This window comes from Scyliorhinus torazame, chromosome 16 (genome assembly GCF_047496885.1).
Source record: "Scyliorhinus torazame isolate Kashiwa2021f chromosome 16, sScyTor2.1, whole genome shotgun sequence".
Taxonomy (NCBI): domain Eukaryota; kingdom Metazoa; phylum Chordata; class Chondrichthyes; order Carcharhiniformes; family Scyliorhinidae; genus Scyliorhinus; species Scyliorhinus torazame.
This window is the reverse complement of record NC_092722.1, coordinates 37,784,658-38,047,080: the sequence shown is the minus strand read 5'-3', so window position 1 is coordinate 38,047,080 and position 262,423 is coordinate 37,784,658. Positions and strand designations below refer to the sequence as shown.

Below are 262,423 nucleotides of genomic sequence, written 5' to 3'. Positions count from 1 at the left end.
TTACCCGTGGTAGGTGAACTGTTAAAAGCTAGGTTTTGTGGACCTTATCAGATTGAAAGGAAATTAAGTGAGGTGAATTAAGTGATAAAAACGCCGGATAGAAGGAAAACGCACCGAGTGTGTCATGTTAATATGCTTAAAAGGTACTTTGAAAGGGAAGGAGAGAAAAAGGAGGAGGTTTTAATGATTCTAACTCAAAGTGACGAACCAAATCCAGATGAGTGTGAATTTGACATCCCTCAAATTAAATTGGAAAACGAGGATGTTCTTCAAAATTGGGATAAATTGTTGAGTTACCTTCCGGAGGAAAAACGAACTGACCTGAAAGAGTTATTGCTATCACGTGGGCAAGTTTGTAGAGATAAATTGGGAAGTACTAAAATGGCTGTACATGATGTAGATGTGGGAAATGCTGTTTCAATCAAACAACATCCATATAGACTTAACCCTTTAAAATTGGCACAGGTTAACAAAGAAATTGAGAGTATGCTTAAAAATGGCATAATTGAAGTGGGTTGCGGCAGCCAATGGAGCTCACCCATAGTGATGGTACCAAAACCAGACAGTACCCAACAGTTGTGTAAGTTACAAGAATGGTTAATGCAGTTACAAGAACAGACTCTTATCCTATCCCACGTTTGGAGGATTGCATTGAGAAAGCGGGACAATCAGCTTTTATTTCCAAACTGGATTTACTTAAAGGTTACTGGCAGGTACCTTTATCCGAAAGGGCGAAGGAGATTTCAGCTTTTGTGACTCCAGATGGTATATACCAATTTAAGGTTATGCCATTTGGCATGAAAAACGCTCCAGCCACATTTCAACGGTTAACTAACAAAGTTGTTTCAGGATTACCCAATTGTGCAGTATACATCGACGACCTGGTCATTTTCAGCCAGACATGGAAAGAACATTTAAAACATCTGATGGGGTTATTCGATCGACTTCAGGAGGCGGGTTTGGTGATAAACCTAGCCAAAAATGAATTTGGAAAAGCCCAAGTCACTTTCCTTGAGGAGTTTCCGATACCCTCGAGACGAAGGGAAATAATGCGATTTCTTGGCATGAATGGATTTGATCGAACATTTGTGAAAAATGTTTGTAGCGTGATTGCTGCACTGATGGACTTGCTGAAGAAACGTCGAAAATTTCAGTGGACAGCCGACATTCAACAGGCATTTGACTGCCTGATAGCTGTGATAACCAATGCTCATGTGTTGGAGAATTACAAGGGACTCTGTGATCAGATTGAACTAAAGTATCTGACTTTAAAGAGAAATGCTGAGGCGTAGAGAAATGGATGGATCGTGCAAAGATCTTCTTGTCCAAAGAGACTGTCAATCGAGAAGGATTTCAGTTGAAGGAAGAAGAACAGAATAAAATTGACTATATTCCTGTACCTGTTTGCGTGTGTTGTTTTTTTTGAAACAATAAAGTATATTTACTGTGTGCATTTCTTAAAGGATAGTGAAAAGGTGAAAAATGAAACCATCTCGAAGTTGATGGGTTTTTTTTTTCTTCTTGGGGGAGGTGTCATGTGAGAGTACCTTTAAGAAATGGGTATTTAAGAAATGTACCTTTAAGAAATGGGTGTTTATCAGTGATGTCAGAGTGTGGGTGGAGCTGGGCTGTCTGTCAGCTTTTTACTTTTGTTTTAGGGTGTTTGCTGCAGGGTGTGTTTTAGTTTCATTTTCATTGTTGGAGCTGAAGCCAGACAAAGCAGGTGTACTGTTGATTTCTCTGCCATGAAAAGACTATCTCTTGATCATTTGGTGAATTCAGAATTATAAATGTTCTCAGTAGTGAATGTAAACCTAATGTGCTTCTGTTAAAAGATCTTTCCTTTGTCTTCTGGATATTGTTTGGGAGTTATTAAGGATACTTAGTGTTGTATTCTTTGGGGGTTGTATTTGAATTGATGGTTGCTAAGATGTTCACTGTATGTTTTAACTTGAGTTCCTAGAATAAACATTGTTTTGCTTTAAAAAATACTTTTCCCGACTTCCGGGTGCGGCGATGACCAGCTAAGTCGCACGTTTCGGCAGCTCCCGGTGGAACGGACTTTTGGGCTCTTAATAGGAGCCCCAACGGCAATTTAAACGGCCAAAAACACTGTGCGGTAAAGTAGAAGGGAATCCCCCCGGACACGCATGGATAAAGGAGAGGATAGCAGCCGGATTGCGGAGGATCCTCTGGAGCAGCGGCAAGCTCAAAGCAAGATGGCGTCGGAAGGTGGCTGTTTGTTATGGGGCCCAGACCAACAAGAGTTCCTGCGGCGCTGTGTGGAAGAGCTGAAAAAGGAATTGAAGAAGGAGTTGTTGGCCCCGATATTACAGGCGATTGAATGGCTAAAGGAGGAGCAGAAGACCCAAGAGCAGGAGCTTCGGGTCATGAAGGCAAAGGCTGCTGAAAATGAAGACGAAATACAGGGCCTGGTGGTGAAGACAGATACACACGAGGTGCAGCACAAAAGGTGTGTTGAAAGGCTGGAAGTACTGGAGAATAATTCGAGGAGAAAGAATTTAAGGGTTCTGGGTCTTCCCAAAGGCGTAGAAGGGGCGGACGTCGGGACATATGTGAGCACGATGCTTCACTCGCTAATGGGATCGGAGGCCCCGACGGGCCCTTTGGAGGTGGAGGGAGCTTATCGAGTTATGGCGCGAAGAGCAAGGGCAGGAGAAATACCGCGAGCTATAGTGGTGAGGTTTCACCGCTATAATGACAGAGAGATGGTCCTAAGATGGGCGAAGAAAACTCAGAGCTGCAGGTGGGAGAACGCGGTGATCCGCGTATACCAGGATTGGAGTGCGGAGGTGGCGAGAAGGAGGGCAAGTTTTAATCGGGCTAAGGCGGTGCTTCACAAAAAGAAGATCCAGTTTGGAATGTTACAACCGGCGAGATTGTGGGTCACACACCAAGGGAAGCACCACTACTTTGAGACGTCAGAAGAGGCATGGACAATCATTGTGGACGAGAAGCTGAAATAGTCTGGCGAGAGAAAGAACTTTTGGGACAAAGTGGTGGGGTGATTGTGTGGGGCGAGGGAAAAAGGGGGGGGGGATGATTTTTCAGTTTGTTAATCTTGCGATCCTGTAACTTTTCTCTCTTCCCCATGTTGGGGGGGGGGGGGGGGGGGGGGGGGAGTATGAGGAACTGTGGGCGCCGGTCATTAGGGGCGGGGCCGAGTGGGAAACACGGGCTTTGTTCCTGCGCTATGGTAATTATGGCGGGAACAGGGACGCAGGAAGGAGGGGGCCTCGCACAGTGGGGGCCGAGGACAAGGGGGGAAGCCGAGGTCAGCCAGAGTTCGCTGACTACTGGGAGCAACATGGGGGGTGCAACTACGCTAGGAAGGGATCTAGCAGAGGTGGGGGAGGGGGGGGGGTTAACTGGGTTGCTGCTGCTAAGGAGAAGGGGGAGCTGTTATGGTCGAGGCGGGAGGGCGCCGTCGGGGGGATACATGGGTACATGGGAACCGGGTGAGGAGCTGGTTTAAAAAAGGGGATGGCTAGTCGACAAGGGAGGTGGGGTGGTAAAGAGCCCCCCAACCCGGCTGATCACGTGGAACGTGAGAGGGCTGAACGGGCCGATTAAAAGGGCACGGGTACTCGCACACCTAAAGAAATTAAAGGCAGATGTGGTTATGTTGCAGGAGACGCATCTGAAACTGATAGACCAGGTCAGACTACGTAAAGGATGGGTGGGGCAGGTGTTTCATTCGAGTTTGGATGCAAAGAACAGGGGGGTGGCTATCTTGGTGGGGAAACGGGTACTGTTTGAGGCAAAGACCATAGTGGCGGATAGTGGGGGTAGATATGTGATGGTGAGTGGCAGATTGCAAGGGGAGGTGGTGGTTCTGGTGAACGTATATGCCCCGAACTGGGATGATGCAAATTTTATGAGGCGTATGTTGGGACGTATCCCGGACCTGGAGGCGGGAAAGTTGGTAATGGGGGGAGATTTCAATACGGTGCTTGATCCAGGGCTGGACCAATCGAGGTCCAGGACCGGGAGGAGGCCGGCAGCGGCCAGGGTGCTCAAGGACTTCATGGAGCAGATGGGAGGGGTAGACCCCTGGAGATTTAGTAGGCCTAGGAGTAAGGAGTTCTCATTTTTCTCCCATGTCCACAAAGTATACTCACGGATAGACTTTTTTGTCTTGGGGAGGGCACTGATTCCAAAGGTGACAGGGACGGAGTATACGGCCATAGCTGTTTCGGACCACGCTCCACATTGGGTAGACCTGGAGGTAGGAGAGGAAAAAGAACAGCACCCACTCTGGAGAATGGATATGGGCTTATTGGCGGATGAGGGGGTATGTTTAAGGGTGAGGGGGTGCATCGAAAGGTACTTTGAGCTTAATGACAATGGAGAGGTTCAGGTGGGAGTGGTCTGGGAGGCGTTGAAGGCGGTGGTTAGAGGGGAACTGATATCCATGAGGGCACATAAAGGGAAGCAAGAGGGTAAAGAAAGGGAGCGATTGCTGAAAGAACTGTTGAGGGTGGACAGGCAATATGCGGAGGCACCGGAGGAGGGACTGTACAGGGAAAGACAAAGGCTACATGTGGAATTTGACCTGCTGACCACGGGTAAGGCAGAGGCACAGTGGAGGAGGGCACAGGGTGTACAGTATGAGTATGGAGAGAAGGCGAGTCGGCTACTGGCCCACCAATTGAGGAAGAGGGGAGCAGCCCCCGGAAGGGAAGGAGGGAATGATGTGTTTCTTGGATCAGCTGGAATTCCCTAAGGTGGAGGAGCAGGAGAGGGCGGGACTGGGAGCACAGATTGAGATGGAGGAGGTGGTAAAAGGGATTGGGAGCATGCAGGCGGGGAAGGCCCCGGCACCGGATGGATTCCCGGTGGAATTTTATAGGAAGTATATGGACTTACTGGCCCCGCTTTTGACGAGAACCTTTAATGAGGCTAGGGAAAGGGGGCAGCTGCCCCCGACTATGTCGGAGGCAACGATATCGCTCCTTTTGAAGAAGGAAAAAGACCCGCTGCAGTGTGGGTCCTACAGGCCCATTTCCCTTTTAAATGTAGATGCTAAGCTCTTGGCCAAGGTGATGGCGACGAGCATAGAGGTCTGTGTCCCCGGGGTGGTCCATGAGGATCAAACTGGGTTTGTTGTTTTTTTTAAATAATATTTTATTGAAAATTTTTGGTCAACCAACACAGTACATTGTGCATCCTTTACACAACATTGTAACAATACAGATAATAATGACCTTTTTAAATTTAAACAAAAACAACAACAAATAAATAAATATTAAATAACAAAAAATAAAAACTAGCCCTAATTGGCAACTGCCTTGTCTCACTCCACCCCCCCCCCCCATCCCCCCCCCATCCCCCCCCCCCCCCCCCCCCAAGTCCTGGGCCGCTGCTGCTGCCTTCTTTGTTCTCCCCTATCTATCTTTCCGCAAGATATTCGACGAACGGTTGCCACCGCATAGTAAACCCTTGAGCCGACCCTCTTAGGACGAACTTAATCCGCTCTAACTTTATGAACCCCGCCATATCATTTATCCAGGTCTCCACCCCCGGGGGCTTGGCTTCTTTCCACATTAGCAATATTCTGCGCCGGGCTACTAGGGACGCAAAGGCCAAAACATCGGCCTCTTTCGCCTCCTGCACTCCCGGCTCTTGTGCAACCCCAAATATAGCCAACCCCCAGCTTGGTTCGACCCGGACTCCTACTACTTTCGAAAGCACCTTTGTCACCCCCATCCAAAACCCCTGTAGTGCCGGGCATGACCAAAACATATGGGTATGATTCGCTGGGCTTCTCGAGCACCTCGCACACCTATCCTCCACCCCAAAAAATTTACTGAGCCGTGTTCCAGTCATATGTGCCCTGTGTAATACCTTAAACTGAATCAGGCTTAGCCTGGCGCACGAGGACGACGAGTTTACCCTGTTTAGGGCATCTGCCCACATCCCCTCCTCAATCTCCTCCCCTAGCTCTTCTTCCCATTTCCCTTTTAGTTCGTCCATCATAGTCTCCCCTTCGTCTCTCATTTCCCTATATATATCCGACACCTTACCGTCCCCCACCCATTTCTTTGAGATGACTCTGTCCTGCACCTCTTGTGTCGGGAGCTGCGGGAATTCCCTCACCTGTTGCCTCGCAAAAGCCCTCAATTGCATGTACCTGAATGCATTCCCTTGGGGCAACCCATATTTCTCGGTCAGCGCTCCCAGACTCGCAAACTTCCCATCCACAAATAGATCTTTCAATTGCGTTATACCTGCTCTTTGCCACATTCCATATCCCCCATCCATTCCCCCCGGGGCAAACCTATGGTTGTTTCTTATCGGGGACCCCCCCAGTGCTCTGGTCTTTCCCCTATGTCGTCTCCACTGTCCCCAAATCTTCAGTGTAGCTACCACCACCGGACTCGTGGTATAGTTCCTTGGTGAGAACGGCAATGGGGCTGTCACCATAGCCTGCAGGCTGGTCCCCCTACAGGACGCCCTCTCTAATCTCTTCCACGCCGCTCCTTCCTCCTCTCCCATCCACTTACTCACCATTGAAATATTAGCGGCCCAATAATACTCACTTAGGCTCGGTAGTGCCAGCCCCCCCCTATCCCTACTACGCTGTAAGAATCCCTTCCTCACTCTCGGAGTCTTCCCGGCCCAAACAAAACCCATGATACTCTTTTCTATCCTTTTGAAAAAAGCCTTCGTGATCACCACCGGGAGACACTGAAACACAAAGAGGAATCTCGGGAGGACCACCATCTTAACCGCCTGCACCCTCCCTGCCATTGACAATGCTACCATATCCCATCTCTTGAAATCTTCCTCCATCTGTTCCACCAACCGCGTCAAATTTAGCCTGTGCAATGTGCCCCAATTCTTAGCTATCTGGATCCCCAGGTAACGAAAGTCTCTTGTTACCTTCCTCAACGGTAGGTCTTCTATTTCTCTACTCTGCTCCCCTGGATGCACCACAAACAGCTCACTCTTCCCCATGTTCAATTTATACCCTGAAAAATCCCCAAACTCCCCAAGTATCTGCATTATTTCTGGCATCCCCTCCGCTGGATCCGCCACATATAGTAGCAGATCATCCGCATATAAAGATACCCGGTGTTCTTCTCCTCCCCTAAGTATTCCCCTCCATCCCTTGGAACCTCTCAGCGCTATCGCCAGGGGCTCAATCGCCAGTGCAAACAGTAATGGGGACAGAGGACATCCCTGCCTTGTCCCTCTATGGAGCCGAAAATATGCCGATCCCCGTCCATTCGTGACCACACTCGCCACTGGGGCCCTATACAACAGCTGCACCCATCTAACATACCCCTCTCCGAACCCAAATCTCCTCAACACCTCCCACAGATAATCCCATTCCACTCTATCAAATGCTTTCTCGGCATCCATCGCCACTACTATCTCCGTTTCACCCTCTGGTGGGGCCATCATCATTACCCCTAACAACCTCCGTATGTTCGTGTTCAGCTGTCTCCCCTTCACAAACCCAGTTTGGTCCTCATGAACCACCCCCGGGACACATTCCTCTATTCTCATTGCCATTACCTTGGCCAAGACCTTGGCATCTACATTGAGGAGGGAGATTGGTCTGTAGGACCCGCATTGTAGCGGATCCTTTTCCTTCTTTAAAAGAAGCGATATCGTTGCTTCTGACATAGTCGGGGGCAGTTGTCCCCTTTCCTTTGCCTCGTTAAAGGTCCTCGTCAGTAGCGGGGCGAGCAAGTCCAAATATTTTCTGTAAAATTCAACTGGGAATCCATCCGGTCCCGGGGCCTTTCCCGTCTGCATGTTCCTAATTCCTTTCACCACTTCTTCTACCGTGATCTGTGCTCCCAATCCCATCCTTTCCTGCTCTTCCACCTTGGGAATTTCCAGCCGATCCAAAAACTCCATCATTCTCTCCCTCCCATCCGGGGGTTGAGCTTCATACAATTTTTTATAAAATGTCTTAAACACTTCATTCACTCTCTCCGCTCCCCGCTCCGTCTCTCCATCTTCGTCTCTCACCCCCCCTATTTCCCTCGCTGCTCCCCTTTTCCTCAATTGGTGTGCCAGCAATCTGCTCGCCTTCTCTCCATATTCATACTGTACACCCTGCGCCTTCCTCCATTGTGCCTCTGCAGTGCCTGTGGTCAGCAAGTCAAATTCCACATGCAGCCTTTGCCTTTCCCTATACAGTCCCTCCTCCGGTGCTTCCGCATACTGTCTGTCCACCCTCAAAAGTTCTTGCAACAACCGCTCCCGTTCCTTACTCTCCTGCTTCCCTTTATGTGTCCTTATTGATATCAGCTCCCCCCTAACCACCGCCTTCAACGCCTCCCAGACCACTCCCACCTGAACCTCCCAATTGTCATTGAGTTCCAAGTACTTTTCAATGCATCCCCTCACCCTTAAGCACACCCCCTCATCCGCCATTAGTCCCATGTCCATTCTCCAGGGTGGACGCCCTCTTGTTTCCTCCCCTATCTCCAAGTCTACCCAGTGTGGGGCATGATCCGAAATGGCTATAGCCGTATATTCCATTCCCCTCACCCTCGGGATCAATGCCCTACCCAACACAAAAAAGTCTATGCGTGAATAGACTTTATGGACATAGGAGAAAAACGAGAACTCCTTACTCCTAGGTCTACTGAATCTCCACGGGTCCACCCCTCCCATCTGCTCCATAAAATCCTTAAGCACCTTGGCTGCTGCCGGCCTCCTACCAGTCCTGGACTTCGACCTATCCAGCCTTGGTTCCAACACCGTGTTAAAGTCTCCCCCCATTATCAGCTTTCCGGTCTCTAGGTCTGGGATGCGTCCTAGCATTCGCCTCATAAAATTGGCATCATCCCAATTCGGGGCATACACGTTTACCAACACCACCATCTCTCCCTGTAATTTGCCACTCACCATCACGTATCTGCCCCCGTTATCCGCCACTATAGTCTTTGCCTCGAACATTACCCGCTTCCCCACTAATATAGCCACTCCCCTGTTTTTCGCATCCAGCCCCGAATGGAACACCTGCCCTACCCATCCTTTGCGCAACCTAACCTGATCTATCAGTTTCAGGTGCGTTTCCTGTAACATGACCACATCTGCTTTAAGTTTCTTAAGGTGTGCGAGTACTCGTGCCCTCTTTATCGGCCCGTTAAGCCTCCTCACGTTCCACGTGATCAGCCGAGTTGGGGGGCTTCCCACCCCCCCCCCCCTTGCCGGTTAGCCATCATCTTTTTCCAGCTTCTCGCCCAGTTCCCACGCAGCTGTATTTCTCCCAGACGGTGCCCCCCCGCCCATCCTTTCCCGTACCCACTCCCCCCTTTCCCCAGCAGCAGCAACCCAGTAATTCCCCCCTCCCCCCCCCCCCCCCCGCTAGACCCCCCGCTAGCGTAATTACTCCCCCCATGTTGCTCCCAGAAGTCAGCAAACTCTGGCTGACCTCGGCTTCTCCCCGTGATCACGGCTCGCCCCGTGCGGCGCCCCCTCCTTCCTGCTTCTCTATTCCCGCCATAATTATCATAGCGCGGGAACCAAGCCCGCGCCTCTCCCTCGGCCCCGCCTCCCATGGCCAACGCCCCATCTCCTCTCCCTCCCCACCTCCCCCCATCACCACCTGTGGGAGAAAGAAAAGTTACCATACCGCAGGATTAATCATACAATCCCTCTTCCCCCCCCCCCCCCACTCGTCCCACCACTTTGTCCAAACGTTCATTTTCGTAGTCCAATCATTCCAATTTTTCTTCTACAATAAAAGTCCACGCTTCATCCGCCGTCTCAAAGTAGTGGTGCCTCCCTTGATATGTGACCCACAGTGTTGCCGGTTGCAGCATTCCAAACTTTATCTTTTTTTTGTGAAGTACCGCTTTGGCCCGATTAAAGCTCGCCCTCCTTCTCGCCACCTCCGCACTCCAATCTTGATAGACGCGGATCACCGCGTTCTCCCATTTACTACACCGAGTTTTCTTCGCCCATCTAAGGACCATTTCTCTATCCTTAAAACGGAGAAATCTCACCACTATGGCTCTGGGAGCTTCTCCTGCTCTCGATCCTCGCACCATAACTCGGTATGCTCCCTCCACCTCCAACGGACCCGTCGGGGCCTCCACTCCCATTAATGAGTGCAGCATCGTGCTCACATATGCCCCGACGTCCGCCCCCTCCACACCTTCAGGAAGGCCAAGAATCCTCAAGTTGTTCCTCCTTGCGTTATTTTCCAGTGCCTCCAACCTCTCCACAGATCGTTTCTGGTGTGCCTCCTGTATCTCCGACTTCACCACCAGGCCCTGTATATCGTTTTCATTCTCTGCTGCTTTCGCCTTCACGACCCGAAGCTCCTGCTCCTGGGTCTTTTGTTCCTCTTTCAGCCCTTCAATCGCCTGTAATATCGGGGCCAACAACTCTTTCTTCATTTCCTTTTTTATCTCCTCCACGCAGTGTTTCAAAAACTCTTGTTGTTCAGGGCCCCATATGAAACTGCCACCTTCCGACGCCATCTTGGTTTCTGCTTGCCTTCCTTGCCGCTGCTCCAAAGGATCCGCTGCAATCCGGCCACTTTCCTCTCCTTTTTCCATCCGTGTCCAGGGGGAACACCCTTCTGGTTTACCGCACGGTGTTTTCAGCCGTTAAAATTGCCGTTGGGGCTCCTATCAAGAGCCCAAAAGTCCGTTTCACAGGGAGTTGCCGAAACGTGCGACTCAGCTGGTCATCGCCGCACCCGGAAGTCCAAACTGGGTTTGTTAAGGGGAGATAGCTGAACACGAACATACGGAGGTTGCTAGGGGTAGTGATGATGCCCCCACCAGAGGGGGAGGCGGAGATAGTGGTGGCGATGGACGCCGAGAAAGCATTCGACAGAGTGGAGTGGGATTATCTGTGGGAGGTGCTGAAGAGATTTGGTTTTGGAGAAGGGTATATCGGATGGGTACAACTGCAGTATAGGGCCCCGGTGGCGAGCATGGTCACGAACAGACAGAGGTCTGATTACTTCCGTCTTCATAGAGGGACGAGGCAGGGGTGTCCCCTGTCTCCGTTACTGTTTGCATTGGCGATTGAGCCCCTGGCCATAGCACTGAGGGGCTCCAGGAAGTGGAGGGGAGTGCTCAGGGGAGGAGAAGAACACCGGGTATCCTTGTATGCAGATGATTTATTGCTGTATGTTGCGGACCCAGTGGAGGGGATGCCTGAGATAATGCAAACACTCAGGGAGTTTGGGGAATTTTCGGGGTACAAATTGAATATGGGTAAGAGTGAGCTGTTTGTGGTGCATCCGGGGGAGCAGAGCAGGGGAATAGATGACTTACCGCTGAGGAAGGTGACAAGAGATTTCCGGTACTTAGGGATTCAGATGGCCAGGAGTTGGGGAACCTTACACCGGCTTAATCTCACAAGATTGGTGGAACAGATGGAGGAGGATTTTAAGAGATGGGACATGGTGCCCCTGTCACTGGTGGGTAGGGTGCAGGCGGTCAAAATGGTAGTCGTCCCGAGATTCCTCTTTGTGTTTCAGTGCCTTCCGGTGATGGTCACGAAGGCTTTTTTCAAGAGAATTGAGAAAAGTGTCATGAGTTTTGTGTGGGCCGGGAAGACCCCGAGAGTGAGGAGGGGCTTCTTGCAGCGTAGCAGGGATAGGGGGGGCTGACACTACCGAGCCTAAGTGAATACTACTGGGCCCCAATATCTCAATTGTGTGTAAGTGGATGGGAGAAGGGGAGGGAGCGGCGTGGAAGAGACTGGAGATGGCGTCCTGCAAGGGAACCAGCTTACAAGCAATGGTGACGGCGCCGTTGCCGTTCTCCCCAAAGAAATACAACACAAGTTCAGTGGTGGTGGCAACACTAAAAATTTGGGGGCAGTGGAGACGGCATAGGGGAAAGACGGGAGCCTCGGTGGGGTCCCCGATAAGAAATAACCATAGGTTTGTCCCGGGGAGAATGGATGGGGGATTTGGAGCATGGCAAAGAGCTGGGGTTGTGCAACTGAGAGATCTGTTCGTAGACGGGACGTTTGCGAGTCTGGGAGCACTGACGGACAAATATGGGTTGCCCCAAGGGAATGCATTTCGGTACATGCAACTGAGGGCTTTTGCGAGGCAACAGGTGAGGGAATTCCCGCAGCTCCCGACGCAGTAGGTTCAGGATAGAGTGATCTCAGGGACATGGGTGGGGGATGGTAGGGTTTCGGATATATACAGGGAAATGAGGGACGAGGGGGAGATTATGGTGGATGAGCTGAAGGGGAAATGGGAAGAAGAGCTGGGGGAAGAGATTGAGGAGGGGCTGTGGGCTGATGCCCTACGTAGGGTAAACTTGTCGTCCTCGTGCGCCAGGCTAAGGCTGATACAATTCAAGGTTTTACACAGGGCGCATATGACCGGAGCACGGCTCAGTAAATTTTTCGGGGTAGAGGATAGGTGTGGGAGATGCTCGAGAAGCCCAGCAAACCACACCCACATGTTTTGGTCATGTCCGGCACTACAGGGGTTCTGGGTGGGGGTGGCAAAGGTGCTTTCAAAGGTGGTGGGGGTCCAGGTCGAGCCAGGCTGGGGGTTGGCTATATTTGGGGTTGCAGAAGAGCCGGGAGTGCAGGAGGCGAAAGAGGCTGATGTCTTGGCCTTTGCGTCCCTAGTCGCCCGGCGAAGGATATTGCTTATGTGGAAGGACGCCAAACCCCCGGGCGTGGAGACCTGGATAAATGACATGGCAGGGTTTATAAAATTAGAATGGATAAAGTTCGCACTAAGGGGTTCGGCTCAAGGGTTCACCAGGCGGTGGCAACCGTTCATTGACTACCTCGCAGAACGATAGAGGAAATGGGAAGGTAACAGCAGCAACCCAGGGGGGAGGGGGGGGGGGGGAGGGAGGGCCCGGGCGGGACCTCAGGGATGTTTTTGTATAAATATTTGTATTAGGCTATGTATATTGTATTGTTTGATTTTATTTTTGGAGAGTTATTATTTTTGATAGGGCAGTTGCCATTTAGTTTATATATTATTTATTTATTTGTTAAAAACGGCCACTGTTCTTTAGACTGTTTTACTGTTGTAAAAAGGAAAACCTTTGTATTGTTTTGTTTGGCCAAAAATTTTTTGAATAAAATATATTTAAAAAAAAAAACTTTTCCCTTTCTGCTGTACCACACCTGTACACTCTATTAAAAGTTGTGGGTCAGGTGAACTCCATGATACACTTTGGGGTTCTCTAAACCCTGACCCATAACACTTCTTCAACACAAACCCTCTTTCTGGCACCAGCTTGCCATTGTTCTCCAAAGATGCAAGCTCCTCTGCCTTCATTGCAGAATCTGCTGCATCCACCGTGCCCAACTCTCGTAGCCCTGAGCGTGGGTCATAAAAGAGCAGGTCCAATCATATCCTGGTAGTCATTCAAATAAATATGCTACCCTGTCAGCATGTCAACTGATTCCAACTCCCTTTGTGAACCTAGCCGTGCGCTAAGGCAGACTTCCATCTGCTTCCCTAGCTGGTCATTCCCAGAACAGATCGCTAGTCTGTTGCCAGGGGCTTATAGTTTGAGGGCATCACTCCACATTAATCATGGACGACCTGGAGACTCTCCTACTCTTACCATTGGAAATTGGCATGTTTGAAAGACTTTACAGGTTGATACTTAACCTGTTTGACCACATTATGGACATACCTGCCTTGGCTATCACGTCCTGGGGTGGGATTCGAGCCCAGACCATCTGTCTCAGAAGCAGGGACACTAGCCACTGCACGACAAGACCTTATATCAATAGAAACAGGGGAACAAATCTGGCACCTTTGCTGTTTTCTTACTGAATACAGTCACTGAGCCATCAGGACTATAACAGCGCTATTGTTTTATTGTTGAGCCTATACATCGTTGCCTGTCATCTACTAACAGGGGCAAGAGCCCCCTTGCAACGAGACATTCAAAGGGAAAGTACAGGACAACTGGCACACCATTGCTGCCAATGTACCCCGAGAGTCTGACCAACCTGAGCTTCACCCTGTGCTTCATGACATGAAACTTGTACTTGCAGTCAGCTGTAACAACATATACCCTGAATCATTGAAGAGCCCTTGGTCCACAAACTTGTAATTGGGCAGCACTTCATTGTGTTGGTCTTGAAGGCAGAATTCCAGCAGAATAGCAGCGATAAAATATCACCCGACCACTGTGTGGTAGTATGTATTGGGGATCATGTGGGACTGGAAGCCCTAATGTCATTGGCTGACAGATCCCGGGTCCTGGTTGGCCGTTGACCTCATACTCCGCCCTGAAGGCGAAGTATAAGAAGCCGGTGCCTTCCCCCGCAGGCCAGTTTACTATCGGGCTGCTGGGGAACAGACACGCTTAATAAAGCCTCATCGACTTCACTCTTTTCATCTCATGGAGTCTTTGTGCGCTACACACTGCAGGCAGGGAAGGACCCACGGTTCGAAATGAGCTAGCGACTAAACTCTTGTTTTTTAAAAGATACTCGAACGATTAGTGATCTTTTATATATTTCCAGTTCTGGGTCAGAGGGTCTGGGGAAATACGGGTATGTGGAAGTGCTAATCATTGAAGAGGTGGTGAAGGTGAAACCTATTTAGTGGCAAAGATGCCTTGGTTAACGGTCCTGCCATATAATGGGGTCCACGTTGCAGTTCAGTGGTGTGCGGGAGCTGGTATTCATTGGGTGAAGAGAGACTGAAATACTGCTTGGTGGGTGGGATTCGAGGGCCCTAATTGGGGAATAGGTATCTGGGATGTGGATAAACAGGAGTAAAGTGGTCCGCAGTGGGGGTGGGTAGAAGGCTAAGAACGTAATCAATGACGGAAGCAATGCTGAGTTGTGAGGGGTAGAGCGGCTGAATTTCATAATTGAAAACGTTGGCAACGGGGCCAGGGATTGCAAAATTACTCTGAGTAAAGGAGGAAACAATTGTTTACGGGCAAGGTGATCAAGGTGGCCAATACAGGGCTGTGTGGGCGGTCACAGTAAGAAGTACGGCAGCACGGTAGCCTTGTGGATAGCACAATTGCTTCACAGCTCCAGGGTCCCAGGTTCGATTCCGGCTTGGGTCACTGTCTGTGCGGAGTCTGCACATCCTCCCCGTGTGTGCGCGGGTTTCCTCCGGGTGCTCCGGTTTCCTCCCACAGTCCAAAGATGTGCGGGTTAGGTGGATTGGCCATGATAAATTGCCCTTAGTGTCCAAAATTGCCCTTAGTGTTGGGTGGGGTTACTGGGTTATGGGGATAGGGCGGAGGTGATGACCTTGGGTAGGGTGCTCTTTCCAAGAGCCGGTGCAGACTCGATGGGCCGAATGGCCTCCTTCTGCACTGTAAATTCTATGAAGTCTTACAACACCAGGTTAAAGTCCAACAGGTTTATTTGTAATCCCAAGCTTTTGGAGCGCAGCTCCCTCATCAGGTGAGTGATGTTGCTCTTTCTAGCTTTAATCTATTTGCTCTGTTTAGGTCACCTTTGCTCATGAGTCGCCAGGTATCTTTATGATACCGCCACATGGTTCAAGTTTAGGTTATGATTAATAACACAGCACACCGCTTAGTAAGGATTAAAACAACGGTCATTTATTATATACAAGCAATATTAATACCCTAATACTACTTTCTATATAATAAACCTATCACTACTGGCCAATACTTAGCTTAGGAAGAGCCCACCAGGTCAGGGAAATGAATGGCTTGTCCAATCAAATTTGAATCCCGCGGGATTCAAAAGGCTGCTACAGGTCGGTGGCTAGGTGTCTCTACCGGATAGCGATCGTTTTATTCAAACTTATACTTGCCGGTGGCTGGTCTTGTGAAGGTCTCGAGCAGGCAAAGATGAGAGAGAGAGAGATCTGAACTTGGACCTTTACTTTTATAGGGCCCAGGGGCTTCCCGCCTCCCGGGGCGGCCCTTGACCCTGAGTCCCAAGTGATTGGATTCTGTCCCCAGTCTCTGGGGTTGATGTGTCCAATGGTGAGGCGATTCCTCGATCGGGGGGTGGTCGCTCACCTATCTTTGTTTCGGCCACTGCAGGCGCCGACAGGTCTGGCCCAGTATTCAATTGCCAATATGTTGCAATTGTTCCCGGGGATAGCCGATTTAACTGTGGATGTCTGAGTAGATTAGGTGTAAACAGTCCTGAATGAAACTGCGGATACCTGGGTTGATGGGCTGTTGATAGACCTGAGTATCGATCTGGGCTACGTTCCCCGAGCTGAAGCTGTAAACCTGTCTGCAGCTGCCTGCTTGTGTCTTTTTGGCTGCTTTTCCCAGCAGTCTTTCGGGTTAGCCATTTTAAACTGGGTTTTGGCCAGATTAATCGGAACGCAGCCATTTTACATGGCTACAGTGAAGAGGTAGGTTACACAAACACAGCATATGAAGACAAAGCCAATGATGCAAGACGATACTTTGAATGCGAGTCTGTGCAGGTAATTAAGTCTTTACTGGTCCAGACGGTGCAACCAGAGAGAGGGATAATCACAGCTTAATGAGGTGTGAATTGTCTCAAGCCAGGACAGTTGGTAGGATTTTGCAAGCCCAGGCCATATGGTGGGGGGTTAAATTTTGTTAAATGTAGTGAGACATGAATCCAAGGTCCCGGTTGAGGCTGTACTCATGCGTGCGGAATTTGGCGATCCGTTTCTGCTCGGCGATTCTGCATTGTCGTGCGCCCTGAAGGCCATCTTGGAGAATGTTTACCCGGAGATCAGAGACTGATTGCCCTGGACCACCCACCAGAATGTCCCAAAGCATGTTAGTCAATTAACTACTATCAATGCAGTCGCTGTTGTAAAGTTGGTAAGATGGCAGCTAATTTACACACATCAAAGTCTTTCACACAGCAAAGAGATCATCAGATTATCTATAGTGATAGAAAAACAGATGCAGCAAATATGGAATAAAAATAGAAAATACTAAAATACACAGCAGGTCAGGCAGCAGACGTGGGGGGACGAGACAGTCAACGTTTCAGGTCGATGACCTTTCACCAGAACGTATTTAATCTCCAGTCATTCTGGTTGCAGGATTAACTTTGCCCCTGGACTTTTTCAAAATTGTGCCATGGGACCTTTTACATCAGCCCGAGAGGGTAGAGGATGCCTCAGTTTGATAGCTGATCATCCAAGAGACAATGGGCAGGATTCTCTGTCGGCGGGATCCTCCCCTTCGCTGTCAGCACACTCACGCCAGGCAATTTCCCGAAGATGTGGAGTTGGCCACAATGGGAAGCCCCATTGTCCGGCTGCCGGGGCGGAGGATCCCGCTGCCGCCGGGGATGCGTCGCGCCATAAAACGGGTCTGGTGGGATGGATCACACATTCAAGTATCCGACAGTGGGGTTTGAACCCAAAACTTTCTGCCCTGGAGGTAAGTGTCAAGGCCAGCCTCTTAACATTGCAGAAGGCCCAGTAATGGCAGCACAAATTGTTTCTTTTCCCAGGGCTGGCCATGGAAGCACAAGTTGTTATTGTTTAAATACCCTAACCACAGAAGATTCAGTGTAATTTGCACATTGGATTTCTGGCCAGCTTTGCACTTAGAATCATTCAGTACTCTGTTTTTCTCCAAAGATGCTGCCTGACCTGCTGAATATTTCCAGCATTTTCTGAGTTTATTCTGTACTTGCAGCATCTGCTTTTCTGTTACTAGATGATCTGGTCATCACCTCATTGTTTGTAGGACTTTGCTGTGTGCATATTAGCTGCCACCTTCCCAACTTTACACCAGTGACTAATTCTAAAGGACAGTAAGAAGTCTTACAACAACAGGTTAAAGTCCAACAGGTTTGTTTCAAACACTAGCTTTCGGAGCGCTGCACCTTCCTCAGGTGAATGAAGAGGTAGATTCCAGAAACATATATATATATATATCTATAGACAAATTCAAAGATGCAAGACAATGCTTAGAATGCGAGCATTTGTAGTTAATTAAGTGTTTACAGATCCAGAGATAGGGGTAACCCCAGGTTAAAGAGATGTGAATTGTCTCAAGCCAGGACAGTTGGTAGGATTTCGCAAGCCCAGGCCAGATGGTGGGGGGTGAATGTAATGCGACATGAATCCTAGGTCCAGGTTGAGGCTGCACTCATGTGTGTAGAATGTAGAATCATACTTGGCTATAAGTTTCTGCTCGGCGATTCTACGTTGTCGCGCGTCCTGAAGGCCGCCTTGGAGAACGCTTACCCGGAGATCAGAGGCTGAATGCCCTTGACTGCTGAAGTGTTCCCCGACTGGAAGGGAACATTCCTGCCTGGTGATTGTCGCACGATGTCCATTCATTTGTTGTCGCAGCGTCTGCATGGTCTCGCCAGTGTACCACGCTTCGGGACATCCTTTCCTGCAGCGTATGAGGTAGACAACATTGGCCTACGTATAGTAAGAAGTCTTACAACAGCAGGTTAAAGTCCAACAGCTTTCGGAGCTAGTGCTAACCTGGGGTTACCCCTATCACTGGATCTGTAAAGGCTTAATTACCTGCAAATGCTCGCATTCAAAAGCATTGTCTTGCATCTTTGATTTTGTCTATATATATGTTTCTGGAATCTACCCCTTCATTCACCTGAGGAAGGAGCAGTGCTCCGAAAGCTAGTGTTTGAAACAAATGTTGGACTTTAACCTGCTGTTGTAAGACTTCTTACTGTGCTCACTCCAGTCCAACGCCGGCATCTCCACATCATAATTCTAAAGGATTTAATTGGTTCTAAAGTATTTTTGCGATGTGCTGAGGTTGTGAAAGGCACTATATAAATGCAGTTAGGAGGCTATTTGGCCCTTCGTATCCATGCTGTTTCTCTGCTAGAGCAACTCAGTTGGTCCCACTCCCTGTAGCCCTGCCACGTTTTTCTGTTCAATTAATTATCCAATTTCCTTTAGAAATTCATGATGGAATCTGCCTCTACCATGTATCCAAGGTAGTTTGTTCCAGAGGCTAACCACTCGTTGCAAAAAAGGATTTTCCCCATATTATCTTTGGTTCTTTTGCGTCAGTCGTTTCAACGAATGTAGAATCATACAGGATAACTGAGGTCCTTCATCCTTGCCATCATTCAATAAATCTCCTCTGCACCCTCTCCAAGGCCCTGACACACTACCTAAAATGTGATGCCCAAAATTGGACAACATAATTTTTAAAAATATATATATATTTTATTAAAGTTTTAAAAACACAATTTTTCCACCTTACAAATCAACATAAGAGATAACACAATAACTAATAAGTAACATTATTTAAATGAAATAGTGAACTAGCAAAGTAACAAGAAATAGTGCATTGGACAACATAATTGAGATACAACTTGTGATCTATTGGCATAATTTCTTTGCTTGGGTCTGAACTTCATTGGGATTGGAGAAGCTAGACTATTCATATTCACACATCGGTTGCTCATGCATACATAGAGCTGCCTGCACACTCATACAGAAACTCAAACTTACACACAACACAAATTTGTGCTTGCATTCAAACTCCTGTGCATCCACTATTTAGATAATACCCACACGAGGGCATCGGGTAGGTCAGTCCTCGCAGACATTACTGATGAATAGGAAGCTGGTCTTCCTGGAACTCTGATTCCAATGGAAGAATTTTCTTTGACTAGTCCCGAGCGTTTTGTCTCCACGTAGCAAATCATATTGCAATGGACGGAGACTGGCTGACCCATCGCTTCTCGGCCTTTTAGCTAAGATCTGGGCTGCGATCCTTTGACCACGCTGCGACAGAAAAGCAGCTGCTCGCCAGTCGGAAAGCCGGGAGACTCCACTCCGGGGATCTACCCGACCCGCAACGCCTCGCGAGATTCAATGCAATCTCACAAGATGTTGCAAGGGGAATCCCGCCAACAATGGGTGGGATCAGATTTTGGCAAATCTGCACATTGCAGTGAGCAGAAAGCCTTACTCTAATGTGCAGATTCCCGAGGTACCTGAGGCTTTGGGATTCAATCCCTTTGCCTCAGCGACCAGACAGAACAGCACTCGTGGGGGTCTCCAAGATGCTCAGAGGCCCCAGCTGCATGTCCTTTGGGCAGAGTGGTGCCAAGCTGGCATTTTGTGCGCTCGAGCGATCAGGCCGGGGTTGCCTGGGTTGGATGTTGGGGGGGGGGTCAAGGGACCCACCCATGTTGCGTTCAGGCTGGGGGGGGGGGGGGGGGGGGGCAGGGGGGAATCGTGGATTTTTTTGTGGGCTTCGGAGATCGGAACGCCATTTAGAAATGGTGTCCTGATCTCTCGGTACAACAGAGAGTTCCGGCGAGCAGAGCTCCCCGTTGTAAAGGGGGGGGGGGGGGGGGGGAGTCGTGGATTTTTATTTTTTTGTGGGCTTCGGAGATCGGAACGCCATTTAGAAATGGTGTCCTGATCTCTCGGTACAACAGAGAGTTCCGGCGAGCAGAGCTCCCCGTTGTAAAAAACGGGGCTAGATGCGACCTCGGCCCCTTTTTCAAAGCGAGGTGCATTGAAAAGCCATATGTTTCACGACACTGCGAGTGCCAGAAAACACGCGGCTAGACGCTCTCGCTCGGGGACTTTGTTCCCTTTTGGGGCGATCGCGCCCCAAGTGTGAGATCAGGTGTGGTGCCTGTTCCTGTCAGCTGGTGTGTCTCTCTTGTGGGGACCATAAAGTGGATTCAGTTTGAATTTGAATTGCTTTTTGGAGGGGGAAAGGAGATGGATTGGGGGTTTGTCTCTGTCCACTCTGCACTTTGGCTTTGTGACTTTGAGAAAGGGACTGTCTGACCCTCAGTTTTCAGTGCTCGTAGCTACAGTTAAGAAACATAATCGCTCCCTTGTCTCATTGCACTGACGGAATCCCTTTTACTGCCTCACATTGAACTGTGAGAGGAGCTCTGTCAAAGGATTATATTTAGCTAACGGCTGTTTGGCAGGTTTACGATTAAATTGATGGCCCTAAATGGAGTGAATTGGTTAGGTAACAGTGTCCCATTAAACACTGCAGTTAGTCCAGGATAGCCACTGACCTCAGCAGACATATTGTGGGGCTTTCTTTAAGGAAACCAGCAGGATACTGATACAGGAAAATCCTGATGGATAATGTAATGGTGGCTGAGGAAGATAATCTGCAATGGTGGCGAGAGCGGGTCATTTTGAGCGTTATTGTGGAATGAGGGTTGTTGATAGAAATGGGGAAAAAAATGAAAAATTGCTGGCGGCTGCGATTGCTGACAGGAGTTAGTCGGGACTGGTATTGGGTTACAGTTAGTGGTTAGAGTTAGAGATATTAGGGTTGTTTGTTGAGATTGGTGGTGGGGGAGGGCTGGGGTCTGTGAAGTTGTGGTTGATGGACACAAGTATAAAGGGGCTAGAGTGGATGCTTAATTATGATGGAGGCTGGAAGTCACTATTTCTATAGCTTGTTCAAGGAACAGCTACTGCGTGTCCTTGATAAGTATGTGCCTGTCAGGCAGGGAGGAAGTGGTCGAACAAGGGAACCGTGGTTTACTAAGGCAGTCGAAACACTTGTCAAGAGGAAGAAGGAGGCTTATGTAAAGATGAGACAGGAAGGTTCAGTAAGGGCGCTCGAGAGTTACAAGTTAGCTAGGAAGGACCTAAAGAGAGAGCTAAGAAGAGCCAGGAGGGGACATGAGAAGTCTTTGGCAGGTAGGATCAAGGATAACCCTAAAGCTTTCTATAGGTATGTCAGAAATAAAAGAATGACTAGGGTAAGAGTAGGGCCAGTCAAGGACAGTAGTGGGAAGTTGTGCTTGGAGTCCGAGGAGATAGGAGAGGTGCTAAATGAATATTTTTCGTCAGTATTCACACAGGAAAAAGACAATGGTGTTGAGGAGAATACTGAGATTCAGGCTACTAGACTAGAAGGGCTTGAGGTTCATAAGGAGGAGGTGTTAACAATTCTGGAAAGGGTGAAAATAGATAAGTCCCCTGGACCGGATGGGATTTATCCTAGGATTCTTTGGGAAGCTAGGGAGGAGATTGCTGAGCCTTTGGCTTTGATCTTTAACTCATCTTTGTCTACAGGAATAGTGCCAGAAGACTGGAAGAGAGCAAATGTTGTCCCCTTGTTCAAGAAGGGGAGTAGAGACAACCCCGGTAACAATAGACCAGTGAGCCTTACTTCTGTTGTGGGCAAAATCTTGGAAAGGTTTATAAGAGATAGGGTGTATAATCATCTGGAAAGGAATAATTTGATTAGACATAGTCAACACGGTTTCGTGAAGGGTAGGTCGTGCCTCACAAACCTTATTGAGTTCTTTGAGAAGGTGACCAAACAGGTGGATGAGGGTAAAGCAGTTGATGTGGTGTATATGGATTTCAGTAAAGCGTTTGATAAGGTTCCCCACGGTAGGCTACTGCAGAAAATATGGAAGCATGGGATTCAGGGAGATTTAGCAGTTTGGATCAGAAATTGGCAAGCTGGAAGAAGACAAAGAGTGGTGGTTGATGGGAAGTGTTCAGACTGGTGTCCAGTTACTAGTGGTGTACCATAAGGATCTGTTTTGGGGCCACTGCTGTTTGTCATTTTTATAAATGACCTGGAGGAGGGCGTAGAAGGATGGGTGAGTAAATTTGCAGATGACATTAAAGTCGGTGGAGTTGTGGACAGTGCGGAAGGATGTTACAAGTTACAGAGGGACATAGATAAGCTGCAGCACTGGGCTGAGAGGTAGCAAATAGAGTTTAATGCAGAAAAGTGTGAGGTGATTCATTTTGGAAGGAATAACAGGAAGACAGAGTACTGGGCTAATGGAAAGATTCTTGGCAGTGTGGATGAGCAGAGAGATCTCGGTGTCCATGTACATAGATCCCTGAAAGTTGCCACTCAGGTTGAGAGGGTTGTTAAGAAGGTGTACGGTGTGTTAGCTTTTATTGGTAGAGGGATTGAGTTTCGGAGCCATGAGGTCATGTTGCAGCTGTACAAAACTCTGGTGCGGCCGCATTTGGAGTATTGCGTGCAATTCTGGTCACCGCATTATAGGAAGGATGTGGAAGCATTGGAAAGGGTGCAGAGGTGATTTACCAGAATGTTGCCTGGTATGGAGGGAAGATCTTATGAAGAAAGGCTGAGGGACTTGAGGCTGTTTTCGTTAGAGTGAAGAAGGTTAAGAGGTGACTTAATTGAGGCATACAAGATGATCAGAGGATTGGATAGGGTGGACAGTGAGAACCTTTTTCCTTGGGTGGTGATGTCTAGCACGAGGGGACATAGCTTTAAATTGAGGGGAGATAGATATAAGACAGATGTCAGAGGTAGGTTCTTTACTCAGAGAGTAGTAAGGGTGTGGAATGCCCTGCCTGCAACAGTAGTGGACTCGCCAACACTAAGTGTATTCAAATGGTCATTGGATAGACATATGGACGATAAGGGAATAGTGTAAATGGGCTTTAGATTGGTTTCACAGGTCGGCGCAACATCGAGGGCCGAAGGGCCTGTACTGCGCTGTAATGTTCTATGTTCTATTTAAAGATTGTTGATTTGAATCAGTGGGTGTGGGTTGCTAGTTAAAAGCAGCGAGGTAGCTAGTTGGAATTGGTAATGCCATGGTTGCGGGTCATGTCATGTGGGGCTAGGGTGAGTGGTTAGAAAACAAGAACACCGAGTTCAGAGTAGGCCCATCGAGCCTGCTCCACCATTCAATATGATCATAGCTGATCTCAGACTTTGGCTCTACTTCCCTGTCTGCTACCTGTTTCCCTTGATTCCAAAAATATGTCCTTATCACTCTTAAATATATTCAACCATGGAGCCTCCACCACATTCTGGGGTAGAGAGTTCCAAAAATTCGCAACCCATCAAGTGTAGAAATCTCACCTCATATCCGCCCTAAATGATTGCCTCCTTACCTTGAGACTGACCCCAGGCTTTCGATTCCCCAGTCAGGGGAGACAACCTTTCAGTGTCTACAGTGGCAAGTTCCTTCAGAATCCTGTACGGCCTGCTAGAGTTGGTGGTACAGGCAGCTGGTAATTTAGAGAGAGGGAGAGCGGAGATTGTTGGCTGCGCTGCCTGTTAGAGCCAGCGAGGGCAGGGTTCGCACTAATTGACAACTGAGTTGCTAGTTAAGAGTTGGTAAGGCTGGGGTTGCTGGTTCGAGATGGAGTTGGGTGTTGCTATGAAACGGTACCTTTTATTTAGTTAAAGAGAAAGATGCACCACTCCAGCATTGAACAGTGTTAAGCAAATCCCGACACTTCACAGTGCTTCACACATTCTTGCACACAACTTAATACATCCATTTGTCCTCTTGGAGCTAATCCAGTGTAAGAGCTATTCCAATCCATTACACAATTGGGCAGCACGGTAGCATTGTGGATAGCACAATCGCTTCCCAGCTCCAGGGTCCCAGGCTCGATTCCGGCTTGGGTCACTGTCTGTGCTGAGTCTGCACATCCTCCCCGTGTGTGCGTGGGTTCCCTCCCACAGTCCAAAGATGTGCAGGTTAGGTGGATTGGCCATGATAAATTGCCCTTCGTGTCCAAAATTGCCCTCAGTGTTGGGTGGGGTTACTAGGTTATGGGGATCGTGTGGAGGTGTTGACCTTGGGTAGGGTGCTCTTTCCAAGAGCCGGTGCAGACTCGATGGGCCGACTGGCCTCCTTCTGCACTGTAAATTCTATGATAATCTATGACAAGCCCATACAAGATGCCCAGCTAGCCTGACTGGCTTCTGGAGGCTGCCTCCTAATCAGTGTTGTTTATAATGTTGTGTAACACGTTACTAGGCAACTCTATATACTTGTCAGGAATAGACACAGAGCCTGACCTTCCATTAACACGATAGCCCAGCTGTTGGGGTTATTTCGATGTATTTATAATACCAAAGGCCTGGTAGCTGGGATTATAATTATATATGCAAGCCTGGCTGTAGAGTAAATAATATTTACAACCCATTGAGAATGTAAACTATATTACCAGAAGTGAGTTAGGTTTAATAATTCATCATGAATTACACATGGCCTGTGCATGCACTCTGACATATAAATTATAAATACCAGTGCTCAGTTAATGAATGCACTGCCCCGGGTGGTATTGCGATATAACAGTAAAGTCAGTAATTCCAGCAAGGAGCTCTATTTTAAGGTTTCACAGGTCAAAAAATAAACGGGACTGTGTTCTCCTGTTGTCTCCAGCTTGTTCTTCCTTTGAATACTAGTGGCGTTGAATTTATCCTCAAGAAATGAATAGAAAACGTGGGAATATTGTGTCCAGTTATGGGCACCACATTTCAGGAAGGATGCGAAGGCCTCAGAGACGGCAGAAAAGATTCATGAGTATGGTTCCAGGAATGAGGAAATTCAGTAGCTGGATTGGAGAAATTCAGACTGTTTTCCTTGCAGATGGATTTCTGGATTTGTCTATTGTCAGGTACAGTGAAAAGTATTTTTCTGCGAGCAGCTCAAATAGGTCATTTAGTACATGAAAATAAAATAAAATAAAAAGAAAACACATAATAGGGCAACACAAGGTACACAATGTAAATACATAGACGCCGGCATCGGGTGAAGCATACAGGGGTGTAATGTTAATGAGGTCAGTCCATAAGAGGGTCATTCAGGAGTCTGGTAACAGTGGGGAAGAAGCTGATTTTGAATCTGTTCGCGGGTGTTCTCAGACTTTTGTATCTCCTGCCCGATGGAAGAAGTTGGAAGAGTGAGTAAGCCGGGTGGGAGGGGTCTTTGATTATGCTGCCTGTTTTCCCCAGGCAGCGGGAGGTGTAGAGTCAATGGATGGGAGGCAGGTTCATGTGATGGACTGGGCTGTGTTCACGACTCTCTGTAGTTTCTTGATGAGAACGTTGAGAGGGGATTTGATGGTGAAGGTGTTCAAAATCATGAGGGGTCTCAACAGAGTACAGTAGATAGGGAGAGGCATTTCTTACTTGTGCAAGGATCGAGAACGAGAGGGCACAGATTTAAGGTAACTGGCAAAAGAAGCAATGGCAATTTGAGGAGAAACGTTTTCATGCAGCAAGTGGTTAGTTTCTGGAGTTCTCTGCCTGGGAGTGTGGTGGACGCACGTTCAATTCAGGCATTCTGAAGGGAATTAAATAGTTATTTCAAAAGGAAGAACTTGCAGGGTTATGGGGAGAATGGCACCAAATGTATTGCGCATTTGGAAAGCTGGTGCAGACGTGATGGGCTGAATGGGCCCCTCCTGCTCTGTCACAACTCAGTAATTCTGGGTTCCTGATTCTGTGATAGTCCCTGATGAGAATCCTACTTGTGTGTAGGCACAGGTGTATTTGCTTGCTTTGAATCAGCAGAGATGTAAATATTGAGCAGTGTATTGAGCAGATAGAGGTATTCAAAAAATCCTGAGGGGTCTGGACAGAGTAGGTAGGTAATAACGAGGTGTCACAGTGGTTAGCACTGTTACCTCACAGCAGCAGAGACCCGGATTCGATTCTGACCTTGGGTCACTGTTTGTGTGGAGTTTCCACGTTCTCTCCGTGTCTGTGAGCGTTTCGTCCGAGTTTCCTTCCACAGTCCAAAGATGTGCAGGTTAAGTGGATTGGCCGTGCTAAGTCGCCCCTAAGTGTTTTAAGTTTAGGTGGAGTCACGGGGTTACGGGGATAGGGTGGGTGAGTGGGCCTCGGTAGGGTTACTCTTTCGGAGGGCACGTGCAGACTCAATGGGCCTCATGGCCTCATTCTGCATTATAGGAATTCTATGATTCTACGAAACTGTTCCCACTGGTGGAAGGATCCAGGATGAGAGGACACAGATTTAAGGTGATTGTCCAAAAAAACAGAGGCAACATGGGGAAAACATTTTTTGCGCTGTGCATGGTTGGGATCTGGAATGCACGCCTGAGAGCGTGGCGGCGACAGATTCAATCATGGTTTTCAAAAAGGAATTGGATAATTACCTGAAGAGAAAAAATAAAATCACAGGGCTACGGGGAAAAGGCAGGTGTGTCAGATTAGCTCTTTCAGAGACATGGTGGAGCAAATAACCTACCTGCTGTTCTGTAACCATTGTTATGAAATCCCACTGATTTGATTTGATTTATTGTCACATGCACCGAAGTACAGTGAAAAGTATTTTTCCGTGGCCGAGTAATGTACACAGTACGTACATAGTAGATACAAGAATAAGCAACAGAAAACATTGACAAATGGTACATCGACAAAACAGTGATTGGTTACAGTGCGGAACAAGGGGCAAACAAAGCAAATACACGAGCAAGAGCAGAATAGGGCATCGTGAATCGTGTTCCTACAGGGAACAGGTCAGTTGAGGGGGAGCCGTTGAGGAGTCTTATAGCTGTGGGGAAGAAGCTGTTCCTATGTCTGGATGTGCGAGTCTTCAGACATCTGTACCTTCTGCCTGATGGAAAAGTCTGGAAGAAGGCAATGCCTGGGTGGGAGGGGTCTCTGATAATGCTGTCTGCCTTCCTGAGGCAGTGAGAGGTGTAGACAGAATCAATGTGGGGGTGTCAAGTTTATGTGATGTGTTGGGCTGAGTTCGCCACACTCTGCAGTTTCTTGCGATCTTGGACCGAGCAGTTGCCATACCAGGCTGTGATGCAGCCGGATAGAATGCTCTCTGTCGCACATCTGTAGAAGATGTAGAACATTGATGTTATGCGCTAGATTGCTCCAACATTTGTTTCATGTGTTGTATTTCTGTTGGATATTAGTGAGAAACATTTGCCGAAACAGTGAAAATTCAGACCTATCTTTCATTAAGCAACAATAAAAGTATTTATTAAAGTAGAAGAAAGATAGTTAAACACTACAAAAAACTATCTTATACTTCAGCACATTAACAGTAAGCACTAAGACCCTCAAAGACTAGAAACACAAAAGCATCTATTTCCTCCCAAATCCTAAACTCTGCTGAGACCCCTCCATTTCCAAAACAAAAACCATAAATCCATTGGCCAAATCCAGCCAGTGACTGCCATACCATAGAGTTTATGTGACCAGGGCTTAGGAATAGTCTTCCTTTCAGTGAAGAAAACAATCTTTTGCACAAACTGGCTTTTGCCTTTAGCACTCCATGTCTAGCTGAGCTGTTTCCTGACGTTATTTGTCTCTCTCTCTCTGTTACTTCTTCAACACCTCATCTGTGACTCACCCGCTTCCTGGCTCACAGCACTCTGACTACTAAATGTATCAATTGCAAAGAACACACGGTTCCCTGTTCTTTCTTGTTCCTTGCTTTCTCTTAATTGCTGCCCAGACATGGTTTACAAAATACATGGCAGTTTGATTTTACTTGTGCAAAGTTAAACATTTATTTAAATAACACCCTACCATTCCGTGACACCATTCTATAATTCTATGTATAGAACCAATGCTGTTCAATTCTTGCTCTGTGCTTAGTTACTCTAGAGTGGCAGCAGTATGTTACCATTCAATCCGAGTTGCTGTGACAACATGAACATTCACATCCATAACTTCAGTTGTAGTCTGAAGTTATGGATAGAGATGGGGGAGGCTCCAACTTTTTTCCAGCATATGGCTGACCAAGGATCTCTCCTGCCCTCACTGCCTGCCATTGGCCTGTGTTGAAGGATTTGTAGGTTGATGCTCAATTTGCTTGACTGCATTGTGGATACTCCTTCCTTGACTGTCAAGTCCTGGTGGGACTTCAACCTGGAGCTTTTGGCTAAGATGGCAGTAGGGACATTAAATCTGGCATCATAGTTCATGGCATAAGTGATGGATAAACCAAAGTTCACACTCCTGATCCTTATCTCTTTCCGCTGGAAGGTTTGCCTCTGCAGATATTGGTTGAGGAGAGTCAGGCCTGGCTGCAATATTCCCATGATCAAAGAGCTTGCTGGCGCTAAAAGTGCAATTCCATGAAGGTGTGCTCTTGGACCGTTTCTCACTGGGGGCACATATTGAGAAACTGCTGGTCTCCATCACTTTTGTTGGAAAATGACAATGTCCACACCTGTGATAAGTTGTCTTGGGATGCAAGAGGTACGTTGACTTTTGAGATTTATTGACCATGATTACCAGCAGGCAAATCCATCTCTTACACTCTCAAGCAGGATATTTATCGGAAACTAAGAGCTTCTCCTACTCGAGATAGCTCTTAGCTTTGAGTAACAGAAAGTTGTTGCTATTGCTTCTCTTACCCAACTAGTGGTTACCCACCTAGTGCAAGGTGGACTTTCATCTGTTACTGTGGCGAGGTTTTACTTGGAATAGGCGGCTAGCCTGTCGCCAGAGGCTTATAGCTTGAGGGGCACCACTCTACATCAAACGTGGCCGACCAGGGATCTTCCCCACTCTTACCATCTTCCATTGGCCCATGGGTAGAATTTTGTAGGTTAACACTCAACCTGTTTGGCTGCATTATGAACACACCTTCCTTGGCCATTAAGTTCTGAGACGGGACTCGAACCCCGAGCTTTTGTCTCAGAGGCAGGGCTACCTCTGCACCACAAGATCTCCAGTCACCGAAAATACATGCATTCATATTTATATGTTTCACTAAATCATCTTTATTTTGGTCGCAGGATATTATGTAAGCATGGCACCATCTGCTATCCCTTTGCTAACCCTGGCTAAAACCAGCTTCCAGTTTAGCAGTATATCACATGACGTGTTTTGGCGCAAAACTGCTAACTGCTGTGTCATGTTCCAGTTCTTAAAAGCTTATCTCGTTTTAGTACTTTTCCATCATGTGTTCAGCATGCGAACAGTGCATGTACTCGCTATAGCAACCACAGATTGGTTTTAACCCATTCACTGCCGGCAGGGTTTCCTGGCCAGAGCTGTCAATGCTGGGTAAAGCCCTGACATTGTGACTTTCAATCACTGCCTCTTGAGGCCTACGCCTGCGCCACTCTGCTGCACCTTGAGCCTGAGTCATTTACCGGAGCCTTGTTCCTGAGCTCTGTTCCACAGATGCAAGTTAAAAAATCGTTCAGGTTCTATAAAAGACATAGATTCTACAGCGAAGAAACAGTCCCTTTGGCCCAACTGCTCTCTGCCAGTGATCATGTGCTCCAGATGAGCTCCTCCTTTAATCTTATTAGTGTATCCTTCTGTTATGTTCTGTTACAGGAACAAAGGAACATAGGAGCAGGAGTGGGCCATTGAGCCCATTGAGACTGCTCCTCCATTCAATAAGGTCATGGTTGGTTATTCACTTTTTAGTAGTCACAGAGTAGTCACAGAAAGTTAAAGCGAATGGTTTATTACCAAAGTAAAGTATATACAAGTAACAGTCCCAGTCCCAGCTGAGACTACTCTGCAGCTCAGCTCCGAACTGGGCCGACCTTTAATATCCTGAGTTAACTATACTGCTGATGGGCCTCCGTCGCTCATCGGGGGAGCTCGTACTCCACGAGGCTCTCAGAGAGATTAATCGGGTCATCCCTGTGGGTCTCGTGGAGGTTATAACACACTTCAATGTTTTTTTTCCCCCACTATCCCCATGTCCTTTTGTGTCACTGTTATTTAGAAATCTGTCACGCTCAATGACTGAGCTTCCATAGCTCTCTGGGGCACAGAATTCCAAAGATTCACAACACTATTGAGTAAAAGAAAATCTCCTCAACTTGGACCAAAGTGGTTTCCCCCTTATTTTGAAATTATGTCTCCTGGTTCTCCAGAGCAGAAACATCTTACCTGCATCTACCCTGTCTATCCCTTAAGTATTTTGTGGGTTTCAATTAGGTTGATTACCTCTCAATCTTTGAAGCTCTTTGTTATTGTCCTCGACCATTCCATTCCATAGGATAGCAAATTCTAGCAATTCTCCGGCTGGAGAACTTACTCCTGAATTCCTGACTGGATTTATTCGTGACACTCTTTTATTTATTGCCCTCATTTTGGACTCTCTACAGGTGGTCGTGGCTCCTCTACAAGAAGTCATAGAGACTCGGAACTCTGGGCAAGATTTTATGTCTGTTCTCGCTGGCGGGATCGCCTAGTCCCATCGGCGAGGACCCCCGCCCCCCGCCCCACTTCTGGGAAATCCCTTTTGACAGCGGTGGGACAGGAAGATCCCATTGCCGGCCAATGGCAGGCTGCCTCCTCAAAATACACCACGGGGTTAACTCTGTTTCTCTCTCCAAAGATGCTGCCAGACCTGCTGAGTTTTTCCACCATTTTCTGTTTTTGTTGCAGCTTCTCTGCATCTGCCCTATCAAATCTTTAGACTTTAAAGGTCTCTATTACGTTACCAATGGTGTTCCACTGACCTACCATGGGAGCCCTGGCTTCCACAATATTTGTCAATGAATTGGAGCAAAGTAGCTAGAGCAGTGTTGCACAATTTGCTGATAATGTAAAGCTTTGCAGATGGACTTATTTTAAGGAATGTGAACCAAATCTCTAAATCAGCTTGGATATGGCAGATGATTTTAAAGTGGATAAATGTGAGGTGTTGCATGTTGGACAATAATGGTAAACATGGGGTGGGATTTTCCGGCCCCTCCCACTGATGGGATTTTCCAGTCCCGCCAAAGTCAATGGACATTTGAACTGCTTGCCACGTTTTCCGGCCCTGGCGCCATCATGACCACTCCGCACATGGGTATAACGGAAAAAGTTTCTAATTTTTGATAGTCCTGAGGCCTGTTCCTGGCCACCATGCACCCAGCAATGCCTGAGTTGTCTAAGACGCGTTCACGGCAGGACCACAGACGTCTTAATTATTTTATTCTATTTTCAGTCTGGAAGTAGGCCAACTGGACAGACTATCCGATTGTTGGAGAAAGCAACCAGGAAGCTGCAGTCTAGAACACTTGGGTCATTTTCCACCAGTTGGTACACTTGGGTCATTTTCCACCAGTTAGTGCATGGTGGTGGTGGTCATCAAAAGCGGAATGGGGTGTAAGAGGCTGTGACTGGCGGGGTAAGGCCGAAAGCTCCCTTGTGGGTCTGGGAGGAGTGTGCACTGCTCCTCCTCTTGGCCCACAAGGAGTGCTATAAAAGGCACTTACTTTGCTAAACTGAGAACTTTCACCTCCACTTTGCTGCTGAGTTTCCTGAGCCCTGGGAAACTCACCTGGTAGCAGCCACATTTAAATGAGGCTCTCACTGGCACTGTGGAGGCCTGGTGTAAATACGTTAATGAAGTGTGCCACCTCTTGAATGTGAAACGTTAGCATGGCATGGAGTCCACTATTGTATAGTGGCCATGGGCAGGCACGAAGTGAGTTGGGGCGGGGGGGGAATCATATTTCATGTCTTGTCCTTTGCTGTCCTTTATTGGGGTGGTGGTGGCGGGGAGGATTAATGTCAAGGTAATAATATCTGTGACCCGCCCATTTCTGCCTTTCTCTCAACTCCCCCCCCCCCTCCCCCCAACACACCTTTTCTTCTTATTTTCTCTTGCCTCCTGAGACTAAAGACTGGCCCCTCAGTTTTGCCTCTGCCTCCTTACTGAATTCCTGAGCTGCCTCGACAGCTGATAATGCTGAAATAGAGAAAGGAATAAGTGAGTCAGGGTCTGAAAATAGCTCCAAACACTGACAAAGACAAGTGCTCAAAACACACCGAGGTTAGAATTTAAAATGGTGTCAGACAGTGCATGGGAGAACGTGAGGTGGATGGTGGGGGCAGGGGGGAATCGCTGAATCACATTTCACAGCCCTGTCAGATCTTCTTCTACCTGGTTTTGCATTTTCCTCGGATTCACAGCTCTCGCAGAGCCATTTCCTTGCATTGCCCGCCCGCTTTTAAGCAGCGACATATTTAGCATTGGACATTTGAAAAAGGTGAGTTGGCAAGATGCCTGCTGCACAAAAACCACAGTAATGTTTCCGCGTGAAGTCCTGGTCAATAAATAACTTTCTTTTTTCTTTTTTTATAAATTTAGAGTACCCAATTCATTTTTTCCAATTAAGGGGCAATTTAGCGTGGCCAATCCACCTACCCTGCACATCTTTGGGTTGTGGGGGCGAAACCCACGCAGACACGGAGAGAATGTGCAAACTCCACACGGACAGTGACCCAGAGCCGGGATCGAACCTGGGACCTCGGCGCCGTGAGGCAGCAGGGCTAACTCACTGCGCCACCCTGCTGCCCTCGTCAATAAATAACTTGACAAGAAAATCATATTTTGTGACACATTTTTCATTTACTCTGAATTGTTTCAGACAATACTCTTCCTAAATAGACAACACTCACATCATCCCTTTAGAGACATTTCAGAATTCACAAACACCTTAATAACTGAGCTGAATGTAGCATGGAAGTGACACAGCCATGTCCGACTAGACTGTCCCCTTTCCTATTACCGAACTTGTTACTCCATCTCTGCATCCATATGTCTCTTGGACCTGTGTCTCCTTTTGACCTAATTTTCCAATCTCTTCATCTCCCCCCACCACCACCCACCTTTCGCCTCATGTTTTCTCCCATAAGACTTAGGCAATTTGTTTTAAAACAACGGCAGCACGGTAGCATTGTGGATAGCACAATTGCTTCACAGCTCCAGGGTCCCAGGTTCGATTCCCGGCTTGGGTCACTGTCTCTGCGGAGTCTGCACATCCTCCCTGTGTGTGCGTGGGTTTCCTCCGGGTGCTCCGGTTTCCTCCCACAGTCCAAAGATGTGCAGGTTAGGTGGACTGGCCATGATAAATTGCCCTTAGTGTCCAAAATTGCCCTTAGTGTTGGGTGGGGTTACTGGGTTATGGGGATCAGGTGGAGGTGTTGACCTTGGGTAGGGTGCTCTTTCCAAGAGCCGGTGCAGTCTCGATGGGCCGAATGGCCTCCTTCTGCACTGTAAATTCTATGTTAATCTATGTAAAAAGTTGTTTCGTAATTTTAAAAAGTCAAAAATATTGAAGGGTTCAAAAATATTTGTACTCTCTCCATTTTCTGTGCTGTGGCCTCATTTTCTTTTTCTGTTTTGCCTGAAATAGTTTCACAAATGCAAATTTGTTCCCTTTGTAGCCTGCTTTGTCTGCAGCACAATCTAATGACTGTTTGCCATGTCTGACAGGACACAACGGGACACATATTTCAACGGTACGGCAGTGTTCATTCTAGAGATTGGATGGTTTCAGCAAAATTTAGTAAATGGAAGGCCATACCTACATTAATGAATCAAGAGCTCGTTACACATGCTCCTTCCCCCATTTTCCTGTCACTTTTCCCACATAGTTGTAGAGTGAAACCGTTGCATCATTTCAAATTAGACAAAGAGTGTTGTGCTGTCTTGATAGATGGATGTATCACAGAATGTGATATTGAGCTGTGTGATATTGAGTTGTGCAGACCACAAGCACTCCAAGTCCTTGGTAGGGGTTCAGCCTGCAGTCTCTCTTTCCTTTCCTATGCACAGTATGCACTGTCTGTATAGCATGCAAGAAACAATACTTTTCACTGTATACTAATACAGGTGACAATAATAAATCAAATCAAATCAATCCTCTCGGATTTCCTAGATTCTGCTCGAATGGCCAATTAATCTTCCGGCTATTGCTGCAACCACTACATGCCTTCGTACCTCCAAAAGCCCAAACTAGCAATTCTCTATTTATTAACGATCCCTAATTTTCATTGAACCACTTCAGAGGACACATCCCTGTGGATCTGGAGCCACATGTAGGTCAGACCAGGTGAGGTGGCAGGTTTCCTTCCCTGAAGGATACGGTCAAGGAATAGGAAGAGCTGAGGGTTTTGGCCAAGGGCAGCATCAGGCTTGGAGGGCCGAAGGGCCTGTTCCTGTTCTTTGTTTCAAAGGACATTCGTGAACCAAATGGGTATTTGCAACAATTGACAGTGGTTTCTAAGTCTTCTAACTAGAGTTTTAACTCCAGAATTTTATTGAATTCAAATCTCATCATCTGCTGTGGCGAGATTTGGACCTCAGTCCCCAAAGCATTACCCTGTTTCTCTGGATACAGCCCAATGACAATTCCACTGCGCCACTGCCTCCCCAGAGGTACTCTGGCATATTCTGCCATGTGATTCTGTGCAAATATCTCCCTATAGTCGCAAGGCCATCTGCTTCAATGTGGAGAATGTCTCTAAGTGAACAGGGGTCTCATGCCCACAGTGAGTATCAACTCATCACAAGAAATGTTGAAGGGATGGACCATGAAGCAGAGTGGATTGCTGCTTACACCTGTGCCATTCCATGAATGGAGAGTTATTGAATTTAGCTCAAAAGCAGAAGTCCGAAATTAATCTTTCTTAATCTGATTTGAATGGTCTCAGTGGATGGATTTTCAGAGCCCGATGGGGATGGACCGGTGCCATTTTGGAAAAGGTTTAGGTTCGGGCAGAATGGCTACCTACAGGCAAGTCTTGGTAGCCAATTAAAGCAATTAGAGGGCCTATTGAGTCTTTTGAGGCACAGTAGTTTGCACTGTTGCCCCACAGCGCCAGGGACCTGGGTTCAATTCTGGCCTTGGGTGACTGTGTGGAGTTTGCACGTTCTCCCCGTGTCTGCGCGGGTTTCCTCCGGGTGCTCTCCTGTTTCCTCCTACAGTCAAACGATGTGCAGGTTAGGTGGGTTGGCCACGCTAAATTGCCCCTTAGTATCCAGAATTGTGCAGGTTAGGTTGCGGGGATAGGGTGGGGTGGGGGGGGGAGTGGATCGAGGTGGAGTGCTCTTTCGGAGTGTCGTGCAGACGCATTAGGCCAAATGGCCACCTTCTGCATGGTAGGGATTCTATGTTAAGCCCCTATACTGAATAAAACACAACCTGTGAGGGGAGGCACCCTGATGGTAGCTGCCAGACTGTGATGGTCACCGCTGTAGCTAAAGTCTGTCAGGTAGCGGAGCTCCCCCCCCCCCCCCTCCACCTGGACAACTTGTCAGCTGTGGCCTCTGATACTTTTAAGAAGTCTTTAAAGGAAGCCTCAGGGCAGAGGCACTCACCCTTTCTCTCCTACACCCATCGGCAGCTCCCACCTTGGAAGGGGCATCCTTGTTGGAGAGCCTCCTGTTGACCTTCAAGCCTCGGAGCTTCCCGACCACTAACCAGACGACGGGCATGCCCCCTGGCCTGGCATTGACACAGTGCGCGTGTGTTCCCAACCCAAGATGGAAAATCCAGGCCAGTGGGTTTCCAGGATGACAAATAGAATCATAGAATTTACAGTGCTGAAGGAGGCCCTTGGAAAGAGCACGCTACCCAAGCCCACACCTCCACCCTCTCCCTGTAACCCAGTAACCCCACTTAACCTTTTTGGACACTAAGGGCAATTTATCATGGCCAATCCACCTAACCTACACATCTTTGGACTGTGAGAGGAAACCGGAGCACCCAGAGGAAACACACGCAGGCACGGGGAGAACGTGCAGACTCTGCACAGACAGTGACCCAAGCCAGGAATCGAACCTGGGACCCTGGAGTTGTGAAGCAACTATGCTAACCACAATGCTACCGTGCTGCCCCCATACGTATTGAGTTATGTACAATGGACAGGTAAGGACTTCTACTGCTAAGAATCAATGCTTGCAGAATTGGACCGTTTACTGGATTGTTTATGAATTGGGTATTTCATTGTATCGAGATGGTGGGCATTAATTGGGGACAGTGGGCTTTACTTGATCTGTAGCAAGCTGAAACTGTGGGCCCTGGTTTGGTGGTGTGCAGTATAATGCGTGTCTTTGTAAAGGAGGGTGTATGTTTCCAAAGACTAGGCTCCAGTTCTATCCTTCACTGTCTGGTGTTCTGCGCTGCCACAGAGCACCACTGGTGTCAGTGTTACCAAAGCCCCAAAGGCATAAAAGGCGTGGGCCACTTCTGGTGAGTCCCATGTGGTGCTCCATGTTGGACAGGGTGCTACTGTGGGTTTGCCCGTGTGTGCGCCAACGTCGTGAGATGAAGTCTGATAGTGATGTCAATCAGCCATTCTGACTGAATCGTTGCCCCCCTTTCAAACTTGGCCTATGTGGGCCTGCTGTACACCTGTGCTAATCATTCCCAGTTAAACATGCATTTAACTCACTGCTGAGCTAGTTAAAAGGACAGGAATCCAACTTGCGGATGATCTGTTTTGGACTTACTCCTGTTGCGGAGATATTATGGTTTGGGTTTTAAAGGTTACGTGAGTGAACTTGTGCATCCATTCAGGAAGACCAGAGAAATTGGTCACCCAGGTCTGCCAAAGGTATGCAATGCCCCTGGGTCTTCAACAGAACTCTGCAGAGAGGGGAGGCTCTGGGAAGAGGGAGGAGGATGAGGAGGCTCTCCACCAAGGAAGGGCCCTGGAATAGGTTTTCCCAGAGCATTTCGCATCCTTCTGCCTGAGCTAGGAGCGATGGCTGAGGCAGCTCGGGATCACTAATGAGGTGGTTACATAACTTATAGCTTTATTGTGTTGATGTTGTATCCTCGATGTGGTGTGGCCTGGATGAGCATCCTATTTCCAGAGAATGGTCATTGATCCCTCCACCAAGAGGAAACGTTTCTTCCTGTCTACTCTATCTATGCCCCTCATAATGTTATACATCTTTTTTAAAAACAAAAATTTAGTGTACCCAATTTATTTTTTCCCAATTAAGGGGCAATTTAGCGTGTACAATCCACTTATCCTACACATCTTTGGGTTGTGGGAGCGAAACCCATGCAAACACGGGGAGAATGTGCAAACTCCACACGGACAGTGACCCAGAGCCGGGATCGAACCTGGGACCTCGGCGCCATGAGGCAGCAGGGCTAACCCACTGCGCCACCGTGCTGCCCTGCTACACATTTTAATCATGCCCTCCTTCAGTCTCCTCTGCTCCAAGGGAAAAAAACAGTCTATCCAATTTCTCTTCATAACTAAATCTCTCCAGCCCATGCAACATCTTGGTAAATCCTGCCCCTAATGTCTCAACAAGGTCGTCTCTCATTCTTTTAAACTCCAACGAATACAGGCCCAACCTACTCAACCTCTCCTCATAAGAAAATCCCTCCATACCTGGGATCAACCTAGTGAACCTTCTCTGGATTCCCTCCAATGCCAGTATGTCTTTCCTTGGATAAGAGGACCAAAACACTACAGATTTCAGCTGCTTTTATTGATTAACTGCATTTAGAGTCCCCCAGCTTGCTGTGGTGGGATTTGAACTCATGGCTCTGGAGCGTTAGTCTAGACCTCTGGATTTGTAGTTCAGTAATGTTACCATTTTAACTTGAAGGGTATCACAGTTACTGTGAATATGAGTTACGGGTTTCTTCCTGTGGCAGTGCTTACTTGGAGCACAATAGCTGCTGGCCTGGCTGATAGCAACTAACAAGTAAATCAAGCTGGGAGCATTAGGTCTGTGCTGTCTCATCACGTGTTCAGTGCCTTTACCTGTGGAGCCATGAGGGCGTTATTCAACCAGTCATTAATTTGATCTGCTTGCTAGGTTTTTATTTAAGTGGAATGAATGAGGACTGATTTATATGCTTGTGTGACTGTTGTTGGAAGGGCCAGTGAGGGTCAAAGTGCAATTGGAAAGCCATGTCCAGCCATATATTAACTTTCTCCTTCAGCAACTTTCCAGTGGCCTGTCACGAGGATTTGTAATTCTGGCTTCAGCGTTCAGGCACATAATGTTCCTGTGCGATTAGTAATAGACTCAGACAGGGTGTGGTGTTATCTGTGTGTTAGCTGGGGCTGACTCATGGGTGAGGAATGGTTTTTTCTAATTTCCCGGGGAGAGTGCTATACATGGTCTAGCCGACATCTCCACTGCCCAAAAAAGTGTCAGATAGTAACGGGCAAGCAGCCTTAAATAGAAACACGGCTTTAAATAGATAAGAACTGCAAGTCTTGCCAAGAACTAGGAGCATTGTTCGAATCAGAGGCCTCTTATCTAAGCTCCAGCTCTGCTCACCAGAGAATAACAAAAACAATAATAGGAATTATAGCAATTCCCATGAAGCAATAAGGGGGAAGGTATCAAAGAGCCAACAATTCACATCTTGTGGAGGAATGTATGAAACCGGTATGAGCCAAAGGGAAGATGCAGCTTCCAGGGATGGGGAATTTGAAAGTTGTTCCCTTGAGCTGATGGCACAAGGACCAGGTGACACAGGCTTAAGCTTTTGGGCAGAGATGCTGGCAGAATGCGAGAAGGGAAGCTTTTATGCAGTGGGTGGTCATGGCCTCGAACTCGCTGCCCACAGGCATGGTCGAAACTGTGCCGACTCTAGGATTTTGAAAGGAAATCGCGTGGGGCACTTGACGAGAATAATCTTGAAGAGAATAATCTTGTCGGGCGTTGGAGATGGAGCGGGGGGGAGAATGGGATTGACAGAGCGCTGGTGCAGACTCAATGGGCCGAATGGCCTCCTTCTGTGGGGTTGTGACTCCATGATCCTAGGGCAAGAATGTGTAGAGGAATGGGAGTTTGATGGCAAAGAAATAGAAAACTAGAAAAGCTGGGTGGGAAAGAAAGATGAGGTCATGAGATGGTACGGTGCAGTGCCAGTCTCATCCCATGATGCTGGCAGAAGGTGGTAAGGACTAAGCAGTCCTCTGGTTTTGTTGAATTTTCTTCATTGTGCTCTACTTTTGACTGCAGCCCTGCTGACTGTTTTACCTCTTTGTGATTGCTCCTAGATGTTGGGCACAGCATCGAAGTAGCGATATTGGAATGCTTGGAGTTCAATGACAAAGCACAATACCCACCAGGGTATAGTCCTGCTTTGGGCAAAAATAATATTATTCTGAAGCAACGTAGATGTATGTGGCACTCAGTTTCATGAAGACATGTTGCCTTGCAGTATATAACTTCTAAAACAAAACTCAATCTTCATGAATTCAGAATGGAGTATATTTATTTATTAAAACAGAAATACAGTGGAATTCTGTTACATATAATAGTAAAGAAGAAATACATTTATATATGTGAAAGTAACATCAATGCTAGTACTGACTCGAAGCGAGAAATACATTAGAATGGATTAAAAATGAACGAACAAGAATTTTCCAGAACTTCTTTCCAAAGTAGCATGTTCTTAACTGTGTGTGGGTTCGAATGGACATATAGGATGGGATTTCCCCCCCTCCCCATGACATTTGGCCACTGGCAGAATCTTCTGGTCTAGCCAATTTTTACACCATTTTGCGTGGCTTGTCCATCCCACTGCTGGGAAACCCTCTTTTGCGGAGGAGGGGAGGAATGCCTTCGGCAGAACTGGAATATCCCACCAAAGGGAAGATCCCACCCATCGATTCGATGTAAATCTCAAAAACCCTGTCAGATCCATAATTCATCAACACTGTTCTATCTGTCAAATACATGTATGGTTGTGTATATTATATATATATATATATATAAATATACATTATATATTATATATGCTGGGAGGATGTTTCCCCTGGCTGGGAAGTCTATAACTAGGCATCACATCCTCAAAATAAAGGGTCAGCAATTTAGGACTCAGATGAGGAGAAATTTCTTCATTAAAGGGTTGTGAAGCTTTAGAATTCTTCCCCACCATAGATTGGTAGATTTTTGGTGACTAAGAGAATCAAGGGTTATGGGATAGTGCAGGAGGATGTGGCTGATGTAGGAGATTAGCCACATTCCTGTCGAATAGTAGAGCAGGCCCAAAGGGCCACATGGCCAACTCCTGCTCCTATTTCTCTGCTCCCAGGTAGATTCGAACCAAAGTGCCGATCTGCGTCAACGACTGACCTTGGTAAGAGTGCAATACAACAATCAGCCGTAGGAAAGTGTCACCCTGGATTGGCGATTCTTGCCTTTGCAACACCTCGTTCATCTCCCAAGAGAGACCAGAGGTGTTGCGCAAAGCACAGCACCTTTTGCACTAATGAGTGTGCTGAATAGCGTAACACCGTGAGGTGCTGCAGTGTAATTATGTCATCTTACTTGATCAAACTGTATGTGTGGGAGGAATAACTGTGAATCCTCCAAAGCCTTGACTATGAATGTTTCAAGTGTAAAGCCATGGACAGCCCCAGGCCCTGTAACATCACTGTGTGCTTTCAGGAGAGCTCCTGACCACGCCATACTTTCTCAATATCGATAAACAAAACTCATTTATAAGTAATCAGCTTGAATCGGAAAAACTGCCTGCTGCCATGTTGAAGAGTAAGTGTTGCTATGTGGAATGGTCTGCCGCTGTTCTCAATACAACATGTGTTAATATTTAAAGAGAGATGCTGAAGACCTCAAGGCACCGAGGAATTTATGTCAAGTAATAAAACGTGACAGGTATAAAGGGTGTGATCTATGAATTAAGCTAAAAGGTTTTGCAAGAGCAAATGGAGGTGGTTAAGGGGATCCACATCAAGATATATGTTGAATCTGAATTTGTAGGAAACCAAGAAATTAAGACCAGAGAACAAAACCTAAATGAATGAGTAATAAATTTAGGAAGAACTTTGGTGCTTAAACATTTAATAAAATACTTATAAGAATCTGCCAGGGAATAGGGAAAAGCATTGGAGTATTTACAATGCATCTGGCTGTTATAATGAGAGAGGAAGAGCAAACTTATACTTTTTTCATGGCAGCTTTCATGACCTTAGGACTTCCCCAAGCACTTGGCAGTCTTTGAAGTAGTTATTTTTTGAAGTGTTGAAGTGTTGTTACTGTTTTGGTGCCGGGAAATAGAGGAACAAATTTTCACACAATGAAGCTCCACAAACGAGGGGCAGGATTTTACAGGCGATGGCGGGGGAGGGGGGGGGCTCTAAGTGGCCTAAACTAGCTGAGGGTTGGCCTTCCGCCTGGCCAACCCAATTGGCCGGCTTGTTCTAGTCCCTGCAGCACCAGGACTCTGTAATGAAGACTGCTGGGACTGCAAGGAAATCTGTGAGGATCGAAGATGGACACCAGACCCAGGTAGGTCCCTGGCTTTCAGGGAAGGGAGGGATCGGGCACCTGAGGGAGGGGTGCTGATGGGGGGGGGGGGGGTTGGAGGCCAGGAGACCCAAATGGGGGCTAACATCTTAGGGAGAGGTGTCCTCAGTGCACACTGGCACTGTTGAATGATATACCTCCAATTCCTTCCCACCTTTTCATCAAATTTGTTTTTTAAAATGGGCTTCTCACACTCGGCTATCTTCTGCTGGACTATGGCAGTGGAGGTGGATTAATGGCCTTAATTTGGCAGTGGTTGGTCACTTAAAGCCCTCAATAGGCCTAAGGGTGGGCGGGCTAGTGGGCGCCTTACCCACCCATGCCCCCTCCTGGTATTATTGGGACTTGTTCGGGGTGGATGGGAAGACAGGGAACTAGCCACTCTGTGACATATTTTACATGCCCCGCCTGTTTTGAAGTGACGGAGGAATCAACGTTGGCCCAACAGCAGGATAACTGGCTTGCCTTCAAGTAGTGACCTCGGGATGTTATAAGTCCACAAAAAGGGCCTGGAAGAGCCTCGTTTGTATTCCCAGCACGTCTGTGGGGTGGGCCTTGAGTCCACGGCTGACTGACTAAGAGGCAAGGCCAACACCTTAATAGGATGAGCATTCATGAACCAATGTCCTTTTTCCTCTCAGCTATAAAGTTTCTTATTTTATCAAATGATTGTGGACATATAGTTAGGAATCAATTGCCATTGTCAGAGATGAACAAAAGCTGCTTTTACCTTAAAGAACCATCTTTTGCAGTAAAGAGTCATCAATACGAGCTGACAACTTCGAGGTGTATCTGGGCACATTGACGTTAATGTAAAGTGATGGCTCAGACTCGGCTGTCAACAGCTCAGTTTGGAGCATTCTATCTCACCCCGGCTTACAGTCCTCACCCCCCCCCCCCCCCCCCCCCCCCCCCCCGCCACCACAGACCTAGTATCCCTGCCAGCTTTACATTTTGGTTTGATGATTACATTATTTTATTGAAGATTTCTCGGCATTTACTACATCACAGGAGTACCCTGCCGATACACCAGAGGTAGACCTGCAACCATGCTGAGCAAGAGGTGACAGGGTAGCGTGTGGTGAGAATGTGGAGTTGCGGTTACAATCAGATTAGCCATGATCTTATTGGATGGCAGAGCAGGCTCGAGGGGCCGAGTGGCCTACTTCTGCTCCTAACTTGTGTGTGGGAAAATGCAGCATCATAGCTCAAGTGGAGGTTCAGACATTTTAGCCATGTTTTGTATTTCCATCTATGAAAAAAGGGACAGTTCTGTTGGAGGTGATGGTCTCTTTCCTATTCCTGATGGGTCGTATATTCTTGTGCATTCCCTTTGTAATACTATTAGCAACATCTCTTTTACAATCATTTGAGTCACAGAAATGAATCTCTTGTCAAGTAACAAAACAGGTGAAATGGTGCAAATCTATGTACAAAACACATATGCAGGAAAGTTAAACTAGGGGCGGCTGAACTGATTAGGTATTCTACCAACGTTGCTGATCTATTTTACCTTACGCTACAAGACCATTCACGCACTCAGGGGTTTGAATTATCAGCATTATCTCCTCTATTTGATTAATCTAGCAGTTATTTTGGTACAGAAAAACATTCAAACACGTCTGCCACGGTATTGTGAGTCGGGGATTAGTAATAGATATATAAAATAAATGGAATTACTAAATAATGTGATAGAAAGTGTCAAATATCTTATTGCACAGGCTTTCGCTCAATGTTTCCATGCCTGCAAGAGTTGAGATGATATTTTACAAATGGTACGTTGGTAGGATGAGGTGTGAAGCACCAGCACATGCTGCATACTGTGAGGCTGGGCATTATCAAACACCACCCTGCATTACCATAAAGTAGCTCTCATCCCTTGCCCGCTCAGATCTTAATCTCAGTTCTGAAAGTCTGTTGCACATGTTCGGTGTGCTTGGCCGGGTGCCTCTTTGCTTTAACTGTCAGGGTCCCATCATCACCCAGAGCGGAGGTCACGGAGGTGGGGTCCACGTCATCTGGGAGCTGACATTTGTGTGTGAATGTGTTCATTACAGTTCCATCTGCAGCAAGCTGGAAATGAAAGATAATTGCTTCATATTTGTACTGGTTATAGGTATTTGAGCATCTGAAAACTACTCCCACAGTCGAAGGGGCTGAATGTGAAATTGTGCTAACTGCCTCAAGGGAATGATCTCACATGTGTATTGACAGTGATGGTAATTAGGAGTATTTCCCTTGTTGGGAGTACAAGAGCTGTCAATTGTTATTAAGGACATTTCCCATACTATATAATGGGACCACACTGAAGGCTTTAATTGTTTCTGTGTTAAACTAGGAATATTTTGAAGGACAGATGTAATGAATATAGTCAAGTGACCACCCTACCTTTATAATTCAGTGACTTGTCGGAGAGGCTCAGGGAAGACCAAGAACTGCACGTGCTAAAGGATTAATTTTCTCTTTACTCACATTTGGACACAGTTTTTATTCACCAGCAGCACATTTTGTGAAATTATATGTGGCAGCCCCTGATGTTCTGCCTATTAATGTTATCAGACAAAAAGCCATGGGTGGGATTTCTGGCGCTTTTCACCAGCAGGATCTTCCAGGCCCGCGAAGGCGACTCTCCCTCGGCGGCAGGCTCCCCGGTGGCAGGACGGGAGAGCCACGTAAAACGCTGTAGACATGGGTGGGACTGGAAGATAACACTAGTGGCCAATGGGGAACTGCCTCCACTGCTGGAAAACGTGTGGGGCCGGTGGGGGGGGCAGGGGGTGCAAAGTCTCACCCCATGGGCTGTGCCTGTTCAATTTCCCAAGGTTTGTATCAGTTGTGCGCAAGAGAACTTGTCACACTTCAAGTATTTTTCTTGTTCAATTTGTTCTTGAGATATCACCAACACTGGAAAGACTGTACTTACTGATTGTTTCTAATAACCTTACACAGTTGGCACTATAGCCGAGTGGTTATAGGTTAGACCCAGCAACCCATAGTTTGTAACCTAGTGTTCCCATTACGGGAAATTGGGTTAAACTTTATGGTTCCCAATGGAGTGTTGGAGGCGGAATGGGAAGTGTGCCGATCCCTCGCTCCTGCCCTTGCTGGCTTACTTTGGTGAATCAAGCGGCAAATGACCAATTCAAGGCTGCCGAGCGGTACAGCGGACAATTGGCATTGGGAGAGGGAGGTTCAGGCCCAATTGGGCATCTAGGCCAGACATTGAGCGGGAGAGGGGTTATGCCGTGAACTGGAAGTCATTCACTGTCAACAGTTTAAAGCCTCCCTGTCCTCTCAATCTCAACCTCATTTGTTATGGTAGCCTAGTGAATGGATAGAGTCCCAAAACACCCAAACTGGAGTTTTCCAGCTATCAAGGGAGACAGGATAGGCTGGGGTTGTTTTCCCTGGAGCAGAGAAGACTCAGGGGGGGGGACCTGACTGAGGTGTATAAAAGTATGAGGGATATAGATAGGAAGCTGCGATTCCCCTTAGCAGAGGGGTCAATAACCAGAAGGCGTAGATTTAAGTTAAGGGGCAGGAGATTTAGAGGAGGTGTAAGGAAAAACATTTTCACCGAGAGGGTGTTGAGAATCTGGAACTCACTGCCTGAAAGGGTGGTAGAGGCGGGAGCCCTCACAACGTTCAAGATGTATTTAGGTGAGCACTTCAAAAGCCAAGGCATACAAGGCTACGGACCAGGTGCTGGGAAATGGGATTAGAATTGATGCTTGATGGTCGGTGCAGACACGATGGCCAAAGGGCCTCTTTTCATGCTGTGAAACTCTGTGACTCAAAAAGGCCAGGTGAGCTTCCAATATTAGCAGCCGCGTGACTGCCATGATCTTGGAGTCTGGCATGATGATGCAGATTATGCGATTTGTGGTCGTAAAACCCAGCCCCTGGATTCAATCAATTTGGTAATGCGTGGGATAGTACCAGAAAACTGCTGTGAAAGCTGCGGGATGGTGGAAGTAGCCAGCTGTTTGGCTATCATACTTCAGGGTGCGATAGAACTGTTCCAAATTCGATGTGACTTCAGCTCCGTGCTTTGTGGTTGATTTTTAATGTCCTCAGAGACAAGGGCTGCCTTTCCAATGTTATTCGTATACCAAGAACACATTTATAAAATGTGCTGAGCCTTCTTCTCGCAATTTTTGTTTTCTGAAAATCAGTGGTTTGCTGACCCACTATAGATGGTATTAAGAGGCAAATATATTGGAACGAGAATATGTAGGCCAGACCAATAAGGGGTAGTAGGTGTAGAGTAAAAGGTTAACATCAGAAGCACATGAAGTTGATGCAATGATGACTTAAAATCACATGATTGAGTAACAGCAATCTGGAGAAAGGAAAAGTTTCAACCTCATACAAGAGTTCCTGATGTGTGCATAGTGGCAGTAAATAAAGCGTAATGGTTTTAACAAACTACAGTCTTGAGCAACTTACTTTGGTCGAATAGACAAGCTTCATCTAGACCCCAAACGCATGACGAAACAGTAGGATCTCTTCGCTAAACAACATTTAGTTATTAAAAGACACAATGGCCAGGATTTTCTGCTCTGGGCCTGGGTCCCATGGCTGGGGCAGCAAGCGAGAGAGTTTCCTGCCATGGAGCCCAGAGGGAAATCACCCCGAATGACGCGATGCTGCATTTATCAATTATGCGGCCAGGCGTTTCCCAACGATTTTCACAGTGGGGCAATGAATTAACATTCAAGAGTGTAATAAAGGATGAACAATCACAGCTCTGAGGACCTGGGTTCGATCCCGGCTCTGGATCACTGTCCGTGTGGAGTTTGCTCCTTCTCCCCGGGTTTCGCCCCCACAACCCAAAGATGTGCAAGGTAGGTGGATTGGGCACGCTAAATTGCCCCTTAATTGGAAGAAAAAGAATTGGATACTCTAAATTTATATTAAAAGAAGAAAAAAAATGATTGAACAATTATCACCAGTTTCTTAAAATGCTAAAACGTAAGCTTTGCATCCCATAAAGATGGTGATTCAGGAGAAACCTCATTCAGGTGAATAGAACATTAAATTGTGTAGGTGAGGTAAACCAAAAGGCAGGTAGGCAGGACAAGGAAAAAGCAAAATAAATTTTAATAAATAGAAAATAAGCTGAAAATAGATCTTAGGAAGAAATTCTTCACTAAATGCTGAGTCTTTGGATTGGATTGCATTGGATTGGATTGGATTTGTTTATTGTCACGTGTACCGAGGTACAGTAAAAAGTATTTTTCTGCGAGCAGCTCAACAGATCATTAAGTACATGAGAAGAAAAGGGAATAAAAGAAAATACATAATAGGGCAACACAACATATACAATGTAGTAAAAAGTAGATCTGTTTGTGAGAGCTCGCAGAGAGTCGCCTCGCTCCGGCGCCATCTTGGTAAACAACCTGATAAATGGCTTAATAGATGCAAAATCATTTTGAGATTGTCATTTGAGATTGGGCGCTACAATTGGTGAGTTGAGGTACTGGGGAGATGTGCTTTGTGGGGAGATGAGCTTAATAGCCTTTAATATGAAAGGCTCAAGGCGACCTCTACTGCAAAGCAGTGTAGAAATGAAAGTTGATGTGACAATTACTGAATTGTATTGAGTGCAAAACCGGAGGACTGGCACAAAATAGAGAGGTAGGAGGTGGGACGATGGTTTAAGGTATGCGGCAGGAGGTTTAGAGGGGATGTGAGGAAAAACCTTTTCACCCGGAAGGTGGTGGGAGTCTAGAACATGCTGCCTGAAAGGGTGGTGTAGGCAGAAGCCCTCACAACATTTAAGAAGTATTTAGATGTGCACTTTCCAAGGCATACAAAGCAAGTGCTGAAAAATGGGATAGTTTCTGGCCGGCAATGGGCCGAAGGACCCTTTCTGCGCTGTAGACCTCTATGACAATATAAGAAGATACATCACGTATAAAGGATTTGCGAAAATCAATGGTGGCATTCCAGGATTTGGAGAGAGGGAGAAGGAGACACAGCCTACAGGAACACAAGGCCTCACCTGTAATTGTGTCTAACATCCTGTTCAGTAGCCCGAGGCCTTCCACATGTACCCACGTCAAATGTTTTGGGTGTGAATGTTCACAAAGGACAGTCGGAGATTGTAAGAACGGGTTTGAATTAAGCAGCTTGGTTGCTGATTGCGTTTCCAAACGATAGATTGCAGGAGCCACCCTTTACATGGGAGGAATTCACCCCTCGACATGGCCGGCAGTTCTCTAGTGCCAGGAGCTCCAGTGGACAGGGCAGGGTCTGCAGACAGTCCCCACAGCCTTAAGTCCCAAGAGTCCAAAAATAGGTGTGATGAATGTAGGACTTTCAGATATATTGCATTATATGTATTTGGCGCAGTAAGAGTTAAAAACCTGGGTTAGTGTGTGTGTGACTGCTGCAGTCATGTTTTAAAAGATTCCTGGTTTGAACGGTTTGGGGAGCCAGAGGTGCAATTAAAGCACCGTAAAAGCTTGGACTTTTGTTTGGATTAAGGGGGTTCCCTGGGGAGCACTTAATTAGAGACCTTTGTGTTCAGTTAGTAAGGTGCTGTAACTAATGGAGGAGCTAGAGTATGAGACATTTTAGCAGAGAAGCAGAAATTGTTCGGTTGGTTTCTGAAAGTCAAACCATGAAGACAGTTTCTGAAGACTTCAGCTAGAGATCCTGCATTGCTCTGACAGGACTCAGGTCTACCTCTTAAAGCAGTTTCCAAGAGCATCTCTTAAGCAAGCATGCTTGGGTCTGCTAACTGTATTTAAAAGTGGATTGAGGTGGTTTTGTTGTTTGATTAGAAGTAAGATAGCAGTTAAGGGTTATTGTGTCACTGTTTTGATTATCACTGTTTAAGGGTAATTGTAAGCTATTTTCTTGTGTGATGTGAAGATAATTTAATACTGTGTTAGTGATAACGGTTTTAAAAATACATTTAGAGTACCCAATTATTTTTTTCCAATTAAGGGACAATTTAGCGCGGCCAATCCACCTAACATGCACACCTTTGGGTTGTGGGGGTGAAACGCATGCAGACACAGGGAGAATGTACAAACTCCACATAGACCGTGACCCCGGGCCGGGACCGAACCTGGGTCCTCAGCATCGTGAGGTAGCAGTGCTAACCACTGCGCTACCGTGCCGCCCTAAGTTTGTTTGAATACACCACAATCCTATTTTTGTGTGAAATCGCTCCTGGAGCGAGGTATACTTTCCTCACAGACTGACAAAATTTCTGTCCAGTATCCTAGCCAGCGTTGGGGTCTGGTCCGAGATCATAAACTAGGTAAGTGGGCAGGTCTCAGGTGGGGAACAGCAGTGAGGCCCAGGGGAGGTGGGCAGAGGGGGTGGGAGCTGTGGGAGTGTTGGTGGAGAGGCCAAGTGAGGAGGGAGCACCTGGAGGGTGAAGGGGTAGGAGCACCTGTGGAAAGAGCAGACCCCCCACTTCCCGCCCAAGGCCTGAGCTTTCCCCTTCTCACTGAACTCCTCCCACCAACCTGATCATTTAAAAAAATAAATTTAGAGAGCCCAATTCGTTTTTTCCAATCAAGGGGCAATATAGCGTGGCCAATTGACCTACCCTGCACATCTTTTGGCTGTGGGGGTGAAACCCACGCAGACACGGGGAGAATATGCAAACTCCACACGGACAGCGACCCAGAGCCGGGATCGACACCTGGGACCTTCGCGCCGTGAGGCAGCAGTGCTACCCACTGCACTACTGTGCTGCCCACCAACCTGAAAGTTGAGGCTGGGCAGGAAATGGGCCTTTAGTAGTCATTAATTGGCCACCTAAGGGCATCAATTGAGGTAAAGGAAGGTGGCCTAAGCCTCACCCACCCCACTGTATAATTGAGAGAGGTTAGGGTGAGTGGGAGTCTAGTCGGTCGCCCCTGTCTGCAAACCTGCTGGCGTGAGAAACATCAAATTCTGCCCTATGAATATTTGGCACTTCTGGAAAATATTTTAGCTGAAAAAGGCTGCAAATCATTAGGAATGTGTAATTCTTGGAATGAATTCACAATATTGAGGCTGGCTTTGTAGGGTTTGGTAACTGTTGGGATGAGGAGTTCAGATTAAGTATGTTTTTAGTTTAGACCTTATTTAAACAGCCAGTGGGCCGAGAATCCGAGTTATTTTCTGAAGTGATGAAATCGAGCCCATCTGTTTTTCATTATACCCATACTGTCAAAATTGAGTTCAAGATGTAAGGAAGATAATTCAAAACCCAAAAGTGAATCAAATTTCATTGCAGGGTAGGGTGGGGATGTGGGTGGTGATACTGGGATTTGGAGGTAATACACCTCTGTACTCTCTTACATTTTCACCATGTCATGTACCACGAGGAACTGGAAATGTGACAATATTTGGCTCAGTTGGTAGCACCCTCATCTGTGGGGGGGAATCTTGTGCCAGCAATGGCGGACTTAACCAGCGATGGGAGAGCCCCTCAACCCCTGTTGCTTCTTTCTGGGAAGGCCACTGGAATGATGTCCAATCAGGCACTTGACAGGCCACCTGTGGGCCTTTCCCAGGCACCAGGATCTGCAGGGTGGAAGGCCTGTCTGCCAAGAGTCCTAGCCAATCAGAGACTGGCAGCTCTTTGGAACAGCAGTGCTACTGGGGAAGCACTGTCTGCAGACAGAATAATGCCACCAGAGGCCCAGGATCTAGACCACAGGCTAATGATGGTGATAGTGGGGGTCACGGGAGAGGGAGGTATGGGGGTCAACAACAAGGTAATAGGAATGGCTCTCAGTGGGCCTCCCAATCTCCCCCCCCCCCCCCCCCCCCAACTTTCCCAATACTGGGTACCTCGATCAGGTATTGAAGGCCTTTGAATGAAAGCCACCCCATTCTTGGGAGCTAACAGGGTTTGCTTACTGTGCCGCATGCTGAGCCCCTGCCCGCTAGTGGATCAAAACAGCGGTGGAGGGATGAGGTTGTTAATTGTACAATAACTGCCCACTTAAGAGCCTCAGTTGGCTGTGTGACATGAAGGCCACCCACGGGCCTTCTCCTCATGGACTTCACTAGGGGTGGAGGTGGGGATTTGGTGGAGTTCCCAGCTGTCACCCTTTCGCTTGGTTAAATGCCCTCCTTTGCCATGGGGAGAGGGCACAGATTGCACCCTCTTGAGTCAGGAAGTTGTGGGTTCAAGTCTCACTCCAGAGAGCTGAGCACAAAATTCAAAGCTGACCCTCCAGTGCAGCGCTGAGGGTGTGCTGCACTGTTGGAGATGCTGTCTTTTGGAGGAGCCATAACAGAGATCCCGGTAATCCCTGGTTGCCCTCAATATCCCGGCTAAGTATTTATCCCTCAATCAACATCACCAAACAAAACAAATTGTCTGGTCATTACCTCATTATTGTTTGTGGGAGCTTGCTGTGCACAAATTGGCTGTCACATTTCCCACGTTGCCACAGTCATTCCACATAAAAGTTTGTTATTGGATGGAAAGCATTTTGAGACACCCTGGTGTTAGGAAAGATGCTGTGAAAATGCACCCCTTTTTTTTTCACATACAATATTGCAGCAATCTCCTTTGAATAGAAGGGGAAAGCCTCCTTGTGACCAGAAGATAAGGACATGGTGGTTTCCATGTGTTGGACTGTATGCTAGGTTGTGAAAGTTATGAATCAAGAGCTTGATAATGGTGCCTTACTGTTAGGATTCAGAGGTAGTTTTAAGTAATCTATATTTGTATTTTGTGGGTATTAGAAATAAGGGGCGTAATTCTCCACCCCCCCCCTCTCTAAAGGAGGACCCCCTTTCCTCCGCCGCCCCGCAAGATCCATCCGCCATCTTCTTGCGGGGCGGCCTCGGGGAGGATGGCAACTGCGCATGCGCGGGTGACGTCATTTACACGACACCGGCCGCGTCATTGACGCGGCGCTGCTTTTTACGCGGCGCCAAGGCCCAGCGTGCGTAAAATACACGACGTCGCTCCTAGCCCCCCGGTTTTCACTCCAGCGTCAGGACTTTGTCTCCATTTTGGAGAATCGCGCCCAAGGTATAGCTTTAGGTAAGTTTAATTTTGTATTTCCGGACAAGAAAGGGTTAAAACCTTAGGTAGCTACATGTTAAACAAAGCTGCCTGCATGTCAAAACTGTGCCTGCATTGTAATTAAAAGATTTATAACGTGAAAACAAACAGAGTTTATAGAAAGACTAGGCTGTTGCCTAGCAACCAGGGGCCCACACTAAAATGCATAAGCACTTGTAGTTCAGTTGGAACCAGGAACCTGAGAAGAAAGCAACTCTCTCAGAAACTGGCAGCAGAGGGGCAGGGCAATAGAGCAAGATGCAGAAAGTTAGTTCCAGAAGCTAAAGAACAGGTTGTTCTAGAAACCAGGGAATTAAAGAGAAGTCCCACGAAGACTGAAGTCAAAAGGACAAAGAACTAGAATCTGAACAAGCTACTGTTCACTGGAGTTCAAGAAAGGAGCAGAGACAGGCTCCCAGTTGAAGATAGAACTGAAAGATGCAGACCTCATGAAGTTGGCCAGTGAGAAGCTAGACATATGAAGTAATCCTAAAGTTGGAGACACATTAGTAAAGCCTGTGAAGCAGTGGCATGGCTGGGTACCCGAAAGATTGTGTGGAAGCTTGAATGCGGCAATCCAGTGTACAGGAATTCTGAAAGAAGTGATTGAAATCCTGGAATTGGATCCTTGGTGAATGCAACATTATTTGGGAGAAGATTCTGAGGTGTGCTTTTTCTATGAGTGGAAGCACTCATGTGGAAATCAGATTTCCATTGAGACCAGTTGGCTCACAGTGTGATAAGCACCTGGGGAGGTTTGGGGGGGGGGGGGGGGGGGGGGGCGGTGGGATTTGATGAGAAATCCACAGAAGTTGTATTGGGTGGAACCTGCCACTTGGTTTTAGAGTGGGGGGTGTCTGACCACAGTTATCCTATTGGTTTACATGGACCGGGCAGTCACCGAAAACATTATAGCAATAAGATATATTTTGTAACTTGTGTTATCCTTAAAAATCTATGTACATCTGTATAGATATAGGTGGGGTGCAAGAGCATTATTGTATTATAATCAATTTTTTCATGTTTAATAAATGCTTTGCTCTTTTGTTTTTTTAAATAAATTTGGAGTACCCAATTTATTTTTTACAATGAAGGGGCAATTTAACATGGCCAATCCACCTAGCCTGCACATCTTTGGGTTGTGGGGGCGAAACCCACGCAAACACGGGGAGAATGTGCAAACTCCACACGGACAGTGACCGAGAGCCAGGATCGAACCTGGGACCTCGGCGCCGTGAGGCAGCAGTGCTAACCCACTGCGCCACCATGCTGCCCTCCTTTGCTCTTTTGCAAAAAGTTAATCGGCAATCCTGTGACTTTGTTTATCCACATCTCCAAATAGAAAATAAAAGTTACACTCTATTGAGCCAGGGTTCCATTCTGGGACCTGACTGCCCAGTAGTAACGTCAGCTGGGATCGTAACACTTACCTTCTCAGCATGAACTTCAATCTGATTATTGGAGGTGGTAACAATAATATCTTCAGGTGAGAAGTCACTCACATCTACTGCGAATTGGTAATTGTCTCCCATGGTCTTTACATTCCCCATATTTCCAGGGCGGCCTATTTGGGGTAAAGCACATTGTACAATCCCATCAGATATGTTTGCATTTGGTGACATGGACAATGTATATTGTTGGATGAGTTGGATGATCTCCAATGTGGTCCGAGGGGGCAAATCACTGTATGTAGATGCTTCCTATTACGAATTAATGCTGGAGTCTATTCTATATTAGTGCTATGATGAACCAAGCTAGCAGTTTGGTATCAAACATGTGAAAGAAATTTACAGCTGTATGTTAAGAAGTGTGAGTCATTATCATGCCCAGACATTTTTGATTTGAAATCAGCAGAGTGACCTTTTCCATCCTATTAACATTCCATCTGCAGGAAGATTCTGGAGTGCAGATGCTTTTAATTCCGATTAAGCAGCAATGCGTGCTGGCAAATGAGTAGGAAGGTGCATTTGGAAGATGCGTTATCCAAATCTAAACCAGAATCCTTTAGTGGAGTTTACTGCGCTACCACCGATGCAGACTAGGGCGGAGTTAAAAGATGCCGGTAAACAATCTCCAATCCAACTATTTGCATCTGCAAACACAGCAAAATTAAACAAAGTAGAGCAAACAGTCTGTAATGAACAAAAGCAAAATGCCGGAAATCTGGAATAAAAACAGAACCTGCTGGGAAAACTCAGCAGGTCAGGCAGCATCTGTGGAGAGAGAAACAGAGTTAATGCTTCAAGTCCGTATGACTCTTCTTCCAAACTTTAGTTTGTAGGTTTAGCACAGGGCTAAATAGCTGGCTTTGAAAGCAGACCAAGGTAGCCCAACAGCACGGTTCAATTCCCATTCCAGCCTCCCCGAACAGGCGCCGGAATGTGGCGACTAGGGGCTTTTCACAGTAACTTCATTTGAAGCCTACTTGTGGCAACATGTGATTTTCATTTCATTTCATTTCATAATAAGGCCTGGTTATTTAAAATCCGTTTGCTTGTTTTCTTTGTAATTTAATTTTTTTTGCATGTTCCTCTTTGTTTTCTTGTCTCCTAATTGCTCAATATTTCCTTTTATCTTTCCTCCCAATCTTTTTAAAATCCTCATGCCCTGTCGCCATGCCTTTTTCTGACAGTAATTAAGTATGGTTCCATGGATGCAGAAAGACCTCCAACATCTCACCAGATTTCCCAGCTTTCCTGGGTAAACCGAAGCAATGTGTATCATTGCGATGTTGAATAGTGAGGTTGATTACACTTGACTCCTCACTGGGCACCACACACATACTTTTCCACCATGGTCACAGGGAAGGAATCAGGGGCAGAAATTCTGGCCAATTCCATTTGATTTTGAAATAAATTTCGAGCATCCAATTTTTTTTTTTTCTCAATTAAGGGGCAATTTTGCGTGGCCAATTCATCTACCCTGCAGATCTTTTTGGGTTGTAGGGGTGAGACCCACGCAGACACGGGGAGAATGTGCAAACTCCACAGGGACATTGACCTGGGGCCGGGATCAAACCCGGGTCCTCAGCGTTACGAGGCAGCAGTGCTAACCACTGCGGCACTGTGCTGTCCTAGGCCAAATTCACTTTAGCCCCATCACTCCCTGAACAAAAGGATCTGTGGCTAATTGTAACACCCTGGCCACCATCACCCTTCTTCGCCAACACCTTCCAAACCGGTGAACTCAACCGCCTGGGAGGCCAAGGGCAGCAGACACTTGGGAATCACCATCACCTGGAAATTACCCTCCAAGCCACACGCCATCGTACCTTGGGAGTATATTGCCATTCCTTCGCTGTCATTGGTTCAAAATCCTGGAACTCCCTCTCTAAAAGCACTGTTGGTGTACCTGCACCATATGGACTGTAGCAATTCAAGAAGGCGGCTCACCACCTTCTTCCCAAGGGCAATTAGGGATGGACAATAAAAATGCTGGACCAGCCAGTAGGATCCCATGAAATGAATAGAAACAAAATTGGGGTTGGCTTCAGATCCCATACTAAAGGGCGAATTGATGACCATGGACCTCCACTGGATTGGTCCATGATTGTGCTTGGAAAAGCATTGCAGTGGTTTGCTGACACCTTCTGCAAGATGGCTGACCAGGAAACTCTTTGGCTCTTTATCACCTGCCATCAGGCATATTGGAAGGATATACAGGCTGATAATCAATGGGTTTGGCCACATTATGAACCTTCTGGCCGAGAGGTAGGGGTGCTATCCACTGTGCCACAAAACCTCCAACAAATGAGTTTACCCACTGAATATTGAGGGATGCTCCATTCTTAAAAACATATCCATCTCTTTGTTCTTTTTTGTTTTCTTGTTCTGTCATGTTCATTTCATTCTAATTCCTTTTCATTTTGTTCTCTATTGGTGCCTGTGCATGAACAACTTCTACTGTTGTAAGACCATAAGGCCATCAGACATAGGAGCAGAATTAGGCCATTCGGCCCATCGAGTCTGCTCTGCCATTCATTCATGCCGATATGTTTCTCATTCCCATTCTCCTGCCTTCTCCCATAACCCTGATCCCCTTATTAATCAAGAACCTATCTATCTCTGTCTTAAAGATACTCAATGATTTGGCCTCCACAGCCTTCTGTGGCAAAGAGTTCCACAGATTCACCACCCTCTGGAAGAAGAAATTCCTCCTCATCTCAGTTTTAAAAGATTGTCCCTTCAGTCTGAGGCTGTGGCCTCGGGTTCTATTTTTTCCGATTGATGGAAACATCCTTGCTACATCCACTCTATCTAGGCCTCTCATTATCCTGTAAGTTTCAATAAGACCCCCCCCCCCTCATCCTTCTAAACTCCAAGTACAGACCCAGAGTCCTCAACCATTCCTCATATGACAAGCTTTTCATTCCTGGGATCATTCTTGTGAGCCTCCTCTGGATCCTCTCCAAGGCCAACACATCCTTCCTTAGATAAGGGGTCCAATATTGCTCACAATATTAGAAATGGAGTCAGACCAGAGCCCCAGCCTCAACAGTACATCCCTGCTTTTGTATTCTATTTTTGTTTTTAAATTTAGTGCACCCAATTCATTCTTTTCCTATTAAGGGCCAATTTTAGCATGGCCAAACCACCTACCCTGCACATCTTTGGGTTGTGGGGGTGAAACCCACGCCAACACGAGGAGAATGTGCAAACGCCACACGGACAGTGACCCAGAGCCAGGATCGAACCTGGGACCTCGGCGCTGTGAGGCAGCAGTGCTAACCACTGTGTCAATGTGCTGCCCCTGCTCTTGTATTCTAGCCCTCTCGACATGAATGCTAACATTGCATTTGCCTTCCTAACTGCTGACTGAACCTACACGTTAACCTTAAGAGAATCTTGAACTAGGACTCCCAAGTCCCTTTGTGCTTCTGATTTCCTAAGCTCCGCAAATAAACCCAGGGGCAATGGTTTTAAACATGGTAAACATATTAACATTTGGATTGTCAGCCCAACTTTGATGCAGCAAATCAGGATTGAAATTCACTCACACAATCAGCTTGCTCAAATTAAATCAGGTTGAATACTAGCTGAAAAGGACTATTCATTATCCCATTTTTTGACCAGATGCTTTTGTTTTCTGTCCTTTCCAAATCTCAAAAAGGGACCTGCTGGTTTTTGCATTAGTCTTCAACTAATCTTGTATCTTATCTTCCTGACCCATGATTAGTGCTTTAAAAAAATGTATTCTTATTCTGTATAATCATGTTTCGGTCTTTTAGTTTCTTTCCTAAAATGAATTAATATTAATATACATAATAGCATTGCTGCCTCTTGGCGCTGAGGACCTGGGTTCGATTCCTGCCCCGGGTCACTGTCCGTCTGCCGTTTACACATTCTCCTCATGCCTGCGTGGATCGCACCCCCTCACCCAAAAAGATGTGCAAGCTGGTGAATTGGCCACGCTAAATTGTCCCTTAATTGGAAAAAAAAGAATTGGGTACTCTAAATTTATTTTTAAAAAATAACATGCATAAATATGCATAGCTATATATAATCGGCCAAGCACATATTTCCAAAGTGGCTACTGTAGAAAGACACTAGTTTCAAAGTGTGAAGTAGATGAATTTGAATCTTGCAAATACTTTCAATTTATCTGCCTCAATTGTATATTTACTTTTCTTAACATAAGCTTGTGCACAATTATAATCCGCTCGAGGACCTCAGTACACTGCAGGTCACAATCACTTCACTTTTGAGATTTATTAATCATTATTTTCTATATCTGTGAAATTAGATCTTTTTTATGTCTGCATTTTTTTCAGATGTATGATGCAGCTTCAAATTTCACTTAGCAAATCAACTTAAGTAATAATATTAGGACAGCACATCAATTCCTCAACATGTTTGGTGCTGATAAGAATTTGTATTTGTTACTCTGGACAGATTTCACTTGCCTGAAAATGCCAGTTGCTCATTTCGTGGCCTTAAGAAGCTTCCATGGAGGATTGAGGACTTCTCAAACTCGTCCCCAAAGAGACCCCTTGTTTTATCCATGCACTGATCCAAGCTCGGACCCGAGGAAGAGGAGGAGGAAGTGGTGTTCTGGTGGAAGCAACGCTCAGATCTGAAAGCAGTCGAGGATTTTACACTCATGGAAGGCAGATCAACTTTAAATCTCAAAAAAAAAAGCAAATTAAGCAGGTCCTTTCTAGCAACCCTCGATGGTCAGGTAATATCGGATAAGCTTCTGAAGACTGAGTTGTCTTTTGTGCTCTGATGGTACTCTACACTGCTTTTATACAGCCTTCTGCCAACTTGCCTGACTGCCAATGTCAAAACTTGATGTTAATTTTAGAACAGGCCACATCAGGCATGCAGTTATGAAAATTCTAACAGATGAAAGGTCGTCAGAGTCCTCCAAACAAATGGAGTGATCCAGGAATGTGTTCTCATAGCGAGCATTCCAGCCCAGCTCGACACAGAACTTTAAAAAGCAGTTTGACTCCCAGCATTGTAATTCTTGTTAAAGCTGCAACCCTGCTCTCCTGAAATTGGAAAATGCTTTATTTAGACTTGCAGTGCCGGTTTGGGACAATTGTGAAGATTCGAGAAAAGCCTGACCTGACCTTTTGAACACAAATCTTTTGTGTATTCAGTCAACGGAGTTGTTAGGAAAGTTCCAACCCATTCAAGCAGTCCCCACTAAACACAGAATGAAAAAAAAACCCTCTGGTTATGCTCTGCCATGAATGGTTTACAAACGGTGGAACGCACATCGGCGGCAAGGTAGCCCAGTGGTTAGCACTGTTGCTTCACAGCGCCAGGGTCCCAGGTTCGATTCCCGGCTTGGGTCATTGTCTGTGCGGAGTCTGCACGTTCTTCCTGTGTCTGCGTGGGTTTCTTCCGGGTGCTCCGGTTTCATCCCACAAGTCCCCAAAGATATGGGGCGTCATTCTCCGACCCCCCAGAGGGTCGGAGAATGGCCGTTGGCCGCCGTGAATCCCGCCCCCCGCCGAAGTCTCCGAAGGGAGAAAAGTCGGCGGGGCGTTAATGTCGCCGCTGCCGCGGAGAATGTCACGGGTCTGCGCAAGGCAGCCGATTTTCGGCCTGCCGATATTCTCCCTTCCGGATGGGCCGAAGTCCCGTCGACGTGATGACCGTTCACGTTGACGTAAATTAAACCTCCTTTTCATCGGTGTGACCCGGTGCTCCAGGCTCACGCCGACCAGCGTGGAGGTGAGTGACGGCCTGGGGGGTTGGCTCTGGGCAGGCAATGGCGTGGCCGCAGTCTGAATGCGTGAGGAGAGGTGTGTCTCGGGTTGTGTGTGTGTGTGTGCGGCGGGGGGGGGGGGGGGGGTGGTTAGAGTAGGCTGGGCTCCGGGGGAGTGCCGGGAGGGGGTCCGCGCCGGGGTGGAGGTTGGGGGGGGGGGTCCGTGCCGTGCCGGGGTGGAGGTTGGGGGTTGGGGGGGGTCCGTGCTGGGGTGGAGGTTGGGGGGGGGTCCGTGCTGGGGTGGAGGTTGGGGGGGGGTCCGTGCCGGGGTGGAGGTTGGGGGGGGGTCCGTGCCGTGCCGGGGTGGAGGTTGGGGGGGGGTCCGTGCCAGGTTGGGGGGGGGGTCCGTGCTGGGGTGGAGGTTGGGAGGGGTCCGTGCTGGGGTGGAGGTTGGGGGGGGGTCCGTGCCGAGGAGGGGGATGGGAGGGCAAGTGAGTTGGTCCACCTGGCCAGGTGCCAGCCTCCAACAGTTGGACCCATGCGGTCCATGCCACCTGGCTGGGGGGAGGAGGGGGGCAATGATGACATGTCGTCGTTCCCCTCCCCCCCCACCAGGCCGTCATGTTTTCAGATCATCCAGCGATGTTGGCCGCCGTGGTGGCAGCCGCTCATGTCTATGTTGCCCTGGATGAGGAGGAGGAGGAGGAGGAGCGTGCCAGAGAGGCGGCGCAGGCTGCCGCAGAGGGGCAGGCGGCAGCCGCCCAGGCTGGAGGGACACCTGACCGACAGGACGAGGAGGGGGAGGAGGACGTCGCGGCCTCACGGCAACGGAGGCACCCGAGGGCGCCCCGTGTGTACCGGCCCCGGCAGTCATACCAGGACCTCACGGACCGGGAATGCAGGAGGAGACTCTGGATGAGCCGGGAAACCGTGGCACACATCTGCCACCTGCTGGCACACCTGTCACCGCGTGGCACTGGCGGGGGACACCCTCTCCCCGTGTCCGTCAAGGTTACGGTGGCCCTGAACTTTTATGCAACGGGGTCATTCCAGGCACCGAGTGGGGACCTGTCCGGCATATCACAGACATCGGTGCACCGGTGCATCCGGGGTAGTGACAGATGCCCTATATGCCATGGCGCACCGCTACATCCGCTTCCCCGAGGACCGGGCCAGCCAAGATGCCCGGGCCGTGGGCTTCTCTGCCGTGGTCGGGTTCCCCATGGTCCAGGGCGCGATCGATGGGATGCACGTCGCCGTGCGGCCACCTGCAGATAACAGGGCCATGTTCACTAATAGGAAGGGGACCTATTCGATGAACGTACAGGTGGTCTGCGACCACCGCATGATGATCCTGCACGTCTGCGCCCGTCACCCAGGCAGTGTACACGACTCATTCGTGTTGTCGCGGTCATCCATCCCCGGCATTACATAGATTACATAGAACATACAGTGCAGAAGGAGGCCATTCGGCCCATCGAGTCTGCACCGACCCACATTAATCCCTCACTTCCACCCTATCCCCGCAACCCAATAACCCCTCCCAACCCTTGTGGACACTACGGGCAATTTTTAGCATGGCCAATCCACCTAACCTGCACGTCTTTGGACTGTGGGAGGAAACCGGAGCACCCGGAGGAAACCCACGCAGACACGGGGAGAACGTGCAGACTCCACACAGACAGTGACCCAGCGGGGAATCGAACCTGGGACCCTGGCGCTGTGAAGCCACAGTGCTATCCACTTGTGCTACCGTGCATGTTCGAGGGACGCCATCCCCGGCTGAGGGGCTGGTTGCTGGGCGACAGGGGCTACCCATTGCGATCGTGGCTGATGACGCCTATACGGAGGCCACGCAATGAGGCGGAGAACCGCTACAATGATGCCCATGTAGCGACAAGGGGAGTGATCGAGAGGTGCTTTGGCGTGCTGAAGATGCGTTTCAGGTGCCTGGACCTCTCTGGGGGCGCCCTCCAGTATCGGTCAGATAGGGTCGGCCGCATCATTGTGGTGTGCTGCATCCTGCACAACATAGCCCAGCAGAGGGGCGATGTGCCGCAGGCAGAGGAGGGCGGAGTGCAGGAGCAGCAGGAAGAGGCCCAGTCCTCCCCAGATGAGGGGGATGGGGGCAATGGTCAGGGCAGACGGGGTAGACACAGGCGGGTGGCTGTCCACCGTTACCGGCTGGCCCAGCGGGCACGGGACAGACTGATAGCCGCCCGTTTCACTGACTAGATGGGCGTGGGAATCGGGTAGTATGGCCACAGACCGCACACCATGACAACAGCCGACCACCCACACCCCCCACCCATCCACCCACCCAGCACCCTCACCCCCCTCCCCAACCCCACCCACCCCACCCGCATGCACACCACCCCCTCCCCCATTGCCGATCCACCTGCGGCCACAATGGGCCGGGCTCACACAGTTGCGGGTGGACGCGTGTCTATCGCAGGCCATGGAGGATGATGACAACCCGCCTCCGATGAGCTCTTGGCTCTACATCGTTGGACTATGTCTGACCCATGGCCACAGTACCACCATCCACCCGGACCATCCCTGCATGCGGCTGTGACACTGCAGCGCACGGTCCCGTCCTCTGCCCGGGGGGTGCTGATGGTGGCCCAGGGGGAAGGGGGCAGACTCACCTGGGGCTGAGGTAAGACCACCCCTCACACACACACTTGCACTCAACGTACTTGACACCCCCGCACACTTTGGACAGAGCACAAAGGCAGCTTCGGTAGGTGTAACATTGACTTTAATAACCAAAGGAGTTCATGCACGTGCCCTAGCCCCTAAAACTCATTTGTGCCCTGCACCCGTGCCAACTTACTCAGTGTCTAATTGTTTGGCCTTACGGGCCCTTTGACTACGTCTACGTGGTTCCCCAGACGGTACAGCAGAACTGGAGGTGGACTCCTGTGATTCCTGCCCTCTGACACTGGATCCCTGTGGCGGCCGTTTCCTGGGGCGTCCTGGCCTAGATGGGCCAGGCTGCGGCCCGGGCGACTGGGATGGCGAGCTGCCAGCCTGTCCTGCCCGTTGCCCACCCGATGCACCTGGGACGGAAGGGGGGGGAGTCCGAGGTGTCGCGGTGTACCGGGACCTCCCCTACAGAGGGAGCCGGGACGGACCACACCACCTCCTCCTCCCTCGGGGTGCCCGATGGCCCCCAGGCCTCTACATGGGTGGGGGATGCGAACGGACTGGCCATCCGACGCCCCCCCGACATCTGGCGCTGCCAGTCCTGGAGGCCCGTGCTGGTATCGACAGGGGTCTGCAGGTTTGCAGCCATGGAGCCCAGGGGGTTGGCAAACCCTGTCTGTGACAGTGCGACGCTGGCTCGCACATGGCCACTGGCGCCGATGCCCTCAGCGATGGCCTGCAGAGACTGGGCCATGGCCTGCTGAGGCTGGGCCATGGCCTGCAGAGACTCGGCCATGGCCTGCTGAGACTGGGCTATGGCGTTGAGCGCCTCTGCCATCTGGCGCTGGCACTGGCTCATGGCCTTCTGTGAGAGGGCAGCCACTTCCTGGGCCACAGACGCCACCTGCACGGAAGGCCCCAGGCCTCGCAAACCGTTCCCCATGTCTGACACCGTCGCACCCATTGCCTCCACTGCGGACGCCACCCGTGCGGTGTCGGCCTGGGTGGCACGCATGACCGGCACCACTCCCAGCTCCTGGACGCGGGTGGACTCCTCCACCTGCGACCGCAGCCGCCGCAAGCCGCCCGTCACCCTCTTCGCTCGTCTCCGGGTCGGTGGTTGCATCGGATCTATGTGTGGGTGTGGTAACTGCAGGAACCCGGGATCCATCTGGGCGGCAGATGTTCGCTTGGGCTGGGCTGCCCTCCGACCGCCCGGTCCCTCTGCTGCTCCTACCTCCACCTGCTGTACCGGGACGGCTGTGTTGTGCGCACCAGTGAGTGTACCAGACGCCTCATCACTAAAGTGCCCAACCGTGGTGAGTGTTTCTGCGATGGTGGAGGGTGTTGGTGACAGCAGTGGCGTTGTGTCGTGTTCTTCGTCCCACTCTGAGTCCATGGCACTTTGGGGTGGGGGTTCGTCTCCACCCATCCACTCTGAGTCACTGTCCGGTATTTCGTCTTCCTGGGTAGTGCTGTCCCGGGTAGGGGTGTCCTGGGTAGTGGTGTCCTGGGTAGTGGTGTCCTGGGTAGTGGTGTCCTGGGTAGTGGTGTCCTGGCTCGGATGTGACGGGGGCCTGTGGCTGCCCCCCTCGTCGCTGGGTGGTCGCTCCCGCACGTGACGGGGGCGTCGTCTCCCTGTTGCTCCAGGTCTCTCCGTCTCCCGTGGTGTGCGAGGGGATCCTGCGGGCGTCGCATGCTGGAGGGTGCGTGTCTCTCCGTATCCTGTGGTCTCCGAGGGGCATCCTGCGGGCGTCGCATGCTGGAGGGTGCGGGTCTCTCCGTCTCCTGTGGCCTCCGAGGGGCATCCTGCGGGCGGTCTGCATCTGCGGGGATGGGTGCCTGGACGTTTGGTCCTGCGATACACAATGAAGCATGCATGGTTAGACATCAGGCAGTGATCAGGTGATACGGGGGAGGGGGATATAGGGGAGGGGGGATATGGGGACGGGCTGTCGGTGGCTCACTCGCTAGTGCGCCCCCGACCTCTGCATCAGCAACCTCCCGGTCCTCAGGTCCGCCAGCCAGTTCCAGGGTCCTTTCCTTGTGTACGGTCAGTGGCCTCTCATCAGCGGGCCCTCCTCCAGTCCTCACATGCTCCCTATTGTTGTGTGCGCGCTTCTCCTGTGGGGGGGGGGGGCAGGGGTAAAAGGCAACAGTGTTAGGCAGGTATATGAATGCACGCCATCGGTTGCGCGTGCATTGCAGAGGTTAAGGTTAGGGCTGGATTCACTTGGGGATATGGGGGATATGGGGGAGGGGGGATATGGGGGAGGGGGGATATGGGGGAGGGGGGATATGGGGGAGGGGGGATATGGGGGAGGGGGTGATATGGGGGAGGGGGATATGGGGAGGGGGGATATGGGGAGAGGGGATATGGGGGAGGGGGATATGGGGGAGGGGGGATATGGGGGATATGGGGAGGGGGGATATGGGGGAGGGGGGATATGGGGGCTATGGGGGAGGGGGGATATGGGGATATGGGGAGGGGGGATATGGGGGAAGGGGGATATGGGGTAGGGGGGATATGGGGGATATGGGGGAGGGGGGATATGGGGGAGGGGGTATATGGGGAGGGGGGATATGGGGGAGGGGGATATGGGGGATATGGGGAGGGGGATATGGGGGAGGGGGGATATGGGGAGGGGGGATATGGGAGAGGGGGGATATGGGGGAGGGGGGATATGGGGAGGGGGGATATGGGGAGGGGGGGGATATGGGGGAGGCTCACCCTGCCTGCTCTGACGAGGTCGTTCACCTTCTTGTGGCACTGCGTGCCTGTCCGTGGTGTCAGGGCCACAGCGGAGACGGCCTCTGCCACTTCCCTCCACAGACGCCGGCTGTGGCGTGGGGCAACTCTGCGGCCGTGCCCGGGATACAGGGCGTCCCTCCTCTGCTCCACCGCGTCCAGGAGCGCCTCCACATCGCGTGACTCGAACCTCGGGGCTGAGCGACGGCCAGCCATCCAGTCGGGTGTTGCGGTCGGGTGTTCCGGTCGGGTGGGGGGGAGCAGCGCGGCCTTATGAGCCGTCACGCTGTGCAGCGCGTATGACGCTGCATGGCGTGAACCACTGCGCAAGCGCGGATCCCGTTACGTCGCTGCTAGCCCATTTCGGGCCGGAGACTATCGACCCATTTTTCCGACGTGACGAAAGTCGGATTTGCGCCGTTTTTTGCGCCGATCGGCGGTCTTTCCGCCGATAACGGAGAATTTTGCCCATGTTGTTCGGTGAATTGGACATTCTGAATTCTCCCTCTGTGCAACCGAACAGACGCTGGAATGTGGCGACTAGGGGCTTTTCACATTAACTTCATTGCAGAGTAATGTAAGCCTACTTATAACAATAAGATTTTTTTTTTAAAAATTCGTTTATAATCTCAAACTTAACTGACATTTAAAGCAATAGTTCAGAGGAGCATGAATGTGATTCCCTTCAGGAGTTAGATTTGAACTTGGATTTCGAAGAGCCCGATGTCAACGCTTGTGCATGTGGATGGGGCTTGAAGCTATTCACACTGGGCCCTCAGACTTTTGAATTCTGGCCTTTGTGAAGCTGAATCTGAATTTCCATTCTACTCATGCTATTTAAAGCGCCAGGGATGCAGATAGAACTCACAATCAAGGAGACTTTGCATTTTCTCAATGTCAACCAGGAAAAAATGGATGGGCATTGGGCATCATAGCTCCAACACAATGGCAGAAAATTGATCTCTTCCCATTAGATCAAGTTAAATTGGGGAAAATTAAATAAGAGAAAATGGAAGCAGCGGTATAACATGGAATAACAGTCTGTGATTTGATTAGACAATCTGAATAGGTAGGGTGAATAAACTGAATTCTCCTAATGCTCTGATGTAAAGGGTTAATGTTAGATATGTATTTAGACAGTCTACATCATCTGCACGAGAGAGTTCTATGTGAAGCTTCGTACTAAGCCTTGTGCTATGCATATGAGTAGAATGTTCAATAAACAGTTACGTTTACCAATAGTCTACCCTCTAGCCGTCTCTATCAGTCCTGATCAAGGAGAAGCTCATCTAAGACCCACAAAGGTGAATGACTAAATGACAATTATGATCTTCTGAACTTCTGCTGACAGAGGGATGTGAAGAAGAAACTTGTTGGAAACGTGGGAGAAGCAAAAAGAGAAATGCTCAGAATGACAAACATGAAGCTTTACAGCACTCAAAACATTTTCAACCTATTAAAATGTTTGTTTGCACTTTCAATGAAATGGATTGATTTTGAAATAGTATAAATACAGGACAAAACTTTGTTAGGCCTCATGGTATGGTGATTTGATTAAGAGAAAGCCGATTTTGGGAGGAATGGTGGCACAGTGGTTAGCACTGCTGCTTCACAGTTCCGGCCTTGAGAGACTGTGTGGAATTTGCACGTTCTCCCCGTGTCTGCGTGGGTTTCCTCCGGGTGCTCCGATTTCCTCCCACAGTCCAAAGATGTGCAGGTTAGATGGATTGGCCCTGCTAAATTTCCCCATAAGTGTCCAAAAGATTAGATGGGGTTACTGGGTTCCAGGGATAGGGTGGAGGAGTGGGCTTGTAGGGTGCTCTTTCCAAAGGCCGGTGCAGACTTGATGGGCCGAACGGCCTCCTTCTGCACTGTAGGGATTCTATGATTCTATGAAAGAGTAGGGCCACACTGGGTTTTACCTCTTTCTCATTAGAATTGAGTAATTCAACAAGGGTAAGAAGAGGCATTCAAGATGTGTGAAGATGGTGACTGCAGTGGAAGCCAAAGTTAAAGCGACGAAGTGAATGTTGTTATTTGCTACAAGCTTATCAATCCACAAAAGCTGTAGACCCAACCTGTTAACGATTACAAAGAATAGTGATCCATATATTGGCGCTGTAATCACAGAATTGCTATGGGGCAGAAGGGGGCCATTTGGCCCATTGTGTTTGCACAGGCTCTCCAAACAAGCATCATGATTCAGTGCCATTGCATGGCCTTTTCCCCATACCGCTGCACATTGTTTCCATTCAAGTAATTATCTGTTACCCTTGACTGAACCTGCCTCCACCACACTTCCAGCCAGTGCATTCCAGACCCAAACCATCCATTGTGTGAAAACGTTTTCTCTCACATCACATTTGCAAATCACTTTAAATCTGTCCCCTCTCATTCTTGATCCTTTTAAAAGTGGGAACGGTTTCTCCCTATCTACTCTGTCCAGCCCCTCATGATTTTGAGTACCTCCATCAAACCTCCTCTTAAGCCTTCTTCTCTCCAAGGAGAACAGTCCCAACCTCTCAGCAATCATGTAAAATGGGTGCTTGGGAAATTGGTAACCCATCTTACACTATTCCGTTGAATCCCTTTTCCATTGACTTATTGGTATCCATGTCCATGTAAATGCATTAACCTTGACTTTCCACAAAAGACTGTACTGAGCTTTCAGAGAGGTTTGTCAGAACAATACTGCCTGGCAACATTAAGATTTGAACCTATTGTCTTTCTAATCCTCTGAATTTTGAACATTGTTTAAACAGAAACAAGAAATACTGAAAGTTGAGATAAAACAAATTAGTAGAGTTTATACTTAATAAAGATTTTTTTTTTAAAACAATGTAGCAAAAGCTACATTATTATTGAACTGTAATATATGCTTGAAGCACGATATTGATTGGAGACCTTTATAGTGTGTACTTTACCCACTTCCAGGTGACGGAGAATAGTTTTGATGCAAGAAACTAAAAAATACGTTTGACAATAATTGGAGTTGGAGAACGGTCCTTAGACGTATTGAGGTGGCTGATTGTACTGTTACTCTGATATATTAATGATAACCTCCATTTGTATAGGACCTTCAACATAATAAAATGTTGAGGAGCGTGGTGGTGCAGTGGTTAGCACTGCTGCCACAAGGCGCTGAGGACTTGCTTCGATCTCAGCCCCGGGTCACTGTCCGTGTGGAGTTTGCACATTCTCCCTATGTTTGCGTGGGTTTCACCCCACAACCCAAAAGATGTGCAGGATAGGTAAATTGGCCACACTAAAAGTGCCCCTTAATTGGGAAAAAAAAGAATTGGGTATTCTAAATTAAAACAAAAATAAGAAAATGTCCCAAGGCGCTTCACAGAAGCACGTGGTACCAAGAATACACATAAGGAATTCTGGGTAAAATGGTGGGTTGCAAAGAGTGTTTGAAAAGGGGAAGGTAATGTGGAAAAGTGCTGGGGAGACTATTCCAGAGGCTGAGGCCCGGGCAACTGAAGGCACAGCTACCAATGGTGGAGCAATTAAAATTGAGGATGCTCAAGAGGCCAGAATTGAAGGAAACCAGATATCGCAAAGAGTTGGGGCGGTTGCTCGAGATTACAGAGATAGTGAGGGGGAAGGCTATGAAAGAGTTTGAAAACAAGGATGTGAACTTTAAAATTAAGATGCTGCTTGGCCTGGAGTCAATGGTCAGTGAGCACAGGTGAGGGTAAATGGGATTTGCTCCTGCAAGAAATCTTTATATAATAACTTTTATAAAATCCTTAAAGAAATTATTGAATATTATCGAAATAATTTCATCTCTCTCACTCACTTATGAAGGAAGCTTCTATAGCGGCCTGCTGGTTGACAAACACAGAGGTGCTTGGGTCTGTATATTTGCCAGGGACATGACTGGCACAGGCTCTGAAGCAAGACATTCTTAAAACTGATAATACTGGATCTCATGACTCATATGTAAACCAGCTGTCTTAGTAAAGATTAGACAGGATGTCCTAGCCAGCCATGAGATGACTTAATGGGCTTCAGATGGAAATAGCAGGGCTTATCCTGAGTACATGCCCCTCGGTGATTGGATCAATGGGGTCAAACAAGTGATTGGCATGGGGCATCCATCACCCTCTAGAAATAACGTTTATTTACTGATGCTTGGGCGGGGAAGGTTCCAGCCTTCTGCAATCAGCGGAAGCCCAGTGACAGCTTCCTGACACTTCAATTAGCTCACAAAATCTGAGAGCAGAAGAAACTGCTACCACCAGTTACAGCACTCCTATCCGCGCCATCTGTCCATTTATCCTCTGGGATCAGTAAACCATTGTCAACTGTCACGGGTCGTATGTTTTTCCTGTCTATTTGGCCATGCATCATACTTACAGGGATGGTGCAGGAGGGAGGGTTTCAGATTTATGGATATTTGGGGCTCATTCTGGGGTCGGTGGGCCCTCTACAAACGGGATGGTCTACACTTGGACCAGAGGGGTACCAATATCCTGGGGGGGAAATTTGCGAATGCTCTTCGGGAGGGTTTAAACTAGTTCAGCAGGGGCTTGGGAACCTGAATTGTAGCTCCAATATACAGGAGGTTGAGAGTAGTGAGGTCATGAGTAAGGTTTCAAAGTTGCAGGAGTGTACCTGGGACTTCGATGTCGTGGCCATTTCGGAGACATGGATAGAGCAGGGACAGGAATGGTTGTTGAAGGTGCCGGGGTTTAGATATTTCAGTAAGTAAAAGAGGGGAAGGGGTGGCATTGTTAGTCAAGGACAGTATTACGGTGGCAGAAAGGATGTTTGATGAGGACTCATCTACTGAGGTAGTATGGGCTGAGGTTAGAAATAGGAAAGGAGAGGTCACCCTGTTAGGGGTTTTCTATAGGCCTCCGAAAGGTTCCAGAGATGTAGAGGAAAGGATTGCAAAGATGATTCTGGATAGGAGTGAAAGCAACAGGGTAGTTGTTATGGGGGACTTTAACTTTCCAAATATTGACTGGAAACGCTATAGTTCGAGTACTTTAGATGGGCCTGTTTTTGTTCAATGTGTGCAGGAGGGTTTCCTGACACAGTATGTAGATAGGCCAACGAGAGGCGAGGCCATATTGGATTTGGTACTGGGTAATGAACCAGGACAGGTGTTAGATTTGGGGGTAGGTGAGCACTTTGGTGATAGTGACCACAATTTGATTATGTTTACTTTAGTGATGGAAAGGGATAGGTATATACCGCAGGGCAAGAGTTATATCTGGGGGAAAGGCAATTATGATGCGATGAGGCAAGACTGAGGATGCATCGGATGGAGAGGAAAACTGCAGGGGATGGGCACAATGGAAATATGGAGCTTGTTCAAGGAACAGCTACTGCGTGTCCTTGATAAGTATGTACCTGTCAGGCAGGGAGGAAGTGGTCGAGCAAGGGAACCGTGGTTTACTAAGGCAGTCGAAACACTTGTCAAGAGGAAGAAGGAGGCTTATGTAAAGATGAGACATGAAGGTTCAGTTAGGGTGCTCGAGAGTTACAAGTTAGCTAGGAAGGACCTAAAGAGAGAGCTAAGAAGAGCCAGGAGGGGACATGAGAAGTCTTTGGCAGGTAGGATCAAGGATAACCCTAAAGCTTTCTATAGATATGTCAGGAATAAAAGAATGACTAGGGTAAGAGTAGGGCCAGTCAAGGACAGTAGTGGGAAGTTGTGCTTGGAGTCCGAGGAGATAGGAGAGGTGCTAAATGAATATTTTCCGTTAGTATTCACACAGGAAAAAGACAATCTTGTCGAGGAGAATACTGAGATTCAGGCTGCAAGACCAGAAGGGCTTGAGGTTCATAAGGAGGAGGTGTTAACAATTCTGGAAAGTGTGGAACTAGATAAGTCCCCTGGGCCGGATGGGATTTATCCTAGGATTCTCTGGGAAGCTAGGGAGGAGTTTGCTGAGCCTTTGGCTTTGATCTTTAAGTCATCTTTGCCTGCAGGAATAGTGCCAGAAGACTGGAGGACAGCAAATGTTGTCAAGAAGGGGAGTAGAGACAACCCCGGTAACTATAGACCAGTGAGCCTTACTTCTGTTGTGGGCAAAATCTTGGAAAGGTTTATAAGAGATAGGGTGTATAATCATCTGGAAAGGAATAATTTGATTAGAGATAGTCAACATGGTTTTGTGAAGGGTAGGTCATGCCTCAGAAACCTTATTGAGTTCTTTGAGAAGGTGACCAAACAGGCGGATGAGGGTAAAGCAGTTGATGTGGTGTATATGGATTTCAGTAAAGCGTTTGATAAGGTTCCCCATGGTAGGCTACTGCAGAAAATACGGAAGCATGGGATTCAGGGAGATTTAGCAGTTTGGATCAGAAATTGTCTAGCTGGAAGAAGACAAAGGGTGGTGGTTGATGGGAAGTGTTCAGACTGGAGTCCAGTTACTAGTGGTGTACCACAAGGATCTGCTTTGGGGCCACTGCTGTTTGTCATTTTTATAAATGACCTGGAGGAGGGCGTAGAAGGATGGGTGAGTAAATATGCAGATGACACCAAAGTCGGTGGAGTTGTGGACAGTGCGGAAGGATGTTACAAGTTACAGAGGGACATAGATAAGCTGCAGCACTGGGCTGAGAGGTGGCAAATGGAGTTTAATGCAGAAAAGTGTGAGGTGATTCATTTTGGAAGGAATAACAAGAAGACAGAGTACTGGGCTAATGGTAAGATTCTTGGCAGTGTGGATGAGCAGAGAGATCTCGGTGTCCATGTACATAGATACCTGAAAGTTGTCACCCAGGTTGAGAGTGTTGTAAAGAAGGCGTACGGTGTGATAGCTTTTATTGGTAAAGGGATTGAGTTTTGGAGCGATGAGGTCATGTTGCAGCTGTACATAACTCTGGTGCGGCCGCATTTGGAGTATTGCATGCAATTCTGGTCGCCCAGTATTGCATGCAATTCTGGTCGCCGCATTGTAGGAAGGATGTGGAAGTATTGGAAAGGGTGCAGAGGTGATTTACCAGAATGTTGCTTGGTATGGAGGGAAGATCTTATGAGGAAAGGCTGAGGGACTTGAGGCTGTTTTCGTTAGAGAGAAGACGGTTAAGAGGTGACTTAATTGAGGCATACAAGATGATCAGAGGATTGGATAGGGTGGACAGTGAGAGCCTTTTTCCTCGGATGGTGATGTCTAGCACGAGGGGACATAGCTTTAAATTGAGGGGAGATAGATATAAGACAGATGTCAGAGGTAGGTTCTTTACTCGGAGAGTAGTAAGGGCATGGAATGCCCTGCCTGCAACAGTGGTGGACTCGCCAACACTAAGGGCATTCAAATGGTCATTGGATAGCCATATGGACGATAAGGGAATAGTGTAGATGGGCATAAGAGTGTTTTTTAGGCCGGCGCAACATCGAGGGTCGAAGGGCCTGTACTGCGCTGTTATGTTCTATGTTCTATGTTCTATGTTCTTTAAACTGTTGCTTCTTAATAAACTGCTTTAAAATCATATATAATTTGGAACCACTTTTTTGGGTCTTCTCCCTCAACAAATCTTATTGTGTGCGTTAAGACAAGGGCAGCAGAATTTTGGATGACATCAAGTTAATGAAGGGTAAGATGTAGGGACCAGCCAGGAGTGTATTTGAGTTGTCCAGTCCAGAGGTTAATGGAAGCATTGTCATTCTTGGTGTAATGGACGGACGAAGCTCTACACCTGCCTTGATTGTTCATATATTTAGCTCCTATAATAGTTTCAGCAGATCCAAATTCAGCAAAAGATTATATAGTGGGTGTTATGACCAGGTGAGGAGGAGCAAAGTGACTCCCTTTTATTCAACCCCTTCGGCTCATCACAACAAAGGTTTTTACAACATTTCATTTCTCTATCTATGCCTTTTCCAATCTGAATGCACTTTCTTTTTAATAAGGAGACAATCAGATCAGGTTTTCTTGAGTCAAAGAAAGAGTAAGTTTATTAGCTACTAAACATGAGAAAAAAACAATAAAAGACGCAGCAATGCATACACAGATGTCAGAAGCAAGAAAAATTAGCGTCCCAAATAAAAGATAAGATGAGATACAATTAAGTTCTTTGCTTGTTCTTGGGGCATAGATTGTTGAACCATATGTCTGGTTTCCTTTCAAATCCTGGAGTTAAATTGAAGTTTAGGTTACTATTCTGGAGACAGCCTTGACTCTAGAGAGAGAGAGAGAGAAATAGATAGCGAGAGAGAGAGATATTCCTTATTGTTTCCTTCAGCGCTATTTCCAGTTGATTTTGATTTTTCACTCCCTTTCTGGTTTGGCAAAACCTATATTTAAACCTCCTGTCTGTATATTCCAAGAAGGAATTTGATTATGTCAAGAGAATGTCGCTTTAAGAAATGGTTGGCTGCTCATGTTACTGCAGTGATGTCAGAGTGCGGGTGGAGCTGAGCTCTGGCTCTGCTTTTTAGTTTCACTTTGAGAAAAGCTTGGGTGTGTCTGTGTTTTTGGGTTTCGTTTTCAGTGTTGGAGCTGAAGCCAGACAAAGCAGCTGTACTGCTGTTCTCTCTGCCATGAAAAGACTGTCTCTTGATCATTTGGTGAATTCAGAATTATAAATATTCTGAGTAGTGACTTTAACCTGATGTGCTTCTGTTAAAGGTTATGGTTTTTGTAAATCTTCTGGATGTTAAAAGGACAGTGTACGTATTACGTAGTGTTGTATTCTTTGGGGGTTGTATTTGAATTGATGGTTGCTAAGATGTTCACTGTTTGTTTTAAAAAGGTTAACTTGAGTTAATAGAATAAACATTGTTTTGCTTTAAAAAATACTTTTCCATTTCTGCTGGACCACAGTGTGAGCCGTGTGATCCCCATACCACAATCTATTAAAAGTTGTGGGTCAGATGAACTCCATGATACACTTTGGGGTTCTCTTCACCCTGGCCCATAACAAGTAGCATACAATCCAGTCGTTGTTGCAGAACAAGTAATAAAACTTTTGATCTTTCATCTCAGAAACCTCTGACAAATTTCAAGATGGTAGAAATCAACAGGAGATTAGGTTAATTCATCCTGCACAGTGGATTTAGAATGTCTGTTGGGTATATGATTGGCAGGACGTTCCCACTGTCTTGCCAGAATTACAGTTGATTAAAGTCCAACATTTGTATTTATAATGTTTTCCATTCAAGACTCCCTTTTTGAAATCCACCTTGACCACCCCCCCCCCCCCCCCACCCCCCAGGTGCAAATTCCATAAGCAAAATGTCAGCGATGCAATCGTTGCTCTCTTTGGTTGGCTCTTAATTTGGCTCTGTTTAATTATGTTTGCTCAAGAGTCGCCAGGTATCTTTTGACACCGCCACAAGGTTCAGAACCGAATACTGATCACAGACTCGATACGCCAGTTAGTAAGTTCAAAAGCAATGCTCATTTATTTACACACAGTCAAATCTACTCATGCATAAACTCTACAAAACAAACTACTACTCTTACTAAAGCCTATACTTAGCTACGGGTGCCCACTCAGTCAGAGGAACAATGGCCATTGCTCGGTTCTGAGGCTGCTGGGTTGAGCTGTTTACAGGGTAACAACTAGGAGCGTCTATCTCGTAGCATGCATTGACTTGGAACTTACTTGGTCTGCTGTAGCTGCTAGGCTGGTCTCTCTCTTCGGTGAGAGCCAAAGCCAAAGGAGGGTGATTCTCCCTTGGGGAATACCTTTTATACTAAAAAGGCTTTGCGCGCTTTTGGGCGGGCCTTGAACTTGGCCTCAACTAATTGGGTCTTCCTCAATCAGTCGTATCGATTTTCCTCCAATAGAGGGGTGGTTCCCTGATCGCTGGGCGTGTCCTGGTGACTGTCAGTCAGCTTTGTCTTAGCTTCTTCTGGCGCCGGGGAGTCTGTCCTAACATTGTGTATCTAAATGTTTCCCTTTTGTCTCCGGAGATGGCTCATTAGTATGTAGATTGCTTGGTAGTTTCTGACCTGTCTGAGAGTTTAAGGTTCTAATCAACAGGCAGAGCTTGCACCTGCTTGTTTCTTAGCAATGTCCAATTTTCCCTGCATTCTTTGCGGGTGTCCATTTTGTAATCGGGACCTGGCCATCCCAGATGGCTACACAATCCATACAATAACTTTCCAGGAAAGGTCAACTTACAATTCCAGATGTCAGACGACTCATGATAGCTATTTTTGGTCGGTGTCTTTTCTTGTTTTTTTTAAAGGAGGTCCTCGTTAAACAGTTCAATATGTCTTTTGGTTGGCTGGTGACGTTACAGTTAGGTCTCACTCAGTCACAATTCCCGTCATTGTGACATGGGTTAGAAATAGATGATCAAAAGTAGAATATTACACAGGATTTGTTTGGGCAGCTTTTGCTGCCTATTCGAGGTTTAATGTCTTGCCTGCTCTCTTGGATGAAGTGGTGCTACTCAATCATGTAAACTGTCTGGGTATCATATGCCCATTATCGAGCAGTATAATCCATGGATGTAACAATCCTAACCATTGCCCACTGCTGTTATCCAAACTTAGTATGCATGTCAGTTGCACATTCTATTGCACATATCTCTCTAAACCTTTTTTAAATAATATTTTATTCAAGGTATTTTCATATAAACAAACAACCAACAATATTATAAACAACGAACACTCACTCACCCCCTGATCCCTTAATACAACCCCCTTCTCCCACCCCGCCTTTTCCATTGTAAACCCCCCACCCACCCCCCCCCCCTCCACTGACCACTCAATCCTCCTTAAAGTAATCAATAAACGGCTTCCACCTCCGGGTGAACCCATCCATCGACCCCCACAAAGCGAACTTTGACCTTCTTCAGCCTCAGGTATACCGCCAGGTCGCTCACCCACACCCCTTGCTTTCGGAGGCTCCGGGTCCCACCGCCCAAGCAAAATCCGTCTCCGGGCTATCAGGGAGGCAAAGGCCAAAACATCGGCCTCTCGCACCCCCTGGACTCACAGGTCTTCTGAAACCCCGAATATCGCCACCTCTGGACTCGGGACCACCTCCACCCCCAGCACCTTGAACATCACGTCCGCAAACCCCTGTCAGAACCCCTTCAGAGCATGTGGACGTGATTCACAGGCCTCCCCACACACCGTCCACACCTATCCTCCACCCCTCATGTCCGCCCTTTGTATCACTTTAAACTGAATGAGGCTTTACCTCGCACACGACAAACATGCATTCACCATCCTAGTTCCTCCTCCCACTTATGCTGTCTGTCTCCAATGAACAGTACCTGTTCCAACTTTCTGGATCCAGTTAAACACTAAAACTCAAAAGGTCTTCTCCCTAAAAGTGGCCCCTGGTTGCGAAGCAACATCTCATTCTTTCTGCAAACCCTTCTTTACTTTCCCCATCATTAGCACTCTCCCAAGGGCTTCTGGTAACAGGGATGTGCTGAGTAGTCGAACATCAGGTGGCGCTTCTCCAGAACACAGCAGTGTAGGCACTTTTGGCCAAATTTAGCCCGAACATCTCCTCGACTATAAAGAAAAGGAAGAGGAAGGGTATGCCAGGAAGCAGAGGCTTGACAGGCCACAGGGAAGGCAGAAAATGTGGAAAAGGGCAAGAACAGCAAGTGAGTGAGTCGGTGAACCCAGGAGGCAAGGGGTCCCTGACCACCCCCAAGAGAGGAAGACAGGCAACCTGGACTATGGGGTCCCCCCCATCCCCCACCCACTCCACCTGGAGAGGGATGGAAGACGTTCCTAACTATGGAACTGAAACTGACCACGATTAAAGATCAGATAATTTTTTAAAAAAAATTTAGAGTACCAATTATTTATTTCCAATTAAGCGGCAATTTAGTGTGGCCAATCCACCTACCCTGCACATCTTTGGGTTGTGGGGGTGAAACCCACGCAGACACAGGGAGAATTTGCAAACTCCACACAGGCAGTGACCCGGGGCCGGGATCGAACCCGGGTCCTCAGCACAGTAGACTGTGCCACTGGGCCACCCTAAAGATGAGATCAAAGTGGAAATCCAGGTGGTGGTCAGGGTGGCAAGGTGGAGGCGCTGGCCGTCATGCAGACGGTGTTAGATGGGATGGGAAAGAATCTGGAGGCACATAGAAGAATGGTCCAAGAGCTCGAAAAGGCATCGACCGACCAGAGCGACTGGCTCATAGTCCTGGAGGCCGAGATAAAAAGGTTGGTGGTGACCCAAAGGAGCCTGAAGGTGAAGGTCGAGGACCAAGAGAAACGGTCCAGGTGACAGAATATATGAATAGTGGGCCTGCCAGAGGGGACCGCGGGCAGAGACCCAACCGACCACGTGGCCCAGAAGCTGGGCAAAGTGTTTGGAAGTGACAGTTTCTCCAAGCCGCCGGAGATCGACAGGGCCTCCAGGTCATTCCGACCAAAGCCCAAGGCTGGGAGCAGCCGAGGGCGATAATCGGCAAGCTACACAGGTCCCAGGACTGGCAGAGGATCCTGCACTGGGCTCGGCAGACCAAAGTGAGCAGTTGGGAAGCACACAGAATTAGGGTGTATCAGGACATTGAGCGGACCTGGCAAAGTGCAGGGCCAAGTTCACCACGCAAAGTCGGCCCTGTACAAGAACAGTGTAAAATCCGGGATATTGTTCCCAGTCAGGCTCTGGGTGACATACCAGAAGAAGGAACATTGTTTCACCACCCCGGCATGGATGGACGAGTTCATGCATGCGAACGGCCTGGGAAAAAGGAAAAGAAGGCAGCAGTGAGGAAGGCACAGGGCCATAAGTGCTGGACATGGACAATTTTGCGCTGGACTGCACTGCCTCACGATGAGTAGGAGAACCAGCTCATAGGAAGGAAGGGGCGAGGGCAGGGGAGCACAGGAGAGGGGGAGGAGGAGACAGAGAGGACAGTAACGGAATGGGCATAGGAGGGGGTTAGGGCAACCCCGGGTGGTGAGCCGCCACACTAGTGGGAAAAGCTAGTGCTAGGAAGCATGAGCGAGAAGGGTGCCGCAGTGCATCTCCCAGCAGGGAGAGAGCACCTTGGGTGGGTGGCGGGGGGAGATACAGGGATAGGGGAGGAAGGTAGGGGGGCAAATAGAAAGGGAGCACAGGAGGAGGGCAGAAAGGGGGATTGAGGGGGAATCGGAACCAGGTGGGGGGACATAATGATAAGGAAGGGAAGGGCTCCAGACTGGCTTCAACAGGTCAGATCCGGGATGATGGAACAAGATGGCACCCATAGCAGCCACTTTGGAGGGCTAAACAAATATACATTAATCAAACCTGCCTCTGTTTCCTGACAGTGTTCATCAAGAAACACTTGGCAAGACAATGCTGGTTATGAATAAAGTAAGCTACATCTTGTGGATCAAGTGAAATACAGAGTGTGATTGAACTCACTTCATTCAATCAGTGCAACTTATCTCTCTCTAATAATACAAAATATTCCACCCTCCACAGGCAGTGCTGCTTCCCAAATCAGTGGGTTATCTTCGTTGACCTGAAGAAAAAACGCTCCAGCAGGCGAACCCTCAGAGCCTGGCGAAAGCGAGCTCCATCTTTATACACCTGCCAGTGGTTCAGTTCAGCTTCTTATCTTCCTGTTTCCACAGCTGGAGGGGTGAGCACAGTCTAGTAAAGCCCTGACAAATGCCCTGGATCTGGGGCCTATCAGAACATTTTTTTTCATAGGAAATGCACAATTTTGATTATGGTCCATCTCCAGGCACCAATCACGCCCCCCCCCCCCCCCCCCACCTCGCACCCCCACTCGATCTGGTCCACACCGAGGCATCACGTGGACAGACCTGAGAAAATGCTGTGCGTGGTGCACTGGGCATTCTCTCAGGAAGTGTGATTGATTTCGGGCAGCACGGTGGCTCAGTGGTTAGCACTGCAGTCTCACGGCGCCGAGATCCCAGGTTCGATCCCAGCTCTGGATCACTGTCCGTGTGGAGTTTGCACATTCTCCCCGTGTCTGCGTGGGTTTCGCCCCCGCAACCCGAAGATGCGCAAGGTAGGTGGATTGAACACGCTAAATTGCCCCTTAATTGGGAAAAAAAAATGAATTGGGTACTCTAAACTTATAAAAAGGAAAGGAAGGGTGATTTCGGCCAGCAGCACAATGCAGTGCACGCTCCTGCTGTCCGATTTGCATTTTAAATAGTTTAATTATTAATTGTCCTTCTTTCGATCCAGGCAATAAGATACACTTCAGTGAGGCTCTGTGGGCCTCTGTGCACAGTCTCACTCAGATTTTGCAAGCTGCCTTGACCCCTGAGGATAGATTGTCGGTCAGACTGATGACCTTGTTGAAATACAGACTCACAATCATCATCTCCCATCGAGTCCCTCGACCAAAATCCTGCGGGCTACCTCTCTCCATGTTACGAAAGCCTCCTCAAAAAAGACCTCTTTTGACCTTCAATACTCTTTTTCCCTTGTCCTTCTTTTTTTTTTGGTCCATTGTCCTGCTAAACATTGAGATAATGTTCTGTATGTGACGATGGCTCCAAAAATTTATATTATTTTCTGAAACAAAACTGAAGGTCAGAGAGTGCAGGGAGGTTTACAAAAACTATTCCAGGGATGAGAAACTTCAGTTATGAGGATAGATTGGGGAGGCTGGAACCGTTTTCCTTGGAGAGAAGAAGGCTAAGAGGAGATTTGAGGGCAATGTTCAAAGTCATGAAGGGGTTGTACAAAGTAGATCGGGAGAAACTGCTCCTGCCCAGAAAAGGATCGGGAACGACAGGCACACCTTTGCAAAAGAAGCAAAAGAGATGTGAGAAAAGTCCTTTTCACAGGGGATGTAGCTCAGTGGTAGAGCGCATGCTTCGCATGTATGAGGTCCCGGGTTCAATCCCCGGCATCTCCACAGATTTTGGGCAGCACGGTAGCACAAGTGGATAGTACTGTGGCTTCACAGCGCCAGGGTCCCAGGTTTGATTCCCCGCTGGGTCACTGTCTGTGCGGAGTCTGCACGTTCTCCCCGTGTCTGCGTGGGTATCCCCCAGGTGCTCCGGTTTCCTCCCACATTCCAAAGACGATCAGGTTAGGTGGATTGGCCATGATAAATTGCCCTTAGTGACCAAAAGGTTTCGGAGGGGTTATTGGGTTACGGGGATAGGGTGGAGGTGAGGGGTTAAGTGGGTCAGTGCAGACTTGATGGGCTGAATGGCCTCCTCCTGCACTGTATGTTCTATGTTCACATAATGAGAGGTTGGGATCTGGAATGCACTGCCTGGAAGTGTGGTGGAGGCAGGTTCAATTGAGGCATTTAGCAGGGCTTTAGTTGTCTGAACAGAAATCAATGTTTCTATTCAGGATTACAGGGAAAAGGCAGGAGAATGGATAATGCTGATTTGGAGAGCTGGTGCAGACACAATGGGTTGAATGGCCCCCTTCAGCACCGTAGCACATCTGTGATTGCTTTAGAACAATGTCGGAAGAGAAATCCTGGAATGTGGGAAAGCGCTGTGCTGAGGGGGAAACTTTTTAATCGGGCAGCACAGTGGTTAGAACTGCTGCCTCACGGCGCCGAGGACCCAGGTTCGATCTCAGCCCCGGGTCAGTGTCTGTGTGGAGTTTGCACATTCTCCCCATGCCTGCACAAACCAAAGTTGTGCAGGGTAGGTGGATTGGCCACGCTAAATTGCCCCTCAATTGGGAAAAAAACAATTGGCACCCTAAATTTTTTTTTTAAATCTCTATACCTTTTCATTTGTCCACCTTTATTTGGACTATAGCTTGCCACAGAGGACAGCTTTGGCAATCCTACAATCAGGCATGTGAACGACATGTTCAGACCAACATAACCTTTTGATCATGGCTTCAATTCCTATTATAGTGCAGCTTTTGGGAATATGTTTATTGCGCATTTGATGCCAAGGACATGTTGTCAGCAACGCAAGTGGAAATAGTCAAACGAGTAGCAGTGCCACAGCAGTGGGGTAGAAGGACATGGTGTGGATTAGTTGTGGAGAGGTCAGAGCCTGGGTGGAATGACATTGCTTTGTCCAAACGGGATTTGGGCGATATGTTTCACTGGGAAATGTTTCAGAACTGTGCATTCTGGAGGCTGGGTACAGAAGGGCAACAATACAGCTTTAAATAATTGGCAGCTGGTGTTGTCAGTTCCTTTAAATGAAATGGTAGCTGGTGTTGTCACAATAAACTATTCAGTTATCCATTACACAACGCTGAGTGAGGTTAACCATAACACAATCCTCCTTGAATCCACCTACCTCATCCAATTTTGAAGCAATTGCCTATTTTTTTGTTAACGCTTTCAGACCAGGCTAACTGGGCCTGAGCAAAGTCTTTGATGTCTGATGTGGTGAATAGAGAGTGGGCCTAAGAAATATTGGTGCCCATTGGAGATTAGTTGATCAGGAGATCTAGTGGGATGGCATAACTTTGAGTTGACGGATAATGAGTTAAATACTCCCGTTAGTGAAAGAAGAAACCACAGCCAGACTTTACTTGCAATAGATTTATTCACAGAATGAAACATTACAAGTATATATCTTCAGACTCCACTCTATTCCTGTCTCAGTAAGGATCTCTTTATATGTGCTCAAATAGCCGTCCAATCAATGTCTTTCACCTACTTAACATCAATTGATACAACTAACAAGAGGGAGCGCAGCACAATAAATAGCACATGGTGGAGTAGTATGTTACAGCAGGAGAATGACAGCTGTCTCTAGTCATCCTTGCTTTGTCTCAGGGCACCATCAGTTGGTTCATGTTGGAATGACTCATAATCAGGACTGAAGGTCAGATGGTGCAGGGGTCAGCCTCTGTGCTTAACCCAGTAACCAGTCTACCTCGTAGAAAATTAATCTTGTGCTATCAGGGCAATGACGTCTGGATCTTGGGATGTGTGGAAAATCCTGCGGCTTCATTCCAGAGCAATGTCCTTTCCCCCCTCAATATTTTGTCAATGTAGATAGAAATCTGACAAAGCAGGAAGAAAGTGACTTGAGTTCTCAAGCGTTGCTTATTGCTAGTGGACTGTCATCGTGTCCATTTACTCATATTGAAACTCTTGAAAGGTATGCTGAATAGCTTATGGTTCCATTCTTTTTAAACTGAGGGGCTAATTAGCGTGGCCAATCCGCCTACCCTGCACATCTTTGGGTTGTGGGGGTGAGACGCATGCAGAAACGGGGAGAATGTGCAAACTCCACACGGACAGTGGCCCGGGGCCGGGATCGAACCCGGGTCCTCGGCGCCCTGAGGCAGCAGTGCTAACCACTGCGCCACTGTGCCGCCCGCATTCCATTCTAACACGACTTCCATTTTTTTTCCTTGAACTCCGTCTTTCACCCATTTAATGGGCACCTTAAAAATGAAAATTTCACACCTCTCCTGTGATTCCGTCTGTTTTAAACAACATTTACTTTTCAATTCACGAATGGCATTCAGTCGAGATGTTGCGCTGCTTAATTTATGATAGTGGAGTGTAAAATCCCCCCAAAAAGTGTCTTCTCTTTCTTTCCTGGATTTTTGCAGACCTCGTGGTGAAGGTTTGTCCGAAATGATTATTCTGTAGTTATTTTATGGAAGTTATGTTACATTTAGGTGAAGGTGCACATACTATTGGCCATTCTGAATTCTCCCTCCGTGTACCCGAACAGGCGCCGGAGTGTGGCGACTGGGGCATTTTCACAGTAACTTCATTGTAGTGTTAATGTAAGCCTACTTGTGATACGAATAAAGATTATTATTATTGTTTCTCTGTGAACTATCTTTCCCTTTCAGGGCTCCCTCCGGGCTACACAACACCAAAGTCCGAGCGGGCCGGGAGGAGATCACTAACCTTCGATTTCTTGGACCGAATGTGCGAATCGTGAGCATTGACCTTGTCAGACATTGCTGCTGGGCCCTTTAACTTCTTCTCCACTTTGCAGAATCCTGGATGACTGATTCGAAAAGGTGAGAAATAAATGAGGGAATCTAAAACACGGGAGTGGGGGAGGGGCGGTGTGGGGCCACAGTCTCAGGACAAGGGGCCGATCACTTAGGCCTGAGATGAGGAGAAATTACTTCTCTCAAAGGGTTGCAAATCTTTGGAATCCGCTACCCCAGAGGGCTGCGAATTGTCCAGTCGTTGAACACATTTGGATGCTGAGATGGACAGATTTATTGTCCCTCAGAGAATCAAAGGAGATAGGGAGCGGGCAGGAAAGGGGAGTTGAAGCCCCGGGTCAGCCATGATCATATTGGATGACGGAGCAAGCTCAATGGGTCATGTTTTCTACTCCTACGGCAGTGGTTAGCACTGCTGCCTCACGGCGCGGAGGTCCCGGGTTCGATCCCGGCTCTGGGTCACTGTCTGTGTGGAGTTTGCACATTCTCCCCGTGTTTGCGTGGGTTTCACCCCCACAACCCAAAGATGTGCAGGCTAGGTGGATTGAACACGCTAAATTGCCCCTTAATTGGAAAAAATGAATTGGATACTCTAAATTTATTTTAAAAACATTTTTTTAAAATGTTTTCTACTGCTCCTATTTACATAAGCACATTCAAATTAGGATCCTAGTAGGCCCCTCGAGCCTGCTCCACCATTCACCAAGATCATGGCTGATCTGATTGTAACCTCAACCCCACATTCCCGTCCACCCTCGAGAACTATTTCCCCCTCGCTAATCAATAATCGATGTAGCTCTGCCTTAAAAATATTCAAAGACTCTGCTTCCACTGCCTTTGGGGTAAGAGAGTTCTAGAGACTCAAGACCCTCAGAGAGAAGAAGTTTCTCCTCATCTCTGCCTTAAATGATCGACTCCTTATTTTTAAACAGGGACCCCTAGACCGAGATCTAGGGAGGCACGGTAGCACAGTGGTTAGCACAGTTGCTTCACAGCTTAGGGTCCCAGATTCGATACCCGGCTTGGGTCACTGTCTGTGTGGAGTTTGCACTTTGTCTCCGTGTCTGCCTGGGTTTCCTCCGGGTGCTCCGGTTTCCTCCCACAGTCCAAAGATGTGCAGGTTAGCTGGGTTGGCCATGTTAAATTGCCTTTCGTGTCCAAACAAAAAAAGGTTAGGGGGGTTGCTGGGTTACGGGGATAGGGAATTCTGGGCTTAGGTAGGGTGCTCGTTCTAAGGGCCAGTGCAGACTTGATGGGCTGAATGGCCTCCTTCTGCACTGTAACTTCTATGATTCTAGATAATCTGACAAGAGGAAACATCCTCGCCACATCCACCCTGTCAAGACCCCTCAGGATCTTAAAGGTTTCGATCAAATCGTCTCTTACTCTTATGAACTCTAGTGGATACAAACCTAACCTCTCCAACCTTTCCTCATAAGACAACCCATCAATTCCTGGTATTAGTCTGGTAAACCTTCTCTGAGCTGCTTCCAATGCATTTACATCTTTCCTTAAATAAGGAGACCAATACTTGGATATAATACTCTAGATGTGGTCTCACCAATGCCCTGTACAACTGAAGCATAATCTCCCTAATTCTGTATTCAGTTCCCCTCACAATAAATGATAACATTCCATTAGCTTTCCTAATTACTTGCTGTACCTCTATACCAGTCTTTTGTGATTCATCTACTAGGGCGCCCAGGTCCCTCTGCACCTCAGAGCTCTGCAATCTCTCACCACTTAGATAATAAGCTTCTTTTAATTCTTCCTGCCAAAATGGGCAATTTCACATTTGCTCAGGCTATCCTGCATTTGCAAGATCTTTGCCCACAGTTTCTTGTCCGTGAAGCACAATAATGTCATTTTAGTGTCATTTTCAGGCAACCACCCAGAAAATGGGCATGTGGACACTGGACGTGAATGTGATTCTGCAGACTAGGGTTGAGCAGAGATCCGGCATTACAGAACCTCCCCCAGTTTTTTGACTGAGTTGACCATTTTCTGTCTGTTAATTGAGCAGATTTAATCAGAAAATGCCTGCAGTTCGGGCCACCATATACCTGTCTTCAGCTGTGCACAGATTAGTCCCCTTGTTGTTTCTGTGCCTTATCATCTTCCTTATTGTGTGGCTGTATCAGTTATTGAGGTTACTCAGGGCTTCGATTCATTTTCATTAGCTAGGGCGAACAATTCCACCATCCCAACTCATTTCCTTTCTTTTTCAGTTTTTGGATAACATTCTTTTTTTTTCAAATAAATTTAGAGTACCCAATTATTTCTCTCTTTTTCCAGTTAAGGGCCAAATCAGCATGGCCAATCCACCTAACCTGTACATCTTTGTGTTGTGGGGGTGAAACCCACGCGGACACGGGGAGAATATGCAAACTCCACACAGACAGTGGCCCAGGGCCGGTATTCGAACCCGGGTTCTCAGCGCCGTAGGCAGCAGTGCTAACCACTGCGCCACATGCCGCCCCCAGTTTTGGATAACATTCTTAACAATACTGAAAGATAATATGAATGTGTCTTAGCTTGTATTCCCTCGGATTTCGGAAGTTGAAGTCTAGGTATTGCAAATGATTAAAGAGTGCATGCATTAGAGTAAATAAAGAGAAATGCTATTTCCACTGATGGGGGAATCCAGGACAAGAGAGCCATCACATGTCAGGGTGCCTATTCCCTCATGGGGGCAGCCATTGTGTATTGCTCATCAGTCTAGGCCTTGCAGTTTCTTTAAAACTCCACACTTTCATTTGATCATTACATTTGGGCAGCATGGTAGCACCATGGTTAGCATTGTTGCTTCACAGCTCCAGGATCCCAGGTTTGATTCCCGCTTGGGTCACTGTCTGTGTGGGATCTGCACCTTCTCCCCGTGTCTGCGTGGGTTTCCTCCGGGTGCTCCGGTTTCCTCCCGCAGTCCAAAAATGTGCAAATTAGGTGGATTGGCCATGCTAAATTGCCCTTTGTGTCCAAAAAAGCTTAGGTGGGGTTACTGGGATACGGGGATTGGGTGGAGGTGTGGGCTTAGGTAAGGTGCTTTTCCCAAGGGCCAGTGCAGACTCGATGGGCCGAATGACCGCCTTCTGTACTGTAAATTTGTTATAACCTGCCTACTTACCATTGGCTGGGGACTAATGACAATCCCACAATCCTGTGGGAGTATGAGCTTCCCCAATAAGGGGGGGCGGAGAAACCATTAGTAAACTCCTAGTATAAATAAAGCTGGCCAGTTTAGGAACCAGCAGGAAGGAGTGTGCAGCAAGGGAAGTTGTTGCTGCTGTTATATATATATGTTATTGTAAATAAATGTTATTACTTTGTATCCTTAAAACTCGTGCTGGATTCTACGGGGCCCTCACAAAAAAATTCTATGATCACTGTTGATATTGTGACTCATTTTAAGGTTGGGATTTTCCAGCCCTGCCTGACACTGGGATCTTCCGGTCCTGCCCAAAACATTTTTTTAATAAACATTTTATTGAGGTATTTTTGGTATTGTAACAACAACACAATAATCAATGTACATGAAACTATAAACATTGTGCAAAAGCCGTCCCCCTTCCTTACAGGTCTGACGATTAATTTTCCGCGAAGAAGTCGACGAACGGTTACCACCTCCGGGCGATCCCTAACAGTGACCCTCTCAAGGCGAACTTGATTTTCTCCAAACAGAGAAAGCTAGCCATGTCTGACAGCCACGTCTCCAACTTCGGGGGCTTTGAGTCCCTCCAAGCTAATAGTATCCGTCTCCGGACAACCAGGGGAGCAAAGGCTAGAACGTCTGCCTCTTTCTCCTCCTGGATCTCGCTGCTGCAATTTAGGGCAGCACAGTAGCACAAGTGGATAGCACTGTGGCTTCACAGCGCTAGGGCCCCATCTTTGATTCCCCGCTGGGTCACTGTCTCTGCGGAGTCTGCACGTTCTCCCCGTGTCTGCGTGGGTTTCCTCCGGGTGCTCCGGTTTCTTCCCACAGTCCAAAGATGTGCAGGTTAGGTGGATTGGCCATGATAAATTGCCCTTAGTGACCAAAAAAAGGTTAGATGGGGTTATTGGGTTACGGGATAGGGTGGAAGTGAGGGCTTAAGTGGGTCGGTGCAGACTTGATGGGCCGAATGGCCTCCTTCTGCACTGTATGTTCTATGTACTATGATTCCTGGGTCTTCCGACACCCCAAAAATCGCCACCTCTGGACTCAGCGCCACACTTGTTTTTAACACCGTGGACATGACATCTGCAAACCCCTGCCAAAACCCCTAAGCTTCGGACATGTCCAGAACATGTGGACATGGTTCGCTGGTCCTCCCGCACATTTTGCACAACTGTCTTCCACCCCAAAGAATCTGCTCATCCGGGCCACTGTCATGTGAGCCCGGTGAACAACCTTAAATTGTATCAGGCTGAGCCTGCTTGCCTTGAGGCTCTCAGAGCAATTGCCAACGACACTATAGCTAGCGCGAACAACAGTGGGGAGAGGGGGCATCCCTGTATCGTCCCCCGGTGCAGTCTAAAATAGTCCGATGTTGTCCTATTCATCCGTACGCTTGCCACAGGAGCCTGATACAGCAACCTGACCCAGTCAATAAAGCCCCGCCGAAATCCGAACCGTCCCAGTACCTCCCACAGATAATCCCATTCTACCCGATCAAAAGCCTTTTCTGCATCCATTGCGTTCACTACCTCAACCTCCCTATCTTCCGGGGGCATCATGATCACGTTTAACAGCCTTCTTACATTGGCCACCAACTGCCTACCCTTAACAAACCCCGTCTGGTCCTCCCCAATAACGTCCAGAACACAACCCTCAATCCTGGAGGACAAAATGTTGGCCAGCAATTTGGCATCCAGATTCAACAGGGATATTGGCCTGTAGGACCCACACAGCTCCAGGTTCTTGTCCCGCTTCAGAATCAGTGAAATCGTGGCCTGTGACATCGTCGGGGGCAGCACCCCTCATTCCCTTGCCTCATTGAACATCTTCATCAACACCGACCCCAATATCACAGAGAACGTTTTATAAAACTCCACTGGGTACCTGTCCGGCCCCGGGGCTTTACCCGCCTGCATGGCCTTCAGACCATCCACTATCTCTTCCAACCCGACCGGGGCACACAGCCCTTCTACCAGCTCCCCGTCCACCTTTGAGAAATTCAGCCCCCCCAAGAAGTACCTCATCCCCTCCGGCCCCGTAGGGGGTTCCGACCTGTACAGCCTACTGTAGAAATCCCTAAACGCCTTATTCATCCCTGCTGAATCTCCAACCAGGTTCCCATCTCCGTCATTTACTTTCCCTATCTCCCTGGCTGCCTCCCTCTTTCTGAGCTGCTGTGCAAGCATTCTGCTGGCCTTCTCTCCATGCTCATAGATCGTCCCCCTCGCCTTTCTCAGCTGCCCCACCGCCCTCCCTGTAGTTAACAAGCCGAACTCCGCCTGTAGCCTCCGCCGTTCCCTTTAAAGCCCTGCCTCTGGAGTCTCCGCATACCTCCTATCGACCTGTAGTATCTCCTTTACCAGTCGGTCCGTCTCTGCCCTGTCCACCTTGTATCGAGATCGGCTCCCCTCTGACCACCTCCTTCAGTGCTTCCCAGACCACCGCTTCTGAAATTTCCCTTGTGTCGTTGACCTGCAGGTAGTTCTGAATTTCCTCAGCCGCTCGCACACCCCTTCGTCAGCCAAAAGTCCCACATCTATCCTCCATTGCGGGCGCTGGTTACTGTCTTTACTAACCTGCAGGTCAACCCAGTGCGGGGCATGGTCTGAGATTGTGATCGCCGTGTACCCCGTGTCCACCACCCCTGCCAGTAAAGTCCTGCTCAGCATAAAGAAATCAATCCGGGAGTACACTTTATGCACGTGTGAGTAGGGGAACTCCTTCACCCTCAGCTGCCCAAATCTCCATGGATCCACCCTCCACATCTGCTCCATGAACCCTCTTAGTTCTTTTGCCATTGTTGGCACCCTACCTGTTTTTGAGCTTGACCGGTCCAAGCCAGCGTCCATAACTGTGTTGAAGTCCCCTCCCATGACCAACCTGTGCGACTTCAGATCCGGTATCTTTCACAGCATCCTCTTTATAAACTCCACATCATCCCAATTTGGCGCATACACATTTACTAATACCACCCCAGTAACAACACTCTGTAACCCAACCCCTTTAATAAACCTGCTGCTGACCTGCCTTGGTCTTAAAGCAGACCAAGGCAAGCTAGCAGCACGGTTCAATTCCCGTACCAGTCTCCCCGAACAGGCACCGGAATGTGGCGACTAGGGGCTTTTCACAGTAACTTCATTTGAAGCCTACTTGTGACAATAAGTGATTTTCATTTCATTTCATTTCAAACAGAACATATGTGCACAACCCCCGCTGCGCTTCCGTGAGCTAGCCCGCCCAGCTAGCTTGGTGGCACCCATCCTCGGCACCGGATAGTCTCCCACCTATTGTTCCCTCCCCCCCCCCCCCCCCCCCCACCCCGCTCATATAAACATACTCCAACATCAAACAATCCCCACACAATTGCCCGACAGAAAAACACCAAGGTCTAAACAGGCACATCTCCATCCCCCAACAGTGCAAATGAAAACCTTAACTCACTCAGCTCTACCGCTGGTCCCAAATCAATGCAAAAGGCATTACAGACAGCTTCCACAAAACTAAAAAGGAGAAACTTTTTTTTTAAAAGAACAGAAAAACAAAAACAAAAACAAAAAAAAAACGTTGCAGCAAAGTTCAAAAGTTCGCAGTCCACCACCAGTTCTTTCCTTTTCACAAAGTCCGGCGCGTCCTCAGGCGACTCAAAATCAAAGTACTGTTCCTCGTACGTGACCCAGAGACGGGCCGGATACAACAGTCCGAACTTCACCTTTTTCTTAAAAAGGATCAACCTAATCTGGTTGGAGCCTGCTCTTCTCCTGGCCACCTCCACACTCAGTCTTGGTAAACCCGCAGGATACTGTTGTCCCACTTACAGCTCTGTGTCTGCTTGGCCACTGTAGAATGCGCTCCTTATCCATGTACCTGTCGAATCTCACCACCATTGCCCTCGGGGGTCTTCCATTCGCGGCTTCCTCGTGAGCGTTCTGTGAGCCCTGTCCACCTCCAAGGGTCGGAAGAATGTCCCATCCCCCAGCAGCTTCTCAAACATATCTGCGATGTATGCCCCAGCCTCCGCTCCTTCGGACCCCTCCGGGAGCCCAACGATTCTCAAGTTCTGCCGGCGGGACCCATTCTCTAGGTCCTCCACCTTCTCCAGGTTCTTCTTCTGCTGGTCTCTCAGCATCCCCACCTCCAACTCCACTGCAGTTTGATGTTCCTCCTGCTCAGCCAGCGGCTTCTCCACCTTCTGGATTTCCCGATCTTGGGCGTCCAATCTAAGCTCCAGCCGGCCGCTCAACTGTCTCTTTTATCGGGTCCAAGCAGTCCCGTTTCTGCTTAGCAAAGCCTTCCTGAATAACTTGCATCAGCTGCTCCATTGACCGCTGGGTCGACAAACCAGAGGTCCGGTCCTCCGCCATGCTGTCTCCCGCTGTAGCTTCAGCCCAAGCCTTCTCTGTTTTTCTGTTTCTGCCTTTACGAGCACTTCTAGTCCTTTTCTCCATGCACCGATGTGGGAATTCAGTACACAGTTGTCAATTCAAGTCCGGTAGAAAATTGGGGGAAAAGGTCCAAAAGTCCGACCAGAGCGGGAGCCACCAAATGTGCGACTTACTCTTTCATAGCCGCCACCGGAAGTCTCGTCCTGCCAAACGTTAATAGACTTTTAGCTGGCCTGGCCCATTCCCCGCCATGGTGGCCTATGTGCCAAATTAAGCACTAGCCTATTGGCATGGAGGATAGTCTTAAAATGAAGAGCCAGCTATAGTTTGAGGCATAAAATCAGGAAGCATTTAATAGAGCAGAAATTTGAAACTTAATCCTCCATCAGGTGGACCTAATAGATGTTGGATCAATGGAAATGTTTAAGGCTGAGATCAATAGATTTTTACTAGGTAAGGATATCAAGGGATATGGAGCAAAGACAGATAAGTTGAAGACTAGATCCCTCATGAATGCAGAACAGGCTCAAAGGGCTGAATGGCCTCCTTCTGTCTCCATATAAACGTTTGAAGAAGAAATGTATCAAATAGCAAACTGGGGAGGCACGTTTCAACAATGGTCCCCAATTGGCCCCAAGACGCCGTGGGAATTAAGATTTAATAAATAGGCAGCATTCTAATAAATAAACTTGTCCTGGGTGGTAATGGAAGTTTGCATTGTTCGGTTGGTGGCTTTCAAATGCTTCCTTCAATTTGGGTTCTTTTGAAAAAGCCTTTGACTCTTACAGAAGTAACTTCCAAGGGCAAGCAGGTTGTGACTGTAAATGTTATGTGAGTTATGTAGGGGGTGGAGTGGGGAAGGGGGGGGCGGGTGGTGGTGGTGTTGCAGGTGCTTTCATCCTGTTTAAACCAGGTTTGCAGCAAACCGCTGCGTGGTTCAGGTGTACCAGGCAAGGGACAGTTCGCAAGGGACAGAGTGTGTGTGTGATGATTGGCACAGGAAGCTGGTAATGCCTTATGTCTGCAATGAGCGAGGTATGGAGACAAGAGAATTCTCCCACTCTGGGAGCAGAGAAAAGTATTCTTCTGCAGCAAAATGTTCGGAGACCGTGGCCCAAAACCAGGAAGAACGTGACAGGTAAGTAAGAACGAGTAACCTTCCAACTTTAGAGGTCTGTCTGACTTTGTCACCGAGTATCATTCGTACATCTTAATTGACAAATGTGCCATTGGCGAATTTGTAATATTTACAGGACTAAGAGAACCATCCTTATTCAGTGCAGTTATTGTAATTTGTTACATATGGCTGGTCTTTGAACCTGAGGAGCAAGCTAGGTGATCAGGTACAGGGCATCACTGGTTATCATCGCCAGCAGGTAGGTCTAGTCTACAGTAAGGAGCAATTCCCCACTCGTTAGCAAACTCTGACCGTATTCAGAATTCTTAAACCGGTTCTAAGTTTGTTCTGTTGTCATTCTGATATACGCAGAGGTGCTAATGTCATGAATCTTAATGTGTGACTGCTTGAACGTTGATTATGTTTGATTATGTTTGCTGGCCAGCAAGGTCTAGATTTCCAGCAATTTGTCATCCTCTGTGGAGTGGAGCACTGTGCTGCTTTCCTTATTCTGGATAATTATCAAAAGCAGGTAAATTGTTGGGTTTGGTTAGTCTGTATCCATTGGGAGAACCCATAATGTAACAAACCAGTGAAAGGAAACTTAAATTCATAGTATCAATATTGCAGAAAAACAAGTCACCTTCATTATTACAGTTTTGTGTTCAATTAGAGTAGAGTGAGTTTATTTCACGATATTATGATCTTACAAGAAGTGTAACTAGGGTCATTTAAATTGAGGAATTATTTCACGGGGAAGTAGCATAAACCTCCTTGTGTTTGCATTCTCTGAGACTGAATGCGGCCAACACTTCAGCACTAATAAGTGTGTTTAATTGATCATACTAGCAGTGTGCAGCTATTGCTAGCTCCATGCAATCTGTTAAGTAGTTATTAAGTGCTGGCTTTCATCAGAATGACTGTGTATAATTAAGTCTGCTCAGCAGGTGCAAAGCATTAACTGTTGTTTCCTACCAAAAACAGTGGACCTTTGATATTTGGTACATTTTCAAAGAATTTAGATTTTGGAAATAGGGGAGGTTATGGATCAGACAAATTAATGGCGTGAATAACAATGGTGTGAATTAAATTCCTGGTTCCACTTTTAACAATCCAGTGGTATCCAGAAAATCGCCTGCAATGGCTTGAATTTCCGCCATACACCATTACCTTCAGTCTCTCAATATTTATTGATGCTATAATAAATAAGCATCAATTATTGGCACTGCCTTATTTCCTGTCTAAATACCATCGCCTGGCAACTTCAAAGATACAATGTTGGGGTGGCACCGTGGCACAGTGGTTAGCACTGCTGCCTCACGGCACCGAGGACCCGGTTGCAATCCCAGCACCGGGTCACTGTCCGTGTGGAGTTTGCACATTCTCCCTGTGTCTGCGTGGGTCTCACCCCCACAAACCCAAAGATGTGCAGGGTAGGTGGATTGGCCACACTAAATTGCCTCTTAATTGGAAAAAAAAAGAATTGGGTACTTTAAATTTATTTATGAAAAAAAGAAGATACAATGTTAACCTTCACTTGTGCATTGATGATACCCAACTATACCCGTCTCAGATGGAACCAGGCTGCTTGGAACCTCTGCATCCTACTTGACCCAGAACCGAGCATTCACCCCCATATCTGCACCATTAGAAAGGCAGCTACTTCCACCACCATAACATTGCTCACCTGTCTTTGCTTACCAGCTCTGAAATCATTCATCCATGCTTTTGACTTGACTAGTTCAGTGCTTTCCTAGCTGGCTTAACATCTTCCGTCTTCTACAAATGTGGCCTTACCTAATTCTGCTGCCCATGTCCTAACCCATACCATTACTGCCCTCCATCGACTGCCAGTATGCCCAAGCCTTGATATTAAAATTCTCATCTTCGTTTTCAAATTCTTCCATGGCCTCTTCCCCTCCCTAACTTTATGACCTCCTCCCTCCCTTTAACTTTCTGATCCTCCAAGTCTGGCCTCTTATGCCTTATGCTTTTTCATTCCCTTTGCTCCACTATTGACAGCTGTCAGCCATCTATGTCCTAAACTCGGGAATTTCTTCCCTAAACCTCTCCATCACTGTCTCCACTTTAAGATTTTCCTTAAAATCTACATCATTAACCACGTGTTTAGTTATCTATTCTAATGTCCCCTTCTCTGACTCAATATCAACCTTTGCTGGATAATGTTCCTATGGGACATTATACAGCACTAATGATGTTATATTAATGCGTGCTGTCATTGATTGTTATGTCTGCATTAGCCAGATTTAGCAGAAATGTGTGAAGAGGCATTCTGCATAATGACCTGGTCAAAGCTTTTTCCACAGTTTTAAAGTAGGTAACACGAACAAAGGGAAAAACTATTAAATGCATAGATATCTCCCCTTATTGCGCATGGATTATGTAACAGTAACCATTCCTTCTTACAGATTCTGAGCAATTGCGCTATTGTGGATTCGATCCAAAGTGCATAACCTCCCGAAACATCCAAGTAAATAAAATGAAATTCTCCCTGACCTCAAACGTAATTGAACAAAATCTCCAGGATAGGGATCTAACATTAGAACCTACGTTACTGAGCCATGACCAGTTACACTCCTCAGATAACATTTCCACGATTGCAGTAGCATGCGACCCACTATGTGCCATAGAGCAGTGTGTGCAATATTGTCCATGGTCTACAAATTGTAATTCAGTTCTTCTTTTTAAAGGAGTAACAACTTTCATTATGCCTCTGTACTACTTGCCTAATCTCCAGTTTAATAAGAGGTTTGTAAACCATGTACTTTGTTTAGAAGGTTATGGGAGGGAAAAGTACAGAAGTATTGTGCCTCCAGCAAGATAGGGGATTGAAAGCAATTCCCATGTACCTTAAAATAATGCAATTCCAATTCTGAGTTAATTACGAAAGCCACATAGGATACAGGGAGTATTTCTTTACAGGGCACAGATTGTAAAGTGAAGGTGGGGGATAACCCCCCAAAAATGTGAAGAGAGTTGGAGGATGCGACTCTGCAAAGTTTGATGGCATTAATTATATATGCACCATTTTTGAGCAATTTTCCCTCCTGCTCATTTCTTCACATGATGTCAGTTGGTGTGTTGTGTTATCAGTGTGGGGTCAATTCCTGCCATAGAAGTTACAACACTGATGGTGTGATTCTGGAGCCATCCATTGACCGGTCTCCTGTGACACATTTAAGTAACCATGTATCATATATGACACCAGATCGTTAATGTTGGCAGAGTATTTGCCCACATGAAGTAATGGCTCGAACCCTGGTGAACTCCTCAGACAATGTCAACATGCCCATTAACGATAACATATAAAGTTACAATATGGGAACCCTTGCTGATCCTTCCACTCCCCAGCTCAAGGCAGAGAAGCCAATGATTGTGTTACATCAGCAGCATAGATTGGAACCTTTAAGTATTTATGGCTCAGTTAGGGCAGCACGGTGGCACAGTGGTTAGCACTGCTGCCTCACAGCGCAGAGATCCCAGGTTCAATCCTGGCTATGGGTCACTGTTCGTATGAAGTTTGCACATTCTTCCCGTGTTTGCGTGGGTTTCACCCCCACAACCCAAAGATGTGTAGGGTAGGTGGATTGAACACGCTAAATTGCCCCTTAATTGGAAAAAATGAATTGGGTACTCTAAATGTATTTTTTAAAGTATTTATGGCTCAGTTAATTATTGCTTTCGGGATTGAACTGTTGGGAGCCATAAGCAAAGCACAATAACCCAGATTATGTGGTAAGCAATGAACAAAAAGTGGAGATCGCCATTCATTGCACTTTTATAAAATCTCCAACAATAATTAAAACCTGAAGGAGTGACTCTCCACACTTGGGAAAAAAAATTCAGTCACGAAGAGACTGCTCGGTGGTGCTTAAAACTTATCAGACTGTTAGAAATTCACCTTGAATCTATAACTTTTCTGGGGTTTTTTTTTCTTTTCTGGTATCCTTAATGGGTATCCTGTAAATATGTACAGAAACGTCATGTGTTTTAAAGCTGTATGCAACAGCAAGGCACTACTGTACTTCAGCAGGGCAAAGCCTCCTAATTTCCATGTTTAACTGCACATGCGCAGATGCCAAATGTTGGGGTGAATTCTACACCGGTGAGATTCTCTGTTCTGCCGGCAGTGCATTCTACCCGCGGGTTTCCCGATGGCATGAGGTGGCTACAATGGGAAATCCCTTTGTCCGGCGGCGGGAACAGAGAATCCCACTGCCAGCGCCATCGCGCCGCCAAAGAAAATGTGGCTGTGTAGGTGGAGAATTCATCCCATTGTGTCTGATTTGTGCTACAATAACGGTGAGCTTTGATAGCCTCACTGTTACAATTGCCTCAAAACCCAATGACCAACTTAGCAGTCTCGAAAATGACAGTCACTTGGATGCCAGTATTAATGAATACTTTTCATGCTCCATTTGCTCTGTTCTGCAGGATGCTTGGGTTTTGTCAAGCGGCACCTCTTCCGTGTAGGAGACGATTGGTATTTTCTCTTCATTCTTGGCGTGTTAATGGCTCTCATTAGTTTTGCACTGGACTTCACAGTGGTCAAACTTCTCAAAGGTAAGCAGAGACAGAGGTTTATATTATTTGTTTTGCTGTGTGTTCCTTTATGGTGATACATCCGTTTATCTACCTTGATCCTAGGAGGACCGCAGATTGCTCAGCAATATGCCTTTATATAAGTTGAGACATTAGGGTTAGGGTCAGACTGCTTAGGATGGAATTTTCACCTATCTGAGAATGAACAGAACATGTTACATACAGTATATCAGAATCTTGTTCTTGTAGCGTAATGTAGCATATTAGACCAAGTCCCACAAAGGGTTAACTGTAATAGCCTGTAGTAACAGAGAAGGAAATGACATATACTCCTGTGATCTGAGAGCCTAGGAGAAAGCAACATGGAAAAAGTTATTGAAAAGGGATGGCCTCATAACTAAACATGTTACGGTTGCCAGAGGGTTTGCACAATAGTTCAGCTGACAGAAGAAAACTAACAACTCCAGAGAGGTTGGATACCAATTACAAGATGGGCTGCCTGCTCTGGCTTTTTTACAACAGTTGCTAAGATCCCGGACCAGACCCCAACATTTGTTAGGATACCGGACAAGATCTCCAAATGATTTTTTTAAATTTGTAGAACTGAGGAAAGGATATTTCGCTCCAGGAGTGATTCTACTGACAATAGAGCATTGTTATATTCAACTTTATTATTAACACAGGATTAAACTACATTACCATCACAGAAAATAGCTTACAATTAACAGTCAACAGTTAAATGATTCTTAAAAATAAATGGATCACTTTGACTTCCAACTTATATATTCTCTATCTCCAATGAAGCAAAGCCCATCACAGGTCAAAAGTCACTTACAAATAAAGTTGGCAAACACAGGGTTACTTGCTGTACACTTGAATAGAGATTTATTGGAAAGACTGTTTGAAGAGAGTGAGAGACCCTTTCAGGAAAGAGCTTGCAGCCCCTTCTGTCTTTGTCACACTGCTGCTTAACCTGGCAGCCTTTGGCAAAAGCTGCTGCTCACGTTAAAGCTCCTGGCAAAACTAAAAACTAAACTGGCTGCTACAGACCTGGCTCCTCATTAATTACATCATCTTTATCCTACTGAGATGCCCTGACCTGCTTATTTTAGTCTAAACTACAATGGGTGTGATTCTACGAACCCCCGCTGGGTCGGAGAATTGCCGGGGGGCGGTGTGAATGCTGCCCCGCCACCAGCTGCCGAATTCTCCGGTGTGGGGTTTTGGCGGGCGTGGGAATCGCGCCGGTCAGCGGCCGCTAGCAGCGGCCCCCCGGCGATTCTCCGGCCCGCGATGGGCCGAGCGGCCGCCCATTTTCGGCCAGTCCCGCAGCATAAATTATTATTTAAAAATTTTTTTAAAAAATAAATAAATTTAGAGTACCCAAGTCATTTTTTCCAATTAAGGGGCAATTTAGCGTGGCCAATCCACCTAACCTGCACATCTTCGGGTTGTGGGGGCAAGACCCACACAAACACGGGGAGAATGTGCAAACTCCACACAGACAGTGACCCAGAGCCGGGATCGAACCTGGGACCTCGGCGCCGTGAGGCAGCAATGCTAACCACTGCGCCACCGTGCTGCCATTCGCCGGTGTAAATGAGTCCAGGTCCTTACCGGCGGGACCTGCCTCTACGGGCGGCCTGCGGAGTCCTTGGGGGAGGTGCGGGGGGATCTGGCCCCGGGGTGTACCGCCACAGTGGCGTGGCCCGCGATCGGGGCCCACCGATCCAAGGGCGGGCCTGTGCCATGGGGGCACTCTTTCCCTCCGCATCGGCCGCTGTAACGGTCCGCCATGGCTGGTGCGGAGAAGAACCCCCCTGCGCTGGGATAATGCCAGCACACGCTGGCACTCCCGTGCATGCGCCAACTCGCGCCGGCCGGCGGAGGCCCTTCGGTGCCGGTTGGCGTGGTGCCAAATACTCCGGCGCTGGCCTAACCCCTGAAGGTGCGGAGGATTCCACACCTTCGGGGCGGCCCGACGCCGGATTGATTCACGCCACTCCTCGGCGCCGGTGTGGCCCACCCTGCCGGTGCGCGGAGAATCCCGCCCAATGTCTCAAATTATCTACTCTCCAGGGAGTATTCAGCAATCATAACAAAATTCCATTAGGCATTATATAGATGAACTTATTAGGCCTTATATAGGCCTCACAACGCCCGGGACCCGGGTTCAATTCCAGCCTTGGGTGGAAGTTGCACATTCTCCCCATGTCTGTATGGGTTTCCTCCAGGTGCTATGGTTTCATCCTACAGTCCAAAGATGTGCAGGTTAGGTGGATTGGTCATGCTAAATTGCCCTTAGTGTCCAAAAGGTTAGCTAGGGTTGCTGGGATAAGACAGGGGGTAGGCCTAGGTGGGGTGCTCTTTCAAAGGGCTGGTGTAGGCTTGATGGACTGAATGGCCTCCTTCTGCACTGTGGGGATTCTATCATTCTATAGTTGGAATGAATAAGGATCACACATTTACGACATCTTAATTGCATATTTTGCATCATATAGTCTGGACACCTTAACCTAGATTCTTTAATAATATTACTGCAACAGATATATAGCTACAATCTATCTAAACATTTCCTACATTTATCACACAACATACAAATAAATATGATTGCCAGTGGTGGTCCTATGACTGATCATGGGGGGACGTTACTACCTGCATTTGCCTTATTGTTTTGAACTTACAGTTTTGCCAGTTTTTCCATGACTTTCTTGATGGCAATGGGCAGGATTTTCTACACCAGTCACGTTGCTTTATTCAGTGCTGTCCAATAGAAATCACAGACAGGCCACAGGTTCGCTGGGATGACTCAGCTTGAGTTATTGGAAAATGCTTTATGCAACTTTACTAAATGAACATAAAATCATAAATGAGATAAATCGCTTGGTTGCATGGTGTACCGAAAACAACCTCTCTCTAAATGTTGGAAAGACCAAGGAACTGATCATCGACTTCAGGAAGCACAGCACGACACACACTCCCGTCTGCAGCAATGGCTCCAAAGTGGAGATAGTCGATAGCTTTAAATTCCTGTCGGTCACCATCATCAACAGTCTGTCCTGGTCCACTCACGTTGATGCAACAGTCAAGAAAGCTCAACAACGTCTCTATTTCCTACGGAAGCTAAAGATATTTGGCATGTCTGCATCGACTCTCAAACTTCTACATATGTGCGATAGAGAGCACCCTATCCGGCTGCATCACAGCTTGGTATGGCAACTGCTCGGCCCAAGATCGCAAGAAACTACAGAGTGTGGTGAACTCAGCCCAATGTATCTCACAAGCTTGCTACCCTCACATTGATTCTGTCTACACCTCCCGCTGCCTCAGGAAGGCAGACAGCATTATCAGAGACCCCTCCCACCCAGGCATTGCCTTCTTCCAGACCTTTCCATCAGGCAGAAGGTACAGATGTCTGAAGACTCGCACATCTAGACATAGGAACAGCTTCTTCCCCACAGCTACAAGACTCCTCAACGAGTTAACTCTTTAGGCACATGTTTCACCCTGCCATACTTACAGTGAAAAAATCACCTCAGAGGACAATAGATATACACAAACATAAGAAATAGGATCAGAAGTAGGCCATTTACCCCTCGAGTCTGCTCTGCCGGTCAATAAGATCAAGGCTGTTCTGTTTGTGTTGAGTTCTACATTCCCCATCTACCTTGATTCCCTTACCCAACAAGAATCTATCTACATCCGCCTTAAAAATATACAATAAATCTGCCTCCACCGCTTCCTGAGGCAGAGAGTTCCAAAGTTGCACAACACTGAGAGAAAAATTCCCCATATCTCTGTCATAGAAGGGTGATTCCTAATTTTAAAACTGTGCCCCTAGCTCTTGACTCACCCACAAGAGGAAACATCCTTTCCAAGTCCACATGGTCGAGGCCATTCAGGATTTTATAAACTTCAATTAAGTCCCCTCTCTCTTCCATTTCCAGAGTGGGCAGCACGGTAGCACAGTGGTTAGCACTGTGGCTTCATAGCTCCAGAGTCCCAGGTTTGATTCCCGGCTTGGGTCACTGTCTGTGCAGAGTCTGCACGTTCTCCCCGTGTCTGCGTGGGTTTCCTCCGGGTGCTCCGGTTTCCTCCCACAGCCCAAAGATGTGCAGGTTAGGTGGATTGGCCATGCTAAATTGCCCTTAGTGTCCAGAAAGGTTAGGAGGGGTTACTGGGTTACGGGAATAGGGTGGAAGTGTGGGCTTAAGTGGGGTGGTCTTTCCAAGGGTCGGTGCAGACTCAATGGGCCAAATGGCCTCCTTTTGCACTGTAAATTCTATGTTCTATGTTCTAAGTCAACCCTCACTCTTCTAAAATCCAATGGAAACAAGCCCAGGCTGTCCAGACTATCCTCATGAGATGATCCACTCATTCCAGGTATCAATCTAGTAAACTTCCTCTGAACCACCTTCAATGAATTAACTTCCTTCCTTAAATAAGGAGACCAAAACTGCACGCAATATTTGAAATGTGATCCCTGATTCCTTTTTGTCATCTGTTTATGTAAACATGCGGGCTGAGGTTTGGGGGTTGGTGGGTAGATGGGATCGTTGTTATTATGGGGACTGACATATCTTGCTGATTATTGTTTATTGTTGATGGGTGTAAATGTGGGAGAAAATGTGAAAAAGGAGAAGAAAAAAATAAAAATAAATTGAAATGTGATCTAACCAATGCCCTGTATCGTGTAAGCATAATATCCTTAAAAGTACCAGATTCCTACCTTTACTGCAGCACTGGCACCTCCTCCAAGTTGGCAACCTTCATCTTAACCAAGTTATTAGATTGCGCAGGGCATCATAACCAAACGCAATTCTGTCCTTACCCACCATAAACACATGGACCATTTTCAGCAGCAGTCACTGGATTGTGATCAGGGCTGGCTGGACGCGATCTTTCTCTACACCAGGGGCACTGAGGCCAATTGTACATCCCCAACTGCTGACTCCTGCTTGAGATAGATTAACAGCGCAGAGTGGGGTTTGAACTTGAGGCATTTCACATCTGTATATAATAATAATAATCTTGATTGTCACAAGTACATACATACGTACATAGAACATACAGTGCAGAAGGAGGCCATTCGGCCCATCGAGTCTGCACCGACCCACTTAACCTCTCACTTGCACCCTATCCCCATAACCCAATAACCCCTCCTAACCTTTTTGGACACTAAGGGCAACTTAGCATGGCTTACATTAACACTGCAATGGAGTTACTGTGAAAAGCCCCTGGTCACCACACTCCAGCTCCTGTTCAGTTACACAGAGGGAGAATTCAGAATGTCAAAATTACCTAACAGCACGTCTTTCGGGACTTGTGGGAGGAAACTGGAGCACCCGGAGGAAACCCACGCAGACACGGGGAGAACGTGCACACTCTGCACAGATAGTGACCTAAGCCGGGAATCGAACCTGGGACCCTGGCACTGTGAAGCTACAATGCTAACCACTGTGCTACCATATATGTTTGTCTTTAACCACCAATTAAGAGGGCAGCACAGTGGCGCAGTGGGTTAGCCCTGCTGTCTCACATCGCCGAGGTCCCAGCTTCGATCCCGGCTCTGGGTCACTGTCCGTGTGGAGTTTGCACATTCTCCCCGTGTTTGCGTGGGTTTCGCCCCCACAACCCAAAATGTGCAGGTTAGGTGGATTGGCCACGCTAAATTGCCCCTTAATTGGAAAAAAATTAATTGGTACTCTAAATGTATAAAAAAACACACCAATTAAGCTGTTTCCTACTATTATCAATGAACAACCGAGTAAGAAAAGCAGGGCATGCCCGTTATAAGCTCTTATATAAGGTAGAATGGAGACGGATCACCGGACTGCTAGGTGCAGTGACGAATGTGCTTAGTGAGATCTAATAGCTCCATTCACCATGGGTGCAATCCCATTATGACTGCTGAATCTTGCGAGAGGGCCAAAACTGGATTTGCGCCAATGAGATCTCAGTTCGAGATTTTCCCCGCCAATTGCGTTGACCTTGCTGGGGGCGTAGAGGTGCCTGGAAGCCCCGGGGGTTGAAGTACAAGGCTGGGCATTCCCTGGCACCGCTCCCAGACAGTTCCCTCTGGCAGTACAAAGTGGGCATGTGAAGGGGGCAGTGCCAAGGGGGGTTTGGCGAGATGTGGCGTGGCTTGCCATTGGGTTAGGCTGGGAGTTGCCCTGTGCTGGGAAGGCCCCTGATCTTCATGGGGTTGGAGATGGCCTTATGTATAACTTTGCAATCGGGGCACGTTTTTTAATCCTGGCTTTGCCAGCAATTTAGGCCTTGTCTCCCCAGCTGGCCCTGTGATCCTTGCGCATGTGATCCAGAGTGCTGTTAAATCAAGCGAAAACAGGTGTCTGTGAAGCCAACGGGTTTCAGGAATTTTACATTTTAACATCCACTTTTTAAAATTATTTTCAATAGAGTAAAATCCAATGATGTAGTTCCATTGGTTATAATGAGTGTATGTATTTAGTCAATAATTAAATATCTGGCTTACTTTCCTGTTTTACTTTCTGCCCTTGTCCTGCCTTTGCAACCTTTTGCATTAATTACTCTCTGGTATTTCCTTACTGAGTGCTGTGGCATTCTGTAATTGTTAACCCGCTGATGTACACAGCGAGTTTTAACAGATTCAGTAGGACCGTCAGACTAATTAGGAAGTAGCACAAGGAGAGTTGAACAGGGGCGGCACGGTGGCCCAGTGGTTAGCACTGCTGCCTCATGGCGCCGAGGTCCCAAGTTCGATCCCGGCTCTGGGTCACTGTCCGTGTGGAGTTTGCACATTCTCCCCGTGTCTGAATTCACCCCCACAACCCAAAGATGTGCTGTGCAGGTGGATTGGCCATGCTAAATTGCCCCTTAATTGGAAGAAAATAATTGGGTACTTTATAATTTAAAGAAAGGAGAGCTGAGCAATTCCCCCAAATTATTAATTTTAGACCAGACAATTGTCATATGTTGATACAGAGAGTGGAAACAACATTAACACATAGCCTAACATAGTAGTTTGAGCACATTTGCCAATTAAATTTGACGGTGAAACAGAAACAGCCTGTTTTATTTATTACTGAAGTCTGGATTTGGAGCTTCCTATGTTTTATATGTCTCTGCAGCCCACCGATGGCTCTTTGAGCAGTTAGAAGACAGCAATCTCCTGCAATACATCTCTTGGACTGTGTACCCGATTGCAATGACCACATTCTCCACTGGCTTCTCTCAGTGTGTGTCACCGCAGTCAGGAGGTAAGTCTGCCACCGTCGGTGTATTTATAGACCAAACAGTATTTGTGTAATCCATTTCCCAGCACCCCTGCGAATACGCCACAAAATACAGCCGCTCAACCCCGTCTTCTGGGAAGAACATTCCCATGTCAAGATGAACCGAGATGCCGGGCTAGATACTCAGCAGGCCATCTCTAAGTTCCAGTAGTAGATTCGGAGTTTGAGGAAAAGTTGTTGCAAAGAAGGTGTTATGAGCAAAGGTCTCCTGAGAGCTGAGGTAAATTCTTGTTCCTTCTTTCCCGGCCAGCCGCTGCACTTAATGAAAGTGCATTTGATAGGGCTCAAATATTGTAGCACCGATTCTCTGACCCCTGCTACCTTTCAGCATACCATCCTAATGGAAGGACCGATTGGTGATTTTACTTTCCTGTGGCCAACTTTCATCTAATGCAATACTGGTTTAGCTCACTGGGCTAAATCGCTGGCTTTTAAAGCAGACCAAGGCAGGCCAGCCAGCAGCACGGTTCAATTCCCGTACCAGCCTCCCCGAACAGGCGCCGGAATGTGGCGACTAGGGGCTTTTCACAGTAACTTCATTGAAGCCTACTCGTGACAATAAGCGATTTTCATTTCATTTTCATTTCACTAAGCCATACTTGCCTGGATGAGTGCAGCTCCAACAACACTCAAGAAGCTGGATAGCATCCAGGACAAAGCAGCCCCGCTTGATTGGCACCCCATCCGCCAGTTCCAACATGTGCTCCTACCACCACTGACACACAGTAGCTACTGTGGGCATCATCTACAAGATGCACTGCAGCAACTCACCAAGGCTCTTGCGACAGCACATTCCAAACACCCAACCTCAGCCACCTAGAAGGACAAGAGCACCAGATACCTGGGAACCCCACCACCTGGAGGTTCCCCTTCAAGCCACACGGCATCCTATCTTGGAAATATATCGCCGTTCCTTCACTGTGCCTGGGTCAATATCCTGGAAATCCCTCCCTAACAGCAGGGTGGCTGTACTTACACTGCATGGACTGCAGTGGTTCAAGAAAGCTTGGGTCACTGTGCGGAGTCTGCATGTTTTCCCAGTGTCTGTGTTGGTTTCCTCCTGGTGCTCTGGTTTCTACCCACAGTCCAAAGATGTGCAGGTTAAGTGGATTGGCCGTGCTAAGTTGCCCTTAGTGTCCAAAAAAGGTTAGGGGGGGTTACTGAATGATGGGGATAGGGTGGCGGTGTGGGCTTAGGTAGGATGCCCTTTCCAAGGGCCAGTGCAGACTCGATTGACCCAATGGCCTTCTTCGGCACTGTAAATTCTGTGATACTCTATGATACTATGATACACAAAATAATAAATAAAATATGGAGCAGTAAGACCATAGACCTGAAATACTGGGTGCGATTCTCCCCCCCCATGGTGAATACCGGGAGAGGAGCTGATCGCGATGCTCCTGACCTACAGTGCCCGCCGCGATCTGGCTCATGGCCTCCTGGGATTCACCGGCTCTAATGGCGCAGCTTAAGGCCCACGCCAATCAGTACTGGTCTCCATCAACTGAGACCAGATGTGATGACCACGCTGGGGGCCATTGGAACCCCTGGGTGACTGGTGACCGAGCAGGGCAGTGCCCTGGCACTGACCCTGGAACCTGAGCATGCCCAGGTTCACATCGCAGTGGTGCCAAGTTGGCAGTGCCGGGGAAGTGTCTGGGTGCAAAGGGGCACTGTAAGGGGTGGGGCCTAAAAGGGGGTTCTGAAAAGGATGGGGGGCCCTCAGCGACCCCATAGTGGGGTATGATCCCCTCAGGGTGGGGCACGGGTGGGGGTGGGCAAAGCCCTGATGCCGTCAAGGAAGGATGGGGGTGGGGCCGGATCACCCTCATGCCTTGGTGGTGTGTGGGATGACATGGACATTTAGTGATAGGGGGAGGGTTGAGGGTGTTCCCTTGTCTGCGGGGGGAGGTGGGGTCGCGATATCTGTGGGTGGAAGGTGCAGGGGAACTTTCAACTTAAGTTTGGACAACCAATCTCGGAGGAGCGGGTCTTGCTGGCGTCTTTAGTTCGGACTCCATAAAAAATTCGAAGGGCGCAATTGAATGGCCACGTGGCTGTTGAAGCCAGGATACCCCGCTTCCAGAATCTACCTGGCTCGCAACGCCTTGTGAGATCTAATGCAATCCCATGAGACGCCCGCCAACCTCGCATGGATGACCACCCTGTCCTCTGGGCTGCCCTCAAAGGAGGTGAAGATTCTTGTGTCTAGTGTGTCTCTGCCACTCTGGGCCCTTTCTCGCCGATTGCGGGAGAGCTTTTCCTGTGGGGACACAGAGGGGGGCATTGTTAGCCACAAGCATGTTCACAGTGGTGGGATGGGGGTGTGTGAAGGGAAGGATGGGGGTCGCATGGAGAGTTGGGGGGGTGGATGCTTTCGCGGGGACGGAAAGATCTCGGGTGTGGGGGTGGGGGGTGGGTGGGGGTGTCTACTCACTCATGCTGTCCGATGTAGGTCGTTGACCTTTTTTCAACACTGGAGGCCAGTCCTCTTGGTCACACTGCCTCGGCTGACTGCTGCCGCCACCTCATCCCAGGCAGCACTGGCTGCCCTGTGGCTGACCCACTGGGACCCTTGGGGGAAACAGGACATCTCTCCTGGCCTCCACTGAGTCTAGGACCCTCCCCAGGTCTGCATCCCCGAATCATGGGGCTGGTCTCCTGGGCACCATTGTTGCGAGCTGGGTCGGGTTGACTGAGCAAGTGCTGCTCGGCATTGTTAGCGGGGGGACTGGAGAATGCGGTGCCGGCGAATCAGCTGGCGAGCCTTCATTTGTGGCAAGGAACCTCATTAAGTGGACCAATTCATGTTGAATAGCGTTGCCAGCCTCACTGGGCCGAGCTTGGGGCAGTTCCCGCTCATTACCACACTTAGAAATCTTTCCAGCGAACGTTGCCCTTTGTCCTTTTTTGGGAGAACCCAGCCCATTGCCTCTGTTTCCCTGCACAATTGCTGCCATTGGCTGCTGAGTATTTCCAACATTTCTTTGGCGGGATTCGCCGACCCCACGCCCGGTCAGAGAATCGCCTGCGGGCCGCGCAACTGGCGCCACGCCGTCCCGATGCCGGGACGCGATTCTCTGCAGAGCGGAGAATCGGTGCCATTGGGGCCGGCGTGGTCAGAGCTCTACACGGCCCCCCCCCCCCCCCGCGGTTCTCTGGCCCGGATGGGCCGAGTGGCCGTAAAAAAAAAAACGGGTCCCGCCGCCGCTGCCCTAACCTGCCCTGAGCCGGCGGGACCTTGGCGTTGACGGGTCGGGTGGCGGCCTGTGGGGCTGGGGGGAGGGGGGGGGGGGGTCCGACCCCGGGGGGGGGGGGGGGGCCTCCGATGTGGCCTGGCCCACGATCGGGACCCACCGATCTGTCTCCCGGCCTCCTTTATTCCACGCCGACCCATGTTGGGTCAGGGCCGGCATGCACAAGGGAGACACCGCGCATGCGCGGGAATCGCGCCGGTGGGACTGCGTATGAGGGGGTTCGCGCCGGACCCACTGCCCCTGTAGGGGCCAGAATGCTGAACCTGCGGCCATGTTGACGCCGTCGGGAAACGCGACGGCATTTCCAACGGCGTCAACACTTAGCCTCAGGATCAGAGAATCCCGCCCCTTGTTTTCATTTTGGACCAGTAAGGTCCCAGGTCAAACTTTTGGTCTGACCTGTACTGATCTCAGTGAGGACTAGTGACAGTACAATGGTGTCAGTGGAATACAGGAATGTGCCATAACTACGCTGATGATACCCAGCTCGACCTCTCCACCACTCATCCCGACTTCACAATCCCTTTCAATTTGTGAAACTACCTCTTCAGCATCAAGTCTAGGATGAGACTCAACTTTCTCGAACTGGGGGCTGCACGGTGGCGCAGTGGGTTAGCCCTGCAGCCTCACGGTGCTGAGGTCCCAGGTTCGATCCCGGCTCTGGGTCACTGTCCGTGTGGAGTTTGCATGTTCTCCCCGTGTTTGTGTGGGTTTCGCCCCCACAACCCAAAGATGTGCAGGGCAGGTGGATTGGCCAAGCTAAATTGCCCCCTAATTGGAATAAATGAATGGGGTACTCTAAATTTATTTTAAAAACTTTCTCAAACTGGACACCTGGAAAGCCAGACATCATTTTCAAACGCTGCCACAAACTCCACTCTCTTACCATCCCCCTCTCTGACCAATTGCTCAAGCAGAACTGAACTGTTGACCATCTCAACGTTTTGTTCATCCCTGAGTTGAGCTTTGAACTTCAGATCCTATCCATTCCTAAGACTGTGGGGGTGGGGGAGGGTCCGACCCCTGTACAGTTCCACCTTTGCACTTACTCTAATGGCCTCCTTGGTGTCCTCCAAGCACCATTGACTCCAACAAGTTCAAGATGTACTGAGTCCCACTTACCCGTCACCTGTGTCCTCCCTGACCCAACTTTCACTCACTTATTAAATTGAAATTCCATGTCCTCGTCTTAAAGTCCTTACGTGACTTTGCTCCACCTTTTTCTCTTCATTGTTCTCCAGCCTTATGTCCATTCTCACACACTTTGATCTTCCAACTTAGGCTTCTGAAAGCATTCCTCTCCTCCCTTCGCCACACTAACCTGAACTTCCACTCTCTCCCTGAGCCATCAGCCCTTCCTCTTCCCTCCCCCCCTTAAAAAGAGATCTTTGAAACCCATGGATTTGAGCAAACTTTCTTTCACCGGCGCTCAGCCTCTGCGACTTTCTCACTGTTTATTTGTTTGCCGTTCCCATCTGTGAGATAACTTGGGACATTTTCTATATTTAAGGAACTGCATGAGAGCACGTTGTTGTTGAAGTGATAGGGCTCCAGTTTGAAAGCTCACACAGACAGAATGGAGATGAGTCAGCACCCTTAAAAGCGGAGGAGAGAAAAGCAGGCAGAAGCCATGGCAATAGCATGATTGATAAATGGGATGTTGCATTAGAGGTGATATTGCTCTGGGGGGATTGTTACTCTCTTGAAATCCTGGACACGCAACTGCGATCCTCGTAAAGTAATAGTTACTTGATTAAAACTGAAGGGTTGAATGGCAGTAAATTCCAAATTTGCACTTCTTGCGAGCAACTGAGGGTCCCACTTATGCTCCTTGGAGACATTTGCCCATCGAAAAGAGGAGCAGAACCGACTGGGACTTTGGCCGAGGGCAAGAGGTCGGGGCTGGGTAGAAAATCGGGAGATGGAGGTTTTTGATTGAAACGTATAAAATTCGAACAGGGCTGGATGTAGGGAGGATGTTTTGCCTGGTTGGGGAATCTAGAGCCAGGGGATGCAGTCTCAGGATACAGGGTACACCATTTAGGACTGAGATGAGGAAAGATTTCTTCACTCAGGAAGCAGTGATCCTGTGGAACTGTCTACCAGAGAAGGATGTGAATGTGTTAAAGAAAGAGATTTTTGTGAGGGCCACGAAGAATCCAGCATGAGTTTTAAGGATACAAAGTAATAACATTTATTTACAATAACATATATATATAACAGCAGCAGCAACTTCCCTTGCTGCACACTTCTTCCTGCTGGTTCCAAATTGGCCAGCTTTATTTATACTTGGAGTTTACTAATGATTTCTCCCCCCCCCTCATTGGGGAAGCTCATACTCCCACAGGATTGTGGGATTGTCATTAGTCCCCAGCCAATGGTAAGCAGGCAGGTTTTCACATCCCTCCCCCCCAAAGTCCAAGGAATCCACCGAAGACCCTGGCGAAGGAGGGCGTCGGACTCGTTTTGCCGCAGGCCGGACACCATTTGCACCCGGCGCTGGATCAGGCGGCGTGTAACGGGACGGAGACCGGCGCTACGGTTGTACATCCACGGCCCGTGGACCCGAGGATTCCCCCTCTGATGCATCCTGTGTCTCCATCTCGGAGTCAGAGTCTGCTGCCTCCGTCATGTCAGCATCTCTATCTCCATTCGGTTCTGTAACGACCTGCGCAGGCTTCGAGTGAGGCACCAGTGGAGGATTGTGAGGAATACCTTCCCTTGTCTCTGGTCTCTGCGGCTGTTGAAATGAGCTCCGGGGGCGGGGAATCCTTTGAGGGGATACTCTTCTGGACCGAGCGTGGTCTACATGTTTGCGCTGGAAACGACCCTGGGCTTGCACCTGGTAAGATATAGGGCCCGTTTGGCGAAAGATTACACCAGGAACCCATTGGGCACCACCAGCAAAATTCCGAATGAATACTGGGTCACCGGGCGCAAACTGCCGAATCGGCTGATGCCGAGAAAATCCCTGTCCCTGCCGTTCTTGTGTGCAGCGTACTTTTGCGCCAATGTCCGGGAAAACCATACTAAGGCGGGTGCAAAGTCTCCGGCACATTAGGAGTTCTGCGGGAGCTACCCCAGTCACCGCATGGGGGGTGGTCCTATACGTAAACAAAAAGCGAGCCAGTCTCGTGTCCATTGATCCGGAAGACTGCTTCTTTAGGCCTCTTTTGAATGTCTGCACTGCACGCTCTGCCAACCCAATTGAAGCCGGGTGGTAAGGGGCAGTGCGGATATGGCGGATGCTGTTCATCTTCGTGAACCTCGCAAACTCCTCACTCGTGAATGGAGTGCCGTTATCCGTGACCAGCACCTCGGGGAGGCCATGCGTGCTAAAAGACAAACGCATCTTTTCAATTGTTGCGCAGGACGTTGTCCCCTGCATCTTATGCACCTCTAGCCATTTAGACTTGGCGTCAATTAATAGAAGGAACATGGATCCTTGAAAAGGGCTTGCGAAATCTGCATGCAAGCGTGCCCAAGGCCGCCCTGGCCATTCCCAGTGATGTAGGGGCGCGGCCGGCGGAAGCTTCTGATGCTCCTGGCAAATGGAGCAGTTTTGGGCCACCTTCTCAAAGTCGGTGTCGAGGCCTGGCCACCAGACATAACTCCGGGCCAACATTTTCATTTTGGTCACACCTGGATGCCCATTGTGCAAGTCTGTTAGTATCAGCTCCTGGCCTTTTTCCGGGACAATCACACGCATCCCCCACAAGAGGGTGCCGTCTTCCACGCTGAATTCTGACAGCTTGGAGGAAAATGCCCGCAACTCACCTGGGAGCTGTCTATGCTGCCCACCACACAGGACTATGTGCCGAACCTTTGACAGGACTGGCTCCGTCTGGGTCCACTCACGGATCTGTGATGCCGTGACAGGCAAGGTGTCCATAAGATTTAGGGTTGCAACCACCTCACCGGTCGTGGGAGTCGACATGGGGCCGGTCGATAAAGGCAATCGGCTCAGTGCGTCGGCATTCGCTATCTGCGTTCCTGGTTTGTGCTCCAGAGAATACTCGTATGCAGCAAGCAACAAAGCCCAGCGCTGGATCCGTGCGGAAGCAATGGGCGGTATTGGCTTATCCTCTCTGAAAAGTCCCAGCAGAGGCTTATGATCAGTCACGATAGTGAAATGGCGGCCATACACGTACTGGTGGAAGCGTTTCACCGCAAAAACCACTGTCAGGCCCTCCTTCTCGATCTGCGAGTACTTTTTCTCCGCTGCAGTCAATGTGCGGGAGGCGAAAGCTATCGGTCGCTTGGCCCCGTTCTCCATCTTGTGGGAAAGGACGGCCCCAATACCATACGGGGATGCATCACATGTGACGAGCAAAGGCTTTCCAGGATCATAGTGGGTTAGTAACCCAGTGGACGACAATTGTTGCTTTACCCGCTGGAAAGCGGTTTCTTGCGGCTGACCCCAAACCCAGGTGATTTTTCTTTAGCAGAAGGTGCAATGGGGCCAGCGTAGTTGCCAGATTGGGGAGGAACTTCCCGTAATAGTTTACGAGACCGAGAAAAGAACGAAGATGCGAAGTGTCAGTCGGGGTGGGGGCCTGTTGAATCGCACGCACCTTCTCTGCGACGGGGTGCAAACCTTCGCGGTCCACCCGATAACCTAGGTAGACTACTTCCTTTGCCTGAAATACGCACTTTGTGCGACGTAAACGGACTCCAGCCTCCGAAAAGCGTCTAAGGACAGCCTCCAGATTTTCCAAATGTTCCTGCTCCGACGTCCCTGTAATCAAAACGTCATCTAAGTAGACAGCAACACGTGGTAAACCTCTCAAAATGCCCTCCATAACACATTGAAAAATTGCGCAGGCAGAGGACACTCCAAAGTGCAACCGTGTATATTCATACAGGTCCCGGTGTGTATTAATCGTTACATATGGTCGGGAGGCAGGGTCCAGCTCCAACTGCAGGTAGGCGTGACTCATATCTAATTTTGTGAACGAGAGTCCACCTGCAGGCTTCGCGTAGAGATCCTCTATGCGAGGCATTGGATATCGGTCGAGTCGGGAAGCCGTATTCACTGTAAGTTTATAGTCGCCACACAAGCGAACTGTGGCATCTGGCTTCATTACAGGTACAATTGGTGCTGCCCAGTCAGCAAAACGGACGGGCCTGATAATACCCAAACTCTCCAAACGAGTGAGCTCCCCTTCTACCTTCTCGAGCAAGGCGTAAGGCACCGGGCGCGCCCGGAAATAGCACGGCGTGGCTCCTGGTTTAACTTGAATACGGGCTACGGCCCTTTTTATTTTCCCCAAACCAGGCTGGAATACATCTGGGTATCGTCCTAGCACCTCAGTCAACCCTTCAGAAACTGTTTGGAGGATGTGCTGCCATTGCAACCGCAAATGACGCAACCAGTCCCGACCCAACAGGCTGGGCCCATGGCCGCGCACCACGATAAGTGGGAAACGCCCCTCCTGGCGTCCATAAACAACAGGGGTCATTGTAGTTCCTGCAATGTCCAGTGGTTCCCCCGTGTAGGTGGCCAACCTGGCCTGTGAGTCGGTTAATGTAAGGGTCTGTATACCCTGCTTGATGCGGTCGGATGTCCTCTGGGCGATCACGGAGACCGCTGCGCCAGTGTCCAACTCCATCTCAAGCGGGTGGCCATTGACCCGTACTGTCACCTTAATGGGCGCCACACGGGGAGCTGCCACACAATGCAGCTGCAGGCAGTCGTCCTCCGTCTCCACGTCCTCAGGAGTAGTCGCCGCAGGTTCATCCACATGGAAGGTACAGCCCCTGGGCTGGTCCCAGTTATGGCCCCTGGGCTGGTCCCAGTTTTGGTCGGAACGACTGCGCCTCTAGCGCCCCCAGGACCGCCGTCCGCGACGGGGTCGGCGCCTACAAGTCTGTCACAGACATGGCTCCTCATCCATTGGTTCTGGAGAAGGCTCCCTTCTGGGAGGAATGTCCGACGGCCACTGGCGTTGGTCCGGGCGTTACCTCACCCAAGGTACCGCAGGAGTGCAGGGGGACGTTTTCTGACGGAAGGGGTTGCGCCCCAAGGCATGCACTTCCATTCCCTGTAGCTCCTGCACTCCTCGTTCTGTGCTCTCTCGGGACAATACTATTTGAATGGCCTGTTGAAAATGTTGGCTCAGCTAACAACTTTCTCTGGGTGGCCGCATTGTTAATACCGCAAACCAAACGGTCGCGTAACATTTCTGACAAGATCTCACCATAGTCACAGTACTCCGCAATCCTGCGTAGCCTGGATAGAAAATTGGCAAGGGATTCTCCTGGGGTGTTCCCAGTGGTATTAAACCGGTAACGCTGGACTATCGTGGACGGGGTTGGGTTAAAATGTTGCCCCACTATATTCACAAATTCATCCAACATTTTGGTGTCCGCGCAGCTGGGTACGTAAGGCTCCTAATCACCCCAAACGTAAGCGGGCCGCAGGCGGTGAGCAATATGACCACCTGGCGCTCGTTTTCGGTGATATTATTTGCCCAGAAATAATAACGCATCCGTTGTGTGTACTGGTTCCAGCTTCCCAGGGCAGCATCAAAAACATCCAAACGTCCGTACAGAGGCATGGTATAATAGAAAACAACTTCCAACCTGTATCCAACAAAAATCCAGGGAGGTGGCTTCAGCAGTGTAGACAGCTATTCACTTTAACCCTCGTCGCCAGTTTAGTGAGGGCCACGAAGAATCCAGCACGAGTTTTAAGGATACAAAGTAATAACATTTATTTACAATAACATATATATATATATAACAGCAGCAGCAACTTCCCTTGCTGCACACTCCTTCCTGCTGGTTCCAAACTGGCCAGCTTTATTTATACTTGGAGTTTACTAATGGTTTCTCCGCCCCCTCATTGGGGAAGCTCATACTCCCACAGGATTGTGGGATTGTCATTAGTCCCCAGCCAATGGTAAGCAGGCAGGTTATAACAGAGATAGATTTTTAAAAGATTTTAATGGCTTTAAGGGGTACGAGGAGAGGGCGGGAGTACGGCATTGATTTCGGCAATCAGCCACGATCATTTTTTAAAAATTTGTTCTTGGGATGTGGCCATCGCCGGCTGCGTCAGCATTTATTGCCCATCCCTAATTGCCCTTCAACTGAGGTGCTTGTTCGGCCATTTCAGTGGGGGACAGTTAAGAGTCAACCACAGTGCTGTGTGGATCTGAAGTCACATGTAGGCCAGACCGAGTAAGGACAGCAGATTTCCTTCCCTGAAGAACATTAGTGAACTAGATGGGTTTTTACGACAATCGACATTGGTTTCATGGTCATCATTAGACGTTTAATTCCAGACTTTTTTTTATTGAATTCAAATTTCACTACCTGCCCTGGTGGGATTCGAACCTGGAATCGTAGAGCAGTAACCCTGGGTCTCTGGATTACTAGCCCAGTGACAATACCACACCGCCACCGCAGAGCAGGCTCGAATGGCTCATAGGTTCTATGGTGAGTATCGTCCGGCTGCTGCCCCCAGTTTTAATATGCAACCATGGGGAGTGGTCCAAAAGGAAGGAGGCACGACAAACAGTGATAGGTACGACAAAATGGTCCCGCAACAGGCCTGGGGCCCTCCTCGGCAAATTGAAATTGGACCAGCATCGGCCTCTTCCTGGCTGCCAGGGAAGGGAGTGCAGTGCAATATGGTAGCCAGACGGTTCCAGGTTTGATGGCCAGTCAGTCTCCAGTTCTTTAATCTCGGCCCTATTGGCGTCTCAGATGCTGGACTAGGGATGGGAAATTCTACCAGGGTTCCTGCTTCTGAATGCCATCTGGTGACCTCTGCTGTTGGTGCGCAGATCGGTTGAAGTCCGGATGGATTTTAACCGTCAGATCCTCAAACAACTGCCTGTCAATGACGGGTGATAACGCCAAATAGACAAGAACTGTTTGAAAAACCTATTGTTTTTGCATGCTGTCAGTCAGTGTGTTATGTTACCAATGTGGGGTTAATTACTGCCATCGGAGTTACAATACTGGTTAACGTCATTGGGTGCATTGATTATCCTTACCTGTTATAATGTTCAACACATCGTTAACCTTTCCATCGCAACTTGGTTTATCAGTGCAGTCATGTGTGGATGCAGTGCCCCCAATAGGCTTTGCACATCACTGCACAAGCTAGTTGTGTTTTCAGCAATTGCTGAGCTGAATTAAATATTTAAATTAAATATCTGTTTTGCAATGATAGAAAATAACCAACATACTTGCATAGAACTTATATCATGCCTTTTATGACTTTGGGATGTCTCAGAGCCAATGAAGAACGGTTAAAGTGTTGCTGGCATAATGTAGAAAACAAAAAGCAAGCATTTTATTGTCTTTATTTGGATTTCTGATGAGACTGAAGGTAAAGTGGTGCAACGGTGCTGGATAACTAAAATTGGGGCTTTTTAAGGGCAGCATGGTGACGCAGTGGTTAACACTGTGCCTCACGGCGCGGAGGTCTCAGGTTCGATCCCGGCTCTGGGTCACTGTCCGTGTGGAGTTTGCACATTCTCCCCGTGTCTGCGTGGGTTACTCCCCCACAACCCAAAAGATGTGCAGGCTAGGTGGATTGGCCACACTAAATTGCCCCTTAATTGGAAAAAATGAATTGGGTACTCTAAAATTTTTTTAAAAGGAGAAAAAAAAATTGGGGGCCATTTACATGTCATTCTATGTCTATTAAGAACAACAATCTCCATAAATTCAATTTGCACCAGTTGCCCTCAAACACTTTAAGCGGGTAGTCAATCAGACAGGCAGGAACTGGAATACAAACAACAGGGGCGAGATTCTCCGACCCCCCGCCGGGTCGGAGAATCGCCGGTGGGCTGGCGTGAATCCCGCCCCCGCCGGTTGCCGAATTCTCCGGCACCGGATATTCGGCGGGGGCGGGAATCACGCCGCGCGGTTGGCGGGCCCCCTCCCTCGCGATTCTCCGGCCCGAATGGGCCGAAGTCCCGCCGCTAAAATGCCTGTCCCGCCGGCGTAGATTAAACCACCTACCTTACCGGCGAGACAAGGCAGCGCGGGCGAGCTCCGGGGTCCTGGGGTGGGCGCGGGGCGATCTGTCCCCAGGGGGTGCCCCCACGGTGGCCTGGACCGCGATCGGGGCCCACCGATCCGCGGCCGGGCCTGTGCCGTGGGGGCACTCTTTTCCTTCTGCCTTCGCCACGGTCTCCACCATGGCGGAGGCGGAAGAGACTCCCTCCAATGCGCATGCGCGGGAATGCCGTCAGCGGCCGCTAACGCTCCCGCGCATGCGCCGCCCGGAGATGTCATTTCCACGCCAGCTGGCGGGGCACAAAAGGCCTTTTCCGCCAGCTGGTGGGGCGGAAATTAGTCCGGCGTGGGCCTAGCCCCTTAAGGCTGGGACTCGGTCCCCTAAGATGCGGAGCATTCCGCACCTTTGGGGCGGCGCGATGCCCGACTGATTTGTGCTGTTTTGGGCGCCAGTCGGCGGACATCGCGCCAATACCGGAGAATTTCGCCCCCGGTAACATATTCCGCTGCAGAGGCCATCACAGCCGCCGGGTCCTCTCCATAGCACCTTTCATACAATTACAATTTCTGTAATAGTAATCTTTGTCAATTGAGCTGTGTAGGCCTCAAGCTCTGGAATTACCTCCACAAACTCCTTCTTCATACTTCCAATTCGCTCACTTTCTTTGAGACACCTCTTAAAACCTACCTCCACGACCAAGTGTTTGTTCACCTTTAACAAGTGATCTCAGCTCTACGTTTGCCAACTTCCTTTACCGTGATCCCTGGTGTGTGCTGAGTTGGCTCAACTCAGCTGGGGAAGAGGTTGAAGCACAACAATGGGCCTCAGTAACTCTGGGTTATGGAGGGAAAATTGTCAGCAAAGATGTGCAGGTTAGGTGGATTAGCCATGTTAAATTGCCCCTTAGTCTTCAGGGATGTGATGATTAGGTGGGGTTACGGGGATATGATGGGGGAGTGGGCCTAGGTAGGGCGAACTTTCAGAAGCTTGGTGCAGACACGATGGGCCGAATAGCCTTCTTCTACCCTTTTGGGATTCTGTGGTAAAGGTAGTTAAAATCACGATTCGTAAATTGAGGTAAGGATGAATCTGGAGCCAATCTTTTCTTCAAACAGGTTTATTCACAAAAGCACTGACCCCTCCCTGCTGTAAACCAGTTCTTATATACTTGCCCCAATTGGCAACAGCTTCTTTACAAACTAAAGCCTGCACTTCATTGTAACAGGATTCCAACATTGACAAGGAGCACAATCAGGCAAAATATTGAGCCAAAGAGGGTGACATTAAGACAGATGATCATACACTTGGTCTTAGAGGTAGGTTTTAGGGAGTGTCTTAAAGAACGAGACTGAGCTGGAGATGTGAAAATGTTTGGGGAGCTTTGGGCCTACGCAGCTGAATTGCCCAGAATTTCTGTCACGGATCCTGGAAATTTGAGTGTCAGACTGTATAGGACGAGGTGAATTTTTGTTTAGATCGTTGGGGGATTCCAGAGTCAACAATGGAAGGAAGCTGTTTGCTTAAGATTCTCCAACTACCATCAGAGTGGTAAGAGTGGCACTAGGCGAGGGCAATCACATTGACAAAACAGAAGAGAGATATCAGAGGAAGATGTACTGGTCAATTATGATGAAGGCTATAGATATATTGAGGAGGGTTAATCTACCAAATTCACAGTCAAAGAAAACAGCATTTGCAATGCTGGTTATGGCCATTTCAATAGTGTGGCAAGGGTGGAATCCTGATTAAAGAGATTCAGGTTGTGGGCAACGGAGTAACATTCGAAGAGAGAGAGAGTACAACAACAAGTCACATTTATATAACTCCTTTATCATAATAGAAGATCCCAAGATGCTTCACCCAGCCACAAAAGGAGATATTAGGTCAGATGACCAAAAGCCTTTTTTTATTTTTGTAAATTTAAAAAATAAATTTAGAGTACCCAGTTATACTTTTGCAATTAAGGGGCAATTTAGCGTGGCCAATCCACCTACCCTGCGCACCTTTGGGTTGCGGGGGTGAGACCGACGCAGACACGGGAAGAATAGAATGTGCAAACTCCACACGGACACTGATCCGGGGCCGGGATCAAACCCGGGTCGTCGGCGCCGTGAGGCGGCAGAGCTAACCACTGTGCCACCATGCTGCCCAGATGACCAAAAGCTTGACCAAAGAAGTAGATTTTAAGAAGTGTCTTAAATGAGGAAAGTGAGGCAGAGGGGTGTAGGGAGCGAATTCCAGAGTACAGGGCCCAGACATCTGTAGACAAGACCAGCAATGGTGGAGAGAGAAAACTGGTATCAAAGCAAATGTGAAAGGTAAGGGCATGGTTTCTCTAATTGTTTAGGGTCCATTATTAATTTTGGATGTTTTGCAAGCTCCTATATTATTGATCAACCCCAGGACTTTTCTATTCTGTCATTCCTCTTCATAATATTTCAGAGATTTATCCAGATGGACTTGTCCTTTACATCTAGGTTCAGGCATTCCAGAACTGAAGACCATTCTGACTGGAGTACTTCTGGAGGAGTATCTGACAATGAAAAACTTGGGAGCAAAGGTGGTTGGTTTGACATGTTCCCTGGCAGCGGGCAGCACAATATTTTTGGGGAAAGTGGTAAGTTAAAGGTTTAAATGTATTACCTGAGAGAGATGGAAGGAGTGTAGCGATGGAGAGATGGGGATAGTGCAAATGCTGCCGTGGTGGCAGAACAAGAGGGAAGAAAAGAGAATTGATCTACAAGAGCTCATATTTCTATAATGAAGCTCCCAATAAACGTCACAGGAACTTTCTAAAACAAAGTATGATACTGAGCCACATGCGGTGATATTTGGTCAGATGAGTAAAATCTTGGTCAAAGGGAGGATAAATAATTGGAGGGATAAAATATTGAGAAAGAACTGGAGGGGTGTGTGGAGAAAGGGAGTACGTGTTGGAAAGATAAAGAATCAAGAAGGGACGAAGCAACGGATTGGGGTGGGGGGAATGGTGGAGGGGTTAAAAGAACTCCAAGACAAACAAACAGAACCAGCACAAGACCTAGGGCCCTGCCAGAGCCAGCGCAAGCAAACAAGTAAAGCTCTACCAAAATGTAAATAGACCAAGACACCCAGGGAACACCTAAAAGGGGAAGGGGTGGAGAGGGAGGGCGGGGCCAACTGATAGGGGGGAGGGGAAGGGGGTGAAAGGAACTATACATATGTAAATACATGATGATTACTTTTTGTAAATTATATATGAACTGCAAAATTCCAATTAAAATATTTTTTGAAAAAGAAACCTGGTGGCGTCCACCATTAACACTTGGAGGTTTGGGCTTGGGGCAAGTATAAGTCATTGGGTGAAGGACAATATCTCATGGGAAAACACTTGAGTGAGGTACCAGAGGGCCACATCCCTCTGTGAAGCTATACCCTTGTGAGGGTGCCAGTGACTCCGGGAGAGCACAGAAGGGTGCAAAGTAAAGGAAAATAAGGAATATTGAATGAGGAAGGGCAACATGATTAAATGACTTTTCTTGCCTGAACCCCCAGGGCCCATTTGTCCACATCTCCAGCATGATTGCAACTTATTTGGGAAGAATTCGAACTACCGTCACGAGAGACTATGAGGTAAGGAGGGATATATATTTTTTTAATTTAGAGTACCTAATTCATTTTTTTTTCTAATTAAGGGGCAATTTTTAGTGTGGCCAATCCACCTCGCCTGCACATCTTTGGGTTGTGGGGGCGAAACCAACACAAACACGGGGAGAATGTGCAAACTCCACACAGACAGTGACCCAGAGCCGGGATCAAACCTGGGACCTCGGCGCCGTGAGGCAGCAGGGCTAACCCTCTGCGTCACCGTGCTGCCCGTAAGGAGGGACATTAAGGTGAAATTTATAAATAATTAAAACCAAATCATGCGATTGATGCCCTGACCTTGTACATAGACAAAGTGAGGAAAAATTATCTCTTTCATTAGATAATTCGTACAAGAACAGTGCCCAAATGTTAATGTTCCTGAGCCATAAAGATCGGGAAGGTTTGAACTCTCGCCTGTTCGGTGGTCTCCTTTGGACTGGTGATTGAGTGAATGCAGTTGGTCTTAGCAAGCCTGAAGGGGAAAATCAGCCAGGGTTCCTGCTGCTGACTGCAGTCCGCAACATTTATCGAAGGTGCATTTGTCTGGGCGAGAACAGATTGGGACTTGGCTGCGATGTCCCCAAAGCCAGGTACCCTGTAGAAACACCCCGTTGAGGTTAATGCGTGAACCATTGTCGTCGGGTCAGGAGCCGGAGAGCCACACCCCTCTGTACCCTCGTGAGGGGACCAGTGACTTTAGGAGGCCACAGGAGGGTGGAAATTTGCAGAGAATTCATTTCTGCAAATTTTTGCCACATTGACTTGACTCAATGCACCTTCTAACTGCTATATTCCAGTAGATCTGTCATCTACCACAGTGTAATAGTCAAGTTATTTCATGAATTCAGCGTAGAAATTCCAAAAACACCTCAGCTGGTCTAGTTTCAGACCGACCCGAGTTGCCTCACGCTAACTGCATTTCCACGGAACATAGAACATAGAACATACAGTGCGGAAGGAGGCCATTCGGCCCATCGAGACTGCACCGACCCACCTAAGCCCTCGCTCCCACCCTATCCCCATAACCCAATAACCCCGCCTAACCTTTTTGGTCACTAAGGGCAATTTAGCATGGCCAGTCCACCTAACCTGCACGTCTTTGGACTGTGGGAGGAAACCGGAGCACCCGGAGGAAACCCACGCAGACACAGGGAGAACGTGCATACTCCGCACAGACAGTGACCCAGCGGGGAATCGAACCTGGGACCCTGGCGCTGTGAAGCCACAGTGCTAACCACTTGTGCTACCATGCTGCCCCTGTAGACTGCGGAACAAAGCTAATTTCTGCCTGTGATTTATTTCTTTTTCTACAGAATAAGAACAAGCAGTATGAGATGCTGGTGGCGGCAGCAGCAGTCGGGGTCGCAAGTTGCTTTGGTGCACCCATCAGCGGTAAGAAACTGGTCAGTAAAAAGGTAACCCCTCCACAAGGCAGGTTAAAAAACCCGTCCTGTAGTGGAGGAAATGGGGAGGCTTCAGTCTGGGCAAAATAATGCCCACAACGGAAAGGAAGGAGGTATAAATGTGGCAAAAGACAATTCTCCGCCATTGGGATTCTCTACTCCCGCTGGCAGCACACTCCTGCTCCCAGGTTTCCCAGTGTCGTGGCGTGGCTACAATGGAAATTCCCATTGACAAGCAGCGGGAACAGAGAATCCCGTCGCCAGTGTACGGGACACCACCGAGAAACACACGACTGGGGGATCGGAGAATCCTGTCTACAACTTTGAGGAGTTGATTGGAGTTGGATTTGCTATCTTGGATTGGATTTGTTTATTGTCACGTTTACCAAGGTACGGTGAAAAGTATTGTTCTGCCTACAGTCCAGACAGATCATTCCATACATGAGAAAAGAAAACATAGGACATACATAAATACACAATGTAAATACAGAGACACAGACATCGGGTGAAGCATACGGAGTGAAGTACTGCTCACTAGAGAAGATGTGTGAAGAGATCAGATCAGTCCATGAGAGGGTCATTCTGGATTCTGGTAACACCGGGGAAGAAGCTGTTTTTACACCTGTTAGTGCGTGTTCTCAGACTTTTGTATCTTCTGCCTGATGGAAGAAGTTGGAAAAGTGAATAAGCCGGGTGGGAGGTATCTTTGATTATGCTGCCCGCATTCCCAAGGCAGTGGGAGGTGTAGACCGAGTCAATGGATGGGAAGCGGGTTTGTGTGATGGACTGGGCATCAATCGCGGCCTAAATTACTCTTAATTGTGCATTTAAATATGGTGGACAGGCTGGTGATTTCGGCACCTGCCCACCCATCCCCTGTATTATGAAGGTGAGCTCAAAAGTGAATGGGAAGGTGGTGGAATGGGCACCCACCTCATTTTATCGCCCCGCAGGAAACACAACTATAGGGCTCATGTAAAATTCAGCCCAAGAGTGGATATACCAAACAATTCTTCCCCTACCTAATTCCTTAACTCAGAATAGTGAAGCCAATTAGGGGCTAACCTTCCGGTCTGCATGGTTCAATACTCGCTGTGCACGTCTGATAGACTATGGGGAATAATTTCATGATTCTGATTTAATTTTAATTATGAGTAACTTTTTGCAAAACAGATTCCCATTCCATCATAGAGTCACAGAGCCAGATTTTCGCTAACAAAGCAGATAATTCGATTTGGGAATTTCTGATCCCATTTGGGAATGGCATTAACATAAAAAGATGGCCAAACATCTGGGGCGGGATTCTCCGACCCCCCGCCGGGTCGGAGAATCCCCGGGGGGCGGCGCGAATCCTGCCTCGCCCCTCCAACGCTGGCTGCCGTATTCTCCGGCGCCGGTTTTCAGGCGGGGGCGGGGATCACGCCGCACCGGTCGGGGGCTGTTGGCAACGGCTCCCCCGGCAATTCTCCGGGCTGGTGCGGTCCTCAAGGGGGATGCGACCCCGGGGGGGCCCCCACGGTGGCCTGGCCCGCGATCGGGGCCCACCGATCTGCGGGCGGGCCTGTGCCATGGGGGCACTCCTTCCTTCCGTGCCGGCCCCTGTAGGACTCCGCCATGGCCGGCGCGAAGAAGACAACCCCCTGCGCATGCACCAGAATACTAGGTTGACAACTTCATGAGGAAAGTAATCCTTTCTGTGATCGCTTTTGTCAATGTCTGTATGTTTAATTGGCCAGGATTAAGAGGCATGAAATGGATAAATATTCTGTTATTGATATTATAATTGCTCTATCTGATTGACAGATGGAGAGGATTGTAGGAGCAGTATTTCTTTTTCAAACCAGATTTCTGAATGGATGTTTTCTCCCTCAGCATTTCAACATTTGCTATTTATTATACAGCTCATTGATTCCGTGTGTAGTGCATTTTGGGTGAAATGACATGGAGGGCATAGAGTGACATGGGGGGTGGGGGGGCATGGTTTTAGATCTTTTAAGCTTAACTTCCAAAAGGTTCCTGAATCCAGACTATGGTTCATGACTCTGCTATGTGGCTGTGAACCATGAGTCATGGAGAAGCTGGTTCGACTCTTCAAGGATTTTGGGTGTCCATGAACTGAACTGGTCTGGAGTCCAGGGTGTGGGCCCACTACCCGCACCCTTATCTCATGCAGGCAAAAATCGGCAGCGCTGGGAATCGGGACCTTTCAGTCATTCTTAAAGAGCTCCAGGGTCTGCACGCCTCTGCGGAAATGCGGGCCATTGAGTGTTTATGGCATAGGAGGCCATTTGGTCCACCGTATTCATGCTGGCTCTCAGTAGAGAAACCCAGTCAGTCACGTTCCCCTGCTCTACCCCTGTATCTCTGCAAGCTTATTTCCCTTAAGTGCCTATCCAATTTCCTTTTGAAATCATTGATCATGTCCACTTCCATCACCCTCCTAGGCAATGAGTTCCAGGCCATTGTCACTTGGTGCATTAAAAATAAAAGTTTGCACCCACATTCTCCTTGCATCTCTGGCCCGAAGCTTTAAATCTAAGCCGCCTTAGTCCTTGTATGATCAACTTATGTTTGTCTACCGAAACTAAAACCACCATAATCTTGTACACCTCAAATTTAGGTCTGTAAGTGTGTGTGTGTGTGTTTTCTTGACTTGTTCGCAACCCCACCCAACTGAAACATTCTGAGTCTTGAATTCAGTCCCAGAGCTAGAGGGAGTTGGTCAAGCCCAACAAAGGCAGCAGAGTCGGCCTTGTTTCGAAACAGAAAGCCACATGGCAAAGACTTTCTCAGTGTCAGAAGGAGAATGGATAAAATCTAGTCGACAGTTATTTTGTCTTCGCCAATTCGGACAACGTACTGATGTGTTGAAATGTAGCGCATGTTGTTATTTAGTATTACAGTGCAAAGACAGAGGGGGTCGGATTTTCCAGCCTTTCCTGATCTTGTCCCGTCAAGAACGACCCCCCGCCACACACACACACACACAGCGGGTTCCCAGGTGGTAGGTCACACAAAATGTCGTAGACATCAGTGGGGTCAGAGGATCCCGCTGGCAGCCACTTGCGAGCCACCCTGCTGCCGGGAAACACACCACGGGCGGGGGTGGGGCGTTCCGCGGAGTTCCACCCATTGTGGGATCGGAAATTCCTTTTACTGGTCCGTCAAATGTTCCATCCCACCCACGGCGATTCCCGTGGTGAGCGGGGCCGAGAAATACCAGTTGAAATTGTTGAATCCAATTTGTAACTGTTGCTCTGTCCGTTCACACGTTGCAAAGAAAAACAACTGAGCAATTTTGAGTCTGGCGCCTTTGCTTTCCCAGGTCCCTCTTCATGAAGATTGGAGACCTTCACCTGCACAGACGTGAATACCCAGATCAGATCGCAAGGGGGGCAGATTATTATTATACCTTGAGTTACACTAATGAGTAGCTAGATATTGGCCAGTACAGGCAGACTGCTGAACATGATACAGGAGTGACCAACTCTGCTGGACCCAAGAGAATATCTAAGGCCATACCCTGTACCCATAACACCCACCGGCACGCAGTTCCAGAGGGTGACACATGAGAAAATGGAAAAATAAGCCATTGTTACCTGTTATACCATATTCAAGTAATGTCATTTCTGTTAGTTGGAGACTTTAAAAAGAAAATTTTTATTCTCCTCATTTTCCACATTTTCATCATACGCAACAAACAATAACCAACAATAACAAATACAGTATCAATCCCCCAACCAGCATCCTCTTCAATATACAAACCCAAACATCACCCATACAATCCAAATACAACAAAACAAAAAGACCAAAAGAGAATCAATGGTCATCCCATAAACACTGTGCTTAATCCTCCCAATAGCTCCCCCTCCCCCCCCCCTAATGCTCGATGGTATCCAATTCTTGAAAGTGTATGATAGGCAATGCCCATGAATTGTAGAACTCTTCCATGTTCCCCCTCACTTCAAACTTCACCTCGAGCGTCAAAAATTCCAGCAGGTCCCCGCCGAGGCACAGGGCGGAGAAGCTAACCTCCACCCCAGCAGGACCCACCTCCTGGCAATCAGCGCGGCGAAGGCTAAAACATCTGCAGCCCGGGCTGGTCCGACACCCTGAAAATGGTTTCTAGGGGCCCTGGCTGCAAACTCCCATGTACCATCCCTGAGATGACCTTAATAAACCTCCCTCCAATACACCTCCAGCTTTGGGCAGGACCAAAACATGTGAACATGGTTTGCGGGGCTCCTCCCATAGCGCTCACATGCATCCTCCACCCCCTCAAAGAGTTGGCTCATCCTCGCCCTCGTGAGGTGCACCCTATACACGATCTTCAACTGTATCAGCCCCGACCTCGCACACAAGGTTGAGGCGTTTACCCTCCGGAGCACCTCACACCACAGACCGTCCTCCATAACGTCCCCCAACTCTTCCTCCCACTTGGCTTTAATCCCCTCCAAGGATACCTTATCCTCCCCACCAAATCCTCCCATAGATCACTGTCACCACCCCTTTCTCCATTCCCCCTGCCGCCAATACCTCTTCCAACAACGTGGGAGCCGGCGCCATCGGAAACCACTGAACCTCCATCCTGGCAAACTCCCCGGAGCTGCAGGTACCTAAATATTTCCCCCTGCCCCGGTCTCTATTTCTCCCCCAATCCTCAAGCCTCGCAAAACGACCTCTCAGGAACAGGTCTTTCAATACCCCAACCCCCCTGCCTGCCGTCCTCTCTGCAGAACTACCTTCCTAACCGTGGCTACCTTCTCCCCCTGCCAAATAAACAAGGTGATCAACTTAAGTTGGAGACTTTTAACTGTACAATCTCCTTCCAGGGAAGAATAAATGACAGGATTTAAAATTGTAAATGGGGTTCTTTCATTGCAGGCAGTGGGTGGTTTAACTCACTCAAACCCCATTCGTTGACACAGAGGTAAAATTGGGCTCTTAAATGTTCAATGTCTGCATTCAGCATTTTGGCAATGCTGGTGCCACTGATCCTTGCCGTACGTCAATGAACCACTGCTGACCTGTGATCGGTGTCTTGAAATGTAATCTGTGCTTGCTTTTCTCAGGTGTCCTGTTCAGTGTGGAGGTGATGTCGTCTCATTTCGCGGTGCGTAACTATTGGCGGGGCTTCTTTGCTGCCACCTGTGGCGCGTTCGTGTTCCGACTTCTTGCTGTGTTCAACAGTGAACAAGGTGAACACCACAAGGGGGCACTGCGAGGCCTGCAGATCTCCACATCGCATCCACCTCAGTTCTCCATTTTCCTAATTTTCTATTGTCAGTAACAGGTCATTCTGAAAAACACAAGATTAAAAACACCCTTCAGTCCATAAGTGAGTGAGCGGAGAGGTGGTGGCGCAGTGGTAATGTCACTGGACCAGTGTCCCAGGCCCAGTGATGTGGGTTCAAATCCTGCCACGGCAGCTGAATTTAAATTCAATGAGTAAAATCTGGAATTGAAAATTAGTCTCAGCAGTGGTGATCATGTCAGCAAATCATTGGTTGTTGTGAACAGCTATCTGGTTCACTACCCGTCCATCCTTACCTGGCCTGGCCTACATGTGACTCCAGACCCACAGTGGTTGGCTCTTCACTGCCCTCTGGAATGACCAAACAAGCCTGGGGCAATTAGGGTCAGCCAACAAATGTTGCCCTTGCCAGCGATGCCCCACATCTCATGACAGAACTAAAAATGAGAGATAAGGTTGACATATTGATCTGACGGTAAATGCAAAGATGTAAGTGATTGAGGAATAGGGTATGTGATGTCAATTCCACCGGTTAATTTTGACTTTTGCTGATGGTATTGGACCAAGCGACCCAGATATACCTCCCCCAATTATCTATCTCCAACACAGCACCCAATAAGTGCTTGATTTCAATAATGGAGGAAATCTAAAAAGCTAGTGAGGGCACAATGGTCCCCTTCTGCACCATGGTTGCAAAATGAACTGGGAAAAGTAATAAAGCCTCGCAGTTACCTATTGTGAGCAGATGCTCCCCACAAGTGTCAAAGCAGCTGCCTTGAGCCATTGTGTGCACACAGACAAGGGGCATTGTCCATGGAAGCACAGGGCCAGCCAGGGTTCCCCGTTTGGACATTTATTGCTGGATGAGGACATGATGAGGCTCGACGGTGAAGTCCTCCACTGTAGGAGAGCCTGCCTGGACTCACTGCTCACATTGTAAATAATGTCCGCTTCTACGAGGTACAACTGCCCGTGGAGGTGTATCCTTACGAAAATAACATAGTCTCCGCAAGAAGGGAAGGAGGTCAGGAAACGTGGAGAGGAAAGATAAACCTGAAATTCAAGGAGGTGTCCCAGCTACCTGGCAAGGAGGCCCAGATTGCTGCCTCCTCCGGGATTTGCTTCAAGGTTAAAATGTATTTCTAATTTTCCCTGTTTTTCTTTACCCGGCAGAAACAATCATTGCTCTTTTCAAGACAAAATTCAAAGTTGATTTCCCGTTTGACTTACCAGAAACATTCATCTTTATCGTGCTTGGGTGAGGGGCCTTTCTGCTTTATCTCTTGTGTATCTATGTCAAATAGATGGCAATGGAATTGATGCCAGCTACAGGTCCTGAGGCAGCACGTTCAAAATGCACGACCACTACCATCTAGAAGGACAAGAGCAGCAGATACCTGGAAACACCACCACATGGAGGTTCCCCTCCAAGTCACTCACAATTCTGACTTGGAAATGTATCGGCGTTCCTTCACTGTCACTGGGTCACTGTCCGTGTGGAGTTTGCTCATTCTCCCCATGGCTGCGTGGGTTTCACCCCCACAAACCCAAAGATGTGCAGGCTAGGTGGTTTGGCCACGCTAAATAGCCCCTTAACTGGAAAAAAATAATTGTGTACTCTAAATCAGCAAAAAAGATTGACCTCTTATTTTTAAACCATGTCCCATAGTTTTAGTCTCCCCCACAAGAGGAAACATCCTCTGGGTATCCACTCTATAAGTCCCTTCAGGATCTTGGGCGGGATTCTCTGACGCCCCCGCTGGGTCGGAGAATCGGCGGAGGGTGGCGTGAATCACGCCCCCACCAGCCGGCGAATTCTCCGGCACCGAAAATTTGGCGGGGGTGGGAATCCCGCCGCACCGGTGGGCGGGTCCCCCCGGCGATTCTCCGGCCTGCGATGGGCCGAAATCCCGCTGCTGTCATGCCAGTACCGCCGGCGTGAATCAAACCACCTCTCTTACCGGCGGGACTAGCGGCACGGGCGGGCTCCGGGGTCCTGGGGGGGGGGGGCGAGGGGCGATCAGGCCCCGGGGGGTGCCCCCAAGGTGGCCTGGCCCATGATCAGGGCCCACCGATCCACGGGCGGGCCTGTGCCGTGGGGGCACTCTTTTCCTTCCGCCTCGGCCATCGCCTCGCGATGGGCGATGCGGAAGTGACCCCCCCCGCGCATGCGCGGTGATGGCGTCAGCAGCCGCTGACGCTCCTGCGCATGCGCGGACTTCCGCCGACCGGCGGAGTCCCTTCGGCCCCGGCTGGCGTGGCACCAAAGGCCTTTCCCGCTGGCCGGTGGCGTGCCAACCACTCCGGCGTGGGCCTAGCCCCTCAAGGTGAGGACTTGGCCCCTAAAGGTGCGGATTTCTCCGCACCTTTGGGGCAGCCCGATGCCGGAGTGGTTCCCGCCACTCCATCCCGCCGGGACCCCCCGTCCCGCCCGGTAGGTGAGAATCCCGGCCCTTATGTTTTCATAAGATCACCTTGCATTCTTCGAAAACCGAATGTTCAATCTTTCTTTTTTTTATAAATTTAGAGCCCAATTCATTTTTTCCAATTAAGGAGCAATTTAGCGTGGCCAATCTACCCCCAGCACATCTTTGGGTTGTGGGGGAAAGACCCACGCAAACACGGGGAGATTGTGCAAACTCCGCACGGACAGTGACCTAGAGCTGGGATTGAACCTGGGACCTCGGCGCCGTGAGGCAGCAGGGCTAACCCACTGCGCCACCAAATGTTCAACCTTATACTCTGGACAGATTTTATGTCTTTGGCCTCTGGCAGAACCCGATTCAGGAGAGAACATAAGACGTAGGAGCCGACATAGGCCATTCGGCCCATCGAGTCTGCTCTGCCACTCATTTAGATCATGACTGATCAGATATGATAATCCTCAACTTCACTTTCCCATCTTATCCCCATAACCCTTAGTGATTAAAAATCCGCCTTTCTCAGTTTTGAGCAGATACGGTAGAGTAAGGCACTGACAAAACTACACTCTGAATTGGAATGGCACTGGGTAGTGGCAGTTTTACAACTAGGACAGGTTTGACCCATTTAGATACTTCCTACCCCATTCAGGACAAGTGGAGCAAAGTAATTTACAACTCATATCAGCCCATATGTGAGACACTGTGGTACTGATTGTAGCACACTGAGATTGACGTTATTAACCACCCATACAGATGGGCTGCACCACTCTGATGGACAGTGGGGCTGAAGCAGGTTTGTGGAACCGCTAGGCTTTCTGAAAACATGTAGCACAGTTTTTAGACCCGAAATATTACTTCCATTGTTTTGTTTAGAAAATAACTTTTTTTATCTGCTCATTGTTATTCTCCTTTTTAGGATCATCTGTGGACTGCTGAGCTGTGTCTACCTGTGCTGTCAGCGCTGGCTGGTAGGATACATCCGGAGAAATGCTTTCATCCTGAAACTCGTGGCAGCAGAGTAAGATTACAATACTATTTTTACAAAAGTCGCTTGGGAGTACAGAACATGAATGTTGCTGAAAAGAGAGACCAGTTGTCGAAGCTTTTCACCTTGCACTCGTCTGGTATGTTGGAAATGCTTTGACCAATCAAAGTTGACTTGCAAACTAATCAGCACCTTTTCCTCTTGTAGCATAAATTGTTGTGATCCTTGGAAATTTGGTATTCTTGTATTTGTCCTGATGAGTGCAAGACAGCTTTGGCAACCTGTCCCTCTTTACAGCAATATACAATTTTCGCAGTTTTCCTGGTGTGAGAATTGATGATAGACATAAATATCATTCCTGACAGCATCACTACAGAGATATTGAAAAAGTAGGAAGTTACTTGTAACAATTTGCCACCAAAGGATAATAGAGAGGTGAAATACTCAACCACAGAAGACCATCAAAATGGGCAGTATAAATTCGTTCAAGATGCAATTAAGAAATTAATTTTCTGTCACCGCATAACAGTTCAGGAGGGCGGCGTGGTGGCACAGTGGTTAGCACTGCTACCTACAATGCTGAGTACTCAGATTCGATCCCGGCCCGGGGTCACTGTCTATGTGGACTTTGCACATTCTCCCTCTGTCTGCGTGGATTTCACCCCCACAACCCAAAGATGTGCAGGTCAGGTGGATTGGAAAAATAAATAATTGGGTACTCTAAATATTTTTTAAAAGCATAACAGTTCAGGTACTTGTGTAAAATGTCCTCTGTATTTACTGTAGCAAAGTAAGTGACTGAATTTTAGCAGGGCGCGCAAGATAAGGAGCAAGGGGACTGCCAGGGAAATGTAGACTCCACTATGTGATGCTAGAGTCAGTAAATGTTGGCAGATATGGCGAGAATGTGGGTGAGTAGGATTGTTGAATCAACAAAAGTTTACAGCACAGAACTGACCATTCAGACAATCCAGTTGGTGGAGTGTTTTATCCACTGTCATGATATGCAGACATGCACATAATGAGATACAAATAGGCAGCTAATGAATACAGAGAACAGGACAAAACCAATCAGCAGGCAGAACACTTGGGGGTGGTTTCCCACTATAATAGGCACGAGGCACTCACACGCCGCCTCTTTCCACTGGTGACATCTACAGAGTGAGTCAGGGTCTATATATCACATAACACCTCCAGCACGTGGCTAAGAGCTAGTCTGGTTCAGTCAGACAGAGTAATCACACTTAGGTCAGCAGAGAATCAAACTCATAGAGAACTGTGCTAACTGTGTGACAGGTTCAATAAATCAGATTGAACTAACTTCAAGGTCTGGAGTATCTTTCAGTTAAAGCTGCATCCAGTTGCAGCCCATGTTATCTCAGTGTGCTTAACACGACAGGTTTGTCCTCAAACTCGCCATGCTTAGTCTTCAAATGCCTTTGTAGTTTTGAGGGTTTTAAACTTTCAATTGCCAATAGTTCTTGTTGTACATGAAAATAAGGACTGTATTGTCATGATACGCAGACATGCACATAATGAGATACAGACAGGCAGCTAATGAACACAGAGAACAGGACATAACCAATCAGCAGGCAGAACACTTGGGGGTGGTTTCCCATTATGAAAGACACGAGGCACTCACACTCCGCCTCTTTCCACTGGTGACATCTACAGTGTGAGTCAGGGTGTACATATCATATAACTCCTACAGCACCTGGCTAAGAGCTAGTCTGGTTCAGTCAGACAGATTAATCACACTAGGTTAGCAGAGACTCAAACTCACGGAGGATTGAGCTAACTGTGTGACAGGTTCAATAAATCATATTGAACTAACTTCAAGGTGTGGAGTATCTCTCAGGTAAAGCTGCATCCAGTTGCAGCACGTGTTATCTTAGTGTGCTTAACACGACAAGATACCAGAAAACTGCTATCCCCAGGTGATTTACCTCAATCTGTTCCGTGACGACCAATAAATGTATCCCAGCACCATGCAGAAGATCCAGGCTCCTCAACAGTTGCGGACCTCTGGCAATCTCAGTGCCAACTGGCAGACCTTCAAGCAAAAGTTTCTGCTGTACATCGAAGCCTCAGACCTCGAGGGTACGTCTGATACAAGGAAGATTGCGCTTCTCTCAACTGTGGAGGATCAAGGGCAGCATGGTGGCGCAGTGGGTTAGCCCTGCAGCCTCACGGCGCCGAGGTCCCAGGTTCGATCCCGACTCTGGGTCACTAACCGTGTGGAGTTTGCACATTCACCCCGTGTTTGCGTGGGTTTCGCCCCCACAACCCAAAGATGTGCAGGTTAGGTGGATTGGCCACGCTAAATTGCCCCTTAATTGGATAAAATAAATTGGGTACTCTAAATTTTTAAAAAAACTGTGGGGGATCAAGCCATCCAACTCTTCAATTCGCTGAATTTCACTGAAGGCCAGGACAAGACAAAGTTTCAGACCGTCCTGGACAGGTTCGATAGTCATTGTGAAGTGGACACCAATGAAATCTTCGAGCGCTATATATTCAATGAAATCTTCGAGCCTCCAAGGTAAAGATGAATCTTTCAACTCCTTCCTAACTAATCTCCGTCTACTAGCGCTGTCCTGCAACTTTGGTGATATTGCTGTCTCCATGATCAGGGTCCAGATCGTTTTCGGAGTTTACTCTGATCCTCTGAGAGAGCAGCTTTCAAAAATCAAGAATATGACCCTGTCAGTCGCGATTGAAACATGCAAGAGGCAGGCGATGTTTAAATTGCGGAACGCCTGGACACTATGCAGCCGTGTGCAGGTCTGCACCACCGGTCAAGGGCCAGCGCTCCCAATTCCAATGCAGGCGTGTGCGGAGTGTACAGCAAGGTTTACAGGATTCTGATCCTGGCAGTACAACGGACCCAGAGGACACTGCCTAGAGTCCCCCTACCGTGTGGGCATCATTACCACACATGAACATACCTCACTGAAATCATCACAACGCCTGCCCATCCTCACTGTGGATTGACGGACGAATGGCGTGCGGTAATGCAAGTAAATCAATGCTCTATCCAGTTCAAGCTGGACACAGGTGCTTCTGCCAATCTCCTTTCACAGGCGGATTTCAACCGCATCAAGAAGCCACCCAAGCTCCTTCCAGCAGCCTGCCAGCTCCTGGACTATAACAGCAATGCCATCACAGCACTGGGATCCGCCAATCTGCTCGTCTCCAACAAGAGCATTCACGCAAGGCTAAGGTTTGAGATCGTCAAGCCAGACAGGGCCTCCCTGCTCGGCGCACAGGCATGCAAACAGCTACACCTTGTGCAGCGGGTCTACACAATGACCTCCCCAAACGTGGATCTTCAAGCCGGCATTGACGACATCCTCGCTCAGTATCCGGATGTGTTTGACGGGATGGGCACTCTGCCATATCGGTACAAGATCCTGCTGCGGCCTGATGCCACGCCTGTGGTCCAAGCACCACGCCGGTCCCGGCTCCACTGAAGGAGTTCCTGAAGGCACAGCTCAAGGATCATCAGGACCTGGGCATCATTTCCAAAGTTACAGAACCGACTGACTGGGTCAGCTCGATGGTATGTGTTAGAAAGCCTTCGGGGGAGCTGTGCATCTGCATTGATCCCAAGGATCTCAACCAGAATATAATGCGGGAACACTACCTCATCCCGAAGCGGGAGGAACTCACCAGTGAGATGGCACACGCCCGGTTTTTCACAAAGCTAGATGCGTCACAGGGATTCTGGCAAATCCAGCAGGATGAGTCCAGCAGAAGGCTCTGCACCTTCAACACACCGTTTGGCAGGTACTGCTATAATCGTATGCCGTTCGGCATTGTCTCGGCCTCGGAGATCTTCCATAGAATCAAGGAGCAGATGATGGAGGGCATTGAAGGGGTTTGTGTGTATGTGGACGACGTTATCGTATGGTCCACAATCCCCGAAGAGCACATCTCTCATCTCCAGCAGATATTCTGCCGTGACCATGCCAATGGCCTCAAGCTGAACAGGGCCAAGTGTTGCTTTGGCATGTCAACACTTAAGTTCTTAGGTGACCAGATATCTCAGCAGGGTGTGCGCCCGGACGCAGACAAAGTCAGGGCCATCGAAGCCATGAAGACCCCTGAAGACAAGAAGGCGGTGCTGCGCTTTTTAGGCATGGTAAACTTCTTGGGCAAGTTTATCCCAAACCTGGCCTCACACACCACGGCCCTCAGACACCTGGTAAAAAAGTCTACTGTCTTTGAGCAGCAGGCAGCTCATCAAGCAGAGTGGTTGGAGCTGAAAGCTAAGCTCACCACTGCACCTGTATTGGCATTTTTTGACCCTGACAGGGAAACGAAAATCTCGACAGATGCGAGCCAGGATGACATCGGCGCGGTGTTGCTCCAGCGCGATGACACCTCATCCTGGGCACCGGTTGCCGACGCATCACAGGCGATGACACCCACCGGGCAGCGGTACGCCCAAATTGAAAAGGAATGCCTGGGCCTGCTTACTGGAATTCTCAAGTTCCACGATTATGTCTACGGCCTGCCGACGTTCACTGTCGAGACGGTCCACAGGCCTCTGGTCCACATTATCCACAAGGACCTGAAGGACATGACGCCCCGGCTGTAGCGCATCCTCCTCAGACTCCGGAGGTATGACTTTGAACTCGTGTACACGCCTGGCAACGAGCTCGTTATTGCGGATACCTTGTCCCGCTCCATAACCTTGCCTGCTGACCCGCCGGCATTCGTCCAACAGATTGAATCACAGCTGCAGCTGTGGGCCAGCAACCTCCTGCCGTCGGATGAAAAGGTGATTTGCATTCGCGAGGAGACAGCCAAAGACCCTCTTCTGCAGCGTGCCATGCGCCACCTCACCGATGGCTGGCAAAAAGGACAGTGCCCTCAATTCTTCAAGGTGAAGGACGATCTGATGGTAGTTGATGGCATCCTCCTCAAGCTGGACCGCATTGTCATTCCACTCAGTCTCCAGAGCTTGGTGCTCCGGCAAATCCATGAGGGACATCTGGGTGTCGAGAAGTGCAGGCGCAGAGCCAGGCAAGGTGTCTACTAGCCTTGGATTAGTCAGGATATCTCAAATATAATCCTCAACTGTCCGACCTGTCAACGCTTCCAGCCAGCACAGGGCAAGGAGACGCTTCAGCAGCACAAAATCGTGACCTCCCCATGGTCCAAGGTGGGCATCGACCTCTTTCATTCCAATGGTCATGATTATGTGTTAATCATTGATTATTTTTCTAACTACCCAGAAGTTGTGAAGCTCTCGGACCTCACATCCAAAACCATCATCAAGGCCTGTAAGGAGACGTTCTCCAGGCATGGTATTCCACTCACTGTCATGAGTGACAACGGTCCTTGCTTCAGCAGTCAAGAGTGGTCAAGATTTGCCCAGGTATATCAGTTTCATCACATCACTTCCAGCCCGTATTACCCGCAGTCCAACGGGAAGGTTGAGAAAGGGGTACACATAGTGAAGCAGCCCACCTGCAAGGCCGCGGATTCTGCTTCTGACGTCAACCTAGCGCTGCTTGCGTACAGGGCAACCCCTCTGTCTACCGGCATGTCACCGGCTCAACCCCTGATGAACAGGGACCTGCGGACGACTCTTCCAGCCATACACTTGCCTGACCTGGATCACCTCCCGGTTCTGCAGAAGGTGCAGAAACTCAGGGACCGGCAAAAGCAGAGCTATGATGCTCATGCCACTTATTTGCCTGTGCTATCCCCGGCAAATGCTGTTCGGATCAAGCTACCTGATGGAGGCTGGTCAGCTCCAGCTGTTCTTGTTCGACAGGCTGCTCCCCGATCGTATGTTGTGCGTATGGCTGATGGCTCTGTTGTGCGGCGCAAGAGACAGGCACTGCGCACAGTTGCCCACCCGCAGCCCATTCTTCATTGTTTCCATCTGTTATTGTGCCACCTCCTGATACCGCGAACCACGAGGCCACCAGTCAGGCTTCAATCCCGCCTATCAAGGCACCGTCGTCCGCACCACCACCTCTCTGGCGGTCCACCAGGATCAGACGCAAGCCCCAGAGACTGGACTTATGAACACTTGCTTTGTTTGCTATGTTCTGTTTTTGCACCTTAGACACCTGGGGCGAAATTCTCCTACCCGCCCCGCCACATTTCTGCCCCGACCGGCCGGCGGGAGTCTCCGTAACACCGGCCGGTCAATGGGGTGTCCCATTGTGGGGCAGCCCCACGCCGTCGGGAAACCCCCGGGCGCCGGCAAAACGGAGACTCCCGCCGGCGGAGAATGACGCCCCTGTTTTCACATGTACATATGTTCCCATCTGCTACTGTGTGTAAATAAGTTAGTTTTTCGGTCTACACATGTAAATACTTTCACATAGACCATAGAAAAACATTTCAAAAGGGGAGAAGTCATGATATGCAGACATGCACATAATGAGATACAAATAGGCAGCTAATGAAAACAGAGAACAGGACATAACCAATCAGCAGGCAGAACACTTGGGGGTGGTTTCCCACTATAAAAGGCACGAGACACTCACACTCCGCCTCTTTCCACTGGTGACATCTACAGTGTGAGTCAGGGTGTACATATCATATAACACCTCCAGCACGTAGCTAAGAGCTAGTCTGGTTCAGTCAGACAGATTAATCACACTAGGTTAGCAGAGAGTCGAACTCACAGAGGATTGAGCTAACTGTGTGACAGGTTCAATAAATCATATTGAACTAACTTCAAGGTGTGGAGTATCTCTCAGGTAAAGCTGCATCCAGTTGCAGCACGTGTTATCTTACTGTGCTTAACACGACATCCACCAGTTACCGAGTCTAATCCCATGCTCCTGCCAACTCTTCATGCTCCTCCTTTTCAAGCAACCATCTAATTGCCTTTTAAAAGATTTCAAAAACCATGTTTAAACAACTGTATGTAGCAGAGAATTCTACATTGTAACCACCTTTTGTATAAAAAAGAAATCTAACACACCCTCTGTATCCTTCTGTGATTGTGTTAAGCTCTTTCATCGTCCGGTCATCAATCAGTGGACAGAATCTATCACTGTTTACCTTGTCAAAACTTTGAAAACCTCTATCAATCAGTTCTGAATGTGAGCTATAGTGAAAAAGCTCTAACTTCCCAAGTCCCCTGTCACAAATGAACTGTAATTCTTTTTTCCCGTTTACATCCTGTTGAATTAAAGCTACACAGTTTCCATCATTTTTTTCGAATGGGATACCTAAAAAGCTGTACGACCCCCCCCCCCCCCCCCCCCCCCCCCCCCCCCACTTCCCCCACTTCAGTTGCGACTTGGTCGTGTACAGCTTCGGCATTGCACTGCACTGGAATGTTACCAACAGAGGGGTAGGTGTAAGGTGGTCCACCAACCTTTGGGCCAATTGAGACCTGTAAGTGGCTAATTAATTGCCTCCTCTCCCCATCGCTGCTATTTTACCACGCCAGGCAGTGAGACCACAGGTAAACACAGGCAGCCGAGATTCTAAAGCTGAGTGGGAAACCCTTCTGTTAGCTCACCTTGTGCCTAATGGAAGTCCCCACTCCATCCCCAATCGAAATGGTCACCCCTGCTCTCCATTCACAGCTTTAGCAACTGGGCCCTCAGCAGCAGAATTGTGTGCAACCATAATCCGCAACCTTATGGCACGACATATCCCCCACTCTACTATTGCCATTGAACCAGGAGGGTCAACCTTGGTTCAATGAAGAGTGCAAGAGGGCACACACCAGGAATGGCACCAGGCATATTGAGAAATGAGCTGTCAACCTGGGTGAAGTTGCAACACGGCCATTTACAGCCCCATCGGTCTACTCTTGATCACCAGCAAAGCGATGGAAGGGGTCATCAGCAGTGCTATCAAGAAGCACTTGCTCAGCACTGCATTCAGCTTAGGTTCTGCCAGGATCACTCCGCTCTTGACCTCATTACAGCCCTCGTTCAAACAAGGACAAAAGAGCAGAACTCCAGAGGTGAGAGTGGCTGCCCTTGACACCAAGGTTGTATTTAACCAAGTATGGCATCAAGGGGCTCTAGCAAAGCTGGAGTCAGTGAAAATCAGGGGAAAACCCTCCACTGGTTGGAGTCATACATGTCACAAAGGAAGATGTTTGTGTTTGTTGGAAATCAATCATCTCAGTCCCAGGCCACCACTGCAGGCGTTCCTAAGGGTAGTGTTCTAGGGCCAACCATCTTCACCTTCCCTCCATCAGAAGGACAGAAGTTGGGCTGTTTGCTGATCAACGCACAACATTCAGCAACTGCTCTGACAATTTTTTTTTTTTAAAATTAGATTACCCAATTTTTTGTCGAGGACCCTGGTTTGATCCCAACCGTGGGTTACTGTCCGTGTGGAGTTTGCACATTCTTCCCGTGTCTGCGTGGATCTCACCCCCCACAACCCAAAGATGTGCAGGGTAGGTGCATTGGCCACGCTAAATTGCCCCTTAATTGGAATAAAGCTTTAAGTGTACAGAGTATGACAAGCATAACAAATAGATTTCCAATCTGTACCAATGAAGATTGCACGTGTTAGTTCCATGGTATTAAAAAAGAATTAAGAATAAGAATTTAGAGGAATTCTGTGCTGGCACAACTGGAGAGCTATCTTGTGTTAACATTATTATATTGACACTTGAAAAGTTTCCAAATACATTTATAAAGAAGGGTCAATCTGTTTTCTTTCAGTGTCTGTTAATTGACAATGACAGTGAGAGCGAAGCATTCATTAATTAGCAAGATGTTGAAGTTAAAACGTTCATTAACAGTCGCAGTGAGAGCCAATGTACACAATCTGTAGAAAATAATTTTCCGACAGATCATTTGAGACTGTCTCTGTTTACTTGCACCATTACTGTATCACGAAAGTGACTGAATTGAGTGTTCGATTGAGCTGGTTTGTGATACGATTGTTCAAACCTTTTTAGGTTAAAGAATGAGACATTAGCTAATATCCAAATAATGTTCTATCAATAGGAAGGCAGTGTACTCGGGACTTGTAACCTTGCTCTTGGCGTCCATCACCTTCCCTGGCAGTTTGGGGCAATTCATGGCATGCAGGGTGAGTATTTATGAATATGAAGCATGTCTCACCTTGTAACCAGATACAGCGTCACGTCCAGTTAATATATGGAATAGGACAGATACTGAACTTCAGGATTTCTCAGCCAAAGGAAACGGTCTAATTTTCCCACTGTTCTAAATCTATAAAAGGCGAGCGAAGAAATGTCTTCAGTGTAGAAATGATAATCTCTGACTGTGTTCTCTGCAGCTCACCATGAAAGAACTTCTCTCTTCACTCTTTGATCACCGGTCCTGGGGTGTGCTTTCCCAGAATGCAACACTTGATATCCAGGCCAGAGTCGACCCTGACAACCTGTGGATTGAATGGTGCCACCCATCCTTCACCTTTTTTGGCACACTCCTGTTTTTCCTATTCATGAAGGTAAGGTATGGTTTTCACTCAGCCCCCAGCCTCGAAACCCTCCACTCATTAACTGCTGGCCCAAAGTGAGTTTTAGGAATTTAGCGTCCAGGGGCACAATCAAACACGCATTTAAGAACAGCCTTCATTCACACATAGCCCATGAACATACAACAGTAAAAAATCCTGTCAGGGGTTTTGTGCTGGACTAATTATCTCTCCTTTATCTCCTCTAGTTTTGGATGCTGATCCTTGCGACCACGATGCCAATGCCAGCTGGGTATTTCATGCCAGTGCTTATCTATGGTAAGTTAAAGAAATAAGTCTTCCTCCTGGCTGAGGTGTGAACTAATTGCATTGGACAGAGCAAAGCTTTAAAATCAAGTTATGTTGAAACTACCTGAATCTGAACCTGTACTTTTTATATATACAAGTCGTTGCTGCATTTGCAATTCTGAAACACAGAAGAATAGGCATAGAAGAGAGACCATTTGGCCCATCGGCGTCCTGCTGGTCAAGAAAAAGGGCGATCCGGCTTAATCCCATTTTCTAAACTTTGGTCTGTTAAACCCTGTATTTCTTTTTTATGTAGTGAGTGTTTCTATCTCTACACCTAGCTGGCAGTGAAATCCAGAATCTGCCCCTCCTCCAGTCCTCTCTCTCTCTCTCTCTTTTTCTCTCTCTCTCTCCAACCTTCTGGGTGAAAAGGATTCTCCTCAATTCCTCTCAAATTCTCCAGTTATGGCAGTACCCTCAGTTTCCTCTAGAGTGCGATCATATCCTTACTGTAATGTGGTGACCAGAACTAATATGGTGACCAGGAGTATGATCTACAAGGCAGCCTGGTGGTGCAGTGGTTAGCACTGCTGCCTCACGGCGCCGAGGTCCCAGGTTCGATCCCGGCTCTGGGTCACTGTCTGTGTGGAGTTTGCACATTCTCCCCGTGTTTGCGTGGGTTTCACTCCCACAGCCCACAGATGTGCAGGGTAGGTGGATTGGCCACGCTAAATTGCCCCTTAATTGGAAAAAATGAATTGGGCACTCTAAGTTTATAAAAGAAAAAGGAGTATGATTTACTGGCCACCTTGTGCTTGAGCAATATCCAGGCTCGGGCTGATAAGTGGCAAGTAACGTTCGCGGCACACACGTGCCAAGCAATGATCATCAGCAACAAGTGAAAATCTAACCATCGCCCCTTGACATTCAATGGCATTACTATCGCTGAATCCCTCACCATCAACATCCTGGGGGTTACCATTGATCAGAAACTCAACTGGACTAGTCATATAAATACTGTGGCTACCAGAGCATGCCAGATGCTTGGGAATCCTGCTGTGAGTAACTCACCTCCTGACTCCCCAAAGCCTGTCCACCATTTGCAAGGCGCAAGTCAGGGGTGTGATGGAATACTCTCCTTTTGCCTGGATGTGTCCAGCTCCAACAAGGCTCAAGAAGGTCAACACCATCCAGGACAAAGCAGCCCGCTTGATTAGCACCTCATCCAAAACCATTCATTCCCTGCAGAAGGACAAGGGCAACACATACACAGGAACACCACCATTTGGAATTCCACCTCCCGGTCACTCAACACCCTGACTTGAAAATATAACGCCATTCCTTCACTGTCGCTGGGTCAAAAATCCTAACAGCACAGTGGCTGTGCCTACACCACATGGACTGCACGGGCTCAGGAAGGCAGCTCACCACCCACTTCTCAAAGGCAATTAGGGATGGGCAACAAATGGTGATCTAGCCAGCGATGCCCTCATCCCATAAATTCATAAAAAATGGAGTGATGAGCAGATGGTTGTTTCATTTATAGAAAAGGAGGATATGTAGTCCCTCCCTAGGTAGCTATAAACAAGGGGATGTAGAGTCTGCCCTCATGGTTAATTATAGATCGGGAGATGTATGGCTTCCCTCCTGAGTGATTTATAGATTGAGTAGATGGCACTTGCTCCAGGATGGCTACACAAGGGGAACATTTAAGGTTTAGCTCAGGAGAACTTTAAATCTGTGATTTATTATGCTATACAAGCAATGGCTTATTAAGCCCTGATATTTATCCTTTGCATTTTGTGTAGGTGCTGTGATAGGTCGTTTGGTAGGAGAAGTTGTGGCTGTTATATTTCCTAATGGCATCAAGTCAGAAGGCGTTTTGAACCCGATAATCCCTGGGGGATATGCCCTTGCAGGCAAGTATGTGCTGGTCATGCATTTCCAAAATATGCCACTAATGTTTACGGTGCAAGTCTCCCGATCCGTCCTGTAGGACTGAAGATTACTTGTGCCTAACTGGCTTCCGATATTGCAGGCAAACCTTCTAATCGCAAAGCTCTATTGCTCTGTGTGGAGCAGCTCGGTCAGAAGGTTTTCCCACCATATTAGTAGCTGCACTGATGAATGATGATCCTATTTGAAGGATGATGTGTGGAGTGTGTCGCCACATCCTTCCCTCCTTCCCTTCTTGCTTTCTAATATGTACAGTCTTTCTGTTGGAAACTCCATGGATGGTAGTTATGGCATCCAGGCATTGCTTTGCTAATTTAGGTGTATCTTTTCAAGGAATGAAAGCTCTGTTTTGATAGGTCACTTTTGCCCTCGGCAAACTCAAATAAACTGAGGTATTTATTTTTTGTCTTGGCAGGGGCAGCAGCATTCTCCGGAGCTGTGACCCACACACTGTCTACAGCGCTGTTGGTATTCGAGCTCACGGGACAGATGGCGCATTTCTTACCTGTTCTATTGGCTGTACTTGTAGCAAATGCCATAGCGCAGAAATTCCAACCTTCCTTCTATGACGGCACCATCATTGTGAAGAAGCTGCCATATTTACCTAAAATACGGAGCGTTGACATTGGGTACGTATCACCCCTAATGTCAGTACATAGAACATTACAGCGCAGTACAGGCCCTTCGGCCCTCGATGTAGGTTGGTGGTGGTGGGATGCCTGATAGGTGTGGTGGGTTATAGTGCGCATGGTCTCTATATTTATCTGGCTGGATTTTGTGGGTGGGGTAAGGCTTTTGGCTGGAAGTCTCAGAACCTGAATCTGTTTTAATGTCGCTGCTTGTGCCTTCTCTTTCAAGCACCTTCCCCAATCAGAAACGAGCCTGAATGACAGGTTTCATTCCTTGTCAGGTGGGGAAGGCTCTGGAAGAGGCCTTAAGCCAGGATCTGGTCGTGAGTCCGCAGCTGGGTTAGCAAGAGGTAGAGGGCCTGCAATTCGGGATGAGCTGAAGTGGTTGCTGATCCTGGGCAGCGGGGGGGAGGCGTTCCGTCTCTGATCCCAGAGCACATCCAATAGCACGCAGGAAGCTTGGTGGCCCAGCAGTAAGCACCCCTACCTCTCTTGACCCACAAGCAGTGCTGTAAAAGGCATTTGCTTTTTTCCTCAAAGTGGTCTTCACATCCCTTTAGTTTTTTAAAAATGAATTTAGTGTACCCAATTTATTTTTCCAATTAAGGGGCAATTTAGCGTGGCCAATCCACCCACCCTGCACACCTTTGTGTTGTGGGGGTGAGACCCAAGCAAACACGGGAGAATGTGCCAACTCCACACGGACAGTGATCCAGAGCCAGGATCAAACCTGGGTCCTCAGCGGCGTGAGGCTGCAGTGCTACCCACTGTGCCAAAGTGCTGCCCTCTCACATTCCTTCAGTTGCTACGTTTCCTGATGACTGGCCAGCCATGGTGAAACCATGAAGATATGTTGATTATGAGGAATTCTGTCTCATTATAATATTTAAATAGCCAACCCATCTCCCGGGAGCAGGTCGTTTGCCCATTCCTCTGTTCCTCTCCATTAAAAGCAGAGGTGGGTGGGTTTGAGATGAGTTGGCGGCGGGTTCGAGATTTTCAAAAATGCTAATGTCCCACCCAACTAAACCTAACTATTTTGGGGAGTTAAATGTACCCTTGAAACTTTCAAACTCTGTACATCTTTTGTTTTATTGTGGGCCAGGAGGTTCTGTAACTCAGTAAGTAGTTCACCTGTCTCTGAGCCAGAAGCTCTGGGTTAACATGCCACTCCAGGACTTGGTGGTCACTGAAGGAGTGTTCGCAGCATGGGGACATTAGTTTCCTAATTAGCCCAACAGCCCTTGCCCAGCATTTCCCAAAAGGAAAACTGTGTGTGAAGAGACAAAACAAACAGATGTGCTCCAAACCAAATCACTCGATGGCATCTTTTCAGAGATGTTCCTTCTTACACATTCTTGTTATAGACATCAGAACAACAAATATTTATCACTTACTATCTTGCCGTTTTATCCTGTTACCTTTACTGGAACAGACCCAGGCTGAATCTTGCTGTTATATTTAAATAATATCGATCTATTCTTCAGCTCTTACAATGTGACAGTGGAAGAGTTCATGAACACCAATATCATGTGTTTGGACAAAAGTTTCAACTACACTGATATCCTGCGGCTGGTGACCTCACGTTCTGATGCTGTATATCCTGTTGTAGAGAATTCAGGTAATTACCTGAACACTAACCTAATCTGCTGGTGACAGACTTTCATTTCGGATTGCTGGTGGTCTGAATTTGTGACCAATCTCCTTTGCTTCGGGCAACTTGGTGACACTGTATTGGTGTCGAATTCTTTTTTTAATTTAGAAATTTACCCAATTCATTTTTTCCAATTAAGGGGCAATTTAGCGCGGCCAATCCATCTACCCTGCACATCTTTGGGTTGTGGGGGCGAAACCCACGCAGACACAGGGAGAATGTGCAAACTCCACACGGACAGTGACCCAGAGCCGGGATCGAACCTGGGACCTCGGCGCCGTGATGCAGCAGTGCTAACCCACTGTGCCACCGTGCTGCCCTTTGTTGTCGATTTCTGATATCTTTTATTTAATAATAATAACTTTTTATTGTCACAAGTATGAAGTTACTGTGAAAAGCCCCTAGTTGCCACATTCCGGAGCCTGTTCGGGTAAGCTGGTACGGGGGTTATGATTGAACAAAGTTTTTTTTTAATTTAGAGGACCCAATTATTTTTTTTCCCAATTAAGGGGCAATTTAGCGTGGTCAATCCACCTAACCTACACATCTTTGGGTTGTGGGGGTGAAACCCATGCAGACATGGGGAGAATGTGCAAACTCGACACAGAGAGTGACCCAGGGCCGGGATTCAAACCCGGGTCCTCAGTGCCATAGGCAGCAGTGCTAACCACTGTGCCACCTGCCGCTCCATGATTGAACATAGTTAAATATTTTCTATCATCCTGCACGCTTGTTTCAATTGAAAGGCTCTAGTTTTCAAGAACAGATGCAAAAGAGAATGTAATGATGCTGAATAAGGTGGTATGTTCAGAGCTGTTCGCTTAATCGTAGGTGTATTATCATATTGAATTAAATTATTATCATATTAAATTTAGGTGATAAAGAAATAAGACTCCCAGGTATAAGAAACTTGAATTAAGAAAGTTGTGGATGATTTCTTTGGAAAAGATGAGACGTACCCTATTTGATATTTATTCTGGTGAAGGATCCAAATATCAGTGTTTAAAATTTTAAAATGGAGAAATTAAGGATTGGAAGCGAGGTCAGAGTATGTTTACACCATAAGGCAATAGAGCAGTGAAATATTTTCCCCCAGGAAGGTTAATTAAAACAGACAGTAAAACAATAGATTCACAACATCATGATGTGCTTACAGATGAGGAAGGTCATTTATCCAATCTTAATTCACCCATCCAGAACAAACTTACACTCTCCTCATTTGTGATTGTTTTTTAAATGTTTCCAAGGTTCCATCTACCATTGTGCCCGGAAGTTCATCCCGTGTGTTAATCACTGTGCTTGAAGAAGTGTATCCCGACAGACATATGATTAGATTCTAAAGGGGATGGGGCAGAGATGAGGGGCGGGATTCTCCGACCCCCCCGCCGGGTCGGAGAATCGGGTCGAGGGGCCGAGTGGCCTACTCCTGCTCCTAATTCGTATGTTCATACGGTCGTATGGTCCACTCCTCTTTCTTATGTCAGTTTGTGTCCCCTTGTCCTCCTCAAGTGTTTCTGCTTAGCTTTTTCAACATCAATATATATTTCCCTAAGATCACCACTCAGACATCTCCCTTCCAAGCTGACTAGTTTGCAAGTGTGCCTTGATTCCCTGGGGCCATGCAGGCAGCAGCCCAGGCTGAAGACCTCTGACATTAAGGATCAACCTTGGGGCTCTTCTCAACACTGTTTCCTGTGCTTAAATATCTCCTTGTTTCTTGGTGACTAGAATTGGACAGAGTGCTTATGTTGTGGTCTGACGAGAACACTGTAGTTTGTTCGTGATGCCCTTTGATCTGCATGCTGCTTTGACCGTGTAATTCTGCCGACTTTATTTATTGCTGTTCAACATTTGTTAGATATGTGGAAGGTCATTTATCTGCTTCACTCTTAGCTTTTTAATGCAGTGCCTTGAATATGCATGTTGTTCATCTCTTCTTCCCATATGCAGTAGTTTGCATTTGTCTGGATTGAATGCAATCTGTCATTGTTCAGCCCTCTCCTATATTAACGCAATCTGTAATTTCTGCCTCATCTCCTCGAGTTGTAATAACCCTGGTTTGGTATCTCTGTAAATCTGGCCAATTTGCATTGAAGATTCTGTACCCAAGTCGTTGACGTACGGTATTGTTCTTCCAACAACAGATCCAGTGCCACCCCTGATCTCACTCAACAATTCCCCTCATCTGCATTAGTCTTTCTCGAACTAGAACCCATTGTGTTCTACTCTTCATGTGTTCTCAAGTTTTACCTTTTTTTTAACTTTAATAGTGAGGTTTCATGTGAAACAAAGAAACATAGGAATTAGGAGCAGAAGTGGGCAATTCAATCCTTCGAGCTTGCTCCGCCATTCAAACAGATCATTGCTGATCTCTTCCTGGTCTAAAATCTACCTCCCCACCGTTGTGCATATCCCTTTAAACTGTTTTTTTTATCAGTAATATATCAATCTCTTTATATATCGGCGGAGCACACAGCATCATAAGTACACAAGTTATCATAGAATTTACAGTGCAGAAGGAGGCCATTCGGCCCATCGAGTCTACACCGGCTCTTGGAAAGAGCACCCTACCCAAGGTCCACACCTTCACCCCATAACCCAATAACCTCACCCAACACTAAGGGCACTTTTGGACACTAAGGGCAATTTATCATGGCCAATCCACCTAACCTGCACATCTTTGGACTGTGGGAGGAAACCGGAGCATCCGGAGGAAACCCACGCACACACGGGGAGAACGTGCAAACTCCGCACAGACAGTGACCCAAGCCGGGAATCGAACCTGGGACCCTGGAGCTGTGAAGCAATTGTGCTATCCACAATGCTACCGTGCTGCCCTCTGGGCAGGTCGGGCGGCATGGTGGCTCAGTGGTTAGCACTACCGCCTCACGCCGCTGAGGACCGGAGTTCGATCCCGGCCCCGGGTCACTGCCTGTGTGAAGTTTGCACATTCTCCCTGTGTTTGCGTGGGTCTCACACCCACAACCCAAAGATGTGCAGGGCAGGTGGACTAGCCATGCTAAATTGCCCCTTAATTGGAGAAAAAAAAAATTGGATACTCTAAATTTATATTTAAAAAAACAAGTTCACAAGTTCTGTCTGTTTGGATTGTCACTTCCTCATAGAAATCAAAGCGGTTTGGTCAGGCAAGGTCTTCCTGATTCTAAAGCCATGTTCACTATGTTGTTGAACGGTCCCCGCTGTCATAATATACACCAGTATATCATGGTGCAGACACACACTGATGGGCACACAGTGGGACCAATCAACACCGCAGCCAATCACCAGTTAGAGCACACGCACTATAAAGACAGGGGGCATCAGAGTTCGCACTCATTCGAGCTGAAGCTAGCTAGGAGGACGGACCTCACAGCCTGCAGCACAGACATTCACCATGTGCTGAGTGCATCGACTGGTTAGGACAAGGCAAAGGTCTTTAGTTAAAGCTAGTATCGTGTTAACCCACAGTCAGAGTATGTTACAGCAGTTAATGATTCAATAAAATAGTGTTGCACTATTTCAAGTTTTGGTGACCTGTATGTGTTCCTCGGATTCAGATCACCCAACACATCACCCGTGCCTGTGTGGGTCTCACCCCCACAACCCAAAAGATGTGCAGGGTCAGAGCACGGTGGCGCAGTGAGTAGCACTGCTGCCTCACGGCGCCGAGGTCCCAGGTTCGATCCCGGCTCCGGGTCACTGTCCGCGTGGAACAAAGAACAAAGAAAGGTACAGCACAGGAACAGGCCCTTCGGCCCTCCAAGCCCATGCTGATCATGCTGCACGACTAAACTACAATCTTCTACACTTCCTGGGTCCGTATCCCTCTATTCCCATCCTATTCATGTATTTGTCAAGATGCCCCTTAAATGTCACTATCGTCCCTGCTTCCACCACCTCCTCCGGCAGCGAGTTCCAGGCACCCACTACCCTCTGTGTAAAAAACTTGCCTCGTACATCTACTCTACACCTTAAACCTATGCCCCCTAGTAATTGACCCCTCTACCCTGGGGAAAAGCCTCTGACTATCCACTCTGTCTATGCCCCTCTTAATTTTGTAGACCTCTATCAGGTCGCCCCTCAACCTCCGTCATTCCAGTGAGAACAAACCGAGTTTATTCAACCGCTCCTCATAGCTAATGCCCTCCATACCAGGCAACATCCTGGTAAATCTCTTCTGCACTCTCTCTAAAGCCTCCACATCCTTCTGGTAGTGTGGCGACCAGAATTGAACACTATACTCCAAGTGTGGCCTAACTAAGGTTCTATACAGCTGCAACATGACTTGCCAATTCTTATACTCAATGCCCTGGCCAATGAAGGCAAGCATGCCGTATGCCAGCTTGACTACTTTCTCCACCTGTGTTGCCCCTTTCAATGACCTGTGGACCTGTACACCTAGATCTCTCTGACTTTCAATACTCTTGAGGGTTCTACCATTCACTGTATATTCCCTACCTGCATTAGACCTTCCAAAATGCATTACCTCACATTTTTCCGGATTAAACTCTATCTGCCATCTCTCCACCGAAGTCTCCAAACGATCTAAATCCTGCTGTATCCTCTGACAGTCCTCGTCGCTATCCACAATTCCACCAGCCTTTGTGTCGTCTGCAAACTTACTAATCAGACCAGTTACATTTTCCTCCAAATCATTTATATATACTACAAACAGCAAAGGTCCCAGCACTGATCCCTGTGGAACGCCACTGGTCACAGCCCTCCAATCAGAAAAGCACCCTTCCATTGCTACTCTCTGCCTTCTATGACCTAGCCAGTTCTGTATCCACCTTGCCAGCTCACCCCTGATCTCGTGTGACTTCATCTTTTGTACCAGTCTACCATGAGGGACCTTGTCAAAGGGCTTACTGAAGTCCATATACACAACATCCACTGCCCTACCTGCATCAATCATCTTTGTGACCTCTTCGAAAAACTCTATCAAGTTAGTGAGACACGACCTCCCCTTCACAAAACCATGCTGCCTCTCACTAATACGTCCATTTGCTTCCAAATGGGAGTAGATCCTGTCTCGAAGAATTCTCTCCAGTAATTTCCCTACCACTGACGTAAGGCTAACCGGCCTGTAGTCCCCGGATTATCCTTGCTACCCTTCTTAAACAAAGGAACAACATTGGCTGTTCTCCAGTCCTCCGGGACATCACCTGAAGACCGTGAGGATCCAAAGATTTCTGTCAAGGCTTCAGCAATTTCCTCTCTAGCCTCCTTCAGTATTCTGGGGTAGATCCCATCAGGCCCTGGGAACTTGTCTACCTTAATATTTTTCAATTCGCCCACCATCTCGTCTTTTTGGATCTCAATGTGACCCAGGCTATCTACACATCCTTCTCCAGACTCAACATCCACCAGTTCCTTCTCTTTGGTGAATACTGATGCAAAGTATTCATTTAGTACCTCGCCCATTTCCTCCAGCTCCACACATAGATTCCCTTGCCTATCCTTCAGTGAAATGAAAATCGCTTATTGTCACAAGTAGGCTTCAAATGAAGTTACTGTGAAAAGCCCCTAGTCGCCACATTCCGGCGCCTGTTCGGGGAGGCTGGAACGGGAACCGTGGGCCAACCCTTTCCCTGGCTACCCTCTTGCTTTTTATGTACGTGTAAAAAGCCTTTGGATTTTCCTTAACCCTATTTGCCAATGACTTTTCGTGACCCCTTGTAGCCCCCCTGACTCCTTGCTTAAGTTCCTTCCTACTTTGCTTATATTCCACACAGGCTTCGTCTGTTCCCAGCCTTCTAGCCCTGACAAATGCCTCCTTTTTCTTTTTGACAATGTGGAGTTTGCACATTCTCCCCGTGTTTGCGTGGGTTTCACCCCCACAACCCAAAGATGTGCAGGGTAGGTAGATTGGCCACGCTAAATTGCCCCTTAATTGGAAAAAATTAATTGGTTAATTAATAAATGTTAATTTATTTTTTAAAAAGATGTGCAGTTTAGGCGGATTGGCCATGCTAAATTGCCCCTTAATTAGGAAAAAAAATAATTGGGTCTTCTTAATTTTCAAAAAATATGGGGCAAAATTCTCCGACCCCCCCGCCGGGTCGGAGAATCGCCGGGGGCTGGCGTGAATCCCGCCCCCGCCGGTTGCCGAATTCTCCACCACCGGATATTCAGCGGGGGCGGGAATCGCGCCGCGCCGGTTGGCGGGCCCCCCCCCCCCGCGCGATTCTCCGGCCCGGATGGGCCGAAGTCCCGCCGCTAAAATGCCTGTCCCGCCGGCGTAATTTAAACCACCTACCTTACCGGCGGGACAAGGCGGCGCGGGCGGGCTCCGGGGTCCTGGGGGGGGCACGGGGCGATCTGGCCCCGGGGGGGTGCCCCCACGGTGGCCTGGCCCGCGATCGGGTCCCACCGATCCGCGGCCGGGCCTGTGCCGTGGGGGCACACTTTCCCTTCCGCCTCCGCCACGGTCTCCACCATGGCTGAGGCAGAAGAGACTCCCCCCACTGTGCACGCGTGGGAAGCTGTCAGCGGCCGCTAACGCTCCCGTGCATGCGCCGCCCGGAGATGTCTTTTCCGCCAGCTGACGGGGCGGAAATTCGCCCGGCGCCAACCTAGCCCCTCAAGGTTGGGGCTCGGCCCCCAAAGATGCGGAGCATTCCGCACCTTTGGGGCGGTGCGATGCCCGTCTGATTTGCGCCGTTTTGGGCGCCAGTCGGCGGACATCGCGCCGTTTCCGGAGAATTTCGCCCATGTTGTTTAACGGACACTTCTCAAGTTAATTCTTCCTCTATTTCACAAGGGAATGAAGTAGTTTTAAGACCTAACAGAGAAGAGATTATGTGTATCTGTGTGTCTATCTGTGTGTGTGTGTGTGTGTTGGGGTGTTGGTTGTGTTGTTCTCTGAAAATAGGATAGGTTTATTGCGTGTGGTGCAATTATACCTGTGCCTAGCTGCTGTCCATTTGATTCAATATTTTTCATTTTTGATGATTTCTTTAATTTTACGTTTCAGTTCAAATGTAGACGATTCCAGAGAACCGTTTCTGTAGCTGTTGTGGTCCATGAGTGGACCAAAAGGCCATTTTTATCCTTGAGCATAAGCAGAAATTCCGTTTTTGTTAATAGAATCCATGGTGCTGGTGGGATCAGTTCAAAGGAATGAGGTTGTCAAATTCCTTCAGGCTCAAAGGGAAGAGAAATGCCGCAAGGAACAGTTGCAGCTGGTAAGCAAACTGCTGGACACAGGCGTGATGGGCTGAATGGTCTCCTCAGGAGCTTGCCACTCACTGTTGTAAAATAAAATACTTTACCGCCAATAGGGGGGGACAGTGCCCTCATGGTAATGTCACTAAATGACTAATTAGTAACTAGTCAATTAAATGATGAGTAATCCAGAGGCCCAGACATATGCGTTCCAGGACATGGTTTCAAATCCCACCATGGCAGCTGGTGGGATTTAAGTTCGATGAATAAATCTGGAATATAAAGCTAGTCTCTATAATGGTGGCCTTGGCAACTATCATTGATTGTTGAAAAAACCCATCTGGTTTACTAATGTCCATCCTGACCCAGTCCGGCCTACATGTGACTCCAGACCCACACCAAAGTCGTTGACCCTTAACTGCCCTCTGAAATGGTTGAGCAAGGCGATCAGTGCAAGGGCAATTAGGGATGGGGAACAAATCCTGGCCTTGGCAGCGACGCCCACATCCCATGACAGAATAAAGAAAAACAAATCTTGATTTAGGCATGGATTAGAGATATCTTTATCGGGACTAGATTAAAAGGAGGATTTCACAGTACGTGTTGGCACCTTCCACCAAAATTCTAAAAATAAACTTGAACAAGAATACCGACTGACCTTTCATGACAGGAGACCTTTACCAAGTCAATTATTATTCTCTATATTTTTGGAACTTGAAATAAAAATCTGTCTGTGAATGGAAAGCCCACAGGGCCAAGCTGCTGCTTTTTATGTTCAGTCATTAATACAAAGCTCTGAGGTAGCCTCGAGCCCCAGAGTTAATCTGACTGTGTTTCTCAGTCATTTGTATACTACGCACTCTAAAGCAAATCAGAGTTTACAATGTCATTGTGACATGCTTGATCCAACGTGATCTGAAGGTTTGCTAATGCATTTTTCTTATGTCGATTTGTGTTTATTTTTGTCCCCTAAGTATCTGATTGCAAAACCAAACAACATGTTTGAAAATAACTTATTCATACTGGAAGATAGAAACAAATAAAGGCCAGAATTTTCCGGACCCACCTGGGTAGGTTCCCCCGCTGTGGATGAAGCAAGCTATTCAAAGGTCCATTGTCTCTGGCGGGTCTGGAAGATCCCACTGGCAGGCGGGGATGGAATACTCTAGCCAAAGACTTGCATTTATATTGCAGTCTATCATGTCCCTTGGAAACATCTTGGGGGTAATGGTCTGGTCACCGGATCATCAGAAACCAGGCATGTGACTGATGTTTTATGTGCGTCGGGACCCTACCGAAGTCATTGTGCATCGATGTACGTGGGAATTTCCTGGGAAGTTTCAACTTCCAATGGACAATTTCCCCCACCGCCTGGGACCCACCACAAACGTCTCTGTCTCTGAATTACAGTCAGAGACTTTGGACAGTCCCATGGTACTTACCAGTATAATTACCCAGGAATAGTTAGACTGATTAAAACTTGGTCTAACCCCTGGGTTAAACACAACTGACTCCCCAATCCTCAGTGATGCCCCCCACCCCCTGAATACACCTCAATCCCCCTCCCAACCACCCAACAAACCCCTAACTAATCACCTGACCATGTGACTACTGCGCAACCTGACTACCTCTCTGACCACCTGCCTACCCACCACGACTAGTCCTGACTTCCCCCAGCACCTGAGTGCCCCTGACTTGCTCCCGACTTGACCTCAGTATCCCCTGACCAATCTACCCTCTCACCCACCTGCCCACGCACCTACCTACATAGACTACCCACACCTCACCCACCTACCCTCCCTACCCACTTACGCGCATAACCCCCTGCCAACCTAACCACTTATCTCACCCAATTACCCACCTACATATTCATTCACTCATCCATTCACTAAGATTGGAAGACTGGACATTTAAACTTACCACACGGCAGCCAATGCCATAAAAGAGTGCATGTCCTGTCTTCTCCTGACTTTGCTCCACTCCAACAGAGTCCCTAGAGGGATACTGTGCATTTCCGGGTACAGGATGAGGACCCAACCCAGTTAGTGCAAGAACAGGATGAGGGCCTCACCCAGTTAGTGCAAGGACAGGATGAGGGCCTAACCCAGTTAGTGCAAGAACAGGATGAGGGCCTAACCCAGTTAGTGCAAGAACAGGATGAGGGCCTCACCCAGTTAGTGCAAGAACAGGATGAGGGCCTCACCCAGTTAGTGCAAGAACAGGATGAGGGCCTAACCCAGTTAGTGCAAGGACAGGATGAAGGCCTAGCCCAGTTAGGTTTAATGAAATTAAAGGGATGATAGCAATAATTATCTATTATTCCTTCAGTTTCGGTCATGGGCCTTAACTGAAGACATCAATGTGCTACCTCTCACTGGGGAGCTCATTGGTAAATTGTAATTTAAAAGAATTGAATGAAGTGTACCAAGTTTAAAAAAACAATGAATAATTGTATACATAATGTAAACATAATGTACCAACATTTTGTAAAAATTTCTCACACCCGATAGAAATTTCAAGGATGAAATCCATTTTAATTCATTCATTTTATGGCATATCATTGGATTTATAGTGGGATACACAGAAGGAAGATTTTTGGAAGAATGCTCTGAATGATTTGTTGAGCTGACATAGAACGGCTAAAATATGAAGAAGGTGAGAAAGTCTGAGTGAAGAAAGGACCATTCAGCCAATCAAGTCTGCTCAACTCATAGGCCCAATATAATGATTCAATCAGAGACTTCTGTCCTAAACCACAACTGTTAATCCCAGACGTTGTTTAATTTATTCTTGGAGTGTGTGCGTGTCACTGGCACAGCCAGCATTCATTGCCCATTCCTAATTGCCTTTGAACAGGTGATGATGAGCCATCCACAACTCAAGGCTTCTTAGGCCATTTCAGAGGGCAGTTAGGGGTCAACTACATCCACAGGAGTCACATGTAGGCCAGACCAGTAAGGGTGGCAGATTTCACCCGAAGGAAGAACCAAATGGGTTTTTAAGATAATCCGGAAGTTTAATGATCATTGCCATTGAGACCTGCATTTTATTTCCAGATTAATTCATTAATTGAATTCCAACTTTCCTCGCTGAGGGGGTGGGGAGGGAACACATGATTCTGGAGCATTCATTGGAGCCTCTGGATTGTTGATCGACAAACCCATGGTAATGATAATAATAATAATTTTTATTGTCACAAGTAGGCTTACATTGACACTGCAATGAAGTTACTGTGACAAGCCCCTAGTCGCCACATTCCGGCGCCTGTTCGGGTACACGGAGGGAGAATTCAGAATGTCCAAATTACCTAACAGCACATCTTTTGGGATTTGTGGGAGGAAACCGGAGCACCCAGAGGAAACCCACGCAGACACGGGGAGGAAGTGCAGACTCCGCACAGACAGTGATCCAAGCCGGGAATCGAGCCTGGGTCCCTGGCATTGTGAAGCAACAGTGCTAGCCACTGTGCTACCGTGCCGCCCAGTTGCTTCACAGCGCCAGGGACCCGAGTTCGATTCCCGGCTTGGATCACTGTCTGTGCGGAGTCTGCACGTTCTCCCTGTGTCTGCGTGGGTTTCCTCCGGGTGCTCCGGTTTCCTCCCACAAGTCCTGAAAGATGTGCTTGTCAGATGAATTGGACATTCTGAATTCTCCCTCAGTGTACCCGAACATGTGCTGGAGTGTGGCGACTAGGGGATTTTCACAGTAACTTCATTGCAGTGTTAATGTAAGCCTACTTGTGACACTAATAAAGATTATTATTATTACATTACCACTATAATGCCATCTCCCAAAAAACAAATATACTGGGACAGGTTTTCTTGTATATGGGCTTATTGGAGTTGTTTGCTCAGCTAGTGTATGCTGTGAAACTGAGAATGAATCAATGCACCACCGTAATTGGACCTGTTTGATTTTCCATTCATTTAAATTAAGAGATGGAAATTCAGACGGGCTCCCCCCTTGGGCATGTGTTTCTTTTCATCTGGTTTTCTTCCATGCTCCACGCCCTTGGACTGAAATGTATTTTTTATTTGTAGAAAGAAGGGGATATAAACCTTTGGGAAAAGTGCCACATAGATCCAGTCACATTCCAGCTGTCACCAAGCACATCATTACACCAGGTAAATGAATATAAGAATGTTGAGTAGCAGGTAGACAATAGTTATGATGCTCATTATTGAGATCTGTGCATGTTCACATTTTAATTATTATTATGTCATATTTAATTTAATTTTAAATTCTTCAACATGTGTCTTTTTCTGAGTGACACAAAGTTATAATTGGCCCTGCTTGGGCAGCACGATAGCACAGTGGTTAGCACAGTTGCTTCACAGCTCCAGGGCCCCAGATTCGATTCCTGGCTTGGGTCACTGTCTGTGTGGAGTCTGCACGTTCTCCCCGTGTCTGCGTGGGTTTCCTCCGGGTGCTCCCGTATCCTCCCACAGTCCAAAGATGTGCAGGTTAGGTGGATTGGCCATGACAAATTGCCCCTTAGTGTCCAAATAGCTTAGTTGAGGTTACAGGGTTACGGGGATAGGGTGGAGGTGTGGGCTTAAGTGGGGTGCTCTTTCCAAGAGCCAGTGCAGATTTGATGGGCCGAATGTTCTCCTTCGGAACTGTTAATTCTATGATTCTATAATCACTTTGTTAGGGTGAACGTTAAACTCTAATATTTAGTATCATGAGTAGTTAGAAAAATGCGAGACAAAGTAATCTAGAATCCGATCGAATTTCTCAGAAGTAGATCTCAAAGTGTCAAAGTCCTTCACATGTAGACAGTGACTGTTGTTAAGTAGGTGCACAGATCCCATTTGCTGCGATTCAATAAATAAAGTTGACCTATATTGCATAGTGTGGGTCTTTGGAAGAATGTTATGATGTGCCAACTGCTCATCCAGGTACTTTTTAAAGGATGTGATGGAAACCACCTCTACCACCCTCCCAGGCAGTGTGTTCCAGACTACCATCTGGGTAAAAAGTTTTTTTTTCAAATCTCCCCGACACCTCCTGCCCCTCACCTTGAACTTGTGCCCCCTTGTAACTGACCCTTCAACTAAGGGGAACAGCTGCTCCCGGTCCACCCTGTCAATGCCCCTCAAAATCTTGCACACCGCGATCAGGTCACCCCTCAGTCTTCTCTGCTCCAGCGGAAACAGCCCAAGTCTATCCAACCTCTCTTCATAACTTAAATGTTCCATCCCAGGCAACAACCTGGTGAATCGCCTCTGCACCCGCTCCAGTGCAATCACATCCTTCCTATAATGTGGCGACCAGAATCGCACACAGTACTCCAGCTGTGGCCTCCCCAAAGTTCTATACAACTCCAACATGACTTCCCTGCTTTTGTAATCTATGCCTCAAATTGATAAAGGCAAGTGTCCCATGTGCCTTTTTCACCACCCTATTCACCTGCCCTTCTAGGTGGGGTGCACGCCACCTTGTAAAGCCTACATAAGTCGTTTGGGTTGAGGGATGCTTCCTCTGCTATGGCAGAGGATTAAGTCCTTTGAGCCCATTGGTGACATTTCGACCCAAAGAACTGCGATCATTGTGGCTCTTCACAATGCTAGAAACAAGTCAGCTGTGCATGCATGTAAGGCCATAGCAGCTACCTGACATTTGAAAAATATTAGAATGTAGATATTGAGATGAAGGATATCCTGTGATGGGGAATGGATAACGTTCCCCTACTTGCTGGGATCCAATGCCAGCTCAAGCGGCCTCAGATCAACTTCTCTGCCATGATATAACAATTTGCATGAATGGAACCTTAGTTAATGCACCATTGTGTATTGTGCCAGTGTAACGCTGTCATCAGTGACTGTGACCCCTTTGAGTAAGATTGCCTTGCAATGCTGGAGGATCGGAATGTTCAGTTTGTGGGCCTTAATTTGATTAAAGCTACCAAGGCTCATTCAAAGTGAGGCCCTTGTTGATGGCAGAGAGAAAGAAGAATTGCCTTTTGTCGGTCCCAGTGAGTTTATAATCTTGAACAAAGTTAAAAAGCCAGGAACATCACTTTGACAACATTAATCCTGATTGGGTTAATGGTAGCATTAAAGTAACGGCAGTTGGAAAATCCTTAGAGTCTGTTAGTGAAGTATATTATTACTCGATTCTTTCGCCTGATGGTTTCAGTTCTCAGCAAGGCAGTTGTCGTCAGCAACGGGATCCTTTCCAGCTGTGTGTGGAAAGTCAGCTTCCTGGGACTTTGCCAAGCCAACATCCAAACTGTCATTGGTATTCACGGCTGAATCAAAAATGACCGACAAGAGAAACAGGAGTAAAAGGATCAGGATTTGAGTGCCAGTGGTGGTCTGTCTAATGCCTAAATCCAGGAAAGTATGAGTTGCTTGACTGCTTCATGGAGGTGGCAGCATGATTTCCAATTCCTGATTGACTCACTATTGAAATCCCAACAGCGATGTCGGTGAAGGGCCTTTGTGCTGAGGCTCTTTGACAGTGCAGTTGAGCACTGTGTGTGACCAGATTCTGTAGGCATGAGCGCAAAGCCCGGTGGCGGGATTCCCCGTTACTGAGATTAAGTGTTGACGTCAACGCAGAATTCGTAGACTTTCACGACAGCGAAACTGGCGCCGAACCTGGACCGATTCCACTCCTGTGGAGGGGCTCACACCGTGTGGAGCACAATCCATTCCAATGAGAAATGGAGCCGGATTCGCCGGTTTCCCGATTGACGCTCAGGAGGCTGACAAGCTGCAGCCACAGATGCACACTTCACTCCCCACACACACCATCCCAGCCAACAAGTTGGCAGCCACTGAAGCCACCAGCTATCCACCCCCTGGGCTGCATGAGTCGGACTGTCTAACACTCACTTTCTGTTCTCCCTCCCAGGAGAAGGCCGCGCACAACCGCCGGGAGCGTGAGAAGACAGTATGGGGCACCGTGGCCGAGCAGAGGATGCTGGATGTGGTCATGGCCCGGAAATTTGGGTGGTCGCCAAAGTGCAGCTCGGCCATGGGCGAGGAACCGCGACACGTGTATCAACCGGCCCAACTCCCACCCCACCACACTCACCCCCACACCACCCTCACACAACACCACCACCCTCACCCCCACACCACCCTCACACCAACACTATCCTCATCCCCATATCACCCTGACCCCCACACCACCCTCACCCCCACACCGCCACTTCCATCCCCACCACATGCCTACCCACACCACCCCCCGGCCCGTGGCGTAATCATATGTCTTGTGTCTTATAGGAGCTGCTGGGGTTGGGGCGGGTGCATCAGGTGATCACTATCTGGTGTTCACACAGTTATCCGGCAAAGCAGGTGGAGGTACGAACGCCCGAGGGGACGGACGATCGACGGCAGGCTGACCCGAGGAACTAGCTGTCACCCAGACGGGTCTCGAGCTTAAAGTCACAGGGCGCGATTCTCCGCTCCCACGCCGGTTGGGAGAATCGCCTGGGTCGCCCTCCCGCGATTCACGGAAGCAGCAAGATCGGCACAATCGCGTTTTGCGTGGCGCGGTACAGTGAATTGCCCGCGACAGCCAAAATGGCGATTCACCTGTACCCCCGCGGTTCTCCGGCCCGGATGGGCCGAGTGGCCTGCCCAAAACGGCAGGTTCCCCCCGGCGCCGTCTACACCTGGTCGCTGCCGGCGGGAACAGCTCGGGAACGCTGGGGGGGCGGCCTGCGGGGGGGGGGGGGGGGCGAGGGGGGATCCTGCACCGGGGGGGGGGGGCCTCAAATGGGGTCTGGCCTGCGATCGGTGCCCACTGATCGTCGGGCTGGCCTCTCTGAAGGAGGAGCTCCTTTCTTCCGCAGCCCTGCAAGATCGGTCAGACATCTTCTTGCGGGGCGGACTCGGAGAGGACGGCAACCATGCATGCGCGGGTTGGCGCCGGACAACCCGCGCATGCGTGGGTGACGCCAGTTATGCGGCGCCGGCCGCGTCACGTATGCGGCGCCGCCTTTACGCGGCGCCAAGGCCTGGAGCGCGTAAATGACGCGGCGCCGCTCCTAGCCCGTTATCGGGCCCTGAATCGGTCGGGTTAGGGGCCGTTTCACGCCGTCGTGAATCTCAACGGCGTTCACGACGGCGCAAACACTCTGTCTCCATTTCAGAGAATCGCGCCCATAGAGTCTTAGATATATATAGCATAAAACCAGGTCCTTTGACTCCACTTGTCCATGTCGCCCAGTGTTTAGCCACTAAGCTAGTCCCAATTGCCCACATGTGGCCCATGTTCCTCCATACCAATCTTGCCCATATAACTGGCTTCTGGAACAAACAGTCCAATCCATAGTGGAGATGCAGCCACTGAGCCAGGGACTACATGAGAGGTTGTCGGCGAGCATCCAGTACCTGCAGGTGCAGTTGGAGGAGTCCAACCGCGTGCAGCAGCTGGAGATGGTGCCGACAATGCCTGCCACCCAGGCCAACACTGCACGGGTGGTGTCCATGGTGGAGGCATTGGGGGTGATAGTTTTGGTTGTGGATCAGCATGTCCAAGGCTTGGGGCATTCTGTGCAGGCCCTGGCCGAGGCCCAGGACAGGGTTGCTGCCTCACAGCAGAGCCAACTGAAAATTGCAGCGTCGCTCCTGAGGGTGGCCCATTCACAGCAGGCCATGGCTGAGAGCAGCGGCGGCATTGCCCAGGCACTGGCCGACATGGCACAGACGCAGAGGGAAGTGGCCCAGTCCCAGAGGGAGATGGTGCAGTCAGTGGCTGATGTGACACAGACCCAGAAAGTGGTGGCTCAGTCGCAGCGTGATGTGGCAAAATCCCAAACGGAGATGATTCACTCCCTGTGCTCCATGGCCGCGAGCGTGTGGACCCTAGTCGGGACCAGAGCGGTCCTCCAGTACTGGCAGCGCCAGGTGGCAGAGGAGCCTCAGGAGAGAGCTCCGTTTGCACTCCCATCCCATGGAGTAGCCCGGGGGTCATTGAGCACTCCGAGGGAGGAGGAGTTGATGGGGCCTATGCTGGTGACTCTAGCAGGGGAGGTGCCGGAACTCTGTAGCACTCCCCCCCCCGTCCCTGGTGCATCTGGCGGGCATAGGGCAGAACAGGCCGGCATCATGCCACCCGGGACACCTGAACAGCAGCCAGGCCCATTCAGGTCTGGTCCCTCCAGAAGACGCCCGCCAATGGGGACCTAGGTCACAGGGTGGGAATCACAGCAGGCTGCTTCCACTTCTACTGTCTGGGGAACCACCTAAACATCGTGTTCGGGCCCGTAAGGCCAGGAAGCTGAACACTAGTTAAGTTGGCATGGGTGAAGGGCATAGTTTAGTTATAGGGGCTAGGCAGATATCAGTATATATTCATTCACATTAAACACCTGTGCACACTGTTACAACCTGTCTTGGTGCCCTGTCAGATGGGTGTGAGGGTTGGGCTGGTCTGGGCTGGCCGGAGGTGGGGGGAATGGACGGACCCTGTGGGTGGCCTGGGCTCCCCACCCTCCCCTGACCGTCCCCACCGCAGGGGTCCAATGGGACCGTGCAATGGATTGGCCAGCTCGCATGCAGGGATCACCCAGATGGATGGCTGAAGGTGCTACCATGGGCAGGAGTCAGACGTTGTCAAACGATGTGGAGCACCAGAGCTGATCGCAGAGCAGGTTGTCATCATCCTCCATCCCATGGATCAGACCCGCTGTTACTACCAACCCAGGGCCTGCACCCCCGTAGTGTGGCAGGTATGTATCACGGAGGGAGTTGCAAGCGGAGGGGGGTGACTGGGGGGTGGAGTGAGGGGATGTGGGGTTGCGATGCAGTGTCTGTACCCCCGGCCTGTTGCCACGGATGACTCGAGGTGAAGGCTGTGCCGCCATCTGGCAACACGTCGCACTGTCTCTCTGCTCAGCCGGACTTGGCGTCGGAAACTATTCTCTGCCCAATCGTGTTTCGCGATTTCGCCGTCCGCAAATGGAGAGTCCCGCCCCAGAGCTCTTGTGCTGGGTTGAAATGTTCAGAGGGTAGTGAATCTGTAGGATTTTTAATTGCAGAGAGCTGTAGAGGCTGGGTCGTTGAGTGTATTCAAGGCTGGGGCAGGCAGGTTTAAAAAAATTTTTTTTTAAGTACCCAATTGTTTTTTTTCCTATTATGGGGCAATTTATCGTGGCCATTCCACCTAGCCTGCACATCTTTGGGTGGTGGGGACGAAACCCCGCAACCACGGGGAGAATGTGCAAACTCCACACGTACAGTGACCCAGGGCCAGGATCTTCAGCGCTGTAGGCAGCAGTGCTAACCACTGCACCACCGTGCCGCCCTAGACAGATTTTTAATCAGTAAGGGCATTGAGGGTGGCACGGTGGTACAGTGGTTAGCACTGCTGCCTCACAGTGCCAGGAACCCGGGTTCAATTCCAGGCTTTGGTGACTGTGTCGAGTTTGTACATTCTCCCCGTGTCTGTGTGGGTTTCCTCCGGCTGCTCCGGTTTCCTCCCACAGTCCAAAGATGTGCGGGTTGGGTGGATTGGCCGTGATAAATTCCCCCTTAGTGTGCAGGTTAGGTTACAGGGATTGGGCACGGTGGACGGGGGAGTGGACATGGGTAGAGTGCCCTTTCAGAGGGTTGGTGTAGACTCGATGGGCCGAATGGCCTTCTTCTTCACTGTAGGGATTCTATGATCATTCTTACAAGGATAAGGTGAGAAAGTGGAGTTGAGGATTATATCAGATCAGTCATGATCACATTGAATGGCGGAGCAGACTCAATGGGCCGAATGGCCTATCTGATCCTATGTCTCATGGCTCCATGGAGTGTAAGATTTGGGCAAAATTCATCATCGAGCTGTCAGTGATAACTCTCCAGTGCACCTTATTGGTGAACTGAGATCATGATCTGAAACCTAGTTCCTTAATAATAATAATAATAATAATAATCACTTATTGTCACAAGTAGGTTTCAAATGAAGTTACTGTGAAAAGCCCCTAGTTTCCACATTCTGGCACCTGTTCGGGGAGGCTGGTACGGGAATTGAAGCCACACTGCTGGCGTTGTTCTGCATTGCAGGCCAGCTATTTAGCCCACTGTGCTAAACCAGCCCCAGCAGGATCAAAAGGCCCATTCACTGGAAAAACTCACATGAAGACAGCCTTCCCTGAAGAATAAAATGGATGGTAGTCAGTGCCCTTGGACCTGAACCCTATCGTGCTCAGTTGAAATCACATGCCGTCTCGGGCATCACTCGAAACAGTTGATCCCACAACCTCGGGCTCCCATCCAGGAGTTGTCTTTGACAATAAGACCATTTTAGGACATTGTCTGTGCGGAACAAATGTTTTCTTCCCCATTTGCTGTCTCCCTTGGGGGGGCGGGGTGGTTGGGGGGGGGGGGGGGGGGGGGGGGGGGGGCGGGGGGAGAGCATGGAATGTGGAATCACCTCTGGCGACCTGAAAATTTTTCTCGTTCGTTTGAAATCTTGTTAGGACTGAAACCGGCTGTCTCCGAAGGCTCCTGCTATTCTCCCACTGCTGAAGAGAAGCGATGGGAGTTCAAAGGTTGTAAATTAGACTCTGTCAGCTGGACTCTCAGCCCCCGCCGAGGCCAGAATTGGAAGCAGATGGAGCTGAAATCCGAGTGCCGCAGGCTGTCATGCAGATTCCCTGGCTCCGGGCCATTTCTGCAGAGGCAGAATTGGAGGCCGGCTGGACTGCCTACCGGCGGGTACCTGTTCAGTTCAGTGCTGGTGGCCAGTTCAAAATGCCTGGAGGCTGGCCAGGGGAGTCAATGCTCCAGGCAGGCCTGGAGGCCCTCACTGACCGAGAGCCAAAGGACTGTCCTGTAAAGAGGGTTCCCCTCCCCTCTCACAAGTCTTGACCTGACCTTAGAGTCTAATTTTTAATATAAAACTTTGAAATGTTGGGGACTGTAGCCACCTAAAATGACTGATTCCCGATTAATTTGGCCAAAACCTGATATAAAATGGCTAACCGAAAAGGCTGATGGGAAAAACAGCCAACAGGACACAAACGGACAGCTGCAGACAGAATAGCGTATTCGGCTCTGGGGAAGTCGGCCCAGATCGATACCTGCGACTATTAGCAGCACATCAACCCAGACATCTGCAGTTTAATCGGCTATCCCCGGGAGAAATTGCAACATATTAGCAATTGAATGCCGGGCCAGACCTCTCGGCGCCTGCAGTGGCCGAAACAAAGACAGGTGAACGACCACCCCCCCGATCGAGGAATCGCCCATTATTGAAGCATATTGAACCCAGTGATTGGGAACAAGTCCAATCACTTGGGACTCAGGGTCAAGGGTCGCCCCGAGAGGCGGGAAGCCCCTGGGCCCTATCAATTGTGGGGCCAAGTTCAGATCGCTCTCTCTCTCCCTTCTTCTCCTGCTCGCAACCTTCGCAAGAACATCGACCAGAAACTGTAAGTTTGACTCCAGCGATCGCTACCCGATAGAGACTCCGAGCCATCGACCCGTATCAGCCTTTTTGAATCCCGCAGGCCAGACCCAATTCGATAAGCCATTCGTTTCCCTGACCTGGTGGGCCATCCCCAAAAGTTAAGTATTGGCCAGTAGTGGTAGGTAGTGATATAGAAAGTAGGATTATCGTGTGAGTATTTATTGCTGTACATAATAAATGACCGTTGATTTCAATCTTACTAAGCGGTGTGCTGTCTTATTAATCATAACTAGAGCTTGAACCACGTGGCGGTATCAGAAAGTATACCTGGCGACTCGTGAGCAAAGGTGACATAATCAGAGGTAATAAAACTAAGGCTAATAAGAGCAACAGGACGAGGCAGCTCCATCTTGACACTCCCTCTCTCTGACTCGCCTAAAATTTCAGTCTGCTGCTCCTCTCAAACTGGAATGCCTATGATTGGCCATCCAGCTTCGAGAGCCTGTCTACAATTCTTAATTTGATGCCGAACCTGTCTCATGATCATTAATTGGCAGCCTCAAGCAAAGGCACAGGTTGAAATAGTTTCACTCCTGTTTAAGGACCCGGAACAGGCCTGGCTTGCATTTCCCATTCCCAGGGGGAAACCCAGCCCAGTATCTCCGACCCAGTCATCTCATTCAGATTAAAGATCTCTGGTTTCGCTCCACTTCTCTCTCACTGCAAACAGGGTTGCTTAGGCAAGGTTGCCATGACTGCACCTATCACTCTTGTCCATAATAATAATCCTTAACATTCTTAGTTTGTGGCACAAAATAAAAATGCATCGATAAAAAGGGGGGATAAAAACTATAAAGTTCTTAAAAATCCATTTTAGACCCTACGTTGTCATACGTCAAAGTCTGATTCGGTTAAAGTTACATTTTTGTTCATGAACTTCAAGAATAGTAGCCAAGACCAGATAACAATGCTTTTCAGTCGATTCCTGGTGCACCAATCTGATAGGGGATTACCCATCCTCCATGATGACACACGATAAGCCATTTTTTGTGCAAGGGCAGAGATACTGAGACAAAGGGGGCGATTCTCCAATATTGGGCCCAAGTGTTCGCGCCGTCGTGAACGCCGTCGTGTTTCACGACGGCGAGAACAGGGCCCGGGCGCAACGGATTCTGACCCCCACAGGGGGCCAGCACGGCGCTGGAGCGGTTAACGCCGCTCCAGCTTCCTTACGTGGCGCCAAAAGGGTGCCGCGCCACCCTGCGCATGCGTGGGGGATTTCTTATGCACGCCGGCCCCGACCCAACATGGGATCGGTGTTCAGGGGCCGGCCGCGATAGAAAGTAGGCCCGGGGTGGGGGGGGGGGGGGGGGGGGAGGCCGGCCCGCCGATCGGTGGGCCCCGATCGCAGGCCAGACCCCATCGGAGGCCCCCCCGATGAAGGAGCCCCCCTATCCCCCCCCTCCAGGCGGCCCCCCCCCCCGACCATTCCCGCAGAGTTCCCGCCGGCAGTGACCAGGGGTGAACGGCGCCGGCGGGACTCTGTCGTATCGGCGCGGCCGCTCGGCCCATCCGGGCCGGAGAACCGGCGGCCCTGCCGGCGCCGCACCAAACGCGCCGGCGCAAATAGCGTCGATTCTCCGCACCTCGGAGAATCGCGCGCCAATGTCGGGGCGCGGTTGCGGCGATTCTCCAGCCCGACGCGGGGCTCGGAGAATCGCCCCCATATGCTCTTGAATTAGTTCAGTTGTTTATCTCCTTGCCTCTGGGTAGGTTGCAACCATAGGTTGCTTCTCCCTTTGAGGTGGAGAGCTGACTGGTGGTGATTTAACCTGTGGGTCACCACATCTGAAGCAAGGAGCAAGGTGTTGAGGCATTAGTTCAAGAAGAACAAGATTTTTTTTATCTCTGGTTTCCTGGCCAGCTTTTCTCTCTTTCACAAAACACCATCGAAAAGTGATTCACAGCTCATTTATGTCACTGCTGTCTATGGTATATTCTGGATGCAGAACAGCTGATATTTTTGTCGACAAACAACTATGGCTTCACTTTTATCAGGAATTCATTGTGTGAAGTGCTTTGAGACATACTGATGATGTGCTAATTGCAATTATTGCTGTGGGCAACACCGTGGAATTGTGTATAATGCATGGCTAATGTGTTAAATGGTTTGCAATCAGTCAACGTTTTCTATCTCGGAACTGCCAGGCAGCACCTGGAAGGGATAATAAATTGGAATTGCAGCGAAATTGCTTTGAGAAATATCATTAAAAATGTAATCTATTTTCAGGCACACAAACTCTTTGATCTCCTTGTCCTTCAGCACATGTTTGTTAGCTCCGCAGGGAAGGTGGTTGGCTTTGTATCCAGAAATGAGGTAAGACAAATAGAAAATGTAACCGGGGACTGGCGGCGGGCGGGAGGGAGGGAGGGAGGGAGGGGGGTGATATTTGCACATAAATTTGAAATGTTCAGCACCAATTTTATTCTTGCCTGGCAGGTATGGGGCAGATATGGGCAGGGAGGAGAGCTCTGAATGTTAGAACATATTCTATTCAGTCACAAGAATTGGATTCAGTTCTTGACTCTCCTGGAGACCAAACAGGGAATTTTAGCCCCTCGCAATGGACAAGAGAGGGTCAGGGAGTGGTGTTAAAATCCCCCAAATCTCTGGGTCACTGTCTGTGTGGAGTTTGCACATTCTCCCCGTGTTTGCGTGGGTTTCGCCCCCACAACCCAAAAGATGTGCAGGTTAAGTGGATTGGCCATGCTAAATTGCCCTTTAATTGGAAAAAATTTATTAGGTACTCTAATTTTTTTTTAAAATCCCCCAAATCCCCAAACTACTGCTGATGTGCCAGCCACTGTTTTATGGCTGTTTTTATGTGTGTTGCACTGGTGCATTTGTGCCCTGTTCTCGAGGGCCAGGATCATTCATGATAATATTTAAATCATTCTTCCACACTGTGGCTGATGTGGTGTTCCTTGTGGTGCTTATACTCAGGGTGGAGTTGTAGTGTACACAAGGACCACGAAAAGCTAAGTCAAATAAACAAAGCTAAGATTTATTACAATACTTATTATACAGTTCAATCACGATTCAGAAAGCAAGCAATATTATAACTAAACCCACAATCAACACTATACCTATCTCATGCACACTATCTTAAATTATACTCTGCTCTGCTCCTTGGCTCTCTAACCTTCTCTCGCCTTCTCTCCCCAGAAGCCTGAGAGGCATTCCCTTTTATAGGTCTGCTTCCCAGCTCCATCTAGTGGTCGGTTAGAATATTACACCAACCCTTTATGTACTCGACATTACACATAATGTCACAGTTGGGAGCCAATTTTAATTGAACACTGACCAGTCCAGCAGCTAACTGGAGTTGAGAGGAAGTATCTGGATCCATCAGGAAATAGTTTTTTAATGGCACATGTTTCAGACCGTTTGTTCTAAATTCTTTCACTGGATGTGGGCTTTACTGGCTCGGCCAGCATCTGTTGCCCATCTCTTTAGTTTTTTATAAATTTAGTGTACCCAATTCATTTTTACCAATTAAGGGGTAATTTAGCGTGACCAATCCATCTACCCTGCACATCTATGGATTTTGGGGGCGAAACCCACACAAACACGGGGAGAATGTGCAAACTCCACACGGGCAGTGTCCCAGAGCCGGGATCGAACCTGGGACCTCAGCGCTGTGAGGCAGCAATGCTAACCACTGCACCATGTTGCCCATTTCCAATTGCCCTCGAGATGGTGGTGGTGAGCTGCCTTCATGAACCGCTGCTGTCCATGTGATATAGGTACACCCACAGTGCTATTAGGGAGGGAGTTCCAGGATTTTGATCGAGCGAGAGTGAAGGAACGGCGATATATTTCCAAGTTAGGATGATGTATGGCTTGGAGGGGCCACACCCCCACACCTCATTTCTGCCAAGCATTCTTACCTGTGTTTGTCCTTCCTCCCGATCCCCTCACCAACCTTTGATCTTTCTCAGTTGGCAGGGACGAACCTCGGCAGTCTTTGTTTATTTTCCCAGGATGTGAGCATCGCTGGCTAGGTCAGCATTTATTGTTCAACCCTAATTGCCCTTGAGAAGGTAGTGTTCAGCTAACATTCTGAACTGCTGTAGTCCACGTGGGTTACTCTGCCACCACTTTCCCATCCCATTGGCAATCTGACCGGCTGCTGAGTGTGAAACAAGAGTTTAATGAAAAGATGGAGGTCTTGCTTTACGTTCATCAGGGCCTTCACATTCCCAGGTGCCCCAGTCCCATCCCCTGCTCCCTGCTCCTTGGATTGGATTTGTTTATTGTCACGTGTACCGAGGTACAGTGAAAAGTATTTTTCTGCGAGCAGCTCAACAGCTCAACCTTCCCTGTCTTCCCTTAGCAAATTGAAGCCAAAGTCGCTGAGAATGATTCATTTATTTCAACAGAAATTGAAGGATCATGGGAAATGTGGTTAACTATTCAGCGTCCCATGGGTTTTCAGTGGTGAAGATTCTAAAGAAAATATGCAAGGCAGCTCAGATCAAAGGGCAAATGTCATGTAGCAAAATTACAAACACATTATTAAGTTTTAGTAAGGCATTGTTGGGAATATATCATCGCACATGAGCTTCTCCATTCTTGCATCATCATTTTTTTTGAAGTCAAAACTTTATTACATTGACTCCACTTCACAAACTGCTTCATTGTCTGGACAGCATTTTGATATGTCCGATGGTCGTGAAAAGTGCCGTATAAATGCGAGTCTGTCCTCTCTTTTTTCCCCACCACCAACCATAACTCAAGACCTCAAAGCTACATCAGTTCTTCAGTCCTTCAATTCTTCTTCCCTGCTATCGTCCACAGGTTTTAAAACCCAATCTCTACTTCACTTAGCCACTACTTTCTGGTTTATCTCAGGCTCACGCTCTTCCCTAATGCCTTCAATGTTGGCATTGGCGTACTCCGTGATCTTTAGCCATTTATCTGGGTTCAGAGGGATGAAGATAGTAGGAACGAACTTTCACCCAGTGTCGATGTATAGCTATGGGTTTCTACCTCCTGTGACCGCGTTATAAAATATTAGGATTATGGGAGGTAAAGGCAGAAGTCAAGGGGCAGCATGGTGGCACAGCGGTTAGCACTGCTGCCTCACAGCGCCAGAGACCCTGGTTTGACTATGACCTTGGGTGACAGTCTCATGCAGACCTGATGGGCCAAATGGCCTCCTTCTGCACTGTAGGGATTCTATGGATTCTATGGAAATGGAAGTTAGCTGGAATTTGGAGTTGAACTCCGCTCGATTGGATTCCTCCTATGCAAAGAGCAGGCAAATCTCTGGGTTAAGCAAATCTATCGTGGGGAGTTCCCTGTGTTACTCTCTGGCAAGTGCTAGCAGACATCTTACCAGCTAGGATCCGGAAGAATGCTTGGTCTAAGCTCCAGGATGTTACAATGGTGAAGTAATCAATTCCAAAGAGGCTCAGTTGCCATTCCAAAGCTGTTGATCTGCCCCTTTGGGTGTATTTTGCAATGAAATTATGTTCCTCCTCAGGTCCTTCTAGGCCTTAACCAGTCCCTCAGAGCAATATAGTGCTGCTTTGATTTCTCCTCCCAGCTATTGGAATTGTTGAATGTTTACAGCACAGAAAGAGGCCATTCAGCCTGTGGAATCTGTACTGGCTCTCTGAAGCAGCAATTCAGCTAGTTCCATTCCCTTGTAACCTAGAATTTGTTTTCTCTTCCATGCTTATTTGATCCCTTTTTGAAAGCCATTGTTGAATCTCTCTCCACCACACTCTCAGACAGTGTATTCCAGATCCTAACCACTCGCTATGTGAATCTGCCTCCACCACACTCTCAGACAGTGCAATCCAGATCCTAACCACTCGCTGTGTGAATCTGCCTCCACCACACTCTCAGACAGTGTATTCCAGATCCTAACCACTCGCTGTGTGAATCTGCCTCCACCATACTCTCAGATAGTGCATTCCAGATCCTAACCATTCGCTGTGTGAATCTGTCTCCACCACACTCTCAGACAGTGTATTCCAGATCCTAACCACTCACTGTGTGAATCTGCCTCCACCACACTCTCAGACAGTGTATTCCAGATCCTAACCACTCGCTGTGTGAATCTGCCTCCACCACACTCTCAGACAGTGCAATCCAGATCCTAACCACTCGCTGTGTGAATCTGCCTCCACCACACTCTCAGACAGTGTATTCCAGATCCTAACCACTCGCTGTGTGAACCTGTCTCCACCACACTCTCAGACAGTGCATTCCAGATCCTAACCATTCGCTGTGTGAATCTGCCTCCACCACACTCTCAGACAGTGTATTCCAGATCCACCACACTCTCAGACAGAGCATTCCAGATCCGAACCATTCGCTGTGTGAATCTGCCTCCACCACACTCTCAGACAGTCTATTCCAGATCCACCACACTCTCAGACAGAGCATTCCAGATCCTAACCATTTGCTGTGTGAATCTGCCTCCACCACACTCTCAGACAGTGCATTCCAGATCCTAACCATTCGCTGTGTGTATCTGCCTCCACCACACTCTCAGACAGTGTATTCCAGATCCTAACCACTCGCTGTGTGAATCTGTCTCCACCACACTCTCAGACAGTGCTTTCCAGATCCTAACCATTCGCTGTGTGAACATGCCTCCACCACACTCTTAGACAGTGTATTCCAGATCCTAACCACTCGCTGCATAATAATGTTATCCCTCAGGTTGCCATTGTTTCTTTTGCCAATCACCTTATAACAGTGTCCTCTGGTTCTGGATCCTTGCGCCAATGACAAAGTTTCTCCATGGGTATGATTCAGCCACTCCGTTGCGCCCGGTGTGGATCCAGGTGACTTGTGCAAGAGCCCCAAATCGGGCACCGCGCCAGGCCGAGTCACCTGACTCACACCGCCCGGCGAGATCCAGATCTGCATATTTAAATGAGCCTAATGGAATAAACATGGGCCATGCGTAACGGCATGGGGGGGGGGGGGGGGGGGGGGTGTCTCTGCTCTTAATTTTCTCCTCTCTTGGGTGACTAACGGCAGTTTCTCCAACCTGGCCACGTAACTGATTTACCTCATCCCTGGAACTAGTCTTGTAAATCCTTTCAGCACCCTCTCTAAAGCCTGGTACATCCTTCCTAAAGCATGGTGCCTAGAAGTGTGAGTTCCTGCTCATGTAAAGCTTCAAGATATGCATCAATCTGACCGTCTTCTCCATTTAAACATCCATTTGCATCCTGCCTCACACTTCACAATGTCTTCAGCGTTTTTAATAATATCAGGCAGTCATTCAACTATCAAATAAAGGAGGGACGGCATGTGGTGCAGTGGTTAGCACTGGGACTGCGGCGCTGAGGACCCGGGTTCGAATCCCGGCCCTGGGTCACTGTCCGTGTGGAGTTTGCACACTTTCCTCATGTCTGCGTGGGTTTCACCCCCACAACCCAAAGATGTGCAGGTTAGGTGGATTGGCCACACTAAATTGCCCCTTAATTGGAAAAAAATAATTGGGTACTCTAAAATTAAAATCAAATAAAAGTAAAATACCTCCAATGCTGGAAATCTGAAATAAAAACAGTTCTGTAGAGGGGCCATATGGACTTGTAAACGTTAACTCTGTTCACAGTTGCTGCCAGACCTGCTGAGTTTATTCAGCATTTCTGTTTTCATTCAACTATCAACTATTGTTATCTAAACTTGCCAGGATCTAGGACTTTATCCAACAAAAGGATAGATCATGGGCGGGATTCTCCATCCCCCCCAGCCGCGTGTTTCTTGGCGGTGCGCCATTCGCTGGCGGCAGGGTCCTCTCTTCCCGCTGCTTGGCAATGGGATTTCCCATTGAAGCCATCCCACACTGCTGGGAAACCCGGGGGCAGGGTGCGCTGTCAGCGGGAAAGGAGAATCTCAACAGCCAGAGAATTCTGGGGGGCATGGTCAAATTGGGCCGAAGGGCCAGTTTTCAAGCTGTAAACCTCTATGATTCTACATCAAATGCCACCAAAGAGCATTTTCTAATGTATGCTCGTTATCATTATGGTGTTTGCATGAGATGGTAATATTGCTTATAAATTCAGATCAATGACTTAGCACTGCATATTCATGTGCTGTTGCATTGTGGGCTGCTCATTACCTAATACCTCTGTGCTCTCTATCAGCTGAAGAAGGTGATTGAAGATCTCACCAATGGCCGCAGCCCTGTCAAGATGTAAATATCACAGAAGAAGAGAGTTGTCTGCCATTTTATGTGTCATCGTGATTACTTGGATTTTCTTTCAGCGCACTATGTCACGACACACGCTCCTGCAGCAACACCCAGCAAATGCATTAAGCTTTGGGCGCCCAGGCAATGCGCTCAAAATGTGCCTCCCACATTCCAAAAAGCTAAAATTCCTGCAACGAGTTGTTTTGAGTTCTTCGCTATTGCGAGCTATGTGACTACTCTGTATTTTTTCAAAGTAATAAACGGGTGGGTTACTTAATCAGATTCCTGCTTGGGGAGACAAGAATATTTGAATGGCGATATTAAATCTTATATTGACTTCTTAGAAATATGTTACCTTACTGAAGGAACACTTTGGAGTGTCCCTTCTGAAAAATCCGGGGAAGAGTCAGAAGCAGTCAAGAAGCCCAGCCGTGTTTTGCCCAGCCGTACTCACGCTATTTCATCCTCCAATATAGGGGCAAGAACTCCAGAGATGTTTTTAAGTCAGTGGAAAGACATCACAACTTCCATTTGACTGAGTGGCACCAAAACAAGAGGATAAACCCTTCAGAGGGTCATCTAATATTTATAAGGTTTCATCCAAAACATGTTAAATATGGTCCTATATAGTGTGAGACCCAAAAGTTTTAATACCCTTCCCATTCAGGACAGGAGCAGCTTTTATTCTGGGGGCTTTATAATTCTAAATAGAATGTGAGGGGGTAGAAATGGAGAGGGGACGATCGAGACTCCTCTTTGACTTGAAAACGTAAACAAAAATAATTTGTCAGTTTTCCTTTTGGCTGGACTTTCCAGAGATTGGCTGGGATATTACTTCCATGTAGTAATTCCAAATATCAAAGACGTTCATACACTTCCAAATTGGGGCGGCGGGGTAGCTCAGTGGTTAGCACTGTCACTTCACAGCTCCAGGGTCCCTGGTTCGATTCGCGGCTTGGTTCACTGTCTGTGCGGAGTCTGCACGTTCTCCCCGTGGGTTTCCTCCGGGTGCTCCGGTTTCCTCCCACAGTCCAAAGATGTGTAGGTTAGGTGTATTGGCCATGCTAAATTGCCCTCAGTGTCCAAAAAAAGTTTAGAAGGGGTTACTGGGTTACGGGGATAGGGTGGAGGTGTGGGCTTAAGTAGGGTGCTCTTTCCGAGGGCCGGTGCAGACTTGATGGGCTGAATGGCCTCCTTCTGTACTGTAATATTATTATTATTAAATTCTACGATTCTATGCTCATTGCTACCAGTACATTTGACCAGACCTTTGACTTTACTTCAGCATGTGTGGGCTATGGGATATTTAGACGTTCCACTTTCCATGTTTCAATATATGTCAGCTGCTTTTCCCAAAAAATGTTTTCCAATCCCAACTCCCCTCTTCCTACGGTATACACATCTGGGATTGTTTGTCTAATTTTAGAAGCCTTTCTAGAATAGTCTAAGAAATAAAATAACACATTTCAATGATGTTTAATTTTTTTTTTGCTCAAGTGTGGTTGAATTCCAAGTACAATTCACAACAAAGACAGATAGTAAATCACAGCCATTCATCAGATACTCGCCACATACCCTTGCGAACTTGCACTTGACAAAATGTTTTACACATTACATGTCTGTTGAGGGAGACTGACAACGCGCTAATTGGGGTATGGGATGACTAATACCTGAAGGGTCAAGCTGAGCTTTGATAAAAAGGTCTAAAGAAATGAAACAAACAATTTTTTAAAACCATGGGCGTCACTCTCCGACCCCCCGCCGGGTTGGAGAATGGCCGTTGGCCGCCGTAAATCCCGCCCCCGCCCCCGCCGAAGTCTCCGCTCCCGGAGATTGGGCGGGGGTGGGAATCCGGCCGCGCCGGTTGGTGGGTCCCCCCGCTGGATTCTCCGGCCCGGATGGGCCGAAGTCCCGCCCAGGAATTGCCTGTCCCGCCGGCGTAAATCAAACCTGGTATTTACCGGCGGGACCAGGCGGCGTGGGCGGGCTCCGGGGTCCTGGGGGGGGGGCGCGGGGCGATCTGACCCCGGGGGGTGCCCCCGCGGTGGCCTGGCCCGCGATCGGGGCCCACCGATCCGCGGGTGTGCCTGTGCCGTGGGGGCACTCTTTCCCTTCCGCCTCCGCCACGGTCTCCACCATGGCGGAGGCGGAAGTGACTCTCCCCACTGCGCATGCGCGCGAAACTGACAGCGGCCGCTGACGCTCCCGCGCATGCGCTGGGAAACTGACAGCGGCTGCTGACGCTCCCGCGCATGCGCCGCATTTCCGCGCCAGCTGGCGGGGCAACAAACGCCATTTCCGCCAGCTGGCGGGGCGGAAATCCCTCCGGCGTCGGCCTAGCCCCTCAATGTTGGGGCTAGGCCGCCAAAGATGCGGAGACTTCCGCACCTTTTTGCCGGCGCGATGCCCGTCTGATTTGCGCCGGCTTTGGCGCCAGTCGGCGGGCATCCCGCCGTTGGGGGAGAATTTCGCCCCATATTCTTCATTGGGCGTGGGCATTATTGGCACATGTAGACCAGACCAGGTAAGGGCAACAAATTTCCTTCTTAAAGGGAGGTGAACCAGATGAGTTTTACAACAATGGTTTCACAGTCATCATTAGACTTTTTAATTCCAGAATTCAAAATTTCACCACTGCTATGGTGGGATTTGAACCTGAGCCCCCAGAGGATTAACCTGAGTCTCTGGATAACCTGTCAGTGACATTACCACTACACCATTGTCACCCCTTATTCAGGTATCAACAAGTGGGCTGTGCCAAGGTTAGACATGTTTACTGTCAAGACTATAATGGTAGATTCTATTTTAAGGCAAATGCTCTATATTACAGCAATGTTATACTTGACTAGGGGTCTCTGTTGTAGCCAAAACATACCTGAATTTCATTCTAATCTCCCCTCCCCCTCCTCTCCCAGGGATGTTGATTTTTTTCAGGAGTATCCATCTTGTCCAACTGATCATTCCTTATGTGCCAGGCTAGACTTGAACACCATTTCCCCGCAAGTTTTAACAATTTCCCACAGGGGTTATGGTGAGAGGCCAGTTGAATGCTTTTTGGCTTTTAAGGCTTGGGTTTCTGAAGCCTGTTTAACCGTGAAGCTCAATTCGTTCCGAATCTCAGCGTCCAGCAACATTCACTGGATGGTGATGAGAAGCAGAAATGGCTGCCGATTTCTAAACCAGCCTCTCCTCCCCCCTGCCAAACTGTGGGATAACGCGAACGATTGTAGGATCCATTTTTCATCATCCGATATCTCAATATCACACACACACAAAGTTAAAATGGAATGACAAAGGAAGTGGACCCTTGTCCAAGAATACAGCTTATGATCTTATTTTCTAGTCCTAGTTATAAAATACATCGTCTTCCATGAGTGAGCTGCTGTTGCTGGAGCGTGAATGATGTGGGTGACTGCTAGTGCTCTGCCGCACTGTTCTATGTAATTCTGCTCCACAGGAAGTGGTTTCTGGAAGAGACAAGCAGTGAGGAGGGTCGCAAGTCAGGAAGGTTTCTGCGAGAGATCCGTTGTGGAAGGCCGTACTGTAGTCATGTCTGTTTGCACTGGTTCGCCAGATAAGCTGGCTCCATATGATGAAACAGGAGCTAAGATGGTGCAGGGACCTTCAACACTCAAAGAGTAAAAGGCTTGTGATCCGCTGGGAGACTGATCTTCAAGGTACATTTCGTCTGTATCTAAAAAAGAGAAAAGCTGTATCAAACTAGCATTACTTTCCAAAGGATTAGAAATGAGGAACTCATTGGGCACTCTATGAAACATTGAAATATTCACCCACTTTTCATACCCAGAGCATGTTTTGCTGTTACCCGTCCCACAAATTACAGCGGGCTCGTTGCATTAATGGAATTTTTCCACAAAAGTTAAATAAACAGAAAATCTCACTTAGCCGCTGCCTCTGCTAATTACCTCTAGCAGTTGTATCCAGAAGCTCATTGCTAAGAGAATCACACTTTAACTTAGTGTGAACTGCTTCAATACCCGCCTTTGTCTAAAATCAGCACAGCATTTGAAATCGCTGAGCACTTGTAGCAGACTGTGCATTTGATTGGTTATTAGTAGTGTTGTTGTAATTGACGTCTATGGCAATGACAAATGATTAGGTAATATGCACGGCTGCCATGGTAAAGCTGAATGGGAATTGCTGGGAACTGTCTTTGTAAAGTATCTGCAAAGTCTCCAGACTGGCAATATGGTGGCACAGAGCTTTGCTCTGCTGCCTCACAGCACCAGGGACCTGGGTTCAAATTCCAGTCTTGGGTGAATGTCTGTGTGGAGTTTGCACTTTCTCCCCATGTCTGCTTGGGTTTGCTCTGGTTTCTTCCCACAGTCCAAAGATGTGCAGGAAAAATAACGCATTTAATGAAATAAGATACAATCTGTGACTTTCCTCCATGTAGTCCTTTTAATCCACTTCTGTCCCACTGTGGGTAAAAAATGCGACATTGCAATTTTAAATAATTGGTTGAATACAGATTCATACAGTTAAGTTTAGATATTTTCTCCATCCAGTGGATTTGGAACTGTTAACTTTATGGAGCAATTAAGGATGCCTTAAAGGCTAGATCAAGGAACCCTGCTGCCTAAACAAGAGCTGTGATGATTGGAGCAGTGCCATATTTGGTCCTGGCCATTGTCTATTCCATCTCTAGCAATGAACTCATGGGGTAAGACATCCAAACTGCACAATGCATGACATTGGTAGCAAATGTAGCCTTCACAAATACTGTCGTATTGAGTGAGGAGTGAACAAATTCTTAGGACAAGTATTTCTCAAATCAGTGAGATGTTAGATGATCTTGAGATGATCTGTGTTATTTTCCAGCTTACTTGAACATAACATAATTTGAAACAAACTAACTTTTTAGTGCTTACTCCCCAACCTCACCAAAAAAAACCACAATCCTGAAAGTTCTGTAGGATGGGGGAGTGGGAGTACAGTGAATGAAATATGCATGTCAATAGAAAATGAAGACCATCCCACCAGCTACGTAATCCATCTTTCTGTTAGCTCTTTATACTACGCACACTATAACAGCCCAAAACATAATACACAGATTATGGATTCCCATTGGGTTACTGTTGAATGCCTTCTGCTGGTTAGACACAAGGCTTGTTGGCAAGTTTCCCACTCTGATTATAGTTATCAGTGGCATGTTGGGAAAATTATTGAATCATTTAGAGAGGAGTCTTGATATTGATTATGCTGGTAAGTCCCTGTGACTGCTGCACTTAGTCTGAGAAGGGAATGTTGAACTCAAGCTAAATGGTTAACTTACCATTTTATATCTCAGGACAATAAGTATAAAAGTAAGGAAGTCAGGTGAACTGGTGTAAAATATTAGGCCTCACTTGGAATACTGTGCATGGTTCTGGACATCCCAGTACAAGGAGGACATTTAAGTCATGGAAAGGATACAAAACAATTTCAGGATTGAGAGAGTATGGTTGTGAAGAAAGTCTCAAAACGGTGCCATTTTCATTTAAAAAAAGAGACCAAGAGGTGATCTGATTGAACATTTAAAGCTTATTAGCGTTTTTTCTTTCTTTAATAAATTTAGAGTACCCAATTATTTTTTTTCCAATTAAGGGGCAATTTGGCATGGCCAATCCTCCTCCCCTGCACATCTTTGGGTTGTGGGGGCGAAACCCACGCAGACAGGGGGAGAATGTGCAAACTCCACAAGGTCAGTGACCCGGGATTGAACTCAGGTCCTTGTTGCTGTGAGGCAGCAGTGCTAACCACTGCACCACCGTGCTGCCCCTACTTATAAGAGTTTTTAATGAGGATAGTAGTTATCGTGACCATGAGGGACATGGGGGATCGGCAACAGGTCTCATGGGCTTTGTGCAATATGAATTTCTCTACTGAGCGGGCGGAGGCTCACCCAATAGGAGGAGCGTGGGGGAAGTTTGTAACCCGCAGTTCCAACCCAGTGCAGCATCTCTGTCGGTCCCCGGGCTGGTACGCAGTCACATGTATGCCGAGGCAATGGCCCTTTTTATTACTTTAATAAAGGGGGGTCATCGTGCGAAAACTGGCCTTGGCCAAGCTATTACAGTAGTGAAGATGTGTTCGCCTGGTGGCATTGACTGACCAGAACTATAAAGAGGAAAGTTAGGAACTGTTACCTCAACTCTTACCTCAAGTGACCATTGAGACGGACACAATAGAGGTGATTAGATAAGCATTTGAAAAGCTTCAAGGTTACTGGAATAAATCAAGAGAACTGGATTTGGAAAGTTTTTTGTTTTAAATTTTTTTTTAAATTTAAAACAAATTTGTTACATTTCCAGAGAGGAAACAGGCCCTGTGCAAAGAACCTTAACATAGTGAAAACAAACAGTGGGAAAGAATAAACATGTTAATCAGGCACTTCCCCTATCAGCTCTGTTTGCCCTGCCCCACGTGTTCAACCAAACTAACGTGGCTCTAACCCCCCCCCCCCCCCCCCCGCCCCTCCCCCTCGGGTGCCGCTGCTGTCGGTTTCCTGCGCTGTTCCCTGAGAGTCTGCAAGCGACCTTTTCCCCCGGGGGTTCCCTAGACACCCCCCCCCCCCTTGCCCACTTAAGTCTCCTCTGCTCTACTTCTCAGCTGCCCCCCCCCCCCCCCCCCCCCCCCCTGCCAGGCCAGCCATGCGCTTGGCCCTAGCCCGGCCCTCCTCCTTCTCTCACTGGGGCCCCCTGACCTAAGCTAGCTACGCTGACCCCTGCCCTTGGCGCCTGTCTGTCTCCCACCTGAGCGCTCGGGCCCTCCCCCCACATACCAAGGACGCATTAACCTGATTGTATCTCCCCGTGCCCTTTCAAGTCCCTTAACCAGCCCCTAGCCCATCCCCCTATCAGAGGCCCCGATCTCCCGCCAAAAGGTACCAAGTGCAGGGTCCCCTTTGCAGCCCCCCCCCCCGCCACACACACACACACATACACACGTTGCAATCTCCCCAAAACACCATAAGCAGTGCGCCCTCCAGCCCCCGGTCTCTGTCCCGGCTGAAAACAATATTGGATAGAACATTATAGTACAGGATAATTTAACAGACCGCCGCCACACAAAAGCTCTGAGAGCCCAGAGTCCTTTAGTTCAAGTCCAGCTTCTTCTTTTAATAAAAGTCCACACCTAGTCAGAGCAAATTAGGTTAACAGACCGCCGCCACTGTACAGCACTGAGAAAACTAAGTGCCCGTTAGTTCAAGTCCAGCTGCTTATCTTTAATGAAAGCCCAAACCTGTTCTGGTGTCTCAAAGTAGTGATGGAGTTCCTCAAACGTAACCCAAAGCTTCGCAGGATACAACATTCCAAACCTTACCTCCTTTTTGTAGAGGGCTGACTTTACCTTGATGAATCCTGCACGCCTCTTGGCCAGCTCCGTTCCCAAGTCCTGGTAGATGTGCACCTCGCAGTTCTCCCATCTGCTGCTCCTCTCCGCCTTGGCCCATCGCAGCACACGATCCCTGTCAGCAAGCCGGTGAAAGCGGACCACCAAGGCCCTCGGCCGGTCGCCCGTCCTGGGCTTCCTTGCGGGATCTCTATGCGCCCCATCCAACTCCAGGGGTCGAGGGAAGGCCTCCGGTCCCATCAGAGCCTCGAGCATACCCTTCAGGTATGCACCCACATCCGATCCCTCGCAGCCATCGGGGAGGCCAACGATCCTCAAATTCTGCCTCCTGGCTCTGCTCCCAAACTCTTCAAGCTGCTCCTGCATCCTCTTCTGGCGAGAGTTCAGCTCCTCCACCTCGTGCTCCAGCTCCGTTACCGTGTCCGCCTGGCTGGAGAGCTTTACCTCGATCTCCCTGAGCACCTTCTCTTGGACCACCTGTGTCTCGACCATTACCGCTCTCATCGGGTCCAACGGGTCCCTCTTCAGTTCGGCGAAGCAATTCCTGAAGAACTCCATCTGTTGCTCCCTTGGCCAGTGAGCCTCCGCTCCCTGGTCCCTGCTGTCCGCCATACTTCGCTGCCCGGTCTGGGGACCCCACTGCTCCCGCTTTGATCCTTGCCGCTCCACTCGACCACTTCTGGTCCAGCTGTCCATACCCTGGGGGGAAAGCCTCTTCCCTATCGTCCCCTCCACCGATTCAAGTTGCCAGGTTCCGAAAAAGCCCGTTGGAAAAGGTCCGTTTGTTTGCCCAAAGCAGGTGGGAGCGATCCGACCTGCGACCTGCTTCCTCGAGGGCGCCACCGGAAGCCTGGATTTGGAAAGTTGCCACTCAAAGAGCAACAGCATAAGCATGGTGAGGTCAATGGCCTCTTTCTGCACTGTAAATGATTTTTTAACAAATTTAGAGTACCCAATTTATTTTCTCCAATTAAGGGGCAATTTAGCGTGACCAATCCACCTACCCTGCACATCTTTGGGTTGTGGGGGTGAAACCCACGCAAGCACGGGGAGAATGTGCAAACTCCACACGGACAGTGATCCAGAGTCAGGATCGAACCTGGGACCTCGGTGTCGTGAGAGAGCAGTGCTAACCACTGCGCCACCATGCTACCTGGTTGCACTGTAAATTTTAATGAACCCATCACATAATGAAAGTCAGTGCCTGTTTCAGTAACCAGGAAGTTTGTTTGTTTCATGAATCCACTTCTTGTTTGAAGGTTATACTGAGTTACTTGACTGCTGTTGAAGGAAGAAACATGCTAGATGTAATGATTGTCCCTTTAAGGACAACACAGCAGAGTAAGGGTCACCTGGCCTGGATGACCAATCAGGACTCAGAGTGGGGAATCACCCAGGAAGAGGAGTTCTCCTAGGCAGAGGTATTTTAGAATTAGCAGCAAACATGCTGTTGCTCTTGAAGGCTTGTTAATAAATCCCTTTATGTTCACTGATGAAGTCTCTGAAAGTGCATAATTACACTAGAGAAGCTTTTCATCTTGCTATCATCAGAATAGCTATGCACAATAAATCAATTATAAAGGGAACAACAGTTTATTCTGCATGACAAGAAGTGCTTATTGATTTGCACATGGAATCTGATTGGTAGCAGCGTCGCCATGGTAAATGCATCAGGGAACAGTTAACTGTCGCAAACCAAGCTGGTTGACTTCTGATTGGTCATGGCTTTGGCAAGAGGATTGGCTGTCCTTCGTTTATGTTCACATTGTCCTTTGCAGCCACAAGGAGCAATTCCACGCATTACTTTTTCCCCAACTAAACAAAAGCTTGGGGGTCAGCCAATCCCTGACTCACTCTCTATGGCGCTGCCTTGACCAATCAGAGTTGACCTGCCTGGTTTGAATTTGAACGAAAAGCTTAGCAGTTAACAATGAACTGTTCTCTGCTGCATTCTCCATGGCAACACCTCTATCATCAGAGCTCACTTGGCAACCAATCAGCACACTCTTCCCATGCAGTTTAAATTGTTGTTCCCTCGTGTGCAGATCTGGTCACCACACTATAGGAAGGAAGTGATTGCACTAGAAAGGGTGCAGAGGCGAATCACCAGGATGTTGCCTGGGCTCGAGCGTTTCAGTGATGTGGAGAGTTTTCAGATGAAATGACTGTGGTGGTCGCATCTCAAACAATGATGGATCAGACTACAGAAGGGAGATAGATCACTTGTTTGCATGGTGTACTGAAAACAACCTCTCTCTAAATGTTGGAAAGACCAAGGAACTGATCATCGATTCCAGGCAGCGCAGCACGACACACACTCCCGTCTGCATCAATGGCTCCGAAGTGGAGATAGTCGATAGATTTAAGTTCCTGGGGGTCCCCATCACCAACAGTCTGTCCTGGTCCACTCGCGTTGATGCAACAGTCAAGAAAGCCCAACAATGTCTCTACTTCCTCCGGAAGCTAAAGAAATTTGGCCTGTCTGCACCGACTCTCACAAGCTTCTACAGATGTGCTATAGAGAGCATCCTATCCAGCTGCATCACAGCTTGGTATGGCAACTGCTCGGTCCAAGATCGCAATAAACTGCAGAGTGTGGTGAACTCAGCCCAATGTATCTCACAAGCTTGCCACCCCCACATTGATTCTGTCTACACCTCTCGCTGCCTCAGGAAGGCAGACAGCATTATCAGAGACCCCTCCCACTCAGGCATTGCCTTCTTCCATTCCCTTCCATCAGGTAGAAGATACAGAAGTCTGAAGACCCGCACATCCAGACATAGGAACAGCTTCTTCCCCACAGCTACCAGACTCCTCAACGGCTCCCCCTCGGATTGATCTGTTCCCTGTAAGAACACTATTCACGATGCCCTAAGCTGCTCTTGCTCATGTTTTTGCTTTGTTTGGCCCTTGTTCCGCACTGTAACCAATCACGATTTGTTGATGTACCATTTGTCAATGTACTCTGTTGATTGAAAATGAAATGAAAATCGCTTATTGTCACAAGTAGTTTTCAAATGAAGTTACTGTGAAAAGCCCCGAGTCGCCACATTCCAGCGCCTGTTCGGGGAGGCTGGTACGGGAATTGAACCGTGCTGCTGGCCTGCCTTCGTCTGCTTTCTAAGCCAGCGATTTAGCCCTGTTCTAAACAGTCTACGATGTACGTACTGTGTACGTTCCCTTGGCTGCAGAAAAATACTTTTCACTGTACTTCGGTACATGTGACAATAAATATCAATCAAAATATCAATCACTTAATCAATTAGACTGGATAGGCTGGGGCTGTTGTCCTTGGAGCAGAGAAGGCTGAGGGAGGACCTGATTGAGGTGGACAAACTTATGAGAGACATAAATGGGGCAGATAGGAAGGAACATTTCCACTTAATAGAGGGGTCAATAACGAGGGGGCATAGACTTAAGGTAAGGGGCAGGAGATTTAGAGGGGATCTGAGGGAAAACCTTTTCACCCAGAGGATGGTGGGAATCTGGAACTCACTGTCTGAAATGGGTGGTCAAGGCAGGAATTCTCATAACATTTACGAAGCATTTAGATGATCACTTGAAGCACCATAGCAGACAAGGCTATGGAGCAAGTGCCGGAAAATGGGAATAGAATTTATGGCCAGCACTCGCACGATGGGCCTCTTACTGTGCTATAAAACTCTATGATGTGGAGATGCCGGTGTTGGACTGGGGTGAGCACTGTGAGAAGTTTTACAACACCAGGTTAAAGTCCAACAGGTTTGTTTCGATGTCACTAGCTTTCGGAGCGCTGCTCCTTCCTCAGGTGAATGAAGAGGTATGTTCCAGAAACATATATATAGACAGATTCAAAGATGCCAGACAATGCTTGGAATGCGAGCATTCGGGACCTAGGACCTCAACCGGGACCTGGGATTCATGTCGCATTACATTCATCCCCCACCATCTGGCCTGCAAAATCCTACCAACTGTCCTGGCTTGACACAATTCACACCTCTTTAACCTGGGGTTACCCCATCTCTGGATCTGTAAAGATTTAATCACCTGCTAATGCTCGCATTCCAAGCATTGTCTGGCATCTTTGAATCTGTCTATATATGTGTTTCTGGAACATACCTCTTCATTCACCTGAGGAAGGAGCAGTGCTCCGAAAGCTAGTGACATCGAAACAAACCTGTTGGACTTTAACCTGGTGTTGTAAAACTTCTCACCATAAAACTCTATGACTTTGTATATTTCTTTCGGGAATGGTCAACGACTGGAATGTGAGACAGGGGGAGATGACTAGAATCACATCAGCAACAGAATGATTTTGTAATGACATTAGGTAGGAAGAGGGGCCTTTTCATCCAAATCAACTTTAACATGACAGATGGATAACAAATAGAAGGAAAGAATTAAAAAGTTTTGACCTACTGAGGTAGTCAATTGTGTTGCTCAGACTACTGCCACCAACCACCTCTTCTGCATCTGGAGAGGACCAAGCATTCAATGTTGCTTCAGTAATGGCAAATTGTTCAGCAACGCCTATTCAAAAACAAAATAGACCGAATTAACCAGCGAATGCTGAAGAAAAAGACTATCAACGTTAAGCCCACTAATTGACAGGTACCAAAGTGAGTTTAACTGGACCAAAAGAGACAGCACTGGGCAAACCCTGGTATGACGAAACGGAAACCAGCGACACCAATTATACCTCAGTTGGATACCATTAATAAAATATTCCAAATCAAAGTACAATCAAACTGAATGAAGCATAATGTGAAACTAAATCAGGATCTTGTTGCTGCAATCAAATATATAATTCATTTTTGGGGGTTCCCGCCAGTTGTGGAAGGCAGAAGCCTGTGGGGTTTCAACCTTGAAATTTGTGGCCTCCCCTGTTTGCAAAATGCAAGCCTGCATCTGATAAACTTGCCAACGATCCCCTTGGATTTGCTCCGTTTCTGTTCAAAAGCCCTCCCAAAACCTCTCTCTTCAGAAGACACCCCTTTCTGTTATCTTCCCAATGTCTGCCTGCTGTCCAAAACCTCTTCCCCTTGCAAAGTGCCGTGAAGCGTTTTGTTATGCTACAGGGGTGATTTCAACAACAACCTGAATTCACAGTAAAACATCCCAATGTGCTTTACAGGCAGATAATGAAGCAAAGTTTGGTACCAGGCCACACATGGACATGGTGGATCAGATGACGAAAAGCTTGGTCAAGGCAATATGTCTCAAAGGAGGAAAGAAAGGTGGTGAGGTGCAGGATGGGAATTCCAGAGATTTGGGCCCAGGCAACAGAAGGCCCGGCCATCCATGGTAGAGTGATTAAAATTAGGACACACAAGAGGTCAGAGTTGGATGAATGCAAATATATCTCGGAGGGTTGTGGGGTTGGAGGAGATTAGAGCGATAGGGAGGGGCAAGACCATGGAGGGATTCGAGAAAGAAAATGAAATCGAGAAGTTTGAAATCCAGACATTGCTTGACAGAAGCAAATGTAGGTCAGCGAGCACGGGGGTGATAGGGGGACGGGACTTGCTGTGAGTTAAGGCACAGGCAGCAGAGTTTTGGATTGTCTAAAGTTTAGAGTGGGCAAAAGTGGAAAACCAGCCAGGAGTGCATTGGAATAGTTGAATCTAGAGGTAGCAAAGGCATGAATAATTAATCCTATCACAATGAAGCTGGTGCACGAGCTGTAGGTGAGAGTAGCTGTCACTAATTGGGGAAAGGTTCGGGCATTATTCTTAATTATACATAAGAACAGGCTTCCACATGTGTTGGGGGGGGGGGGGTCATCAGTGATTGTGATCTCAGCAGCAGATGAGCCGACACAGCGGTAAAGTTGGGTGAAGTTACGGAGGTGGAAGTAGGGCGTTAGCGCTGACAGGGTTTCAGAGCCATGAAGTCATGTTGCAGCTGTATAAAACTCTGGTGCAGCCGCATTTGGAGTATTGCGTGCAGTTCTGGTCGTCGCATTATAGGAAGGATGTGGGAGCATTGGAAAGGGTGCAGAGGAGATTTACCAGGATGGTGCCTGGGATGGAGGGAAGATCTTATGAGGAAAGGCTGAGGGACTTGAGACTTTTTCATTAGAGAGAAGAAGGCTAAGAGGTGACTTAATAGAGGCATACAAGATGATCAGAGGATTAGATAGGGTGGACAGAGAGAGCCCTTTCCCTCGGATGGTGATGGCTAGCACGAGGTCAGTCTGATGAGGTTGGAAGCTCACCTTAGAATCAACTGAGACACCAAGGTTGGGAACAGACTGGCTTAATCTCAGACTGGTGCCAGGGAGCGGGATGGTGTCGGTCGCAAGGAACAGAGTTTCGAGTTGGGACCAAGAATAATGGCTACAGTGGCCTGAATATTTTGGACCATAGGGTTTCCCTTCCGGACATCTGAAGAATTCCCGCTGGCTCTGCTTCCCTGCAGACATTCCGTGTTTGAACAAGCATCAGTTGGCTGCAGGCAGAACTTGTGCCCCTCACTCGGGAGGAAGTCCCGCCTTAGAGAAAGAGCTCTGGCCAACCTTATTGACCGGCAGCTCTGACTTGTCCCTGCAGTGATAGGAGCTGTCATGGACAGAAGAGGAAGTGCGTCAAGATGCCTGGGCCCAAGTCCCGGGATTGGACAACAAGGTAGGTTTTGGGGATTCCAGAACGGATAAGCTAAGGAAGGCCTGGAAGGGAGGAAAATGGGCATTCGAGGAGCTGGGGGAGAGGCCAGGGGGTTGGAGGGAGGTCCAGCAGCCACCAGACCTTAAGGGGGCCTGAGGTTAGAAGGGGGCTTCTGCTGATGGCCCTGCAACCTCCCCCCCCCCCTTTTCTGCCCAAGGCCTAAGCCCAATCATTTATGGGCTTCCCCCCGCACCCCCCACCTGGGAAATACTCGCGCCAACCTAAAAATTGGGAAATGGCCTTTAAGTGGCCAGGCCGAATTGGAGCTGTAAAGGTGGGGAGTGCAGGAACCAAGGATGAAGCCCGTCCTTCAATTTGATGCTGCCTCTTGCCTAAAAACCCATCGGCGGGGGAGCATGAAAATCAGGCCAGTGTTCCCAATATTTAATTGGAGGCAATTTCTGCTCATCTAGCTCCGGATGTTGTATAAGCAATCTGATTATTTAGCAAGAGAGGAGGAATTGAGAGAGGTAGTGGTGTGGTCGAGCTGAGTGTCGTCAGCATACCTGTGAAAACAAACATTGTGCCTTTGGATGAAAGGTCAACATGTGGAGGAGAACGGAAACACCTTAATGCCCTTAAAGAGGTCAAACATCATAGAATCTCAGCAGTGCAAAAGGAGACAATTCAGCCCATTGAGTCTGTACAGACGCTCCGAACAAACACCCTACCTGGGCCCAATCTGCTGCCCTATCCCCGTAGCCCCACCTAACCCTTGGACACTGAGGACAATCCACCCAACCTGCACATCTTTGCACTGTGGGAGGAAACTGGAGCACTCGGAGGAAATCCACGCAGACACGGGACGAACATGCAAACTCCACACAGGCAGTCACTCAGGGCCGGAATTGAACTCAGGTCCCTGGCGCTGTGAGGCAGCAGTGCTAACCACTGTGCCACCCCTGGCGACTCATGGGTGTCCCGCGCTTATAACTGACCAAAATGGAGAAGTTTAATTCAGGAAGACACCAAAACCATTGTAAGGTAGAAATAAGCGTTCTTGGTGATGACACGGATATGTGGTTGGAAGCTCAATCAAAGGCCAAACATGACACCAAGGTTCCAAGCAGTTGTGTTCAGCTTCTGAGAGTTCCCAGGGGGACTGATGGAGATGGTGGCTAGGGAACAAAGTTTCTGGCAGGGACCGAGGACAGTGGCTTTGATCTTGCTGACATTTATATTCTGTTTGAATGCACCTCCATGCAGGGAATAGATACCCCTGGCATGGTGTGGCAACACAGGAACCAGAGTATTCCTCTTAATGGAAGTGTGAGTAGTTAGTGGCGTTGTTTACTCATTAGGTGTCATGAGAGGGAGCCAATGGATAATGGACGGGTGAGATGCTTCAACTTGTTGGTTCCATTTTCTCAACCCAATTTATATAATCCCTTCAGCAATGCCACACGGATTCAATGGTTTTTGTGCAAAAGGATTACAATCTAAATACTTCCTAACCTTCTTCCATCCTTATTATGCTGGAACACGCTTCAGTCTTCCCTCTGTCATGACTTTGTTTTAACTCTCCAGAACTTGTGCTCTTATGGAATTAGTGGACCTGTTTTTTAAAAATAAAGTTAGTGTCCAATTCTTTTTTTTCCAATTAAGGGGCGATTTAGCGTGGCCAATCCACCTACCCTGCACATCTTTGGGTTGTGGGGGCGAGACACACGCAGACATGGTGAGAATGTGCAAACGCCACACGGACAGTGACCCAGGGCTGGGATCGAACCTGGGTCCTCGGCGCCGTGAGGCAGAAGTGCTAACCACTGCGTTACCGTGCCGCCCCTTGAATTGATGGACCTCTTTGATGGTGGCATGACTGACATACACCACACAGATACACCCACCAATCCTGATGATCTTCCGTCTTTGGGGTTATCTAAATAGTTTTAGTGGGTTCCCCAATATCCTCCAAGGAATCAGCCAGCAGATGTGCTCCGGCAGTCCAACAGCTGCTGGTAATCCTCCACTGCATTTTATGTTGATTTTAAATGTTTATGAGCAATTCGTCCATCCACAGATTTTAATGCATGTAATACATTGGATGATATATTTCAGTCTTGTAGATACTGCAATCCACTTGCCAGAACATGGGCTGCACAGTTGAACACCATGGGCTGAATTTTTGTCTGCATTTCAATGTGTGAATCACAACACTTCAATTTTTGGGGGAGCAAATATGATTGTCCTCCGCATTCCTGACCCAGTGTCATTTCCCTTTGACCTTTTTGCGGCTCAGGGATGCCCGAGTGAGTAATACACATGCCATCCCCCATTAAGAGAAAATCGGGTTTCTTCCTGTACCCCATTTTCGTCTGGTGGTTTTGGAAGTTCATTAAAAGCACGCCGGGTTTGACAGTTGGTGAAGAAAAGAGAAAGTCTTTTGAAGAGTTGGGAATGTTCTGGAAGGTTAGCATAAAATGTTTTGACACCTTCAATTGTCACTATTAGGTGCTTTTTTGTAGCTTTGTTTTTAATGCAATGATTCATCCTAGGGATTTGAGCTGCAAAGTTACATTGACCCTCACACTGACCAGCATTGTGTAATCGTTAACATGCATTGGAGTACTTTTCCAAAGGAGGAAGCACTAGAATGTATTAAAAATATTTTTTTTAAGTCCTCCACTATCAGATATTTGTGCTCTGATTTAATTCAACTGACGGATTTAGCTTTAAAAAAAAAATAGCTTACTTCTGAAGGTAGAAAAAATGGTTTGCACCTGCTCCCCTCCATTGATTGACAGGCACTTGGCTTTGAAATTAAACATTTGCTCTGTCGTGGAGCTAGAAACTTCTATGATGAAGGCTTTTCCATTATGAATGCTTGACTGGGACTCAAAAGGGCGGCACAGTAGCACAGTGGTGAGCACTGTTGCTTCACAGCGTCAGGGGCCTGGGTCTGATTCCAGGCTTGGGTCACTGACTTTGCGGAGTCTGCACACACTCCCCGTGCCTGCGTGGTTTTCCTCTGGTTGCTCCGGTTTCATCCCACAAAGTCCCAAAAGACATTCTTGTTAGTTGAAGTGGACATTCTGACTTCTCCTTCAGTGTACCCGAACAGGCGCCGTACTGTGGCGACTAGGGGATTTTCACAGTAACTTCATTGCAATATTAATGTAAGCCTACTTGAAGGGCAGCATGTGGCACAATGGTTAGCACTGCTGCCTATGGCGCTGAGGACCCGGGTTCGATCCCGGCCCTGGGTCACTGTCTGTGTGGAGTTTGCACATTCTCCCCATGTCTGCATGGGTTTCAGCCCCACAACCCAAAGATGTGCAGGTTAGGTGGATTGGCCATGCTAAATTGCCCCATAATTGGAAAAAAAATAATTGAATACTCTAAATTTAAAGAAAATGTAAGCCTACTTGTGACATTAATAAAGATTATTATTATAAAAGCTTACGCTCAGCAGGTGGTTCTTGTCTGACACAAGAACTATTGAAATGTTTATGAGCCTGAAACAGGATAAGTCTTTAAGTGATTTCTTGTTTGTTTACAAACCGAGTGGGCACAGAAAGGATTGCATCTTTTTTTGCCTTCGTATTTTTGTCCAGACTCAATGATAGTGAGTCTCAATCCAGAGTTTTCTTAGATTGTTAGAGGTTTAATGGTTTTCTAATAGACAATAGAACATTACAGCGCAGTACAGGCCCTTCGGCCCTAGATGTTGCGCCAACCTGTGAAACCACTCTAAAGCCCATCTACACTATTCCCTTATCATCCATATGTTTATCCAATGACCATTTAAATGCCCTTAATGTTGGCGAGTCCACTACTGTTGCAGGCAGGGCATTCCACGCCCTTACTACTCTCCGAGTAAAGAACCTACCTCTGACATCTGTCCTATATCTATCATCCCTCAATTTAAAGCTATATCCCCTCGTGCTAGCCATCACCAACCGAGGGGAAAGGTTCTCATTGTCCACCCTATCTAATCCTCTGATCATCTTGTATGCCTCTATTAAGTCACCTCTTAACCTTCTTCTCTCTAATGAAAACAGTCTCAAGTCCCTCAGCCTTTCCTCATAAGATCTTCCCTCCATCCCAGGCACCATCCTGGTAAATCTCCTCTGCACCCTTTCCAATGCTTCCACATCCTTCCTATAATGCGGCGACCAGAACTGCACGCAATACTCCAAATACGGCCGCACCAGAGTTTTGTACAGCTGCAACATGACCTCATGGCTCCGAAACTCAATCCCTCTACCAATAAAAGCTAACACACCGTACGCCTTTTTTTTTTTTTTAATTTTTCCTTTTCTGAGTTACCAAGCCAGGGCTCAGAGTGTGGGTCAGGGGTGAACCCCTAATCCAGCTCCTCACCTGCTCCAAAAAACTAATTCAAATTGAATCAAATTCATGGTCCCCACAAGAGAGACATATCAGATCTGAACCCAAAGGCTCAATCTACAGACACTTGATCTTAGCCAAAAGGCCGAGAAGCGATACCGTACGCCTTCTTAACAACTCTATCAACCTGGGTGGCAACTTTCAGGGAACTATGTACATGGCCACTGAGATCACTCTGCTCATCCACACTACCAAGAATCTTACCATTAGCCCACTACTCTGTATTCCTGTTACTCCTTCCAAAATGAATCACCTCACACTTTTCTGCATTAAACTCCATTTGCCACTTCTCAGCCCAGCTCTGCAGCTTATCTATGTCCCTCTGTAACCTGCAACATCCTTCCGCACTGTCCACAACTTCACCGATTTTAGTGTCATCCGCAAATTTACTCATCCATCCTTCTACGCCCTCCTCCAGGTCATTTATAAAAATAACAAACAGTAGTGGCCCTAAAACAGATCCTTGTGGTACACCACTAGTAACTGGACTCCAGTCTGAACACTTCCCATCAACCACCACCCTTTGTCTTCTTCCAGCTAGCCAATTTCTGATCCAAACTGCTAAATCACCCTGAATCCCATGCCTCCGTATTTTCTGCAATAGCCTACCGTGGGGAACGTTATCAAACGCTTTACTGAAATCCATATACACCACATCAACTACTTTACCCTCGTTGACTATCCCTAATCAAATTATTCCTTTCTGGATGATTATAAATCCTATCTCTTATAATCCGTTCCAAGACTTTGCCCACAACAGAAGTAAGGCTCACTGGTCTATAGTTACCGGGGTTGTCTCTACTCCCCTTCTTGAACAAGGGGACAACATTTGCTATCCTCCAGTCTTCTGCACTATTCCTGTAGACAATGGCGACATAAAGATCAAAGTCAAAGGCTCAGCAATCTCCTCCCTAGCTTCCCAGAGAATCCTAGGATAAATCCCATCCGGCCCAGGGGATTTATCTATTTTCACACTTTCCAGAATTGCTAACACCTCCTCCTTATGAACCTCAATCCCGTCTAGTCTAGTAGCCTGTATCTCAGTATTCTCCTCGATAACATTGTCTTTTTCCTGTGTGAATACTGCCGAAAAATATTCCTTTAGTGCCTCTCTTAGGTATACAGATCACCAACAACCTGTCCTGGTCTCCCCATGCTGACACTATAGTTAAGAAAGCCCACCAACGACTCTACTTTCTCAGAAGACTAAGAAAATTTGGCATGTCAGCTAAGGGGGTGGGGGGGGTGGGGGGGGGGGGGGGGGGGGGGGAGGTGGCACTTTGCTTAACACTGCTGCCTCACAGCGCCAGGGACCCGGATTCGATTGTGGCCTTGGGTGACTGTCTGTCTGGGGTTTGCACATTCTCCCTGTGTCTGTGTGTTTTTTTCCCCCCACAGTCCAAAGATGTGCAAGCTCGGTAGATTGGCCATGCTAAATTGTCCCTTAGTCTCCAAAAATGTGCCATTGTCACATGTATTAGTATACAGTGAAAAGTATTGTTTCTTGCATGCTATACAAACAATGCAAACCGTACATAGGGAAGGAAGGAGAGGCTGCAGAATATAATGTTACAGTTATCATAGAATCATAGAATCATAGACTTTACAGTGCAGAATAGCAAGGTGTAGAGAAAAGATCAACTTAATACGAGGTAGGTCCATTCAAAAGTCTGATGGCAGTAGGGAAGAAGCTGTTCTTGAGTCGGTTGGTACGTGACCTCAAACTTTGGTATCTTTTTCCTAGCGGAAGAAGGTGGAAGAGAGTATGTCCGGGGTGCGTGGGGTCCTTAATTATGCTGGCTGCCTTTCTGAGGCAGCAGGAATTATAGATAGAGTCAATGAATGGGAGGCTGGTTTGCATGATGGACTGGGCTACATTCACGACCTTTTGTAGTTTCCTGTGGTCTTGGGCAGAACAGGCTCCATACCAAGCTGTGATACAACCAGAAAGAATGCTTTCTATGGTGCATCTGTAGCAGTTGGTGAGGGTTGCAGCTGACATGCCAAATTTTCTTAGTCTTCTGAGAAAGTAGAGTCGTTGGTGGGCTTTCTTAACTATAGTGTCAGCATGGGGAGACCAGGACAGGTTGTTGGTGATCTGTACACCTAAAAACTTGAAGCTCTCGACCCTTTCTACTTCGTTCCCATTGATGTAGACAGGGGCATGTTCTCCACTATGCTTTCTGAAGTCGATGACAACCTCCTTCGTTTTGTTGACATTGAGGGAGAGATTATTGTCGTTGCAGCAGTTCACCAGATTCTCTATCTCATTCCTGTACTCTGTCTCATCATTGTTTGAAATCCGACTCACTACGGTGGTGTCATCAGCAAATTTGAAACTAGAGTTGGAGGGAAATTTGGCCACACAGTCATAGGTGTACAAGGAGAATAGTAGGGCACTGAGGACACATCCTTGTGGGGCACCAGTGTTGAGGATGATCGTGGAGGAGGTGTTGTTGCCTATCTTTACTGATTGTGGCCTGTTGGTTAGAAAGTTCAGGATCCAGTCGCAGAGGGAGGGGCCGAGGCCAAGGCCACGGAGTTTGGAGATGAGTTTCGTAGGAATGATGGTGTTGAAGGCTAAGCTGTAGTCGATAAATAGGAGTCTGACATAGGTGTCTTTGTTATCGAGGTGTTCCAGGGTAGAGTGCACGGCCATGGAGATGGCGTCTGCTGTGGACCTGTTGCAGCGGTAGGCGAACTGTAGTGGATCAAGGCAATCAAGGAGGCTGGAGTTGATTCGTGCCATGACTAACCTTTCGAAGCACTTCATGATGATGGATGTCAGAGCCACTGGACGATAGTCATTAAGGAACGCTGCTTGGCTTTTTTTTGGTACAGGGATGATGGACGTCTTCTTGAAGCAGATAGGGACCTCAGACTGTTGAAAAGAGAGGTTGAAGATATCTGCGAATACCCCTGCCAGCTGATCCGCGCAAGACCCGAATGCTCGTCTGGGTACCCCATCCGGGCCAGTGTCTTTCCGTGGGTTGACCTTCAAGAAGGCTGCTCTGACGTCTGCAATGGTGATCTCAGATACATGTTTATCTGCGGCTTCTGGGGTGGAGGGCTCGCTCTCGCTGACCTCTTGCTCAAAGCGGGCATAGAATGCGTTGAGCTCATCAGGGAGGGGTGCATTGGAGCCGGCGATTTTACATGCCTTCATCTTGTAGCCCGTTATGTCTTGCAGACCTTGCCATAGACAGCGGGGGTCCGTGCGGCTAGCCTGGGACTCAAGCTGTCCGGTACTGTCTTTTGGCATCGTTGATGGATTTCTTTAGGTCATATCTGGCTTTCTTGTAGAGGTCAGGGTCGCTTGACCAGACCTAGACTTCAGCAAATAGTGGATATCCCTGTTCATCAAGGGTTTCTGGTTGGGAAACACGCGGATTTGCTTCTTTGGCACACAGTCTTCTACACACTTACTAATGAAGTCAGTTACTGTAGTGGCAATATCGTTCAGGGTTATGGGAAAGGGTGGTGGAGGGTTGGTGCAGAACTGATGTGTTGAATGGCCTCCTACTGCACTGTAGGGATTCTATAGATTCTATGTATTCTGTGGAGGATATAATGGAGGGGGAGGAGAAGCAGGGGTTATGTGAGGTACCATGGGGAAACAGAGGTAGGATGGGATGGCATGAGGACATAAAGGTGAATGGAGTGATGGGGCCATAGATGTGGCGTGTGGCATGTGAGGTGTCTAGGGTGGGATGGGGCATAGAGGTGGCACGTGGTGACTTTGGGGAATGTGAGATGGCATGGAGAAGGAATAGGGTGAAAAGTAGGGGCCTTTAAATGAAGTTGGGAGCTGGGCTGCTGTGTTAGAGAACTGAGCCAGGCCTTATAAGCAGCTGACCTCACACACCCCATCCCAGCTCGCAAAATGTAACCCGAACCCAACCCCTGTTTGAAAAGAACCGCGTAAGCTCACACATGGGATTGGCCATGCATTTTGCGAGCTCTGCAAATGCGCCAATCAGATTTTCCCAAGCCCAGACGAAAATTCAGCCTCACCTGTTAGTTCTTGCAGGCAATCTAGTGGGTGTGGAAATGGGTGGGTCATGGTGGACTCCAACCCTGCCCATATTTTCAGTCCCAGTTCAAGCCAGAAATTGACGGAGTGTGGATGGAAGATCCTGCTCAATATCTCCTTGTAGATGATGGATTGTTTGACAAAGAATCTGGGTTGGGGCTTTGCAGTTCTGTTCTCAGCACAGATTTTGCACAATGAGGTGGTAAGTGTGAGCGGGAAAGCATTGAAGCAGAAGACCAGCCTTGGCCACTTCCGTTTGGTATAGAGTCTGGACATCAATAGCGCAACATAGCACAGTACTTTGCCAGTTTACATATGTCAAGTTTTAGATCAACGGATTAAGGCTTGAAACTACACAGCAGCTCCTACATACATTTTAGTTTTGAAGCAGTTTCAAATACTTTGACCATGTGCTGTTACTTGAAAACTACAGTGACACAAAGTGTCGAATTGGGGCAGAGGGAAGATGGCCATTGTCCACCCCCTTCCCCATATTGTTTGAGTGGACATTTGGCTTAGAACTGGTAGTGAATGGGGCACCGTGACACAGTGGTTAGCACTGCTGCCTCATGCGCTGAGCACCCGGGTTCAATCCCAGCCCCAGGTCACTGTCTCCGCGTGGAGTTTGCACACACTCCCCGTGTTTGCGTGGGTCTCACCCCCACAACCCAATGACGTGCAGGTTCGGTGGATTGACCACGCTAAATTGCTCCTTAACTTAAAAAAAATAATTGGATACTCTAAATTTATATTAAAATTCTGAACTGGTAGTGTAACTGACTGCTTTATCATAGATTCCCTTTAGTCCAGAAAGAGGCCACTCAGCCCAAGAAGTCTGCATCGACCCTCAGAAAGAGCACCCTACCTAGGCCCAATCTCCCGCCCCATCTACGTCACCCCATCTAACCTTTCGACACTGAGGGGAAATTTAGCATGCCGAATCCACCTAACCCCCAAATCTTTGGACTGTGGGAGGAAACCGGAGCACCCGGAGGAAACCCATGCAGACATGGAGAGAACCTGCAAACTCCACACAGACAGTCGCTCAAGGTCCCAGGCGCTGTGAGGCAGCAGTGCTAACCACTGTGCCGCTGTGCTGCCACACCTCCATCTCCGTGCATGTTGAGTGGGACACAATGTCAAACACAGCGTTATTCATCTTACCGGCTGCAAAGCGAGCCTCCTTCAGTTCATCAGTGAGGCTGGAGTAATGAGCTTCATCCATCGGGCACGTATTACATCCTCGCCCATGTGCACCCCAGCCCTTCCATTCAATTAGATGAGCAACACGCCCGCGAGCCATAGCTGTTGGCTTTGTTATGTGATCTTTCACTGTCTGAACTAGACCTGCAACAGAAAATCACACTTCACTACAATGGTAAAACAAGTCCATACATTTCATTATATACTAAAGAGAGTAACTGTTTGAATTTTAAATGGACATTACAAATGAGATTTAAAGGAAGTTCTCCTGTTACAATCCTGTAAATCTCAATCTATTCAATCACAATCCCTTCATTATTGTCTTTTCCATTTGCACATTAGTTCCCTGAATTTGTCATCCACAGTGTGTGCTATGCGCTCTAAGTATTTAATAAAACTAATCGGAAACCATTCCACTTAATTTTTTCTTTCCATTAGCATTTTCCAGGTAAAAGTAAGGTTAGCCGTCAACAGGTTAACTTCACGAAGGGAGAAGGAGCCATACGGACTCGGAACAGTAACTCTCTTTCTCTCTCCACAGATGCTGCCAGAACCTGCTGGGTTTTTCCAGCATTTTCTGATTTTGTAACAGGTTAACTTTCTTTGCTGCTGAACATGGAAGAGGACAAAAAGCATTGGGGATGCTCCAATAGGAGTCAAACTTAAAGAGAAAGACATGCAGTTATATAGCAAAATCACGCCGTGGCCCGACCCAGCAGCCATGCTGTGTTCAGGCTATACCAAAGTCGCTCAGTGAAGTGGCGGTCTAAATCATGCCCTTAAATCAGGAGTGGGGCGTGATCTCACCCTACTGCCATTGGAAATCATAGTTGGAAAATGGTCTGCTGCACATGCCTGATATGCATTACATCGGGCACAGCTCTTTGATACTGTGCAAAGTCAGAAAATTACCTTGAAGCGATTGTGTGGTCTTATTTTGCCCAAAGGCAGTAGCGACAGCATCGGTAAATAGTTTAGATCACATAGGCATGAGATCCCTCTCAAAATGAATCTCAGAGAGGAAACATTCCTCTCAACTGGGTGAACGTGCTGAATGCTTTGCTCTGCTTAGTGATCTGCAGATTGATTACATGTTTCCCCTGGGCTATTTCGAGTGGGCCCTGTGTGAATTTGGGCTCTATTATCATGTAGGCATGAGACAAGCAGACTGAATGCAGTGAAGTTTAGTCACAGGCCTAAAACTCTGCCGGAAATTCAACATTCAAAGTGAGGAACATTTTTATAGATTTTCATTCTGAATTAATTTTGGATGTAGGAGAATAATAATAATCGCTTATTGTCACAAGTAGGCTTCAATGAAGTTACTGTGAAAAGCCCCGAGTCGCCACATTCCGGCACTTGTTCGGGGAGGCCGGTACGGGAATTGAAGCCAGTTGTTTAGCCCACTGAGCTAAAGCAGCCCCTAAACTGGCCCCAAATAATAGATTGTCCATGTGGTGTCTTTTTACAAATTGGGCCTTTAGGGACATATCTCTCCTTGACGGATAATCAAGGAATTGGACACCTGGAGCAATGAGAAGATATTGAATCGACTAGGCCTTCAGAATTCAGAAAACTGAGAGGCGATCTCAACCAAAATTAGAAAATTCTGATGGGGCTTAACAGGGAGGATGCTGAGTGGAGGTTACCCCTGATGTGTTGGGTGCTCTGGATCCGTGGAACACTTACAGGCCACTAGCACTTAATATAGTACAACACTATTTTATTAAGTTAGAAACTGTTGAACATACTTTCACTGTGGGTTAACACGATGTTAGATTAAACTAAACACCTGTGCCTGTCCGAACCAGTCTATGCACTCAGCACATGGTGACGATCTGTGCTGTAAGCTGTAAGCTCTGTCCTTCTAGGAGGCTGCATCCCGAATGAGCGGAACTCTGATGCCCCCTTTCTTCATAGTGAGTGTGCTCTAACTGGTGATTGGCTGCGGTGTTGTGTGTGTTGATTGGTCTTGCTGTGTGTCCATCAGTGTGTGTGTATCTGCACCATGATATACTGGTGTATATTATGACACCTCCCTTTTATAAAAAAAAATGCATGTGTGTGGCAATAAATAATGTGTGGCGAGAATGTTCCTAACTACGTGTGGGGTGCGAAGACATATTTACAGGACTACGTACATGAGAACTAAGCTATTTACATGGGAAGGTGCCTGGTGCAGAGAAGCAGTATGCAACAAGAATAACGAGATCAACACTATATACAAACCAGGGAAACGATCAAACAGAGCAACAAAACAATTCAGAGAGTCCATCAGTTCGCAAAGTTCATAAATTTAGTCTCTGAGGTGGGCGATGAATTCTGGTTGACCGCCTCAAGGGTGGGTCGAGAGCCGCCGGTTCAGGAGCGGGCAGGACTGCGTCAAAGTCAGGGGGATGCAGAGTGACAGGGAGCTCTGCATAGTCTGTGGCAGGGTCAGCAGGAGGGCGAGGCGCCACTGGAGGATCATGTGACGAGCGTGGAACGAGACGAAGGGCGCGTCGATTGCAGCGCAGAATAGAGCCATCCGGTAGACAAACCAGGAACGAGTGGGGGGGCCACCTGCCGAAGAACCACAGCAGTTGCAGAACAGCCCACATCCGGAAGACGGATGCGGACGTTGTCATCTGGAGCCAGAGCAGGGAGATCAGCTGCACGGGAGTCATGAGCCGCCTTGTGCTGTGCACGAGACAGCTGCATCTGGCGAAGGACCGGAACGTGGTCGAGGTCTGGGACATGGATGGACGGCACCGTCGTCCTCAGGGTGTGACCCATGAGTAACTGGGCTGGCGACAGGCCAGTGGACAGCGGGGCGGAGCGATAGGCCAGCAAGGCGAGGTAGAAATCGGACCCAGCATCGGCAGCCTTGCATAGGAGCTGTTTGACTATATGTACTCCCTTCTCCGCTTTGCCGTTGGATTGGGGGTACAAGGGACTAGACGTCACATGGGCAAAATTGTACCGCCTGGCAAAATTGGACCATTCTTGGCTGGCGAAGCAGGGGCCATTGTCCGACATATTCTCTAAAGGTAAACTTGCAGGTTGAGTCTGTAATTAAGAAAGCAAATGCAATGTTGTCATTCATCTCAAGAGGCTTGGAATATAAAAGCAGGGATGTACTTCTGAAGCTTTATAAAGCATTAGTTAGGCCCCATTTAGAATACTGTGAGCAATTTTGGGCCCCACACCTCAGGAAGGACATACTGGCACTGGAGCGGGTCCAACGGAGAGTCACACGGATGATCCCAGGAATGGTAGGCCTAACATACGATGAACGTCTGAGGATCCTGGGATTATATTCATTGGAGTTTAGGAGGTTGAGGGGAGATCTAATAGAAACTTACAAGATAATGAATGGCTTAGATAGGGTGGATGTAGAGAAGTTGTTTCCATTAGCAGGGGAGACTAGGACCCGGGGGCACAGCCTTAGAATAAAAGGGAGTCACTTTAGAACAGAGATGAGGAGAAATTTCTTCAGCCAGAGAGTGGTGGGTCTGTGGAATTCATTGCCACTGGGGGCGGTGGAGGCCGGGACGTTGAGTGTCTTTAAGACAGAAGTTGATAAATTCTTGATTTCTCGATGAATTAAGGGCTATGGAGAGAGAGCGGGTAAATGGAGTTGAAATCAGCCATGATTGAATGGTGGAGTGGACTCGATGGGCCGAATGGCCTTACTTCCGCTCCTATGTCTTATGGTCTTATGGTCTTTTAACCGTGAGCGGGATGCCGTGTCGAGCAAAGGTTTCTTTCCATGCACGAATGACTGCAGACGAGGGGAGGTTGTGCAACCGTATCACCTCCGGGTAATTTGAAAAGTAGTCCACGATCAGGACATAGCTCTACCCAGCGCGTGGAACAGGTCGATGCCCACCTTGGTCCATGGTGACGTGACCAACTCATGGGCTGCAGGATCTCACGTGGTTGGGCCGGCTGTAAGCGCTGACAAATGGGGCACTTGAGCACTGTGTTGGCTATGTCGTCATTAATGCCAGGCCAGTACACTGCCTCTCGGGCCTGTCGGCGGCACTTTTCCACGCCAAGGTGGCCCTTGTGTAGTTGTTCCAGGACAAGCTGGCGCATGTTATGCGGGATGACAATGCGGTCCAGTTTTAGAAGAATCCCGTCTACTACCGCCAGATCATCTCTGACATTATAGAATTGAGGGCATTGGCCCTTGAGCCACCCGTCCGTTAGGTGGCGCATGACACGCTGTAGCAAGGGGTCAGCCGCCGTCTCGCGGCAAATTTGGACGAGGCGTTCATCCGAGGCAGGTAGATTGGAGGCCACTTGGGCGTCAACCTGGCAGACAAATCCCGCTGGGTCACATGGAGTGTTGACTGCCCAGGAGAGAGCGTCAGCAATGATGAGGTCTTTGCCTGGGGTGTATACTGGAAGTCGTATCGCCAGAGATTGAGAAGAATACGCTGGAGGCGAGGCGTCATATTGTTCAAGTCTTTCTGTATTATATTGACCAGCAGGCGATGGTCGGTCTCGACGGTGAATTGAGGAAGTCCGTAGACATAATCGTGAAACTTAACCACACCGGTCAGAAGGCCCAGCACTCCTTTTCTATCTGCGCGTAGCGCTGCTCCGTGGGGGTCATCGCACGTGATGCATATGCAACGGGGGCCCATGATGAGGCCTCATCGCGTTGAAGGAGTACTGCCCCAATGCCGGATTGACTGGCATCGGTCGAAATTTTGGTCTCCTTTGCTGGATCAAAGAAAGCTAAGACCGGGGCTGTGGTCAGTTTTGTCTTGAATTCCCTCCATTCGCGCTCGTGGGCAGGGAGCCATTGGAAGTCTGTCATCTTCCTGACCAGGTTCCTGAGAGCCGTGGTATGAGAGGCGAGGTTAGGGATGAATTTCCGTAAAAAATTGACCATGCCCAGAAATCGGAGGACCGCCTTCTTGTCCTCTGGTGTTTTCATAGCTGTGATGGCAGCTACCTTGTCCGCATCTGGCTGCACACCCAATTGGGAGATGTGGTCCCCGAGGAACTTGAGTTCTGTCTGACCAAAAGAGCATTTGGCCCTGTTGAGGCGGAGGCCGTGCTCATATATACGTCTGAATATGCGCTGGAGGCGACTAACATGCTCCTGCGGGGTGGTGGACCAAATGATTATGTCATTGACATAGATGCGAACACCTTCAATGCCTTCCACCATTTGTTCCATAATCCTACGGAAAACTTCTGATGCAGATATAATCCCAAACGGCATCCTGTTGTAACAATATCTGCCAAAGGGGGTATTAAATGTGCAGAGTTTCCTGCTGGATTTATCGAGCTGGATTTGCCAGAATCCTTTTGAGGCGTCGAGTTTGAAGAGCTTGGCACGAGTCATCTCACATGTGAGCTCTTCGCGCTTGGGAATTGGATAAGGCTCCCTCATGATATTGCGATTTAGATCCTTGGGATCAATGCAAATTCTCAATTCGCCGGAAGGCTTTTTTACACATACCATGGAACTGACCAAGTCTGTTGGTTCCGTGACTTTGGAAATCACTCCTTGGTTCTGGAGATCCTGCAGCTGCTGCTTGAGGTGTTCCTTAAGGGGTTGCTGGGACCCGGCGAGGTGCGTGCACCACAGGCGTGACATTCGGTTTTAATAAAATCTTGTAGGTGTACGGGAACGTGCCCATGCCCTCGAAGACTTCGTGGTACTGGTTGATAATGGCGTCGAGCTGCGCCTGAAGTCGGTGTCCTGAAAGGCAGACGCGTCAGCAGGAGAGAGAGAGTGAACTCTCTGAACTAGGTTCAATAGCTTGCATGCCTGCGCGCCAAGCAGGGAGGCTTTCGAGGAGCCCACGATTTCAAAGGGAAGGATGGCTTTGCGTGACCTGTGCATCACTTCAAGTTGGCATGAGCTGCTGGCATAAATGGCATTGCCATTATAATCTAATAGCTGGCAGGCTGATGGGAGGATGGCTGGTTTGACACGAAGGCTTTGGAGGTCAGACCGTGCAATGAGATTGGCGGAGGCACCAGTGTCCAGGCGGAATCGTATTTGGGACCGGTTGACCGTAAGGGTGGCACACCACTCATCGTCTGGATCGATGCTGTATACCAATAGAGGCTGGATTCTTTGCTTCGGGGACACCCTGTTTTTTGTAACGATACCGACTTGAAAAGGCGCCTTTGGGTCCTCGGTGTCAATATCGGGTAGTAGGTCCGCATCGGACTCGGTGACCGTGGGTTGAATGGCCTGGACATTCCTGCGAGGCTGGCTGGAGCGATAAGAGTTGGCAGGCTGAGCTAATCTGCATAAAGCAGCATAGTGGCCAAGTTTGCCACATCTCAGGCATCGTCGGGATTTGGCAGGGCATTGCCGCTTTAAGTGGGCGGAGCCACAGTTGCCGTACGTTGTAGCGTCAGTACATTCGCTGAGCCACCACGCATGCATGGTGCGGTCGTACGTGGTGCGCGCCTACGCAGTACGTTCGTCGACGTCGACGTCCCCTCGTTCGGTGCGCACAAGCGCGGGAGTCCGCGAAAAGCGCGCGAAATGGCCGCCCTCATCCAGGCTGAGGCCCTGGAGTTGCTCGATTGTTGAACCCGTTCTGCCTCGTGGGAACCTTGCCGCGCCGTTTCAGCCGCTTGGATGTGGGAATACCGACTAGTGGCATGTTCGTGTAGCACGCAGGTCTTGATGGCAATCGCTAGGGTGAGCTGCTTTACCTTGAGGAGCTGCTGGCGTAGGGGGTCTGACTGAACACCGAAAACGATCTGGTCGCGTATCATGGAGTCGGAGGTGGGCCCGTAATTACAGAACTGCGCAAGGATGCGGAGGTGGGTGAGAAAGGACTGGAAAGGTTCATCCTTACCCTGCAAACGCTGTTGGAATACATAGCGCTCGAAACTTTAATTCACCTCTATGTTGCAGTGAGTGTCAAACTTGAGGAGGACCGTCTTGAAATTTGATTTATCTTCATCATCAGCAAAGGTGAGGGAATTGAAAATGTGGATGGCATGTTCCCCGGCCGTGGATAGGAAGAGAGCGATCTTCCTGGTGTCTGAGGCAGCTTCCCGGTCTGTGGCTTCAAGGTAGAGCTGGAAGCGTTGTTTGAATATCTTCCAGTTGGCCCCTAGGTTATCGGTGATGCGGAGCGGCGGCGGCGGGCAGACGCTGTCCATTTTGCAGGATGGCTGTATGCTGGTGGAAGGCAGATCACTTGCAGGTAGGTCTAAGAAGTTCTAACATCCCTCAACTCCTGGTATCATGATGTGTTGGGTGCTCGGGATCCGTGGAACACATACAGGTCACCAACACTTAAAATAGTACAACACTATTTTATTAAGTTAGAAACTGTTGAACATACTTTCACTGTGGGTTAACACGATGTTAGATTAAACTAAACACCTGTGCCTGTCCGAACCAGTCTATGCACTCAGCACATAGTGAAGATCTGAGCTGTAAACTCTGTCCTTCTAAGAGGCTGCATCCTGAATGAGCGGGAACTCTGATGCCCCCTGTCTTTATAGTGAGTGTGCTCTAACTGGTGTTGTGTGTGTTGATTGGTCTTGCTGTGTGTTCATCAGTGTGTGTGTCTGCACCATGATATACTGGTGTATATTATGACAACCCCTGGCTGGCGAGCCTAAAACTAGGGTCAGAAGGTTCAGGCGCGCGCCCCGATGTCAACGCGCCACCTCACAATATTTCAGTCGGCGGGCACATGTGCGAGTTTGGGATTTTACGTGGCCCCTCTTCCTCTGCAGTTGACAGGCGGGCTGAACAGCAAGGTGGCCTTTATGTTTAAGCTGCCACCTCAATCCAGAGCAGAATGAAGGGTCAGGACTCAAAGGAAATGAGCAAATGTATCTGGAGACTGAGGTCCGTGTATGATTTTGCTTCTTAGACACCCATGGCTTGGTATTCATTGGCTGGATCCCGGCTCTGGGTCACTGTCCGTGTGGAGTTTGCACATTCTCCCCATGTCTGCGTGGGTTTCATCCCCACAACTCAAAGATGTGCAGGGTAGGTAGATTGGCCACGCTGAATTGCCCCTTAATTGGAAAAATTGAATTGGGCACTCTAAATTTAGAAAATGAAGTTACTGTGAAAGGCCCCTAGTCGCCATACTCCGGTTCCAGGTTCGATTTCCAACTTGGGTCACTGTCTGTGTGGATTCTACACGTTCTCCCCGTGTCTGCGAGGGTTTCCTCCGGGTGCTCCGGTTTCCACCCACAAGTCCCGAAAGATGTGCTGTTAGGTGAATTGGACATTCTGAATTCTCCCCCTGTGTACCCGAACAGATGCCGGAATGTGGCGACTAGGGGCTTTTCACAGTAACCTCATTGCAGTGTTAATGTAAGCCTCCTTGTGACCATAAAGATCATCATAAAAGTAGCGTTCAATGGGCTAAAGGCTGAGTGGAAGGGGTTTCAGTCCATTTTGTCCATGAGAACTTACAAACGATGCATAATAACCTACCAACCAGTGACGACCTGGCAAGTGCAGTGATGTCGTAGCCATTCAGAGTTTGCTTAGAGCCAGACAAAATTACATTCGAGCTTCCAAAGCAATTCTAAATCCCCAAGAAAAGAAGAATTACAAAAAAATTAAATCGCAGAATAATCCATCAGATTTCAGTTAAAAAGTGTGTTGCAAAAGTGCATAACAATGTAACATAAAACAGATTTCTAATAGGCTGTTAAATACGGTGAGATTATTAATAAACATATCTATATTAATGTATCTCGTCCCTCGCAGAATAATTCATTTATTATTAATTCAGATTTCAGTTAAAAAGTGTGTTAGGACAGCACGGTGGCGCAGTGGGTTAGCCCTGCAGCCTCATGGTGCCGAGGTCCCAGGTTCGATCCCGGCTCTGGGTCACTGTCCGTGTGGAGTTTGCTTAATTGGAAAAAAATGAATTGGGTACTCTAAATTTAAAAAGAAAGTGTGTTACAAAAGTGCATAACAATGTAACATAAAACAGATTCATAATGGGCTATTAAATATGTAATATGTTGAGGTTATTCCCCAAACATACCCACATTAATGTATCACATCTCTCAGAATGTTCCATCAGATTTCAGTTAAAAAGTGTGTTACAAAAGTGCATAACGATGTAACATAAAACAGATTACTAATGGGCTGTTAAATATGGTAAGGTTATTTCCCAAACATATCTGCATTAATGTATCACATCCCTCGCAATATCATGTAACTACTTGCCTTAGAACACATGAAAACAGATTTTATGATCTTAGACATCTCTCTGTGACACACAGGTATGTCAAGATTCAGGGCTGAAAGGGCCAGATTGTTTTTTTTGCAAAGTTCTCCCCTTTTCCGCTTTGTCGTTTGGGCTACAAGGGAACAGACATCTTCTGTTTCATTCATTCTTTAAGTCTGAACCTAATGGCTTGTGTGAGCAGAGAGAAGAGGACATCGGAACTCAGGCCAGTTCTATTCTATTCTCACACCACATTCTCAAATGTTCGTTTGAGCAGAGTCACTCAGGGCTGAAAATCCTGCTTGATTTTTCTTCCCCTACTTTGCTCTGAGACTTTTGAACCAATTGTAACATTCTTTCCTAACTCCGAGCAACTCTCCCATCCTCACTGTCGGCTCAACTGTCTGCTATTGTGATTCTAGTACGAACTATCCACCTCCTCATCACCAGGCTTCCCTTTTTCCTAAAACTGCAGTTTTATTGCAAAATAAAGACTTGAATTTATTTATTTCACAACCCTAAAGCACTTTACAGCCCACGTAGTACTTTTGAAGCGAAAGAGAAAATGCTGGAAAATCTTTGAGTCCGATGACTCTTTGTCAAAGCTAACAGACAGAGAAAGTGGGAAATATTTATACTGTGGAGTGAGAATGAAAGATGAGTCATAGCCGCAGAAACCCAGGGAAACCGGGTGCTAATGGCCACAGAAACCAAGGGGAAAGAGTGCTAATGGCAGTCCCCAGAGAGGACAAAAGATGTGAAAGGTCAAACAGCAGGGAAACTAACATCAGAGGATGAACTGTAGATGTGGGGGAGGGGAAGGGGGAGGCAAAGCGGAGACAGTTGAAGGAAAGGTGGATAAGATTGGGGGGGGCAATGAAATGTATATTAAGAAAGAAAGAAATGGTAAAAGACAGTTAAAATGAAATGAAAACAAATGGGTCGAGGTGGGATTGAGCTGATCAGGTGGGCAGCACGGTAGCATAGTGGTTAGCGTAATTGCTTCACAGCTCTAGGGTCCCAGGTTCGATTCCCGGCTGTCTCCCCGTGTGTGCGTGGGTTTCCTCCGGGTGCTCCGGTTTCCTCCCACAGTCCAAAGATGTGCAGGTTAGGTGGATTGGCCATGATAAATTGCCCTTAGTGTCCAAAAATTGCCCTTAGTGTTGGTTGAGCGGGGTTACTGGGTTATGTGGATAGGGTGGTGTGGGCCTGGGTAGAGTGCTCTTTCCAAGAGCCGGTGTAGACTTGATGGGCCGAATGGCCTCCTTCTGCACTGTAAATTCTATGATCTGAAGTTGTTGAATTCGATGTTCAGGCCGGAAGGCTGTAGCCTGCCTAACTGGAAGATGAGATGTTGTTCCTCCAGTTTGCATTGCGCTTCAGTGGAACATTGCAGCAGGCCAAGAACAGACATGTGGGCATGGGAGCAGGATCTTTTGTTAAAATGACAAGCAACAGGAAGGTCAGGGTCCTGAATACGCACAGACCGAAGATGCTCAGCAAAGCGATCACCCAGTCTGCGTTTGGTCTCTCCGATATAGAGGAGACCACATTGGGAGCAGCGAATGCAGTCGACCAAATTGGAAGAGATGCAAGTGAATGACCACTACTTTTCATAGAATAGAATTTACAGTGCAGAAGGAGGCCATTCGGCCCATCGAGTCTGCACTAGCTCTTGGAAAGAGCACCCTACCCAAGGTCAACACCTCCACTCTATCCCCATAACCCAGTAACCTCACCAACACTAAGGGCAATTTTGGACACGAAGGGCAATTTATCATGGCCAATCCACCTAACCTGCACATCTTTGGACTGTGGGAGGAAACCGGAACACCCGGAGGAAACCCACGCTTGAAGTGCAGTCGCTATTGTAATGCATGAAACAGCAGCCAATTTGCCCACAGCAACTCCCACAACAATAATGTGTTAATTACCAGATAATCTGTTCTTAGCGAGGCAGTTTGTGGACAGAATTTGGCAGATGGAGTATAATGTGGGAAAATGTGAGCTTGTCCACTTTGGCAGGAAGGAGAGAAAAGCAGTACCTTATTTAAATGGAGTGAGATTGCTGAACTCGGTGGTACAGAGGGATGTGGGTGGCCTGGTACATGAGTCTCAATAAGTTAACTTGCTTACAGCAAATGACTAGGAAGGCAAATGGAATGTTGTTTTTTATTGCAAAGGGGATGGAATATAAAAGTAGGGAAGTTTTACTGAAGATGGTCAGGGCCTTTGTCAGGCCACATCTGGACTATGTACAGTTTTGGTCTCCTTGTCTGAGAAAGGATATAATTGCTTGAGAAGCAGGACCAGAATGTTCACTCAACTCATTCCTGAAGAAACGCTTATCCTGTGAAGAAACATTGGACAAGACATTGGTTCGCACAATTGCTTCACAGCGCCAGGGTCCCAGGTTCAATTCCCTGCTGGGTCACTGTCTGTGCGGAGTCTGCACGTTCTCCCTGTGTGTGCGTGGGTTTCCTCCGGGTGCTCCGGTTTCCTCCCACAGTCCAAAGATGTGCAGGTTAGGTGGATTGGCCATGCTAAATTGCCCTTAGTGTCCAAAATTGCCCTTAGTGTTGGGTGGGGTTACTGGGTTATGGGGATGGGATGGGGGGGTGGGCTTGGGTAGGATGCTCTTTCCAAGAGCTGGTGCAGACTTGATGGGCCGAATGGCCTCCTTCTGCACTGTAAATTCTATGATTCTATGATTCTAAGGCTGGGCCTAAATCAATTGGAGTTTAGAAGAATGAGAGGTGATCTTATCGAAACATGTAAGATCCTGAGGGGACTCGACAGGGTAGATACCAGGAGGATGTTTCTACTCATGGGGGAGATGAGAATGAGGGGACACAGTTTAAGAATAAGGAGTCTCCTTTTTAAGGCTGAGATGAGGAGAATTTTTTTTATCTCAGAGGGTTGTTAGTGTGTGGAATTCTCTTTTCCCAGAGAGTAGGGGAGGCTGGGTCATTTAATGTATTCCATGTAGAGTTAGACATACCTTTGATGGGACAGGGGAGTCAAGGATTATTGGGGGGGGGGGGGGGGGCGGCAACAGGAGAGTGGAATTGAGGCTACAACCAGATTATTGAATGGCAGAAAAGGCTTGAAAGGCTGTGTGGCCTATTCCTCGTCCTGAATCCCATGTATTTAAAAATACATTTAGAGTACCCAATTCATTTTTTTTCCAATTAAGGGGCAATTTAGTGTGGCCAATCCACCTACCCTGCACATAATAATAATAATGATTGCTTATTGTCACAAGTAGGCTTCAATGAAGTTACTGTGAAAAGCCCCTAGTCGCCACATTCCGGTGCCTGTTCGGGGAGGCCGGTACGGAAATTGAACCCGCGCTGCTGTTACAAGCCAGCTGTTTAGCCCATTGTGCTAAACCAGCCCACCTTTGGGTTGTGTGGTGATGTTTTATGTACTCTGGGATAGCACCGGCTGCAACTGGATGCAGCTTTGACCAAAAGATACTCCAGACCTTGAAGTTAGTTCAATCTGATTTATTGAACTAGTAGCACAGTTAGCACAGTTCTTAATGAGTTCGACTCTCTGCTAACCTAAGTGTGGTTACTCTGTCTGACTGAACCAGACTAGCTCTTAGCCATGTGCTGGAGGTGTGATGCTGTACATACACCCTGACTCACTCTGTAGATGTTCATCAGTGGAAAGAGGTGGAGAGGTTTTCATTTCATTTTCAGTGCCTGTCTGTTCCGACGCATAACAGAACCACCAGCCTTAAGGACAACATACGAGCGGGGTGCAGCCTGTCGAACAACGACAGCTGGAGCAGACCAGCCACCATCCGGTATCTTGATGGTGTCAGTGTCCGCCGGGGATAACATGGGCAAATCGGTGGCATGAGCATCATAGCCCTGCTTTTGCTGGTTTTGGAGCTGCTGCACCTTCTGCAGCACTGGGAGGGACTATTCATTAGGAGTTGAGCCGGCGACATGCCAGTGGACAGTGGGGTCGCCCTGTACGCAAGCAGCGGGAGGTAGATGTCAGAAGCAGAATCCGCTGCCTTGCAGATGAGCTGCTTCACAATGTGCACCCCTTTCTCCACCTTCCCATTGGACTGCGGATAGTGTGGGCTGGAAGTGACATGTTTGAATTGGTACGACTTGGCAAACATAGACCACTCGTGGCTGCTGAAGCACGGGCCATTGTCACTCATGACAGTGAGTGGGATACCATGCCTGGAGAACGTCTCCTTACAGGCCTTGATGACAGTCCGAGAAGTGAGATGTAAGAGCTTCATGACTTCAGGGTAATTGGAGAAATAGTCAATGATCAACATGTAGTCACGACCATTCGCACGGAAGACGTCGATGCCAACCTTGGACCACGGGGAGGTCTCGATTTCATGCTGCTGGAGCGTCTCCTTGCTCTGCGCTGGCTGGTAGCATTGACAGGTCAAACAGTTGAGGACCATGTTCGAGATATCCTGGCTAATACCGGGCCAGTAGACAGCCTGCCTTGCTCTGCGTCTGCACTTCTCGACTGCCCAGGTGTCCCTCATGGATTTGGCTGAGCACCAAGCTCTGGAGACTGAGCGGAATGACAATCCGGTCCAGCTTGAGGAGGATACCATCAATCACCGTCAGGTCGTCCTTTACATTATAAAATTGAGGGCACTGCCCTTTCTGCCAGCCATTGGCGAGGTGATGCATGACACGCAGCAAGTCAGGGTCTTCGGCTGTCTCCTCGCGGATACGAACCACCTTCTCATCAGTCGCCGGGAGGGTGCTAGCACACAGCTGCACCTGTGATTGAATCTGCCGGATGATTTCCAGCAGTTCACTAGGCAATGTGTTGGAGCGGGACAATGCATCAGCGATGATGAGCTCCTTGCCAGGCGTGTACACTAAGTCAAAGTTGTACCTTCTGAGTTTGAGGAGGATGCGCTGCAACCGAGGTGTCATGTCGTTCAGGTCCTTGTGGACAATGTGGATCAGAGGCCTATGATCCGTCTCAACAGTGATTGTCGGCAGGCCGTAGACATAGTCGTGAAACTTGAGAATTCCAGTGAGAAGGCCCAGGCATTCCTTCTCCATCTGCGCATACCTTGTTTCGGTGGGCGTCATGGCCCTTGATGCGTAGGCTGCCGGTGCCCAGGATGAAGTGTCATCACGTTGAAGAAGCACCGCACCGATGCCATCCTGGCTCGCATCTGTCGAGATCTTCGTCTCCCTGTTGGAGTCGAAAAATGCCAAGACGGGTGCAGTGGTGAGCTTGGCTTTCAGCTCCAACCACTCTGCCTGATGTGCTGCCTGCCACTCAAAGGCAGTGGACTTTTTTTACCAGGTTTCATAGGGCCGTGGTGTGGGAAGCCAGGTTTGGGATGAACTTGCCCAGAAAATTGACCATGCCCAGGAAGCGCAACAACGCCTTCTTGTCCTCAGGGACCTTCATGGCTTCGATGGCCTTGACCTTGTCTGTGTCCGGGCGCACGGCCTGCTGAGAGATCTGGTCTCCTAGGAACTTGAGTGCCGACATGCCAAAGCAACATTTGGACCTGTTCAGCTTCAGGCCATTGGCATGGACACGGCGGAATAACTGCTGGAGACGGGAAACATGCTCTTCGGGGGTCGTGGACCATATGATGATGTCGTCCACGTACACACGAACAACTTCAATGCCCTCCATCATCTGCTCCATGATGCGATGGAAGATCTCCGATGCCGAGACAATGCCAAACGGCATGCGATTATAGCAGTATCCGCCAAACGGTGTGTTGAAGGTGCAGAGCCTTCTGCTGGACTCATCCAGCTGGATTTGCCAGAATCCATGTGACGCATCTAACTTGGTAAAAAAACATGCGTGTGCCATCTCACTGGTGAGTTCCTCCCGCTTCGGGATGGGGTAGTGTTCACGCATTATATTCTTATTGAGATCCTTGGGATCAATGCAGAGGCGCAGGTCTCCCGAAGACTTTCTAACACATACCATCGAGCTAATCCAGTCAGTCGGTTTGGTTACCTTGGAAATGACGCCCTGTTGCTGAAGATCCTTGAGCTGTGCCTTCAGGCGCTCCCTCAGCGGAGCCGGGACCCGGCATGGTGCGTGGACCACTGGCTTGGCATCAGGTCGTAGCAGATTCTTGTATCGATATGGCAGCATGCCCATCCCGTCGAACACATCCGGATATTGAGCGAGGATGTCGTCAATGCTACCGTGGGCAGCATGGTAGCATTGTGGATAGCACAATTGCTTCACAGCTCCAGGGTCCCAGGTTCGATTCCGGCTTGGGTCACTGTCTGTGCGGAGTCTGCACATCCTCCCCATGTGTGCGTGGGTTTCCTCCGGGTGCTCCGGTTTCCTCCCACAGTCCAAAGATGTGCAGGTTAGGTGGATTAGCCATGATAAATTGCCCTTAGTGTCCAAAATTGCCCTTAGGGTGGGGTTACTGGGTTATGGGAATAGGGTGGAGGTGTTGACCTTGGGTAGGGTGCTCTTTCCAAGAGCCGGTGCAGACTCAATGGGCCGAATGGCCTCCTTCTGCACTGTAAATTCTATGATAATCAATGCCGGCCTGAAGATCCTCATTGGGGGACGTGGTCGCGTAAAGCCGCTACACGAGGTTCAGCTGCTTGCAGGGGTGCGCGCCAAGTAGGGATGCCCTGTCTGGCTTGACAATCTCAAAACGTAACTGAGCATGGGTGCTCCGGTTGGAGACGAGCAGATGGCAGGATCCTAGTGCTGTGATGGCATTCCCATTGTAGTCCAGGAGCCTGCAGGCTGCTGGAAGGACCTTGGGTGGCTTCTGGATGCATCTGAAATTTGCCTGTGAGAGGAGGTTGGCAGAAGCACCTGTGTCCAGCTTAAACTGGATGGAGCAGTGGTTAACCTGCATCACCGCACGCCATTCATCCGCAGAATCCACAGCGAGGATGACTGGAGTTGGGATGAGTTGGATGTGGCATGTTCACATTTTGTGATGATGCCCACACAGTAGGCAGAGTCCAGGCATTCTTCCTCTGGATCCGTTGTGCTGCCAGGATCAGAATCCTGTAATCGTTGTTGCACACTCTGAACGTGCCATTTTCGGAATTGGGAGCGTGGCCCCTGACTGGTGGTGCAGACCTGCACAAGGCTGCATAGTGTCCAGGCTTCCCGCAGTTTAAACATCACATGCCTCTTGCAGGGCAGTGTTTCTTTAAATGGCCGTTGCCGCAGTTCGAGCACGTCATGATGTTGGCGTCCTGACGCTCCACGCGTCGTCGCACATGCGCAGTGTGGTTTTCGGCCGCTTCGTTATCCCGTTCGCATCGCGCATGCGTGGGGCCCCGGGAAAAGCGCGCAAAATGGCCACCGTCATCAATGCTGAGGCGCTGCATCCGGGAGATGGCCTGCACATTCTCTGCCTCGTGGGAGGCAAGTTTCTCATTTTCAGCTGATTTGTACTGGGCATAGCGATTTTTGCCGTGCTCATGCACTGTGCATGTTTCAATCGTGACTGGCAGAATCATATGCTTGATTTTCAGTAGCAGCTCTCTCAGTGGATCAGAGTGAACGCCAAAAACAATTTGGTCTCTGATCACAGAGTCAGCAATGTCACCAAAGTTGCAGGACAGCGTTAGCAGTCGGAGATTAGTTAAGAAGGAGTTGAATGATTCATCTTTACCTTGTAGACGCTGCTTAAAAATGTAGCGCTTGAAGATTTCATTGGTGTCCACTTCACAGTGACTGTCAAACTTGTCCAGGATGGTCTGAAACTTTGTCTTGTCCTGGCCTTCGGTGAAGTGAAAAGAGTTGAAGTGTTCGATGGCTTGATCACCCGCTGTTGAGAGGAGAAGAGCGATCTTCCTGGCATCAGACTCACCCACGAGGTCTGATGCTTCGGGGTACAGCAAAAACTTTTGCTTGAATGTCCGCCAGTTGGCACTGAGATTGCCGGAGGTCCTGAGCTGGTGAGGAGCCCGAATCTTCTCCATGGTGCCAGGATACAGTTGCTGGTCGTCATGGAACGGACTGAGGTAAACCACCTAGATTAAGCAGTCTCCTGGTAGCATGTTGTGTTATGTACTCTGCGATAACACTGGCTGCAACTGGATGCAGCTTTGACCAAAAGATACTCCAGACCTTGAAGTTAGTTCAATCTGATTTATTGAACTAGTAGCACAGTTAGCACAGTTAGCACAGTTCTCTATGAGTTCGACTCTCTGCTAACCTAAGCGTGGTTACTCTGTCTGACTGAACCAGACTAGCTCTTATCCATGTGCTGGAGGTGTGATACTGTACATACACCCTGACTCACTCTGTAGATGTTCATCAGTGGAAAGAGGCGGAGAGTGAGTGCCTCATGTCTTTTATAGTGAGATCCCATCCCTGAGTGTCCTGCCTGCTCATTGGTCATGTTAAGGGGCTGTTTAGCACAGGGCTAAATCGCTTGCTTTGAAAGCAGACCAAAGCAGGCCAGCAGCACAGTTCAATTCCCGTAACAGCCTCCCTGAACAGGCGCCGGAATGTGGCGACTCGTGGCTTTTCACAGTAACTTCATTTGAAGCCTACTTGTGACAATAAGCAATTTTCATTTTCATTTTCATTCCTGTTCTCTGTGTTCATTAGCTGCCTGTCTGTATACCATTATGTGCATGTTTGCATATCATGACATGGGGGAGAAATCCACGCGAACATGGGGAGAATGTGCAAACTCCACACGGACAGTGACCCAGAGACAGGATTGAACTTGTGACCTTGGGGCCTGTGAGGCAACAGTGCTAACCACTGTACCACCGTGCTGCCCCTAAATCCCATGTTTTGATCAACATTATCCAGGACATGGGGGAGGGCCCTTAAGTTTTGAATAGTGCCATGGGATCTTTTAAATCTACTTGTCAGAGCAGATTGTCCTTGGTTTAATGTTTCATCTGAAAAACAGTGTGGTGAATGTATTCACCTAAGTATGAACTGTCTGTATAGTGCTGTGACCTATGACCTGGAAATGATAATGCGGTCTACTTCCAGGTACTGTACTGGAACCCCGGTGGGCTCCGCCTCTGGCTCTGCCCTCACCGGGGGATATATAGACCGGCCACCTGTGGGTGGCACTCATTTGTACAGCAGATACTGGCAGGCGAGTTCCTGGAAAATAAAACCTAGTATTCACTCGTTCTCACAGTCTCACAGTGAATTGACGGTATAACAAATAGTATCACCAACAGTGCAGCAGTCCCTCAGCACAGACTGAAGCGGCAGCCTAGATGTTACGGAGTGAGGCTTGAACCTTCTGGCTCAGAAACAAGACCGGTACTTGGCAAAGCTCATGCTTGGCATTTAACTATTATTCATTCATTGTGTTTTTCCTCCTCCGGTTTACGTTAGTAGTGTCCCAGACCGTATCACCATGTACATTCCTGGAATAAGTAATGTCACCTACATTCATAGAATCATAGACTCCCTACCAAGTGAACAAGGAGACCATTTGGCCCATCGAATCTGCACCGACTCTCCGAGAGGGCACCCTACCTACCTCGGCCCACAGTCCTCTCTATCCCTGTAACCCCATCTAACCTTTCGGACACGAAAGGATAATTTAGCATGGCGAATCAGCCTAAACCTGCACATTTTGGACTGTGGGAAGAAACCGGAGCACCCGGAGGAAACCCACGCAGACATGGGGAGAATGTGCAAACTCCACACAGACAGTCACCCAAGGTTGGAATCGAACCCGGGTCCCTGGCGCTGTGAAGCAACAGTGCTAACCACTGTGCCACCATGCCGCCCAAATGCTTTAAATGCCTACATTCCCGGAATAATTAAAAACACAAGCTGGAATTGAACCCAGGAACTTTGTCCTCTACCTAGCTCTGCACTCCACTGGACAATGCATTTAGGACTAAGAGAGTTCTGGTCAACTTATTCCTTTTCTCTAAATGTGGTCCTGCATTTAGCCACGTTTAGGACAGTATAACACGATGAAAGAGATGCCGACCTGTATGATGGGGTCCCAGCAGAAATCCATCCTGTCTTGCTGAAACATAATCAAAAGAAAGTATTAGTTCAACAGTGCAATTATGTCTCCCCTTTGCAATCTTTTCCCCACTTCACCACGCTGTGGTACAATTCCATTAGCATCTGAAGTTCTCTCAGTGTCGGCCATGCAGCCATTTTTAATGTGGGAGTCCAGGGCCCCTGAACAGGGAGGGGTCAGGCTTTCTTACCCAGTATCTGCACTTTCTCAATTTTCACCAGGAGTCACTGGGTGTTAATTTGAATAAAGAATAGTTCTCAGAGTGCTGAGGCTAATGCGGGGCAGGATTTCCCCTAAGGGCCACTAGATCCCAATGTTGGGGTCAAACGGGGCTTATGTCCCCGCGTTGTGTGGGTAACAGTCACCTGGCTGTGATTTTCCCCAAATTGGCCAATTGATGGCCAGAGGACAAACTTAATGTTCAGTCTTATTGCGGGTGGGCTCTTGAAGCTGAAGGCCCTCCAGATTCAAGAAGCAGCAGGATTCAATGGGGGGGGGGCTCCAAGGTGGCCATTTCCTCTCAGCAACATGTTTAACTTCAAAATGAAAAGTGCTCTTAACATCCAGGCCACATGATGGCCTGTGTCTGAAGCTGAAGCCAGGGAGGCAGAGAGGGCCTCAAAGCCTACCTGAAGCACTGTCTAGCTCCTAGGCTGCTGCCAGACAGGTCTAGGACCAGAGGGGATAGTCTCAGAAGTCTTACAACACCAGGTTAAAGTCCAACAGGTTTGTTTTGAATCACTAGCTTTCGGAGAGCAGCTCCTGATCATAGAATCTACAGTGCAGAAGGAGGCCATTCGGCCCACCGGGTCTGCACCGGCCCTTAGAGAGAGCACCCCACCTAAACCCACACATTCACCCCATCCCCGTAACCCAGTAACCCCGCCTAACATTTTTTTGGACACTAAGGGCAATTTAGCATGGCCAATCCACCTAACCTGCACATCTTTGGACTGTGGGAGAAAACCGGAGCACCCGGAGGAAACCCACGCAGACACGGGGAGGACATGCAGACTCCGCACAGACAGTGACCCAAGCCGGGAATCGAACCTGGGACCCTGGAGCTGCAAAGCAACTGTGCTAACCACTGTGCTACCCCCCTGATGAAGGAGCAGCGCTCCAAAAGCTAGTGATTCACAACAAACCTGTTGGACTTCAACCTGGTGTTGTAAGACTTCTTACTGTGCCCACCCCAGTTCAACGCCGGCATCTCCACATCCTGATAATCTCAGAGGTAGGGGTCATCCATTTAAGACAGAAATGAGGAATTTTTTCTCCCAGAGGGGAGTAAATCTGTGGAATTCTTTTACCCCAGAGGGTTGCAGAGTCTGGGTTGTTAATCAAGGCTGAGATAGACAGAGTTTTAATCGGTAAAGAAATCAAGGATTATGGGGATAAGGTAGAAAGTGGAGTTGAGGATATATCAGATCAGTCATGATCACATTGAATGGCAGAGCAGAAACAATGGGCTGAATGGCCTACTTCTGCTCCTACGTCTTATAGTCTTATGGTTTACAGAGGGTGTAACTTGGGTTGTTGGTGTGTGTGTTTGTAAAGTCGAGGCTAGTAGTGCCAGTGGCATCAATAGGAGTTTCCAAGGCATTGCCAAGAGCTTCAGTGGCAATGGGAACATAGTAGATCTGTTACTGTGTTACGATTTGGAAGTGGAAGTTGGCAGTTTTAGTGGTGGACTAAATACAGCGTTTGAAGATCAGGTGGGATTTGAGTAAGACAGTCAGGTTGAGTTTCAACAGGCATACAGGAAAGGGGAAAGATTGGGGCCACCAAACCAAGATTCGGCCTCAGCAAGAGGGCGAACTGCAATAATTCTGGCTTATCTTCAGTTTAACGTTGAACATGCAGAACTGCAACAACCCCGCAGTAATGATGGAGAAATGACGCTGGCTCTAATCCATATAGAGACACAGGAAGGGAGGGAGGAAATAATCAGTGCATGATTGTATTGACAGCTGTGGAGAGGTTGAAGAGGACAAGAATACACTATAGTCACAACCCTCAGATTGTTTGTGACTTTGACCAGGGAGGTTTCAGTGTTGTGGACTAGGTGGAAAGACTGACTGTAGGATTTCAAGTACACAGCTAAGTAGCAATGTTAGAGGACCGCCATTTTATAAATGGTACATCAGGGGCAGGATTCTCCTTTTGCCAGACTGTGTTCTCCCGCCAGATGTGGATCGCTCCTGGTGTGTGCTGGTGCTTGGGATTCAATTCTGAAGCCTGCTATCGGGCCTCCATTTTGAGCAGGCGGCCTAATATCAAGTTCCAGGGGCTGGCCCCCTCCCCCCAGAATGGAAATCCTGCCTCCTCCCCCTCCCCACTGACAAGTAGGGACATTGCCCCCCCCAGAATTGCTGGATCACTCCCTCCCCTCCCGCACACGCACACACAGCATGCACACATGATGGTGACCCAACCCCCCCCCCCACCAGACCCCCATCTGAGTCCCCCATCTGAGACCTCCATCTGAGTCCCCCATCTGAAACCCCCATCAGACCCCCATATCTAACCCCATATCAGAGCCCCCCCATTAGTGAGCCCCCCCCCCAATCAGAGACCCCCCCTGTATCAGAGCCACCCTCCATATCTGTGACTCCCCCTCCATCAGTCACCCTTGCCTGGAAGCTAAAGAGCAGCAACAGTGAAAATCACTGTATTTTCACTTACCTGCCCCTTACACCTGCTGCCTCAGACAGAGGTGCAGAAAGCAGCTGCTACTTCATAGAAAATCAAAGCCACATCACAAGGCTTTAAACCCCCTCACTTTCAAAGAGAAATAGCTTTTAGTAGCAATTGACAGGGTAATAGTTTTCAGATGTCTGGATTGTTTCTTTTCATTTCCATTCATGCTTGAATGCATCTCAAGTACCCTGCTTTGAACCTAACCACAATGTTTATAAATATCTAACTATGATTGACAGCCCCTGACCACATCAAAAGCCTTTGGCTGAGAAAAAGAGAAGTGAAAGCGCTTAACTCCTAGATAGACTTTGGGAGCACCTACTTTAAATACTTACCCCCTTGGCCCAGCCCAAGGCCCACCACATCAGGGCCATGCTGGCAAATACTTGCACCAATCCACGCCTGCGTGAATCCCAGCTGAGAGCACCAGAGCATCACGGATGTGTGCAGAATCCGGTGTCCAGCCTATTAAACGGATGCAAATGGGTTCAAATGACCCATTTGCATGCTCCCGCCAGCGCGGGGTGCGAACTTCAATTCCGCTGCCAGTGGAAGACTGGAGCATCGCAATGGGAATGGCGCTGCGCAAGATTCTCCGCCGCGTCGGGAACTCTGCTACTGGCGGTGGGCTACGGAGAATCGCAGCCCGGAGAGGGTGGATGGTTAAGGGTATTTTCTTGTTGCCTTTAATTGATTATTTTGTGCTCGTGTATAATGATGTCGCAGGGGGACATTACCTTACAGACCTCTTGGTCTTCAGCTTTTTGTGGAGATTCTCTCTTCTCCTGAGAAACTGGAATCTGAGGGATATCACTGGCTTTTTCACAAGTATTTGTGAGGATTTCTGAAGAGAGGAAATAATTTTAAAATATTGATAGCGATGTAAAAATGTCTGCACCAGAGATAAATAATGAACTGTACAACAAAAGAAACACGCCAATTCTCTAGCTTCTAACTGCTCCCTGTTCCAATCCCATCCCCAATTTCCTATCAATCCAAAAGTAATGCTCCAACATTTCCTCTTTTGTTCTTTCTAAGCTCCATAATATACCACCCTGCACATCTCACAATCTTCACTGTGTTGAAATAAAGACTCAATACATCGCCTCCTCCTCGAACACATTCTTCCCAGGATTTCGAAACCAAGGATCTTCCCGCCGTTTTCCAACTTGCCATCCTGTCAGAATCTGCAGGCTTTCAAAACCAAGTGTGGAGTCACCTAATTACCACTTCCTGATTTAGTAACTCATTCCCACTCTTTTCGACATTAGGAGTCGTCCGCCGGGACATTGACATTAGTGCCTCGAATGAAGAAACTATCACTGGCAGTTATCATGGTCAAGGAAGTGAAGGGCGTTGCCCTGTAGTTTTGTGTCTCCAGCACCATATATGCACTGTCATACCGAGTCAGTCACACCTCATAAGACCATAAGACATAAGACATAGGAACAGAATTAGGCCACTCGGCCCATCGAGTCTGCTCGGCCATTCAATCATGGCTGATATTTTTCTCATCCCCATTCTCCTGCCTTCTCCCCATAACCCCTTATTGATCAAAAGTCTATCTATCTCTGTTCTTTTTTAATATAAATTTAGAGTACCCAATTCATGTTTTCCAATTAAGGGGCAATTTAGCGTGGCCAATCCATCTACCCTGCACATCTTTGGGTTGTGGGGGCGAAAGCCACGCAAACACGGGGAGAATGTGCAAACTCCACACAGACAGTGACCAAGAGCCGGGATTTGAACCTGGGACCTCGGCGCCGTGAAGCAGCAATGCTAACCACTGCGCCACCGTGCTGCCCACCTATCTCTGTTTTAAAGTGTAGCCAGTTAAAATGGCTAACTCCCGATTTAGAATGGCTAACTCCCGATTTAAAATGGCGAACGGCAAAGGCTGATGGGAAAGTCAGCCAACAGGACACAAACGAGCAGCTGAAGGTTGACTGAGTATTTACCTCTGGAAAGGCCAGACAAGATCGATACCAGCAACCATCAGCATAACAAAACACCAGCCATCTGCATACTAATGAGCAATCCCCGGGAACAAGAGCAACATTTAGACACACAAAGCAAAACCAGACTCTTCGGCGCCAGCAGAAGCCTACACAAAAGGAGGTGAACGAGCACCTCAAAACCGCCCATCGATCAGGGAACCGCTCCAGCATTGGAGAAAATCGAACCAAGTGATTGGGACAAAGTCCAATCACTTGGAATCAGGTACAGGGTCTGCCCCGAAAGGTGGGAAGCCCCTGGGGACGATAAGAATCAAGCCCAAGTTCAAATCGTTCTTCTTGACCGGGTCGCTCAGCAACGCGAAACAACCCTTGACAGTGACTGGTTCAGCCGCCGCCGATATCCAGTAAGTCTTACTCCAACGCTCGCTACGAGATAGGCGCTCCTAGCTACCAATCTGTGCCAACTTCGAATCCCGCAGGCTCAGAACCCGAACGAAAGGCCATTTGTTTCCCTGACCTGGTGGGCCAGTTCCAAGTTAAGTATTGGCCTGTTAGCTGTAAGAAGTAGCTTAGACGTAGAATTTGTACATGAGTAGTGATTACTGTGTATAATAAATGTGCTCTGATTTAAATCTTACTAATCGTGTATTGGATTATTGATCATTACTCGGACTTGAACCACGTGGCGGTATCATAAAGATACCTGGCGACTCAAGAGCAAAGGTGATAAAACAAGGCAAAAGTTAGCAACAAAAGACACTCAGTGATTTGGCCTCCACAGCCTTCTGTGGCAAAGAGTTCCACAGATTCACCACCCGGAGTGTTTTTGAGCCAGCTGGACCAGTTAAGGAGATAGGAAAGAACAGGAAGTTGTCATTTTCACTGTCAAGAGGTCCAACAAAACCTGTGGGTGCTCCATGACTTGTTACTCGAGACGTGAATAGATCTGGAAAGCAAAGAAAAAAGAATGTTGGCAGGTAAAATAAAGGAAAACATAGGAGGCAGGGCCCTTGCTAGCTCCCTGGATGTGGCCTCCCGAAACGCTCGCGCTTACATCCCCGACTGCGCAGCAACCCCTTGGGCAGCGTGGAACCCCCCCGTGACCGACTCCGTGCATCCCACATCCCCCCACAAGCTTGTGCTGCGAGACTGCCAGGCAACCCCGGGGGGCCCCGCTGCTATTTTTGCAGGCAAGCCAAGCACCCCCGACAGCGCTGTCCGGCCCGCTCATCCCTCTGCAAAGGATGCGGCAAAAAGGGCCACTTCGTGGCAGTATGCCAGGCCTGGGCGGTCACTGCGGTCTCCGGAGGCGAATCGGCACCGCCACCACAACACTCTCCACAGGCCCCCCGCCCCGGACCGCTGATCCCCCCAAAGCCTCGACTCACCTATAAGGGTCCTCGGGCAGGGCACCCCACCTCACGTGGGCAGGACACCCCCAGCGTGGGCACACTGCCAGCCTGGCACCCTGGCAGTGCCATCTGGACCTTGGCAGTGCTAGGTTGGCATCTAGGTGGCACTGCCAGGCTGGCAATGCCAAGATGGCACCAGCAATGCCAGGGTGCCACCATGCCAGGAGGCCAACCACCCTGGGGCCTCCCATCCCCTGGGAGACCCCTCCCAAGTGCAGTTCCAACTGGTCCCTGTTTGTCACTCGGGTAGGTCAGGTGGGCTGCATATTAGAGTGAGACTAGCTACGCACTCTAATACGCAGATTTGCAAAATACTGACCCAACCCACAGGGGACGGCACCCATCCCATTAAATCTCGCGGGGCGTGGCAAGCTGGGTAAATCCCAGAGAGGCCTCTCCTGGCAGCTACCGGCGTGACGCAGCCGGAAGATCGTGCCCAATGACTGAGCTCTTCCAGTCCTGCCAGTCATGGAACTGGAAATTCCCGCTCGAACTTTGGCTGGTCTGTCAAATTTGAAGTTCCGCCCGTGACGATTCCTGCATGGGCAAGGCATGAAACTCCCAGTCAATGAAGCAGAATATTGGGTGAGGCCTAAAACAGTGAACCATTGCGATGTCATCTCTTTATATCTCCTCCCTTGTCTAATTATCCCCGTAAGATGGTCCACCATTTTGTGGTAACCCTCTCTCCTCACTTACCTTTCACTCACAGGGAGCCTACTTAGTGACCAAGGAAGCCAGCAGAAAGAAGGGTAAAGAATTATTTTACTTTAAACATGAAGTCTGCCCACGGTAGTAACTATTTACAATCACAGTCCTCGTTGAGGCAGCAAGCATGGCGGTCCCTGCTCGAGCCGGCTTTTATGCTTTTACGAGCCCCAGCCGAGTGGGTCTTCGCCCACTACCTGGGAAGCTCATAGTCCACGGGGATACTGATAATGGTTTCTCTGTGGGCCTCGTATTACACCTACAGTGAACTCAGTCATTATCTTCATTCTACTTACCCACCCCCCAGTCCTCTCTTCACCCCTTTACTCCTCCCTCCCTTCACTTTCCACACTCACTCTTCTTGCCCTTCTCTCTCCGTCTCTCTCCACACGCGTTCCTCTCTCTCTCTTTCCTCACTCTCCCTGGTCCTTCGCAATCTCCTCCTTCGCCCTCGATGTTCAACCCATTATAGCTGTGGATGAATTTTCCTTGATCTCTTTGCACTCGGAATCTTGCAGCTTTGAAATGTCTAGGTTTAGCTCACTGGGCTAAATCACTGCCTTTTAAAGCAGACCAAGGCAGGCCAGCAGCACGGTTCAATTCCTGTACCAGCCTCCCCGAACAGGCGCCGGAATGTGGCGACTGGTGGCTTTTCACAGTAACTTCATTTGAAGCCTACTTGTGACAATAAGCGATTTTCATTTTTCATTTCATTTCAATTCCTAGTCCTTTTGTTGCTGTGTGAGTGGATCAGTAATACAGAGAGTGCGTTCAAGTGCCTTTGGGGCAATTTGGAAAGTTGAATTCAGGTTCTGAAGTCGGGAAATAAATACCTGTTAGAAGAAGTGACCACAAAGAACAAAGAAAAGTACAGCCCTCCAAGCCTGATCCGACCATGCTGCCCGTCTTAAATAAAATCTTCTACACTTCCGGGGTCCGTATCCCTCTATTCCCATCCTATTCAAGATGTGGAGATGCCGGCGTTGGACTGGGGTGAGCACAGTACGAAGTCTTACAACACCAGGTTAAAGTCCAACAGGTTTGTTTCGATGTCACTAGCTTTCGGAGCGCTGCTCCTTCCTCAGGCGAATGAAGAGGTCTGTTCCAGAAACACATATATAGACAAATTCAAAGATGCCAAACAATGCTAGGAATGCGAGCATTAGCAGGTGATTAAATCTTTACAGATCCAGAGATGGGGTAACCCCAGGTTAAAGAGGTGTGAATTGTCTCAAGCCAGGACAGTTGGTAGGATTTTGCAGGCCAGATGGTGGGGGATGAATGTAATGTGACATGAATCCCAGGTCCCGGTTGAGGCCGCACTCATGTGTGCGGAACCTGGCTATAAGTTTCTGCTCGGCGATTCTGCGTGGTCACTGTTCTGAAGACTGGGTAGTTTGCTGCAAACAATGGTTCGTTTGAGGTTGCGCGGTTGTTTGAAGGCAAGTAGTGGGGGTGTGGGGATGACCTTGGCAAGATGTTCATCGTCATCAATGACGTGTTGAAGGCTGTGAAGAAGATGACGTAGTTTCTCCGCTCCGGGGAAGTACTGGACGACGAAGGGTATTCTGTCGGTTGTGTCCCATGTTTGTCTTCTGAGGAGGTCGGTCCGGTTTTTCGCCGTGGCGCGTTGGAACTGTCGATCGATGAATCGAGTGCCATATCCCGTTCGTACGAGGGCATCTTTCAACGTCTGTAGATGTCTGTTACGCTCCTCCTCGTCTGAGCAGATCCTGTGTCACATTACATTCATCCCCCACCATCTGGCCTGCGAAATCCTACCAACTGTCCTGGCTTGAGACAATTCACACCTCTTTAACCTGGGGTTACCCCATCTCTGGATCTGTAAAGATTTAATCACCTGCTAATGCTCGCATTCCTAGCATTGTTTGGCATCTTTGAATTTGTCTATATATGTGGTTCTGGAACAGACCTCTTCATTCACCTGAGGAAGGAGCAGCGCTCCGAAAGCTAGTGACATCGAAACAAACCTGTTGGACTTTAACCTGGTGTTGTAAGACTTCGTACCATCCTATTCAAGTATTTGTCAAGATGCCCCTTAAATGTCACTATCGTCCCTGCTACCACCACCTCCTCTGGCAGCGAGTTCCAGGCACCCACTACCCTCTGTGTAGAAAACCTGCCTCGTACATCTCCTCTAAACCTTGCCCCTCGCCCCTTAAACCTATGCCCCCTAGTAATTGACCCCTGGGAAAAAGTGGTGCAGTGAGTAGCACTGCTGCCTCATGGCGCCGAGGTCCCAGGTTCGATCCCGGCTCTGGGTCACTGTCCACGTGGAACAAAGAATAAAGAAAAGAAAAGTACAGCACAGGAACAGGCCCTTCGGCCCTCCAAGCCCGTGCCGACCAAGCTGCACGACTAAACTACAATCTTCTACACTTCCTGGGTCCATATCCCTCTATTCTCATCCTATTCATATATTTGTCAAGATGCCCCTTAAATGTCACTATCGTCCCTGCTACCACCAACTCCTCCGGCAGCGAGTTCCAGGCACCCACTACCCTCTGTGTTAAAAACTTGCCTCGTACATCTACTCTAAACATTGCCCCTTGCACCTTAAACCTATGCCCCCTAGTAATTGACCCCGCTACCCTGGGGAAAAGCCTCTGACTATCCACTCTGTCTATGCCCCTCATAATTTTGTAGACCTCTATCAGGTCGTCCCTCAACCTCCGTCGTTCCAGTGAGAACAAACCGAGTTTATTCATAGCTATTGCCCTCCATACCAGGCAACATCCTGGTAAATCTCTTCTGCACCCTCTCTAAAGCCTCCACATCCTTCTGGTAGTGTGGCGGCCAGAATTGAACACTATACTCCAAGTGTGGCCTAACTAAGGTTCTATACAGCTGCAACATGACTTGCCAATTTCTATACTCAATGCCCCGGCCAATGAAGGCCAGCATGCCGTATGCCTTCTTGATTACCTTCTCCACCTGTGTTGCCCCTTTCAGTGACCTGTGGACCTGTATACCTAGATCTCTCTGATTGTCAATACTCTTTTTTAAAAAAATATATTTTAGTGAAATTTTTTTCCCTGAGCAACATTTTTCCCGCTTACAAAACAAGCGAAACGATAACAGTAACAAAACAGAAATTTTTAAACTTTTTAACAATAATAATAATAGTAGTAATAATATACAAGTAACAAAACCTCGTACTCTATTGACCTATACTCAACTGCCTCCCCCCCTCCCCCCCCCCCCCCCCCCCCTGGGTTGCTGCTGCTGGTCATCCGTCTTCCCTCTAACGTTCCCCTAGGTAGTCGAGAAATGGCTGCCACCGCCTGGTGAACCCTTGAGCCGATCCTCTCAGGGCAAACTTTATCTGCTCCAGTTTAATAAACCCCGCCATATCGTTTACCCAGGCCTCCAGTCCGGGGGGTTTCACCTCCTTCCACATGAGTAGGATCCTGCGCCGGGCTACGAGGGACGCAAAGGCCACAACGTCGGCTTCTTTCGCCTCCTGCACTCCCGGCTCTTCCGCAACTCCAAATAGAGCTAACCGCCAGCCTGGTTTGACCCGGGCCTTCACCACCTGCAAAATCACTCCCGTCACTCCCTTCCAATACCCTTTCAGTGCCGGGCACGCCCAAAACATATGTGCGTGGTTTGCCGGGCTCCCGCCACACCTCCCACATTTGTCCTCCACTCCAAAGAACCTGCTCAATCTTGCCCCCGTTATGTGTGCTCTATGTAGCACCTTAAATTGAATCAGGCTAAGCCTGGCGCATGAGGAAGAGGAATTTACCCTGCTTAGGGCATCAGCCCACATACCCTCCTCTATCTCCTCCCCTAATTCTTCTTCCCACTTTCTTTTTAGTTCGCCCACCGACTCCTCCCCCTCTTCCCACATCTCTCTATAAATCTCTGACACCTTGCCCTCTCCGACCCACACCCCTGAAAGCACCCTGTCCTGTATCCCCTGTGTCGGGAGCCGGGGAAATTCCCTCACCTGTTGTCTAGTAAACGCCCTCACCTGCATATATCTCAAGAAATTCCCCCGGGGTAACTTATACTTTTCCTCCAGTGCTCCCAAGCTCGCAAAAGTCCCATCTATGAATAAATCTCCCACCTTCCTAATTCCCAACTGGTACCAGCTCTGAAATCCTCCATCCATTCTTCCTGGGGCGAACCTATGGTTGTTCCTGATAGGGGACCCCACCAGGGCTCCCCACACCCCTCTCTGTCGCCTCCACTGTCCCCATATGTTCAGTGTGTGTGGTGTACTTTTTCGGTGAGAACGGTAGCGGCGCCGTCACCAGCGCCTCTAGACTCGTCCCTTTACAGGACCTTCTCTCCTGCCTTTTCCACGCCGCTCCCTCACCCTCCATCATCCATCTACGTATCATTGCCACATTGGCGGCCCAATAATAATCTCCCAAATTCGGTAGTGCCAGTCCTCCTCTGTCCCTACTGCGCTGCAGGATCCCCCTCCTTACTCTCGGAACTTTCCCTGCCCACACAAAGCTCGTAATGCTCCTATCTATTTTATTAAAAAAGGTCCTGGTGATTAAAATAGGGAGACATTGAAATACAAATAAGAACCTCGGGAGGACCATCATCTTAATTGCCTGCACCCTGCCCGCCAGCGATAAAGGCTGCATGTCCCACCTCTTAAAGTCCTCCTCCATTTGTTCTACCAGCCGTGTCAGATTAAGTCTGTGCAAGGTTCCCCAGCTCCTAGCGATCTGAATCCCCAAGTATCGGAAGTTTCTTTCCACTTTCCTTAGCGGTAAGCCTTCTATCTCTCTACTCTGGTCCCCTGGATGTATCACATATAATTCACTCTTCCCCATGTTTAACCTATACCCCGAAAATTCCCCGAACCTCCTCAAGATTCGCATAACCTCTATCATCCCCCCCGCTGGGTCCGACACGTATAGCAATAGGTCATCCGCGTATAACGAGACTCGGTGTTCTTCTCCCCCTCTAGTCACCCCTCTCCATTTCCTGGAGTCTCTCAGCGCCATGGCCAGAGGTTCAATTGCCAGCGCAAACAACAATGGAGACAGCGGGCATCCCTGTCTTGTTCCCCTATATAATCGGAAATACTCCGATCTATGTCGACCTGTAACTACGCTTGCCGTTGGTGCCCCATAAAGTAGTCTAACCCAGCGAATAAATCCGTTCCCAAACCCAAACCTCCTTAACACTTCCCATAAATACTCCCACACCACCCTATCAAATGCCTTCTCTGCGTCCATTGCCGCCACTATCTCTGCCTCCCCTCCACTGAGGGCATCATTATCACCCCTAATAGCCGTCGCACGTTAACATTCAATTGTTTCCCTTTTACGAACCCTGTCTGGTCTTCGTGCACCACCCCTGGGACACAGTCCTCTATCCTCGATGCCAGCACCTTTGCTAGCAGTTTGGCGTCCACGTTCAATAGTGAAATAGGTCTATAGGACCCACACTGCATCGGATCTTTGTCCCTCTTCAAAATTAGCGATATCGTCGCCTCCGACATTGTCGGGGGTAGTGTCCCCCCTTCCCTGGCCTCATTGAACGCCCTTGCCAACAACGGGGCCAACAAGTCCACATATTATCTGTAGAATTCCACCTGGAACCCGTCTGGCCCCGGGGCCTTCCCTGCTTGCATGCTTCCCAGTCCCTTAATAACCTCGTCCACCTCAATCGGCGCCCCCAGGCCTGCCACCGCCTGCTCCTCCACTTTCGGGAACCTCAACTGGTCCAGGAACTGCCGCATCCCCTCCTCTCCCTCTGGGGGCTGAGACCTATACAGTTCTTCAAAAAAGGTCTTAAACACCTCATTTATCTTTCCTGCCCTTCGCACGGTGTCTCCCCTTTCATCCCTAATTCCTCCTATCTCCCTCGCTGCTGCCCTCTTTCGCAGTTGGTGCGCCAACAGGCGACTAGCCTTTTCCCCATATTCATACCTCCTCCCCTGTGCCTTCCTCCACAGTACCTCCGCCTTTCTGGTGGTCAGAAGGTCAAACTCGGTCTGGAGTCGTCTCCTCTCCCTGTACAGCTCCTCCTCCGGGGTCTCTGCAAATTCCCTGTCCACCCGTAAAATCTCCCCCAGTAATCTATCCCTTTCCTTGGCCTCTGTTTTCCTTTTGTGGGCCCCAATAGAAATCAGCTCTCCTCTGACCACCGCTTTTAGTGCTTCCCAGACCACTCCCACAGGGACCTCGCCGTCATCATTGACCTCCAGGTATCTCTCGATACACCCCCTCACTCTTGCACACACTCCCTCATCCGCCATCAGTCCCACATCTAATCGCCAGAGTGTTCTCTGCTCCCTGTCCTCTCCTACTTCCAGGTCCACCCAATGTGGGGCATGATCCGAAACCGCTATGGCTGAGTATTCAGCTTCTTCCACCCTAGAGATCAATGACCTTCCTAGAACAAAAAAATCTATCCGGGAGTACACTTTATGGACGTGGGAGAAGAAGGAATACTGCCTAGCCCTGGGTCTAAGAAATTGCCATGGATCCACTCCTCCCATTTGGTCCATAAACCCCTTAAGTACCTTGGCCGCTGCCGGCCTTCTTCCAGTCCTTGAGCTGGATCTATCTAGCCCCGGGTCCAGCACCGTATTGAAGTCCCCTCCTAAAATCAAATTTCCTGCCTCCAGGTCCGGAATACGCCCCAGCATCCGTCTCATGAACCCCGCATCGTCCCAATTTGGGGCATACACATTAACCAACACGACCTCCATTCCCTCCAGCCTACCACTCACCATTACATATCTACCTCCACTATCTGCTACGATGTTCTTTGCTTCAAATGCTACCCGTTTCCCCACCAAAATGGCCACCCCTCTGTTCTTTGCGTCCAGTCCTGAGTGGAACACCTGTCCCACCCATCCTTTCCTTAGCCTAACTTGGTCCGCCACCTTTAGGTGCGTCTCTTGGAGCATAACCACGTCTGCCCTTAGTCCTTTCAAATGCGCGAGCGCTCGGGCCCTTTTTATCGGCCCATTCAGGCCTCTCACGTTCCACGTGATCAGCCTCACTGGGGGGCTACCTGCCCCCCTCCCGTGTCGACTAGCCATTACCTTCTCTAGGCCAGTCCCATATCCCGCCTCCGCGCTCCCGCTTGCTCCCCCAGCGTCGCATTCCGCCCCCGACCACCTTCTCTTTAGCCATTTCCTTTTGGATTTCCACAGCAGCAACCCAGTTGTCCCCCCCCCCCCCCCCCCCCTGCTAGATCCCTATCTAGCTTGATTGCTCCCCCCATATCACTTCCGTAAGTCAGCTGACTTCAACTGAACCCGGCTACTCCTGCTCGCTGCTCGGCCCCCCGGTGTGAGGGAACTCCCATCCGCCTTGCGCCTGATTTCCTGCCTTATTCTTTCTGGCGCGGGAACATCCCTTTACCTGTCCCGCCTCTTATGGCGCAGCTCCCTTTCCCCTCCCCCTCTCCTTCCCCATTCTCTGACTATGTCCCGCCTCTCCCCCCTCACCGGCGCCCACATTTCCCCAGTGTCCCCCCCTTCCCTGTTTACTTCTCGCTTAACTTTCACCATCCCATTAACAAAAACAATAATAACAACAATAACAGTTCCCTGCAGCATCAGTCCCTCAGTTCCGGTCCAGTTTCTCTTCATTGATGAAGGACCATGCTTCCTCCGCCGCCTCGAAATAATATTGTCTCTCCTGATGCGTGACCCATAGTCTTGCCGGCTGCAGCATCCCAAACTTCACCTTCCTTTTATGCAACACCTCTTTGGCTCGGTTGAAGCTCGCCCTCCTTCTCGCCACCTCCGCACTCCAATCCTGGTAGATCCTTACCACCGCATTCTCCCATCTGCTACTCCGCACCTTTTTGGCCCATCTCAGGACCTCTTCTCTGTCCCTAAGGCGGTAGAATCGCACGATTATCGCCCTCGGTGGTTCTCCCGCTTTTGGTCTTCTCGCCGGGATCCGATTTGCCCACTCCACCTCCATGGGGCCCGCAGGGGCCTCAGCACCCATCAGTGAGCTCAGCATCTTACTTGCGTACGCTCCACAGTCCACTCCTTCCACACCCTCCGGGAGACCTAGTATTCTAAGGTTCTTCCTTCGCGCTCCATTTTCAAGGGCCTCAATCCTGTCAGCACACTTTTTATGAAGTGCCTCGTGCGTCTGAGTCTTAACCGCCAGGCCCAGGACCTCGTCCTCAATATCTGTCACCTTCTGCTCCACCACGCAAAGTTCCGTCTCCTGGGTCTTTAAAGTCTCCTTAAGCCCCTCAATTGCCTGTAACAACGGGGTCATTACCTCCTTCTTCAGCAGGTCCACGCACCGTCTCACCACCTCGTCCTGCTCAGGCCCCCATGTCACCTGCGGTTTCTCCGCCGCCATTTTGTTTCACTCCCTCTCTCTCTCTCTCTGATCTTCTGGCTGCAGATTCTTTGGGCTGCAGCCGCCGCCGCCGGTTTTTCCCTCTGTCTTTCGGGGGGGGCTCCATTCCCTCACGCCTCGCACCGGGTTTTACGGCCGTCCAAGTCCCCATTGGGGCTCTTAAAAGAGCCCGAAGTTCCGTCGGAGCTGGAGCCGCCGAAACGTGCGGCTAGCTCATCCCTGCCGCAACCGGAACTATTGTCAATACTCTTGAGGGTTCTACCATTCACTGTATATTCCCTACCTGCATTAGACCTTCCAAAATGCATTACCTCACATTTGTCCGAATTAAGCTCCATCTGCCATCTCTCTGCCCAAGTCTCCAAACAATCTAAATCCTGCTGTATCCTGACAGTCCTCATCGCTATCCGCAATTCCACCAACCTTTGTGTCGTCCACAAACTTACTAATCAGACCAGTTCCATTTTCCTCCAAATCATTTGTACATACTATGAACAGCAAAGGTCCCAGCACTGAACCCTGCGGAACACCACTAGTCACAGCCCTCCAATCAGAAAAGCACCCTTACATTGCTATTCTCTGCCTTCTATGACCTAGCCAGTTCTTACCAGCTCACCTCTGATCCAGTGTGACTTCACCTTTTGTACCAGTCTGCCATGGGGGACCTTATCAAAGGCCTTACTGAAGTCCATATAGACAACATCCACTGCCCTACCTGCATCAATCATCTTTGTGACCTCCTCGAAAAACTCTTATCAAGTTCGTGAGCCACGACCTCCCCTTCACAAAACCGTGCTGCCTCTCACTAATATGTCCACTTGCTTCCAAATGGGAATCTCAATGAATTCTCTCCAAAGCTGTCAGACTCTTGCAAAAATGCAATTGGTTCACCCCCTGTGTCCCTTGGGGGAAACGGACATGTTGTCCTTGTGAATCTGGTCCCGCTCAGACCTCTGACGGGCCACTCCATTGAATCAAATAGCTTTATTTAGAGGAATTATTGATGCAATGGTGATCGTGCCTGCTGGTTACACTCCCTTTGCTTCCCATCTGTAAGATAACAATAGTATTTGCAGCATGGTGGCCACAATTACAGGAGATTAAATTGCCACAGATTTAAAAAGGCAAACGCAGAATAGGTGACTGGGCATTTCTAGACTATTCCAACAAACGAGCACTGAATGTAGCTTTGGGTATCTTTGTCAATTTTCTCCCCCTCTATGCTCACTGCTACTCTCTCAAACAAAGAGCTGACACCGGCAGTGAAGTCCTGTTCCATTGGTACATGTAACCATAGCAACAACAAAACAGATTGATTTAAACCACCGTATTAGCGCAGTGTCTCCTTGCAATTCCGGGACAGCCATTTAGCACCACGGCGAGGGGGGCGGAATTGAAGTAAGGGGTGCAGCCTGATCTGGGAGCGAGTGGGTTATTTCTCATCCTTTAGACTAGACTCACCTCTGGAGATGCAGCAACCCATATTGAGCAGCGGAGAGAGAGAGAGAGAAGCAGACTGTCCTCTGCTCGCTTTAAAAAAAACCTGCCATATTTTTGGGGGGGGCCTTCAAATTATTTTACGATCTTCCTCAGAGCACCTGAGCACACTGGTGGCTGAGGCAGCTGGTTTGGACGCCTGTGATCTTAGCCGCGGAGCCCCTGGTCCTCACACTCCAGCTGAACTGAAACCAGAGAAACACACACAGGGACGGGGACACACCGCTGTCACTCTCACTGCATCCAGGCATTAACTCCTTCACCACCGGGCCCTAGGTCTGCTCGAACTCTCGCTTGTATCGATTACCAAACTCACTGATCTAAAATCGTAACCTGTTGCCACATGCATAGTTCAAACACTTGTCCTGCAATGCACCCCCAGGGCGATAACGAGATGGAAGGCACAATCTAATAATAATCGCTTATTGTCACACGTAGACTTCATTGAGGTTAGTGTGAAAAGCCCCTAGTCGCCACTTTCCGGCGCCTGTTCAGGGAGGCCGGTACGGGAATTGAACCCGCGCTGCATGGCATTGTTCTGCATTACAAGCCAGCTGCTAACCCACTGTGCTAAACCAGCCCCTGAGATGCCCCTGGAGGAGGGGGAGTAGTGGCCACGGGCCCAGCAATTCCCCGGCCATTTATTTTGTGGAGGCCGGGAGTTTTCCGTGGCGTGGCTGCCAGCCCCTCACCGGTCGCAGCATCGGTGAGGGGGCGACGCTGATTTTTTTACAGGGATCATCCGCACTTAGCCTCAGAATCGGAGAATCTGGCGCGAAGTGGTGATGCTGGGGCAGGATTCGTGGATCAGCAAAGCTGGCGCCGAACCTGGACTGATTCAGCGGCTGTGGAGGGGCGAGCACCGGCACCACGTGGAACACAATCGATTCTAATGAAAAACAGTGCGGGATTCGCCGGGTCCCTGATTGACACGTGGGAAGCTGACAAGCTGCAGCCATATATACACATTACAGTCCCCACACACACTCATCCCAGCCAACAAGATGGTTTTGCTGGAGCGCGCCCATCCCACTGATGGATCGGCTAGGGGCCAGAGGGCACCTAGGGGGGTGCCCTGGAACCTGTGGCCCTAAGTTTACAGTGGGCTGCCTGCGGCCATGCAGGCTACGGCAATGGTGCTCCATGCCCGTCTACCCGACTCCACAGCCCACCTCCTGGCCAACCCTCGCTACTTCCCCCAGCCGTGGCAGAAGCCCCCCTACCAGTGGCACAACTACCAGCAATTGTTTTTGATTTTTTAATTTAGAGTATCCAATTATTTTTTTTTCCAATTAAGGGGCAATTTAGCGTGGCCAATCCACCTACCCCGCACATCTTTGGGTTGTGGGGGTGAAACCCACGCAGACACGGGGAGAATGTGCAAACTCCACACGGCCAGTGACCCAGAGCCGGGATTCAAACCCGGGTCCTCAGCGCCGCAGTCCCAGTGCTAACCACTGCGCCACATGCCGCCCTAAACTATGGCAATGTTGGCCACTTTCCCAAACCCCCATCTCTCCCTCAGCAGCCACAACGCCGCTTTCACCATTTTTAAAAGCACAAGTGAACCGCGCCAATTAAGAGGCAATTTAGCGCGGCCAATCCACCAACCCTGCACATCTTTGGGCTGTGGGGGTGAGAACCACGCAGACATGGGAAGAATGTGCAAACTCCACACGGACAGGGGCCGGGATCGGACCAGGGGCCGGGATCGAACCCGGGTCCTCAGTGCCGTGAGGCAGCACGGTAGCACAGTTGCTTCACAGCTCCAGGGATCCAGGTTCAATTCCCGGCTTGGGTCACTGTCTGTGCGAAGTCTGCACGTTCTCCCCGTGTCTGCGTGGGTTTCCTCCGGGTGCTCCGGTTTCCTCCAATAAGTCCCGAAAGGCGTGCTTGTTAAGTGAATTGGACATTCTGAATTCTCCCTCAGTGTACCCGAACAGGCGCGGGAGTGTGGCGGCTAGGGGATTTTCACAGTAACTTCATTGCAGTGTTAATGTAAGCCTACTTGTGACAATAAGGATTATTATTATTATTATTATTATAATCTGTTCCTTTCTAAATGACAGTTTATCCTGTCTCTCACGGATGATTCCAATAATTTACCCACCACCGATGTTAGTCGGGCATTCAGAGGATAAATGCCGAGATGTCATTTCCCCTGATTGGGAGAGTCTAGGACCAGAGGGCATAGTCTCAGAATAAAGAGGTGCCAATTTCATCTCTCAGAGCTGTGGGGACAGAGTCCTTGTGTATATTTAAGGCTGAGATAGGCAGATACGTGATTAGTAACGGGATCAGTGGTTATGGGGAAAGGGCAGGAAAGTGGACGTGAAGAATGTTGGATGAGCCATGATCCTATTGACTGGTGGAGCAAGCACGAAGGGCCGATCGGCCTACTCCTGTTCCTAATTCTTATGGCCTTAGTCTGAGCAGCCTATAGTCTTCTGATCCATCCCTCGCAACCCTTTTTAAATACTGGCACAACATTTGCGACCTCCAATCCTCTGTTGTCTTACCTGTATCTGTTGAGATTTGGAAAATGATTATCACAGCATCCACTATTTCCTCCCTGGCCTCCTTCAAAAGCCTGGGATACAATCCATCTGGCCCTGATGATTTATCCACCTATAAGGATGTCAGTCCCTCCAGTACTTCCTCTCTCACTATACTTATTGTATCTAATATTTGACACTCAGGGTGGTATGGTGGTGTCGTGGTTAGCACCGCTGCCTCGTGGCGCCAAGGACCCGGGTTCAATCCCAGCCCTGGGTCACTGTCCGTGAGGAGTTTGCACATTCTCCCCCTGTCTGCGTGGGTCTCACTCCTGTAACAATATGGATATTGTATGGGAGATAAAGGGTTAACAATTTCATGTCAATACATCTTACTACCAGATGGTGATCAAGAGCAGTCACATATATATCATGTGACGACCCTGATTCAGGGAGAAGGGGCAGGATTCTCCGTTTTAGCGGCAGAGTGTTGACGCCGTCATAAATGCCAGAGCGTTTTACGACGGCGTCAACTGGTCGCTAGGAGCAGCGTTTCCCCAACCCACAGGGGAGCAGCACGACACAGGAGTGCTTCACGCAGCTTCAGCTGCCGATACGGTCCCCAGCATGGCCGGCGCGGGACCGCGCATGCGTGTGGATTGCCGTCTCCGCGCCAGCCCCCACGCAAGAGACGGCAACCCACACGCATGCGTGGACCTGCGCCGGCCCCCACGCAACATGGCAGAGCCCTACAGGGGCCCGGCGTGGAGGAACATAGGCCCCCCCCCTGGAATTAGCCCGCCCGCCGATCGGTAGCGCCCGATTGCGGGCCTGGCCACTGTGGAGATCCCCCCCGGAGTCAGATCCCCCCTCCTCCCCGCCATGACAGCCGTCGCAGCCAGAACGCCAAGGTCCCGCCGGGTAGGACCACATGTGAACGATGGCGGCGGGACTCGGCCGAACTCAGCGGGCAATTGGCCCGTTGTGCGCGGAGAATCACCGGGGGGGGGCGCGTTCTGTGGCCCCTGACCGGCGCCGTGGCGACTGCACGGCGTCATTGGCGCTGGAGCAGCGTCGCTGGATTCGTGGCCCCCCCCTCGCCGATTCTCCGACCCGGCGCGGGATTGGAGAATCCCGCCCAAGGTGTTTAGGCATGAAAGAGAGTAGTTGTGTATTTGAGAGTTCTGTAGTTGGAGTTATTTTAAAAAAAAATTAAATTTAGAGTACCCAATTATTAATTTTTTTTCCAATTAAGGGGCAATTTTTTAGCGTGGCCAATCCACCTAACCTGCACATCTTTGGGTTGTGGGAGTGAAACCCACGCAGACACGGGGAGAATGTGCAAACTCCACACGGACAGTGACCCAGAGCCGGGAGTTGGACCCGGGTCCTCAGCGCCGCAGTCCCAGTGCTAACCACTGTGCCACATGCTACCCCTGTAGTTGGTGTTATAGCATAGTTTATTTTAGCAACCTTTGTCCTTAGGAATACATGGAAATCTAGTAAAGTAGTGTTAATAAAGCAGCTTTGTTAATTCACATAACCTGATGTTCTTTGTTAAACACTACGCATTAAAGACATCCAGACAAAGAAAACAGAGAACATCGCAACCCCCACAACCCAAAAAGATGTGCAGGGTAGGTGGATTGACCATGCTAAATTGCCCCTTAATTGGAAAAAAAATCATTAGGTACTCTAAATTTATTTTTAAAAATAACCTTTCACACTCTGCTTTAACTAGAATGTCTGAATCATCTTGGTCCTTAGTGAAGACAAAGTACTCATTGGGAACACTGGCCACATCTTCTGAATCAATCCACAAGTTACCGTGTACATCTCTGATAGGCCCAAACTTTTCCTTAATTGTTCTCTTGCTCTTAATGTATTGGTGAAACATTTTAGGAATTTCTTCGCTTTTGCCTGCCAATATCATTTTCGTATTCCCTCTTTGCTTTCCTAATTGCCATTTGTTCCTTCATCTCGTACTTTCCATACTGCCATACTTTATATACCACCTTTCACAATTTCAGAGTGCCCCATAGCACTTCACAGCCAATTAAGTATTTTTGAAAGGTTGTCACGGTTATAATGCAGGAACCACGGCCGTCAATTTTCACACAGCAAGATCCCAAAACAGCAAAGTTGTAATGACTGGATGGTTTTGTTCAAAGGTCTTACTCTGCTGTTGGAGTGGCACAGGGCAGCTTTTGAAATACGTCTAGTGGATTGGTGGGTGGGGGGGGGGGGAGAGGGAATGCCCTGCCTGGCTACGGAAATGACCTAGACCCTGAGATTTAGGAAGGACAGAAATTGCATCTGTATAGCGCCTTGCCTGACTGCAAAAGAATCATGATTACAGCCAATCAAACGTTTTGAGAGCGGTCAATTGTGTAACTCTAGGAAAATGTGGCCATTTACTTCAGCAAGATCCCACAAAAGGCCCTGAGATAAATAAGCAGGCAATCTGTTGATTCCTTTTAAAAGCCCCAATGTTAGGTTAAAGGGTCAGAATTGGCCAGGACACCCGGTGAACTCCACTGCCCTTCACACAATAATGCCACAATAATAACCAGGGCCTCAATTTAACAGCTGCTCCACAGGAAAGTGCTTCATCCTCCCCCAGGCCTGGAGTGAGTTTGCCCCTCTGGATTATTCTTGTGGAGGAGGAGGGCTGGGGGGGGGGGGGGGGGTGATGCTTGTGTCGGAGAGGTGAGAGTGCCACCGTTGTGCGAAGGATAGGGTCTCGGTCTCATGTGTACACATAGCATCCACTCCGACAGCGTGGCCACACAGGAACGTCAGAGTTTTATTCATGTAAATAGCGTTTTGGAACAGAGGGGCAGCTGAAGAATGAACTGGCTAAAGTCTCTTGTCTGGGATCACTGGAATCCGTATCGATTCCTTACTCTGTAGACCTGAGGCTGGTGTTATATACAGTCAGGCCACTGACCACAGTACCACATACCATTGCAATACTTTGGGGCTCTTATTATACAGCAGTGCCACCCGAAGGAACAACAGGGCATTACACTGATCTTTCTTTACTGACTGTTGCCCACAATCAGCCTGAATTTCACGCTCCCCCGCCGGCAGGATTTTTGGGAAGGCCGTTCACCTTTGCCCCAATTGAAGCCCCTGAGTGACCAGTTACTGTCCGCTTCCCGTCCAACCTCAATTTGCCAGCTAGCAGGAGGGTTCACCTGACATGGGGGAAAGCCTGAAAATGCAAGGGCTTTGATCTTGGGTGGGGCACTTCCATCAGATGTCCCCTTCTGACTTTGGGGGCCCCCCACCTTACTAAAGGTTTGGTGGCTGCTGGGCCTCCCTACTCCACCAGCCTTGTCCCTGAAACCCCAGACACCAACCTGCGGCTTCTGGCGCCACTCACTTATCATCCGTCATTTTTCTGATTGCCTGATGTTTATCTGCTTAATCCTCAAATTAATGTTTGCTGTTATATCCCTGGAAGACTTTGGGATTAATATTGGTAACAGGATACCGGAAAAAGTCAAGGAACCCATCGATAAAAGGGTGCAACCAGATTCAGTGGAAGTGGATCCATCCTTCCAATATGGCTGCCTGATCCTCAGGAGGTCTCTTGGCCCCGCGCTCTATGGAGTTCCCTTGGAAGTGGTGAGAATGACGACTACCGACTTTACCCGAGTGATTGACCAAGGTTTGGTGTGTCGACCCAAAATCAACGTGCGCATGAGGCCGAGACGCAAAGCACCATTAAGAGGCTTAATGTTAGAGGGGGAGAGAATCCTGCATGTTAAACATGATGCTATCTCTGCGGAGGCAAAAATTCAACCCTTGGAAAACCAGCTGAGTGGCATGGCGGAGGTCCTGGAAGACTTGGAGAATCAAGGTCAGAGAAAGAATATCCGAATTGTCGGTCTTCCAGAAGGTGTGGAGGGTAAGATCCCTGTGAAGTTCTTTGAGGGTTGGCTGCCACATTTTGTCAAGCTGGATCTGAAGGCTGGGCATTTCAAATTAGAAAGGGCACATCATAGCCTATCTTTGAGGCCAAGGGCTGGTTTTATTCCCAGGCCCTTAATCGTTCGCTTCCACAACCTTAAAGATCGCCAGAAAGTCTGGGAGACTTCATGGCGAAGTGGGACCTGGCTCATAAGAACATAAGAACTAGGAGCAGGAGTAGGCCATCTGGCCCCTTGAGCCTGCTCCGCCATTCAATGAGATCATGGCTGATCTTTTGTGGACTCAGCTCCAATTTCCAGCCCGAACACCATAACCCTTAATCCCTTTATTCTTCAAAAAACTATCTATCTTTATCTTAAAAACATTTAATGAAGGAGCCTCCCGTAACAGCCTCCCCGAACAGGCGCCGGAATGTGGCGACTAGGGGCGTTTCACAGTAACTTCATTTGAAGCCTACTTGTGACAATAAGCGATTTTCATTTCATTTCATTTCTACTGCTTCACCGGGAAAGGAATTCCATAGATTCACAACTCCTTGGGTGAAGAAGTTCCTCCTGAACTCAGTCCTAAATCTACTTCCCCTTATTTTGAGGCTTTGCCGCCTAGTTCTGCTTTCACCCGCCAGTGGAAACAACGTGCCCGCATCTATCCTATCTATTCCCTTCATAATTTTATATGTTTCTATAAGATCCCCCCCTCATCCTTCTAAATTCCAACAAGTACAGTCCCAGTCTACTCAACCTCTCCTCGTAATCCAACCCCTTCAGCTCTAGGATTAACCTAGTGAATCTCCTCTGCACACCCTCCAGTGCCAGTACGTCCTTTCTCAAGTAAGGAGACCAAAACTGAACACAATACTCCAGGTGTGGCCTCACAAACACCTTATACAATTGCAGCATAACCTCCCTAGTCTTAAACTACATCCCTCTAGAAATGAAGGACAAAATTCCATTTGCCTTCTTAATCACCTGTTGCACCTGTAAACCAACTTTTTGCGACTCATGCACCAGCACACCCAGGTCTCTCTGCACAGCAGCATGTTTTAATATTTTATCATTTAAATAATAATCCCTTTTGCTGTTATTCCTACCAAAATGGATAATCTCACATTTGTCAACATTGTATTCCATCTGCCAGACCCTAGCCCATTCACTTAGCCTATCCAAATCCCTCTGCAGACTTCCAGTATCCTCCGCACTTTTTGCTTTACCACTCATCTTACTGTCGTCTGCAAACTTGGACACATTGCCCTTTGTCCCCAACTCCAAATCATCTATGTAAATTGTGAACAATTGTGGGCCCAACACTGATCCCTGAGGGACACCACTAGCTACTGATTGCCAACCAGAGAAACACCCATTAATCCCCACTCTTTGCTTTCTATTAATTAGCCAATCCTCTATCCATGCTACTACTTTCCCCTTAATGCCATGCATCTTTATCTTATGCAGCAACCTTTTGTGTGGCACCTTGTCAAAAGGCTTTCTGGAAATCCAGATATACCACATCCATTGGCTCCCCGTTATCTACCGCACTGGTAATGTCCTCAAAAAATTCCACTAAATTAGTTAGGCACGACCTGCCCTTTATGAACCCATGCTGCGTCTGCCCAATGGGACAATTTCCATCCAGATGCCTCGCTATTTTTTCCTTGATGATAGATTCCAGCATCTTCCCTACTACCGAAGTTAAGCTCACTGGCCTATAATTACCCGCTTTCTGCCTACCTCCTATTTTAAACAGTGGTGTCACGTTTGCTAATTTCCAATCCGCCGGAACCACCCCAGAGTCTAATGAATTTTGGTAAATAATCACTAGTGCATTTGCAATTTCCCTAGCCATCTCTTTTAGCACTCTGGGATGCATTCCATTGTCTACCTTTAGCCCCATTAGCTTGCCCATCACTACCTCTCTTAGTGATAACAATCCTCTCAAGGTCCTCACCTGTCATAGCCTCATTTCTATCAGTCACTGGCATGTTATTTGTGTCTTCCGCTGTGAAGACCGACCCAAAAAACCTGTTCAGTTCCTCAGCCATTTCCTCATCTCCCATTATTAAATCTCCATTCTCATCCTCTAAAGGACCAATATTTACCTTACCCACTCTTTTTTGTTTTATATATTTGTAGAAACTTTTACTATCTGTTTTTATATTCTGAGCAAGTTTACTCTCATAATTTATCTTACTCTTCTTTATAGCTTTTTTAGTAGCTTTCTGTTTCCCGCTAAAGATTTCCCAGTCCTCTAGTCTCCCACTAATCTTTGCTACTTTGTATGCTTTTTCCTTCAATTGGATACGCTCCCTTATTTCCTTAGATATCCACGGTCGATTTTCCCTCTTTCTACCGTCCTTCCTTTTTGTTGGTATAAACCTTTGCTGAGCACTGTGAAAAATCGCTTGGAAGGTTCTCCACTGTTCCTCAACTGTTTCACCATAAAGTCTTTGCTCCCAGTCTACCTTAGCTAGTTCTTCTCTCATCCCATTGTAATCTCCTTTGTTTAAGCACTAAATACTAGTGTTTGATTTTACCTTCTCACCCTCCATCTGTATTTTAAATTCCACCATACTGTGATCGCTCCTTCCGAGAGGATCCCTAACTATGAGATCCTGAATCAATCCTGTCTCATTACACAGGACCAGATCTAGGACCGCTTGTTCCCTCGTAGGTTCCATTACATACTGTTCTAGGAAACTATCGAGGATACATTCTATAAACTCCTCCTCAAGGCTGCCTTGACTGACCTGGTTAAACCAATCGACATGTAGATTATAATCCCCAATGATAACTGCTGTACCATTTCTACATGCATCAGTTATTTATTTGTTTAGTGACTACCCCACCATAATGTTACTATTTGGTGGCCTATAGACTACTCCTATCAATGACTTTTTCGCCTTACTATTCCTGATTTCCACCCAAATGGATTCAACCTTATCCTCCACAGCACTGATGTCATCCCTCACTATTGCCCGGATGTCATCCTTAAATAACAGAGCTACGCGACCTCCCTTACCATCCACGCTGTCCTTCCGAATAGTTTGATACCCTCGGATATTTAACTCCCAGTCGTGACCATCCTTTAACCATGTTTCAGTAATGGCCACTAAATCATAGTCATTCACGATGATTTGCGCCATCAACTCATTTACCTTATTCCGAATACAACGAGCATTCAGGTAAATTACACTTATGTTGGCTTTTTTACCTCTGTTCTGAATCTTAACACCTTGATCAGTAACCTTTCCTAAGTTATATCTCCTCTTACCTTTTCTCCTAATTTTCTTTGTCGTTGAACCCATATCTTCATGTAACAACCTGCCACATCGCTTACCATTAATGTTTTTACTTCCCGTTTTATTCCTTTTAGTATTCCTGGTCCTATTCACTGAGCTCCCCTCAGTCACTGTACCTTGTACTGTCGCCTTTTTTGATTTTTGACTATGGCTTCTCTGCCTTACACTTTCCTCCTTACTGTGTTTTGTTTCTGTCCCTGTTTTACTACCTTCAAACTTCCTGCATCTGTTCCCATCCCCCTCCCACATTAGTTTAAACTTTCCCCAACAGCTCTAGCAAACACCCCCCCTAGGACATCGGTTCCAGTCCTGTCCAGGTGCAGACCGTCCGGTTTGTACTGGTCCCACCTCCCCCAGAACCGGTTCCAATGCCCAAGGAAGTTGAATCCCTCCCTCTTGCACCATCTCTCGAGCCACGCATTCATCCTATCTACCCTCACATTCCTACTCTGACTAGCTCATGGCACTGGTAGCAATCCTGAGATTACTACCTTTGAGGTCCTACTTTTTAGTTTAACTCCTAATTCCTTGAATTCAGCTTGTGGGACCTCGTCCCATTTTTTTACCTATATCGTTGGTGCCTATGTGCACCATGACAGCTGGCAGTTCTCCCTCCTCCTCCAGAATGTCCTGCAGCCGCTCCGAGACATCCTTGGCCCTTGCACCAGGGAGTTAACATACCATCCTGGAGTCTCGATTGCGTCCGCAGAACCGCCTGTCTATTCCCCTTACGATTGAGTCCCCTATCACTATAGCCCTGCCATTCTTCTTCCTGCCCAGCTGCGCAGCAGAGCCAGCCATGGTGCCATGAACCTGGCTGCTGCTGCCTTCCCCTGGTGAGCCATCTGCCTTAACAGTATCCAAAGCAGTATATCTGTTTTGCAGGGAGATGACCGCAGGGGACACCTGCACTGCCTTCCTACTCTTGCTCTGTCTTTTGGTCACCCATTATCTATCTCCCTCAGTACCTTTCACCTGCGGTGTGACCAACTCGCTAAACGTGCTATCCACGGCGTCCTCCGCATCGCGGACGCTCCAAAGTGAGTCCATCCGCTGCTCCAGAGCCGTCAAGCGGTCTAACAAGAGCTGCAACTGGACACACTTCTTGCACGTGAAGGAGCCAGGGGCAGTGGACGTGTCCCTGAGCTCCCACATCGCACACGAGGAGCATGTCACGGGTCTGAGATCTCCTGCCATGTCTTAAACCTTCGGTTAAGTTCAACAACTACAATTTCAAAATAAAACAACGAAGAAAAAAATAAATAAATATACCAATGAAAAGAAAAAGAAAACAGAAAAACGACTTACCATTCACTTACCAGGGATAAAAAGCACCTCCTCCCCACCCAGCTTCGAATTCCCACCTAGATTCAAATTCCCAAACTCACTCTTTGCTGTGTCTCACTCTGGCTCTGTCTTCTCTGGCTCACTGGGAGAACTCACTGGGAGGGAGTTACAAGTTGCTCTTTTTAAATTGGCCTGAGTTGACTCCCCTCCCCCACCTGCTTTTAGATTAAAGTGACTGACACTTAACTGCCAACCAGTTATGTGAGTGGGTGGGGCTCCATGAGGGAGTAAGGATTTCTTTCTTCCAGGACTTTGCAGCATCAATGCCCGCCAAGCATCAAGGGCTTTGATGAAGTTCGAAGACAACACAAGGCTGTTGGAGTGAACTATGCTATGCTTCATCCTGCGACCCTCAAAATTGTATCCAACAACTCTTGTCAAGTCATTCGATAATCCAACTACTGCCTTTGCCTTTATTCAATCCATGAGAGGCAAGGATATGGTTTGCAGCTTGTATTAACTCAAGCTCTAATATGGACTCTTTCCCTAACACCGGCACGGTAGCACAGTGGTTAGCACTGCTGCCTCGCGGCGGCAGGAACCCGGTTTCAATTCCGGCCTCGGGTGACTGTGTGGAGTTTGCACTTTCTCCCCGTGTCTGTGTGTGTTTCCTCTGGATTCCTCCCACAGTCCAAAGATGTGCAGGTTAGGTGGATTGGCCATGCTTAATTGCCCCTTATTGTCCAAAAGATTATGTGGGGATAGGGTGGAGGCGTGGGCCTAAGTAGGGTGCTCTTTCCAAGGGCCGGTGCAGACTCGATGGCCCGAATGGCCTCCTTCTACACTGTAGGGATTCTATGAACATGGTATTTTTGTCTGACTTTAATCTCTTGTATTCTGTTACAGGGAGTTGCTATTATATGTGCACTGATTGAATGTCTTCAGCTTCTCCTAGAGTGTTTCAAGGGCTTTGGATTATCATATCTATCTCATCTTAGTCATGCTAGGTATGCAGTGTGCTTAATATCCTTCGTTTTTCTTCTTTCATCCGAGTATTAATCATGGCAGGACTGAGTGGCGCTATTGCCGAAGGGTGGGTGCTGGTGGATACAGGTCTCCATGGTGGGTCTAAAATACGGGAGGGGCTTTCGATTCCCATTCCCTTGTTGACCTTCTCCATGTTCTGGAGAAAGTTTCCAGATGGTAACGACAGTCTGGCCATGGGGTTAATCCTACACGTCCTCAGTTTGAATGAGGAATATCCCCTTAGATCTATTGTGGTCATGATTCTTTTGCTTCTTTTCGGTTATTATGGGAGGGTTTCTGTATTGTTGACTCTATCCTGCGTTGGTACAGACAGGCCTTTTAACCATGAAAGGAACTGTTTGGAGATACTCTGGTGCCTCTGGTGTAAAGTGGGTTGGATGAGGGGGAGTAGTGGCACAGAAATCCAGTCTTATTCTTCTCTGTGGCCTAGTTCATGGCAGCAGTTAATCTTAAAATTTGCTCATGGAATGTACGGGGCATCCATCAGCCTATCGAAAGGAAAACGGTTCTCTCCTTTCTTAAGGAGACGGTTGACATAGGCTTACTGCAATAACCTCATTTGGAGGAGGAGGAGCATTTAAAATTGGAGTGCGAATGGGTAGGGCAGTTTTCTTCACATCCTTTTCGTCAAACAGCAGGGGGTGGCAACCCTTATTAATAAGAATGTCCCATTTAGGGTTGAACCTTGCACTAAGGACAAGGATGGTAGTTGTGTGATCATTAGAGACGCGGTGCATGGAGACAATGTTTCATTAATTAATGTTTACGGACTCCTGAATCATTCCCCGGGGTTCATTCCGAAGGTTTTTTGGGATTTTGCTAAGTTGGCCTTGGCTAACTCATTTGTAGCTGCCGATTTTAACTGTCACCTGAATCCCCTGGTAGAAAAGCTCCAGGTCACCAAGACAACCCCACCCACATACACACGCTTCAGGCTAGTGCTTTGGCCTCAGCCTATGAAGAGGTGGCTTATGTGGATGTTTGGAGGACTTTACACCCTAGAGGTAGGGGGCAGCACTTTTATTTTAGCCCCGCATCCTTGTCGTAGTAGAATTGACTATTCTTTTGTGCCATCACCTAATACACACTTTAACAAAAGTGTTTGAGTTTTTCCTCTCAGTTAACTCAAATCCAGGTATTTCCCCTCCATTTTGTGGGAGATGTGTAAACGGGCTGATTATTTCTTAAACAACGCAAGATGCCGGAAAGCCAGCTGAGGCTGGAGGGTTCCTTGGTGAAGGCGGACGAGAGCTACAAGGAGGCTCCCAATGGGCAATTATTGAAGGATTGGCTCCAGACTCCTTATTGACTCAACAGGCCGAGAACAGATTGAGGTTTGCGAGGTGGAAGCTGTATGAGTTTGGGAATAAACCAAGCAAATACTTGGCCTGTTTGACAAAGAGAAAGGCTGACTCCAGGGTAATCCCCTGTGCGTGGCCTTCGGGAGAGAAAAGGGTTTTGAAGACAGAAGAGATAAATGAGACTTTTTGGGAATTCGATGCGGGATTATACAAATCTGGACAATCCGGTGACGTGTTGGCGGAAATGGAGCATTTCCTCTCTTCCTTGAATCTCCTGGAGGCTTCGGAAAGCTAACATGAGGCTCCTATTTCTACAGAGGAAGTATCAAAGTTCATTAAGGAGTTCATTAAGGGTAAGGCACCAGGACTGGATGGCTTTGGGTTTGAGTTTTATAGGAAGTTTAAGGATTTGTTATTAGATCCGTAGGTGGGTGCGTATTGTCACTCTTTTCAGTCGAGGTCGTTGCAGCTGACTTTAATATGAGGCTAATATTTCTTTGATTCTGAAGGTGGGCAAGGACCCAAAGGGTGTCTCCTATAGGCCAATATCTCTTCTGAATGTTGACTTGAAACTGTTACTTTATGTTCCGGCCAAAAGGCAGGAAAACATCCTTCCGACAATCGGCAGGACGACCAGACTGGCAGGACGGCCTGGCAGTTCCCTGTGCTGCAGGTTTTTCAGGAGCATGCATTGGATGGACTAGTTGTTTCCTTTCTGTTTTTATAAATTTAGAGTACCCAATTAATTTTTTCCAATTAAGGGGCAATTTAGCGTGTTCAATCCACCTACCCTGCACATCTTTGGGTTGTGGGGGCGAAACTCACGCAAACACGGGAAGAATGTGCAAACTCCACACGGACTGTGACCCAGAGCCGGGATCGAACCTGGGACCTCGGCGCCGTGAGACTGCAGTGCTAACCACTGTGCCACCGTGCTGCCCGACTGGTTGTTTCCTTCGATACAGAGAAAGGTTTTACCAAGTTGGATGGAGTTATTTGGTTTACGCGTTGCAGGGCTTTGGGTGGGGGAAGGTTATGTCAAGTCAATTCAATTATTGTATCATGGACCTGTGGCAGCAGTGCTCATGAACCATTTAAGGTGGTCGAACTTTGGGCTTCAGAGAGGGACGAGGCAGGGCTGTTCTCTGTCCCCCTTGTTATTTGCGTTGGCCATTGAGCCATTGGCGGAGGCCAGTAGGTCGGAGCCTTTGATACCGGAGTTGGAATGTGGGATGAAGGAGCACAAGGTCACACTTTATGCAAATGATGTGTTGCTGTTTGTGTCAAATCCCGGTGTTTCGGTCCCAGTTATTATTGGAGTGGTGGATAGTTTTAGTATGTTTTCTCGTTACAAGATTAACTTTGCTAAGTCAGAGGCCGTACCGGTGGAGGAAGATTGAGGGGTAAACCATCTCCCCTTGCTTATTTCCCCTTTAGATCGTCCCCCATGGGATTTATATGTCCTGGGATTTCCATTACCCCTTCCTTTAGACAGTTATATGGGACAAACTTACCCCAGTTAATGGTTGCTGTTAAATGGGACCTTGCTCAGTGGTCGATACTCCCGATTGTTTGTCTTGGGAGGGTTGCCATAATTAAAATGAATGCAGTGCGCAGATTGTGATAGCCTTTACAAATGCTGCCTATTCTGTTGATGACTAGAGTCATTATAGAAATCAATGGAATTATTAGTACATATATCTGGAACAAAAATAAACCTCGCCTTAAGTTTTCTAAGCTTCAGTTACCAGGAGGTGGGATGGGGGGGGCGGGGCGGGGGGGGGGGGGGGGGGGCATTGGGTAGCCCAAATATTAACCTATATCAGCTGACCTCTCATCTAAGATTCATCGGGGGCTGGGTTAGGATGGATTTGGCATCCATATGGCTCAATATTGAAGCAGAGCTGTCAGTTTTCCCTCTGACATTTTATGGTGACATTAAGGTAGGCTCTGCCAAGTATGATAGTCCTATCATTATTCATACTCTTGGAGCGTGGAGGTTGGTCCACCAACTAGAAGGGAGATCCAAACGGACTTGTGCTCTCTCTCCTATCCAGGGCAGTCCAGACTTCCCACTTGGTCTAATTGACCATGGATTCGATACCTAGAGAGGTAAAGGCATTTATAGGCTGGAAGACATGTTCAGAGATGCTACCTTGTCATCCTTTGAGCAGCTATGTCCTAAATTTGGCATCCCAAGACAACTATTTTTAAATATCTGCAGCTTAGAGACTTTATTCTCAACAAGACTCCCCTGCGCCTTGACTCCTCAATTTTCCCAGTGGAAAGAATCCTGAATCCTGTGGACCCTAAAAATTGATTAGCAAGTTCTATGATGTTGTGAACTCCGGAGCTTGCATCAACAGGCTGAGCGCCTTGCAGGCAGGGGACAAAGACTTAGCTATCAACATTGATGGGGAAACACAGGGTGACATATGGGACTGTGCCAGTAAAAGTTTGGTTTGCAGTAAGATGAAGGAGACCCAGTTCAAGATACTGCACCGCATTCATATTGCGCCTAGTCTTAGACACAGATTTGATCCTGCTTGATGATGTGCCTAAAGTGCCAGGTAGTCGAGGGCGATTATATACATTGTCCATGGGTCTGTGCCAAGATTCAGTCCCATTGGTCAGGTGTGGTCAGGGAACTGGAGTGGAATTTTGAGAGAGCCTTAGCCCAGAATTTTCCACCAGCGGGACTCTCTGTTTCGCCGAGTTTTCCGCGGGCTCCCCTCCAAGCCACTTGGAATTGTATCACTGTTCCTCACTGCCACTGAGTCAAAACAATGGGGCTCCCGCCCTGACAGCACTGTGGCTGTACCTATGCCAGATGGTTAGCCATGGTTCAGGAAAGTGGCTCACCACGAGGGATGGACAATAAAAGCTTGCTGTGACTTCCGGGTGCGGCGATGACCAGCTGAGTCGCACATTTCGGCAGCTCCCTGTGAAACGGACTTTTGGGCTCTTGATAGGAGCCCCAACGGCAATTTTGACGGCGAAAAACACTGTGCGGTAAACCAGAAGGGAATCCCCCCTGGATACGGATGGAAAAAGGAGAGGGAAGTGGCCAGATTGCAGTGGATCCTTTAGAACAGCGGCAAGGAAGGCAAGCAAAAACCAAGATGGCGTCGGAAGGTGGCAGTTTAACATGGGGCCCTGAACAACAAGAGTTCTTGAAATGCTGTGTGGAAGAGATCAAAAAGGAAATGAAGAAAGAGCTGTTGGCCCCGATACTACAGGCTATCGAAGGGCTAAAGGAGGAACAAAAGACCCAGGAGCGGGAGCTTCGGGTCGTGAAGGCAAAGGCAGCCAAGAATGAGGACGATATACAGGGCCTGGTGGTGAAGACGGAGACGCAGGAGGCACATCAGAAACGATGTGTGGAAAGGTTGGAGGCACTGGAAAACAACGCAAGGAGGAACAACCTGAGGATTCTTGGTCTTCCTGAAGGTGTGGAGGGAGCGGACGTCGGGGCATATGTGAGCACGATGCTGCACTCATTAATGGGAGCGGAGGCCCCGGCAGGTCCGTTGGAGGTGGAGGGAGCATACCGAGTGATGGCGCGAGGACCGAGAGCAGGAGAAATTCCCAGAGCCATAGTGGTGAGATTCCTCCGTTTTAAGGATAGAGAAATGGTCCTTAGATGGGCGAAGAAAACTCGGAGTAGTAAATGGGAGAACGCGGTGATCCTCCGGATCCTCCTCCGCGAAGGAGGGCGAGCTTTAATCGGGCCAAGGCGGTGCTTCATAAAAAGAAGATAAAATTTGGAATGCTGCAACCGGCAAGACTGTGGGTCACATATCGAGAGAGGCACCACTACTTTGAGACGGCGGATGAAGCGTGGACTTTTATTGTAGAAGAAAAACTGGAATGAGCGGGTTATTAAAAAGAACGTTCGAACAAAGTGGTGGGGCGAATGTGGGGGGCAAAGAGGGGTTTTATGTACTAATCCTGCGATGCGGTAACTTTTCTCTCTCCCACAGGTGGTGATGGGGGGAGGAGGGGAGGTGGAGGAGATGGGGCGTTGGCCATTGGGGGCGGGGCCAAGGGAGAAGCGCGGGCTTGGTTCCCGCGCTATGATAATCATGGCGGGAATAGAGAAGCAGGAAGGAGGGGGCGTCGCACGGTGCGAGCCGAGGTCACGGGGGGAAGCCGAGGTCAGCCAGAGTTTGCTGACTTCTGGGAGCAACATGGGGGGAGTAATTACGCTAGCGGGGGATCTAGCGGGGGGGGTGGGAGGGGGGAATTACTGGGTTGCTGCTGCTGGGGAGAGGGGGGAGCTGGTATGGGAGAGGATGGGCGGGGGGGCACCGCCTGGGGGAGATACAGCTGCGTGGGAACCGGGTGAGGAGCTGGAAAAAGGTGATGGCTAATCGACAAGGGGGGGGGGGATAGGAAGCCCCCCAACTCGGCTGATCACGTGGAACGTGAGAGGGCTGAACGGGCCGATAAAGAGGGCACGGGTACTCGCACACCTTAAGAAACTTAAGGCAGATGTGGTTATGTTACAGGAAACGCACCTGAAACTGATAGACCAGGTTAGGCTACGCAAAGGATGGGTGGGGCAGGTGTTCCATTCGGGGCTAGATGCGAAAAACAGGGGGGTGGCTATATTAGTGGGGAAGCGGGTAATGTTCGAGGCAAAGACTATAGTGGCGGATAACGGGGGCAGATACGTGATGGTGAGTGGCAAACTACAGGGGGAGACGGTGGTTTTGGTAAACGTATATGCCCCGAACTGGGATGATGCCAATTTTATGAGGCGGATGCTAGGACGCATTCCGGACCTAGAGATGGGAAAGCTGATAATGGGGGGAGATTTTAATACGGTGTTGGAACCAGGGCTGGATAGGTCGAAGTCCAGGACTGGAAGGAGGCCGGCAGCAGCCAAGGTACTTAAAGATTTTATGGAGCAGATGGGAGATGTAGACCCGTGGAGATTTAGCAGGCCTAGGAGTAAGGAGTTCTCGTTTTTCTCCTATGTCCATAAAGTCTACTCGCGAATAGACTTTTTTGTGCTGGGTAGGGCATTGATCCCGAAGGTGAGGGGAACGGAGTATACGGCTATAGCCATTTCGGATCACGCTCCACACTGGGTGGACTTGGAGATAGGGGAGGAAACAGGAGGGCGCCCACCCTGGAGAATGGACATGGGACTAATGGCAGATGAGGGGGTGTGTCTAAGGGTGAGGGGGAGCATTGAAAAGTACTTGGAACTCAATGATAATGGGGAGGTCCAGGTGGGAGTGGTCTGGGAGGCGTTGAAGGCGGTGGTTAGAGGGGAGCTGATATCAATAAGGGCACATAAAGGGAAGCAAGAGAGTAAGGAACGGGAGCGGTTGCTGCAAGAACTTTTGAGGGTGGACAGACAATATGCGGAAGCACCGGAGGAGGGACTGTACAGGGAAAGGCAAAGGCTACATGTAGAATTTGACTTGCTGACTACAGGCACTGCAGAGGCACAATGGAGGAAGGCACAGGGTGTACAGTACGAATATGGGGAGAAGGAGAAGGCAGGTTGCTGGCACACCAATTGAGGAAAAGGGGAGCAGCGAGGGAAATAGGGGGAGTGAGGGATGAGGAAGGAGAGATGGAGCGGGGAGCGGAGAGAGTGAATGGAGTGTTCAAGACATTTTATAAAAAATTATATGAAGCTCAACCCCCGGATGGGAGGGAGAGAATGATGGGCTTCTTGGATCGGCTGGAATTTCCCAAGGTGGAAGAGCAGGAAAGGGTGGGACTGGGAGCACAGATCGAGGTAGAAGAAGTGGTGAAAGGAATTAGGAGCATGCAGGCGGGAAAGGCCCCGGGACCGGATGGATTCCCAGTCGAATTCTATAGAAAATATGTGGACTTGCTCGCCCCGGTACTGACGAGGACCTTTAATGAGGCAAAGGAAAGGGGACAACTGCCCCCGACTATGTCTGAAGCAACGATATCGCTTCTCTTAAAGAAGGAAAAGGACCCGCTACAATGCGGGTCCTATAGACCTATTTCCCTCCTAAATGTAGATGCCAAGGTCCTGGCCAAGGTAATGGCAATGAGAATAGAGGAATGTGTCCCGGGGGTGGTCCACGAGGACCAAACTGGGTTTGTGAAGGGGAGACAGCTGAACACGAATATACGGAGGTTGTTAGGGGTAATGATGATGGCCCCACCAGAGGGAGAAACGGAGATAGTAGTGGCGATGGATGCCGAGAAAGCATTTGATAGAGTGGAGTGGGATTATTTGTGGGAGGTGTTGAGGAGATTTGGTTTTGGAGAGGGGTATGTTAGATGGGTGCAGCTGTTGTATAGGGCCCCAGTGGCGAGCGTGGTCACGAATGGACGGGGATCTGCATATTTTCGGCTCCATAGAGGGACAAGGCAGGGATGCCCTCTGTCCCCATTATTGTTTGCACTGGCGATTGAGCCCCTGGCGATAGCGTTGAGGGGTTCCAAGAAGTGGAGGGGAGTACTTAGGGGAGGAGAAGAGCACCGGGTATCTTTGTATGCGGACGATTTGCTACTATACGTGGCGGACCCGGTGGAGGGGATGCCAGAAATAATGCGGATACTTGGGGAGTTTGGGGATTTTTCAGGGTATAAATTGAACATGGGGAAAAGTGAGCTGTTTGTGGTGCATCCAGGGGAGCAGAGTAGAGAAATAGAGGACCTACCGTTGAGGAAGGTAACAAGGGACTTTCGTTACCTGGGGATCCAGATAGCTAAGAATTGGGGCACATTGCATAGGTTAAATTTAACGTGGTTGGTGGAACAGATGGAGGAGGATTTCAAGAGATGGGATATGGTATCCCTGTCAATGGCAGGGAGGGTGCAGGCGGTTAAGATGGTGGTCCTCCCGAGATTCCTCTTTGTGTTTCAGTGCCTCCCGGTGGTGATTACGAAGGCTTTTTTAAAAAGGATTGAAAAGAGCATCATGGGTTTTGTGTGGGCCGGGAAGACCCCGAGAGTGAGGAAGGGATTCTTACAGCGTAGCAGGGATAGGGGGGGGCTGGCACTACCGAGCCTAAGTGAGTATTATTGGGCCGCTAATATTTCAATGGTGAGTAAGTGGATGGGAGAGGAGGAGGGAGCGGCGTGGAAGAGATTAGAGAGGGCGTCCTGTAGGGGGACTAGCCTACAGGCTATGGTGACAGCCCCATTGCCGTTCTCACCGAGGAACTACACCACAAGCCCGGTGGTGGTGGCTACACTGAAGATTTGGGGACAGTGGAGACGGCATAGGGGAAAGACTGGAGCCTTGGGATCCCCGATAAGAAACAACCATAGGTTTGCCCCGGGGGGAATGGATGGGAGATATGGAATGTGGCAAAGAGCAGGAATAACGCAACTGAAAGATCTGTTTGTGGATGGGAAGTTCCCGAGTCTGGGAGCGCTGACCGAGAAATATGGGTTGCCCCAAGGGAATGCATTCAGGTATATGCAACTGAGGGCTTTTGCGAGGCAACAGGTGAGGGAATTCCCGCAGCTCCCGACACAAGAGGTGCAGGACAGAGTGATCTCAAAGACATGGGTGGGGGATGGTAAGGTGTCAGATATATATAGGGAAATGAGGGACGAAGGGGAGACTATGGTAGATGAACTAAAAGGGAAATGGGAAGAAGAGCTGGGGCAGGAGATCGAGGAGGGGCTGTGGGCAGATGCCCTAAGCAGGGTAAACTCGTCGTCCTCGTGTGCCAGGCTAAGCCTGATTCAGTTTAAGGTATTACACAGGGCACATATGACTGGAGCACGGCTCAGTAAATTTTTTGGGGTGGAGGATAGGTGTGCGAGGTGCTCGAGAAGCCCAGCGAATCATACCCATATGTTTTGGTCATGCCCGGCACTACAGGGGTTTTGGATGGGGGTGACAAAGGTGCTTTCAAAAGTAGTAGGAGTCCGGGTCGAACCAAGCTGGGGGTTGGCTATATTTGGGGTTGCACAAGAGCCGGGAGTGCAGGAGGCGAGAGAGGCCGATGTTTTGGCCTTTGCGTCCCTAGTAGCCCGGCGCAGGATATTGCTAATGTGGAAAGAAGCCAAGCCTCCGGGGGTGGAGACCTGGATAAATGACATGGCGGGGTTTATAAAGCTAGAGCGGATTAAGTTCGTCCTAAGGGGGTCGGCTCAAGGGTTCACCAGGCGGTGGCAACCGTTCGTCGAATACCTCGCAGAAAGATAGACGGAATGGGAAAAAGAAGGCAGCAGCAGCAGCCCAGGATCGGGGGGTGGGGGGTGGGGGGGGGGGGGGGGGTGGGGAGGAACCAGAAGGACTCTCAGGGTTGTTAATATATACTGTATAGTATGTATAGGTCGTTGCTACAGATAATTATATATTGGACTGTTAAATTATATTTTTGGAGAGTGTTACTTGTGACAAGGCAGTTGCCAATTAGGGCTAGTTTTTATTTTTGTTATTTATTATTTATTCATTTTTTGTTTATAAAATAGGTCATTGTTATTTGTGTTGTTATAATATTGTGTAAAGGATGCACAATGTACTGTGTTGGTTGACCAAAAATTTTCAATAAAATATTTAATTAAAAAAAATAAAAGCTTGCTGTGTCAGCCATAGACTCAGCCTGAGATTTAAAACTTTGTGTGTGGCCGTCATTGACCACATGTGCACTTTTGTGAATGCTGGATGGACAAATAAATCCCAGTTTTATATAATACCAATTTATCGGAAATGCCGGTTTTACGGACACATATTGGATTGTGGTTGTTTGTTTCATCTTCAGAGTGGGTCGATTTAGAGAGTTATTGGTGGTGTAGTGAGTCCAGATTGGTGCTGGGTTGTACTGAGCTGTGGAGGACTCGTTAGGTCTGGTACTCAGGTAACAGCAGCTTAGAGCACCACTGTGAAAGTTTACAGCTACTTAGCCGGCCTGGGACACTTCAAGACATGGATTGGTGGCAACCTGTTCAAATTAACCGCACTGAATCAGCCAAGTTTAGTGATACGGAAAAGATTGGCACAAAAATCAAAAACAACAACCTCAAATTACGCAGCGCTTTAAAAAAACGACACTGAGCCACGTGGAGAAATTTGGAAATAAAAACACAAATCCCGGTTTTAAGGAAAATCCTTTTTTAACGGAATGAACTCGGTCCCGGCCCATTTCGTAAAATGGGGATTTACCTGCGCATGGACAAATTAATTTGAATCAAGAAAATAAGAATGGTTGGGGGTATGAATTGGTCTTGGCAGTTAATGTTTTGAAAGGATCAGGGGTGAAATTCTCCCCAAACGGCGCGATGTCCACCGACTGGCGCCCGAAACGGTGCCAATCAGACGGGCATCGCGCCGCCCCAAAGGTGCGGAATGCCCCATCCTTGGGGGCCGAGCCCCAACATTGAGGGGCTAGGCCGGCGCCGGAGGGATTTCCGCCCCGCCAACTGGCGGAAACGGCCTTTGTTGCCCCGCCAGCTGGCGCGGAAATGACATGTCGGGGCGGCGCATGCGCGGGAGCGTCAGCGGCCGCTGACAGATTCCTGCACATGCGCAGTGGGGAGAGTCTCTTCCGCCTTCGCCATGGTGGAGACCGTTGCGGAGGCGGAAGGGAAAGAGTGCCCTCACGGCACAGGCCCGCCCGCGGATCGGTGGACCCCGATCGTGGGCCAGGCCATCATGGGGGCACCCCCCGGGGCCAGATCGCCCCGCGCCCCCCTCAGGACCCCGGAGCCCGCCCACGCCGCCTTGTCCCGCCGGTAAATAGGTACTCTAATTTACGCCGGCGGGACAGGCAATTTATGGGCGGGACTTCGGCCCATTCGGGCCGGAGAATCGAGCGGGGGGGCCCGCCAACCGGCGCGACCCGATTCCCGCCCCCGCCCAATCTCCGGTACCGGAGACTTCGGCAACCAGCGGGGGCGGGATTCACGGCGGCCAACGGCCATTCTCCGACCCGCTGGGGGGTCGGAGAATGATGCCCCAGAGTTCAAGCTGCCCTGTGATTGACAGGTCCGTCCAGGGAGTGACAAATCACCTTGCTCTCCCTTGTTCTCCACTCTGGTTGTCCACATGTTATCATGTTATCATAGAATTTACAGTGCAGAAGGAGGCCACTTGGCCCATTGAGTCTGCACCGGCTCTTGGGAAGAGCACCCTACCCAAGGTCAACACCTCCACCCTATCCCCATAACCCAGTAACCCCACCCAACACTAAGGGCAATTTTGGACACTAAGGGCAATTTATCATGGCCAATCCACCTAACCTGCACATCTTTGGACTGTGGGAGGAAACCGGAGCACCCGGAGGAAACCCACGCACACACGGGGAGGATTTGCAGACTCCGCACAGACAGTGACCAAAGCCGGAATCGAACCTGGGACCCTGGAGCTGTGAAGCAATTGTGCTAACCACAATGCTACCGTGCTGCCCCTTTGTTAAGAATCACAACCTGGTAGTTTCCTGGTTACTGTTACTGATATAACCTTTTAATTCCAGGTTTATTTAATGATCTTAAATCAACCCCCGCCCCCCCCCCCCCTCCTGTCACACCCACTCTTTGCTATGCTTATGAAATGAAAATCGCTTATTGTCACAAGTAGGCTTCAATACTTCATTCACCGCTACTGTGAAAAGCCCCTAGTCGCCACATTCCGCCGCCTGTTCGGGCTGGCTGGTACGGGAATTGAACCGTGCTGCTGGCCTGCCTGGGTGACACTAGCTGTGCTGGAAGGCAATATGTGCCAAAAATGAGTGTAGTAAACATTCAACTTATAGAACATAGAACATAGAACGATACAGCGCAGTACAGGCCCTCGGCCCACGATGTTGCACCGACATGGGAAGTCAAAAAACAAAAGCCATCTAACCTACACTATGCCTCGCACCCTCGCCACTGAAGTGATCTTCAGAAACACTGCCCCCCCCCCGCTGTAATTTCTTTTCTCATTTAATCACAGTCGGTGATTGTGTATGTCACTCATTTTCGGAGTAACTCCCTACCTGGAACAATGTGATAACTATTTACACACCGTGTTGGCCTAGAGTTCAAAATATGATAATTTCTTGGTTAGCTTCAGTCACTACTCCCTCACTTCAGGCAATGATCAGTGATTATTTTCCCATTGGTATTGTGTTACCTCACACTATGTTGAGCAATATTGCATTATCGCATCCTGCACAGTCGAGTTATATTGTGCTATCTGTGTGTGTGTGTGGGTGCCCAACGTGTCAATGTGGTGCATCGAGTGTGTGGGTGAGGAGAGGTTGGCGTGCTGTGTGCTAGTTTGCTCCTCGTTTTCAGGCTACCGCACAGGCCAGCAGCAAAGCGAAAAGGAGAAGCAAATGTGTAAGCCTCCTATCTGTCAGTGTGCAGCCTCCCCGTCGGCAAGTCCTCAGCTGTGTTTCCTTGTTACAACAGCGTGGAAACTGGGTCCCTTGTGGTCCCAGGCTGAAGCTGCTGAGGAGGTTTGACCCCCCCAGCAGTTTGCAGGCGCACTGGCGCATGAACACACCCCGACACTCAAGAACCAAACTCCCAGCTAAGGACAAGTAAACCAACGGCTTTGTGGGTATCTCTGGTGGGCTGAAGGCAAAGGATGTAAATTCTGCCGGAAAATCGGGAGTGGAGTCCCAAAGTGGAGTTATGCCTAAGTGTTCCTGTTCCGCAGGGCACTGAGTTGACAGTGAGGGTCAAACCATTGGGTGCGATTCTCCGGAAAGATTTCTAAGTGTGGTAGCGAGCGTGAACTGCCCCGAGCTTCCCAGTGTTCGGCCCGGCAAGGCCAGGAACATTAATCGACATTAACTGGTCCACTGAAAGAGGCCTCACGGGCTTCATGCCGTGAATGGAAGCTCGCCTGCCAATTTGCCGGGACTGCGCTCACCAGGCCCCCACCCCCCACCCCCCCGCTAACAAGGTCGAGCAGCACTTAAACAGCACTTGCACAACCAACCCCGGTCAGCTCACAGCAATGGCACAGCCGGCCCCAAGATTTGGGGATGCTGACCTGGGGAGGCTCGGTGATGTGGTCGAGGCCAGGAGGGATGTCCTATTCCCCCCAGGGTCCCAGAGGGTGAGTCACAAGGCAGCCAGTGCTGCCTGGGATGCAGTGGCTGTCAGCTGGGGCAGCGGGACCAGGAGGGCCAGCCTTCAGTGCCACAAGAAGCTCAACGACCTACACCGGGTGGCACGGGTGAGTTGACACCACCACCTTCACCCCACACAAAACCTTCCCACCCCGCAATGCAACAAGCCCCCCCAACCCTCTATCCACCTCCCCAACCCACCCTTCACCCCCCCCTTCCTTCACCCCAATCTTCCCATCACCTCAACCCTCCCCTCACATCGCCCCCCCCCCCCCCCGCCCCCCCCCAGCACTGTGAACCACTCATGTGGCTAATGATGCCCTCTCTGTGTGTCCTCAGAAAAAGCACTCCCACAATCGCCGGGAGAGGCCCAGAGTGATAACGGGTGCCAGGCTTAGGAATCCTCATGACATTCGGGAGCGTGCCCTGGAGGCGGCGTGGGTGGCCTAGGACAGAGCAGTCACCAATGCGGAGGTCGGTGCACGCTGAAGAGGTGAATCTCCACTGGGCCCCATCTGGAGGACCTGTCACACGTGACTTGTTATTGCCGTACACACTAACCCATCCCTCCCACTGACCACGTGTTCACTTCCCCGCAGCTCCTTCAGCCAATGGCGCTGGTCTATCCACGGTAGCCCGTTCCCATGCCTCCCATTAGACCACCTCGGAGGAGAGCTCCGAGGATGCCACAGTCGATGCATCACAGCTGCCATCCCCACCCTCCGCCAGCACAGAGGCACACACCTCAGTGGGCAATGTTAGTGGGCAGGCTTCTGGGGCACAATCTGGTGAGCACCACACCGTTGCTGATGCACATCTGGTGGAGGGAGGAACACCCTGGCGAGCCAGCAGTCGGAGGGTTGCTGGGTCCCAGTCAATTGTTGAGCCTCTGGAACAGGTTTACCTGGAGCTTATGGAGACGTTAGAGAGCGGCCGGTGTTGCTAACCTTTGGTTGATTCAATTGGCTCTGTTTTATAACCTTTGCTCTCGAGTCACCAGGTATCTTTATGATACCGCCACGAGGTTCAAGTTCAAGTAATGATCAATAACTCAATACACCGATTAGTAAGATTCAAATCAAAGCACATTTATTATACACAGTAATCGCTACTCATGCATAAATTCTACTTCTAAGCTACTTCTACAACTAATAGGCCTATACTTAGCTTCGGACTGGCCCACCAGGTCAGGGGTACAAATGGCCTTTCGTTCGGGTTCTGAGTCTGCGGGATTCGAAGTTGGTACGGATTGGTAGCTAGGAGCGCCTATCTCGTAGCGAGTGTTGACTTAAGACTTACTGGAGTTCGGCGGTAGCTGAACCGGTCAATGTCAAGGGTTGGTTCGCGGTGCTGAGTGACTCGGTCAAGAAGAACAATTCGAACTTGGGGCTTAACTTTATAGTCCCCAGGGGCTTCCCGCCTTTCGGGGCGGACCCTGTATCTGGTTCCAAGTGATTGGACTTCGTTGCAATCGCTTGGTTTGATTTCTCCAATACTGGAGCGGTTCCCTGATCGATGGGCGGTCTTGAGGTGTCCGTTAACCTCTTTTGTGTTGGCTCCTGCTGGCGCCGAGGAGTCTGGCTTGGCTTTGTTTATCCCAAATGTTTCGATTGTACCTGGGGATCGCTCATTAGTATGTAGATGACTGCTACATTATTATGCAGATGGCTGCTTGTATCGATGCTGTCTGGGCTTTTGCAGAGTTTAATACACAGTAAACTTGCACCTGCTAGTTTCTGCCTGTGTTGGCTGAATTTCCCTGCAGCCTTTGCTGTTCTCCATTTTACGTCGGGAGTTGGCCAACCCAGGTGGCTACACCGGGACATCCAGAGGGATATGTCAGCGACACCGCAGCCGGTCCATAGCTGACTGGAGGAGTCCCGGAGGTTATGGGCTCAGGAGATGGTGCTGGGAATGCCTGGCACTGAGGCCAACACTGCTCGGGTGGCGACCGCTGTGCAGAACCTGGTGCACGATGTCAGGAGTATCAGCGAAGGAGTCCAAGGCATCGCGCAGTCGGTGTGGGCCATGGCTGAGGGCCTCGGCAGAATGTCCGACTCACTGGGGGACGCTGACCTTGATGAGGTGCTGCGGAACATGCCCCACTCTCAGATGGGAATGGCCACGGCGCTTGTTCCAGTTGCAGGTGGGCATTGGCGAGTCACGACAGAACATGGCCTGATCACTCTTTAGCATTGCTTTTTTTTAAAAGAATATGTTTATTCAAAGTTTTTCCAAACAAAACTTTTCAACCAATTAAACCCCCACCCCCCCGTAACAGAAAAGAGAAAGAGAAAAGAACAGAACAGAACATAAACATATCAATCAAACATACTACAGAACTTATACAATGGGTTTCTCCCGCACATAATAACCCTCCCATATGCTTTTTACAAGTACCCCTAGGGAAAAAAACCTCCCCCGCCCGCCCAACTACCCCCCCCACCCCCCGAAAGAGACACTCCCCCTCCCCTCCCCCCCCCCCTCCCTGGGTTGCTGCTGCTGCTGACCGACCTTCCTCTAACGCTCCACGAGATAGTCTAGGAACGGTTGCCACCGCCTGAAGAACCCCTGCGCAGACCCGCTCAAGGCAAACTTTATCCTCTCCAGCTTAATGAACCCAGCCATGTCGTTTATCCAGGCCTCCACGCTGGGGGGCTTCACGTCCTTCCACATAAGCAAGATCCTCCGCCGGGCTACCAGGGACGCAAAGGCCAGAATACCGGCCTCTTTCGCATCCTGCACTCCCGGCTCGTCCACCACCCCAATTAATGCCAGCCCCCAACTTGGCTTGACCTGGACTTTCACCACCTTGGACATAGTCTTCGCAAAACCCCTCCAGAACCCATCCAGTGCCGGGCACGACCAGAACATGTGGGCGTGATTCGCCGGGCTTCCCGAGCACCTCCCGCATCTGTCCTCCACCCCAAAGAACCTACTCAGCCTCGCCCCTGTCATATGCGCTCTGTGAATAACCTTAAACTGTATCAGGCTGAGCCTGGCACATGAGGAAGAGGAATTAACCCTACTCAGGGCATTAGCCCACAGACCCTCTTCGATCTCCTCCCCCAACTCCTCCTCCCACTTGCCCTTCAGCTCCTCTACTGAAGCCTCCTCCTCTTCCTTCATCTCCTGATATATCGCCGAAACCTTGCCTTCTCCGACCCATACACCCGAAATCACCCTGTCCTGAATCCCCTGTGCCGGGAGCAACGGGAATCCCCTCACCTGCCGCCTCACAAACGCCCTCACTTGCATGTACCTGAACGCATTTCCCGGGGGTAACCCAAACGTCTCCTCCAGCGCCCCTAGGCTCGCAAACGTCCCATCTATAAACAGGTCCCCCATCCTTCTGATCCCTGCCCGATGCCAGCTCCAAAACCCCCTATCCATCCGTCCTGGGACGAACCGATGGTTCTCCCGGATCGGGGACCACACCGAGGCTCCCATCTCACCCCTGTGCCGTCTCCACTGCCCCCAGATCTTTAGCGTTGCCGCCACCACCGGACTCGTGGTGTACCTTGTCGTCGAGAGCGGCAGCGGTGCCGTCACCAGCGCCCTCAGGCTCGTTCCTTTGCAGGACGTCATCTCCAGCCTCTTCCATGCCGCCCCCTCTCCCTCTATTACCCACTTACGGATTATCGCCACGTTGGCTGCCCAATAATAGCCACCCAGATTCGGCAATGCCAGCCCTCCCTGTCCCTACTACGCTCCAGAAACCCCCTCCTTACCCTCGGGGTCTTGTTTGCCCACACAAAACCCATGATGCTCCTACCTACCCGCTTAAAAAAGGCCTTGGTAATCATAATAGGAAGGCACTGGAACACAAAAAGAAACCTCGGGAGGACCATCATTTTAATCGACTGTAACCTGCCCGCTAGCGAGAGTGGCAACACATCCCATCTTTTAAAGTCCTCCTCCATCTGCTCCACCAGCCGCGTCAAATTAAGTTTGTGCAGGGCCCCCCAGCTCCTAGCTACCTGGATCCCCAAGTACCGAAAGCTCCTTTCCGCCCTCCTCAACGGTAGGTCGTCTATCCCTCTTCCCTGGTCCCCTGGATGCACCACAAAGAGCTCACTTTTCCCTACATTGAGCTTATAGCCCGAGAAGTCCCCAAACTCCCTTAGGATCCGCATGACCTCCACCATCCCCTCCACTGGATCTGCCACATACAGCAACAGGTCGTCCGCATACAGCGACACCCAATGCTCCTCTCCCCCTCGGACCACCCCCCTCCATTTCCTGGACTCCCTTAATGCCATAGCCAAAGGCTCAATTGCTAATGCAAACAACAGGGGGGGACAGGGGGCACCCCTGTCTCGTCCCTCGATACAGCCGAAAATACTCCGACCTCCGTCGATTCGTAGCCACACTCGCCGCCGGGGCTCTATATAGGAGCTTAACCCACCTGATAAACCCCTCCCCAAACCTCCGCAACACTTCCCAGAGATACTCCCACTCCACCCGGTCAAAGGCCTTCTCCGCGTCCATAGCTGCCACTACCTCCGCTTCCCCCTCCACCGGGGGCATCATAATCACATTGAGGAGCCTCCGCACATTGGTGTTTAGCTGCCTACCCTTTACAAATCCCGTCTGGACCTCATGAATCACCCCCGGGACACAGTCCTCAATTCTCGTAGCCAGTACTTTTGCCAGCAACTTAGCATCCACATTGAGGAGCGAGATCGGTCTATACGACCCACATTGCAGTGGGTCCTGGTCCCGCTTCAGGATCAGAGAGATCAGCGGCCCGGACATTGTCGGGGGCAGGGTCCCCCCTCCTCCCTTGCCTCATTGAAAGTCCTCACTAGCAACGGGGCTAACAGGTCCGTATACTTCCTGTAAAACTCAACCGGGAACCCATCTGGCCCCGGGGCCTTCCCCGCCTGCATGCGTCCCAGTCCTTTAACCAGCTCCTCCAACCCAATTGGCGCCCCCAAACCAGCCACCTCCTGCTCCTCCACCCTCGGGAACTTCAGTTGATCGAGAAATCGTCGCATCCCCTCTTCCCCCGCTGGGGGCTGAGATCTGTACAGCTCCTCATAGAAGGTCTTAAATGCCTCATTTACTTTCACCGCACTCCACACCGTAGTTCCCCTGCCATCCTTGACTCCACCTATCTCCCTCACTGCCATCCTCTTACGGAGCTGATGTGCCAGCATCCGGCTCGCCTTCTCCCCATACTCGTACGTCGCCACCTGATCTTTCCTCCACTGTGCCTCTGCCTTCCCTGTGGTCAACAGGTCGAATTCCGTCTGGAGACTTTGCCGCTTCCTAAGTAGTCCCTCCTCGGGAGCCTCTGCATATCTCCTGACAACCCTTAGGATCTCCCCCACTAACGTCTCCCTTTCCCTGCCCTCTCTCTTCTCCCTGTGAGCCCTGATGGAGATTAACTCTCCCCTGACCACCACCTTCAGTGCCTCCCATACTACCCCCACCTGCACCTCCCCGTTGTCGTTGGCCTCCAAATACCTTTCAATGCACCCCCGCACCCTCCCGCACACCTCCTCATCCGCCAGTAATCCCACATCCAAACGCCACAGCGGGCGTTGGTCCCTCTCCTCTCCCAACTCCAGCTCCACCCAGTGTGGGGCGTGGTCTGAGATAGCTATGGCCGAATACTCCGTTCCCTCCACTTTCAGGATCAGCGCCCTACTCAAAACAAGAAAATCTATCCGGGAGTAGGCTCTGTGTACGTGAGAGAAAAAAGAAAATTCCCTGGCCAGGGGCCTAGCAAACCTCCATGGGTCTACTCCCCACATCTGGTCCATAAACCCCCTAAGCACCTTGGCCGCAGCCGGCCTCTTCCCCGTCCGAGATCTGAAGCGATCTAACGCTGGGTCCAACACCGTGTTGAAATCCCCCCCCATTATCAAGCTTCCTGCCTCCAGATCCGGAATCCGCCCCAACATGCGCTTCATAAATCCAGCATCATCCCAGTTCGGGGCGTATACATTCACCAGTACCACCCAAGCCCCCTGCAACCTACCGCTCACCATCACGTATCGACCTCCATTGTCCACTACAATATTCGTGGCCTCAAACGACACCCGCTTCCCCACCAGTATTGCCACCCCTCTGTTCTTCGCATCCAGCCCCGAATGGAACACCTGTCCCATCCATCCCTTTCTTAACCTGACCTGGTCTGCCACCTTCAAATGTGTCTCCTGAAGCATGACCACGTCTGCTTTCAGTCTCTTTAAGTGCGCGAACACTCGGGCCCTCTTAACCGGCCCATTCAGGCCCCTCACATTCCAAGTTATCAGCAGGATTGGGGGGCTCCCCCCCCCCCGCCGCCGCCGACTAGCTATCTCCTTTTCTATGCCAGTCCCGTGCCAGCGCCTCCCGCACTCTCCAGTCCCCCAGATGGGGGCCCCCCGCCCCAACCACCTCTTCTGTTTCCAGTTCCCCATCGGCCAATGCAGCAGCAACCCTATTTTCCACCCCGCCCCCGCTAGATCTGTGTCTAGCTCTTTTGCTTCCCCCCATAACACTCCCGTAAGTCAGCTGACTCCTACTGACCCCGGCCTCCCCCGCCGTCCCATTGACTCCCCCCAGGTGGGAATCCCCCCCATCCCAGCAATCAGTGTGCGCTCCTCCACCCCCCCCCCAATCCTTCCCTAGCGCGAGAAAAAGCCCACGCTTTCCTGAGCCGGCCCCGCCCCCTCTGGCGCCGCTCCTGTTGCGGCCTTATCTCAATTCCCCCGTCCCCTAGCCTCCCCTCCCTACAGCACCGGCGCCCACATTCCCCACAGTCTCCCCATCAGATCTCTTCCCCCATCTCCATCCATCACCCAACTCGTGGAACATTCCCTGTGCATAGTTAAAACCTTGTATACAACCGACATCCCCCCCACAGCCACAAACCCTCAGTTTGAGTCCAACCTTTCAGTTTGTATCAAGGTCCAAGCCTCCTCAGGCGTTTCGAAGTAGTGGTGTCGATCCTGAAACGTGACCCACAATCGCGCTGGCTGCAGCATTCCGAACCTCACCCCCTTCCGATGGAGCACCCCCTTGGCCCGATTAAAGCCAGCTCTCTTCTTTGCCACCTCTGCACTCCAGTCCTGATAGATTCGGATCTCCGTGTTCTCCCACCTGCTGCTCCGTTCCTTCTTGGCCCATCTCAAGACACACTCTCTATCCACGAAACGGTGAAACCTCACCACTACCGCTCTTGGCGGCTCATTGGCCTTGGGTCTCCTCGCCAGGACCCAATGAGCCCCATCTAGCTCCAGGGGACTCGGAGAGGCCTCCGCACCCATCAGCGAATGAAGCATCGTGCTCACATATGCCCCGGCATCGGCCCCCTCCACTCCTTCAGGGAGACCCAGAATCCGAAGATTCTTCCTCCTCGACCTGTTCTCCAGGTCCTCAAATCTTTCCGCCCACCTCTTGTGCAGCGCCTCGTGCGCCTCCATCTTCACCGCCAGGCCCAAGATCTCATCCTCGTTCTCCGTGGTTTTCTCCCGCACCCCACGGATCGCCGCCCCCTGGGCCTTCCGGGTCTCCACTATCCCCTCGATCGCCGT

The 262,423-nt window shown here is 48.8% G+C and overlaps 3 protein-coding genes and 2 non-coding genes across 6 annotated transcripts; 2 read left to right on the top strand and 3 right to left on the bottom strand.

Moving 5' to 3' along the window:
• Nucleotides 1-39,610: 39,610 nt before the first annotated feature.
• hspb7 (heat shock protein family, member 7 (cardiovascular)) lies at nt 39,611-57,997 on the bottom strand. Its single transcript, XM_072478294.1, has 3 exons — nt 57,621-57,997; nt 53,149-53,282; nt 39,611-43,755 (listed from the first exon to the last, which is right to left on the bottom strand). Exons 1-3 carry the CDS (start codon nt 57,817-57,819, stop codon nt 43,570-43,572), a joined length of 519 nt encoding a protein of 172 aa, XP_072334395.1. The 5' UTR covers nt 57,820-57,997; the 3' UTR covers nt 39,611-43,569.
• Nucleotides 57,998-78,987: 20,990 nt separating this feature from the next.
• trnaa-cgc (transfer RNA alanine (anticodon CGC)) lies at nt 78,988-79,059 on the top strand. Its single transcript has one exon. It is a non-coding gene; the product is annotated as a tRNA-Ala (tRNA).
• Nucleotides 79,060-90,526: 11,467 nt separating this feature from the next.
• clcnk (chloride channel K) lies at nt 90,527-171,625 on the top strand. 2 transcript variants are annotated; one of them, XM_072478291.1, is made up of 19 exons: nt 90,527-90,732; nt 95,167-95,295; nt 102,387-102,515; nt 117,269-117,408; nt 118,326-118,403; nt 119,732-119,810; nt 124,894-125,019; nt 126,249-126,333; nt 128,415-128,516; nt 137,441-137,525; nt 137,736-137,909; nt 138,125-138,194; nt 139,973-140,083; nt 140,536-140,749; nt 142,237-142,370; nt 149,493-149,590; nt 153,611-153,694; nt 164,218-164,304; nt 170,106-171,625. In XM_072478291.1, exons 1-19 carry the CDS (start codon nt 90,612-90,614, stop codon nt 170,157-170,159), a joined length of 2,100 nt encoding a protein of 699 aa, XP_072334392.1. In that variant the 5' UTR covers nt 90,527-90,611; the 3' UTR covers nt 170,160-171,625. The 2 variants fall into 2 exon arrangements, with proteins under 2 accessions (XP_072334392.1, XP_072334393.1); XM_072478292.1 differs by lacking the exon at nt 102,387-102,515.
• fam131c (family with sequence similarity 131 member C) lies at nt 171,289-229,716 on the bottom strand. Its single transcript, XM_072478293.1, is given in 8 exon segments — nt 171,289-173,685; nt 173,688-173,846; nt 181,907-182,017; nt 193,700-193,882; nt 202,173-202,266; nt 212,864-212,902; nt 216,340-216,446; nt 229,475-229,716. Coding segments are annotated over 8 exon segments (903 nt in total). The 5' UTR covers nt 229,497-229,716; the 3' UTR covers nt 171,289-173,497.
• Nucleotides 188,405-188,599, bottom strand: LOC140393408 (U2 spliceosomal RNA). The gene has a single exon (XR_011935596.1). It is a non-coding gene; the product is annotated as a U2 spliceosomal RNA (small nuclear RNA).
• Nucleotides 229,717-262,423: the final 32,707 nt, after the last annotated feature.

Coding starts and splice junctions, on each gene's coding strand:
- hspb7 (XM_072478294.1), bottom strand. CDS start 57,819: ATGAGTGTAAAATCCTCGACTGCTTTCAGATCTGAGCGTTGCTTCCAC. Junction 53,283..57,620: donor TGAGCAACTGGCATTTTCAG/GCAAGTGAAATC, acceptor TACCCCAAATAG/GCCGCCCTGGAAATATGGGG. Junction 43,756..53,148: donor TTGAAGTTCATGCTGAGAAG/GTAAGTGTTACG, acceptor TTTCATTTCCAG/CTTGCTGCAGATGGAACTGT.
- clcnk (XM_072478291.1), top strand. CDS start 90,612: ATGTCTGCAATGAGCGAGGTATGGAGACAAGAGAATTCTCCCACTCTG. Junction 149,591..153,610: donor GCAAGGAACAGTTGCAGCTG/GTAAGCAAACTG, acceptor TTTTATTTGTAG/AAAGAAGGGGATATAAACCT. Junction 153,695..164,217: donor CAAGCACATCATTACACCAG/GTAAATGAATAT, acceptor ATCTATTTTCAG/GCACACAAACTCTTTGATCT.